Source organism: Carcharhinus amblyrhynchos, chromosome 3, assembly GCF_965287045.1.
Source record: "Carcharhinus amblyrhynchos chromosome 3, sCarAmb.v2.hapA, whole genome shotgun sequence".
In the NCBI taxonomy this organism is placed as follows: domain Eukaryota; kingdom Metazoa; phylum Chordata; class Chondrichthyes; order Carcharhiniformes; family Carcharhinidae; genus Carcharhinus; species Carcharhinus amblyrhynchos.
Genome location: NC_137326.1, coordinates 98,929,895 through 99,141,424, shown reverse-complemented (window position 1 = coordinate 99,141,424; position 211,530 = coordinate 98,929,895). Strand labels below are relative to the sequence as shown.

General features: G+C 41.5%; 3 protein-coding genes across 9 annotated transcripts; all 3 read left to right on the top strand.

Annotated features, from left to right (window-relative positions):
* The first annotated feature begins 479 nt into the window (after positions 1-479).
* Positions 480-47,949, top strand: LOC145340961 (lysosomal amino acid transporter 1 homolog). 4 transcript variants are annotated; one of them, XM_080185577.1, is made up of 10 exons: positions 480-594; positions 10,054-10,123; positions 19,075-19,113; positions 21,102-21,431; positions 30,470-30,599; positions 38,019-38,127; positions 42,591-42,757; positions 42,980-43,075; positions 43,551-43,736; positions 47,712-47,949. In XM_080185577.1, exons 4-10 carry the CDS (start codon positions 21,241-21,243, stop codon positions 47,838-47,840), a joined length of 1,008 nt encoding a protein of 335 aa, XP_080041703.1. In that variant the 5' UTR covers positions 480-594; positions 10,054-10,123; positions 19,075-19,113; positions 21,102-21,240; the 3' UTR covers positions 47,841-47,949. The 4 variants fall into 4 exon arrangements, with proteins under 4 accessions (XP_080041703.1, XP_080041701.1, XP_080041704.1 ...); XM_080185575.1 differs by lacking the exon at positions 10,054-10,123; XM_080185578.1 differs by lacking the exon at positions 19,075-19,113.
* An 18,763-nt stretch (positions 47,950-66,712) lies between these two features.
* On the top strand, positions 66,713-176,263 carry LOC145340959 (Golgi integral membrane protein 4-like). 4 transcript variants are annotated; one of them, XM_080185572.1, is made up of 14 exons: positions 66,713-67,308; positions 92,190-92,264; positions 105,055-105,104; positions 109,688-109,741; positions 121,330-121,480; positions 129,482-129,564; positions 130,508-130,591; positions 132,367-132,552; positions 134,218-134,553; positions 144,221-144,426; positions 148,935-149,011; positions 155,493-155,590; positions 161,966-162,034; positions 172,131-176,263. In XM_080185572.1, exons 1-14 carry the CDS (start codon positions 67,122-67,124, stop codon positions 172,284-172,286), a joined length of 1,812 nt encoding a protein of 603 aa, XP_080041698.1. In that variant the 5' UTR covers positions 66,713-67,121; the 3' UTR covers positions 172,287-176,263. The 4 variants fall into 4 exon arrangements, with proteins under 4 accessions (XP_080041698.1, XP_080041697.1, XP_080041699.1 ...); XM_080185571.1 differs by having other exon boundaries at positions 148,935-149,014; XM_080185573.1 differs by lacking the exon at positions 109,688-109,741 and having other exon boundaries at positions 148,935-149,014.
* Positions 176,264-183,216: 6,953 nt separating this feature from the next.
* On the top strand, positions 183,217-209,349 carry LOC145341473 (transient receptor potential cation channel subfamily V member 6-like). Its single transcript, XM_080186439.1, has 15 exons — positions 183,217-183,251; positions 187,093-187,187; positions 189,622-189,744; positions 190,623-190,763; positions 193,575-193,673; positions 195,913-196,085; positions 196,563-196,709; positions 201,270-201,476; positions 203,163-203,249; positions 203,368-203,444; positions 205,924-206,089; positions 206,997-207,063; positions 207,795-208,063; positions 208,920-209,029; positions 209,121-209,349. The coding sequence occupies exons 1-15, from the start codon at positions 183,217-183,219 to the stop codon at positions 209,263-209,265; spliced, it is 1,941 nt and encodes a 646-aa protein (XP_080042565.1). The 3' UTR covers positions 209,266-209,349.
* Positions 209,350-211,530: the final 2,181 nt, after the last annotated feature.

Below are 211,530 nucleotides of genomic sequence, written 5' to 3'. Positions count from 1 at the left end.
AGGATTTTCTGGTTTTGGGGCGAGTGAGACTGGAAAACCCTACCCAGGGTGTACCATCTACAAAACCCACAGCAACAATTCAACAGGGTTCCTTCCACTGTGCCTTCCAAAACTGATGACTTCTCCCACAAGGGCAGCAGATGCATGGGAACAGTACCCACCTGCAAGATCCCAACAAGCCAAGTAGAATTTTGACTTGGAACTATATCACCGTTGTTTCACTGTTACTGGGTCAAACTCCCGGAACTCCCTCGCTAACAATACTGTTAAGCCTACCTACACCACGTGCAGTGAATTGGTTCAAAACTCTTAAAAGACACCTTTAATTATTTATTTAACGTTTAATTTTGTGGTTAGGCAAGAACAGCAGTTCTCAAATGCAGTTTGAGACTCCCAGTCCTCCGAGGCGCTGTTAATGGAGCACATTGTTGGATGAATGTGGTCCTAGCTTTGAACTGTAGGTTGAGGGTACACTTGTTCCGATGCTGTTTTATTTCATTACTGGCTGGGGCAGATTAAATGGCGAATTCAAGCAAATGCGATTTGGGGAAAATCTAGGAGAGAGCCAGGGATGACATTTGGAGATACTAAAAGGTGAGTACAATGTACACGGATCGGAGCGACAATGTTGATTGTGAATGGTTACATCTCTTATTGCGGATTGTGAATAAGTGCAGTACCAATGAACGAATGTATGTCACCAATGAAAATATATAAATTATTTCCAAGTGAATAAGCATTCAATTATTAAACACTAAATACACTGATTGAACTAGCTAGCTATTACACTGTGAAGTAAATTAGGAGAACAGTCGCTGTTTATGCAGTTGGGATTTTTAATTACTGAATTCATGGTCATTTTCTGTGTGGTTACGAAGCTGAACTCGGTGTTACAAGGTTTGTACACATCTTCACAAAGTGGCAAACTTTTAAAGCAGAGCTTACCATTTTTGCACTAACCTAGGTGTAACCCAGTATTGTTTACGCTGTGTGCAGGCTGTAAAGCACAGTGATGAATCCATCATTTTACTGTCTTTCTCCAGTGTGAGATAGTCTAGGGCAGTGTTACAACCTGGGATCCAAAGAATGAATGAATGGTGCCAGTATTTGACCTCAGCTCAAAGCAGCTTCTTTAAAGTAGTGTAATTCCGCTCTGTTCTGAGGTATTTCATTCGGAACTAAAATACACAACTGACCCCTCCTGTCAGTTGCTTATTAAATTGGCGAGTCATCTCTTACTCAGGCCCAAAATCGAGAAGACGAACAGCGTAATTTTCAACCCCAGACCTTGATCGCCACTGATTCCACCCTTACCGTAGCCACTCCTGACTGAATCATACCATTTGCGAGCTTAATCCCCTCTTCACCTCTGAGCTATAGACTCCACATCCCCTTCATAACCAAGACTATAGTCCCCTTTGGATTTAGCTCTGTCACCTACTATTACCACCACCAAATGTGACCATTCTAATCCCTATCCTCCGCAAACTTCAATTTGTTTGAGGTTTTGCCACTTGTATCCATTCTGATTTAAATTACAGTCAGCCCCCACCATCCTCTTCCTCCTTACTGTTTCCTGATTTCCTATCATATTAAATTCAGAGCCCTTGTCCTTTTATACAGAGTTCTTCTCACTGTAAAGACCACCAGTCCTATAATCCCTTCCAAACACACGCCACCTCTGACCAACTCCTGTTGTTGCCCCTAGCACCCCTTCTTCATCCCATCACACTCTCGGGTTCCAGAATCCTGTTAAGCTGCCCCTATAAATGTTTCCATTTCCCAACCCCTCTCCATATTTATAAAACATCATCTCAAGATCCTTTCATTGCACTAAGCTATTGATTGCCCTTTCTAGTTATTATAGTTCTTGTTTATTTTCTTTGTGCGTATTTGTGAAGCATTTGAGACATTTTTTGTTGAGAGATAGCTGTGGCTCAGCTGATGGCACTTTAACTTCTGACTCACAGGGTTGTAGGTTCAAGTCCCACAAAATTTAGATTGACCTGTCTCTGTCCAAGGTGACATTTTTTGACTGCAACATTGAACTGCAGTCTCTTCAACCATTTCAGGTGGATATGTAAAAAAAATCCATGGCACCACTCATAGAAAAGCAGTGTATTCTCTGTCCAATGTTCTGAACAGTATTTGTCCTTCAATCAATATAACTAAAATAGATTATCTGGTTATTTAGATTATTGTTTGTGGAGATGTACTATATGCAAAATGGCTGCCTGTTTCCTAAATTACAACAAGTTTTTAATGTTTATTTATTACTGGCACAAGTAGGCCTCCGTTATCACTCCAATGAAGTTACTGTGAAAATCCCCTACTTGCCACACTCCGGCACCTGTTTGGGTACACTGAGAGAAAATTTAGCATGGCCAATGCAACTAACCTGCACAATGATTACACTTCAAAAGTATTTCATTAGCTATCAGGCACTGTGGATATGCCAAGGTTGTGAAAGGTGCTATATAAACACAAGTCTGAACTGAACTCCCAAATCTCTGACTAAGAGGCAAGAGCGCTGCAACTGGATCAAGGCTGACATTTATGATGTAATTGTTCAGATGTCTATGTCTACATTCTACACCTAAAGCAGCAGGCCTTCACTGATGTAATTCAGTGATAGTCATCATTTACACATTGTTTGAATTAAAACTTTGTTTTTTTTCAGTCTGTTGTATCATATAAACACTGTAATGCTTGTGCCAAGGCACCAGGGACAGTTATACACTTGCACTCCAGTCTATACTGTGGTAGCTGGCAAATGCATAGTTAGGAAAAATCTGTTAGCTGTAACAAACTTGCTTTCTTGAACCCAGATGCCCCAACTCCATCCCATGTTCCTCAATTCCCCCTCTCAGAAATCTAGGTAGTTATTCCTTAAACTCATCTGTTTTATGGTTTCCCTTGTATTTTACTCATCAACTCTGTCCAATGATCTGGCATACATTCTCTTGATCAGTTTGGCAGATGGATCCACTTTGTCCATTTCCTTTACAAGCTTAAAAATTTGAAGATTGATATTTTCCAAAGAGGAATTCTGTTATTTCCAGTAGGAAATATGAACTGATTTTAGTTTGATGAGAATCTGCATTTTTTTAAGAATATGAGGCAATTTCAAATGATTCATTTTATATTTTGGCCATGTCTGTAGTGCTCTTGTTGTTGTGTACTGTTTAATGTGAGTGTACACAGTAAATTGACTGATCTTGAATTGAAGCCTTCAGTTCTTCCTTTGAATGAGCTTGTTACATTAATGCTCGGTATTGTTTAAAGTTTATTTATTAGTATCACAAGTAGGCCTACATCAATACTGCAATGAAGTTACCATGAAAATCCCCTAGTTGCCACACTCTGGCACTTGTTCAGTACACTGAGAGTGAATTTAGTTTGGTCAATGCACCTAACTTGCACATCTTTAGAGTGTGCGAGGAAACCCGTGCAGGCGCTGCACAGATAGTGACCTGGAATCAAACCAAGGTCCCTCGCATTGTGAGGCAGCAGTGCTGAGCACTGTGCTACTTGTTCAGCTCTCATTTAACCTGTAAAATCTTCACATACCTAACTCAATTCTAGAACAGCAAGATCAATTTATGGGAGGTGATGGCCTAGTGGTATTGTCACTAGACTATTAATCCAGGAACTGAGCTAATGTTCTGAGGACCCAGATATGAATCCTGCCACGCCAGATGATGGTATTTGAATTCAATACAAAATATCTGGAATTAAGAATCTACTGATGACCATGAAACCATTGTTGATTGTCGGAAAAATTCATTTTGTTCACTAATGTCTGCTAGGGAAGGAAATCTGCTGTCCTTATCTGGTCTGGCCTACATGTGACTCCAGAGCCAAAGCAATGTGGTTGACTCTCAACTGCCCTCTGAAATGGTCTAGCAAGCTACTCCATTCAAGGAGATTAGGGATGGGCAATAAATGCTGGCTAGCCAACGACACCCACGTCACTCAAACAAATAAAAAAAAATCAGCTGTAGTATGTTCTTGTGCCCAGACTATTGTGTTTGAACATCATCACCAGGACTCCTTTGTTGAAAATGATGCTCAAACAAGTGGGGCGGGATTTTCTGGCTGCGATCACCCCAAAACTGGAAAATCCCCAAGATCAACGGACCTTGACATGCTCTGAACCTCCCCCCATCACCCTCTCGCCCTCCCACCTCCCCCACCTGGTACAATTCCTGTGGCAGGCAGGATGGGAAAATTCCCCCCTCCTGGAAGAAAAATGAGCAACCTTTGTTGCCTAGCTGAACAACCAAAAGTTGTAAGTCAAGAACGCAGCTTTCCATTAGCTCAAAGACAAACCCAGAAGATGAAGTGCATGTGGTGGGAATAAAGAGCAAAGCCTGAAAGTTCCAGCAATGGGCTGATCATCATGACCTGCAAAGCCTTTTTTGTAGCCACTATGGCCATCTATAGACTAGAGTCCATTGTATTCACTTCATTCATAGGGTGGTGTTTCTCATCTTAAGGATGACAGTGCCATCCATCTATCCTGATAAAAATATTTTGAACAACTCCTCAACTGTGAATCCAGAGTGGTGGCTGTATTCTGCAGGCTGTTCACCCGTACTCTGTAGTAGAATTTATTGGTGAATGAACATAAATGGGTGAGCTGCAATAAGCAATCAAATAGATGGAAAACAACAATGTCTGTTGCCCCAACAAAAGTATTTCAGCTGTAGTCTACAAAGCTGGTGGGCTTTTGCTTCCATCAGGACCCCATGCATTGGTCTGATGGATCTGGGAGGAAAAAGTACTCCCCATTCTGCTGCCCCACAACTGATTAAAAATAACTATCATCAAGAATGGGGTAGGTCATGCTGTGAAAACTATTGAGCCTACTTCCTGTGGCGGAGAGACTCTGTGGTTTTAGAACATCCCAAAGAAACCTTTGACGTGGTCTTTGTTGCCAGACAAATCCAAGCAAAATGTCAAGAGCAACACCAGAAACTCATTGCATTCATCAACCTGCAGGGACATTTGATTAAAATCACCAAGGATCCATGGATGTGTGCAAGAAACTTAATCACATATGATGAGGTAACTGCAACTATTGAGACGGAAATGGGTGCCTTCAAAATCCAGACTGGGGTTAATCAAGACTGTGTCACAGCCGCCAAACGATTTACCATCTAACTGTCAGTGACTATTCACCTCACCAAAGATCAACTGCTCCCTCTGAGAGAGACCATGTCAAGGTCCATTGATCTTGGAGATTTTCTGGTTTTGGGGCAATCGTGACCAGATAATCCTGCCCCAAATGTTTGAGCATTATTTTCAACAAAGCAATCCTGGTGATGATGTTCAAACACAATAGTCTGGGCACAAGAATATACTGCAGCTGTTTTTTTATTCATTTGAGGTGTTGCTGGCTGGCCAGCATTTATTGCCCATCCCTAGTCACCCTTGGATAGAGTTTGTTAGACCATTTCAGAGGGCAGTTGAGAGTCAACCACATTGCTGTGGCTCTGGAGTCATGTAGGCCAGAACGGGGACGGATAGCAGATTTCCTTCCCTAGAGGACATTAGTGAGCCAAATGAGTCTTTCGGACAATCAACAATGGTTTCATGGTCATCAGTAAATTCTTAATTCCAGATATTATGCTTCGAATTCAAATTCCACTACCTGGCGTGGCAGGATTTGAACCCCTGTCCTCAGAACATTAGCTGATTCCTGGATTAATGCACATGTTGCCATATTTGAAACTTAATTGCCTCTAGAGTGTAGGTTTTTGCTCTTTCCTGTTCTTTTTAGACCTTAAGGCATAGAGGTAGAATTAGGCCATTTGGCCCATCAAGCCTGCTCTGCCATTCAATCATGGATGATATTTTTCTCATCCCCCATTCTCCTGCCTTTTCCCCATAACCCCTGATCCCCTTATTTATCAAGAATCTATCTATCTCTGTCTTAAAGATACTCAATGATCTGGCCTCCACAGCCTTCTGCGGCAAAGAGTTCCACAGATTCACCACTCTGGCTGAAGAAATTCCTCCTCAAATCTGTTTTAAAGGATCGTCCCTTTAGTCTGAGGTTGTGCCCTCTGGTTGTAGTTTTTCCTACTAGTGGAAACATCCTCTCCATGTCCACTCTCCATTCGCCTACTTTCTCAGAAGACTAAGGAAATTTGGCATGTCAGCTATGACTCTCACCAACTTTTACGGGTGCATCGTAGAAAGCATTCTTTTTTGTTATATCACAGTTTGCTATGGCTCTTGCTGTGCTCAAGACTGCAAGAAACTACAAAAGGTCTGAATGTAGCCCAATCCATCACACAAACCAGCCTCCCATCCATTGACTCTGTGTATACTTCCTGCTGCCTCAGCAAAGCAGCCAGCATAATTAAGGACCCCACATACCCCAGACATTCTCTCTTCCACTTTCTTCCATCAGGAAGATACAAAAATCTGAGGTCACATACTAACCGACTCAATAACAGCTTCTTCCCTGCTGCTGTCAGGCTTTTGAATGGGCATATCTTGCATTAAGTTGATCTTTCTCTACATCCTAGCTATGACTGTAACTACGTTCTGCACTCTCTCCTTTCTTTCTCTGTGAATGGTACGATTTGTATAACGCACAAGAAACAATACTTTTCATTGTATGCTAATATATGTGACAATAATAAATCAAATCAAAAAATCGAATTCTATCCAGACCTTGCAATATCCTGTAAGTTTCAATAAGATCCCCCTTCATCCTTCTAATCTCTATTGAGTACAGAAGAAGAGTCCTCAACCATTCCTCAGATGACAAGCTCTTCATTCCAGGAATCATTCTTATGAACCTCATCTGGATCCTTTCCAAGGCCAGCACATCCTTCCTGAGATTCAGGGCCCAAAACTGCTCAGAATATTCCAAATGGGGTCTGACTTGAGCCTTATACAGCCTCAGAAGTACATCCCTGCTCTTGTATTCAAGCCTTCTCGACATGAATGCTAACATTGCATTTGCCTTCCTAACTGCCTACTGAACTTACACATTAACCTTAAGAAAATCTTGAACAAGCCCTTTGTGCTTCAGATTTCCTGATATGTCCCCATTTAGAAAATAGTCTATGCCTCCATTCCTCCTTCCAAAATGCATAACCTCACACTTTTCCACACTGTATTCCATCTGCCACTTCTTTGCCCACTCCCCTATTCTGTCCAAGTCCTTCTGCAGCCTTCCTGCTTCCTATCCCTCTACATATCTTTGTTTCATCTGCAAACTTGGCAATAGTGCCTTCAGTAGCTTCTTTCAAATTATTAATTTATATTGTGAGAAGTTGTGGCCCCAGGACCAAACCCTGAGACATACCACCAGTCACCTGAAAAAACCCATGGCCACGAGAATTGATCCGAGAACATTGGATATCAATATTCATTGGCTACCTGTGGCAAGATGCTGAATTGCTTAGCATCCCTTATTGCCCTGGATAATAAACCAGGGATGTGACAATGGAGAATTATTATATCAGTTTGAAATAGTCTTTGCACTGAGTGTTTGCTGAAAAAGAAATGGGTTTTCGAAGCTTTTTGTATTGCACACATCAATTTCAGACACAGGAATGTGAACGGGGACAGGAATTAATACTGAGAAAAGGGTGCTGATTGGTCGAGGTACTACCATGGGGAATGCATCAGAGAGCTTTGTCCCCCATGTTTTTGTTTAATTTTTTAAAAAGGCACAATGCCTGGACATGTTCCTTTTGCCTGCAGAGGACAGGTTCTTGCATGTGAATATATGTAGATTCTAGTACGCAGAAGTGATTACGAAGCCAACTGATCTTAAAATTAGTTGTTAATGTAGTTCTTGGCACATTCCAGATTGCTCAGCAAGAGCAGTCCACTCATGGAATCAAACCCAACATGGGACATTATGGTCTGAGTTTAGCAAGCATGAGCTAGTTGAGTATGGACAGTACTCTGTCTATCACGAACAGCCGAAGGACATGCTGTTTGAAGTAGGAAGGAGAAATGTCATCAGGATAACCCATGCAAGAGACACACGTTATTGAAGTTTATTATACTACTTTGCCACCAAATTGGGAAGAAGGTTTTTTTTTATGAAACCTATCATAACTTTTGAATAAAATAAATCAATAAAGGTTTAGGGGAGGTTATCTTCTGAAGAAAGGTAATAAAGTCTGAGCCTGTATCCATTGGAGTTTAGAAGAATGAGCAGTGGTCTTATTGGAAGCCCCAGAGGGAACTTGACAGGATGGATGATAAAAAGATGTTTCCTCTTTAGAATCATAGAATCCCATCAGAGCAGAGAGACGGCATTTGGCCCATCAAGTCTGCATTGACTCTCCACATACAACAGGGCCCTCCCCTTGTAACCATGCCCTCCTAACCTACACATCTTTAGACACTAAGGGGCAATTTAACATGCTGAATCCAACTAACATGCACATCTTTAGACTGTGGGAGGAAGGAAACACACACACAGACAGGGGAGAATGTCTGTGTGGAGTTTGCACAATCACCCAAGGCTGGAATTGAACCCGGATCCCTGGCACTGTGAGGCAGCAGTGCTAACCACTGTGCTGCTCTTTCATTGTGATTATAATTGTTTTAAATTCTCCTTCCTTTTAGTGTCCTGACTCTCAGTTATTTCTGGGATGTTATTTGTATCCTGTATAGTGAGGACAGGTGCAAAGTATCTGTTCAGTTCATTCATCATTTCCTTATTTTCCATCATTAATTTCCCAGACTCACTTTCTAGAGGACCAATAATCACTTTATTCTTTTCCTTTTAAAATATCTGTAGAAACTCTTGCTGTCTGTTTTTATATTTCTAGCTAGCATTCTCTTGTAATCAAATTTCTCCCTCCTTGGTAACCTTTTAGTCAGTCTTTGCTTTTTTTTATATTTTGCCCAATCTTCTGACCCACTGCTTATCTTCATGCTTTTTCTTTTAATGTGATACTATCTTTAACTTTCTTACTTAGCCACTGATGGAGCGTCCTTTCTTAGAGACTTTCTCACTAGACTGTACCTTTTTTGAGTATTCTAAAATATTTCCGTAAATGTCTGCCACTACATCTCTATTGACCTATTCCTTAATCTAAACTGACAGCTTACCTTGGCCAGTTCTGCCTTCACGCCCCAGACCTGCCCTAATTTAAGGATAAAATACTAGTTTTCGATTCACCCTTCTCTTCCTCAAACCAAATGTTATGATCTCTGCTGCCTAGGGATGCCTTCAATATGAGGTCATTAATTAATTCTGTCTCATTGTACAGTACCATCCTGGATATCTTTGCCAAACTTATTTGTGCAATCTACATGTAGCTTAAAATCACCCATGATTATTGTTCTATCTTTCTCACAAGGCCCCATCATTTGACCCTGAAGAAAAAATTCAATCACTATATCTGTGTTTTTAACACATAGTTTGACAAGCATGAAATGACTAAAACAGCAAATTATATAACCGCTTACAGCCCAGGATACAATTTGATATACCAAGTCTTTGCAATCAAATCCCTAGGCTCTAGTTTCTCTTCACTGCTTTGTATCTTCATTTGCTTCAAATATTTTATCCAATTTTCCATTAAAAGATGCAACTGCTTCTACTACTACTGCCCCCTATAATCATAAAACTTTTCATGCTTCAACACTCTCTATAAAATAATGTCCCCTAACCTTTCTCCCTATCTCTTATTGGAGATCAAAACCTTAAATCTAATCAAGACGCAATTAACTGATGTGACTTACTTTTTCACGCTTGAATTGTTGATAAAAATATTGGAAAGCCATGCAGCTTGTTTTATCTGTATTCATTTTGTCTTTTCCTAAGAAAAATAACTGCTTCATTTCCATGATGTCTTAGAGGATGGGCTCTTCCATGCAATAAGTCACACTTATCCTCTGGATGGGTTTACATATCTTTAGTCCAGAAGTCAAGAATATGTCACTTACCTTCAGTGCCAACACAGTATGTCATTTCAAAACAGATTGTGGCATGGGGGAGTATTATGTCCTGTGAATTCCTATTTTCCACCCTGCAACATTCTCTACTTGTTTGTTTCAATATAGGTTGGATGTAATCTCCAAAGTGAGCTTATATTTCACAGAAACAATTTTGCAATCCTCCAAAAAATTGATGGTGAGTAATTTGCATCCTTTTTGCAATGAATTGTTTTTCTTAGTACATCTTTCACCCACTGTCTAATTTAGTCATCACTTGCTTTTCAACTTGTTTGTGCTGTAGTGTTCTATGTTCAAGCAGCAGAATTAAATGTCCAACAAATGTATCGTTTGACTCACTGAAGACTTGGGTGGATTTAATTGTTCTCAGTATAAGGTAAATTGGTACTGTTACACAGCCCATTGTGAAATTTTCTGTAGCTGCGTATTAGTCTATGAATTGAAATCTATTTTTATTGCCAGCATTTTGCCTGTCATTCTCCACATTCAATGTTCTTCAAAGAACACATTATTCTAAATGAAAATTCTAACATTATAAAATCACAAATATCAAGTAGAAGTTTAAATATATTGGTGAAAATGGTTGGCATGTTTGTGCAGTTGTTAGCAGTGCTGCCTCACGGTGCCAGGGACAGGGTTCAATTCCAGCCTTGGATAACTATCTGTGTAGAGTTTGCATGTTCTCCCCGTGTCTGCATGGGTTTCCTTCGGGTGCTCCGATTTCCTCCCACAGTCCAAAGATGTGCAGATTGAGATTGGCCATGGTAAATATTTAGGGTGATGGGGATAGGGTTGGGGAAGAGGCCTGGATAAGACTCTCTGTCAAAGAGTTGACATAGACTTGATGGGTCGAATGGTCTCCTTCTGCATTGTAGCAATTTTATGAAATGAAAGCCTCAGAATTTGCAGAAGCATTTTCTTATCTTTGCTTGGATTTTCAGTTTAAATTATTAGGAGCTTATATCAGATCTATGAAAATAGTCAATGGAAACTATCCGTTCAGAATTTTTCGGGTTGTATTTTACTTTCAGTCATAACGTCTAGAATATTACAATACTTTTTGGATCACTTATCTCTGATAATTCAATGTGAAGTTGAAGATGCTAGTTTTTGAGGGGCATGTGAACAAAATAGTCAAACAATATCTTTTACTGAGAGGAAAGTGTGTTGATAGTATCGTTGACTTCATATCAAATTCCACATTCTGTCGACTAAAATTCACAAGCTGGTTTAGTAATTTTGAAGTCACTTTTGGAGCATTTCAAATGGTTATATTTTCTATGTCTCTTCTGATCTGCTTAGTAGTATTTTGGCTAATGTGGCTATAAAAATATTTAAAGTACATGAAACCTCACAACAAAAGAAAATACATTCAAGAAAGAATAAGTAACAGAATTTTCGAAGCATATTTACTGATCTCTTGTATTCTGTCTGTGCAAAAGTTCTTGTTCCTAGGAACAACTTGCAAATTTTAAAGAGGGAATTGCTGTGAAGAATTGGAGTATGGATTTGTGCACAGATGGTATGGGATTGACTGCCTGTTTTTACACACATTGAGATTTTTCTAAAATTGTGGGAAAGTGTTAAAGGGTGCTCCATCCAATATCACTGGCCTTTCAACATTGCCAAAAGCTCAAGTTACCAAATGTGTTACTGATCCTTTTTGTGCTGGTGCGGGAGGGAACAACTGCCTTTACAAGAAGTAAAAATACTCAATGTGATTTGAAGTACTTCCTGGTGGCCAATTATAGATCCGTATCAGCATACATAATGGAAGGAGATGCCTAGAGGGGAAAGCAAGCTTTTCCCCTTCTGGGTTGTTTAAACTTTAGTTCTAAGTTAATACCCTATTAGAAAGCATTGTCTAATCATGAAACGATAAGTGGATTTTTCTGATCTAGGCTGCTTAAGGAAATATTTTCTACCGTCTTTTAGTTTCCTCCTGTTATTGAAAATACACTACACCTTTCAAACCTCAGTTCCTCTTGCTACTCGGTCAGTCAAATACATGAGTAGTGAACCCTCAGACGCGAATTCCCAAGGAAAATGTTGAGGGAACGAGCTCAGTTATCCTAATTGAATAGCCTGCATGCACTTTTTATCTTGATACACACACAAAGAATGGAAGGTGATCATATTTGAGACTGTACCACGATAAAAGGGTCTCCAGGAGAGATGGAAGAGAGGAAGAAAAGAACTACAAGGAAATCAGCATATTTCATATGGCTTGTTTCATTTCTAGCAGCTGTAAGCTTGGCGTTGACTTCATTGCGTCACCAGGAGCCTGTATACATGAAGTAATTACTGTTGCATGATGATCTCCGACATGACGACCCTGATTTCTGTTTACAAGCACTAAGCAGATTACAGAAGAAAGCTTATAGACAGCAGAGGAGAAAATAATCAACAGTTTTCTGGCCATTTCTTCGTCTTTTATTTTGGAATGGGTATAGAATTTAGCATCCTTCAAAAATCTGTGAGGATAAATTGTGTTTCCTACTTGAGATCTAGTTGTATTTGCAAGTAAGAGCATCAAAAAGTTTTGTATTCTTTTAAACCATCAATTAATTCTAAAAGTTTGGCAGGAAATGCCAATTTTGCCAGAATGATAAAGTGTCAATTTTGTCCCCATTCCCCTGGGTCATACACATAAACTTTTACCTGGGTCATACACATAAACTTTTACCTGGGCCATACACATAAACTTTTACCTGGGCACGTGTAGAGAGCAGAATAGTGGCATGAGCAGAAAATTAGTAGTCACTTTATTAATAGGGGTATAGAAGACAAAAGCAAGGAAGTTATGATAAACCGATATAAAAGATTTACAAAAATGGATCCGGGGATAAGAAACTTCGGTTACTTGGATAGATTGGATCAGCTCGGTCTGCTTTCCTTAGAGAAGATTAAGTGCAGACTTGATGGAGGTTTTCAAAATCATGAACAAAGTAGATTGGGAGAAAGTGTTTACACTGGTGAAAGGACCTTAAAAATGAAGTCAGAGATTTAAGGTGATTGGCAAAAGGAGTAAAGAAGATTTGAGAAAAAACTTATTGTGCACTGAATGGTTAGAATCTGGAATGCACTGCCTGAAAGTGTGGTGGACAGCAATTCAATTAAGGCCTTCAAAAGAGAATTAGGTAATTATCTGAAGAGAAAAAAGTTGCAATGTACAGGGAAAGGTGTCAGAAAAGATAAGGCAGGTTGTTGAGAACCAGCATGGTAAGGACAGGCTGAATGGCCTGTTTCTGTGCTGTATCCATTCTATGATTCTGGGTGCTGGTGAAATTCAAGAGGAACTGAATAATTAAAAGAAAATAATACACTAAAGCAACAAAAATTCTGAAGTGAACTGAAAAAGCCCGGAAATGTCAAATGGGGTTCAATTGATAGCATTCTTGCCTGGGAGTCAAAAGGTTGTGGGTTCAAGTCCTACCCCAGAATTGGAGTGCAAAACATCAGGGCTGAAACTCTAGAGCTGCACTGCTGGAAGTAATGCCTTTTAGTTGAGTTGTTAGACTGAGGCCCTATCTTGACTTCTCAGATGTAAAAATTCCCATCACACTTTGGTGAAGTAATCTGTAGTGTCCTGGCCAATATTTATCACTTAATCGACATCACACAGATAGATGATCTGGTCATTGTCACACTGTTGTTTGTGAGAACTTCCTGTGTGCTGGTTACACTCCCACTTCTCTGAAATTACAATAGTACCAGCGCTTCCAAAATAGCCTGATGCTCTGTAAACATTTGGAACATCTTGTGGTCATGGAAGATGCTATATAAATGCAAAGCTTTCTATCACTCTTGAGAAGAAGAACTGAAGGGTGACCCGATCTACAAGTGTAATTCTGCAGGTAACTAATGGAGCAGCCGAGTACCGGCTTGATGCTGAGGTGGAGGTAATGCTCTGTGCAGTGATTGCAAAGAGGATCTCCGTCTGTTCTACTGCCTCAGAAACATTGCAGCATGCCTGGCACGAGGTGTTGGCTGGCTAAGGCAACAGCTGAGCAGTATTGTCACTGGCAGTCATCAGTACACATCAACTCTGTAGAATTGTATAACACAGAAGCAGGCTGTTTGGCCCATCATGCTTGTGCCAGCTTTTTAATGGAGACCTTTAATTCATTCCAACCCCTGCTGTTTCCACATAACCCTGCACATTTTCCCTCAAAGTATTTCTCAGGCTCCCCTTGAAAGTTACTATTAAATCTGCCTCAGCTGCCCTTCCAGGCAGTGTATCATCGTAACTCATTGCATTATTTTTATTCCCTTCGTGTTGCCTCTGCTCAATGTGACATTGCAAGTTTAGTTGGTGACAGTTTGGTTGGTTGGTTGATTGTTGCGTAATAAATCTTTCTTCCATGCAATACCAGTTAGAGCGTGGCTGTCTGTGTGGAGTTTGCACATTCTCCCCTGTCTGCATGGGTTTCCTCCGGGTGCTCAGGTTTCCACCCACACTCCAAAGGTGTGCAGGTTCGGTGGATTGGCCATGCTTAATTGCCCCTTAGTGTCCCAAGATTTGTAGTTGAGGGGGATCAGCAGGGTAAATATGTGGGGATAAGGCCTGGTTGGAATTGTTGGCAGTGCAGCCTCGATGGGCCAAATGGCCTCCTGCATTGAAGGGATTCTATGGTTCTATGATGTGCTGTGATTGAGTTGCTTCTAAAGAGCCATCCAGTACAATTGTTATGAAGCCTTTGCACGTGTCCATGACATTGGGCTTGTTTTTAACAACCCACCTTCACAGTTGGACCCTTTGTGTGCATGAATCGAATACCAAAGTAAGGCATATGTACCTCTATCTGCAGAGGCGGATATGCAGATGCTAGCAGGTGGGTACAAAACACCTCTCGTGAAGCCTAAATGTTAGTTTGTTGGTCCTCAGGATTCCCTGTAACAACCCATTGAGTGTGGAGATGTCTGCGTTGGACTGGAGTAAACACATTAAGAAATCTCACAACACCAGGTTAAAGTCCAACAGGTTTATTTGATAGTAAATGCCACAAGCTTTCGGAACGCTGTTCCTTCATCAGGTGATGAAGGGACAGCATTCCTCACCAGACGAAGGAACAACGTTCTGAAAGCTTGTGGTGTTTACTATCAAATAAACCTGTTGGACTTTAACCTGGTGTTGTGAGACTTCTTACTGTGTACAACCCGTTGAGACCATTGATAGTGCTGAGGCCAAGAAAATGAGAATTGATGAAAGGTTCACAGGAATCTAACAGAGGGGGGGAAAAAAAACTGTTTTCCCTGAACCTTTGAAGTTTGCTTCTTCTTACTCTGGAACACTTGGCCTGGATGTTGATTTATATGGGCAATTACAGCAAGTGGTGTACACCTTAAATCCAATCAAGCTAGGCCAGGAAACAATTCTGAAGATGTGATTGCAGCAATTCTGGGTTATTGGCAAATCATTTGCAAACACCTGTTTGAGCTTAAGCGTTCCAGCTTTGTGTATTCATCCACTGGAATTGTGCATCGTGTGTGAAAAGGGTGAAGGCCTGATATTGTAAGGTTCCCCCTCCTAGTTCATGTTGTAATTGCTGAGCACTAGGTTGAGCAAGATTAGCTTCACTGGCTTTTCCCTTGGAATGATGGCAAATGTCACACTGGAAATACTTGACGAGAGGTATAAAGTAGACTCTGCCACCTTTGTGACATTCCAGCCACTAATCAGTGGAAACTATTCCCGCTGCCTCAGTGGAAAAATTAATTTCCTATATGCACCTGAAGAGGAAAGGGGGAAAATTGTTAATCAATGTTTATAACATTCAAATAATTCATTTTCGTAGCAGTCAGTAAAATAAGAAGCAGGTGCCCAACATGGTTTTATTAAATATAGAATAAAATGATATGTGCTCCCCCTTATATGTGCTTATTGGTTTTGTGGTATTAGTTCATTAGATGTGGCACTCCATAAATAAAGCTTTAATGCATTTATTTAGAGCAGCAGCGTATCCTGATATATGTTCTTGAAAAAGAATCCCAATCGATGACATTTTGACCAAATGTTTGTCTTTACATTCGATTGTAGTGTTCATAAAATCCTTAAAGTGCAGAAGGAGGCCATTCATCACATCGAGTCTGCACCAACCACAATCCCACCCAGCGCTCTCTCCCGTAACGCCACCTACGTACCCTGCCAATCCTCCTGACACCAAGGTCAATTTAGCATGGCCAGTCAATTTAATCCGCACATGTTTGGACTGTGGGAGGAAACCAGAGCACCTTGAGGAAACCTACATAGACACAGGGAGAATGTCTTGTGTGCAGTTTGCACAGTGAACCGAGGCTGGAATTGAACTCAAGTCCCTGGAGTTGTGAGGCAGTAGTGCTAATCACTGTGCCATCCTATGTTTTTGTATAGAATCAAATAAATGTGGATAGGAAGTGCCTGTACATGTAAGCATTGTGTACAATTGAACAGCTGATAATGATAGGGTGGCACAGTAGTACAATGGCTAACACTGTTGTCTCACAGTGCCAGGGACCGTGGTTCAATTCTGGCTTGGGTCACTGTCTGTGCGAAGTCTGCACATTCTTCCCGTGTCTGCGCGGGTTTCCTCCGGGTGCTCTGGTTTCCTCCCACATTCTGAAAGACGTGCTGGTTAGGTGCATTGACCTGAACAGGCACCAGAGTGTGGCAACTAGGGGAATTTCACAGTAACTACATTGCAGCATTAACGTAAGCCTTAATTGGGCCTAATAAATAAACTTTATCAGATTTTAATTTGTCTCATTTCACCATGATTCATTAAAATGGTCATCATTACCAAGTTGAATTTGTGTTTCATGAGTGTTCCTTTGCTGCAAAAAAAAAGTCCTTTTGTAAAGAGTGTGTCAGTATTTGAGGAACTACAAATGGTATTGAACTCTGTGTCAAGGATATCCTTGCTGTAGAAGTACTGCAGCAAAGGTTTCCCAGATTGATTCCTGGAATGGCAAGACTGACATACGAGGAGAGATTGAGTTACTTAAAATTATGTTTGCTGGAGTTTAGAAGAATGAGAGGAGGATCTCATAAAAACCTATAAAATTCTAAAAGGACTAGATAGGATGAATGCAGGAAGGATGTTCCTGATGGTGTGGGTGTGATCAAAATGAATAGCAGAGCGGACTTAAAGAGCCGAATGACCTACCTGTCCTTCTATTTTCTATGCTGTTATCTTCCTCCAACACCTTTAGATTGTCGTCAGCTGATTGGGACTGCTCTCCACTGGTTTAACTCTTACCCATTTAATTGGAGCCAAAAGATATCCTGCAATGGCTTCTCTTCATTCTCCTGGAGATAACATCTTCCCGTTCTGTTTCTCATCCACACCCTTCCCCTGGGCATCACCATCCAAAATCAGATCATCTGTTTTCATGTGTAGCTGATGACACCCAGCTCGACCTCACCACTACCTCTCAGTCCTAAATTGTCAGATTGCTTGTCTGACACCTCGTACTGGATGAAGAGTAATCTCCTCCAATTAAATATTCAGTCTTTACTACAAACAACGTTGACAACATCCCTTTTCCTGGTAGCAGGTGGAGAGTAAATCACTGTTTGTAACCTTGCTGTCGTATTTCATCCTTAAATGAGTTTCCAATCTCACATTGGTGCCATGACTAAGATTGCCTGTCAACTTAATATAAGGTAGGTCCATTCAAAAGTCTAACGGCAGCTGAGTTGGTTGGTATATGACCTCAGACTTTTGTATCATTTTCCTGATGGAAGAAGGTGGAAGACAGTATGTCCGGGGTGTGTGGGGTCCTTAATTATGCTGGTTGCTTTTCCGAGGCAGCAGGAATTTTCAAATGGCATCTCTATGATTGTGACTGTTGTGCATTTTCCCACCTCCAGTCTATATCCTTTGACATGGTTGGCCATTCCATCTTCCCCCAACATCTCCCATCTGTTTTAAAACACAATGAGATTCCCCACATTTAGTTCCATTCTCAGAGTCAATGGATGGGAAACTGGTTTGCAAATGGATTGGGCTACATTCACAACCATTTGTAGTTCCTCGTAGATGAAGAAACGGAATAACAAATCTCAAAGGATTCTCGAGATAATAGCGAGAAGCAGAGTTGTTTAAAAAAAAAATTGTTTATTAGTCATGAGTAGGCTTACATTAACTGCAGAGAAGATACTGTGAAATTCTCCTAGTCGTCATACACTAGTGCCTGTTCGTGTCAATACACCTAACCAGCATGTCTTTTGGACTGTGGGAAGAAGCTGGAGCACCAGAGGAAACCATGCAGGCACAATGGAGAACATGCAGACTCCACACAGATAGTGACCCAAGCCGGGAATCGAACCCGGTCCCTGATGTTGTGAGGCAGCAGCGCTAACCACTGTGCCACCATGTGGCAAATATTGTGGATAAGTGAGAATGGAACTAAATGTGGGGAATCCCATAGTTTTCTAAAATAGATGGGAGATATTGGAGGAAGATGGAATGGCCAACTACGTCAAAGGATATAGACTGGAGGTGGGAAAATGTACCACAGTCACAATCATAGAGGATGTCATGTAATTTTGATGCAGGCCTTGTACCAGTGCTCATTTATCACTGTTAGCTCAAACACAAGGCAAAGTTGAGATTGGTCCTGCTCAAGTACTCACATTTCCAAACAGGCTTTACCTAATAGCAATCAGGAACAAGAACTTCGGTTCATGTGTATTTTTATTTCATCCTATTCCTCACCCAATGTGCCAGCATGACTCCCAACGCAGTCCATGAAAAGCAAATCTGGCCTTTTTGACTTGCAGGGCTAAAGGCTGCCTTGCTGGAAAAATAAAAAAGGAAAAAAATTACTACTTTTAATGAAATGGAGACAATTACAAAGTGAGTTGATAGGTATTTAAAATTATAAAGGGATGGAACAGGGTAGATAGAATAATAATTCCAGTGATACAGGCTACATAGATTTAAACTTAAATGACATTTAGAAAAGAACACTGGAAAAATATTTTTACACTGATTCTTGACAGTCTGGAATGTATTAACAAAATTATTGATTAAAGCTGGTTTCTTGGCCTGGATTTTCACTTCTGAGGGGTCTGTGTGGAATTGAGAAATTTCCCGACTGCTGAAACTGCTCTGAATAGCTCAATGTTTGCTGTTCACTCCACAGTTCACTCTGCTGGTCCAAGAAGGAGACATCAAGACTCAGGTGAGCACAAACTCTAACAATTATGCAAATGGTTGCTGATGCTGGAAGAAATGGCCCATCATGGGCATGCCACAGGGAAAGATGTAAGCACACCTGCCTGTCCACCTATGAAAAAGCATGCTGACCAAATTTAGGGCTGGACAAGCTTCACGAGACATAGTACATGGAGATGATAGCTTCCTGGCACCATCTGTGACTGATGGTATTGTGTATTGAATTCATTGCATCATAATGCTTCAGGGGAAGACTGATATACACCACGTGCAGAGTCTTTGCCCTTCAGACTACCCTCTTTCCACCTACCTCTCCAGTTGTGGCCATGCAGTTGAGCCTTGTCTCACAGCTGCCATGGAAGACCAGTGTGACTCAGTGGGAGCAGGCCAGCACAGTCAACTGTAATCAGGACCACAGTATGCCATCTTGAATTGACAGGACCAAATGCCGGGTCCACCCAAACTGCTCCCCACCCTCTGCTACTCACTCTCCCAGCTTCCACCGTGCCCCTCCCTCCCCCCCCCCCCCCCCCCCACCCCACACACACACACACACGTCAGACAATGCTAAGCTGGAGAAAGTGGCTCATGTATATAAGCAGGCAGTTGTTATGTGGTGAGACCAGTCAAAGCTGGAAGCCTTATCTACCCATGTTCTTTCTAATTGTCACACCAGCACACCAGAATGTTGCAAAGGAGACCAAGCAGGGAAGCAGTGGGGGTGGGGGGCAGTGTGGCACATGGCAGGAGATAGCTTCCACTGTAACAGGAGACTGCTGCAGACCTTGGATACAATGCAGGAAGAGGCTTCACAACCTTCTGCAGTCTCACCCAGGCCCAATCCCCATAACCTCATGCATTTACCCTAGCTAGTCCCACTGACACTAAGGGGTAATTTTAGCATAGCCAATCCACCCAATCCACACATCTTTGGACACCTTTGTGACGTCCATAAGTCACAGGAATCATATTCTGGAAAGATCAATGACAAAAACAGCTTCTGCTTGCAGTTAGTTGCACTTTGAAAAATGCCATCATTTTGCAAACTGAGCATGAGTAAAATCTGCCCCACCAAAGTACCCCCCGCACCCCCTCCCCCACCATGGGTCACTGTCTGTGTGGAGTTTGCTCATTCTCCTCGTGTCTGCGTGGGTTTCCTCCGGGTGCTCCAGTTTCCTCTGACAGTTCAAAGATGTGCAGGTTAGGTTGATTGGCCATGCCAAAAAAAATTGCTCTTAGTGTCCTGAGATGTGTAGATTAGAGGGATTACTGGGTAAATATATGGGGGTAGGGCCTGGGTGGGATTGTGGTTGGTGCAGACTCGATGGGCTGAATGGCCTCTTTCTGTACTGTGGGGTGCCATGATTTTTCTATGATTCATAATGGGCTGGATAGGTGTTGGAAGGAACGAGTATGAGAGCAGTGTGAGGCACATGGGAGTAAATCAATCTGACAGTGAAAAATAAACATAACTACATATTATATGGTGTTACATTGTTGTTTTGTGTTACGATTTTCTATGTAATTTTAAAGAAGAAATTTTAACTAGGATTTTTAAGTATTCTTGCTCATGTCTGTGAGGGAAGCTTCCCTCCCTACACTTAGAGCAGCACAATGGTTGGCACTGTTGTCTCGTAGCACCAGGAACCCGGGTTCGGTTCTAGCCTCAAGTGACAGTCTCTGTGAGTTTGCACATTCTCCCCATGTCTGTGTGGGTTTCCTGTGGGAGCTCCAGTTTCCTCCCACACTCCAAAGATGTGCAGGTTAGATTGAGTGGCCTTCTGAGTAAAGGGGATTAGCAGTGGACCTGATGGGATTGTTGTCAGTGCAGCCTTGATAGACTGAATGGCTTCCTTCTGCATAGTAAGGATTCTGTTGTTTTTTTGGAGCAGGAGCAGAACGTTCAGTTCCTTGATGATTTATGGTGATTTTTCATGAAAAAGATTTTAGTGAAGTCAAATTTCAGACTGAACTAATGCAGAGCATGTTTTTCAGGGTGACTCATGTTGAAACTGCACCAGGACCTGTTCAGCTGATTAGATCTCAGTGCCCACCATAAAGAGAGGAGTTCCTGTTGCAAGTTCCTGGTCCAGGATACTCCAATCATCTAGATCCAGTTTCACTGTGTTATATCATGAGAGTTTTACCCCAGCTTCTGAGGAACAACCATGAATCCAACATCACTGTGGAAAAGAACGATCTATTATGTGGGAATGAAACATGGATATCCTCCGTGATGGAAGAATGTGTACAGAACCTGTGGGAATTCTGGAGTGCAGTCCTAGGACTTGCCTCGATCTGCTGTTTTCTTTTTGCTGCTCTACCGTAAGCTTTTACCAAATCCATACTTTATTCCAGCACTGTTTTTAATCATGAATCTTATTATGTTGATTCATTTTCTAATATTCTAAAAGCACATTGATTTGATTGTAGAAGTTGAGACATTTTTATTTCACAAAAGCGATTTGTTGCTGTGGTGCCATTAGCTAGAGTAAAATAATGAGTAGCTGCTGATAGTACAAAAGGGTACTGTAAATCTTCTATTTGTTCTAAGGTTAAATGGTTTTTGAAGGAATGCTTACAAAGTTATCTTTGCATCATTAATGTCTATAATTGATATTGTGTGAGGTACGTATTTCTGATAGCCAGATTTGAATGCTTATTATACAACAATTAGGTAAGTGGAATTTATACAGTGTGTATTTAGTAATAGATTCTGTGTGTTGCTGTTCCTCAGAAGGTGACAAGTACAAGGCAAGAAAGATCTATTCCTGTGTTCCTTCTGTGCTGGATACCCATCTGGCCGTGTCATCAGAAATAGTGGGATTTCACCCAGTCGCTCACAGCTAACTGAGCTGTGGCATGCACTGGAACCAGCTAGTGGAAGATCCTAGAATGGTTGTGGCACAGATATCTTCTAAGTATATTAAGGGGAAGAGGATAACCAGGGAAGGAGTAGGGCCCATTGAGGACCAAGGGGGTAGCGTGTGCGTGAAACTGGAAGATATTGGTAGGGTGTTGAACGAGTACTTCACATCTGTCTTCATTTGGCAAAAGGATGTAGGTTCAGGTTTCATGGGGGAAAGACTCTGAGATTCTTGAACAGTTTGACATAGGGAGCAAGAAGTTATTGGAGGTTTTGGCAGGGTTAGAAGTGGACAATTCCCCAGGTTCGGATGAGTTATATCCCAGGCTTCCATGGGAAGCAAGGGCAGAAATTACAGGGGCTCTGACCCATATTATTAATTCCTGTCTGGCTACAGGAGACGTCATGATGTGGAGATGCCGGCAGTGGACTGGGGTAAACACAGTAAGAAGTCTGACAACACCAGGTTTAAGTCCAACCAATTTATGGAGAGTTCTGGCCAGAACTCTCCATTCACCTGACAAAGAGGACAAACCCCGAAAGCTTGCGAGTTTACTATCAAATAAATTGGTTGGACTTAAACCTGGTGTTGTCAGACTTCTTATAGGAGAGGTGCCAGAGGATTGGAGGATGGCTAATGTCGTTCCACTTTTCATGAAGGGTGGGAGAGGTAAACCAGTGAATTACAGACCAGTGAATCTCTCATCAGTGCTAGGGAAACTATCGGAGAAAATTCTGAAGAAGAGAATTACTCTAGACTTGGAGAGGTAAGCTTTGGTCAGGGATAAACAGCATGGCTTTGTCAGAGGGAAATCATGCCTAACAAATTTGATTGAATATTTTGAGATGATCAAATGTGTAGATGAGGATTGTGCAGTTAATGTAGTTTATATGGATTTCAGCAAAGCCTTTGACATGCCCCACACAGGAGACTGATGAAAATGGTAAGAGCACATGCAATCCAGGGTAACTTGGAAAGTTGAATCCAAAACTGGCTTAGTGGTAGAAGACAGAGGGTGATGGTAGAACTCTGTTTGTGTGATTGGAGGCCCATGTCCAATGGCATACCACAGGGGTCAATGCTGGGTCCCTTATTGCTTGTGATATATATAAACCATAGAGATGAGAACATTGTGCGGGGTGGTGGTTAATAGTGAGGAAGAAGGTCTTCAGTTGTAAGAAGATATAGACGAGTTGGTCAGATGAGCAAATCGATGGCAGATGAAATTTAAAGTGAGAAGTCATGCATTTTGGAAGAAATAACAAGATAAGGGTGCACTCAATGAATGGCAGGACACTAGGAAACTCCTTGGAACAGAGGGGTCTTGGGGCACGTGTTCACAGATCCCTTTATGCAGCAGAACATGTTAATAGGGTAGTTAAGAAGGCATATGGGACACTTGCCTTTATCAGTCGTGGCTCAGGTTACAAGAGTAGGAATATTATGTTGGAGCTGTACAGAGCTTTGGTTAAGCCACAGTTGGAGTACTGTGTGCAATTCTGGTTGAAACCAGATTGGATGTGATTACACTGACAGGGTGCAGAGGAGATTCCTCAGGCTATTGCCAGGGTTGGAGCATTTGAGCAATGAAGAGAGGTTGGATAAGTTTCTGTTGCTTTTTTTTAAGAGCATAGAAGGCTGAGGGGGGATCTGATTGAGATGTTCAAGATTATGAAGGGTGGATAAGAAGCAGCTGTTCCCCTTAGTTGAAGGGTCCATAATTTGAAGGTGGGGGGGAATGGAGGTTTAGAGGGAATCTGGAATGTGCTGCCTGGAAGGGTACAAAGGCGTGGACCTTCACAACCTTTTAAATCGTGTGTGGATAAGCACTTGAAATCTCAAAACATTCAAAGCTATGGGTCAAGTACTGGAAAGTGGGACTAGTGTAGCTTTAGTGCAGTTTTGTTGGTGCAGACTCGATGGGCCAAAGGGCCTCTTCTGTACTGCATGACTATGATAGAAGAAGGCCATTTGGCTCATTATTTCCACGCTGGCTCTCTGCAAGGGCAACTTGGCTAGTCACATTTTTCCCCATAGCCTTGCAGCTTTTTCACTTTTCAGTTAATTATCTCATTCCCTTTTGAAAAGTCACCAGAGTGTCAGGCAGCGTATTCCAAATCCTAAACACTCATTCCATGGAAGGTTTCTCTTAAAGTTGCCACTGGTTCTTTTGCCAGTCATTTTAGATCGGTGTTCTCCGATACACGATCTTGCCACCAATGGGAACAGTTCCTCACCATCTGCCCTGATGTTCCCCCTCCCCCACATGAGCTGGCCAATTCACCCCCTCTCTCTGCAATGACCATCCAGTTATTCCCCCTCCCTGCACTGGCCGGTTGATCACACCCCATCATGTACCTTCCTGATCGATCGCCAGATGCAGATTGCACAGTGTTCCCTCCTTCCGAACTCATTTGCAGAGTGAACAACATCCCCCTGCTCACCTCTTAGGCCCTGCCCTCTTGGCAGTGCCCAGTGGGCACCACCAGTATGCCAGGCTAGTGGTGCCAGGGTGCCTGGTGGGCAATGCCAGGGTGTCAGACTGGCACTGCCCAAGGAGCATCCCCCACCCCACCTCCTGGGGGTGTCAGGGCCTCTGGTCCTACTGGTGAGGCCATCACGACAGGTCTCTGTTGATGGAGACCATATGTGAAGATCCTCACCAGTGACACTGCTAAGGCAAGTAGACTGCACGATTCTGTCCCGGGCTCACTTATAATAATTAAGTTCTACTTACTGCAAAATTTAAATATTGAAATCAACCTTCCACCATTTTCGGGCATAAGGCTGATCTCGTGAACCCGATTTTTCACCTCTCTCGATCTTACCGGCTCACCCCATCCATTGATCAGCGGGACAAGAAGATAAGATCGACCCCTGAATGTCCCATGCATGTCCCAGGAGTGGGCAGATCATGATACCAGTCAGTATCTAACATTTGGCACTTAATCTAATTATTTGGACCTTGCTGGTCCTGTTAATGTGCTTTTCAGCCCATGCTTAGTTGGCCACTCGTTCAGCTGCACCAGGGGCCCAACCCTACGTGTGCTATTTTAACAGCATCATCATTTAACTTTCATGTGAAGTATTTTTGACCATTCTTGCTGCTTCAGAACTAATGGAAGTATTTTGTTGTTGGAAGAATTGGCCAAAGTCCTTTCAGCCAGAAGGGAATGATGCTGGATCTTTGGAAGACGTGATGTGGTTTTGAAGGGCCTTTGAATTGTGTCACTTGCTCCCTTCTTGGGGCCTACAGTTGCAGTCCCTCTAGGACAGCAGAGTCACAGGGAGATGGAGCAAAGAGGAGAAGCAATTTGCAGAGCGAGGAAGGAAGAACGTATTGAGTACATTATTACTTAATTTGGGCTGTGTGAGCATTAATAAGAAAACCCACTGTTACTCATATTTCTCCACCCGTGAATATTTTTGGCAGAAAGTTTTGAGCTGCCTCTGACAATCACTCAATGGATAAATGTGACAGTAATAAACAAGACATAATTTGATTAGTCTCACTAACCTGGGACAATGCTGGGAATACTATAACAGCATTATTGTCCTGACAAGGGAAGGAAAACAAAGTCAGCAAGGGAATCCACTTTTGATTTTTGCTCAGCTTCTACTGATATGTACTTGTGTAAATTGGATGAGGACACAAATGGGTTTGTTTATAATGAGTCCTATGATTTAACAGTTTGTTGATCTTCATTGCTCTTCACATGCCAGCCTGCACAATCAAGGGTGAAGTATGGGAATACCAGTGTGTGGAACTCTACAGCAGCATCAACTGAGACCGTCAGGAAAGAAGGGGATAAAGGAAAGGGGGAGAAAAGAGGGAGAAAGCCAAACTTTTGGCTCGAGGGAATTCATGTTTCACAATTAAAAACGAGTAAGATTCTGCAATGCAGCTTTTAGAATAACACTTAATATAGTCCTTAAGCTTGTCAGTAAACATCATCACCAAAACATTACTTTGCCTTAATTGGTTTCACATACAGAGAATATCCAAGCAGAGAAAAAACATTTCAAAGTTCGGGACTACACAAGAGTCATTGACTGGGAAGTCAGGCAGTCCCTACCCCTACTCTGTGGCCTTGTTCAGGAAGTACACCTGGTATCCTGTTTTCTCATTCCCAGCATCATCCTCACTATTGCTAATACATCCCTCTAAGTTCATAATTATTTAATCATTTACTTCACATGCAGTCACATTATTATGTAAACCCTTTCATGTTTAATGCATGTTTAGATGTCAAATATTTTATTTTTCAACAGGTTTTGCAACTTTACAAAGTCATCATTCTCATTTGAGTATCTTGCGGCAGGTTTTTACTGTTTGCATTGTCTTTTTTAGTTCCTATCTGGTTAGTATTCATCGGAGGTGGATATGCTGCTGTGTTCCTTACATTACAACAGTGACTACTGTTCGAAGGGTATTTCATTGCTTTGAGAGCTCCTGAGGTCATGAAAGGGAATATATAAATGCAAATGTGTTTTTCTTACTTTCCTTCTCCCAGAGTTTGTGATAACTTATTCCAGGAGATTCATCCTCAGTGCCGGCTCATGCTAAAATCTGGTTGGAACTCAACACACCATCACCTTTCCAGTGACTGACAGAATGAGTATGATAGATTTTAGAGTTTGCGGTTTGTGTGATAAGTTCCCTCTTAAAGTCTGCCATGGCCATTACGTTTTCAGAAGTAAATCGCTCAGCCATTTTGTTTTAATTGAATCGCCCTGAAGATCAATCTTGAGACAGTAAGTGTTGCCACCCGTTCCTGAATGGAAGTCCCCAAATTCATTACCATCTGTCTTCTCTGTGGGAACAATCTTAGCACAAGCCAGAGCTTATTACTTTCCAAATGGATATCCCAGGTGAGGAGAGATGAATGGACATCCTTTCTTACTCAACCACCTCAGGTGGTTGCAGCAAGATTACTTCAGAAAGGATCCTCCCTTGCAGATACCTTTTCCCAGCTCCAATATGTTTAAGTTTTAAAAGGAGCTAATTTAACCAAGTTTTCTTGTGATAAAGAAAGAGCTGAATTTTATTAGTTACTAAACGTGAGGAATACAGTAAAACAAAAGCATATGGAAATGAGACGTGGGTCCGAAAATAGCTTCAGCAATCAGAGAATGTGAGATTTGTATTTTTATCTGATAGGGCAGGATGGAGGGTTGGTGGGGAGCGGGAAGAATGGTGGGGGAGGAGGTGATTCTGCTTTTGTTTTGGTGTCACACACTTTGATACACCCAGTACTTGTCCACACTGGCCACATTTTGCAGTTATCTTTTTATCCCAGTCTCCTGTATGTTTCTGGCTCTGCCACTCTCTCTCTCTCTCTCACACATGCACGACACACACACACACACTGTTACAGACACTCTCACACTCACACACACTCTCACACACGTGCTCATTCACCCAGTCGCACAGGCTCAGCCACACTCATACATACTCACACACACAGGTTCATTTGCCCACTCACACAGGCTCAGCCACACTCACTCACACACACACACACACACACACACACACACACACACACACACACACACACACACACACACAGGCTCAGCCCCACACACACACACACACACACACACACACACACACACAGGCTCAGCCACACTCACATATACCCAGACACATAAACACATTCACTTACTCACTCACACAGGCTCATTGCAGGTCTTCCATTGAGCAATGAGTCGGTGGACCAGACACAGAAGCTTGGCGAGCTGAATTATGGCCCATGTTGGGTGCAGACTGCATAGCATCGAAGGCATAGAATTAAATTTGTGATGGAGCTCGGATTGATCCCATCACAGTGCATAAGAAATCTCTTTACTGAGTAACTTTAACATTTAAATTTAAGTGCCAGCTTTGACCACAGATGTTTATATTGATTCTTCTTTTCATTGATTGATGAGTTTCCCATGACAAGAATGAGTCAGAGCCATTGATTACAATGCTGTTCGGGACATTATAGCGCACCAGTTATGGTTTAACAGTCATCTATATTATCCACTTCACCAGAAGAACTGCTGCTGATCACACCTGGGATTGGCATAGCCGTCACTCTGATGGATTTATCTGATTTAATCAAACTGTACTGGGCTTAAATCTGGCACTATTGCCAGAGTGTGCCCTATTAAGAAGCTTCTTGCCATCTGAAATGAATGTGCTTCATCCTAAAGTTGTAAGAGTCTGCGTGGAATCAGGCAGAATTAGAAGCTTAATCTGATTCAAGCTTTGCTTCTATAAGCAATGAAGACTAAAAATAAATATTCCAGATGGTGACTGCTTAAGTTCAGATGGTTCATCCTTTTAGTTACACTTCAGAACAAAGAGCCAGAACTTGATTAAAGGCAATGCTTGGCATTTCAACTGACTTGAAGAATTTGATAAAAGGAATTTTAAGGCTTTTTTTTTCACCTTGACATGTGGACATTGCTAGCCAGTGTGTGTACTGTGCCCCTCTCCCCACCCTGAGGAAGTGCTGGCGGGCTGATGCCTTTGTCATGTCTAGTAACAGGCATGTCACATTCATGGCTTTTAAACATGGAAGCTTGTGGAATGGCCTTTATTTATTTACAAATGGACACTGGTAAACTGTTAAGATGGTTGCCAAGGGGGTCAGGTGACATTTGCAACTTCAACAAGCTTCTAGAAAGTTCCAAATTGTATTGCGGTGGGTTGGGAACTCCCCCTCACGTGGATATGCTTAGACAGCATTCCTTTGTGGAATTCATGTGGCTGTAATTCGAAGCTTACTCCAGACACAGAGTCAATGGACTCCAAAACCCTATGGCATAGATTTTTGCAATGAGGGTGATTTCCTCTGTCACTGTGGAATGGCAGAATCCAGAAGTCCTGCCAGAAAACACGGCATCTACCATTTTTGCGGGGACAAGAATAGGCAGGATTCATATATGCGTATTTCGTAGAAGCAGCTGTCCATAGAAATTCACAGTTGCTTCCACTCAAATGTGACCTTGGTGTGAGAGTTATCTGAAACATGCTGTGTGCTGATTAGACCTTGTAGGTGCAGGTCTGAACTTCATAGATTCATGTGGGTAGTCAGGGTACCCTTTGGGAGAGGTAAAGTACCCCTTTGTCTTTGGTCCCATGGCATCTTTGGAGGTGTGTCACTTGCCCTTTGTGAGAGATTAGGTGTCCTTTGGGATTGTAAAAATAGACTTGAATGTGTGTAAAACATGTAAAAGCCCACTGAAACTGTCAAAAAACAGCTGTCAGAAGTGTCAAAGTGAGAGCTGTCAATGCATTTAGAACTCCAACCTTTTAATTCTTTGAAATAAAACTATTTGGTGAGTTTAAAAAGATGATTACTTGCTATTTCACTTTATCTGCTGAAATGTGGCACAGCGACAACCTGGAACAAGTCACAGACGGCTCTAGTAGGGTGGAGGGAGGGGAGATGATGGTAAGAGAAAAAAGATGAAAAGAGGGTTAAAAAGGAATGGAAGAAGTAAAAACTAATTGGTAGAAATAATAAAGTGGGGTGACTGTGGAGGAAAGCGGTCACAGTTTGAAGTTGCTGAACTCGATGTTAAGTCCAGAAGGCTGTAATGTGCCTAATCCGAAGATGAGATGCTGTTATCTCGCTTTCCGTCTTTTTTCCCTTACCACCTTCTCCCCTCCTCCCATCCCACTAGAATCATCTGCCACTTGTTCCAGGTTGTCCTTTGATACAATTCTTACCTTTTCACTATCAGCACCCTCCTGAGCCATGGTCACCACCATATACAATACTTTTGCCTCTTTGTCCATGACATCTTTGTCAATCTCTCCCTAGCCTCCACCTATCCCCGGCCCTCTCTCCATCCCTTACTGCTCGATCCATCCCTCTCCCTGCCTCACAACAGTATAATCTCATTCTATTTCCAGTTATCTTCAATTCTGACGAAGAGTGAAGAGTCATCCAAACTTGAAATATTGGCCCAGTTCTATCTCTATAGATCCTGTTAGATCGGTTGAGACTCCTTTGCATTTTCTGTTGTTGTTTCAGATTCCAGTAATTTGATTGTATGCCTAGATATTGCTTGGTTTATATACTATATCCTGAAGCATTAGTCATCATTTTCAGTAGAAATAAGATCAAAAAAATTCAGAGGAGCAAAATAACTAAATTAGGTATTGTCTTATGTATGAGCTCAGAATGAACGTGCACAGAACTCATTGCACCATTCATATTCACTTATTTACCCACTATACAGGTAAATGGAGGGTTAAGTTTGAAACGTCTTGATTACAGATTAAAAACTGATGAGAAATTATAAAGCCCTTGCGTATCAAAAATCTGAGTAAACTTAGTACAGAAACTATGAATGTATGAAAATATCTGGAGAAATTATCTATTGAAAAGACATTGCATGGAGTTTTTTAAAGAATCCATTAATTGGTAATTTGTTGTAAAATGTTTAACAAGTCACCAAATTAAAATTGTATTGATCCAATTTGACTTTTCTTTTTAGCCAAATGTATGTGTCTTACAAGAATGCAAAGGTTGACCATGCACTATCAGTGGGGTTTCTGCTCTGTTGGGTCTGTGGTGACATCACCAATTTTATAGGTTGCTACCTGACCAATCAGCTGCTTATTCAGGTAAGGCAGCCATTTTGCACCGCTATGTACTTAATGTGAGAAGCAATGTTCAAAATAGGTTGTAGATTTTCTGTTACAAAATTTAAAAACATAAATAACCAAAGAATATTCAGGGAGGAGGCTCCTCTTTTCCTGTTTTATTTACATTGTGAGCATTCAGCAAAATGAACTAAAAAAAAATACTAATGAGTAATCTTGTGATGGAACCGATTCAATCTACCAGAGTTCAGGCAAACATGGGTTTATCTCGGCTTTTCCAATTAAGTACCCAAACGAGGCCTTTCCCCACTGCTGCCTGAATGACAGGATTAAAAAATAAACAAGATTAGTCTAAAAAGGATGTTTAGTAATGTTAATTATTTTCCCTAATGGGTGCACTATATTCTGAATGTTGCCATTTCCCCCTGTCCTTTCCATTCAGACAGCACCTCATGCTTCTTGCTGATGAGTCGGAAGACAACCAGCTCTCAAGTGTCCCTCCAAAGCAACATTCAGCTACCAATTAGACCTGCCTAAGAGCACCCTAGTGAAGATGCATAGCTCTTGCCTTTTTTTCTTATTGTCTCTTGAAGAAGAGGCACCTAGCCTCCTTTGTGTGCTTATCCATAAAGACACAGCTGAGAGATCTTGATGGAGAAAAGGAAATGAATCTCTATAGTGTTGCACCATATTGCATCCTTATGTTGATTGAGACTATATTCTAATCAAAACATGTTATTGAGTTCTGAAATAGATTAATTATTCTACTTAAAGCAGCTTTATTATAGGTAACCTTTTCAATGCTAATTACAAACATATCCCAATTATTACAACATCTATTTACACAATTATAATGAAAAATTTATAAATTGATGAGTCGCACTGCAATATTCTTGAAACATAATTTGTTCGATTATACTTCAGGCAATAACAAATACTATAATTTTAAGCTAGCGAGAAATAGTTGCACTGCTGAGCTGTTTAAATGAGTTGTGAAACTTTAAGTTCTACACTCAGCAGAATGCTTTCCCCTGCTTATTCATCATCAAATGACACTGGCACAAAGAGCATTTCTTCAAATTGTTGCATGCTTGTTGTTGCCAGGGTAATGCATTCTAGCTATGATTTTTTAATTATGTAATTTTCTTAGCAAAATTGTATGAGCATTTGATTTCATATGGAAAAGTACAAGCTTTCATTTCTGAGCCTTTCTTGAGTTTGAAGATAGGATTGTTATGATCCCAGTTGATGTGATAACTGATGGGAAGATCCAGAATAGGATCTTGGCTCAGAAGACCATAACTTTTACTTTCCTTTTAGAAATCATAGAGGAACAGAGTCACAAGATTGATAATTAATTTTAACATTAAAGAAAAACCTCTTATTAAACTTTTAAAAAAATGGATTATGATACAATATGCCTTTACTCCCCTCTTAGCTTAACACATACACACAGGTTTTAGAATCACCACAGTTTACAAAGTACATCTACAATGATCTCATGAAGGAACAAAGTCCCTTCAAAGCACACAAGATGACTGTGGGCAAATACACTCTCCATTCTGAACCCCAGGTGAAGGTTTATGGATGTATCCTCACAAGTTCCGGCACGTGATTGTCAGATGAGAGTTTCCAAACTCCATTCCCAAAAACATGCTTTAAAATCTTCTCTCATAATTATACTTCCCCTTTGCAGCTTACATTCCAAAATCCAGTCCAGGTCCTACAAAGGACACTTTTAAACAAACCTTTGGCTCCATTTTTAATAGCAAATCCAGTCCAGGATTTTACACACCCATTTTAGTTTTTTGTTAGTTAGCTGCTTTTACAGAAACTCCAAGATCAAACCACCGATTTCCATAGTTATTCCAATTCATGTTCCACGGGCTGCAGTAAAATCTCACAACCCTGAAAATCACCAGATATCTCTCTAGTATTTCAGCCTTCCCAGCTTGATTTGTCTTCACTGAACAGTTTCCTGTTCTGGTGCCTTTAACTTCAGACCTCTTGGAAATTTCTTTCATTTCTCTAGTTTCCTTAATTAGTTGCTCTTCAGATTTCTGCACTTGCTTTCTTAACCATTCCTCCGTGGTTTTGCTTTTCTTCTAGCTAAGCCAAAAGAGATGTTTCCTCTCTTGCTTCTAAACCAACTGCTCCTGGCAAAGTTGCCTTCTCACTCACTATCTGGGTGAGATTTTACGATCTCACTTATCCCAAAACTGTAAAATCCTGCCCGAGATCAACAGACTTTTGCATTGTCTGCCCCTCAACCGCTCCAACTCCTGTGGCGGACAGGAAGATAAAATCCGGCCCCCATCTCCAATTGCAGTCAAGTTAGCTAAACCCAAAACTTAAAAGGTTCTCTTCCTCATGAGTCCCCAGTTGCTAAGCAACACATGCTTATGCCCTTTATTTATTCTTCGCACTGTGGCCCTCTCTAAGCATAATAGAAATACAGTTGAATTGAACCAACCCCAGTACATATGAATGCCTGAATCCAACATGAATCTAACTATAGATTTTACCCTTCCAATAGCACAGTATTAAATTAAACCCACTTAAAACTATACCATATTTCTATTATTTACCAATACAAATATAAATCCTTTAAACTACCTTGTTTTCCTAACAGGACATTAAGTGTCTGAATCCAGACATTTTTTTGAATCCATTCTGTGCCTCAGCATACAGGGTGCTACTTTTTAATATTAAACATTTCATTGCAGTTCAATATTGAATGAATGCATGGTGTCCGTAAGCAGTGCAAGTGGACTCTGAACAATGCAGAAAAACTGTTACGTTGAAGACAATTGAAATAAAAGTAACTGAAAATAGACCTTTTGTTTTGATCCTATTTTATAAAGACTGTGCTGTTAGACCAAATATTCAATGGAGTTGCGAAGGAATTATATTTTGGATCTCAGTGACCTCTTTTCACAACTTAAATAATAATGAAATGCACCTTTTTTTAATTTGCATGTTGACTGTAAAATGTGCTAGGGGAGGAATATTTAATCAGAGACAACTCTGATTTACCTGAAACCAACTGAGGGAATATTTGACATACTACTTGTAGCTTTACAGCTAAAATCTAAATGAATGGCCCTGACCAAGGACGTACACTGCTCTAATATCTGTGTTTATCCGACAAGTGAGAGGCCCATTCAAAAGATTTGGATAAATTTGTGCTTCCATAGAATCTTTACAGCACATATCCATGCTAGTTCTCCTAAGGAGCAATTTTCTTTATTGGTGAAATTCACCTGGGGATGAATTTGAATGGTGATTTTTGTATTTAATTATGATTACAAAGTACCCTTCATTATGATATGGGACCTTACTGTGTCTCTTACACACAGCTTTCATTGACTGTATTAGTTCCATTATTGGTTAACAGATAAGACATGGCCAGGTATGCCAAAGCTATTTCTGCAACAGTTGCTCCCACAGTACAGCACCACATAAAGGCTATTTAATCCAACTAGTCTTTGCTAGTGTTAATGTGCCATGGGAACTTCCCCTGCTCCTATTCACCTGACCCCATCAAAATAACATTTGTTTCCTTTGATCAAGCTTCCCAATGAAGGCACATTTTCTTTCCACTGAAGCTCTGTAACCTGGCGCTTGCCCTCTGACCAGTCAATGGAGTTTGCATGTTGTTGCTCTGTCCTACTGAGCAGTCTAAACCAGTGATCCAGATCGACTCCGACACTCCACTGACCCAGCCACATACTCCTGCAGCAATAGGCTGAATTTTCCATGACTCTGGCGGCTGTGTTTCCCACAGTGGATGGGGCACATAAAATGGTGTGGCCACCCACCCCACCACCACCTCACCCACCTCCAAACTCACTCTCATAACCCAGGGGGCTGGCAGCTCATCTGCCATTTTTAAGGGTGAACTAGACTTGTTGTCTAGCCTATTGAGCCTGATTAAATGCTGCTTAGACGATAGAATGTTTGGTGCAGATAGCAACAGGGAAGCTAAATGTTCCTTTTTACCTCAGGTGCTTTACAGGGCAGGAAGGAAGAGAGTGTGTTTCTTCAGGAAATGACCATGGGCGCCCCCCACCCCCACTTTAAGTTGAACCCTTCACTTTCTTCCTATTCACTCCCTCCCTTAAACCCACCCTGTCCTCCCCTCTCCTCACTGTCCCTCTCCCTAACTTGGCCCTCCTGGCCCAAGACTCTGGAGATCCAAGGCATCGGGGTCCTTTCTTCTCCAGTACCTTCCTGCTGCTGTTGGGGCTGATGAAACTGCCAGCTAATCCGATCGACCAGTAGCTCTTGAGGGTTGGACTTCCTCCCGAATGAGAAGTGGGAGTCCCACGTGACCCTCATTGGTTCACCCGACAGTGCTTTATGGCTGAGGGGCAGGTCAGTGTGAAGCATGTCGGCTCCATGCCTGTGTGGTTTCTAGGCGTGCTGTCCACCTTAGTCCCTCCCCATATTACTCAGCCCAGTGGTTGAGAAGTTACGTCCCGTGGCCGGCTGGATGGGAAAATTCCCATCTTCCTCCTCTAAATTGTCCTTGTGACAAACTTCAAATATCTATTGGAAGAGAGCTGATTCCAGTTCCCATAATTAGACCATTTTAAAATTTCATATCCAATTGGAATTTGGTGTGATCAGTTCCATGGAGTAAACGTTTAACACATTTCATGTGACATGGTGGCGCAGTGATTAGCACTGCTGCCTCACAGCACCAGGGACCCAGGTTCGATTCCCGGCTTGGCTCACTGTCTGTGTGGAGTTTTCACGTTCTCCCTGTGTCTGCATGGGTTTCCTCCCACAGTCCAAAAACGAGCTAGTTAGGTGTATTGGCCATGCCAAATTCTCCCTCAGTGTACTTGAGCAGGCGCCGTGGTGTGGCCACTAGGGGATTTTCACAGTAATTTCATTGCAGTGTTAATGTAAGCCCACTGGTGACACTAATAAATAAACTGTTGCACAAATTATCCTATTTAACACTTACCAAAGTCTTTCATTTATAATGAAGGTGCTTCACGGGCCAATATCTTGATATTGGTCATATAATTTTGTAAAGTTTATTTATTAGTCACAAGTAGAACTTACGTTAACACTGCAATAAAGTAACTGTGAATTTCCCTTAGTCACCACACTCTGGCGCCTGTTTGGGTCAATGCACCTAACCTGCACATCTTTCAGAATGTGAGAGGAAACCGGAATACCCTAAGGAAATTCATGCAGACATGGGAGAATGGTAAAAAAAATTAACTTGAAATAATGGCAATTTATTTTTACAACTTCTAACAAAGGAAATCCAACCATAAAACTGAAATAAAATCATTTTTGCCAGTTGATAAGTAACCTTCCTTTGAAGAAATCTGATTTTAACATAGATTTCAAACTTCCCAGCAACATGTCCAAACCTGTTCTGAAAGATGTAGTAATTGACAAATTTATTTGCTGCCAAAGGGACTTAGGGACTTATTCTTAGTAGCTATTTATTTGGCTACTGCTCACTTGCAAAGGCAGAATATCTTAGATGAGTCTTGCAACTGAGCAATTAAGGGTTATCTCAAATGGCTAAATAAGACATTAATTAAACACATTGTTCTATACAGGCAATCCTCAGATTTAGAAGGAGAAGTTTTATAAAAGCCTTATGGTGCAGAAAGAGGCCATTCAGCCAATCGAGCCTACACCAACAACAATCCCATTCAGGCCCTAAATAACCCCATGTATTTACCCTAATTCCCTAACACTACAGAGCAATTTAACACGGCCAATCACCCAAACTTGCACATATATGGAGTGCGGGAAGAAACCAGAGCACCAGGAAACCCACACTGACACGTGGAGAACATGCAAATTCCACGCAGACAGCTCCTTTGGCAGCTTGTTCCAGACACTCACCACCCTCTGTATGAAAAAATTGCCCCTCTGGACCCTTTTATATCTCTCTCCTCTCACCTTAGACCTAGGCTGTCTAGTTTTAGACTCCCCTACCTCTGGGAAAAGATATTGACTAGCTAGCTGATCTATGCCCCTCATTATTTTATAGACCTCCATAAGATCACCCTTAACATATTAGTCAACCTTCCGAAGCAGAGTCCTGGTCTGGTGAGTGAAGGGTGCAGAGGGCCCAGTGTTTCAATGGGAGGGTTCACAACTCTTCTGGGCATGTTCAGAGTTAGTGACCCAATATTGTACTACTGGATGTTAATTTATTTGGCTCTTTCACATAAGGTTGCATTTAAGAATACAAGCTGTGATGTATATGCATTATAAAAATACTTTTTGACTGGCTGATGTGAAGTTGTAAAGTCAGAATCAACATCACATCAGTGTAAATTAAGTGCCGTAAGTGCCTTTTGTCAGAGCTTGACCATCGTAAAGTTGAGACCTCTTGTACAGTTAGGAGATCCAATAGTGAAATAAAAAATCCAAGTTATGGGGGGATACAAAATTTCTTACATCATTGAAATACAGTGGACCCTTAATATCTATAGAGAATTATGAAACTGTAGAAAATAACGTTATTAAATGATGTACCGAATAGTAAACAGGTTTAAATATGCTGAGGTAAAATCATAGATCATAGAATCCCTACAGTGCAGAAGGAGGCTGTTCAGCCCATTGAGTCTGAACCAACCACAATCCCACCCAGGCCTATTCCCGTAACTCTACTCATTTACCCCTGACACTAGGGTCAATTTTACCATGGCCAATCAACCTAACCTGCACATCATTGGACTTTGGGAGGAAATCAGAGCCAAAGGCAAACCCAAAGAGACACGGAGAATGTGCAAACTCCACACAGACGGTGACCCAAGGCTGGAACTGAACCCAGATCCCTGGCGCTGTGAGGCAGCCATGCTTGCCACTGTGCCACTGTGCCGCCCCTTATTGCAAATCACAAACTTATTTTGCTGTAATGCTCCTTTACTTGTTAGAGTTTAGAAGAATGAGGGGAGATCTCATTGAGACGTATAAGATGATGAATGGGATGGATAGGATAGAGGTGGAGAGACTCTTCCTGCTCAGAAAGGATAGTAGGACTAGGGGGCACAGCCTCAAGATAAAGGGGGGGCGGTTTAGAACGGAGTTGAGGAGGAACTTCTTCGCTCAAAGGGTGGTGAATCTCTGGAATTCTCTGCCCGTTGAAGTGGTGGAGGCTGCCTCGCTAAATATTTTTAAGACGCGGGTTGATGGGTTTTTGATAAGAGAGGGGATTAAGGGTTATGGGGAGAGGGCGGGAATGTGGAACTGAGCCACGGCAGATCAGCCATGATCTTATTGAATGGCGGGGCAGGCTCGAAGGGCTAGATGGCCTACTCCTGCTCCTATTTCTTATGTTCTTATATTACATGGTAGGATATTGAGTTATGTTTAGTTTTAATGGACATTCTAATTTCATGTTTGTATCTGGGAATTTGTGTCAATGAAACTAACCATGTTTTCTTTTCTTCCTAGACTGTTACAGCTAATTTTTATGTTACCCTTGACAGTATGATGATCTCACAATTTGCCTATTATAAGCTGAAGAATAGGAAAGGCAGATGTAAGAAGTATTTTATTCAGTGTAAGTGTTGCTTTGGGATTCATATTGTTTAACTTAATATCTTTCTAAGTAACTTTTTAAATAATTTTGGCAGTTCTACCAGTTACAGTTTGGCACGATTGCTGGTTCCAGCAGGAATTGTGTCTGTTTTGAATGGTGTTTTCTCCCTCTTGAGTTCCCCTTCAAACCTATTTGCATATCACTGAATGCAAAATCTGCCATGCATAGTAATCAAGCAAATTTGTTTGTAACATTTTTCCATCATATATTTAAAAGAGGTAGCTTGATAAAGTTTGGTTAAAATGACTGAAAATAGGTTTATCGTACAAAATAAGTAATTTTCAATCCATCGTCCTTTTGAGTAACCTGATTTTAAATCACAGGATTTGTCACAGTGCATAGGAGGCCATTTGGCCCATCCCATCTGCATCAGGTCTCTGAACGAACAATTCACTTTGTGCCATTTTCCAGGCTTCTATCCCTAACTCTGCACATTCTCCCTTTGCCAATAGGCATCTAAATTCATTTTGAAAACCTCATTTTGAACCTGCTTCCCCCACACTCTCAGGGAATGCATTTCAGACCTCAACCACTCTCTGCGTGAAAAAAGTATTGGGGACAATTCTCACAAAAAAATTCTATGTGCAGAATTTGCGTAAAAAAACTGGAGTAAGTCACGCTGACACCCCCGACACCTTCCCAACCACCTTCTGGCCTGCCTCGATCATCAGACGCACCCCCAACCCCCCCCACCCCCACCTCAATCTCCCGCACCACCACTCCTCCCCCAGCCGATTTTGAAAATGGGGGCGATGCTCCCATTCCGCTGTGTTAAATGCGCAGCGCAGCGGGACGGGAGAATCGCAGCACCCCCCCCCCCCACCCCCCCGCAAACTTTCTTATAACACTTTTTCTTCTCAAGTGATGCGAAAAACAAATTACTGTGAAGTAAAGATATGGGAGCACTGGAGGACAGATACAAAGCAAGGAGGTTATCAGAATTGAAAGGGTGCAATTATAAGGAATTGAGCAGAGAATTTTACCTAATATGCACATTACCTTTCCCTTGGCCCTGCAAAATGTTCCCTTTCAAGTGTACATCTAACTCTTTCATAGAAGTTACTATTGGATCTACTTCTATTACTTTTGGAAGAATTGACTTCCAGGTGATGAAGAAATTTTCTTCAGTTACATTCTGCTGTTTCTGTATCCTTTGGTACCCAACCACGAGTGTAAACAATTTCTCCTTATTTATTCTTACAGTGTTATTGTATTCCCTGGTACATTTGAACACCTCTTTTTAAATCTCTCCTAAACCTTCACTGCTTGTTGAAAGATGATTGAAGCTGGATCAGGTTTGGGATTACTTTTTCTGGAGAAGAGAAAAACTAAAAAACTAAAAGAAAAACTGATAAATAATCAAGATATCTGATAGGGTGGATGTGATAAAGTGTTTCTGCTGCTTTGGTGGATCTAGAACAAATAGCATAAGTGTATGATAAACACAAATAAATCAAAGAACTTTTGAAAGAATTTCTTTACAGAGTGGTGAGAATGTGAATGTCGCATGGAATAATTGAGGAAGGTAGCATTTACAAGCAGGCTTGATTCATACATGTGGGAGAAGAAAATTGCAAAATAGGGTGCGGGGAGGTAATTAGAATGGGAAGATCTTCATGTGGAACATAAATACCACACAAATCGGTTGAATGGTTTACATTTTATGTTATAGAGCCTTTCCTTTCTCCTCTCCATTACTCAGAAATCATCAGCAGCAATCCCTTGGGTCATCCTTGTGAATGGCTGGGCTTAAAACTCAGAAATAAAAACTCAAATGATGTCCATGTGCAAAGAACACCACTACCTGCAAATTCCCCTCCAATTCATGCACCATCCTGACTTGCAAATCTATCACTGTTCTTTCATTATCACTGTATCAAGATCCCGGAACTCCCTCCTTAGTGTAGGCACCGTGAATATGCCTACAATATATGAACTGCAGCATTTCAGGAATGTAGTTCACCACCACCTTCTCAAAAGCAATAAGGGATGGCAGTAAGTGCTGGCCTTACCAGTGGCAGGCAGATTGAATGGACAAATAAAAAGAAGTACTGATAAGAGTTTCAAGTTTGAGGTAGATATTGAGACCTAATAATATTTGATTATGCAGTATGACTTTATTATGTTTCTGTTTAGTTGGAAAACATTGACTTTATTTAATCCTTAAGTACATTGTTCAAAGTGTACTGCTGCAATTTAAGGAAAGGGTAAGGATTTCTTTTTCTGGTGGGTGGGTCCTATGTTTTGTAAGTATCATGTTATGCAGCAATGTACTGAATATTTCCAGCATGATATGGCACAGAGTGCTGTGTTACATGGAGGTCAAGCAATTTTGCACTGTGATTTAAAAATCGTAATGCAGTACAGATGGAACATTTGTGGGTGTGATGGTTTTTTTTCTTGGGCTGAAGCACAGTGAAAGCATTTTGCAATTGGAAATGATTAAAGAGGTCAAACTCTCCAAAATTGATGCAATGTGTTTCATGTCGAAGCCTTGCTGAACAAAAGTATTTGAAATCAGTTTATGTTCCCTGCTGATAGAAGCACAGTTTAATTGAACTATTTCATGGCATCTGAGCAAAACACAGTAGTAAGTGCAGACATTCATGTTGGTTGTGTCTCACTATTAAGTCTTGCTTATTCAATAATCTATGTCAGGTGAGCAAGCACTTTTCCTCCTGTTGGAGTAAACTGTCGGTCACAAGAATTGTTTGCTAGAGCTGCTGACCAAAATTAAGTTACACAAGTAAATTACCAAAAGAAACAGCAAAGGCATTGCAGCAATAAGTTATTTGTATCGGAGAAGAAATTATGGCCAGAATTTTACCACCCAGCCCACCACGGGAAGTGGAGCGCATGAGAGGTGGAACATGGAAAGGTCCGTTGACTTTGAGTGGGATTTTACAGTTTTGGAATGAGTGAGGCCGTAAAATCCAGCCCTATGTCTCAAAACCTGTGGGGAAGCTGTAAATTTGAGCAATGTAATTAATCATAGAATCCTACAGTGCAGAAGGAGGCCATATGGCCCATCTGGTCTGCACCGACCACAATCCCACTTAGGCCCTATCCCCATAACTGCATACATTTACCCTAGCTAGTCCACTTGACACTAAGGAGCAATTTAGTATGGCTAAAGACAATTTAGCATAGTTTACGAATATTCGAAATTAAACTTTTAAACAACCCAAACATATTTCAATCATCATAAGCAACAATGTTCATGCATTTGGAACACTCAGTATTTGTATTTCTGTAATCACGCATTGTACCTGATGTCAGATGATGTTTGTATTCATTGGTTATTTCAATAAACTGGAGGTTGAATCAGAACTGTCATTTTCAAACATTCCTATTGGGATTGATGTTTATGGTTGGGTGAAAAGCAGGTAGATCAGTTTGCTGGGTGGTGGGTCAGCTTAGTGCTTACCTAAGTTTCAACCTCCGTGTTCGAAATTCCGTTTGATTTTCCAGCAGTGGAATGACAGAGGTTTACGACCATTTCCAATGTTACAGGATATTTGACCTGATGCAAATTTGAAGCGAATCAACAAATAAGGCAATGAGGGTTGATTTTAATTTTTGCCACAAAACAGATAATGTGAGTGGAACAAGCTTCCTGTCTGTCCATTGTTTCCACTTTGGGGCTCGAGCCATCTTGAGACCAGGCTCTTGAACTGCACTTGCCAAACAGGCTTTCGTGGTTGGGGAGGATGGGAATTGGTTCCCCTCTCCCCACCACCCAACCCATGAGGAGGCAGGCGACATTCTAGGCCAGCCGTGTTTTGAAATCATTATGGTGTGCCATAATGGAGGGGCACTCCTGTAGAAATAGGCAGGGGCTCCAGTCACACGTCTGCTGCTAATATCATGATGACGGTGATCAGATCCTAACGAGTGCAGGAGAAGACCTGACACTGCCTTCAGTCTGCTACCTCCCCATCTTACACTGGATGGCAAAAGTTAAAAACAGCTCCATGGCACCATGCACTGCCCAGTAAGAAGCTGGCATCTCCACATCATGACTACCATGCACTGCCAACAGTTGCAATCCCTCTGAATCAAAAAGGAATTATTCATGAAATTTCAACATAAGCTATTGAAACTACCAGCTATTTGGATTGTGAGCTGTAGATTTATACTATCATTAAGATAACTATCCTAACTACTAGTATTATAAAGATCTAAACATGGTCCTGGTTTTTGGAGTGGATCTGGATAAATGGCAATTCTTGTTCTTTTGGATGGCCATCAGATATTTGGCTGACCGCCTCTGTATTAGCAGCTTATATTTCTTCCTGCAATGGAGTAAGAATGTCACATCCATTTTTTTCTTTGTGTATTTATTTTACATCTACTCCACTGCTAAGTGGAATAGAGACTGCTGTTGCAACCTTAACAAACTCTGGTATGTTTCTGTCTTTCAGCAAATGCCCTTTTGAAGTGGCTGTGTGTTTCCTGGGTTCTGTTATGTGTGATAGTAATGATGACTATATTACATTTATTGAGAAGGTCTCACCATGGTAGGAGTCGTCCAGGACAAAGGGTTTGTGATGGCGTTGACTTTGTTTTAGTCCATTTATTTATTTTAAAGGTACTCATGATATCAGATGCTATTTACTTGAGATTCTAAAAGCTCTAAAACAAATCTTTAACATTGTTAAAATTCTGCATGTCATCTTGAACACCTTTTTGTATCTTTATTCCCTGAAAACTAAAAACATAATCGTGAATAGATGTTATGCTTTCTAATTGTAAGATTTTATTGCTTTCGTTCATTTTTATCATGGTGAGTTTTTGTTTCGCTGGTTCTCAGGGTACTTTTGACATTGTTGAATTTATGGGCTACATCAGTGGCTACATGTCCTGCCTATTCTATCTTGGATCTCGCTTTCCACAGCTGTACAAAAATGTAAGTGATTTATTCCGTTTCTGCTTTCAGGTTTGTGAAATTTTAGATTTGTTGTGTCAGAAAAACAGTGCATCCTTCCCTTTTGTTTGATGCTTTCTGCATGTGTGGTGTTGGTGTTGCTGGAGACAGCACCAAGTATTTATTTGTTTTTCTCCTGGAACGGGAAGCGCAAAAGTTCAGCGTGCGGCATGGAATTCTCTGAGGCAAAAACAACAATTCCATTGTCTGTGTGGTCGGCACATTGTGGGTTACAAAGAATTCCATTTATAGGCCGAACACTGTACTGAACTTGCTGAAATCCAAATTATTGTCATTGGTCAAAGGACACTTGGCCCCATGGTGAATTATACAATAATACGTTTATTTGCTGAATGTGAATTTTGTAACTATCCAAAGGCTTTGGATAGTTACAAAGTCATATTTTTATAGTTTATTTTTAAAGGTACCCTTATTTTGTTGATGTAATCTGTTGCAGTTCCAAAGGAAATCCACGGAAGGTACATCCTATTTGCTGTTTGCACTGGCAATGCTTGGCAATACTACATATGGACTGAGCGTGGCAGTAAACGTGCCTGAAAATAAAGCATCAGCCAAAAAATACATCCTCCATCATCTGGCCTGGCTAATAGGTAGCTTTGGAGTACTGTTGGTGGATTTCTGTGTATCCTTTCCAGTGTTACTATTATAGCACGCACCTTTTTTTTAAATTGTAAGCGTGACATTAGAGGCTTGCTGGAGAGTTTGTTGAGAGTGAATATTGATTTTACAAAATTAATGTTTAACTTTGCCTTCTAGAGGTTCAGTTTGTTAAAAGACGTTAAATTTATTTCAGTTTCCAGAGGTTTTAAATTTTGAGTAGTCTGCATAAATGAAACACATTCGGAATTTGCAGTTAGTTAAAGGGCATGGGGAGAAATAGGGAGAAAATATTATGGCAGGTTTAAAATGGCGTAAAGTGGGTAAGATGTTAGAACTCAAAAGTGCTGAGTAGCACGTGCTGATTTTGTGAATTGGGTGTGAAACTTGACAAGTTCTACAACTTTGGAATCTTATTCAAATGGCAATTATTGCTAGATTGATTATTATTTTTAAATCTGAGATTGACAGACTTTTATTAAAAAAAGGTAATAAGGAATATGGGAATAAGGTGAATATATGGAGTTCGATTACAGGTCTGTTATGATCTCCGTGAATGGCAGAATGGACTCAAGGTGCTAAATGGTCTTCTCCATTTTCCATGTTCCCTGAATCACAGGCCTCATTCCCAGTTGGGCCTCATTCATAAGGACATAAGAAATAAGAGCAAGAGTGGCAGTTACTAATTAACTCTTGTCATGTGCACTGCAATATATCTAAAATAGCCTGTTGCTAGTTGGTTCATTGACATGTTGATCTAGAAAATGTCGGGAACATTATTTGAAAGCATCAGTATTTAATTATCAGATGTCCAAGTCTGAATCATCCCATCACCCCCATCAAAAAATCCACCCATGCCAGTGTGAGGGCAGTATGACATAAATCACGACTGGTTTCCTAAGGTGAGCACTTAGTGAGCAGACCTTCAAGGGGAGCTCAAGTTGAGTGTGGAGCCTAGGGCTTGTGGCGGGCGGTGGGAGTAGGGGAAGAGGGTCATGCCAATGTGGGATAGGCATCTGGCACGAGGTGTTGGGGAGGATTAGACAATTGGCACCACCTATTTATGTCAGTGTAAAACATGACTTGGGAGTCATCACAAGGTTTTTCATTCCCGTAGGTGAACCTGCCCAGTGAGGTCGGGAGTAGAAAATCCCAGCCCTCGTCTCTAGTGAACGTTAGATCAAGCCCGGTAACAGTCACACAGTGGTTAGCACTGCTGCCTCACAGCGCCAGGGAGCTAGGTTCAGTCCCGGCCTCGGATGACTTTCTGTGTGGAGTTTGCACATTCTCCCTATGTCTGCTTGGGTTTCCTCTGGGTGCTCGGGTTTCCTCCGGGTGCTCAGGTTTCCTGCCACAGTCCAAAAATATGCGAGTTAGGTTGATTGGCCATGCTAAATAGCCCCTTAGTGTCAGGGGTTTAGTAGGGTAAATGAGTAGGCTTATGGGGATAGAGCCTGGGTGTGATCGTGGTCAGTGCAGACTTGATGGGCCAAGTAGCCTCCTTCTGCACTGTAGAGTTTCTATCAGCTCTATTCACCACCACCCCCACCAAGCTTTCTTCAGTTTAAAACTCTATCACCCTGGTTATTCTCCAGGAGACTGCTCACAGCCCAGTTTAATTGAAGTCCATCTCAACAGAGCATCTGTCTCTTTCACCAATACAGGTGCAAGTGCCCCATGAATCCTTGTCTCCCACACCACCGTGTCACCGAAATAGTTTGGGTAACAATCCAGAGATTATTATCTTTGAGGCTGTGCATTTTAATTTCAGTGCCAACTCTTCAAATTCAGCAGCATCTCATTCCAGGTATACCAATGTTGTTGGTTCCTAGATGAACCACAACAACTGGATCCTCCCCCTCTTCAATGTTCTTCTCCAGGTTGCAAAAAGATAACTTTAATCTGACACCAGGCAAGCAACACAACCATTGCAACTTCCAGACATGACTGCTGAGAACCACACCTATCCCTGGGATTGTACAGTGCTGACCAAATTCATTTATACTCCCACAACTTATATGGCTTCCTGTGCCATAGTCAGTTTACCCATCCATCTGTAGAGCTTTCCCTTGAAAACACAAGCAGGAAGAACCTTGTGTTTATTTGGTAAAGACTGCACCCAGGGTTCCATAATCTGCTTGACTCAGTCACATACTCCTGCTCCTGACCACTAACCAGTCCCGAGGGATCTGAATGTCTCCTGGATCCAAATATCCAGGCATTTCAACGGTGTCTGCAGATCAGCTCTGAGCTGAAGATTTTGTGATGTGCACACTTAACCGCAGATGCGGTTGTCTCCGATTATGATGTTCTCCATATTCTCCAACAAGCCACATTGTGGCACACTACATACACTGTCATCTCCATGTAACTTTGTTTTATTCATTTCATTAATTAAAGTTACATGTTTATTCAGCTGCATGCATCCAACCAAGTGAACGTTGAGTCGTCCAGCTCCCTCCTGACTTGGATCTGGCATATGGTGAAGTGGCTTTGAATATTCAGGATATTGAACACCTAACACAGTGTACACAGCTTTTATCCAGCCATCATAGCCACAATGTTGATATGTCCGGCCCAGTTTTGCTTCTGGCCAATGGTAACCTCCCAGATGTTAATGGTGGGAACTTGAGTGATGATGATTCTTTTGAAGGTCGGAGGAGATAACTGACTTTTTTTTGTAATGATCAATATGTGGCACTTGCTTGGCATACTTTAACCTGTCACTTATCATTCCAAGCCTGAATATTGCTGTAGATTAGCAGGAGCTGGTTCCTCATTAGAGGAGTTGTGAATGGAAGACAGTTCTGTGACTTTGTCAGCAAACAGCTCATTCCTGATCTAATGACAGTGAGAAATTTATTAATGAACAAGTTAAAGGTGGTTAGCCCATAAATCTTCCACAGCACTGTTCCAGGGCTGTGACGACATTAATGATTCATCCACCTTTCTACTGGGCGTGATTCCAGAGGGTTTTTACTTTAAACCTTTGACCTCAGTTTTGAGGAGGCTCCTTGATGCCGTGCTGAGTCAGGTGCTACCTAATATTAATTTCCTGCATTCAACTCTTCTGTCCGTGTCTTAACAAGGAGGTGTGGAGCTGCACAGTTCTGGTAAGCACTTGAACTAAGTGAGCAGGTTACAGTTGCGTGGGTGTTGCTTCATGGCATTACTGATAATTCCTTTCACTGAGAATTCCATTGATTGCGAAGGATCAGATAGGGAATGACTGGCAATTTGATACATTAAAAAAATATTGATTCCACGTCAAAGACATAAAGCAAACCTGTTGTAGAAATTAAAATGTTGACCACAGTGATACTGCAATGAAAATGAAATAGGATTAGGAAACGTCTATTAAAACTGTACTGTCTTCATTAGTGATTGCACTTTGATTCACAATTTCCCTCATTAGGCCAGCGGTGATTAACATTGCGCATCAATTATCCGGTGTACATAAATGATCAAGCAATTCCTGGACAGTTATGTTACTATCAAAGTTTTTTTTATTATTCATTTGTGGGACATGGGCATCGCTGGCAGGCCAGCATTTATTGCCCATCTCTAGTTCACCACCACCTTCAAGGGCAACAAGGGATGGGCAATAAATGCTGGCCAACTAGTGGCGCCCATGTCCCATGAATGAATAAGAAAAAAATTATTGGTAACATAACTGTCCAGGAACTGCTTGACCATTTATGTATGCCAGATAGCTGATGCGCAATGTTAATCACTGAGGGAAACTGTAAATCAAAGTATAGTCACTGATGAAGACAGTACAGTTTTAATAGATGTTTGCCAATGCTATTTTATCTTCATTTGCATTAGTGCCATGATCAACATTTTAATTTCTACAACAGGTTTGCTCTGTGTTTGGTGTGGAGTCAGTATTTTCTGTGTGTCAAAATACTTGCATACTGCTGATCATATCTCCACTATCACGTTTCCTAAATTTGTAGGTTACATACTCTCAGTTATATCCTTGATAAACCTCTGACAGATTACTGCACAGTTCATTAGATATCGAAAACGAAGCAACTTGTCTCTCCGTTCAATTCCAGAGGTAGCACCACTCCTTGATGATGAAGAGGAGCTGAACAACTTTGCACAATTGCAACGTTTTAAATGAAATAGCTCCTGAATGTTTGACCACATCTGAATTGCTCTATAACGTATTGCTTGTATGACTTTAGTCAAAAGCTAATCTGTTTTGATATTTGCATCATATTACAACTGTCATCCACATCAATATTATTAAAAATGTTAGATTTTTGAAGTTGTTTCCTTATCTAGTTTGTTTGGTGAACAGCACATGATGAAAGCAGATCTCATTCTAAAAATATAATTATCAGACATTGATAACTTGTCTGGTAATATTCCATGGTTCCTACCACAAAGTTATACTACTTGATTCTCAATTCTTGGTCATGCTTTTGGTCCAAACACACCCGCCTACCACCAGTATTTATCTGGATCATAGAATCCCAATTCAGGAGGAGGTAATTTGGCCCATTGAGCCTGCACCGAGAACAATTCCACCAAACCCTATCCCTGTAACCCCACGTAGTTTACCCTGATAATACCCCTGACACTAATGGGCAATTGACCTTGGCCAATTGATGTAAACTGCACATCTTTGGAGTGTGGAACAAAACCGGAGCACCTGGAGGAAATCTATGCAAACGCCAGGAGAACATGCAAACTCCACACAAAAGTCACCAGAGGCCAGAATTGAACCTGGTTCCCTGGTGCTGTAAGGCAGCAGTCTTAATCACTGTGCCACCCAAATGAAAAACAAAGATCAGGCCCTAAAGCCCAAGACCAAACCCAGAAACCCTTCCACTGCCCCACCTGTAATTTTCAAACAATGTGCACTTTATTTTACAGAGCAACGTCCTGCATCAATGTACACCTCTCACTTTTTTCGTTGCAGTATCTGCCATCTGTCCAAAAAAACTCATGTTTTCACCTTCTTGCTGATCCACAAAAGTCCTGTGATCCAGATAAATACATCAGGCATTCATGCACAAACTGATAACGTTAAAACATCCACCCATTTCACAACTTACTGTTGAAAATAGTTCATGGCATTTTAGCAAAATAAAGTGAATGGAGAGAGGATGTTTGGTATTTTCTTGGAGAAAGGAGGGAAAAAGGAATGCTGATAGACAAAGCTTCAATCTCCAGAACCAAATGTAATATAACATGTATATTTGTTGCAATATTGCGCCAATGGTCACCACAAGGGGAAAGAGCAACGTGGGCGCGGAATCACATGCAACTAAAATGAGAATCTGGTCAGAGACATCTTCCAATTCTTCCCATCCCGCTCCGCTGATGTATCGAAGTTCCCACCCAGGAAAGTTGGGAACCACATTTCAATAAATTATGACGTAATTAAAGGATTTCCCTGCCATATCACACCCCTCCACCCGCTGGCACTGTCCCCATCACAACTCTGGGGAGCTCCAAGGAGGTGGGAGGGGCAGGGGGTGGCGTTGTTCTTCTGCAGTGGGATGTATTTTTTTTATATCATAGATTAGAGCACCAGTTTTATAGGGCATTCTTACCTCTGTAGATCCGGCATTGTCAGCTCAGTTAGGTCTAGCCCCTTGAATGTGACAGCGTGGGCCACACAGAGATTTTGTATGTACACAGAGGTGTAACACATAAGAACATAAGAAATAGGAGCAGGAGTAGGCCATCTAGCCCCTCGAGCCTGCCCCGCCATTCAATAAGATCATGGCTGATCTGAAGTGGCTCAGTTCCACTTTCCCACTTTCTCCCCATAACCCTTAATTCCCTTGCCTACCAAAAACCTATCTACCCGTGTCTTAAATATGTTTAGCGAGGTAGCCTCCACTACTTCAACGGGCAGAGAATTCCAGAGATTCACCACCCTTTGAGTGAAGAAGTTCCTCCTCAACTCCGATCTAAACTGCAACCCCCCCCCTGTTATCTTGAGGCTGTGCCCTTTCTGAGCGGGAAGAACCTCCCAACCTCTACCCTATCCATCCCCTTCATCATCTTATATGTCTCAATAAGATCCCCCCTCATCCTTCTAAACTCCAACGAGTACAAGCCCAGTCTATTCAACCTCTCTTCATAGTTCAACCCCCTCAACTCCGGTATCAGCCTAGTGAACCTCCTCTGCACTCCCTCCAAGGCCAAAATATCCTTGCACAAGTGCGGTGACCAAAATTGCTGCGGCCTCACCAGTGCCCTGTACAGTTGCAGCAAGACCTCCCTACTTTTATATTCAATCCCCCTCGCTATGAAGGTCAGCATCCCATTTGCCTTCCTGATCACCTGCTGCACTTGTAAGCTGGGTTTTTGCGACTCATGCACAAGGACCCCCAGTTCCCTCTGCACCGTAGCATGCTGCAGCTTTTCGCCCTGTAAATAGTAGTCCCTCCTACTATTATTCCTGCCAAAGTGGATAACCTCACACTTGCCAACATTGTATTCCATCTGCCAGGTCCTCGCCCACTCGCTTAGCCTATCTAGATCCCTCTGCAGACTTTCTACACCCTCCGCACAATTTGCTTTTCCACTTATCTTTGTGTCATCAGCAAATTGACACCCAACACTCAGCTCCCTCCTCCAGATCATCTATATAAATGGTAAATAGCTGAAGCCCCAGTACCGATCCCTGCGGCACTCCACTAGTCACCAACCGCCAATCCGAATAGCACCCACTGACACCTACTCTCTGCCTCCTATTTGACAGCCAATCCTCTATCCACGCTAACACCTTACCTCCAACTCCAAACACGGCGAGAAAAGTCAGCTTTCCCACCTCCAATGAATAATTTACGCTAATAATATAAAATTCTACGTTTCGTGTTCAAGTACCAGTCATATTTGTAAATTATGGAACTACACAAAATTGCATTTTTTTCATGAATTGTACCACAAATATGACCTCTCCATAAGTAGAGGAAATCTTAAGGCAAGTTTACATTGTATTGAAGTCATTGATACACTCTGATAAAGTTTTAATGCTTTTATTAACACATCAGCTGATTCAAAGAGCCATTTCTAAATTCTCATTAAGTTTGGTGTAAATGTCCTCTTCCATTTCCTTTCTGTAACCTGCCTCTCACATTTTATTTACTATTTATATTTTGCACAGCACTTCCAACCACTCCAGAATTCATTTGTGCTTTTCCAGGGAACAGTTTTCAGCAGGTTTAGACTTGCGTATAATATATGCTTTACCAGAGGATCATCTGTAATATTAACTATCCATTTTTATACTCAATCTGAAATTTTTATTTAACTCATTCCAATATAGTGTTCCAGTATCTAAATCAAACAGGCTGTAAACATTTCATTCCAAACAAAACTGCTGTTTATTGGAAAGCAAGTGGAAATTTAAAATGTCGATGGCTTTATATCATGATGGTTAAGAAGCAAAGTATGTTTTGGAAAACTGACATTATGTTATAATGAGATGCTTACTTTCCATTGAGTCTGCCTACTTGACTGAAAGGCCGTCTGAACAATAAGTTCTCCCTAAAATGCAACAAAAAGCTTAGGAAGCTGCCATTAATTTGCATGTTGTGGGTACCCAATTGGTGCAACATATATATAAAGTGATTATTTATTTGTAGGGTTGTCTACCTTATTGAAATTGAAATACAAAAATTTGCAGTTTATAACGAGGCCATTGAGCCCATTGTATCTGTACTAGTTCTTTGAGAGAGGAAATTGGAACTAATCTAATTGATGTTCTATTCCCCATAGCCCTGTATCTTCCACTGCTTCTTCAGGTATTTATCCAATTTTCTGCGCTAAGTCTCGAACAGCCAGTGTTGTGACTGTAATGTGTTCTCATCAGTGTGTGATCCATATGAGCCAACTCATACATACACTCACCTCAGTAGTTATCTATGCTGGTGCTAGATGGGGAGCAAGGATGTGACCCTACACCCTCTGAGGCTTCTTCTTCTTCAACAGAGATTAACATTGGTCCTTCAGGAACTACAACCACCAATCCTAAAGTTTCACCAGTGGAAACAACAAGAAGGGAGTATGAAGAACAACATTATCCTTTGACATGACTTCACAGAGATACACTGCCTAAAACACACACTGGCACCACTGGGAGATGGTAATCAGAATCTAAACCTCAGCGTCTTCAACACTGAGACATACATCCCTACCAAAGTCCAGAACTATTGATGCTATCTCCCTGCCAGGTTTCCCAGTTTTCAACTCCCTCCTCCCTCTTCCTTTGACACTATTTACAGGAGACAGCTGTGTGCCCTTGGAATCTCATCATCCTATCATCCTAGGGCCATCCTCCAACATTGCTTCATCCTGGGGTCCAACTCCACACGGTTGGTAGATAACTCCACTACTTTCTCCACCACAAGACTGAACATTGTCAAGTCTGGCCATCTCTCAAGTATGATGTACTCTTTTCTTCTGCAAATAAAATGGGACATTGCAATGAATCTGCTGTGCCAAAATACTTTCAGTTGTAAACCTGACATGTCCATTGCCAGTGCAGAACAGTTCTCAATGACCCTTCCTAACCAACAGATATTCAAGTTCATAACCTCCACTCCTGCATCCCACCCAGCCAGAATGCCCTGTGCCAGGCAGAGTGGCATGTCTGCTACATACTTCCTTGTGTACATGGTCAAGTCACTTGACAATCCTACACCTGTGACACATCAACTTCACATCCTTCCATGTAGATCCTTCAACAAAATTTTCACACACACATCCTAATGACCTAAAGGTCTTTAACGTTAAATCCAATCTGCAGGAGGCAATACAGCCTTCACCCCCACCAATTCAGGAGCTACAGGCAGTAGATCAGCTTCCTGGACATGATTGAGCATCAGTCCCTCAGGAAACTCATAGACTTTTCTATAAGGTGGTCACTAGTATTTACAGCCTCCTGAAGAAGAATTCCAAGACTTATTTGAAGGGGTTGTCAAAGTCACCAACGCCTTTAAATTCTTCATCTCTGACTCCTTCCAGGGATCGGCATTAGATATTTGAAGAATCTTGCAATCTGTTGCTTACAAATGCATCTGGGTTTTCCAGGGTTGGGGCTTTGTGCATTCCTGAACAGACATGGTCTGTCAGAATGATGAGGCACTCAGTTTTGCTGCTCTGACTGGATTTCAGTGAGTCATCGGCTGTAAACAAATGGCTATGAAAGTGCCCTGAATCATGCTGGAGTCCATATCCCTGCAAGGGCTTCCATTCCACTGATGTGCAATGACAAACAGATCATCATGCACACCTCTACAAGCTTCCCTGGGAGCTGTGATAATGCTTTCCTCCTGTACTAAACAAGCCTCACTGAGATTTTCACACTTTGAAACAGAGTGGATGGCTCCTTAGAGACAAGGGATACCCTCTGGAAATCTGGCCAGGTGAAAAATTACCAAAGTCACCTGGACACCAGGGACAATTTGAGCAGCAATCAGGTAGCTGAAGATGTACTTCATGTGCCTGGTCAGACCTAGAGACATCCTTCAGTATGCACTAGCAAGGGCATCCAGAATGATAGTGGTCTGCCTACACAGCATAGCACAGCAACAAAGGAATTCAAAGAGGATGAAGAGAATGAGGGTGTCATATCTTAGGAGGGTAAGGTGGAATAGCAGCAACATGAGCAGGAATTTGATGTAGCAAGGGCAGCAACACAAACACATGTCTATGGTGACTATCTTGGAAGGATTAAATTAAACTGAAGCAGTGTACCTATCCGGTAGCCTAATTCTCAGCCCACTTGGGTTCCTACATCGCAACCACACCCAATCATCAGCACAATACGGTCCCGTATTCAATAATTCATTCCTTCCACCAATATCTTCCAACTCTTGCCTTTTGTTGAGAAAATTATATGTTTCAAAACTATATATTTTTTAAAATGGAAAGATGTTGCATTATCTGGAAACTTAGATACTGACCTGGATTTTTTTTTAAAGATGGTCATAAGTTCACCTTGAACCGGAAATAAGCCTGCCTTCTTCCAAAAAAATGACTTGCCCTGCATGGTACTTAAAGAAGAGCTGGCTGTTTGTTTTGAACTGCATTCACTTTCTTTGACGGGGGGGGCCAAAAGGCAAAGAAAATCTGGAAATTGCATGATATAAAGAAGCTTTAAGTTTTAAACTAGCTGGTTTTGAAGTCAGTCTTTTTGGGAAATAAGCTGAGAAAGAAAGTTTACCCTATCTAACTTGCTGTCTTGCCTAAAATTGCATGTGGGTTTGAACCTGCTTCCAGAGAATCCTCATCTGAGTGCAATTTATCTGCATTTAGACCTGCAAAGCTGAAACATGAAGAAATGATCTGATCCTGTATTCTCCTTTACGCTGAAGTTCTGTTAGTGACAATTTCCAGGCATTCAACAGGACCTTGAAGGAACACAAGATTGACAGCAGTGAGATCCTGCAAACATTATCCTATTTTATAATGCCGATTCTCTTAAAGCCTATCTGTTTATTCTTTGTTTGTTTGTGTGTGTGCTGAATAAATTTTTCAGAGAAGATAAACAGTTATACTTCCAGAGTGCAGCTGTATATTAACCAGTTCTTGCAACTTGTTTTTTAAAAAGTATTTATTATAAAACAAAAATCATTCAAGTTTGTTGAAAGAAGCCTGGTTAAAGTCTCTCTTATTCAGGACAACAATAAAATCAGTAAAGAATTGGCCATTTTGGTGAGTAAATTGAACTTTAAGTAATGCACCGCTGTTGCCTAAGCTGCTGAGTACTTCCATGATTTTAGTTTTTAATGGTGTGTAGGTTCTTGTTCTATTTAAATGTTTATACAATACTTCAAGTTTCATCCCAGCAAGGTCCCTTTAAATAGTTGAGCTGAAAAAATATGATGTGTCATCACATCCACTCCTGCGGATTAATTGGAAAACCTGGAAATCAGATGTGAGTGCAGTGGCTGGGTGAAAAGCCACTGAAACTTTCTGGTTCCATGTGCACTACAGGGAATTAACCAATGCAATGTGAAAAGTAAAAGTCATCACTTTTACAAATAAATAATCTCAAGGATAACTGATACTTTAATAGAATATGTGGCCAGGATCCTGTGGCCCCAGCATGACAGGTCTCCCCGCCACATTGGGTCTCTTCTGAAGGATGCAGTGGACCATTTAAATTGCCCATTTACCTCAGCGAGAACATAGGTGGGAGGGGCCTTAAAATCCCAGCCCGTATTTTGTTTACCGCAATGCTGTTATATGTACAGAATCTGGTTAGAAATAAATTAGAATGTAGCTTGGTTGATTTAATCCCATGGCCAGTGGTTGGAAATACATAGTGTTAAATCATTTATCCTTCTTTAAATCATAATTTCAGAATTATTAATCATCTGCTGTCCTAAATCCAGCATTTAAAATAAGTATTTTTAGATTATGTCTTACTTGTCACTGTTACTTATTAAGTCTCAGATAAATCACATTTAGGCATTTATGAACATTAGTGACCTACGGTTTTGAAAGTGAAATTGCTAAAATCAATAGATCACATTAAATTCAAGAAAAAGACCTGTATTAAAATATTAATGATGCAAAAATAGCGAACTTGCCATTTGATCTCTAAGCTGCTGTTAACTCCAAATGTAATTAATTGATCCAGTGATGATATCCCCAAACAAAAGGAAAGGAAAGGTCTGTGATAAATTATAGAACACAAGGTTCAAATCTCTCAGTTTGGAACATTATAAATTGTATTAATATCAATGTTATGCTGGAACAGTTGTGCATAGTTTTCATTCAAATCATGGTCTTTTGACCACACATACTCAGAGTCTTATTCAAGGCCACAAAAAAAAGTTTGTAAGCAGAATTGTCCAAAATGTTATCAGTTTAGATTTTCTACCTATTTTGATGGGAGGTAGTTGTTTTTCCAGTTCAAAAGAAACATTTCTATATGATACCTGTATCAACAATGACATTTTCTATATAGGTGATAAAATATGCTTATTTATAGCATCTGTTCTAATACTGAGTGAAAGAACTTTCAAAAACTGAAGACACTGGTGACTTTCTGGAGGTTTTTTTCTTGCAAATAAAATAATAACTTTTTTCTGCCTCTGCATGTTTAGTTTTTTAAACTGTGTGGGGCATTTTTTTGGGATTCAGTTCAGTTTTATTGACAACATTTTGAGAATAGGATTGGCTCTTGGAATGATTCATTTCCTGAAACTAAAATACTTGGTCCAAATGCCGAGGTTTTTCCTTAGTTTAGGGTACCATATGTGAAACATAACTTTCAATGGTGCCTGGCATGATTTTTAAATTGAATTTGTAACTATAGTACCGTGATGGTGGTAAAAGCAGAGGTCTTGCAGAATGGATTACAATGTAATGTGACACCAATGTACCCAGTATAATTTGCTAATGGTAAAAAACAAAGTATGCCCTGGTAATCATAAGCTGTATTGTGGTTGATCATATCAGCATAGCACTTTACAGTGAACAATATGGCCCAATGTATCAGTTTCCTTCTTCCAGTAAATACAGAAAAAAATCCCTACATTGTGAAGATATGACTACACTGACATTGCAGTAACATTGATATAAACCATTTTTATAATGCATCTTCTTTCTTTAAACTTTATGGGCATTCCACAGGAAAGAACTGTAATCTCGACTGATAGAATTATGATGTAGTGTATTTGGAAGTCATTTAAATATTTTTCACATATGAATATTGATTGATTTTTCTACAATAATATGCATTCTAAACTTCGTAGGGGGTGAGATGGGGATGGGGGAGCTGATGAGTAGAACATAAATATTATCCATGTCAATATTCAGTTTGTGTTTCAAGATTAGTAGGTTACCACTTTGGGTTTATGAAAATTAAATGGTTCAAAATTCTGTAAATATCAGACATTTAGCTTTAGTACTGACCTTCAAATAAAATTCAGTATGATTCAGTAACCTTTGACATGACATGATCTTTGAAGAATTAAGTCTGAGCATATATCTAACACAAACTAGTGCCAATTCCTAGCTTAACATCCTTAGACCAGACTAGGAATACTCAGAGGTCCCTCAGAGAGTGAACAATGCTGAACAATCTGTGCTGAGCAAAAAACTCAGATGTATTCCCTTTTACATGCATCTCAATGAACTTTAGGTTTGGCATGATGTCTTCTTCATCCATCAACCTTGTCTCCCAGCTCACTTCTTCGGGCAGGAGTCAAATCCCTACTCAACTTACTCTTTCCCTGGATTCCTCCATCTGGCCTCTTCATCGAGATATGGAGATGCCAGCCTTGGACTGGGGTAAGAAGTCACACAACACCAGGTTAAAGTCCAAGAGGTTTATTTGGTAGCACAAGCCACAAGCTTTTAGAGCGCTGCTCCTTCATCAGGTGAGTAGGATTCTGTACTCAAACAGGGCATATGAAGACATTAACTCAATTTACAAAATAATGGTTGGAATGTGATTCTTTACATGTAATCAAGTCTTAAAAGTACAGACAATGTGAATGGAGAGAGGGTTAAGCACAGGTTAAAGAGATGTGTATTCTCTCCAGCCAGGACAATTAATGAGACTTTGCAAGCCCAGGCAAGTCATGGGGGTTACAGATAGTGTGACATGAACCCAAGATTCCTGTTGAAGCCATCCTCATGTGTGCGGAACTTGGCTATCGGTTTCTGCTCACAATTCCTCATTATCATGTGTCATGGAGGCTGCCTTGGAGAATGCTTACCCGAAGATCAGAGGGTGAATGCCTGAGATCGCTGAAGTGTTCCCCAACAGGAAGTGAACACTACTGCCTAGTGATTGTTGAGCGGTGTTTATTCATCTGTTGTCATAGAATCTGCATGGTCTCCCCAGTGTACCATGCCTTGGGACATCCTTTCCTGCAGCGTATCAGGTACACAATGTTGGCCGATTTGCAAGACTATGTACTGTGTTGCTGGTGGATGATATTCTCATGTGAGATGATGGCATCTGTGTCAATGATCCGGCATGTCTTGCAGAGGTTGCTGTGGCATGGTTGTGTGGTATTATGGTCACTGTTCTCCTGAAGACTGGGTAGTTTGCTGCTGACAATGGTCTATATGAGATTATGCGGTTGTTTGAAGGCAAGAAGTGGGGGTGTGGGGATGGCCCTGGTGAGATGTTCATCTTCATCAATGACATATTGAAGGTTCTGGAGAAGATATCATAGCTTCTCTGCTGCGGGAAAGTACTGGACGACGAAGGGTACTCTGTCCGCCATCCCCGACAGACAAGCCCTCCATATACATAGGATCTGCTCAGATGAGGAGGATCGCAACAGACACCTCCTGATGCTGAAAGACGCCCTCATAAGGACAGGATATGGCACTCAACTCATCCATCGACAGTTCCAACGCGCCACACTGAAAAACCACACTGACATCCTCAGAAGACAAACACAGGACACGGTGGACAGAGTCCCCTTCGTCGTCAAGAACTTCCCCAGAGCGGAGCAGCTACGACATCTTCTCCAGAGTCTTCAACATGTCATCTAGCCAAGGCCAATCCCACACCCCCACTTCTTGCCTTCAAACAACCGCAGAACCTCAAACAGACCATTGTCCGCAGCAAACTACCAGCCTTCAGGAGAACAGTGACCACGACACCACACAACCCTGCCTCAGCAACCTCTGCAAGATGTGCTGGATCATTGACACAGATGCCCTCATCTCCCATGAGAACACCATCCACCAGGTACTCAGTACATACTTTTGCGACCTGGCCAATGTTGTCTACCTGATATGCTGCAGAAAAGGATGTCCCGAGGCATGGTACATTGGAGAGACCATGCAAACACCACTTGACAATCGCCAGGCAGGAGTGTCCTCTTCCTGTTGGGGAACACTTCAGCAGTCACAGGCATTCAGCCTCTAGTCTTCGGGTTAGCATTCTCCAAGGCGGCCTTCGCGTCACATGACAATGCAGAATTGCTGAGCAGAAACTCATAGCCAAGTTCTGCACACGAAGACAGCCTCAACTGGGATCTTGGATTCATGTCACACTATCTGTAATCCCCATGACTTGCCTGGGCTTGCAAAATCTCATTAATTGTCCTGGCTGGAGACAATACACATCTCTTTAACCTGTGTTTAACCTTTTCTCCACTCATATTGTCTGTACCTTTAAGACTTGATTACCTGTAAAGACTTGCATTCCAACCATTATTTTGTAAATTGAGTTTGTGTCTTTATATGCCCTGTTGTGAACAGAACTCCCACTCACATGATGTTCTGAAACATCTGAAACCTTGTAGCTTGTGCTACCAAATAAACCTATTGGATTTTAACCTGGTGTTGTGAGACTTCTTCGTCTTCATCGAGAACATCCATTTCCGTAACATTGCTCACTTCCACCTGCTTCAGCCCATCTACCACTGAAACGTGAACCAATCTTTTATTATCTCCAAACTCCACTGTTCCATATTTCATCCTCTATAAATTTAAACTTCAGCAAATCTCTGCTGCATATGTTCTAACCTATTCACCTATTCTCCGGTGACCACTGACCTACATTGACTTCTAGCCCACCAGTGCCCTGATTTTAAAATACTCATCCTAGTGATGGAATTGCTCTAAGACTGCAAGCTCCTTATCCCTTCAACATCTTCCAGACCTGCAACACCTAAAAAACACTGCTCCTCCAACTCTGGCCCCTTGTTTTATTCCCCCTTTCCTTTGACCCACCCTTAGCAATGTTGTCTTCAGCAATATAAGGCCTATGCTCTGGAATTCACTCTCTTAAATCTGCCATCTCTCCACTTTTTCTTTCCTTTAATTTTCCACTAAAAACTTATTTCTTTTACTCAAGTTTTTAACTCATCAGCTGGAATTTTGCCACCCTGCCCACCACAGTAATCGAACGGGGTGAATTGAGGAGCATGGGAAGGTCCATTGACTTTAGGCGGTCTGTTGACTTTAGGTTTCGGGATGAGCAAGCCTGTAACATCCCACCTATCAATTCTAATATCTCATCCTTTGACTGTTGGTTCTGTGGAATTACATTCCTGGAAAGCATCATGGAACATTTTCCTGTTTTCAAGGCTCGATATTTTGTTTTTGCTGTTGTACCTTGCTTCTAAGGAAATATATTGCTGCAAAATTCATTTTTTCTAGCTTTTAGACAATTGCTAAATTGCATTGTAGCTTACTGAAATGTTGATTTAGATTTGTAGATATTTTTTCCACAGAAATTACAATGAAAAGTTACAAATAAATGATAAGTTTAAATCAAAGCATTCACTTTTTTAAAATATTAAAATGAAAGGTGATCAAAATGCTAATTACTGTTTTCTCAAAACCTATAAACAATATTCAAATAGTTAGCCTGTAATTAATAAGCTCCTCACCCCACTGTTATAGTTCCAGCTGACCAGCTAGTTAAATAACAACTGCACTATTTATTTATATATAATTATAATAGAGGCTTGCACCCTCATGTCAACTGAGAAGGTTCTGGAACGGAAACCTGAGGTCACCAGGGTGATCCCCCACCCTGCTCCCCAATTGGTTTCTGAGTCATGTGACCCTTACTTTGCCAATGGATCCTTAAATGCACAATCATCACATTCTTCCCTCTCAAAATTCTTTTATTCAAATGACAATACTCCATGCACACAGTCCAAGATAACATTTAGTACATTAACTTAATTATAAATTAAGTCTTTTAGGGGATTTCCAAATCCTTGGGGAGCAGCATGACTTCTCTATCTGGGGTACTACCACAGGATTGCTGTTAGCCCAAAGCACAATGACAGGTGCCTCTTCAGGCATAGGCAATTCAGTTCTATCTGTTTTCCATGGAGATGTTGGTTGTGCCTGCCACTGGACGAGCAGGTACTTCAATGTCTGGGTAGTCAACAACATTCCCAGATGGCAATATAGCTCCAGATGGCTATACTGGCTGCTGGGACAACTCTAGCTCTCTCAAATTGTCTATGTATTTCTGTACGATCCTTCCTTTTATGTTCACTTGATAAGACAGGGGTCCAGTTTAGAATATAAAGTCTCCAGGGGCCCAAATCAATCCACTTCCAAAATTCCTCATATACACAGCCTAGTCCACTCAAAATGATTACATTGACTTGCAAGAATCATGGTTTGTCTTCTGCTGCTTAGACTGGCCTCTACTCTCCCTGGAAAATTTGGAAACACTGCGTTCAGTCTCATTCTGAGTCAAAAGTTCATTAACAACTTTGCTGGTGGGATGCCTGTTTTTTTCCTGTGGAGTGGTCCTACAGCCCATCAGGAATCCTGAGGTTCTGGTCTCCAGATTCCCTCTTGATGGCTTCTTTATTCCAGACATTAAGGATTGGACAGCTCATACAGCTAGAGTGTTGGATGCTGTGTGGTAAGGCACAGTCCTAATGTGCTTGATACCATTGAGGGTGGCGAAGGTCCGAAACTCAGCACTAATGAAGGCTGTTCCATTATCAGACACTGAGTTCAGGTATTCTGTGGATGGAAAACTGTTGACATAATATCTCAACTGTAGTGTGTGATGTTGGAGGCTTCACCTCAAACACTTTCATCCACTTTTGAGCGTGCACTGATGAGGAGAAAAACATTGTGCCCATGAATAGACCAGTATAATCAATGTGGACTTGTACCCATGGCTGGCCGGGCCACTCCCAAGGGTACAGTGGCGCTCTAGCTGGCAACTTTTGTTGCAGTTGACACTGTTCACAGTGCTTCAACAGGCCCTCAATATCAGCATCAATGCCAGGCCACCAGACATAATTTCTGGTGAGCAACTTCATCTTACATATACCTGGATGGGCACAGTGTAATTCAGCTAGGAGCAACTCTCTTCCTGGTACAGGGACGACTACTCTTGCTCCCTAAAGTATAACGTCATCTTGGCAACTCGATTCATCTTTTCATGTACGATATAGTTTCATCTTTTCAGAAACTGGTCCATTAGTCCAACTCATTAGTAGGTGGTGCCGCACTTGGACAGCAGTGAATCCCAACCCGTTCAGCACTTGATCTTTTCATTAAAACTAGCAACGTGTCAAAGAAATTCAAAGTCATGACCATTTCTTGTGATACTGAGGAAGTTGCAGTAGTCTCTTGCAAAGATAGATGCCTAAATGCATCTGCATTCACTGTGTGTATTCCAGGTCAGTGCTTGACAGTACATTCGTAGGTGGAGAGGATTAATGCCCAATTGAATTTTTGCCTTGTCTTCAAACCAAAAGCAGTTTGTGATCAGAAAAAATGGTTAAAATGTCTACTGTACAAATACTAGTGGAATTTCTTGACACCTCGTTCTCATTTGTGTGTAGCCTTTCTCATCCTCTGAGAGGGTTCTTGAGAAATCCCCTATTGGCCTTTCACATCCTTTGTCCATTTCATGGGACAACATTGCACCAACAAGTTATGTAGTGGTGTCACTGGTTAACACTAATTACTGAGACTGGTCAAAATGCACCAATAAACTCAATCAATGTAATAGTTGCTTCATCTTGTTAAAAAGCTTTTCTATGGGGCGTCTTCCAAAACCAACACTACTACTTCTTTGGCAGCGTATGCAAGGGGGCCTACAGTGTCGACAAATTTAGAATGTTGTTTGAAGCCACTTTGTTTATGTCAAATAAGATGATCGTTAATTTAGAGAAGTGTGTGTTTATAATTTCTGTCATTATGCAATAACAGCTTGTACTAATTTAACTAAATAAGTTTGATAATAGCCATCCCTGCATATTCATTTGCTGTGAAATAAAACAGCTTTAATTTTTAGCTGGGTTTTTCTTGCCAAGGGTTTTCCCTTGGAGTTTGGAGAAGTGCACATAGGAGCATTTCTGAAAGACATTGATATCTAGTTCAGTTTTCAAAGAGTTATCATTGTCACAACTGGATTATGTTATCATATAGTTACCTTTAGAATATTACCAGTATAACATACTCATTGTACCCAAAGGAATGGCTAATACTATTATATGTAAGGAAATATTTCTAGTTGGACCCAAACAGTCCACTAGCTCTGCCTTAAGCTTTCTTGGATATAGTGTGGTCTTCTTATTTAACAGAAGATCTGCTTCCCTGTGAAAAGTCAGCGTAGGTGCTTTATTTCCATGGTACTATCAATGCTGATCTTTCATGGGATACATTAATCTAGTTCTCAATCGTTGTACTAATGTATTCTTAAAACATCTGTTTGGTTGTATAAAGGAATTCTCATATTCTGTTTACATAACTCCCCCTCTTTTAATTAAAGGCTCTATTTTCATCAGTCTCAGCTCCTCTTGCACCTGGCCATTGCGACTCACCATATTAATTTCTTTGTTCCTGATCTGTGCAAAACAATCTTATGCTGTAATATTGTAATTACATTAATCAATTAAGTTCCTTGTTTTAGTAGCCTGATTAATAATTCTGTCCAAATGCGAAGGATACTGTACAGTGCATCCTGTAGGATTATGTTCCCTAAAGGTGCCATAATTCTCACCCAATCCTCACTTGTCCTTTTCTATCACTGGGCAATTGAAAGTTTTGTCCTTCTGTATGAATCGCGACCTCAAATGAACTTTGGTTCAGTCCCATTAGTACATTCTTCCTCTTACAGAAATCGGCAGGATGGAAGGAAGCATCATGTCAATACCAGCTCTCCAGTAGTTTTCCACTTAGTCCCTTTCCCTATATCCTAATTTTCTCTTAAGTATTTATCAACCTTCCTTTAGGAATTCTGGTTTCATTTCTGTTTGGGCAGGGCACTCAGCACCCTCACAACAGCATGGAGGAAATTTCCAAAGCTACCCCTTTCCTCTTTCAGTTATGATCTTAAATGTAAGCCCTTTTCATTGGCAAATCACTAATCAGAGGCAATAGGTTTTGTTTTGATTTATAAAAACCATTTGTAATTTTTAACATTTTACATTTTTATAAATCTCTTTTTTTTCTAATGAGAAGTGATCCAGTTTCTCAGGTCTTGCTCAGCGCCTGATATTATCTAAGTGAAGCTCTTCTGTACTACCATCTATCCTGAAGTAAGATAGCAAAGCTGAACACCATATTCTAACTGGCTAACCAGTTTAGTATTACTTTTTTACTTTGTACTTAAAGTCTCTATTTATAAAACATAGGAGCTTACATGCCTTTTTACAGCTTTATAAGTTTGTCCTCCTACTTTTAGCAGTTTGCATATCTGAACCTTTGGGTGGGTTTTTCCGATCTCATCTGTACTTGACTGTTGCCAGTGAGAATGGAGAATTTGGTGCTTGGCCAAAACTCCATTCACTGCAGCGGCACCTGAGAATCCCAGCCGTGGGCAAGGTCAGAGGTTTTTGGCATTTGGGTCTCTGTTATGGTTCCTCACTGCTTTTAACCTGTCACCATGAGTGTTTGTGTTCCTTTATTTATTCTTCCTCATAGATCACCTCATGTTTGCCTGCATTAAATATATTCAGAAATCCATCTTCTCAATGTATTAACTTCATTCTGTTCTGCAGCTGTTTACATGTTCTCTTGCCAATTACTTATGCTTCTAAATTTGTGTAATCTGCAGATTCTCATACACCTAATTCCAGGTCTTTTCATATGTGCTGTGAGTTACTACAGAATACAGTCTTTGACCTGAATGGTGGTGTTACATATTCTAAATGCACAACAGCAGAATAGAGATACTGGGGTTGATTGTCATGTTATTTTCAAACAAACTCTCATTCTTACTTTCAAAATGTGGCCATCATAGTCATTTCTTCCCTCTATCATGGATAGTTGTGACTTGCGAAAGATACCAATCCCTTAAATTAATTTTTGGCCCTTGCGCGGATTTCATATATGTGATCAATAATGTAGCAGAAATATGATGTGGCCACACTGTTACTGATGAAGTAACACTCAATTTACTTGCAGTGTCCTTGGGATGCTTTAATTTGTGCCACTCTATTTTAAAAATAAATTTCTATTTGCAAAGGTGTTTACTTTGTAATACAGTACCAGAGATGTATGATTACTTTGGATGAAATTTAAGATAGAAAGGCAGAGTAAGATTCAACATTTTTATATCACTTGACTAGCTGATAGAAATAAAGATATATGTACAGCCATAATAACAGGCCACAATCTTACTGGCCGGCATGGCGAGCCGATAAGATTGCGTACAGAGTGAAAAATTGGGTTTGAGCCTGTTTTTGTGCTGCAAGTAATGTAACTGACATTGTTTTGCTGATGGGGTCAGCTTCATGCTGAAAAAGGCCACAAAACCAATTTGCATATTAATATTATGCTTTGTGTGACATTAACACATTTGGCATGGCCGTTTATAACCTTATCGACACTTACCCCCTCACCAGTTGTACCTCACACTGGTGAGAATCATAGCTGGTCACCAGAAGACACCAGATGTGATGGTCTCACTGGGGGGGATTGGAGGCCTTTGAAGACCTCAGTTGGCCAGGGTATGGCTGGGCAGCACCCACTGGCACTAGGTAGGGCCTGAATGGGATGGAGCCTGAGTGGGAGTGGGGCTGTGATGGGGAGGTAAAGAGGAGGTCTGCAAATGGGGATGAATGGCTGACGGGGGAGAAGTGTGGGGGGGGGGCTCTGCAGATGGGGTGATTGGCGGGGTAGTATGCAGATGGGATGGGGGGAGACTGGGAAAGGGGGTCTTTGGTAGAGGGGGTTGTGTGCAGTTGTGGGAGAGGGGATGATGATTGGGGATGAGCTGCAGACAGGGTGGGCCGTGGGAGGGGGTTGTGATGGGGGAACTCATCAGGAGGGTCCTGATGCCAGTGATCTGTGTTGCCATTATTTCAACAGTTCCACAGAACAAGTAAAGAGTAAAATCTTGTGCATAATTAACCTGGTGTAAAAGAAGCTGAAAAAAAAACTGTTATCCAGCCTTAAAAAAACACAGGTATGTGAAAATCCATCACCAAGTTAACATTTACTCACATCACTGAAGGCAGTGACACACTGGAAAGCCAATGTGATAAATTCCTCCATGCACAAAGCTTGCATTTTCTCTCTGGGCTTCATTCACATGTTGAGTTTTCCATCGTGGATATTGATTTTCTGCTGCGTCATATCCTGACCATTCAGACCTTTATTTTCAACCAGGTTTAAGAAGTCACCACAGGAACCTGGCACCAATGCAATGGGCTATTTTAGCTTCTCAACCGTGGCATGTACGTGGCAAAATAATAGGAGGGGGAAGAGATTTCAAATATAGTTTTTGGTTTGTCTCTCCACACTAATCCTTTAATTTTCTGCGATTCCAAATAGATCTTCGGCTGCTTTTCTTCACTGAGTCAACGTTTAAGTTAACAGTTAAACAGTGGAGCTTTTGCCATGGAGCACAATACATAAAAATATATGTGTGCTCATAAGAAATTAGAACACTTTCTGCTCATCAAACAACATCAAAAAGTTGGCCCATTTTACTCGGGACAAATACAACTTCGTTAAAGCTGCAGCATTTTGCGCTGACTGGTCGCAGACCTTAGCTTTCTCTCCATTGATGCTGCCAGATGTGGAGCAATTTCTGTTTTGTTTGGCACGGGAGTGAGTGCATGTGTCCTTTTCAGGTTTTTTTTTAGCTATCTGTTTTGGAAACGACATTTCCGAAATCTACATTGCGGGACACGAATTCTGTCCAGCGATATGGACATTGCAATGCATTCATCACCTTCTCCTGCATTAAGGACTTGGCTTTAAACTCTCCCGCGCCCCAGATATCATTGTTCATGAAACAGAAGGCGCGGGGTGGGGATGGGGACATAGTCCACATTATCAAGCACCACTTAGTCCTTGTTAGAGACGTTCAGCAACAAACAGAAGCTGTCTGTAAAAAAAACAACCTGTAACGTTTTGTGGATCCTAATATTTCTCCAACACCTCCACAATGTAACAGCGTTAGTGTGTGTGTGTGAATCTTGTTCAATATGAACTATCTAGCCCCGGAGAGTGGAGTCCTCCAATAGTAATGATGAGGGTGGGAATGCTACCAATCGGTGTGGGAGTGGGTGGGATTTCCTGTCTGCTGTGAGGTTTGCAGCGGACTGGAGGTGACACGTAAGACGGGAGATTGGGGGAAAAAAGGCCTGGAACTTTTCTGTAGCGTGGAGTTCAAGATAAAACAATACTTTGTGTTGTTCCAGAGCTGTGATTGAATGCTGCAACCCGACAAGACTGTAAAGCGGTGCACCGTTCCTGGCAACATTTTAACTTCAGTTCCTCAAATTAGATCGGAGACTTTCTTTTTTCAGACTGAACTTTGCAACTTGTAACCTGGAAAGGATTTTCGGCGTCAGGAACAGTTAAACTTGCAAAGTGGCCGATTGCTGCGATCCTGTAATGCAACCGATTCATTAAAAAAATAAACATTGAGTTGAAAGGGGGGAACTGTGAATCCTTCGCTTTGGAGCCGTCCAGTGGACGTTCTGCAGGGGGGCAAAAGAAAAGAAATATGGGAAATAGTATGTGTTCCCGGAGACAGAAAAAGATTTTTCAAACTTTGTTCTTTCTTACAATAGTTTTTGGGTTTCTTTATGGGTTATTGCTGTACTATGAGATGCACAATCAGTTAAAGAAGGCGGAGACCCTGGCATCGAAGTATCAGCAGCATCAAGAAGCTTTATCTGCACAGTTGCAAGGTAAAGTGTTCCAACTCCACAGACTCTTTCCTCTGTGTGTGTATGTGTGTGTGTGTGTTGATGTCCACGCGTCGCAGACTTTTGCTGTCGCCTTTGTTGTTTGATCGTGTCTATTTTAGCTCAGACGAATGCATCTGTAAGGCCAAGTATTCCGGTCCAGAAATCCCAGCAACTTTTTTGTTTCCAGCGGAGGAAGTACTAGCCTTGCCGCAACCACATCAACATTTGGATAGCGTTTTGTATCTAACACCCCGCTCTGGATGGGCATTCCTCAGATTCCCAGGACTGTTGCGGTTAATTTAAACTGGGAAGCAGGGAAGTGAGATTCAGTTGCACTTTCATTAGGACTTGCACAGGGACCTAACATCTGTGTCATTTAACACTGTGTTTAAGACTGGGGGGAAGGGAGTTCATGCAGGATAGATATTTGGTGGGAGTGAGAGTTGGGAGCAGACGGGTTCTGCTGATGTTAAAGAGATTTGGCATTTGTTAATTTCACTCCCCATCCAGCAGCTCCCATGTTTGACCCTGGCAGCAGATGGGAGATAGAGGCAAGGGGTGTAAATAAAAGTTATCAGTGTCTGTACACGGAATTTTTAGAGCTTGTTTCCCCTTGTTTCTGTTCTCTGGTGTAAGTTGCCGCCTTTACTGCAGTTCTGTGATCTGTTTTGAAAATGGTTGGGGCACACATGGGATCGCAGAGGCACTGGGAATGAAGCCATTCCAAGCAGTCCTCGAGGTGGCAATCCTGCCCCCCTCAGCTTCCCTGGATGTCTTTCTGAGTGTTGTTTAAACATCACCTCTTTGTCCTGCAGCCTCAGTGTGCCATTTTCCACTGCAGAACAGCAATGTTTCTGTACTGCTACAGATCTCTTTTTGAATTCAGGTGCAACATTTTTTGAAGTGGTAATGTAACTCGAGATCTCCCCCCCCTCTTTTAGTCTGAGGCCCACATCAGGAGGCTGTTTTACACTGGCTACAAAATACATCTTGACTCCCAAGAGACTTGAGATCTTTAAAATCAGATAATGCAATTCAAAAAGCCACCCGGCTAGCTGCCATTTTTGTTGTTCAATGCAGGAATCTGTGTTTTGAGGTGAGATTCTGCTGATTAGCTCTGGACACATTTTTAGAGAAAATGTGTAATTCTCTGGTGAACTGTAACATCCCCTTTGGACTGTGGAGGTTTACCTTCTGGCCAGCTTTCACTGATAGTCTCCCAAATAAACCTGGTGGACTTTAACCTGGTGTTGTGAGACTTCTTACTGAGTCTCCCAAACTACAGGGCACACAGTGCATTTCAATTCTTGGGCAGTATTGACAGTTCATTGTCTCAACCAGTGTTATTTCACACTCAGAAAAGTAGTTCCATAAATTGGAAAACATTTCATGGTCCCTGAGTTTTTCTTAAAAAAAGCTTAGACTTGTTGATAGTGTGGTAATGTAGTTCCTGGACTAACAATCCAGTGGCATAAATTCACATTCCATCATGAATGTTGGAAGTTGAATTAAAACTTACTTGCTGTAAAAAAAAAGTGATGAAGCTGTGGGATTGTCAAAAAAAGATCTGGTTCTCACTTAATGAAGGGAACCTGTTGTTCTAAGCTTGTCTGACATATATGTGACTTCAGTTCCACACAAACATGATTGATTCGTAACTGTCTTCTGAAGTAGCTGCTCATGTGCATTAGTTTAAAGTTTATTAGTGTCACAAGAGGATTTACATTAGCACTGCAATGAAGTTACTGTGAAAATCCCCTAGTCGCCACACTCTGGCATCTGTTTTGGTACACTGAGGGAGAATTTATCATGGCCAATGTATCTAACCAGCACATCTTACAGACTGGGAGAAAGCCAGGGCATCCAGAGGAGACATGGGGAAAACGTGTAGACTCTGCCCAGACAGTGACTCAAGCTGGGAATCAAATCTGGATCCCTGGTGCTGTGAGGCAGCAGTGCTAACCATTGTGCCACTATGCTGCCCTAAGATCAAAGCAGTTCAAAATGGCATCATCTTTGAGTGACTAGGGATTGGCATTAATTACTGAGCTTGGCATCCTGAGAATGAAAATGAAATGTCCTTTCACCCCTTGATAATGAACAGTGGAGCCGATGAGTTTTGAACACTTCATAAGGGATGTGTGCAACATATATTCATTTCTATAAACATCATTTCTATGATTCTATGATTTTCTATGATATATTATGATGCATGTTTCATTGTAGCCCTCTGGCAACAATTTCTTGATACATTACAAACACTGGTTTAAAGCATTCTAATCTTCACTGACAATTTACCAAATCAGAGAATGGCCTTCTTATTTTCAGTCAAAGTTAAAAACATTTTACAAGTTTTGATACATTGTATCCTTTGATCTTGAAAATGGAATGCTTGCCTGTGGGAAAATACTCTTTGCAATGTGGTATCTTTGAATGTCGTTCCCTCAAAAACTTCAGAACATTCAGTGATTGATATTACACATTTTGAAAATTAATGATTGGCCATTGAACTTTGACTGCTGTCCTATTTACAAAAGGAAAATCAAACAAGGTAATTTTCTTTAGGAAAATGTAACATAATATAACTAAATGATGATTGATGCTTAAAGAATCTGTGAACCACTGTTGTGATTGTTAAAGGAATATGGATCACAGAATCAGGCTCTATAGTTGTGCTGGTGCCAGTATATTGTGTAAGGTGCTCGCACAGGTGTGCCATATACATATTGGAAGATTTTGCAGTGGACAGATCATAATGTCAAACAGTTATTTCAGCTGTTTTGGTGCTTGTTCTGATAAACATAGACTGTGAATGTCCTGTGCTAATCATGCACAGCTCAATATATACTCACTTGCATGAGGGATTCTCTTCATCCCGCCAGCATTTTTTAGAGCCAGTCTTCCCTATTTGCTTCATAAGCTTTAGGCTTATTCTGCTTTTGCAAAGTTTGTGGAAGTCTGTGTAGCAGAGAGTTTTGGAAATGTGTGGTGAGTTGTTTGGTTTGGAAGCGAGTGTTGCTGCATCCATACACGGGAGGTAGAGGAGTGTTGAAACTGAGATTATGGCTGGCTCCATAAGTGCTGTATAGAGCTGGCCACTGCTTCCAATGATGTTGAGGCTGGGCTCAATACTCCATTTGATGTCCTGTACCAAGTTTGAGCAAGATGCCTTCATCCTCTTTGACAGTGACAAGAGGTTACCTGACATATTGCCAATGTACTGACTACTGAGCTGTACAATGGTCATCAGTGCTGTCCTCTATGCTACCCCATCAAAATCCTCATCTGAACTGTTATACCAGAACTTGTCTGAAACCTCACCCATCATAAAGCTGGCAAAGAAACCTTCTTCTCCCTTGCTGCATCCCATTCCTTCCTGGTAACTCAACATATGGATCCCAACTCTGTATTACCCTTTAACCTAGTTCATTTTCAATGTCCGAGCTAATAGCTGCTACTCCCTGACCAAGTGATGTTACCAGTTCATTGCTGGCCTGTGCAGCTCTCTCTCCTTCTTCAGTGGCTGCTATGGCTGACCAGGCAGCAATATTTGATTGTCTGACAGCAGAAATTCAGAAGGGAAGGTTTGGGAAGAGAGAATAGATGAAGGATAGAAAGCAAGAAGTCCTTAGTCACACCATCCGGAGCTTGCACTTCACATTAGATAGAAAGCTGTGGAAGAATTGGGAATTGGGAAGTGCAATAAGCCAGAAACATACTGTCACCTTGAATGTCTTGACGGCACATGATGCATTGACCTCTGTTAATATGGTCCCATGATGTGGAGGGCCATCTCTGCTATTTGTCGTTAGGTGACGCAGGCCTACCTCCCACTCTTCTCTCTGCGGTTATTGGCTATCCTGTCCTCCAGGAGAGAGGGAAGAATGTCACTGCTTCTATGATGTGACTGCCAGTTGAACAGTTAGAGTTATGAGGAAGTAGAATAAGGTTAACATCTTTGGAACATTTGTGAGTGTAATGTGGAATATCTGAATATTAGACCTGAGATTAACAAGGAAAGCTGATGGAAGAGTTTAGTAGTGCAGTGGCTAGGTGATATCATGTGAAGATATATTCAATGACTTTGATCACTCACACGAGTACTTTGAACATCTTACAATACTGTTGCCAGATTCTTGGAATAAGACTCCATATGAATTGATACCCTGGCTATCTCCCCCTATTTTCTTTGGGGAGCATTCCTTAAGGGTCTTCTGGCCCCATTCAGAAACACAGGTTCTCTGCATGTTGCCCTGTTGGACTAAGGCTTTTACCAGTGTTTTATTTGGCAATTTTTCTTTTCATTTTTCTGGTGGATCAAGGCTTCCTTCTACTGACTGCAGCTCCTCTTTAAGAGAGGCAGGCTATCTTTAAAAGGTGTAGGCGAGTTGGAACACATAATTAGCCATATGTTCGTCCAGGTGCACCGCCAAATACCACATGTGTATGATCCACAATACATACCCCAAGCACTGTGCTCACCTCCAAGAAGCTTGCTTTGCTTCAGAGTACTGCTCACCAGGTATATGCCATCTGAGACCAGTGGTGCATTGCGCCATTCTGGTATCGTGCTGCCACGTGATGAGAAGGATATGATTCTGGGGCATGGGCTCAATAATGATATGCAAATATATTACAGTGAGCTTCCCAGTCTTGAACAGCAGCCTGCCACTGACTGTCGGAGGGGATGATTGCTTGCTGCTTTTATGTCGATGTGAAACTCAACTTTGAGGGTCACAGATAAGGTAGGTAGGGTAGACAGGAAAAACCTTTTCCCTTTAGTAGAGGGATCAGTAACCGAGGGATAGATTAAGGCGAGGGAAAGGGGATTGTAAGAAATGAAATTCATCCAGAGGGTGGTGACAATCCACAACTCACTACCTGAAAAAGTGGGAGAGGCAGGAATCCCCACAACATTTACGAAATATTTGGATAGGCGCTTGAAATGCCATAGCATACAAGGCTACAGACCAAATGCTGAAAAATAGGATTAGAATAGATGGGTGCTCAATGGCTCACGCAGACACGATGAGCTGAAGGGACTCTGTGCTGTAAAACTCTACGATTTTGGCCTTACTCCAGTATTTTTCACTCTCATTGCCAAACCCACCCAATGCCAATGGGAGTGAAAACTCCCAGCCCTTGCTTCATTTTAGCTGGACGTGAATAGTTGTTTGGTTGTACAAAACTCAAGTACCCTGTAGCTTTTGTCAAAGCTTTTTGTTTCGCAAGAATGGCAAGAAAACAACAACTTCGTACAATATGAGAAGAGAATGCTAATTGGTTGGACTTTGGTAGAGTTGACACAGAGAATGCACCAGTTAATGGTGACTGACAGCTAACTGCCAAGCATTGTATGAACATTTAAACTAGGCAGCTTGACTCTACCCATTCAGTCAAGTTGCCTACAGTGTTGGCTACTGAAGAAATGGAGAATTTGTAATTCGGTGAATTTAATGTACTTTATTTTGCTCAGAGAATTGTGCTTCTGGGAAGCTAGACTTAATATAGTTTTTAGTACAATTTGGATCTTTTCCTGTAAAGTTACATATGACTATTACGGAAAGTTTTGCATATCCCATTAAACTTACATCAGTTGCAGATTGTGTATATTCTGTCAATTCTTCTGATAATGGTCAAAACACACATACTCATCATGCTACCATAGCACACACAATAGTATAAGCAAGGACTGAATATATTGCATTTGATGGATTATGTTTGGTAAGGTGAAGTTCTGTGTTTAGTGTGGGAAAAAGCCTAATTAACTAATCAGCCAATAGCAAGTTAGGTTGTTGCTTTTGGGTGTTGAAAACAAAACATCTCATTATGTTGCAAGTTACAACATTTTATTTCTCCCTATCCTGGATAGAATTTGTGGGCAAAATAATTAAGTTTAATTCATTCTCTCTTATCAGTTGTAAAACATCCAACAGCCTGTGTGGAGTAAGCGGTGCACTGTGAATTATGAATTACTGCAAATCACTGAACCATTTGTGCTGCTCCATCATTAATCTCTCTCAAACAATAGCTTGTCATCAACCTCCTTGAGCAGTAATTACGAAGTAAACTTGCTGGATAAAGTTGGGGTTGACGTTTACATATACAAACACACAAACAAGGAACAAGAGCAGACCATTCGGCCCTTTAAGCCTGCTCCACCATTTAATAAAACCATGGCTGATCCAATAGTAACCACAAACCTGCATCCTGCCTACCCCTGATAACCTATCACCTCCTTGCTTACCAAGAATCTGTCCACTTGTCCCTTTAAAAATATTGAAAGACTTGCTTTCTCTGCCTTTTCAGGAATAGTTCCAAAGACTTATGACTCTCAGAGAGAAATATTTGCCTCATCTCCTAAACGGAAAGTTACCCCGGTTCTAGATTCTCCCACGAGGAAACATCTTCTCCACATCAACCGTGTCAAAATCCCTCAGGATCTTATATATTTCAATCAAGTCACTTCTTACTCTTCTAAACTCCAGTTAAAAGAACCCTAGATTGTCCAGAATTTGTTGGAAAGGGAACCCACATAACAACTCATTAGAGGTTTTGGGCGGGGGGGTACCAGCTGATAATGGTGTGAACCCTCCCTTTCCAGGTATTAGCCTGGTATACCTTCCAAAATCATCTTTGGTGGTGTAAGAAGCCTTTTAATGATGACATTTATGCTCCTGAAATGCCACCCGAACTCTGGGCCCAGAAAGTGAAGAATTGAATTGGATACTGCGAGGCCTGGAGAGAATGGACGCGGAGAGCATGTTTCCACTAGTAGGAAAAACTAGAACCAGAGGGCATAATCTCAGGCTAAAGAGACGATCCTTTAAAACAAATGAGGAGGAATTTCTTCAGCCAGAGAGTGGTGAATCTATGGAACTTTTTGCTGCAGAAGGCTGTGGAGGCCAGGTCAGTGGGAGATAAATAGGTTCTTGATTAATTAGGGGATGGGGATGAGAAAAATATCAGCCATGATTGAGTCTGCTCCGCCATTCAATGGGTCAAGTGGCCTAATTCTGCTCCTATGTCTTATGGTCTAACTTACGGAGTCTCATTTGTGCAGATAGTAAATTGTTGGTGGAGATTTTTAAAATTTTAATTAATTTTAACTTTCTTCCTTACTATTCATTGTTTTTTTTTCTACCTTTTAATCTTTTTTTTTCCTCTCATTTTTCTTTCTGCATCCAACTTCACTCTAATTTCATCTTGTTTCTTTCTCAGTAAGGTTTGGTCCCATTATCCATCAGATGGCCATTTGTCTTGCCACACCATTATCAGCTGGTACCCCCGGAAACTTGTGGCTCTAAATGATTTCTGGAACTGAAGGGTGAGAGGAAAAAAAACTCACGTTTTGGATCCCCCCCTCCAGCAAATTCTGGACAATGTTTCTCCTGCAGTCAGGGCATTACATCATGTTACAGATTTTCCAAATTCCCCTCACTCTACTGTATGCAAATAAAACATAGTAGCCTAGATTTTCTGTGGGAACTGAACTGGGGCACATATTCACCTGCACAATACTTTCACCTGCCATAAAGTGGCACCTATAATGTCACTTTATCTTCTGGATCAGTGCAATATTTTAAGAGCGGTTCCAAGCTTACAGCAGTGCGCGCACTCGGAGTAGGGTTAGTGCTTATTCATTGTTTGGTTGAGATCAGACATATCATTGTGTTACCAAAAGAGAAAATGCTGGAAAATCTCAGCAGGTCTGGCAGCACCTGTAAGGAGAGAAAAGAGCTGATATTTCACGTTTAGATGACCCTTTGTCAAAGGTGAAAGGCATAGAAAGTGAAAGATATTTATACTGCTGGGTGAGGGAATGAAAGATAATCATAGCCATAGAAACCAGGAGAAAAGATGACTAATAGTTGTCCACAGAGAGCTGTTAGCAGTTTTTCTCCTGGTTTCTATGGCTTTGGTTCATCTTTCATTCCCTTACGCTACAGTATAAATATCTCCCACTTCCCAAGCCTTTCAGCTTTGACAAAGGGTCATCTGGATTTGAAACATCAGCTCTTTTCTCTCCTTACAGATGCTGCCAGACCTGCTGAGATTTTCCAGCATTTTCTCTTTTGATTTCAGATTCCAGCATCCGCAGTAACTTGCTTTTATCTGCATTATTGTGTTGCTGGCGGCTTTTGGCCAATGAAAATTCAAAACCTACCTCCTGTGAACCATGCCATCCGCCACTCTGACAAAGTATTTTGCAAATGCTTGCACTGATTAAAAAGCATTCCTCCACCACAAATTTAATGGGGAACCAGTGGGCATTATCTGGCGTTTAACATTCAGAGGTAGGAAATAAAGATTTAAGAATTTGTCCTAATTCTGAGGCATTTTGAGCAGAAATTGTTAGAATATTCCAGCAGTACAGTGGGTTAGTCATAGAATGCAGAAGGATGCCATGTGGCCCATTGAGCCTGCACCCGCAACAATTCTACCCACACCCTAATCCCGTAACCCCATGTATTTACCCTGCTTGTTCCCCTGACACTCGGGAAATTTTAGATGGCCAAACAACCTAACTCCCATATCTTTGGAGTGTGGGAGGAAACCAGAACTCCCAGAGGAAACCCATGCAGACATGGGGAGAATGTGCAGACTCCACACAGACAGTGACCCCACTTGGGAATCGAACCTGGGCCCCTGGCACTGTGAGGCAGCAGTGCTCATCCTTGTGCCACCATACCCCACCTTGAATGCTACTGATGTACCCTGGGAATGTGGATAAACCACATATGCTCAGATTATGCAAACCAAATTCAGCTCACAAAATAACAACTTTAATCCTGTCCCAGATGCAAGGGACAGGCTAAGGTCATCAAGTTCCTTTAATTAAAGTATTCTAAGATTCAAATGACAATTCAAAAAGTGCATATAGTTGTGTTATTGTAAAGTGTGTATTTTTTTGATTTTAAATGTTTTGTTTAAATCTAATTTTAAATTTTAAGAAATTTCAGTTACTGAGAAAAAATATTTGATGCAAAAACACTTTCAGAGAGCATATTGACTTGTAAGAGCCTGGTAACCATAGCAATTATGGTCAACTCTGGAAAATATTAACTAATGCCAATGTCACAGAAGCTTAACATATTAACACAGAAAAAGTTGAGTGGTGCACTGGGTAAGACAGACACACACTCCTCTGCAGACAGCTACTATTGAATTAACAGGGTAACAGGGAGCACAATAGAACAAAATGCTCAAATCGTTCATTATACTACACTGCTTCCCCAGTTTAAAAAAAGTGTGCATTGAAATGTAAAATGCTACATGTACACAATACGCCTAAATGAATATCAACAGTACCTGAAAATTTAATAGGTTGAGTTAGAATTTTTTTATTGTAATCAGAACCAAAACATAAATGACTCATACTACCACAGTAATTGGCATATAAAAATATTTTTTCTTAACACAGCATGTATTTAACAAAAATATCATAATTTGACAAGAAATAACGAAAAGAGCAATTTTTCTTCCTGTGTACTTTCAATTATTCTTCCTGGCTTCTTTCTGTTTCTGTCTGGATATTTCCTTCCATTTCCATTAGCTTGACTCTGCTCTCTCAACATCTCTGTCTGTCTCCAAGCCTTGACTTTGACTACCAATTCCATTTTATGGTTGGGGCTATGACATTAAGTGATTTCTCAATCAGAGACCCTAACTCATGATGTTCTATCAGTGATTCTGTAGGAGTGTCAAATGTTCACTTTCTTTCCAACCTGCATTTTCTTATGACTTTCGCTTTGGGCTGTATGAGGATTTTGGACTATAGGATGTTTCCCCTGCTCTCTCTTTGTCAAATTTCCTCTTTCAAGCAAATGTCTACAGGACACTGACAGAGTTCCCCTCCAAACCTCACTAGATATGCAAATACACTTAGTGTCTTTACAACATTTCTTATCACCTCAGTGCTTAAGTTGCTTAATTTCCAAACATATGTATCATGACTCATCTTCACTTTGTGTTGCCTTTCTCTTACTTTGCTGTTGAAGTCAAATTAAACTTTGTCCTGGGAGCATTTTTAAACATTGACTTATAAACTGAGCAATCTGTTACAGAATATGGAGTAGATACGGTGCATTTAGAGTGTGTTTGATTCCATTCTTGTTCAGAAATATTTCAAACTGTTCTGAGGTAAACCATGGCCCATCATCTAACACCAACACCTTTGGCAACTCATAAATTGCAGCTCAATTTCTCCAACCTTAATAGTTTTTGCACTTGTGGCATTGGGCACAGAGTCAACATTTGTCCATTTACTTTAGCCATCAACCAAAACAAGGTACTCTTTCCTTTCTATCTCAGATAAATCAACATGTGTTCAAATCATAGAAATCATAAAAGTGTTATACCAAAAGTGTTCAAAAGTTCTTGCTACTGTTTTCATTCAAACTATTCCTGTGTGCTTTTCATAAAGTTCCGTTATCAATTCCTTGCTAAACCTTAACTTAGGTTAATGACTTTAAACCCCATAAGAGTTGCGTTGATTTACACTCAATTTCCTGCAGTTTCTCATCATCACGTTCTTTAGGCCAGCCATTCATGACATAATTGAGCACTTTACTGAGCATCGCATCCTTGTGAGTTTCTTCACTAACTTCTCTGGCAGAAACTGGGGCCTGTCATTTGTGTATATAAAGTAATTCATAGATAACTCAATGACAAATTAATGGGTCTTCATGGGAAATTTTGAACAAATGTTTGCATTCTGTCATCTGCTGACTTACAATATTCAATACTATCCTGATGGACACTAAAATTAATGCCCATTTCTGAAGCTACACCGCCACTGGTGTTGGTATGCCATTCTTTGAACCAACTCTGATTGTAAGGCTTTAGCGATCACTTAAAGTGAACTTCCTGCTGTATGGCATTTACAGCAAATACCTATGTAGGTATTTGTTGAAGCATATAACGCATATATGCTCTTTAATGCCTTTTTCTTCAACTTTGTTAAAGTTTGTGAAGCATCTGCACATGGGATACAGGGTAATTTGATAAAGTGGATTCAAAATTGGCTCAGTTGTGGAAGAGAGGGTGATGACAGAAGGTTGCTTTGGTAACTAGTAACCAGTGTCCAGTGGCGTACCACAGGGATCTGTGCTGGGTCTCCTGCTGTTCGTCATTTTATATAGACTACATAGATGACTGTGTGCACATAGGATTAGTAAGTTTGTGGATGACAGAAAGATTTTCCAGTGGTTAACAGTGTGGCTGATTGTCTAGAGCTACAGGAATTTATGGATGGGATGATCAAGTGGGCAGGTAAGTGGCAGATGGTATTTAACCTTGAAGATTGTGAGGCCATATACTTTGGAAGGAGTAATTTAACAAGGAAGTATTCAGTGAAAGGCATGATGCTAGGGAGTTCTGTTGAACAAAGGGACCTTGGCATAGATCTCTAAAGGCAGAAGGGCGTGTTAGTAGAATGGTGAAAAAGGCGTATGGGACACTTGTCTTTATCAATCAAGGCATAGATTGCAAAAGCAGGGAAGTCATGATCGAGTTGTATAGAGTTTTGGTGAGGCCACAGCAGTTCTGGTTGCCATATTATAGGAAGGATAGGTTACACTGGAGGGGCTGCAGAAGAGATTCACCAGAATGCCGCCTGGTATGGAACATATAAGTTACAAAGAGAGGTTGGACTGGGTGGGGTTGATCTCATTGGAACAGAGAAGAGTGAAGAACGACCTGACCGAGGTGTACAAGATTATGAGGGGCATGGACAGAGGGGATAAAGAACAGCTCCAGGGACCTGGGTTCGATTCCCGGCTCGGGTCACTGTCTGTGTGGAGTTTGCACATTCTCCTTGTGTCTGCGTGGGTTTCCTCCGGGTACTCTGGTTTCCTCCCACTGTCCAAAGATGTACGCGTTAGGTTGATTGGCTATGCTATGAAATTGCCCCTTAGTGCCCTGGGATGCATTGGTTAGAGGGATTAGTGGGTAAAATATGTAGGGATATGGGGGTAGGGCCTGGGTGGGATTGTGTTTGGTGCAGATTCGATGGGCCGAAGGGCCTCTTTCTGCACTGCAGCCTTCTACGATTTGAGCTATTCCCCTTAGTTGAAGGGTCAGTCACAAGGAGACGAAGTTCAAGGTCAGGGGCAGGAAGTTTAGAGGGCAAGTGAGGAAAACCTTTTTTACCCGGGTCTGGAATGCACTAGGAGGGTGGTGGAAGCAGGTTGCCTCACATCCTTTAAAAAGTACCTGGATGAGCACTTGGCATATCATAACTTTCAAGGCTATGGGCCAAGTGCTGGTCAATGGGATTGGGTGGGAAGTATATATTGATGCAGAGTCAGTGGGCCAAATGATGTACTGCATGATTCTATGGTATGCAACAGGCTTCTCCACATCTTCCATTATGTGAGACATCACAAGCTAAAACCAGTAATTTTACGGGATCACAGTAGATTAAAACAGCAACGCTAGTCAGTACTTTCTACGCTTCTTCAATTGCTTTGCAACACTCCAAAGACCACTCCCAATCTGTTTCAGTCTTGGAGCAGTTTATACAATGGAGTAAATGCATTAGTAGAGATGAATTTAGAATAATACACAATATTCCATGAGCATTCAAAGTTCTCTGGTCTCTTTGCTTTCAAATTCCCATCAGCCTGCTCCTGCCTGGAGTGGATATTTTCACTATTTCACCCAAATAAATTACACTTGACACCACAGAACAATTTTTGTGTTTTTTAGCTTTGATGCAGACTCTCCAAGCCAATCCAAGCCTTCGTTCAACATTGCAATGTGCTCTTCCTCTGTCTTACTGCTAATCAGAATGTCATCTAAGAAGCAGCATGCTCCTTTCATCCCACTTGGTCCTTGATCCATGATGATCCAGCATAATGCAGGACTAGTAGATATTTAAAATGCTAACCTTTGGTACTGGTACAACCCTTTATGTATATGAATGGTGACCAGTTCTTTGCTCCTGTCAGTTAACTCTAATTGCAAATATGCATTTGATCAACCTATCTGACTGAGCAACTTTCCAGTGGCTCAATTAGAAAACAAATCTGGGAGGTAGTTTCAATCGCAGTCACATCATTTCTAATCTTCACATATCCGAATGGACCCTTTTTGAACACTTGCAATGGGTGCAGCTCATTTGTGGCTCTCCACTTTCTGAATTGCCCCTGATCTTCCTACCCAGCTCATCACTTACTGCGTCTAACTGCAGAAGACACTGGACCAGCCTTACAAAATGTTGGCCGCACATTGTCCTTTATCTTGATTTCAGCCTTGTGATGGATAATTATATCATTTGGTCCTCCTTTTTCAAAGACCACTTTGTGCTCTCTTAGTACTTTATCCATGACAGATTGCTTTTACTCATTCTCAATGTAAATGCCTAGTCAACTGTTTCCTCTTAAGCTTATTTCTTCCCAACGGGAGGACTTGTTCCCTCCGACTATCAATGGCAAGTAATAAGATATATCATCATCCATTCTCACACTAACTTTACCTGACACTGCTCTGTAGTTATTGGGATAACTGGTCAGTTTGATATCAGTTTTGGGAAGGGAATTGTAAGTTAAGGAGCTCTTATGCTCGCCTTCCGAGCTAACAGACACTGCTGCAGCTATATCAATATCAAAAGTAAATGCTTATCTCCAACTTTCATTTTTACTGTGAGCACTGGAATTATATCTTCAGCTTTATTACTCTCTTCCATGTGCTGTTTTTCTTGCCCTCTGTCTGAGTACAACTCTTGATCTTTCTGTTCAGTTCTATTTTCACATCTGTCAAATGCACATTTCAGAATTTCATTTAGTCTGTGAACCTGGCTGCTGTGGCTTGGGTCTCACCGAAATCCAGTGAACTTCCTCTGTCAGTACAGGAGAAGAATTTCCTTGCCATCTGTCCTATCTCTTTGTGCCATTTCCAAGCTGTGGCCTCATTGCAGATAACCCTCCACATCAACCTACTGCCTTTATTCCAAAGTTTGGCCTGGATTTTATTGTTGTTTAGCCCGTCCCTCACGAAAGTCTAAGTCCATGCCGTACCCATCGCAGGGAGAGAGTTTCTTTAATTAAGAGTGTAATCTTTACCAGTCTTGTTTGGTGACAGATTCCTTTGACAGAACATAATTCTCAGTGCAATTTTATTTGTAGTCATTCTGTAACATGAGTCCAGAATTTCATTAACTTCAGCATAATCCATTTAACTAGGGTCTGTTGGGCAACAGTGATTAAACTCTAGAGCAAAAGCATCTAATCTCATCATGGTGAGGAAAACATTTAGTTTATCCTCATCTCCTATTTTACTCGCATTTGGCCAAATGTACAAACCTTTGTTAGTGTTTATGCCAGTTCTCTTTGCTAGGATTGGATTCCCTTATTGTCCCCTGAGTTTCCAATTCGATTTTTCAAATACCTACCATGCTGACTCACTGAACACAAAGTGTACATGGACCAAACTTTCACATCACTCAGACTTCCCAAAATCAACTTTAAGTATTTCAAAAACTGTGTCACAGTGTTCTTCAGAACTTAATTCCACAAAGGAAGCATAAAAAAAATCAGACCATCCTCATCACCAGCTTTTGTTGTATGTTGCTGCACTGAGTAAGACTGATATGGTCAAATTCAGACAGCCATTGGTGAACTAACAGGGCAGGAGAGAGGGCAATGTAACGAAATGTTCAGATCTTGTAATATGCTGCAGAAAATACCTAATATGGCACCACCTAAAAGAGTAACAGGTAGACCAGGTGTTGAATTTAGTAAATAATAAATATTCAATTCTGCAGGAATGCAAGATATTTCCCTTTTCCTGCCTTAAGGCCATCCCTGTTCCCCAAAATCCCATAAAGGTAGCACACTGAATTAGACCTTGAATTGCTGTAAAATGCCATGCAACAGCCCTTTAACCCTCTGTGATTAGCTGTAAGTATAAAGAATGTTGAGTGCATTTGCCACTGACCACAAGATCCTAGCCAATGGGCAGGATTTTCCAGCTGTTCCTGCTGGTGACATCTTCTGGTCCCACCAACATTGTTCTCCACCCGCCTCGCTGCTGAGGTTATGAACAGTGGAAAACCCCATTGACAGTGACATAGTGGCACAGCAGTTAGCACTGCTGCCTCACAGCTCCAAGAGCCCAGGTTCAATTCCAACCATGGGTCACTGCCTGTGAGGGGTTTGCGTGTTCTCCTCGTGTCTGTGTGGGTTTCCTCCACATGCTCTGGTTTCCTCTCACAGATGGCAAGCTAGGAGGATTGGCCATGCTGAATTGTCCCTTAGTATCCCAAGATGTGTAGGTTAGATAGATTAGCCATGGTAAAATGTGTGGGATAGGGCAGGGGAGAGAGCCTGGGTAAGATATTCTGTCAAAGTGTTGGTGCAGACTCAATAGGCCAAATGGCCTATTCTGCACTGTAGGGATTCTATGATTCTAAGACCAGAAGATCCTGCCACTGGCTAAAAGTGGGCTACCTCTGCTGCCACAAAACATGCAGGGGGGGTACGGTGGGGGTGAGAGGGGGGGCAACATCCCACCCAAAGTCTTTGTCCAGCAGCTGTTAGCTAGCTGACCTCTGTAAAAGGGTACACAAGATACAAAGTCCCGTCTATGGCTGTAATTGCAATAAACAGGAAATGATCAATTGCTTTTGCCAAATTTCATAAGACTCACCAATTATTTTTTCTTTGAAAATGAGATATTAACAATGTTGACTACTGTATGTACTGTAACTATGTGGCGAAAGTCTGAAATATAATTTGAGCTGTTCTGAACAGGCCTCAGGCTTGTAGATATAGTCCTACAATCATCATTCTCGAACAGTGCTTTGAAAAGTTAATGGTAAGAAAACTGTAACATTATTTAACAGTCAAAATACAAGCTTTAAGTTTATGCAAAGAGTACAGTAATTTAAGAAACATACTGCACTTGTAGAGGATTGAGTGAATTATTTAAGAATGTTGTTTGTTTCTTGCTTTTCCTCCTGTCAGTTGTTCATTTGAATAAAGCGATACCAATTGGAATAAAAATAAAATATTCTGATTTATCTGCAGATTGTACATAAATGCAGTATCGCAAAATCAGTTAAACTTGGATCTTTACAATGAATGACAGCATTTGTAGCTACGCCAATAGTAAAATGCCTCTCTTTTTCTGCATAAAAACACAAAGTTCATGAGTGAGTTATTTTGTTGGCCTGGATCTTCCGGGTAGCGATACAGATTGTTGGATAGCCGCTGCGCTCGTAAATTCACCCATCCCGAAGTTGCTGTGCATTTTTATTGAGGCAGCCACAGCAAAATGCACAGCGCAGCATCCATTGGGGAATTCTGTTGGAGTGAAGTAAAGTTGAGGGTCGGTAGTAAATGCCCCTCTTTTTACAACACTAGCTGCCATGTGGTAAATTCAAAGGTCCAGTTTGAACATTAGTAAGTGGGTGAGTGGATGAGTGCGTGCATAGGTGAGGTGGATAAGTTAATTGGAGGTAGTTGGGCGAGGGTTAGATGAGGACATGGGTGGGCAGTTGGGTAGATGGGTGATGTGAGTAAGCGTGTAGTTAGTGGTAGGTGGGTGAGTGGTTTGTTGGTAGTGCCGGGGTATTAGACTGGTGTTGGGTTGTTAGTTGGACCGGGTCAGGAGGGTAGTTGGGTAGTTAGGCTGAGGATGTAGTTGGTTTGGGCCATGATCTTAGTGACATCGGGATGTTAGGATGAATTGGGAAGGTAATCGGGATAACTGGACAAGGAGAGGGAATAGTTGGGTTGTGGGAGTGGTTAGGTGAAGTGGTGGTCAGAGTGGGGAGGTAGTTGGGTTAAGGCTACCTTACTTTATTGCACGAAAATTAACTCCACTGTCAATTTTGATTCATTTCTTTGAGCATTTCAAATTTACAACCAGCTTAACAGAACTAGGTTAGATTTTCAACTTACCATCAAAGTGCAAAACTGCCAGTGTGGACTGGTTGCACATTATACAAACTGTGCAATTTTTATCTTCATCAATTTCAGTGAAAATTGGTGGATTTTATTCATAGTGACCTGGTGATTCTGTGGTGATGTAAGTACTTGGAGATTAATTAAAGGAGGATCTTGATGCAAAGAGCTTGGGAAAGTGGTGGTGTAATGGGAATGTCATCAGACTAGTAATTCAGGAGCCCAGACTAATGATGTAGGGACACAGGTTTGAATCCCACCATAGCAGCTGGTGGAATTCAAATTCAGTTAATAAATATGGTATTAAAAGTTAACCTCAGTCATATCGACCATAAAATTATCATTGATTGTCATAAAAGTCTAGAGCAGTAATGTCCTTTCAGGAAGGAAATCTGCCATCCTTATCTGGTCTGGCCTACATGTTACTCCAGATCCACAGTGATGTGGTTAACTCTTAAACTCTCTTTTCATTCACAGGTTTTAAGTTGGTCTGCCTCGTGTCCAACGAGGAGCATACACACGATGGGTCGTACTGGGGCTGCTCTTGGTTGTTCGAGATTGGCCTAGTGTTTCATGTCGTTAGTGTGTGCCTAAACTGGACCAGATACTGGGCAAGACGACAGCTCAGTGACTATCGCTGATTGCTGTGCAGACACATGGATTTGGGCCGGTGTCTGTGGGAGTTTGCGCATTCACCCCGTGCTTGCGTGGGTTTCCTCCGGGTGCTCCGGTTTCCTCCCACACCCCAAAGATGTGCTGTTAGGCTGATTGGCAGGAATAAATTGTCCCTACATCAGATTCCGTCAATCTGGATGGCCATAAAACATTAGACAGGGGTCGTGGGTGGAGAGGGGGACTGGTGGTGTTGAGATGGCAGCGTGGGCTCGTTGGGCCGAAGGGCCTGTTTCCTGGGCTGATTTTGTTCTTTGTTCTAAGTACCCTCTGAAATGACATAGCAAGCCACTCAGTTGGATCAAACTGCTACAAAGTCTACGAAAAGGAATGAAACCAGTAGGATCACGTGGCAGCGATCCTGGCACCAGAAACAATAATGGCAAACCCAGCTTTGTTGACCCCACAAAATGCTTCTTGCTAACATCTGAGGGCTTGTGTCAAAATTGGAAGAGCTGTTTCACAGATTAGTTGAGCAACAGCCTGACATTGTCATACTCAAGGAATTGTACTTTACAGATAATGTCCTGGATGCCATCATCATGATTCCTGGGTATATTCAGGCACGCTAACAGGACTGATCCACCAGAGGTAGTGGTGCAGTGGTGGACAATCAGGAGGAAATTGTCCTGGGTGTTCTTAATGTTGAGTCTGAATACCTTGAAGACTCACGGACTAGGTCAAACATGGGCAAGGAAACCTCTTACTGGTTACCACATACTGTTCCCCTCAGTTAATGAATCAGCACTCCTCCATGTTGATCACCACTTGGAGGAAGCACAATAGGTGGCAAGTTCACAGAATGAGTTCTGGGTGTGGCACTGCAATGGCCACCTGTAAAATGACAGAGGTAGCAGATGCATGGGAACAGCACCATCTACAAGGTACTTTCCAAGTATACATCATTCTGACTTAGAACTATATCACCGTTTCTTCACTTTTGCTGGGTCAAAATCCTGGAATTCAGCAACCCCTGCCCTTCCCAACACAAGAATGGAATGGCTGATTGAGTCTAATACCGCGGAGAGTGATAATGCATTATAATGACAGTCACGATAGATGACATGCTGTGTTGACATCCGTATTTAGAAACCTGAAGCTTTTGAAATTTTTTTTGGCAAATAATTAACTTTTAACTCTCTTGTACAAATGTTCACAAACTATGACAGCAAGGGGTAACTTGGAGGTGATCATGATTGCAAACTGAGTTCTGTTCCAAATCTGTTTATTTGTGTTTGATGCAAATGGTCTTGATGCACCCACATAGAGCTTAAAAATTGCCTTTAGACCTATCTGAAATTGAAATGAAAGTATAGTAATATATAATACTTCATATAGTTCAGCCTAAAGAAGCATCTGACCATAAAACTGTCAATCAAGAAAGATCAAAGACACAGTGGAAATGTTTGAATAAGGGAGCACTTGATGAGAACAGTTCACTGTTCATCCAACTCTTCCATAACTAATGAATGCTTTATGAGGCATTGAGAGTAATTTTCAATTTCAACGGTGACTTCACTGTTCAGAAAAAATTGTGTAGCAAGTAAAATAATGGACACTGATTCATTAGTGACGGTTTCCCTTCCCCACTGACGTTGTAATGTGGCTTTAGGATGAGCTTTCCGCATCCCATCTAATATACAAATGAAGGCAACTCTTAGATGATGGCACTCTTGCCTCAGGGTTTAAGATTCTGGATTCAAGTCTCATTGCAGGACCTGAGCACAAAAATGAAAAATTACAGTATTGTTGGAAGTGTCGATTTTTAGAAGAGATATTAAACCAAGGTTCCACTTGTCCTCTTGTGCTTCTATTTCAAAGAAGTGTAGGGGAGGTATCACCAGTGTCCTAATCAACATTTACTCTTAAATCAACAAAAACTTATGATTTAATCATTATTACATTGCTAGTTGTTAAGAGCCTGTTGTGTGCAAATTGTTGTGTTTCTTACATTACAGCACTAACTACACTTTGAAACTAGCTTGTTGGTTGTAAAGTGCTTTGACATGTCTGATGGTCGTGAAGATTACTTTATAGACACTTTTTTGGTCTGTAACGCAAAAATTATTTAACTCAATTAGCTGAGTTTGCAGTATTGAAATATCTGAAACTGTTTAAACAATCTATAATTTATGAACATCTACCAATCAGAATCCACTTGCAGCCAATCAGCACTCTCTTCTCATGCAGTACAAATTGTTGTTCCCTTTACAATTGGTATTCTTGCACCTGACCTGATGAGTGCAAGATGAAAAGCTTTGACACCATTACCGGTATTTTATGACCTCACTCAGGTGACGCTCATAAAATCCAACCCAAGGCCAACAGAGAATTCTGTTCTGCGAGCCACTGGCGTGGGGGTAAAATTCTGACCCATGTCTCTTTTTCCAGCAAGAATCATAGTTTGATTTTTAAATGTCACTGAGACTTTGACCCAACCCAACTGCAATAACAATAATTCCCGAAAGATGGGATTATGTGTTTTTTTTAACTCATTGGCCCCAAGCTTCCTGGATCCCGAACCTCCAGTTTACATGTAGCAGAAGGCTAGAGACTCTCTTTGAATTCCTGGTGACAAGAGTAATTTTATAATCTGGGTAGAGTCCCAAAGTCACATCAGCAAAAGTCATCTTGACCCAACCTACGAATTGGAGTATCATCTTATCATTAATTTAAGGTCATCCAAGCCCCAGCTGGGCCAAAAAAAAACTTCTTCATTATTCAGCTCCTGCTCTACCATTCTGCCAATAGAAAAAACAGTCAATTCCTTCTAGATCCTGAATTCTGTCTGTTATGTTACCTTCGTTGTGAGCCCTGATATTTCCCCTATCTTAAAAGGATTCCCATTAGAAAGATTAGGGTGGATATTGGCTCAGACTCTGCAGCAAGTATTTAGAAAGCAGGAATTACTTGCCTGTGTAGTATTTGTAGTTAAAATGGTGATTAAATTAGTTGCTTAAACATTGAAATCTGGTTGCTTTCAAATTGCTTCAGGCTTTTTATTATTTAGGATGGCCAAGCCTGATTGAAGAGACAGTGATCTTCTAATGATTGGGTTAGAGAACTGATCTTTACTGTTGTAAGCTTCATAGTCAAAATATCCTTTGACATTTTTACTCTGCATTTTGAAGTCATTTGCAAAGCTTTCTATAAAATAACAGATTTATGTGACACAGGAGCAAAAATAATTAAATTATTATTAATGCGTTCAGATATATGTCAAGTAGAGGCACACTTATCACATGAAGACGATTAGTCAGCATCTTTTTGTCTGGTAGACAATCAGTTAACGCATGTATGGCAGTAAAATGCTGTTAATGTGAGTCCAATGCATAAAATTTGTTTTGGGGTATAAACGATTACTCTGCCATCAAAAAATTCCCATTGAGAACTGTCATTCAGATAAATGCATAGATATGGGACTTTGGCTTGGAAAACAGTTTTTACAACCTTGCTATTTTGTTGGTGAGGCCCTGGAGACACGCTTTATTATGACTGATGTCTTTGGGTGTAATAGAGAAATAGCACCCCAAAGATTGATGGCAAGGATTGATTAGTAATCTTGTTCCAGCACTATGTGACAAATCTACTTGAATGAATCATACATTGGAAAGTGGGGGATGGGGTTGCAGGAAGAATGATATACCCATTGGGATTAAACTTAATCATTGCAGTGATCTTCTCCACAGGTTATTCATTTGGGGCTAGTTGACCTGTTGCAGTGGAGTCTGACATCAATGTCATAGCTATAATGGTGTACATAAATACCTTCTATAAATTTATTGTCATACAAAGCCATTAGCAGTGTAATTACTGCAGATTGCCTCTGAAGGAAATTACTGTGCTATAAGATATTATTGTGTACCTTTACAAAAAGATTTCATGGACTAATGATGTGTAGGGGCAGAAAAAAAACTGCCTTTAGCAGCGGGAGTCAAAAAAGAACACCCTTGTTATTGTAATTTGCTGAAAATGACATCCTCTCATGCCATCTTAGTTATTCAGCTAATAGACAAAATATGACTCTGACGTTCCGTGTGATGTGAGCCCTAATCTACACACAGCATTTCATAGAATCATAGAATCCCTACAGTACAGAAGAAGGCCATTCAGCCCATCGAGTCTGCACCAACCACAATCCCATCCAGACCCTATTCTGGTAACCCCTAATATTTACCCCGCTGATCGCCTTACACTAGGGTCAGTTTAGCATGGCCAATTAACCTAACCCACACACCTTTGGACTGTGGGAGGAAATCCATGCAGACATGGGTATGCAAACTCCACACAGACAGTGATCAGAGGCCGGAATTGAACCCGGATCCCTGGCGCTGTGAGGCAGCAGTGCTAACAACCACTGTGCCACGTGTTGCATTTGCCAGAATTGTAAATTAAGCAATAGCTAAAAACTGCATATTGGATTTTGTTGCATTACAATATTAAACAAGAACTGTTTGCAAAATAGTAAAGTGTGACTTTTCATTGATAATTACACTGATAATACTGAACTTGGGATCAGGAAGCCCACTGTTTTAGTGTATGTTTGCTTGCTCAGTTTTGTATAGGCTGCAATACCATCAAGCAGGAGGGATTGCAAAACTGACATAAATGTTGATGTTGTGGAGCTGTATATTGACCATTTCCCTCAGAAATGCCCTGTGGAACAACCCCAGCATTAAGAACATTGCTGCTGAATTTAGATTGAAAATAATTTAGATTCTGAATGCTGCAATCTCGATTATATGGTCCAGACCTATAATATTTCAGTACCTCTATGTTAATTGGTATCACTTCAAGTTCCTGCAGGTATCAGTGCTAAGAAAAGCAAACCAAAGCATTATGGATTTCTTTCTAACAAATGGCATGTTTCTTTTAAGGAGGGAGTTCCAGTTAACATGGCAATAACATCTTTACTTAATAGAACCTTGAATAGTCCTTTACAGGGGTATTATCAGACATATTTTGTATTGAATCACATAAGGAAATACTCAGACAGGTAACCAACAGATTAGCTGAAGAGTTAGGTTTTAAGGGGCGTTTTAAAAGCGGGGTGTGATGGAAAAACATTGAGGCAGGGAATTCTATAGCTTAGGACCCAAGTAGCTGAAGGCTGAGCCAGTGGTGGGCCAAAGAAAATCAGGAGGCCAAGAATAGAAGAGACATAGTGATCTTGGAATGTAGGATACATAAGAACCAGGAGGAAGAGCTGGCAATTCAACACCTCAAGCCTGCTGTGCCATTCAATACAACCATGGCTGATCGTATCATGACCTCATCTCCACCTTCCTGCTTGCTCCCCACAGCCTTTCATCTGCTGCTAATTAAAAACCTATCTATCTCCTCCTTAAATTTGTTTAGTGTTCCGGTATGCACTGCACTCTGGGGTATAGAATGCCACAGATTCGCCACCAGTTGAGTGAGGTAATTCCTCCTCGTTTCTGTTTTGAATCTGCCATCCTTAGCCTAAAACTATGGCCTCTCATTCTAGAATGTCCAACAAGGGGCAACAACTACTCTACACCAACCCTGTCAATCCCCTTTAGCATCTTGTATATCTCAATTAGATCTCCACTCATTCTTCCAAACTCCAGTGATTATAGGCCTAAAACGCTCAATATCTCTTCATGAGTCCTTTATCCCTGGAATCAATCCAGTGGACCTTCTCTTGAGGGGTGAGATCATGGAGGAATTTGAAAACAGGGATTCAATTCAATTCAAGGAAATGTTGGACGGAGACCAAATGTAGGCCAGAGAGCACAGGCTGAACAGGACTTGGCGTGAGTCAATAGAGTTTTGGGTGAGCTGTGGTTCACGGAAGCTGGGAGGCCAGACAAGGAAGGACGAGAATGCTTAAGTGCTGAGAAAACAGCCAAAGGATGAGGGTTTCACTGGCAGGTAGGTTGAGGCAAAGACAGAGAATGGCAATATTACAGACATGGAAACAATCCTCATAAAAGATCATTGGCCTGAAGCATTAACTCTGTTTCTCTCTACAGTTGCTGCGTGACTTGCTATATTTTCTCTTTCTTTTTTTTGGAAAGAGATGGTCTTGGTGATGGAGAGGATATGTGGTCAGAAGCTCACCTTGGGGACAAATAGGACGCTAAAGTTGCGAACAGTCTGGTTAAGCTTCAGATAGCAACTGTGGAATGAATGAAGGAAGGGGCTTGTGTTTAAATATCAGCTCAGGCAATTCTAAAACACCCCGCAGCCATTGAAGCATAATGGCTGTTGCACAAACATGATAGCCAATTTCAACTCAATAGCGTCCCACAAATAGTAACGAAATCGATGACCAGATGGTCTGGTTTATTGATGATGGTTAAGAGTTAAACATTGATTACTTCACTTTGAGAACTCAACTGGTCTTTGACAAGTGCCATTTGCTCTTTTATATCTACCTGACAGACAAAGGGGTGTCAAGTTTAGTGTCACCTCCAAAAGAAGGCATTTCAACATTACAGCACCCCCCAGTACTACACTGAAGTGTCAGCCTGTACTTTGTTCTCCATTCTCTGGAGTAGATCAAGAAGCCTAAACAGCAGAACCAGCATACCATAGTTAAGTGATCCCTCAACAAGTGGATCAAAGCATAGCTCTGTAAGGCCTTGTGCACAGTGATAGACAATTAATTAATTAACCAGAGATGATCATGCCTAAATATGTGCGCACTTTCCAAACATGCCTCATCAATGATTTGTTCACATACCCTCATCAATCATTCAGAAAGTTGCTTGTTATTATGAGTTGGAATTGTTTTTTATTCATTCTTTCCTGTTTAGTTGATTTAATTACTCTTATTAAGGTACCATTGTTTACAGAAGTTTTATTTGGAAATTGCATTGGGGAGAAAGAAAATGTTGCCAAAATGATTGAGTACCACAGAAATCTGTGATGCTTTTGTTTTTTTATGCAGTTGCCTTTGACGTCACATCTTAATAAAATCAATGAAAGTCTGTTACTTCATCAGTACATATAAGGAAAGGATTTCCTATAATTGCTGCATGGTTAGTTATAGCATATACATTTGCAAATAGTGTAATAAACTTAACAAAAAGGTGGAATCAGTTTTACTTCCAAGTCTATAAATGGAAAATTATAAGATTTTTAACATTTTGCATTTGCAAATATTCTTTCCAAAATGTGTAATGGCTGATAAGACAAAACCGATATTAATTTCACCATTTGCAGATTCCAGTATTTGTAAGCATTTCGGTCAGGATTAATGTCCAAGATTCAAATAGAAGAGGAATACTTTCCCGCGTCAGCTGATCTTGAACTACTGGTTATCTTTTACAGTTGTTTACGAACATAGATCAAGATTAGAAAAATCACTTCAAAAAGAAAGAAATGAACACAAGAAAGCTAAGGAAGGTAAGGAAAACAATCAGTCACACTGTCATTTCATTCATTTCACTCATTCGTTTACGCTCCGCGCACATGTACTTTGGGCCATTGTTGTAAGTGTGGACTTCTTTTTCAGTTGTGGCCTTGCAGGTATTACCGCTATGACCCTAGGTTTTTGTGCATCCCCATCTCTTAAAATCATCACTGGTGGCAGTTTTGTTTTACTTTAAAGATATTGAGGTTGAAATTAATATTGTACAGTGGTGCAAGACAGGCCATATGGATCAGCCACCCATTATACACAACAGCTGAATTTCAGTTCCACTGCAGTCAGTAGATTTAAATAACAGGCGCTATATAACAGGCGGCCGATCTCATACCACCTGCTTTATGCCAATGGCTGAGAGAAATTTTACCCCACTATAAAAATGAAAGCCATTGTTGTCACTGTCATTACCTCAGAGGCCAAAAATCAACAACTGTTGTTCGATTTTTCAGTTCTAAGAAAACATCGAAAAATTAATATCTAACAGAAGTGAATTCCTGAAATATGTGATTTTTTTTTAAAAATTAAGAGTATGTAATGAGAGGACAGTGATTAGTATTAATATCTTCTGATCACAAGAATGTTCACGATGGTCATTACTGGATATCTGATGGTTGTGACCTATGGTGGTGTTGAAAAAAGAGGGGGGTTATGGAAAATAAATGCAGCAGATTGACAAAAATAACATGGCAAGGTGTTAAATGATGAAAGCTGCTCAAGGATATTGTTCCACCATAGTGTTCCACTATGTTGTTCCTGCAGCGAAAATGAAGCAGCCACAACAATGAATGACACCATTGCCCTCATTTCTAACGGACAGAGGACAAGAGAAGTGCAGCACAGGAAGAGGCCCTTCGGCCCTCCAAGCCTGTGCCGATCATAATGTCCAAATTAAACTTAAAAAAAACCTTCTGCCCTTACTTGGTCCATATCCCTCTGTTCCCTCCCTATTCATGTACTCATCCAGATGCCTCCTAAAGTGTTGCTAATGTGCCTGCTTCCGCCACCACCTCTGGCAGCGCATTCCAGGCACCCACCATTCTCTGCATGATAATCTTCCCCTGCAATCTTCCTTAAACTTTCCTCCTCTCACCTTGAACCTGTGCCCCCTTTTAATTGATACTTCCACCCTTGGAAAAAGCCTCTGACTATCCACCCTGTCTATTTCTCTCATAGTTTTGTAAACCCCTATCAGGCTTCCACTCAGCCTCCATCATTCCAGTGAAAACAAATCTAGTTTATTCAGCCTCTCCTCATAGCCAACACCTTCTAGACCAGGCAACATCCTGGTGAATCTTCGGGTGCAAGAATCTCCTAAGAATCTGGTACAGTTAGGAAAAAGCTGCTTTGGCATGCAGTACTCCATCAAGTAGGTAACTGAAGCCCTGAAATGCCATTCATCAACCACATACTTACTGAACCACAGAAAACAAGGGCAGAAGAAAGGCAGCAAGAAGTTCTGAAAGCCCACCTCTCTCCTCAGTTCTGTCATGGGTACTTTGACGTTTTCGGTTAACAAATTGTTATTTGCCAGTTACATTTAGTGTTTGCTGTTCGTGACCAATATTTTATTTGAACTCTTGAATCTGGTGCTCAATTTTTGTCTGGAATGAAAGAATGACAGATTGCAGATACATTCCCTTTAGAATGTTTGACTGTTTATAATGTTTGTTTTTGAAGTTTTGTTTGCTTCTTGTGTCACATGAACTTCTCCTTGCTGACAATGGATACAGCCGGCTGTTAAACAAAGCTCAATTGCTTTATCCAGCACATCAGGAAGTCCATTAGAATTGGTGCCTAACAAACTCTTAATTTACAGTGTTCAAACTGCTTTCTTTCTTTTCAAATCCTGATGCGACAAATTTTGTTAGAATCTGAGGTTTCAAGGTGAAAAGAATTTGCAAATATTCAATTTAACCCACGGCAACATTGTTACTTCTGTTCGGATCACTGGGGTAGCCACAGAAGGATTACCATGAAACCACTATAATAATATATTTAATCCACTACTGTTGTCACAATCATCAAATTGTTTTCAGAGTCAATTAAGCTGATATGTTTTGGAAATGCAATCGTGGTACTGAAACCTTATTTTGAGCATTGCTTTAATTACAGAAAAGTTTTATGTTTATCTGCAATCGCAGCTAAATAACTGTCAGGTTGAATTCCAATTGTTTCACAAAGTTTCAGTTTTTTACTTAATAACTTGAAGTAAAGTCTTAGACAACCAAGTTCTTGCTGTTCCTATTTATAGGAAATAAGCTGTTGATTGGCGAGGAGAGCTGTTTCATTTCTAATTGCCTTTATGTTTACACTTTTCCTTGTAAATGTATCTTGTGTGGTGGTAGTGATGTATAATTCCCTGCCCAGTAGGGCTTCTGACTAACTTCAAAGTTTCTTGTGTGAATAAAATTGAATGATCTTAATTAAGCAATTTTAATCAAACACCAGAACACGATTGGAATACTTAAAAATGCAGTAAAACTTCAAAGCAACTATTGCAATGCAAGTAATAAAACTTGAGGACTGTCTGATCTGTGGACACAAAGATAATAATTACGCAAAGTTATGAATTAACTTCACTTCCTGGGTTATCACTTACAGCACACAGCATGTTCATTTACAAAATTCCCAATACTGTGCAATGCAGAGGCCAGATTCAATTCTGGCCTCAACTCATTATCAGTATGGAGTTTGCATTTTCTCCTGTGCCTGCGTGGGTTTCCTCTGGGTACTGCAGCTTCTTCTCAAAGCCCAAAGATGTACAGGTTAAGTTGATTGGCCAAGCTAAATTGACCCTACTGTCAGGGGGATTAGCAGGGTAAATGTGTGGAGTTATTGGAATAGGGCCGGGTGGGATTGTGGTCAGTACAGACTCAATGGGTCAAATGGCCTTCTTTCTGTACTGTAGGGATTCTTGATATGATCTTATGAAAGCTCAGTGGTGAGCAATGCCCATCAGCAATCACACATGTAGAAATCAGGTCAAAGTGCATCAGGCACTTCTCACGGGTTTGCTGTGACTCTGTATGTCGCGTTCTCTCGCCCTGAACAAACACTCTCACACATCACACAATAAAGCGTGGAGCAGGCGAGATTTTAAAATGGATTTATTGTAGTGAGTGGTGCCCAGGGAGGGTAGAGGGAGGTGCAGAATTTGGGAGGGTTTTTGAGATGGGGGCTGTGGAGGAAGAGGGAAGGCAGTCTGCTGGAGATAGGGTCTGAGGAGCTGGATTCCTATCCTCTTTCAGTCAAACCTCCAGTTTCAAGTTTCTAGCCTTGAGAAATGACCTTGATCACAGATTGTTGTGAGGAATGAAACTGTTTTAGTATCGAACTGGGTTCTTGTGATCAGTGTGGAAGCTTGTGCGAGGTTACCTTGCTGGGAGTAAGCGAACAGCTATTTGCAACTCTCGCTCTCTGTTATTTCATCAACTCCACCAGTCTTTCCTGACGAGTTGTGTTTGTGATCTGCTCTTAGCCGTGAATAATTGGGAGAATTCTGCCACAGTCACGTCTGAATCCTCCGCTCGGTTAACTCTGTTTACATTCCAGCCCTGGGGGATAGAGGGTGTGTGAGGGTGGGGCGGAAGGGGTGTGTGGTGGGGCTGGGCTGTGCAGACACGTCTGTCTGGGAAGACTAAGCCTCACTGAGCAGCAACTGAAGTTCCACACACATGAGGATGGCTTCAACCGGGATCTTGGGTTCATGTCACACTATCTGTAACCCTCATGACTTGCCTGGGGCTTTCAAAATCTCACTAACTGTCCTGGCTGGAGAGAATAGATGGTCTGGAGGAGGGAACCGAGTGTATGGTGTCGAAATTTGCTGATGACACCAAGATTGGTGGAACGGCAAATTGCGCGGAGGGTGTGGAGAGTCTGCAGAAGGATCTAGATAGGCTGGGCGAATGGGCCAGGAACTGGCAAATGGAATTTAATGTCGGCAAGTGCGAGGTGGTCCACTTTGGTAGGAATAATGGTAGGAAGGACTATTACTTATGTGGCGAAAAATTGCAGCAGGCGACGGTGCAGAGGGACCTCGGGGTCCTTGTGCATGAGTTGCAAAAACCCAGCCTGCGGGTGCAGCAGGTGGTCAGGAAGGCTAATGGGATGCTGGCCTTCATAGCGAGGGGGATTGAATATAAAAGTAGGGAGGTCTTGCTGCAGCTGTATAGGGCATTGGTGAGGCCGCAGCTGGAGTACTGTGTGCAGTTTTGGTCGCCGCACTTACGCAAGGATATTTTGGCCTTGGAGGGAGTGCAGAGGAGGTTTACTAGGCTGATACCGGAGTTGAGGGGGTTGAGCTATGAGGACAGGCTGAATAAACTAGGCTTGTACTCGTTAGAGTTTAGAAGAATGAGGGGAGATCTCATTGAGACATATAAGATGATGAATGGGATAGATAGGATAGAGGTGGAGAGACTCTTCCTGCTCAGAAAGGACAGTAGGACTAGGGGGCATAGCCTCAAGATAAAGGGGGGGCGGTTTAGAACGGAGTTGAGGAGGAATTTCTTCACTCAAAGGGTGGTGAATGTCTGGAATTCTCTGCCCGTTGAAGTGGTGGAGGCTGCCTCGCTAAATATTTTTAAGACGCGGGTTGATGGGTTTTTGATAAGAGAGGGGATTAAGGGTTATGGGGAGAGGGCGGGAATGTGGAACTGAGCCACGACAGATCAGCCATGATCTTATTGAATGGCGGGGCAGGCTCGAAGGGCTAGATGGCCTACTCCTGCTCCTATTTCTTATGTTCTTATGTATCATTAGATATCGTGACTGTAGTGGGGGCTGGTTCTTCCACTTGGCACTCAATTACTAAACATGATCATTGAGCCTGTCTTCATCTGAATGGCAGCAGTATTCTCTCACATGGCATCAACAATTTTAGTTCCCTAGGCTACGTAATGTTAAGAGCAGCTTATTAATACTGGCAATCATTTGAAAACTAATGCAATTCAATATGTTTTCTGCTTCAGAGTTAGCCATCAAATGTCTGTGGGCTGTTGACTGTCAGGCTCAGCTGCTTCCTCTGCCGTTGCGATAAATTTATAGTGCTGGATGCAGTCAGCAATAGATGCAGCTTTCAGCGCCCTTCATGATGAATGGGTCGTGTGGAACTGTCACCAGGGCATCAGATGAAAATGTCAATGCCAGCTCCATGTGCAGCAATTACTTTTCACACTAACCAGTTCTCATAGTGCTGTTTCAAAATATAAATTACAGCAGCAGCCATTGACTGATTCATGGATGTTGTACTGGACAGGTAAAAATTATTTTAGACACTTCTAGACTCAGGCCCCTTGAGCCCCACGGACATGAACGATGAAGGTGACCTCACAGTGTCACACTACATTCAAAGGGAAGGCGTTATGCCTTAGAAAGAGCACAAGTCATCATGCCTTTATGAGCAGAATAATGATAGTACAAAGTCATTGGGTGGCATTGGAATTTCCAATCATAAGCAGATATTTTGTTATCCAGTCATGCCAGTACAACTTGTTAAGGCAATTTGCTGCTTTTTTTTTCCCCACCTGAACATTTCTTGCTGATGGAAAGCTAGTGTACTGTTTGCTATAGCTTATAAAATGGCCAGTGTGATAAACATTAACAAGATCTGTGGGTTACTCATATGTGGATTTGATTGCATGGCAGCTTTTGGTGTGACTTGCACATGATGTAAAAATAGGATTGGCTTCACGGCCCTTTTCTAGAATGATGAACTTGGATGTTTCATGAAAATTGAGGGAGAAATTGGTCGGCCCATTTTTAACTTTATCAACAGGATGGACATGTTTAATTTGCACAGGGAGCAGAATATGCAATTGTATTTTCAATGGGAGTTATTAGTTTTACAATTTCAGTTTAAGTATCTTTTAAGCGTATTTAGTTGCGTCACAAGTAGGCTTACATTAACACTGCAGTGAAGTTACTGTGAAAATCCCCTTGTTGCCACATTCCAACACCTGTACACTGAGGGAGAATTTAGCATGGCCAATGCACCTAACCTTTTGGACTGAGAGGGGAATCTGGAGAACCCAGAGGAAACCCATGCAGACATGGGGAGAACATGTAGACTCTGCACAGACAGTGACCCAAGTCAGAAATCGAACTCCGGCACAGTGAGGCAGCAGTGCTAACCACTGTGCCACTGTGTTACCACTCGGATTAATGAACAGATAATTGAGTAAGTCAGCTTTGAATGAAAAGACTATCACTTTGACTTTGGGTGATTTTATTTTGCTGTTAATAAAAATCCAGTTTCAAGTGAGCGCTGCTTTTTCCCGTTGACTTGTCCTCACCTTGCACTGTGCTGCCAAGCACATTTGTGTTATCCTGTACCATACAAACATACGGACTAGGAGCAGGAGTTGGCAACTTGGCCCCTGGAGCCTGCCCTGCCATTCAGTAAGATCATAACTGATCTGATATAAGGTCAGCTCCACATTTCTGCCCACTGCCAATAATCTTTCACCTCCTTGCTTATTAAGAATCTATCTAGCTCTTCTTTAAGAATATGTGAAGACTCTCCATCCACTGTCTTTTGAGGAACAGAGTTCCAAAGATTCCTGACTTTTTGAGAGAAGACAGTTCTCCTCATCTCTGTCTTAAATGGTGACCCCTTATTTTCAAACAATGATCCCTTTTTCTAGATTCTCCCGACAAGAGGAAATATGTTCACACCTTGCATTACTCTTCCCTTTATTTTATTTTGCTTGTCTCACACACTCCGTTCATTTTATCTAACATCTATTTACCTATTCTTCCTCATGTATTTAATCTTTTTCACTGCTGTTCTTTTATTTTGTCCTGTTGTGTATCACTCAGTTTATTTTAAGCCGTTCTATACTGTCCTCTGGATGCCCATTGGACTTCAGTGGGGAATATTGGGAATTGTTTGCACACCTGTGTAAGTGTTATTCATTTGAGCTTTGCATTGGATATTCTTGAGATTTAGTATCTCTGGTCGCCACCACTAATAGACTTTGGTCAGAATTTTCCTGGTCCCTTGGAGACCATAAGAACTAGGAGCAGGAGTAGACCATTGGCTCCTCGAGCCTGCTCTGCCATTCAGTAAGATCGTGGCTGATCTTCTTGTGGACTCAGCTCCACTTACCCACCTGCTCACATAACCCTTAATTCCTTTAATGTTCAAATGTCTATCTATCCTTGCCTTAAAAACGTTCAATGAGGTAGCCTCAACTGCTTCACTGGGCAGGGAATTCCACAGATTCAGGATCCTTGGTGTGAAGAAATTTCTCCACAACTCAGTCCTAAATATGCTTCCCCTTATTTTGAGTTAATGCCCCCTAGTTCTAGTTTCACCTGCCAGTGGAAACAACTTCCCTGCTTCTATCTTATCTATTCCCTTCATAATCTTACATGTTTCTACAAGATCTCCCCTCATTCTTCTGAGTTCCAGTGAGTATAGCAATGAGGAGGGTGAGCTTGGAGACAGAGGCAGGGGGTAGGGTGGGGGAAAAAGAAGAATTGCGAAAAACACAATTGGGATGTCGCCCTAAAATGGACTTGCTTCTAAGTGAGTTCCCCAGAGACAGGTTGCCATTGGGTCCGGCAAGCAGTTTGCCAGAGGTGGGCAGGCACTCAGGATAATTCAGGCCTCAAGTCAGAGCCACTTGTAAGTTTGCTGGTGCTACACGGGCTGCCTGATGTGTCTGAAGCCTGGCAACATGTCAGAAGTGGCTGCTTAGCAGCAGCTTGGCGGAGCATCAGATGCTGTTGAAAATGCCAGTATCAGACAGATGTTAAGCTCAAAGAGATGGAGTCGCAAATGAACATAATCTTCTTTTCAATGCCTCTGTAATGACTTCGGGGAGGTCCATGAGGTTGGCCTATTGGAGTATGAGCTCCCTGATTGAGGCTATTTTTCAGTTTCTTCAAAAACCTTTCATTGATATTTTGTTTGCACTTCAGCCCCACGTTCCTGACCTATGGGCACACGGTGTGGAGGCAGGGGGCAGGGAAGGAGGAAGACCTCCTTGTGAACCTGCTCCTGGGCCTGGCAAGATGTTCCATCTACAAGTCTAGGCAGCGGGCAATTGAGACGGTTGTTCAACCTGACTGTCTGCCCTGTACTGCGGCCTTATTCATGACTGGGTGCCCCTGGAGGGGGAGCACGCGCTGTCCGAGGGCACAGTTGATTCCTTTGTGCCCACTGGGCACCACAGGGACTGGGGTGTATTATTGACCCCTTTAATCACATTTTAATTTGATGTTTTAAGTTTCCTTTCCACTTTGTCTTTTGTTTCAGGCAGTTCCCCTCCTTTTAGGCAACTGCCCCTTTTGAGTTGTCCCTAAGTTAGTTTGATTTTGTTTATTTGGTTGGACATAAAAAGATGTCCGTGATTGAGGCCATAATTACCTGCCCAGTCAGGGAGCCTCACCTGTTTATAAATATGGGAATGTCAGGGCAGCTGACACTCCTGATTCTGATTTTGTACCTGAAGCAGTCTCAGGAGTGGAATTGAGTTTATAAACAAAGGGAACTTGGTGAAGGGGTGCCTGCCTCTGAGGTGTTACTTCAGCCTCCATTTTGAAGTGCCGCCTCAGTTTCTCTCTTCCTCAGCGATACTCACCTCTCCCATTGGAGTTGCTATGGGACCCTGTGATTGGCTCTCCCATATCTGTGTGCCACTCGCCATCCTAATTGGACCGCCAATGTGAGGACTGTGGTTTGCCTCCCATTACATTATGCAGGCACTAGCAGGGTGGGGATGGTCCCAATCCTGACGAATTTTATTTGCTTAGAAGAATGGGTCATTTATGATCAGGAGAAGTAAGCTGAAACCTCCAATTCCTTTCCATGCCTCTCCATAATCAGCATGGGTTTTTTTGGAAAGGTGTATGTTTCTATGTCCCCTTTAGCATGTTGTCAGGGTAAAGAACCAACAGAGACTTCCATGGTCGTAAGTAAAGAGTTATTTATTCACTAAGTTAATTACCTTTGCACAAGAAAGGTACATTTGAATAAAAATGTACTTTTACAAGTTGTAAACCAAAAGAATAGTTAATAGTTTATGTATCAGACTTATAGAAGAGAGGAGTCCTTGTCCACTCTTGAGTTATGATTCAGATGGATTCTGAAGTTGAAGATCTGAACTTGGACATCAGGACTACTTCAGGATTCCCATGAAGAGATGGATGTTCACTCAGTTGAGTGAACTGCTTCATGATTAAAAGTGCAACAGTTGTTCAGCACCATGGTTTTTTTTTAATCAGGTCTAATTTCTTTGCAGATGGGCTTGGAGTTTTTGAAATCAGGCTGGGAAGTTCTTTTAAGTTGTACAGCCTTCAGGTTCTTAAAGGCAAAGATGACACAGCCTTTTGTGGCAATTCCAGACGCTTCCAGCATTTTCTGTAGCTTGCTCATGTTTTCTGGATCCTCAGATAAAGATGCATTGGTTCTAGGTGCTATTGATCCTGTGACCATCACTGGTGTTGTCCACCTGGAATGGCTGAGCTGAAAGCCATTGCTATACAATGGAGATAAGTTCTTCACACTCACTCGGGATGAATAGGCTTCTGCTCAGCCCTTGTTGTTAGAGTTTCAGCTCAGCGACGGGAGTCCGGACCTGTGTTTTAACAAGTATGAATTCCACAGATCATAGTTGGTCCTGATATACCCATTTGAGGGTGAGACTATACCTGAGGTATTGCAATTAGGGACTTCCCAGAATCTTCAGGTAGTATGTATTGAAGTTGCAAAAATCACCTGACACTTGGCAGCCTTTTTAACAGTTCATCAATGCCCATTTTAATTAAAATACAGTTCCAGAAACTTCTATACAAATGTAGAGTCCATTTTTAAAATTATGAATATGATGTGTCTTTACCGGCCATAATAATGTGAACAAATACCACTTTTATAGTGAAATTCGTTCTGTTGCCTAACACTTCTCATAACGTAGGAAATAAAAGCTCTTCATAATATCTCTGCCAGCAGGATAAATTTGCTCCTCTGATCAGCAATTCCCTACCTACTTGGTGCTAAACCTCAGAGAGATTTTCCTCTCAATTTCTGTCTGTCACTCCTTCTGCAGACATAGCTCATCAGGCACTAAATGGTTTTACTGAACTTCCCCCAGTTCTCCCTGTATTGGAATTGATTAAACAATAGAGTTGCCAGTTAAACCAGCTATAACCCTTCCTACTGATGGGCTCTTGGCAACTAATCCTCTGAGCTCAAATAAATGAAGTCATTCTAGCATATTGATGTGAATACTTCCGGAAATGTTTCGATGAACTTCCATTGTTTCGAGTTGATACTGTGTGCAGGAAACAGCATTTTGGATTGGTGCCACTGGTGATTTAATGGTTTTTCACAGGGTGAGGGAGGCAGAACAGAGAGTGACTGGTCCACTCGCTCATACGGCCAGCAGCCAGTTAGCGACGTGAAGGGGGCTACGTGCCCGATCTGGAGTCCAGGGGTTACGCCGTAAACACAAAGTCAGTCATGGCTACAAATTTAAATGATTGAGAGAAACCTGGAATTTTCTAGGATGGGGTGTTGAGTCCGCGCATTCCATACGTGAGATCGCTGGCGAGAGCTGAAGATATGGCAAAACCCAGAAATTGCCAATCTTGCGGGTGAGATCACAATTTTTGCCAGTGATGTAATCCGGTTCACACCTCCTAAAAATAGTGCCCCGGTGTCAACGCCACCCTGATGGTGTAAACCTGCCCACTCTTTTTGCAGTTGAAGTCACAAAAACGGAAAACTGGCCAGGGAAACTGAAGAGTTCCATGGCAGTTTTCTCCCTAGAACTCTGCCAGATTCCCATTAGATTCTAGTCCCTAGTCTGTATAGCTCACTTAAATATGAGGCATGGAAATCTCATTACTAGAGAGTTCCTGAGTACTGGAAATTATGGTATCACTCATGTTCATAGTGCAGGAAAAAGCAGCCTCAAAATTGTGGCTGCTGTCACTCCGGCATGAACTGCTTCATGACTAAAAGTGCAACAATTTTGCAATGATGTCGCCATTCTGCTGAGAACTAACTGTTAAATGAGAAGCAAAAGAGACTATTTATCATTGTTATTTTGATACATTACGCAAATGGTTATAATTGCTTTCAGTGTATCCTCTTATTTATTGTAGGGCATGTCTAATTTTTAAAACAATTCTTGCATTGTTCACAGGTGTGGTAGCGAAGTGGTTGACTTGTGCACACCTTGTGTAGGAACTGTTGCATTGCTATGGAGACAGGAGGTAATGTTACTTGTCCTCCATTGTAGGCACGGGGAGGAAGGATACAGTAGCATGTTGTGGGTTCCTGAATGGGTAGTCCAGAAGCCTGGACTAATGATCCAGAGACAGGAATTCAATTTAAGTTCAATGAATAGAATCTGGAATTAAATGCTACTGTAGGTAATAGTGACCTGTTCATTGTAAGGACTTATCTGACTCACATGTGTACTTTTTGTGAGGCGAATCTGCAGTCCTAACCTGGTCTGGTGTACGTGTGCCACAGGCCCACAGCAATATGATTGACTCTTGATTCATAGAATTATACAATCCCTACCGTATAGAAGGAAGCCATTCGGTCCATCAAGTCTACATTCACTCTCCAACAGCGCATCTTACCCAGACCCTAGCCCATGTATTTCCCCTGCTAAGCCCTTTAGGCTACACATCTTGGGACATTAAGGGGTAATTTAGTATGGCCAGTCAAATGAATCTGTACATCTTTGGACTGTGGGAGACAACTGGAAAACCCTGAGGAAATGCACATCGACAAGGGGAGAACGTGCAAACCATACACAAACAGTTATCCAAGGCTTGGAATTGAACCTGGGTCCTTAGCGCTGTGAGACAGCAATGCTAGTCATTGTGTTCTCTGAAGTTGCCCTCTAAAATATTCTGTTGAACCACTCAATAGTGTTCAAGAAGAAGGTTTCCATTACTCTCATCAGCCCAATTAGTGACAGGCAATTAACTTTGGTTATGTTAGAAAGGCTCATATCCTTTGACTGAATGAATTTAAAAAAGATCAGTATCATTAAATCTAAGCACCTGCATCATGCAAAAATAAATGCAATCTGATATCAATATTTAATAATTTTATTTGGACATTGACACAAGAAAAAGTGTAAGTTAGTTTTAGTCTTTTAGACTGTTCATCTCCATTAAAGGATAAAATTAACTGATTAGAATAACTTTATATTATTCCTTCTCTTTACAAATCTCACCAGAGGATGATCTTTAATAACCCAGGGATTGATATGTTTGGCTAGTCCCAAAAATCACTGCTGTATGCACTGCTGCTTCACAGCGCCAGGGACCCGGGTTCGATTTCTGGCTTGGGTCGCTGCCTGTGTGGAGTTTGTACCTTCTCCCCATGCCTGCGTGGGTTTTCTCTTGGTGTTCCAGTTTTCTCCAACAGTCTGAAAGACGTGCTGGTTAGGTGCATTATCCATGCTAAATTCAGTGTACCCGTACAGGTGCTAGAGTATGGCAACTAGGGGATTTTCACAGTAATTTCATTGCAGTGTTAATGTAAATCTACTTGTGACACTAATGAATAAACTAAAAAAGAATGATGCATAGAAATAGCTCGGTGAAAACGTCCTAGAAGTACTTTTTTCTTTCTGGTTGTTTGGAGACTCCTGATCTTATTGAATTAGGACTGGAGCGAAGGATCTATCATGTAACCCATTATTCTGTGTACGTGGATTTACCAATGGTGTAGATTCAAATGTTTCCCTTCCAAGTCAATCTGAACACTAACTATTTTTTTTATTTCTATTTTAGATTATTTGGTTTACAAATTAGAAGCACAGGAAGCTTTGAACAAAGAAAAGGTGAGTATCATGTCGTTCAAGAATGGGATCTTTAATTTTGTGACTAGTTTACAAATTGTTTGGTATTGCAGGACATGAGTAGTTCTGAAAAAAAGTCACTTTGACGAAGCTTTTCATCTTGCACTCATCAGGAAAGTTGCAAGAATACCAATGTCAGGAGAAACACCAACTTCATCTTTCATGAGTAGGAAGTGCTGATTGGTTGGCAAGTGGGCTTTGGTAGAGGTGTTGCCATGGAGAATGCACCAGTTAATGGTGACTGACAGTTAACTGCCAAACATTGTTTAAAAATTTAAACCAGGCAATCTTCTCTGATTTGGTCAAGGTATTGCCCTGAGGAATGAACCAGCAAATGATTATCATTTGTTTTGTTTAACTTTCAGGCACAATGTATGTATTAAACCCAAGGTTGTACTAAACCAAAGGTTATGCCAGTTTTCATTTCAATATGGATCGATGATGCTAAAATGAGACACAGACCGATGATTGAGCAAGCTTTTGTGTGATGAGATTGAACAGATTGGTAATTGGATGACTAATTTGTGCTGTGACCTCTACATTTCTTTCATTTATTGATTTGATCTGTTTATGCTGTTATATTGCTTCAATGGATGACCACACCACAAACAGTACCTGTTCGAAACACATCCGCAACACAAATTCACTTAAGTGGTTTGGCAATGCAATTAACAACACTGATAAATGCTTAACAAATCACCATATACTGTCAGAAAGCAAAAACTTTGTCCTTGCGCACAGCATAGACTCTTACTTTCTCCTCCACTCACCCATTAACTCACTGCTCCCTTCTTAGGCAGTCTCTCAGGGTTAAGAATGACTTGCTTCCTGTCTAGGGGGGGTGGGGGGTGGATTCTACAGTGGCCGAATGGTTCAGTCGTGGAGCTGCAGACTCTGCCCCAGGTTTGGCAAGTGGTTTTTGATGAGGTGGGTGGTTGGGTTTCTGGATTCTGCACTCTCTTTCCACTGTTTGCTCTTGGCCTCTGCGTGCTCAAGATGGTTGGCATCTTCGTAGATGTTTCTTCTCCAGTTTCTGCACTCTAAGGCAAGTGATTCCCATGTGTTGATGGGGATGTTGCATTTATTTAGGAAGGCTTTCAGAGTGTCCTCATAGTGTTTCCTCTGCCCTCCTGGTGATCGCTTGCCATTGCGGAGCAGAGCACATGCTTTGGGAGTCTTGTGTTCAGCATGTGGACAGTGAGGCCCGTCACAGTTGGTCAAGTGTGACCAGTACCTCGATACTGGCAATGTTGGCCTGAGAAGTTGTTGGCCTGGGAGAGAATTCTCACATCGGTATACCTATCCTGCCAGTGGACTTGCAGGATTTTACAGAGGCAACATTGGTGATATCTCTACAGGGATTTGTGGTGTCTGCTGTACATTGTCCATGTTTCTGGTGCATGCAGGAGGGCAAGAACCCTGGCTGCTCTGTAGACCATGAACTTGGAGCTGGATTTGAGGTCTTGGTCTTTGAACACACTGTTTGTCAGGTTTCAGAAGACTACATTGGTGCCTTGGAGTTGATGCTGGATTTCATTGTTGACGTCTGCCTCTGTTGAGAAGAGGCTCCCGAGGTAGGGGAAATGATCCTTATTGTCCAGAGCTCACTGTGGATCTTGATGGTCAGGGAGCAGCTTTGTGTGGCAGGAGTGGGCTGATGGAGAGCCTTTGGTTTTTGGATGTTTAGTCTGAGGCTCATTTTCTCATGTTCCTCAGTGAATGCATTGGTAACGGTGTGTAGCTTGGCCTCTGAGTATGCACATACACAGGCATCGACACTGTACTACAGCGCAATGACAGAACTTGGGGTGGTCTTGGTTCTGGCCTGCAGGTGTCAGAGGTTGAACAATTTCCCACGTCTGGTAGGTTAGCTCCACTCCAGCGCGGAGCTTCAAGGTGATGGGAAGGAATGTTGTGGCAAAGAAGATGGGAGAAGAGTGTTGGTGCGATGATACAGCCCTGTTTGGCCCAATTCACACATGTAATGGGTCTGTAGTGGTTCAGTTGGTGAGGATCACAGCTTGCATGTCATCATGGAGCAGGCAGAAAATGGTGATGAGTTTCTGCAGGTAGTCAAATTTGAGGATGATGTTCCACAATCCCTCACAGTTGACAGAGTCGAAGGTGAGATTGAAGAATGCTGTATACAGAGGTCGATGCTGCTCTCTGCACTTTTCACAGATTTGTTGTGAGCTAAAAATCTTGTCCATTGAGCCTGTTGATGGGCGGAAGTCACACTGAGACTCAGGGAGGTGTCAGCCACTGGGAGGAGGTGGTTAAGGAGGATTCTCACAATGGCCTTTCCCATTATGAGAGTAGGAAAATCTCTGTAATTTCTGCAGTTGGACCTGTCTCCTTTCTTGAAGTTAGTCTCAAGTAAGGCATTGCTTAGATTTCCTGGCATGCTGTCTTCCAGACAAGGGTAATGAAGTTGTGCATTCTTACCAAGAGCGCCTCTCCACCACATTTTAATTTTTCAGTGGGGATTCCAACTATGCCGGAGGCCTTGTTGTTTTTCAGCCATCTGTTGGCTTTTCGACCTGCCAGCGAGTCAGGGTTGTGCTGAGATGGTGATGGGTAGGATATTGTGGGATGGTGTCAAGGGCAGTTGCGTTGGAGGCTGTGTCTTGGCTGAGGTAGTCCTTGTAGTGCCCATTACAGAGGTGTCAGCTGCCTCGCTGTCTTTGAGCACCTCTCATTTGTGGCTCTCTTGGACCATAGATGGTTTTAATTGCGCTGAAGAAGCTGCGCACCTTGTGGTTGTCGGCAAGTTGCTGAGTGTCCTGCACTCTTTCCACCCAACATCTGTTCTTTAGGTCACGGGTTCTTTGTTGCCTTTATCTGCATGTAGGCTTGTTTTCTGTCATTCGAGTTTTGTTGGAACTGTCAGTTCAGGAATACCATATGTTTGTAATCAAGAATATCCTGGATCTCTTGATGGTTCTTATCAAACCAGTCTTGGTGTTTTCATCGAATCCTACAGTGCAGAAGGAGGCCATTCGGCCCATCGAGTCTGCATTGACCACAGTCCCACCCAGGCCACATCCCCACAGCCCTATGCATTTACCCTAGCTAGTCGCCATGACACTAAGGGGCAGTTTAGCATGGCAATCCACCTAACCCACATATCTTTGAAGTGTGGGAGAAAACCAGAGCACCCAGAAGAAACCCATGCAGACACATGGAGAATGTGCAAACTCCTCACAGTGACCCAAGCAGGGAATTGAACCCAGGTCCCTGGTGCTGTGAGGCAGCAGTGATAACCACTGCTACCGTGCTGCCCTGTGTCACCATGCTGCCCTCTTTTCTAGTTGAGTGCCTGAGCATCTGCTCACAGGGGTTGACTCTGGGAGGAGAAGGCTAAGGATGATTCTCACAATGGCCTTTCCCATTATGACAGTAGGAAAATCTCTCAAAGGCAGCCACTGCGGGCACTCTATTCCCTATTCTGTTGCTATCTATCGCTCCCATTATGATGTGCACCTTAAGTATTACTCCTCTATATCTCCTTGAGTTCACACCCTGCTGAGTTAAAACCCTCTCAGCAGTCGAGCAGCTGGGAGAGGGCCAAATAGTACTTCACGGTTGCTCTTAAACGATCAAAGAAGAGGATCACATTAACCCTCATTTGTTGGAGGATATCTGTCTCTTAAGACATGATTTCCACCCCAGGTGAAACATGTCCAGCTTTCGTTTGAGGGAATCCCCTCACATCACACGAGCTGACAGGCCCACCTAAAGAGGAGCCATCTCACATCCACCCATATAAATTGTAACCTTTGGTCCTCCCTAACCTATTCATTTACAAACTAGACTATTAAAGCTTCAATGAGATCATGTTTCTCAACAGACCCAAGTTTTTGAATCTATCTGGATAGCTGTTAAATAATCTTTTGGATATCAGCCCTTTGATACCTTACGAGTTTTCCGGATCTTATTCCCTTTCTCTTTCACTGTGTTGTGTTTGATCGGCTGTTCTCACTGTGTTTGTTAGCTAACAAATCAAAAGTAGAATTATTTAAAGATGATATAACTGAACAATGTTGAGCAGTAAGTGTGGATGTTAATTTGTTTTGCTGGTGGAATTATCCCAGACCTAACTGGCTCATGTTATGTGAGAATAAAAGAAATTGCTGACATTCTTCTGAGTAGTCTTCTAAACTTACAGAGACCCAGTGCTTCATGTTCTAATCTGCATTTCATTTTCAACTCGCCTGTAAAACTTGTTACAGTTTGTCTTTTCATGTCAGTGTAGCAAATTGTTTTACCTGGATTCAGTTTCCTGTCAGATTACTCGCCTAGGGTTCCAATGATCTACAGTAGCCTGAAGACATTCTCATCACTCTTGTCTTTGTTCAATGCCAGAGCCAGCCACTGCATCAATAAAATCCTGGATTTGACAACCTGTTACTAAAAATAAGCCTTGCTTTGACTATTTTCCTGCTGTGCCCCTTTGATTTTGGTCTTTTGTCCTGCTTTTTATTGTAATGTCGCTCGTAATATATGTACAGAAATGACAACAAAATGAGAAGGTGAGTTTCTACTTTTTAATTTCTGTTTTACAGCAAGATTCCAGTAATCGATATGGTGCACTTAGTATACAACACAAAATGCTGAAGGTAGGTGCATTGACATTTTATATCAACAATTGGGCATGGTATTCACAAGTAAATATTGTCAATTCACTTTACTTCACTTTTGCCAGTTTACAGTTACTAAAGAACATAAATTATGAGCAAAATGCCCATTGTTCAAGGTAAAGTTGCTACCTTAAATAGATATTGCTACATATAATGTACGGAGTATTTTAAGAGCACTTTTTGTGTCCTTGCAGTTTCAATGGAATTGAACTAACTACTAAACATTACAAATAGGAATGTTCTGAATTAGTCTTTTAGATAACTTACAATGTGTGGAGCTTATAACGATGGTTACTGTTATGAATAAACAGCAACTTTGCATAGTTAACAGCACAGATTCAGTCGCCAGCATCCTTAACATTAATAATGGGAAAGTAAGTTTCTTATGAATGAAACAAATAAACCCTTCTTATTAAAAAAGATAAAATGCAGCAGGTGCTAGAAATCTGAATTAAAACCATAAAATAATGCAAAGCACCAGCAGCAATGTTCTCCTTCAAGCTGTGCGGCAACCTAGAGATACCCCTGCAGGGTCCACGTGAATTAGCCCTTCTAAGTTACCATGTATTGTATGCAATATAACAAAATTCAAGGACCTACACTTAAATGAATCAGCTGCGCAGAAAAGAATGAGAGCTCAATTTGAGTAATAGGCACATAAGAAATAGGAACAGGAGTAGACCATTCAACTCCTCGAGCCTACTCTGTCATGTCAGGCAGCATCTGTGAAGAGAGACACAGAGTTAATGTTTCAGGTCAGTGACCTTTTGTGTGTACTGGAAAAAAAAGTTACATACTCTTGCGGTGACTGTATGAAGCTGAAACATATCAGCTTTTCAGCATTTGAGAATGATCCGTTTTACACATGCCCAGACTTATCATGAAATATGGGAGTGAAATCATAATGCATACCAAATAGCTCACTGCTTTCACAAAGCAAGGATACTTTGCATGGTGGCACAATTGTACTGTACTCTACTTCCATCTTATGCAGAACAATATCGATTGTGCCATTTCACATGCTGTATGATTGACATACTTCTGGTCAGGTTGTAACCTGCTTCATTGAAATCTGAAAGTGTCTTGTTATTTTGCCAATTTAGGACAAAATAGTATAACCTTTATACTATCAATAGGAAGTTTTGATTTGATATGTATAATTAACCGATTCAAAATGTTCATTTTTGTTTAATTATTGAAAATTATTGTGCTTGCGTCAACATTTTTGGCCAATTATTCATTATCTCGAGTATGATGAAGATGAAAAGGCAACAGATCCTTTAGATCATTTAAGATTGGTACCTATTCAGATTATGTTTTTGCATTAAAGATGAGCATGCCAGCTGCTCTTTTTCAGATTTATGTTTAATGAAAGATTTGCACTCTTTCCCTGCTAAGGTGTTTGTCATGTTACTCATTCTTGTTCGTAGAATCATAGAATCATAAAATCCCTACAGTGCAGAAGGAGGCCTTTCAGCGCATCCAGTCTTCACGGACCACAATCCCACCCAGACCCAATTTCCATAACCTTACATATTTACCCTGCTAATCCCCCTGACACTAAGGGGCAATTTAGAATGGCCAGTCAACCTAATCTACACATCTTTGGACTGTGGGACGAAACCGGAACACCCGGAAGAAACCAATGCAGACATGGGGAGAATGTGCAAACTCCACACACACACACACACACACACACACACACACACACACACACACACACACACAGTCACTCGAGGTCAGAATTGAACCTGGGTCCCTGGCGCTGTGAGACAGCAACGCTAACCACTGTGCCACCGTGCCACTTTAATTAGATACATACGCATGGATTTTTCGACCCTTCATGATGTTTTATTTTTACAACTATCATTGACATTACATTCTCTTATGCATATATGTATACGATGGTGTGTGTATGTATATATACATACACATATACATATGATTTTTATATCTATATGTATAGGAGTGAAATCATAATGCATACGAAATAACTCACTGCTTTCACAAAGCAAGGATACTTTGCACGATTTTATATATATATATATATATATATATATATACATATGTGATTTTATACATATGTATATGTAATGTATATATGCATTCTCTTTCTTCTGGCCTAACATCTAGCTTCAGTGCAGAAACAGAATAAGGAGATTCTACTTCAGTTGATGCTGCTATTGTAGTTCCAAGTTCCTTTATCGAACCAGAGGTGTTACCTTCTTGCTGAAAGATGGATGGAGTGGTTTTAACCCGAGACTTTCTGGCAGAAACCTAGCGGACGCAGGTTATTCAAATCAGCCAGGTCCCTCTCAGATCCTGCCATGTTCAACTTGAACTCATGCTTTTGAGTTGGCAGTGTGGATACCCACCTGATGTTAGAAAGGTCCTTATTTACATATTAAAAAAAGCTCATCAGGTCCTAACTGCTGTGTTAATCAGACAGGGAAGCTGGCGTAACTTTCAAAGAACAACGAAAATTACAGCACAGCAACACGTCCTTTGGCCCTCCAAGCCTGTACTGACCATGCTGTCTCATTGATCTAATACCCCCTATCTTTCCAGGGACCATATCCCTCTATTCCCATCTTATTCATGTATTTGTCCAAATGCCCCTTAGAAGTCACTATCGTATCTGCTTCCACTACCTCCCCCAGCAGCAAGTTCCAGGCAGCCACTACCCTCAGTGTAAAAAAATAAACTTTCCTGTATGTAGGAACTGAATCCAGGAACAGAAGTTGCCATTGAATGTGAATTTTTTTTTAAACTTTCATTTTGGGGAGAAGAAGAAATAGGACCATTCCTCTGGACTTGGGCCTTTTAAATGAGGCTTCCTCACATGCACACCCGCAAAGTTCTCCTGAAAACCCATCACTGGTACAGGCTTCCTGCTGCTGAAATTCTGCTCCTGCCTGTGACAGTTGCTGCTTTTGAACAGCTCCCAGTAGATAGCTGACCAATACACTTACCCATATTGCTGGCATTGGGTTTGGTGCAGTTTACCTCCCTGATTCCAATTGCGGTTAAAAGAAAGGGCTTTTTTGTCTCAATAAGTTGGAGAAAATGACTGCAGAATCTGGAGGATATGTTCGTTGGAATTAATCATTTTTACTGAATATGTGCTTAAAAACTACAAGTTTGTTAGATCCTCATTTGGAGTCTCTTGTATAGTTGTGGTTCTCTAATCATATGAAAGATATTGGCCATGTTTCTCCTGAATTGGGACAAAGGTTACCTGTCGGTGGTAGCAGTGTCTATCAGGTGGGATTCTCCCAGCTGATGGATGCTAACTTGTATATTGTGGACAACCCACTGTTCCGAGATCGAGCTGCCATTGTTTAAGGGGCAAACCAATCTTTGCGCTTGGGAGAGAGGCCGCACTCCTACAAATAAAACAGTGGCCTTCACACTGCCCAGGGGAGCACCACCAATCCCTCACCAAAGAGGGGCATTCACCCCCTCCCACCCACAAATAATTGGTAACACTTCCCCCCTCCACACACTACACAAACATGAGGGATCCGACCACCCCCTCACACTCAACCGTCTTCCCCCTTAGACCTTCCCACTCAGACACCCTTCTGCCTCAGATGCCTGACTCAGACCCCTTTCCCCCTCAGACCCTCCTTCCTCCTCAGAACCTGTACTCAGCCCCGTTCAGATATACTTCCTGGCACTGCCACCAGTGCAGCATTGTCCCCTGGCACTGACACTTTGGCCCATGTGGGGGCTTGAGAAGGTAGGTCCTATGGCCATTTGCCCCTCTGCTGATGGTAGAGGAAGAGCCCCTCAAGAGTCTTTGGGGTTGGGTGGGCAAACCCAAAGGGGAAGTTGAACCACTGGCTTAGACTCTGTCAGTATTGCGGTCAATGGGGTACTTGAGATGCATTCAACTGTGAAGGGAAAGAAAAAATAAACACAGGTGGCTGGAGGATTATGGAAATCCATTGATCTCACAGCTAAATCTTTTGCGAGGCAGCGCAGGTGGAACTTATTACGGATCAAAAGCTTCAAGTGCAGTGGAGAGTGTTTCAACGATTTCAACTTACTGGGAAGCCTCAGCAACTTCAAATCAAAGGTGTGCACAGCCGAGCAGACTGGAAATCTGGGGGTCCTGAGAGGGAAGAGGAGCTGAGTGAAGGGTCTGAGGGAGGGGTTTGAGTGAGGGGGGTGAGAGGGGCTGAGTGAAGTTTTGAGGGGGGAGGGTTGCTGAGTGAGGGCTCTGAGGGGAAAGGGGGACTGAGATGTCTGAGGGGGGAGCGGGACTGAGTGGAGGTTCAGGTCAGATAAGGCACATGCCTGCATGGTGTTGGGGGTAGGATTTCATTGTTGAGGGTTTTATTTATTAGTCACAAGCAAGGTTTACATTAACACTGCAATGAAGTTGCTATGAAATTCCCCTTGTCGCCACAGCCTGGAGTCTCTTTGGGTCAATGCATCTAACCAGGCCAGTCTTTCAGACTGTGGGAGGAAACCCACGCAGTGATGCTTCCTTGACCCTCGAGATCCCACACGACTGGTCCCCTTGCCTGAGAGGATGTGTACAAAGCTCACTCTCTGCATCTCCAACTGGAGAGGCAGGAGAATAGCAGGAGGTCTTTGAATCGGGCTTCAATCCCACTAATTATATTTAAAGCAGTAAATCTGAATATGTATCAGGTTCCTGCCCGCTGTGGGCTGATTGGGGCAAGCCGGGATCATTGCTGGGATAGGTTTGGCGCCCAGCAGAGGGAAACAGTTTTAATGGCCGATGTCCAATTCTCCAGGCCCTCACAATTCCTGATAAGAGCTAGCAGAGCTGGAGAATCCTTCCCATTTATGGAATTGTTAGGATACAAGCAAGACAATTTCATGGTTTAAGGAATCTAAGTTAGGAAGTTAAGGAAATTAAGCTCCTCTTTGGGAAAGGGGTGAACTCAAACAAGTTGGAAATTTGAAAGATTATGAGCAGTGTTAATCCAGTTGATCCAAACCAACTGATCTGTGGGTGAAGGGGTTTAAAGATTAGGGGACATAAACTTAAAATTCTTGGCTAATTTTTAAATGCATGTTCAGAATCTTGGCACTATTGGTAAAATAGTTTATTTATTAGTCACAAATAGGCTTACATTAGCACTGCAATGAAGTTACTGTGAAAATCCGCTTGTTGCCACACTCCGGCGCCTGTTCGGGTACATTGAGGGAGAATGTAGCATGGCCAATGCACCTAACTAACACATTTTTTGGACTGTGGGAGGAAACCGGAGTACCCAGAGGAAACCCACACAGACACCGGGAGAATGCGCAGACTCCGCACAGACACTGATCCAAGCTGTGAATCGAACCTGGGTCCCTGGCGTTGTGAGGCAACAGTGCTAACCACTGTGCCACCATGCTACCTATTGTACTTACTGCCCATCTCCGGTTGCCTTGAGAAGGTTGGTGGGTAGTCTTTTTGAACCAATGCAATCTATATGGTGATGTTGTTCCCACAATGCTTTTAATTAAGGATTTTAGAATTTTGACATTGTTAAGTAGTGAATTTTCAGATTTTGACTCAGTGATAATGAAGAAATACTGATGTATTTCTAAGTCAACATCATACTGAGGATATAAGGGCTGGAATTCTTCAATCTTGCCTGCAGCTGGGATTCTATGGTCCCACTGCTGTGACTGGAGATTTATCTGAGCACCAAATTCTGCGTTCTCACTGGCAACGGTAGAGGAGAGTGTGAGACTGGAGAATGCCAGCTAAGGAGATTTTTTAAATGTAAATTGATGGAGTACACAGCCTGAGAGGATGGTTGAAGCAGATTCAATGAGCCGTAGAATCCCTACAGTGCAGAAGGAGCCATTCAGACCATGGCGTCTGCACCAACAACAATCCCACCCAGCCCCTATCCTCATAACCTCATTTAGCATGGCCAATCGACTTAAACATCTTTGGACTCTGGAAGGAAACTGGAGCACCCCAGAGGAAACCCATGCAGACATGGGGAGAATGTGCAAACTCCACACAGACAGTGACCCGAGGCCGGAATTGAACCCAGGTCCCTGGTGCTGTGAGGCAGCAGTGCTAAGCACTATGCCACTGTGCTGCGGTAACTTTCAGAAATAAACTGGCTGTATACTTGGAAATTGGAAAACTATGCAGGCCTATAAGGAAAGTTGAAGGGAGTGGGACTTGTTGGTGGATCTTGCAAAGACCCAGCACAACATGAATGAACATCTGTCCTAAATAATTCTACTTAAGAGGAAAGTGTGGGTGATGGCATTCCCATTCTATTGCTTCTTCAGTTGTCTCAGTTATCTATTTCTGACTTACTTTATGATTCTGTAAAGCTATCCGAAGCACTGAGGAGCTTTTTCCCTCAATTTTATTTTAAACTGTCTCCAACCTTACTGCAGTGGTGTGCAAAAGAGCTTTTACATCCTATCCACCATTCTCCATTAACTACCCGACAAAGCTGTTTCCTCAGCCATCTCCTTGCTGGGAGAATTCTTATTGTTCCTGAAGGCTGTTTAAGATATCCAGTGCCAAACATTTTTCAGATATATTGGAGATTTTTAAAAAACAAACTTTACTTAATTTTAGTTTCAGTATATTACTCATTATCCATGCAACAACACTCGACCGCACTTCAAAAGTAATCCATTCACTGTGAAAAGTCTCTGCGGTATCTGCAGGGCAAGACAAGGCTGCACAAAACTTTTATTACATTCCAAAACTCTTCTTCCATATTAGGTTTCCCGCTTTGAACTTTTTGTTTTATTAAAAACTGAGAGTGTGGTTTGAGACCTGGCTATTCCTTGCTGGGTGTTTGGATGGAAAGAGAGAGCTCGTAAAGCTCATTGCCTCTCAGCTGGGCACTTCATGTGTTTTTCAATATATAATTGGTTTTTAAAATCACCATTTCTGTGTACAGTGTATCCTAAGGCATTGATGCAGAATAGGATGCCTGCAGGCCACCCACTCGACATGAGGCAGCAAATTATTCGCTAAACCAATGCTACATATTCTGCACTCTAAACTTCAGATTGGTAAGTGTGAAGTTTAAAGGATTGCCATTTTAGAGACTAACAAGATGCCATGGTTAAGACTTGAGGAAGGGGCTGCTTCAAAGATCAAATCTGCTCCCGAGTTTCGATCCGTGTTATTGCTTCAGCATTTCAAGCAAATGTAACTCATTTCTTTCAGAGCATGAAGACCATTAAACTCCTTCTCTTCCCCAGTCATCCATTCACCCGATAGGTTGTTAACAATTAAGTTTAGCTTTACCTAGTTATGACTCTGTGATTTTCCTTCTCTCCCACAATTCTTTTCTCTTGTGGTGCCTTGTACAATACCATTCATATTTTGCAATGATCTATCAAAATTATTATTAAAAATATTGAATCTGAGCGCAATTTCTTCTTGCCCAGCTTGACATTCTGTTGGAAGTTGTCACAATTTATATGTCACCTTTTTCCTATTATTGATTCCTGTTCTTTTTGATAATGAGTTTTGGAGGGAGGTGATGGCCTAGTGGTGTTATTGCTAGACTATAAATCCAGAAACTCAGCTAATGTTCTGGGGACCCGGGCTTGAATCCCTCCATGCAGATGGTGGAATTTGAATTCAATAAAAAATATCTGGAATTAAGAATCTGTTGATGACCGTGAAACCATTGTCAAAAAAACTCATCTGGTTCAGTGACATCCTTTAGGGAAAGAAATCGGCCATCCTTACTTGGTCTGGCATACATGTGACTCCAGAGCCACAACGATGTGGTTGACTCTCAACTGCTCTTGGGCAACTAAGGATGGGCAATAAATGTTGGCTATCCCCCCAAACCACCCCTCCTCTCCCATCCCATTTACCTCTCCACCTTTTGTCCTCTCTTTCCTCCTTTAAGAAGCTCCTTAGAACTTACCTCTTTGACCAAGTTTCTGTTCATCTATCATAAATATCTCCTTCATGACTCTGTGCCAAATTTTGTTTTGTAATACTCCTGTGAAGTGCCTTGGGACATTTTCTTTTGTTAAAGCTGTTTTTTTAAAAATTATAGGTCGTTCTTGTTGTTCATCAACAATTCTACTTGAAGAAGCACGCTTTTTGTTTTTATTTCTTTAAAAAATTAGTTTGAATAAGGTCACATTATAGTTTAGTCTTTGCTCTGTCTCTGCATTTGATTAATTAGCTTTCCATGTGCATATTAATCTTTCACGTAAAAATATAATTTTATGATATTTTGTGCATGGGTTTATAACTGGGTATGTCAGGATTAACCTTGACAAAAAGTTGGATAAATTGCTGTAGAGGGACTCAAACCCATGACTTTCTTACATATAGGCAAGTTTGCTACCACTGAGCTAAGGCTAACATTCAAAACAGCTATTGAATCTTAATTCTTTATATTCTGTTCTTGTTATTATGAGAATACTCTGTAGTCAGATTAAAACTGTGAGGTACTGCCCTGAAGTGTCAGGATAAGCTGTGAAAAACCGCTCATGTCCTATCTCCTGAAATTTATAACAACCAACATTTACATTTTAATCCCTAGATTATACTTAAATAAAATGCAAATTTTTAAGTGGGTATGATAAAGTTAAGAGTTCTACAGGTGTAAAAAATGAATCAAGGTAGAAGATTTTGTCTGTGAAAGCGAGTGTATAATAAAAGAAAATCTTTTAATGCATTTATAACCTAACATTGATTTTTACTTGTACTTTTTTGTAAAGAAGTTCCAACGCTCTGTTGCTTCGTTTCCAACAAACCTTTCTACGTTGAACTAGTTTCATGGATCGTGGTTCCAGATTTTCCATGTTTCTCTCATATACTTGAACCTCCAGCTTATCTGCATGACATGCTCCTCATCAACTGCCAAATTGTCTCATGCTTGACTATAATAGTGGAGAATTAACCTGGCAAAGTACATTGGTGGAGTTGTTTGAGGAATTATATTACAGCAGCTACAAACTGCACTGTAGAAAGAAACATAGTGAGGAGGCTTCTGGGCATGTTGTAAATGTAGGATACAGAAGGAAAAGAGAGTGGTCCTCTGCATTCGTTCTTTTAAAATGACTTATGTACGAACATTGTAAGATGTTACAGTAATACCTTATTGTAGAGCATAGTGGAGGGGACCCTATTCTGTCTGGTCAAATGTGGAAATTGGCAGTTAACTCATAGCTCTATGCTGTTAAAAGAATCAACTTCAACCCCATCCAAAAGTGGCAGCACAGCAGCTAAAATCCCCCAACAAAAGACAGCACAGGCTGTCCTATTTCTTAACACAAAACATGTACAAGTCCCAGCACAAAGCTGCAGCTCAGATAGTCAAAAGACACATCCCAACCCAGCACAAAAGCCAATCCCATTAAAGTATACCACAGTGCACCAATTTGCTATTTTGGTGGAGCACCAAACTTGCATGGAGTAGGCAAATACCCCATGCAAATGCACCCCCAGTAACCTACCAGCTGTGGGTATTACCTGACCCATCCAAAACCACAACCATCACCCACTTGATCCCTGTGTGAAGAGGTTAATTGGTATTTTCTTCAGGGATAAAAGCAAAATACTGCAGGTGCTGGAAATCTGAAATGAAAACAAAAAGTGCCGGACAAATTCAGCAGGTCTGACAGCATCCGTGGAGTGAGACAAAGAGTTTATCTTTCGATTTTTTGGACTCTTCTGAGCTTTCTTCAGGGATTTGGGCTGTTTGCCTGAGCTAAATGTTGCAGACTTCAGGAATAATTCTAAGAAAATGACTACATTTTGACAACTGGAAATGAGTGGAGAGCATCTTAAATTAAGCCATAAATTGGATACAGCATGTGTCTAAAACATGTTTTTGCAGATTAAATAGACCCTTAGATGAAAATGAGTTTAGGAGTGTGTAAGTTTAAAATACTTCAAGCATCATTACAAAAGTCTAATAGGGAAGTATTAATACAGTGCAAATGAGAGACATGTTCTTGAATAATATCAACTGTTAGATAGAATATAAGAGCTGGGAGGCTATGCTGGGACTCTAAAATATTAACTAGGCCACGACTTGAATACTGTGTTCAGTTCTGGTCACCTCTGTACAGAAAGCATTAGACAGGGTACAGAGGAGATTTACGAGGGTGTTGCCAGGACTGAAAAATTGTAGCCGTGAGGAAAGTTGGGATAGACTAGGATTGTTCTTGGAACAGCAGAGTCAGAGGGGGGGAATTTGATTAATATGTACAAAATTGTGAGGGGCTGGGATAGAATGGATGGGTAGGGTCTATTTCCTTTAGCGGAGAGGTCATTGATTAAAGGACACAGATTCAAAGTGGTTAATAGAGAGAGGAGAGGTGAGGAAAAGTGTTTTCACCCAGAGGATTGTGGAGGTCTGGGACTCACTGTCTGTAAAAGGGTAGTAGAGGCACAAACCCTCACCTCATTTAACAGGAGCCTGGATATGCAGCTCAGTGTCGTAACTGGCAGGGCTACGGACCAAATGCTGGAAAGTGGGATTAAGCTGGATGGCTCATTTTTCAGCCGGGGCCAATGTGGGCCAAGTGGCCTCTTTCTGTGCCATAACCATTCCATGGTTCTATGCGATGGGATTAGCTCAGTTGAACAGTATGGAAAATAACCTGACCAAGCACAGATAAGAAAGTGGTCCAGTTGCAATTGTAATTTCTCACTCTAGTTAAGATGCCTGTCTATTATGTGGCACAGATTGTTCACTATAAAGTGTAGCAGTGGGAGTGTACTGATGTAAGAGAAGGACAGCTTGATCTTAAGAGATCAAAGGTTTCATCCAACATGTTGACTATTGTTAATGCGGATGTGTGGGACTTGCACAATAACTACGATTTGTGTGTCAATGTAAAATAGGGTAGAGGACAGGAAATCTGCTAGCCTTATATTTCTTACATTAAAGTTGATGACAATCTCAAACTAATTAATTAGTAAGACAGAAGCTCATTAGCTAGATCTTAAGACCCCTCAATGGAATACACTTCTCATACCATCTGGAACCATTTCATGTGGTGTACTGGCCAGGTGCCAGCTAAGACAATGAAGGATCTTTGCCTTGTAAGCAAATAGCAGAGCTGGTTGCCCATGTTAGTTACATCAAAAAAATCCCAAGAGCAGTGGAGTGTCAGTGCAACTACACTGCGGCATGGTGGCACAGTGGTTAACACTACTGCCTCACAGTGCCAGGGACCCGGGTTCAATGTTGGCCTCGGATGACTGTGTGTGTGGAGTTTGCACATTTTCCCCGTGCCTGTGTGGGTTTCCTCCGCTTGCCCCGGTTCCCTCCCACAGTCCAAAAATATGCAGGTTACATTGATTGGCGAGGATAAATTACCCCTTAACATCAGGGGGATTAGGAGGGCAAATATGTGGGGTTGCAGGGATAAGACAGGACCTGGGTAGGGATTGTTTTTGGTGCAGGCTTGATGGGCCAAATAGAATCTACAGTGCAGAAGGATGCCATGATTCTATGAACTAGGTTGCTACCATTTTCCAGTGAACATTATGGCTGGAGACTGAAATTTAGAGGGTTTTCAGAATCCATGCGCTTGCCTTATTCAGCCAGTCTTGTGATTTGTATGCACAGAATCAGCACGAAGATCTGAGAAAGCAGTATGCTGAGCTACATGGGGAACATCAGCGACTAGGAGAGGACCACAATCAAGCTATGAATGAGCACAGCCGGCGGTACCTGACCCTGCAACAAGAAAAGGAACAGGAGATTGCTAAACTGAAAGGTAATGTTGAGAATTTAGTCACTATTAGAGAAACCCCTGTCTGCAGTACGCTGGGGGGATTGGGGGGACGGGGGTGCTGCGGGATTGCGGGGTGGGGGTGTGTTCAATTGGTGGAAAGAATTTCTGGCCTATTGTACAAGCCATTAGTTTTCATTCCAATAGTGGGCAGATGTTGTGCTCCACCAGATTATCACCCATGCAGTGACGATGACAATTTACCTCTGCAGTATTATTCACAAAATAGTTCATTTTTCATTTCTCCTGTTTTTAATGCAAATTTTATTTAAATACATACAATAATGTAATGAAAGCTTCTGTTGTTTGCTTATATTTTCCTATCTCCCTTTTCCTCTCTTTTTCTTCAACCCCCTTTATTCTGATTCTATCAAAATGCACATTCATTGCTCAGCCTTCGAACAAGGAACAAAGGAAAATGCAGCAATGGAACAGGCTCTTCGGCCCTCCAAGCCTGTGCAGATCATGATGCCCTAACTACAAAAAAACCTTTTGCCCTTACTCGGCCTGTATCCTCCTACTTCCTCCCTACTCTTGTACCCATCCAGATGCCTCTTAAATGTTGCTAATGTGCCTGCTTCCATCACCTCCTCTGGCAGTGTGTTCCAGGCACCCACCACTCACTGCATGAAAAATTTCCCTTAAATTTTCTCCCTCTCACCTTGAACCTATGCCCCCTTGTAAATGACACTTCCACCCTTGGAAAAAGCCATGACTATCCACCCTGTCTATGTCTCTCATAATTTTGTAGAACTTTATCAGGTTCCATCTTTCCAGAGAAAAGTTTATCCAATCTCTCCTCATAGCCAACACCCTCGTGACCAGACAACATTCTGGTGAACCTTCTTTGCACTCTCTGCAAAGCTTCCACATCCTTCTGATAGTGTGGTGACCAGAACTGCATGCAATATTCCAAATGCGCCCTAACCAAGATTTTCTATAGCTGCAATATGATTTCCCAACTCTACACTCAATGCCCCAGTGCCGTTTGCCTTCTTAATTACCTTGGCACCTGTGTTGCCACTTTTAGAGAACCGTGGACCTGCACACCCAGATCCTTCTGTATGTTAATATTCCTAAGGGTGTTGACATTTACAGTATAATTCATACCCAAATTTGATCCTCCAAAATACACCACCTCGCATTTGTCTGGATTAAACTCCATCTGCCATTTCTGTGCCTAAGTCTAAAATTTGTGCCCAGATCTAAAATCTATCTATATCCTGTTGTATCCTCTGACAATCCTCAACACTATCAGCAACTCTTCCGATCTTCGTGTCATCTGCAAACTTACTAATCAAGCCACCCACATTTTTCTCCAGATGATTTATATACACTACAAACAACAAAGGTCCCAATACTGATCCCTGCAGCACATCATTAGCTACAGACCTTCATTCTGAAAAATACCCTTCCATCACTACTCTGTCTTCTATAACCAAGTCAGTTCTGTATCCATAAAGCCAGCCCACCCTCAATCTCATGTGATTTTAGTTTTTGTACCAATCTGCCATGTGGGACTTTGTCAAACGCCTTACTAAAGTTTATGTGAGGTACATCCACAGCCCTTCCCTCATCAATTTTCTTTGTCACTTCTTCAAAAGACTCAACCGATTGGTGAGACATGACCTTCCCTGGACAGAAACCATGCTGCCTGTCACTAACTAGTCCATTTTCCTCCAAAAGTGCATAGATCCTGTCCTTCAAAAGCTTCTCACCACTGATACCAGGCTCACTGGTATATAATTTCCTAGTTTATCCCTGCTTCCTTTCTGAAACAAGGGAACAACATTGGCTATTCTCCAGTCCTCTGGAACCTCACCTGTGGTCAAAGAGGATGTGGAGATATCTATTAAGGCCGCAGCTATTTCTCCCCTTGCCTCCTGCAGTAACCTGAGGTAGATTCCATCTAGCCCCAGGGACTTGTCTGCTGTGATTTAGGATACTTAACACTTTTTTCTTTGATATATCGCCATTTTCCAGAGCGTTCACACACCTATCCCTGACCTCAACATTAATCATGTAATTCTCCTTGGTGAATATCGATAAAGTACTCATTAAGGATCTCACTCCACTTCCTGTAACTTCAGGCATAACTTTCCTCCATTGTTCTCGGGTGTTGTTCCCTCTTGCTGCTAATATATGCATAAAAAGCCTTGATTCTCCTTGACTTTGTTTGTTAAAGACATTTCGTGGCCCCTCCTAAATCCATGTTTAAGTTCCTTCCTATTTTCACTGTACTGCTCAAGAGCTTTGTCAGTTTTTAGATGCCTAGATGCATCAAATGATTCTTTTTTCTTTTGACTAAGCTTATAATTTTCCTTGTCATCCATGGTTCCTGAATCCTGCCATTTCTACCCTTCATATTTGCGGGGACATGCCTGTCCTGCACTTCGTCCCAATAAACATTCCCCAGTTCCTGTCAAATTTGGATATAATTAGCCCTCGCCCAATTAAGCACCTCACCTGAGGGCCACTCTTGTCCTTATCCATGATTACCCGAAATCTTATGTAATTATGTTCGCTAAACCCAAAATGCTCCCCCACTGAAACTTGAGTCACCTGGCCCAGTTCATTCCTCAATACCATGTCTAGTATGGCCTCCTCCCTGGTTGGACTGTCAACACACTGTATCAAAAAGCCCTCCTGACGCATCTAACAAATTCGAAAGCCTGGCTGTAAGGATTCCCCAATTAATATAAGGAAAGTTAATATCACCCATCACAACTTCCCTTTTCATCTTTTCAGTTCCTGACTATACAACTGCTCTTCTGTTTCCTGCGGGCTGCTGGGAGGTCTATAGTACACTCCCAACATTGTGATTACACCCTTGCTATTCCTTCTCCACCCATAATGCCTCACTACAAGTTTCCTCCCATATGACCTCCCTCAACACAGCTATGATCTGCTCTCTAAATAACAATGCAACTCCCCCCACCCCTTTTGTTTTCCCGTCTGTCCAGTCTAAAACAATGATATCCCAGAATGTTATGCTTCCAGTCCTGTCCCTTCTTTAACCATGTCTCCATAATTGCAATTACATCGTAATCCCATGCAGTAATCCAGGCTCTCAGTTCATCTGTCTTACATTTCTTGCATTGAAGCAGATGCACCCCAGACCAACAGTGCTGCTGTGCCTTGCAACTTCCCTCTGCCTGCTCTTACTCTGCTCGCTGTTTATCTCAGTCTCACCTTTTTTCCCCCGAGTCTCCACATTTACTGGCCTGGTGTTTCGGTTCCCACACCGCTGCCACACTCATTTAAACTCTCCTGAGCAGCACTAGCAAATCTCTTGCTTAGGATATTGGTGTCCCCCCGCCCCAGTTCAGGCGCAATCCATCTTCTTATTCAGGTCCCACCTTCTCCAGAAGACATCCCAGTGATCCATATATCTAAAGCTCTCCCTCCTATACCAACTCATTAGTCATGTGTTCAACTGTACCATCTCCAAGCCTCACTAGCGTGTGGCACGTGTTCAGAAGGGTAAATGTTAATCTGCTTTTTCCTCTTTTTGATGCAGACTGAGCTGCTCGCCATTTCTAATGTTTTCTGTTATTCTCCAGCATTCTCAGATTCCTCTTGTATATTTGTATTATTTTAAAAGCTTTGCAAATGAACCATAAGGCTTGCCGCCTTTGTACAGTCTTTGCTGTCCTGTTGTTGTATAGCCTTGTATATGCTCTCCACGTACATTTTAACTGATAACTTTTCCACTGAGTTTGAGATTTTAATGGTTCTGATGTAACATTCACGATGTCGTTAAATTATCTGAATCTGATCCAGCACAATATTGCTGCTGAGTGATACAACACTAATCATGTCACTTATGAGGTCCTGTGAAGCTCTTATTATTGACATGAAAATGTCAGAACAATATTGATCTGCTGCTTCGTCCAATCATGAAATCATTAAGTCTCTGCTGTCCTCTTTCTGTGTATTTCTGAGATTTGCTGCTTTCAGATAGTGCTGTCCGTTAAGTTGCCAGGTGACACCTCTCATGTCGTAGCTGTTAGATATTTTGAAATATGTAACTGTTTACTAAAACATTGACAACTAAATGGAATTTTATATTCTGGAGCATTTTATACCCTTTTAATAGTTTTGAAAAAAAACAAGAGGGCTGAATTAGACAAGCTACAAAAAGCGGATGTGAGGATTGTCAGTTGTGGTTATTTTCTGCTGATTCATTGCAATGCAGGCAGTAGGCCAACATCAAGTTGCTTGCTGGTTTGAATGATTTCAGCATCCAGCCAGCATTAACTGAATTGTTGATTGCCTGGATGTATCAGCAGAGGGCCAACATCGTGAGTGGTGATTGCCACTTAAAGTTACCTTGCACCATTTAAAAACAGCCTGTGCCTCTTAAAGCTGCATTGTGGCTGCAGCAGGTAGTGGAAGTCATGTAGGAAATGATTATGGCCTGGGAAACATTAAAAGAATAGCACAACAGAAAAGTGTGGGCTCCATGGTTCTCTGACACTGTACAGGAGACCTTGGTGGAGGAGATGGTAAAGAGGGGAGATGAACAGCATTCACAGGGATTAGGAGGCCTACCAGACAAAAATTCAAAAGCCAGTGGGATCACATAACCATGGAGGTGAATGCTAGGAGTGTAGGCCTGAGCACCTGGATATAGTGCCACAAGAAGATCAGTGGCCTCACATGAGTGGTCAGGGTCATTGATTCCATCTTCAAGTGTCATATTCCACCAACTGCTCAACGCATCCACAGCCCCATCACCCACCCAGCAGCAATCATTTTTAATAAGGACACTAACATTCATTCACTGCACCCTCACATTGTACACAAACTGCCAGCTGTTCAACCATGAAAGCTTCATTAGCCAAGCAGATTGCACAACAGTAGCTGATATACTATCCATGCACTTAAAGGACAAGGTGACATGCCATCGGGGGCAACAGGAGTCAACTGGAGGGAGAGAACTGCACCTGTATCTCCTCACCCCAGGGCAAGGAGACAATATTGAAGTACGCAGTGCTGAGGCTGGTGACTATCTCACACTTTAATCCTTCTCACGTCTACTTTCACCTCATTCTCTCTCGATTTCTAACTTCCTGATGATATAAGCAGGCATCTCTTACATTCCCCCCATTTCCTACCCCATAATCTTACCCTGTGCCTTTCCCCTTTCAGATCCCCAGAAAATGATAACCTGTACAGGCAAGAATTCAATGATAGTGAGACACACAGCATCACTCAATTTCACACTCTCACTCCAGCAGCTCAGAATTACACTGTGGATGATGGAGAGGATAGGTTAGAGATCTGCTCATGGTGAGTCACTGAGCATGAATGGGCTGGAGCCAGGGCTGCAGTAAGGGTGCCATAGGTGCCAATGGTTCAGGTCACAGACATTCTACTGCAATAGATTCAGATGAGGATAATGAAGCCTAAATGAGAAGGTGTATACAATGAAATGCCTGGTGCACTGGCAGACCTGCCAGAAAGCCTACAGTAACTATCAAGGAGGTAGGAGTCCAACACCAACTTGACACAGGTATTTGTGAAGAGCTTGCTGCCCATCCCTTCCAGCGTGAAAGTGGAGACCGAATTCATTAGTACACTTTTGAACCCCACCATGATGTAGCATCTGACATAGAACATAGAACATTACAGCGCAGAACAGGCCCTTCGGCCCACGATGTTGCGCCGACCAGTTAAAAAACAATGACCCTCTAATCTAAACCAAACCCTTTCCATCCATAAACCTATCCACGGATCTCTTAAATGCCCCCAAACTAGGCGCATTTACAACTGCAGCAGGCAGGGCATTCCAATCCCTCACCACCCTCTGGGTAAAGAACCTACCCCTGACATCTGTCCTATATCTACCACCCCTTAATTTGAAGCTATGCCCCCTCATGCTAGCTTTCTCCATCCGAGGAAAAAGGCTATCACTGTCCACCCTATCTAAACCTCTAATCATCTTATATGTTTCAATAAGGTCCCCTCGTAGCCGCCTTCTTTCTAATGAAAACAGCCTCAAATCCCTCAGTCTCTCCTCATAGGACCTCCCCTCCATTCCAGGCAACATCCTGGTACACCTCCTCTGCACCCTCTCCAAAGCCTCCACATCCTTCCTATAATGTGGGGATGTTACAATGACGGTTGATGTTACAACACAAGCAGCAACCACTCAACATTTTGAGTACTGGAGTCAGATTAATGCCATCATGGCTGTGGACTGGAGTGTGAAAAGGAGGTTGCAGGATGTCACAATAGTGTAGTAATCTATCCTCCAGTGGATTACTAGAATTGCCAAGGCATCTCCATGATGGAGTGGCTGTTGTCCATCTGGTAGAGGTACTTCAGTTGCAAGCAATAAAAGAACTAACTTCAGATAGAAAAGGATTTAATAAAGAAACACTTGGGGCCGCACCCTGGGCCACACTAGCTACCACAATTTCCATGTGCTTCTTATTTATACTTGGTCAGCTGACCACCACATCATTTTGCCATTGGCTATTTTGTCTACTGGGTCAGCTGACCCTCACAGCATGTCACCGTTGATTAATTATAACAGATAATCTGGATGGCCATAAAACATTAGATAGGGGTCATGAGTAGAGAGGTGGACTGATGGTGTTGAGATGGCGGCGCGGGCTCGTTGGGCCGAAGGGCCTGTTTCCCGGGCTGATTTTTTGTTCTTTGTTCTTTGATCCAATAATATTATTGGTTACATAATAACAGCAGTGGCTCCATGGTGCTTAAACTTGCTGTCCTCTCGCATAAAGGCCACATTCACCCTCGTAGCCCTGCCCAGTCAGCCCAGTCCATCGCCAAGGCTCCTGCAGCCAGAGCTGCTCAAGCTCTTTCTCCAAAGTTATCTTCAGTCTCCTCCACTGAAAGTCAGCAGCCTTTTGCCAACTGCACGGCAGCCACTGAAGTAGCAATGTGGCTGCACATTAGGCAAAGGCACTTGAAAGACAGATGCTGGAGAGATGTACAAAGTTGTTGCGTTGACTTTTTGAATGCACCAAGGCATGATTTCATTGAACTTCTCAAAGGATTTTGCTGTGTGATTTAGCTGTATTCCGAGAGGAATGTCTACTTGTGATCCCATAGCTGGGAGCAGCTGGTTTATGCAGAAGCTTTGAAGTCAACAAAGTGTCTTTCATCATCAGCCAGACCATTCACTGTAGATGTTGCAACTTGAAGCAATTATAGAAAACATCAAGTAATTCTAAGACTGTAGTAAAAGCAAAACAAATTAACCAGCAGCTAACCTGAAAGTAGTTGATCCCTTTAAATAATGGTTGTTGAGGGCCCTTCCTGCTGCTGAACATGTGTTCAACTGTGCAAGGCCAAGTGAGAGTGTTAGCTGGAGGGTTTAACTCAAAAACCACACCCTTGACATCCGGTCAGTGGTGACCATTGCCCAGCTTTGCTTACGTCAGAGCATGAACGATTGCCCCCGCTTGTACGCCTTCCAATGCCATTGACTTAGAGGAGCTCCATGGACATTCATATTACGCATAAAACATTTGATCTCAGTTTCTAGCCCCAAAAATGGTAAAGAAAATTAAAGAACAGGATTTCCCGTCCCATTCCCCCCACCACCACCACCGCACCCCCCCCCCCCCCAACCCCCCGCCACCCCCAATGGCATATTTCATGGTGGTGGAGGCCATTGGTCGGTGATGGCATCGTCTAGTCCTGCCCACACTCTGATATTTCCCATTGTTTGCACTCCCTGCCCTTTAAGTTTTAAGCCCTTTAAGTCCCTAAGTTGGACTTTATCCTGGTGTTGTGAGACTTCTTACTGTGTTTACCCCAGTCCAACGCTGGCATCTCCACATCATGACTCCCTGCCCTGTGGCAGGGATTCACCAGTGGCGGGGCCAGAAGATCCTACCGGTAGAACGGCCGGAAACATTCCTGGAAGAGTAAATTTAACTTCATGATATCGTTAAAGTTGGTCTAACAACACGGAGCTGCAACTTACCTGAGAATCTGTGTTCACAGAGAATATTTATAATGTACTTGAAGAGAACAAAAAATTGAGGAAGGCCCACCAGGATGTCCATGTTCAACTCCAGGATGTGAGGGTAAAGTCTCGTTTCTACTAATCAGTTTTACTTGTTCTATATTTGCAGTTTTTGATATAGTGCAGATAACATAACAAGTGGATCTCTAAAATGATTAATACAAATGATGGTCTTATCCATTTTTGAATTGTCTTGTGCAAACCTAAATTTGAGAGTATGTAATAATTGATGTATAATTGCTAAGGAAGAACATTAATATGCCATGTTCACAAAGACAGAATTTTTGGAGGTTGTGGAATCAGGTTTTCCAGTGGATAACCTCCATTCACCTCTGCGACTTGAGTTTGAATCCAGTTTAGACCAATGGGAAGAAACAGTTCTCTGGGCTTAGCCGCAAGGATCCTGTATGAATTGAGTTTGGGCTGTTCAACTTGGTCTGTTATTCACAAGTCCATAATACAAATACACCAACTCTGTCACTGAATTGGTGATTCTACCCTTCTGTCAGGTTAAGTTTGATGTGACTTTTGTCACTTAATCAAATAGGAACAAGGTGAAACAGTGCAGAGAGAATGTTGGCGTGTGACAATAAGAAATACGAACAGGAGTAGGCTATTCAGCCCTCCAAGTCTGCTTCACTATTTAATAAGATCACGGCTGGTCTACCACTTGCTATGCAGTATCCAATTCCTGCCAGTTTCTGGTCATCACAATTCTGGAAGGCTGTGAAATGGAGCATGCAGATTGTCTTACAATAGCCCATGCAAATCTGGGTCATGAAATTTCAATGGGATATGATGAAATTTTGAAAAGCAGTGGCCAGGACATGCAACTGTTCCAACGCCTACACTCTGCCTACTGCCACTTAATGTCGAGAAGCCTAACCAGTGAAAAATGAGAAAGTATAATTTTTCAGGTATTTTTGATAACTTGTTAACACTTTTTTATTTATGTCTAGTCAATGAGAAGAAAAATGCAATATGATTTGTTTCTTTTTCTGTAGCAATTACATAAGAATTTATTGCTGCAACATGACCAGCTGCAGGTGACTTTAGAAGACCACAAAAACTCACTATCGGCTGCCCAGGTGAGAGGATGTGGTGAATATTGGATGAAGCTAAAATATTTATAAACTTTAACCAGAAATTTTTATTCTGCCTAATCTCACTCCACTTACTCTGCATTCTCTCTAACTGCACTTCGCAAAATACAATTCTTTAACCTCTAATTTAATTTCCCTACACATTAGCTGATGAAATTATTGTGCTGACTTTTTTTTAAACCAAAGATACTTTTAAAATGAGTACTGTCAGTTCTGATAAAAATTCTATTTGTTCCTCCATTAACAGTAAATGCATGCATGCTGCCTGAGGATGTGTGAAATCTTGTATGCAATATAAGAGCAGAAGTAGGCCATTTGGCCCCTTGAACCTATTGCATCATTCAATAAGATCCTGACTGACCTGTTTGCTCATCGATCCTGTAATTTTTGATTCCCTTGCCCAACAAGAATCTATCTACTTCTGCCTTAAAAATATTCAGTGACATCGCTTCACCACCTTCTGAGGAAGAGCGTTCCAAAGTCACACAACCTTCTGAGAGAAAGATTTTCTCCTCACCTCTGTCTTAAAAGAGCAATCCCTAATTTTAAAATATTGCCCCCTGGGTTTGGACATGAGGAAACATCATTTCCGCATCTACTTTGTCAATACAATTCAGAATCTTATATACTTTAATCAAATCACCCCTCACTTTTCTAAACTCTGGTGAAAACAAGCCTCGCTTTTCCAAATTATCTGCATAAGAGAATCCACGCAATCCAGGTATCAATCTCGTAAACCTCCTCTGAACCACTCCCAACATGTTTACATACTTCCTTAAGTAAGGAGACAAAACTGCACACAATCTTCAAGATGCAATCTCACCAATTTCTGTATAACTGAAACATAACATCCTTACTTGTATGTTCAGTTCCTCTGGGAATAAAGGATAGCATTCCATTAGCCTTCTTGATTACATGCTACACCTACATACTTTTTGTGATTCATCCACAAGGACATTTAGATCCGTGGCACAATGGTTAGCACTGCTGCCTCAGAGCGCTGGGTCCCGGGTTCGATTCCCAGCATGGGTCACTGTCTGTGTGGAGTTTGCACATTCTCCCGTGTCTGCATGGGTTTCCTCTGAGTGCTCCGGTTTCCTCCCACAGTCCAAAAGATGTGTTGGTTAGGTGCATTGGCCATGCTAAATTCTCCCTCAGTGTATTCGAACAGGCAGCAGCCGCAGTGTTGCGACTAGGGGACTTTAACACTGCAATGAAGTTACTGTGAATGTAAGCTTACTTGTGACACGAATAAATGAACTTTAAAACTGTAGATCCTTCTGCTACATGCACAGTGGCCTGCTCAGCACAATGCTGCCAGTTTCTCCAGTGGGAATAGGCTTCGCCTACTGATTTCTGGAATGAATCACGCTCGTGCATCCTGCAGTGCAGAATGAGGGAGATTCATTTTGAAACTCCTGTGGAAAAAAAACGTGATTCACTGAAGTTTCTACATGAATTTGACACTTCTGTCTTTCCAACTGTAGTCCTTCCAACTAATTGATATCCAAAAAGCTACTGGTACCCCTGAGCAAAGTAGCAATTCTTTTAAACACCAGGTCTGCAGTGTTTTGTTATACTGAATGACTGATATATATTAAACCAGTACAGTCATAATGGGTGGAATAACCCTCTTCTGTGGTGTATGATCCTGTGAATATATACTTTGGGCGTAATGTCAAGTCCTGTGACTATCCTCTCGGCTTATATTTGAACTTATTGCCCATTATCCACATTCTGATTTATTGTTTAAATTACAGGCTCAGGTAGAGGAATACAAGCAGCTAAGAGAAACCTTAAACAAAATGCCCAGCCTAAGACAAACAGAACAAAAGCCCCCTCCTAATGCAGAGAACTTGCAGCAAAATGCCGCTGAGCCCTATCACAGCCAGCAGGGAACACGAGATCAGATACCGTATAGAAGTGAAGGTGACCAGCATGATGAGGTATGTCAAACTGCAACTCAAATAGAGAGCAAAATTGAATGAGATTTCCTTTTGATTGAACAAACAAGATCTAGAATTGAATTTTACTTTATAACCACGATGACAAATTGCAATAACAACAGACGACATCGAAGATATAAAACTTGTCGGCATTAATTGGATGTAAACACTTGATCAGTTGTGGGCAAAGGATTAATCTCATGAAATTAAGCCAACTCTTCAAGTCATAGAGTATAGAGTCATAGAGCAATACAGCACAGAAACAGTCCTTTCAGCCCAACCGGTCCCTGCTGACCATGGTCCCCTTCCAGCTAGATCCAATTGCCCACTTTTGGCCCATATCCCTCTAATCCTTTACCATCCATGTATTTATCCAAATGCCTTTTAAATATTGCTATTGTACCTGCCTTTCTCTGGCAGCTCATTCTATATATGCACCACTCTCTGCATGAAGAAATTGCTCCTCAGGTCCCTTTAAAATCTTTCCCCTCTCACCTTAAACCTATGCCTTCAATTCCCTTTCCCTGGGAAAAACACTGTGTTCATCCTATCTTTGCCCCTTGTGATTTTATACACCTCAGTAAGTTCATCCCACATTCTCCTATGTTTCAAGGAATAAAGTTCTAGCCTGGCCAACCTTTCCCAATAACTCAGGCCTACTAGTCCTGCAACATCCTGGTAGACCTTTGTACTCTTTCCGGTTTATTAATGTCTTTCCTATCACAAACTCCAAGTGCAGCCTTCCCAACGACTTATACAACTGTAACATGATGACCCAACTCCCATACTCAGTGCCCTGACTGACGAAGGCCAGTGTGCTAAATGTTTCTTCACCACCATGTCTACCTGCGACGCCCCTTTCAATGAACTATGTACTTCTTTTATTCAAATGCTGATGGACCTACTGTGTCTTTCTAGCCTCTGTTTTTTCATAATGAGCCAGGAGTACGATTATATTGTTGCAGCATTGGTCAGACACATTACATGAATATTCTGTCCTGAAAATGTACTTCAGAAATGACCAAAACAATTGAATGTTCATACTCAGTTATTGATGAAACCTTAGGAGACTTCATGTGTTTTTCTTTTCAAAGAAATGGTGAAACAAAATTGGTCATTTTAAGTTAATTTATGTTGGGTTGCATTCTAAATTAAAACATGAGGCTCCTCTCATGGCTTTGTGCATAAAGACTTCAGGCGAATCAAAAAAAGATTTCTTGCAGTCAGTTTTTCTAATGCAGTTGGAACCTGCAAACACCTACCAGATTAAATCTTCCTGCGTATGTTTGTAAATGTTCCACCCAATGTATAGGAATCCACTTGTATCTAAACTTACTCCTTATGGAAGAAATAACGACATTGCATTCAAGTAGCACCTTTTACAACCTCAGGACATCTTACAGTACTTCACAGCCAGTTAAGTACTTTGGAAGCCTAGTCACTATTGTAATGTAGGCAAACTAGGGAAAGAATAACTCGTCTGACTGCTTGTTCTGAACTACTAAGGTAAAGGTAGTGCACGTAGTTCCTTTTGGCACATTTAAAAAATGCAACCATAATATTAAAAAGATTTCATTTGGTTGTGTAAGAAGTCAAAAATTGTGAATGGAACAATAGATTAGAGTTAATGCACTCAATAAAAGTACACATCTGTCTCTGTTACAGAGGAGAGATATGCAGCGACGTATTAGACCAATGATAGGGGAGAATGATGACACTAAGAGAAGAGAAGATAATGAAGGACCACCAGAGAAGCAATATGGTCAACATGAAAACTGGCAAAGGAATGAACATTCAGATCTGGAAAAACATGAGTATGAATCACAGGAGCATCACCGTGAATGGGAACAGGAAGGGAAAGAAGATCATACAGTGGAGCATACAGATCTATACAGGCAACATCATGGGGAAGAAGAAGCTCAACATCATGTGACTGAGGATCAGAACAATGAAAATGACCATACAGAGGATCAGGATCTGGCTGGAAACAACCCTACTGAGGTAATACATGATGACTTAGTAAACAAATACTCACAGAACTGTGTAAAAATTGCCTCTAGTTCTATCCTTCACCCACTGGCTTTCTGTGGCACAACAATACATATATAAATTTAGCTGCACAAACACCGTGTAGCTTTTGTCGTTAGCTGTCTTTACTACTGTTCAGTTTAAATTGCATAACTTTCAGTCAAAACTAGTGGATTTACCATGACATTAGCAAAAGTTAAAAGTCCTATTTTAAAGTTCCCAATCTCAGTTTCTGATCATTTCTATCAATTATTTTTCTGCTTTTAATTCTTTTTTATTCCTCCTTTTCTTCTCTGTATATTAACATGACTCTTGCTCTCTCTACTCTTCCCTCTCTCATTCTGATATATTCCCCTGTTATTTTTTTCTATCGGCCTATTTTACAGCTTTTTTAACAATCCTCATTTGTCGCAGTCAGCCCTTGTCTCCTCAGTTTTGTCTATCTTCTTTCGGCCTAAGCTGTTCATTCTTCCTTAATGCCTCACATTGTCCGTCCTTTCTTTCTCACCTGTCACAGGGGCGTACAAAGGCGCCTGGATTTTCTCCTTGGGTACAACTCAGAAATTAGAGAGAAAAATGCATTGATTTTTGCCTTTATGCTGCTGAAATTTAAGTATTATACATCTATTTATTTATTGGCAAAGTAGGCTTACATTAACATTGCAATGAAGTTATTATGAAAATCCACTAGTTGCCACACTCCAGCACCTGTTTGGGTACGCTGAGGGAGAATTTAGCATGGCCAATGCACCTAACCAGCACGTCTTTCAGACTGTGGGGAGAAACCGGAGGGAAAAAACCCCATAGTCATAAGGAGAACATGCAGACTCCGCACAGACAGTGACCCAAGCCAAGAATTAAACTCAGGTCCCTGGTGCTGTGAGGCAGCACTGTATCACCCAGTTGCACCCACATATCCTCTGAAACTCATTAGAATATAGCCAAAATTAAACTGGGTGTAAATATGCATAAAACACCACATCAAAACCAGACCAGCATATTTCTTCTTTGAGTCTTAACATTTAAATTTAATCATCAATGATCCAAATCAGGCCCAGCACATCTTAAAAAAGCCTTACAAATGGAAACTCTTTTTATTGTTAAGGTGGCTTATATTAAGAGAAGCCACAGTATTTATATGGCTGGTCTAATTCCGTTTCTGGTTAATGGAAACCCAAGTTTCATTGATGGTAATACCATTGGGTTTCAAGATATTCAAGATCGAGATGGCTTGTTGGAGATGGTCAGTGCCTGACATGGCGCGAATGTTCCTTGCCACTTATCAATCTAAACCTGAATGTTGTCCAGGTCTTGCTGCACATGCGTCAGTATCTGAAGAATCTTGAAAGGTACTGAACATTGTGCAATAATCAGCAAACATTCCCACTTCTGTCTTTATGATGGAGGGAAGGTCATTGATAAAGCAGTTGAAGGTGATTGGGCGTAGGACACTATGCTGAGGAACTCTTGCAGGGATGCTCTGGGACTGAGATGACTGACCACCACTAACATCTTCCTTTTGTTAAGTATGACACCAACTAGCGGAAAGTTTCGCTGCTGATTCCCATTAACTCCAGTGTTGCGAGGGCTGCGTGATTCTACACTCGGTCAAACACTCTCTTGGTGTCAAGGCTGGTCACTTTGTTCTGCCGGAGTGTTTGATTGTGATAGTTTCCCTGTTTGTGATGCTTTCATAAACGGACAGGGACATGCCTGGGGAAAGCAGTTAACAATGAAATTCAGTGAGCCTTCACCTAACGTTTTTGAGTAGTATGCTCAATCTATTTTCTGAGCAGTGCCTGTGTTTTTAGGCATGTTTTTAATGAGCTTTGCCTGGACACCTTGTTTTAATGTTTAAACCACTCAGAATCAAAACTAACTCCATTTTGTTTTGTTCCAGTTGACTAACCATTCCTAGTGAAGCCAACTTACATTCAGCCCCTTGAGCCTGCTGCATTATTTGATAGATCATGGTTGAAATAATTATGGCTTCAAACCCTACTCTTCTTAAGTGCCCGATTTAATTATCTCTGAAGAGCTTTATCCTGCCAATGCTGGTGTTAATCCAGTGGGCCTCAATCATAGGTACTCAATGCATGAACGAGGGATTGGACACTGGGAAGGTGAGGGGGAGACCTGCCAAACTTACCCTTGCTGCTGACCACCTCCCCCCCCGTCTCCCCGTGACCCTGCAAGGCAGCACCAGCTTTTCAGCAGACACGTGAGCCCGCCGATCCCTTGGCAAGATTCCACCCAAACCTTCTCCTCATCCATTCACTCACACGCTAACTTAATTCTCTGTCATCCAGACACATGGATGTTATTATCTAACTCCATTAACAGACGCACATCTTGTTTTTCTTTCAAAATCTCATGATTTAGGATATTTTATGTAACATTACAGGAACTGTACTGTAAAACTTAAGTAGTTTAAGATAATTTAAACCACTTAAAAGCAAATTACTGCTGGTACAGGCTACAATGTACAGGATAGAGAAAAACTTCTGGTGGTCTGAGGAAGAGTCATAGGGACTCAAAACACTGGGCAGGATTCTCCAGTCTCATCCATGGTGAAAATGGAAAATTTGCCATTCACTCTCAGTGGCACTGGAAAATCCTATCCGTGTAGGAGGAAGGAAGATTTTGGCCGTTAACTCTGTTTCTCTCTCCACAGATGCTGCCACACCTGCTGAACTTTTCCAGCACTTTGTTTTATTTTAGTGACATAGTATGATTTTCATATAAGGCACGGTGGCGCAGTGGTGAGCACTGCTGCCTCACAGCGCCAGGGACCCAGGTTCGATTCCCGGCTTGGGTCACTGTGTGTGGAGTTTGAACATCCTCCCCTTGTCCTTGTCGGTTTCCTCCGGGTGCTCTGGTTTCCTCCCACACTCCAAAGATTTGCACGTTCGGTCGATTGGCCATGCTAAATTAACCCTTAGTGTCGGGGGATTATCAAGATAAATACCTGGATTATGAGGGTAAACACATGGGGTTTGGGGATAGGACCTAGATGGGATTGTTGTTGGTGCAAGCTCAAAGGGCTGAATGGCCTCCTCCTACATTGTAGGGATTTTACGATTCTATGTTTCAGTGTCTCTGCTTTGCTTAAAAATGGCAGAGGAGGGCAGCAGAGGAGTAACAAATTGTCTTATAAATGTTGCTCACTCTCATTCTTATAAATGAGTGAAAGTGCTATATTTGCCAATCTCCTATTTTGAATTTTTGAATTAGTTTTTCCTGAATTAATACTCATTCATCTCTTCAGCATTAATGGTTTTTGTGTTGAAGTGGTTCTTTCAACCACATTATTTCGATATCTTTATCTTCTTGTGCTTTTTAGGCAGTCCCTCATTACCGAGGATGACTTTCTTCCACTCTGGGATTGTAGACCCAGAGGTGATTAAAAAGTCCAATGCGGGATTCGCGCACATTGCCACACAGTAGAGAGTGGGTGCAGATGATGTTTGATGAGACGGGTGGGAAGCGGGGTTTGGATTTTAGTACGCTCCTTCTGCTATTTGTGCTTGGCCCCCACCAGGACCTGTCAGACGTGTTCAAAATTGTTGATATCTTCGCGGGTGGTTCTTCTCCAGTTTGAACAGACTCAAGCAAGAGATTCTCACGCATCAGTGATGTTGTTACATTTTCAGGGAGGCTTTGAGGATGTTCCTGAATGGTTCCCTCTACTCTCCTGGTAACCACTTGCCGTGACAAAGCTCAAGAGTTTGTTTTGGGAGTCTTGGGTCAGACGATGTGGCTGATTAACCATAACCAGTGCTTTGACGCTGAGGATGCTGACCTGACCTTATATTGGAGCATTTATCCTGCCATTGAAGTTGCAGGATTTTACCGAGATGTTTCCCCAGGGATTTAAGATGGTGCCACGCGTTTATCCATGCCTATGATGTATAGAGGAGGGCAGATAGCACAACAGCCCTGTAGACCCATTAGCTTGGTGCTGGGTTTCAAGTCTTCATCATCAAACAGTCTTTTCTTCAGTCAGCCGAAGGCTGCACAGGCACATGGGAGGTGACGTCCAGTTTCATCAGATGTCTCCCATTGCTGAGATTAGGCTCCAAGGAAAATGGGAGAAATGATTCACATCGTTCACCAAGGAACTTGATAATTGGGGAGAGTGCTGTGCAGTGGGAGAGGCTGGTAGAGGACCTTTGTCTTCCAGATGTTTAGCTAATTCTTTCGTACATCTGTGAATTAGTCAATGCTGTTTTTGGACCTTGGCCTCTGAATATGCTTATACCGAAATGTCATCAACGTACTGCTACTCGATTACAGGGGTTGGGGTGATTTTGGTGCTGGACTGAACGCCACATAGTTTGAGTAGTTACTCACTCATTCTGTGGAGTACTGTAATGGGGAGCTTTGTGGAGATAAAAATTAGGCTGCCTGCAGAACTTTGAACAATACAACAAGCAGGGTCATTTTGCTTCAGAGACAATGCTGTTTAAAAATGATCATTGCAGAAGATTTATGTTTTTCCACCACTTGATTAACATTTAGCAATTAATTTAGTTGAGAGGAGGAAGCAAAGACAACAGTGCTCCAAATACAAGACCATGGACAACAATGGGGTCATTGCCCAACAATGTGTGGAATAGGTTGATGGGCCATGCTAAATTGCCCCTTAATGTTGGAAGCTAGCAGGGTAAATACATGGGCTCGTGGGGATAGGGCATGGGAGGGATTGTTGTCAGTGCAGGATTGATGAGCTGAAAGGCCTCCTTCTGCACTGTAGGGATTCTGTGGTTAATATGTTCGTATGTTTTGGTGTTTGTTGAGTGCATATGTTGTCCAGAGCAGCAGAATTCCCTGCTTTTCAAACTGAGTCATGGGATCCTCAACATTTCCTTAACCTGCCAGGGCCTTGTTTTTTAGCATTGTCACAAAAGGTCACTGTTGCTTACAGTGCAGCACGCTTAGTCCTGCAGCAGTGTTCTAAATTATATCCTTAAATTTTAGAATGGCCCACAGCATTCTGGATTCTCCTTTACCTTATCTGCCAATGCAATCTCATGTCCCCTTTTTACCCTCTTGATTTCTTCCTTAACTCTACTTCTGCACCCTGTATACTCAAAATCATGTTTTTGCAAATATTAGGCTTATAAGTCACCCTCTGGCTTGGTGATTTCAAGGTGATTATCAGCTGTATTCCTGCCTATTAGCTGTGCAAACTTTGAAGTGGCCAGATCACTTTAATCTCCATGCCTGCTTGTCACCTGGTAGGATTTTAAATTATTGCAGCTCTCCATTTTGCAGCAGAGATTTTCCTTTCTTCCGGTCAGAAGCTGCAGGTGAGAGCAAATCCTTTAAAGTCCTCTGACAGAAAGGAGATGACAATTTTGCCAGGGGGGAGGCGGTGTTTCTAGTCTGCCCAGCTGTGCACTCAAGCTCAATGTGTGCACATGACTTTGATTTGAAGTTACTGAGTCCTCCTAGCAAGCTGAAATCTTTGAAACTCCCTCTATTCAACTGAAAATCCTTGACCTGTCAATTTCAAAGTTCAGTGCTTTGAGAAAGACCTTCATTGACAGCTGCGTTTATTTTCATTTCCCTTCACGCTTGAATGCATCTCAAGCATCTCCATTTATCCTAATCACGATGTTGACATTTCACTCTAAACCTGATTGACAGCCTATGGTTTCTTCAAAAGGATTAAGTGGTTTAACTCCCTCTAATGCAAACCCTCATGGCTGCGTGGTATGTGTGAGAGGTTGGGGGGGTGGGATTTACTTGTTATGTGGGTGTGGGGGAGGATGCCCCTCTTTGGGGAGGGGTTGGCAGTGCTCCCTTGGTCAGTGGGAGGGCTAGCTCCAAGCGTGGAGATTGGGGCGCTCTGAACATCAGCTCTGGCTGGCAGGCTCCCAGAGCTGATCTAATTTGCATCTTTTAAGTGGGTGAGTCCTACCTGACAGATGCTGTGAACATCAATGGGAAACATTCCTGTTTTCCTGCCAACAGGGAAGAATTCAACCCCGCAGATGTATTTGAAATTCAGAGGGAGCAACAATGTAGAACGGCATGCTGGTTAGCATGCTGCTCAGAGCACCAGGGACCCGGGTTCGACTCTATCCTCGGGTGACTGTGTGGAATCTGCATGTGCTCCCCGTTTCTGCATCGGTTTCCTCTGAGTAATCCAGTTTCCTCTCACAGTCCAAAGATGTGTGGATTAAGTTGGGTGGCCACATTCAATTGCCCCTTAATGTCAGGGTAAATACGTGGAGTTGTGGGGATAGGGCCTGATTGGGATTGGTGTTGGTACAGACTCGATGGGCCAAATGGCCTCTTTCTGCACTGTAGGGAACTATGATTTTATGATAAGTCAGGATGTAATGCAGAATTGGAAATCAGAATTGTGATGGTGACCTTACTGAATCCAATCTGGGAATGTTTTAGAATTGTTACTATTGGAAGATTGGAGAAGTAGTGTAGGGGGAAAAGAGTTGGCTGGTAGGAATTAAGGTGGTAACTTCTGGGGAGGATGAAGCTTCAACAACATAAATGTTGATGAAGCAAACAATAAACTACTAGTGGTTTATGAGTTTTGGGACTTGTCAGGCTCATCTTGTTGAGAAAAGAGGCTGTAAGAGATAATGGTGTGCCAAGTTTTCAGCCTAAAAGAAGTTTTAATTGCATTTTACCTGGGATAGTGTTTCTCCCCATCTCCATGTCATTGGTGGACTGATACTGCCACTGAAATATGACTATTTTATGTACTGTGTGGCTGCATGAACACCAAGGATGGGATTTTCTGACCACGCTCGCCTCAAGACCAGAAAATCCTGCCCGAGGTCAGTGGACCTTTGTGTGTGCCCACCACCCCCACCCACTACGATTCCGGTGGGCAGGATGGGAAAATTTTGCCCCAACCTCCTCTGCAGAGTGGCTACAGAAGCAGTTGCGCAGAGTCCGAAAGAAGACAGAAAAGAAGACGTTGATCAGCTTGACTTTTGTTCTGGTTGTCTTAGAGTGGCCAGTCCTTCATTCTGATAGGCTCTTGGACAATCTGGAAGAATTGGAAACCCTAACACAAATGTACACACAGCATGAGAACTTCGAAGATCACGTTAAATGTTCTCTTATTACTTGATTCAGATTTTTTCATATATATACACTGGGGGACACCGTTCAAAGCTGAAAGGTTTACTATTTATGATGGAGGTGAGAAGTTGTGTGGAATTCTCTTGCCCAGAAAGCAGTGGAGGCTGGATCATTGAATTTATTCAGGGCAGAGTTACGTAGGTTTTTGATAGACAAGGAAGTCAAGGATTATAGGGTGCAGATGGCAAAGTGGGGTTGAGACAATATCCAGATCAGCCATGATCTTGTGGATGACGGAGCAGACTCGAAGGACTGCATGCCCTACTCTTAATAACTTGTATGTTCCTTTATTACTCCACTAAGATTAAAAATGCCATCCCTACGCATTTAAACTGCTTCAAGCCAACTTAATTGCCTGTAGCTGAGAATTGTCCCTGTTTTGGGATTGTGTGCCAACGTCTTCCTGCTTCTAATTCCTGTGGTAAGTTATTAAAGTGTCACTGAGGTGATTCTTTAGTGCTTTATTTTAGTTTCTGGGGGCAAGCATGGTGAGCGATGTTCCGTTCCAACTTTTTATGTTGATCATTCATTTCACAATTTATTAACTTTTAGTCTGGCCTTCTGCCTGCTTCAACAACATGATGGCTGAACTCTAGCCAGAGGCAGATGCCTGGAATGTTTCAGTTGTCTGGTTGCCCGTCCTAGAAGCAATCCTTCCTTTGACAGATTGTGAAAACGGCTTCAAAAGTGGAGTCAACAGTTTGTTGATCGTGTAATGGCATGTAGGAGAGCAGTTTGCTGTTCCCACGTTTAAGAATAAATTGAAGTCTGTTTACTTATGTGGGGGGGCGGAGGAAAAATAAATGTAATAACTTGAGAAGAGTCACAAATCTGGGACACCCTTCCTAACAGCACTGTGGTGAACCTGCATTTGATGTACTGCAGCAAGAAGGCAGGTCACCACCACCTTCTCCAGGGCTACTTAGGGATGGGCAATAAATGCTGGCCTCGCCAGTGACACACACATCCCATAAATAAATAAAAGGGAAAAATACAAAAGACATGGTGTAAAAGGTAAGAACAGAAGACCAATCTACTTGTAGTTGACTAATGCATTACTGGTGTTTAATAATCTTTCCATGTACGAATATATGCATTTGGAGCAGGAATAGACCATTCATTCCTGCAAGCCTGCTCTGCCATTCAGTAAGATCATGGCTGACCTAATTGTGGCCTCAACTCCACATTCCACCTCCCTCAATAACCTTTGACTGCCTTGTTAGTCAAAAATCCATCTACCTCTGTCTTAAAAATATTTAGTTATATTGCCTCCAGCACTCCAAGGGTAAGAGCGTTCCAAAAATTCACAACCCTCAGAAAAAAATGTCATAAATGGTCGACCCTTATTTATAAACTGTGTGCCCAAGTTTTTGCGTCTCTATCAACTTGGAGATTTTAAACAACTTGAAACATTCTTTCACCATCCACCTTGTCAAGTCCCCACAGGATCTTACATATTTTAGTTTTATCACCTCTCATTCTTCTAAACTCCAATGAATACAGGTCCAGTCTATCCAACCTTTCCTCATCCCAGATATCAGTCAAGCAAATAGTCTCTTAACTATTTTCAACACATTTTATATCCTTTCCTAAATAAGGACACCAAAACTGTGCACATTACTCCTGATGTCGCCTCACAAATGCCATGTACAACTGTAGCAAAACATCCCTACTTTGATATTCCATTCTCCTCACAATAAATGACACCATTCCATTTGCCTTTTGAATCACTTGCTGCATACTAACTTCTCCTGATATGTGTAGTAGGACACCCAGATGCCTCTGTACCTCAGAGTTCTGCAGTCTCTCCCCATTTAAGTAATACACTGGTCTTCTGTTCTTTTTGCCACAGTGGATAAGTTCCCACATTATCCTGCATCACTCACAGAACCTATGTCCCTTTCCAGATTTCTTGGGTGGGATTTTCCAGCTGCACTTGCCCCAAGGCCAGAAAACCCTGCCCAAGGTCAACAGTCCTTTGCATGGTCCACCCCCACCAACCTCACCTGTGGTGGGCAGGATGGGAAAATCCCACTCCTTATGTCCACTTCACATTTTACTATTCTACCTATCTTTGTGGCATCGGTAAATTTAGCAACCATAACTTCAGTCCCTTCATCCTTGTCATTGATCTAACTTGTAAATGGTTGATCACCGATCCCTGTGGCACTCGTAAACATCTCACCAACCAGACATTGACCAATTCATGCATACCCTTTGCTTCCGGTTAGCTAGCCAATCTTCTGTCCATGCTAATATGCTACCCCGCCAACACCACAAACCATTATTTTAATCTTTGATGTGGCATTTGTCAAATGCCTTCTGGAAATTTATCTACTGACATTATGCTATATTAATGTAATTTACTAACATTTTTGAAGGCTACTATTGATTTTCCAAATACTAAACTTATATATAGTTGTTTCGGCGCATTTCAAAGGCACAGTTTTAAATTCTCATGAATCTGAATTGGTTAGCTTGCATACATATACCTATTTGATTGTGTTTGCTTTTGGACTAGATTAAAATGAAGACATATAAATCGCCGTATGAGGAACAGTTGGAACAGCAGCGCCTAGCAGAGCTACGGGCAGAAGAGTCTCGCAGACTGAAAGAAAGGCAGGATGCACTGCACCAGCAGAGACTGAGGGAATACATGGCTCATCAGGAGCGCCTCCAGCAAGAAGCAGCACGGAAAGAAGAGTTGTTACGACAAGAGCAATTAAGGTGAATCTTGTTTTGCTGCAGTCAATCTGTTGGATGTGTCCTTATTGTTATTCAGGGAGGCACTCATTGCTGAAGGTTAAGATTATTCGGACCTCCACCAACTCTGAATGCTCTGAAAGTCATCGTGCAGATGCAGCATTTATTGAGCTGCTACTGTTGCTGCTTGAGCCACCACATTACTGATTCCCCCTGGAAATACTTGGCCAAGTACCTCCCTGTTTCACCTACACTTAATATGCTAAAGGATCTCCACCGCCTGGCTGGAATCAAAGCCACTGATGGCTCTGGTTTGATTGTCACTGAACTAGAGTTTAACAAGTGTAGGTGGAATAAAGATCTCTTTCTGATAAGTTCAAAGGACCACAAAAGAGACATAATCTCAAATTTAAATCCAGAGAAAGTTTTACAGTCCTATGTAGTATAAATTCTAAAGAAAAGTGCTATCCATTAAAAAATGATTAATTAATATTCCCAAGTTTAAGTAATCCATGATTCAAAAATATGGTGCCTTGAAAATAGGTGCAGAATTGTGATCAACCCACACCATTCAGTGTAATGAAATTAACACTCTTGCTTATTTGAATGATTGCTGTGTACAGATAGTGCCAACTGCGTCAGCAGGGGCCCAAAACTGCAGCTTGTTAGCGCAAGTTAAAGCTGGCCTTTACCTTTTAAAGGGAGGTGCATTGTGGCTGGAGCAGGTGCTGGCATTCCTGCAGCAAGTGAACTTGACTTCTGAAATTAAAGGCAAAACACGAGAGTGACTGGCTCCAAGGTTTTTAGATCTGCTGCACTGGACATATTGGTAGACTGGGGAAAATAGGAGATTTGCCCTATTTCTGCAAGGGACCAAGAGACCCTCCAGACACATGCTGAATAGGCAATTGGGGCAAATAGTTATGGAGGTCAATACCAGGAGTAAGGGGGGAAAAAAAGGTGGTTCCATGGAGCACAAGGTCCTCTCAAGAAAACATTATTGGTCCTCCAACCCTTGCCATCCTGCCAATGCCATTGCAATTGCCTGTCAGCACACCAGTATTGTCCCCAATGCTAAGGTGGTACAATCCACAACCGGGCCTTCTAAGCTCAGAGCTGCTTGAGGACATCATCCAGCACCACTTGCAGTCTCCTCCGCTGAGAATCAGCAGTCCTCTACCAGCCATGCTACAGCCACTGGTGTAGCACAGTATAGGAGGAACATCAGGGTAGACAATGGCATTCGGGCATGAAGGCTGATAAGTTGATTTTTGTAAGCAATATGGCAAGGTTTAATTATAAACTTTGTTTTGGAATGTTTATTTTGTGGTGGCTTTTATCTTTGGATTGTGACCAAGCAGGTGTTGTGATATCAGTAACAGAGAGAACACAAGGTGTGGGAGTGTTGGCGAATGGGAAATTGGGATTGTTGCTACTGGTAACAGATTTAGATGAGTTCTTCAGACACCTACAGATGGGTGCTCTCTGGTTTGCCTCTTTTCCTTTGTCTTTTCCTTCCTCTTCTTCTCTCCTCCTGCTTGTCAGGCGAGGTACACAACATATAAAAGATAGCCTTGAGCTTTGACAGTCACTCTGCCGAATACTGCCGGGCTGCAGGCAGTGGAAACGTTGTCTCAGCATGCAGTAGTCTACAATGTCACGTTTTGTGCAGCACCGCAAATTTTAGGAACATAGGCTAATCAGCCCATTGGGTCTGTTCCACTATCTAATGGTCTGATCTATGGCCAAACTCCATCGTGACAATTCTCCCAAAAAAATTTGAATTGTCGACTTTGCATGAAAACTGGAGTAAGTCATGCTGGTTTCTTCAGTGAGACTTTAGAAATGAATTTCCCACACTCTGTGCACAGCTGAGTGTACGAACGTAAATCCTGTTAAAAATCAGGGAGCGGGGCCGATCCCCGCTGGAGAGGCTGGCAGCATAATGCTGAGCAGACCATTGCACATGCACCGATCTGTCATAGCGGAAATTGATGTGTGCGCAGTGGCCTCTGTTTGCTGGCCTCCTGATTGCTGGCCAGCCCCGTGACCCTCACATTGCAGGCCGTGCGACCCTCCCCATAGCCCAATTACTGGCCTCCCAGACATGCCCAGGCCAGTCGCAACTCCCTCTCTACCCACTCCCCCCGCCCCTCCAAATCTCTTGGCCTGTCATGCTAAAAAGTCAGCGCAGTAGAATAGGAGAATTGTCCCACCATATACTTGCCATTGGCCCATATCCCTTAATTTCTTTGCTTAACAAAAAATTATCCATCTCAGATTTAAAATTAGCAACTGTTTTAGCATCAACTGCTGTTTGTGGATGTGAATTCCAAACCTCTACCACTCTGTGTGTAGAAGTGTGTCCTAACATCTCCCCTGAATGGACTGGCTTTAATTTTTCAACTATGCCCTCTAGTTCTAGAATCTCCAATCAATGAAAATAGTTTATCTTTATCTACCCTTCCTTCTCCTGTTAGTATCTTGAAGACTTCAATCAGATCACTTCTTAACCCTCTAAATTCTAGAGAATACAGGCCCAATTTGTACAATCTCTCCTCATAATTAAACCCCTGAAGTCCAGGTATTATTCTTATAAACTTACGCTGCACTCCTTCCAAGGCCAACATATCCTTCCTAAGGTGTGGTGCCCAGACCTGCTCACAATACTCCAAATGGGGTCTAACCAGGGTTTTTCTAATTGCTGCAGCATAGCTTTTGCATTTTATATATTCCAGTGCTCTGGATACAAAGGCCAGCATTCCATTAACGTTCTTGAATATTTCCTGCACCTGTTTATGGTGTTTTGAAGATTGATAGACCCGAAGCTCCAAGATTTTTTGGACATCCACTGTATTTAACTTCATGCCATCTAGATAGTACCATGATCTCTTTTTTTGGTCCAAAATGAATATCCTTACACTTACTTAGATTAAAATCCATCTGCTACAGTTTTGCCCATTCACCTAATCGAGCGATATTCCTTTATAATTTACTGCTATCATCTATACTGTCTACAATGCCACCCAAATTTGTGTCATCAACAAATTTAGTTATATGATTTCCTAAGCAATTTTCCAAGTCATTAATAAATAATGTGAATGTGTGAGGCCCCAAAACAGATCCCTGTGGGACATCACTAGTCACATCTCATCACTTTGACCACTTACCCATTATCCCCATCTTTTGCCACCTGCCACTCAACCAATTTCCCACCAATGTCAGTAATTTGCCCTCAATCCTGTGGGCTTTGAACATAGTTAAGTGTCTTGTATTCCTGCTGCACATGTGGACATGATTGTATCGTGGAACCATCAGCCATGTCATCAGAAAATACCACTTGTTTGCCAGTAGCCACCCTTTGACGTTCTGTGGCGATGCAATGCAAACGGCACAGTGGGTTTCTTTGGAATGAAGATTTTGTGACTGTTGCTAGAATACTGGATATTGACCTGCACGATGGTCATTGCACCAGCAAGACTTTGAGGGAATGGTTTCCCTCTCAGTTCCAATAATAGGGCAGAAATGACTTGCGATGCCCACAAAGTGATATATGCTTAATTAAATGGTACCCTGCTTCTTGAGAAGCTTGCAATCCTATTAATACCTTGTGTTCATCCCTCTGCTTGTCTCTGCCAGGACAGAATACAACATAGTTATCTGTTTCTGAATATAGGACCTCCCTTGCACAGCAGTGTGAGATGTTACAAGTATCTCCTGCTCTAGGCTCAAAGGAGCAAGATACATATAAGTTTATTGCCATGGGCACCTTCACAGCCAGTGGCATTGAGGTCTTCTTCTTGCTACTGGGAAAGATGAAGGGAGAATATGAGCTGCAGTGTTGAGCTCCAAAATGGCACTTGTGCCCACAGATCAATGTGGCTTGTTGATTGACTTTATGATTCTCTTAATGCAAACATCATTTTCTGCCCCCATGAAGGGAAGTTTGTACTGAATGGACCAGCTTTTTAAACGTGTGCCCTAATGCAGTAATGCTCTGGGGACGACCCTCAGACTGTTTAGCCCATTAATTGCATGCTCACTAATGATGTGACCAAAAAGGCATCCAGTGTGATTCATTCCACAAGTGTGTGCACTTGCTGCTGGTGTTATGTTGGGCTTTAAGGGCACTTGCAGGAACCTAAACACAAGTGTTGTTGAGCCACATTGCTCACCCAGCATGTTCCACGCATTAACTATTTGCAGCAACTCTACACATTAACTCATGAGAAATCTTTTTGTAATTAATATGTTCTTCCTTTTCAGTTACTATCTAAATTCCACTGTGATCTACACTATGGGTGGGATTTTAGTCTCGCTCAAGTGAGACCAGAAACTCCTGCTCAAGGTCAACAGACATTTCTGTTTGCCGCCCCTCGCCCACTCTGATTCCATGACGGGCAGGGTAGTAGAGTTCTGGTGGATATCTCCTGGTCATGCATTTTGATTTAGCCATAGAATTAACACCAATGGTTAGTTAATATTTTATTGTTACTGTACCTTTTCCTTATACTGAATATTTAACATCACAGGCAACAGTCGGATTTTAATAACGATGAAACTGCTGAAGGTGACGATGAACGAGATGTGCGTGAGGAGGAGGAGGAGGAGGGTAAGAAGGTTAAATTTAAGGATGTGGTGGATGATTAAGTTGATTAACCGTCACATATTAATGTAACCTGGAACTAGCATGGCTGGCAAGAGGTTTTTTTTTTGCACAAATCTCTTGTCTTTAACAAGAAAAATGATTGCAAATGATTTAATTCAGAGGATATGTTGTAAATTTAAATTACCTATTGTGTCAAAAGTGCGCACACCTAATTAATGCTGAAGTCAAAATGAATATGTTAAACACTTGTTTTATGTTATCACAAGTTGTCCACCCACTGAGTCATTCTATCTAAGATTTTGCTGTCACTGACAATTGACAATGTGGTGGATTTCATGGGCGGGGGAGAGGGTGCGGCAAACAAGCTGGGGGCAAGCTAAATAAACTGAGGGTCAGATTTGTGACGCTCTGTAAAGTCGCCATAGTTCCAGATGACCAAAGGCTGACCTTTGAGGTGGTAATTTAAGCTGATGATTATCACACCACTGGTGAGGGGCGAGTTTAAGAAGGCAGGGCCTTCATTAATATCCTCAGCTGGCACGGGAATTGAACCTGCGCTGTTGGTGTCACTCTGCATTACAAACCAGCTGTCCAGCCAATCAAGCTAAACCAACTCCCCAAACTTGGATACTCTGTAGACTGGAAGCCTCATCCTTGAGAGCTGCAGGCCAATCTTATTGGCAGCTATTCCAGCAGTCCCCAACGTGCCAGAGCTTAGTAGTGGGTGCTGCTGGGACCGCAGGGAGGCCTAGGAAGAAGGCACCAGTAACTGAAGACAGGTAAATCCCCGGCTTTTAGTGTGGGGAGGGATTAGCAAAGGTTCCCAACTGGTGTTCTGCGGCATGCTGCTGTGCAGTGAAATAAGATTCAATTTGACTAAAAATTAATGTAAATAAATTAAATCTAACTTTTATCTTCAGCTCCATTGGCGGCAACGCCAAGTCCCAATGAATCTTGGGTCTCTTGTGCATGCCCTGATGAGGAAAGGGCCCCACATGCGCCACTCGGATTTTTATACTGTTGGTCAGAGTATTTCCAATCTAAAACAATCTGAGCCATACATGTGTGATCCTTTTCCGGCTGGCATATTCACGGGACATCCAAGGTTCCTCAGGATTTGGAGATGTCAACCATGGAGATGGAGGTGAAAGTCCCCATGTGCCTGCACAAGAAGCAAAAATACCCGAAAACCCAGGGAGAGGCAAGGGAGACTGGGCAAGATCGAAAAAGAAAGGGCAGAAGTCAGGGAGAGACAAGAAAACAATGTCCCATTCAGGGAAGAAGACAGAGATAGGGAACAGAAACCAATGAAGCTCAGAAAAGGAGAAGCAAGCTGTAATTCCACTAAGGGCTGTGAAGATCAGACCTTAATTGAGGTAGGCTCGGGGGAAGACCTAGTTGTCGAAGAGCCCCCTAAAAGAAGCTCCGAAGATCTGAGAGGGCAGCTGAAGATTGGTAAGCCTGTGCTGTGTGGTGTTGGGTAAAAGGATACACCTTTGGAGGAGAAGTTTTCAGCTTGACACAACTGAAGAGTTGAAACTGTAATTGGAAGTTGCTGCTCGAGAACATGTATTGTAGAGTGTGGTGCGTTTGACTAGTTTGCCACAGCCTCTCGGAGAGAAGTGAAGAATCTCAACCTGATTCAGATTTAGCCGAAAGGACAGAATCTCAGAGGTAAAAGCCAGGTTTGTACACAGCAGAGTGACAGCCGGTTGGCCTTTGGATTTTGGTGGAGCGGTGATGCCTCTTGCCCTGTCCCAGGATGCCTAATTTGCAGGGAGAAAATCTCAAACCTTGCAATGGTGACAAGTGGGCTGAAGCACCATTTCAATACAAAACACCTTTCACTCTGCAGCTAGGATACACAGTACTTCAAGCGCCTGAGAGAACAAAACATAAAGCAAAACCAACACGATAAAATGTGTATGCGTTTCAGATAAGGAGGTGAGTAACATGGTTGAGCTCATAGGAAAATCAAAGACCCTGCACACCATTGCCAAATCCCTAATTCTGCCAGCATGCAAAAATATTGTGAGAGAAATGTTGGGAGCGAATGCTACCAAAGAAATTAACAGAGTTCCTCTTTGTGATAACACAACCAGGCAGCAGATTGATGAAAGGTCAGTTGACATTGAACAGGTACTTTAGGAGAAATGCGTGAATAATGTGCCGTGCAGATTGATGACCACAAATATTAACAAACACTGCCAGCTCTTAACCAATGTCAGGCATGTTAAGGGTGTCTTCATTTGCAAAGAATTGCCTGGTCACAGGGCTGAAAAAGAAATCATTCATGTCATCACGGCTTAACTGGATGAAAACAATCTTAACTGGATCAAGTTCAATGATATCTACACTGACAGGGCAGCTTCCATGACGGGAGAAGTTAAATGGTTTATGAGTAAGGTGAATGAATAGAAATCTGACGTCTATATCTGTGACCCCTTGTTCAAGATTGCCACATAAGAAGAAACATTTGGTCTACATATCCAATGCATCGTGTAAGATTGGCTGTCCAGAAATATATTAATTATGCTATGTACCAAACCGAGTCAACAACAGCCTTTGAATCAATTCTTCCTGCACCATGAACCATAGCAAAATAAAAAAGACAAAATACTTCCTTCTGTGTTTCACCCGTGCCATTGTGGAGCTGTTTGTAGATGTGCTGGAGTAATTTGTGCTTCTCTACTTGCCTTGTCTTTCCTGTGATGGTTTTGTTGAGAACAAGAACTTGAAGTCTTTGTTCATGTCCTACTAATCATTAGAGGTTCCTTGGATTAAACAAGGAAACAAATTGCTGCATTTTTCAATTATTCAGTAAAGGAAACTGTAAGATTGTAATCATGCACTTAATTGATGCTTTGCTTTTGCAAAGGATTAACAATTAATCCCTTGAATCTTTTTAATCAGAGATGACTGATGAGCAGTTACTCAAAAATTTCAGCAATCTCTGTCTCCCAGCAAAAGTTTTCATGGATTTATTTTAGGGGGTGTAGCTTTGGTCCAAAGAACCAAATAGGAATTGTAACTGGAATCATCAATCTTCAATTTATAATTTCACTGTACCTTTTTTGTGGACTGCTCTGAAGTGTTTCTATTTCTATTCCTGCGATTATTTGTATTAAAATGTCCAAAGTGTGTTCAATCTCTGCTGGGAGCAGATATCATAAAATTTGCACAGTAAACTTTTAAACCTCGATACAGAGATATGTATGTTCAAACCATAAACCAGATCAAAGGTTCTTTATATAAAAAAATTAAAAGCTAGAAGTTACTGTTGATCATACCAGAACTCAAATTCTAAATTTGTATTACGTTCCTTTGTCCATTATTTTACTGCCGGTATTAAGTCATTTAAAGTCATTGGTTTGGTGTATTTATTATAATAACAGGCAAAATTGTACGTTATTTGCATTGAGTGTTCACCTGGTCAGTGACAATACTACCTTCGTCAAACTGGGAGGGAGGGAATTTGAACTTGTGCTTTGATCGATTAAGTAGCAAAGGGACTGTGTTAGTTACTGGGATGCTTGGCTTAATTAGTCTGAAAACCAAAGGCTAAAGACAGGTGGCAAAGTGTCCTGGCATTGAAGTGAAGGATTTGCCGCAGTCTTGGGTTGTTAGGGTCACTCCGCCCATAACTTACTGCAACCTTTTTCAAACATGGGCAAAAGAGCTGAATTCCAGAAACAAGTTGAGTGATGGCCCGTGTCATGAAGGCAGCATATGAGTGAGTGTGGTACCAAGGAGCTCAAGTAAATTTGAGATCAATGGAAATCGAGGCAAAATTCTCCTGGAGTCTTACACGAACACATACCTAACACAAAGGAAGGTGGTTGTGGTTGGAGACCAATTATCTCAGCTGCAGAAATTCCTCAGGAGAGTGCCTCAGCACAACCATCTTGAACTGCTTCATCAATGAGCTTCCCTCCATCAAACGATCAGTAGTAGAGGTGCTCACTGACAACTTCTGTGTTCAGTTCCGTTCAGAGTTCCTCAAAAAAGAAACACTCTGTACCTGAATGGATCAAGACATGGGCAACATTAAAGCTTTGGCTAGTAAATCAAATAATATTCGTGTCACCCAAGTGCCAGGCCGTGACCATCTCCAACAAAGAAGAGTCTGACAACTACCCCTTAACATTCAATAGTATTATCATTGTTGAATCTTTGACCACCAACATCCTGAGGGAATCACAATTGACCAGAAACCTAACAGGACCAGCCACAAGAGCTATGTCTACAAAAGCAGATCAAAGGTTGGGAATCCTGTGGCTAGCAAGTTGACACCTGACTTCCCAAAGCTTTTCCACTATCTACAAAGCAGAGTTCTGGAATATGGTGGAATAATCTCCATTTGCTTGAATGATGCAGTTTCATTAATGTTCAAGACGTCCAGAGGAGCTACTTAATTGGCAGCCTATCCACTACATTAAAAATTTCATTCCTCTATCACCTGTACCAAGAGGTGTACTGTCTGTAAGAGCCACTGCAGCAATTGGCTATGGCAGACATCACCTCCAAAACCTGTGACCTCTACCAGCTAGAAGGACAGGGGCAGTAGGCACATGAGAACATTACCATTTCCAAGTCATGCACTGTCTTGGCCTGGACTTGCATTGCTGTTTCATCCTCAAAGCTGGGTCGAAATCCTGAACTCCCTATCAAACAGCACTGTGGGTAAGCCTTCACCCAATGGATTGCAGCGGTTCAAGAAGGTTCCTCACTACCACATTCTCAAATGCAATTAGCGATGGGCAGTATAAGTTAATTCTGCTGGAATGTCCATATCCTGTGTATGGTGAGTGAAGCAGCATTGTAACTCCTTCAGCTATCCATTAGCTGTTATACCGCATGTGCAAATATCACCAAGAGTACTTGCCATATATTTTCTGGCGATGGCATCCATCATATGTCACTTAGAACCCGATTAAAAATAAATTCTAATAAAATGCACAGAATGTGGGACAACCATCTTCACAATGATGGAGAAAAACACTGAATTGTGCACAAAATATTAAGCTGTAAGTAAGACCTGTGAATTTTCAAAAATGGACCTACAAGCCAAGGATAACTGAGGATGTATACTCAGTCACTGGCTGAATTGCTGGTGGGTAAAAAAACTAAGATAAAATGGAATCAAACCCTGTTTCCAAATAAAGATAGATGAAAAGCACGTATGGCATCAAGAAACTAATTGCTATCACATATGGAGATAATGGGAAATGGATATCACCTCAGCAAGAATGATATCCTATAAGCAGTGTTGCAGATGGATTTGTGAGTTTCATCTGCCAGAAATATACAAAGACTGGAATAAAAGCCTGATGCAAAGCTTGGTGGAGGTTGCCCAATGCTGGGCATGTCAACGTGTGACGAGAGAAGACAGCAAACCAGTCACTGCAAAAGTTTACAGACAACTCTGTCTGTCTCCTTCCAATTGTTGAAACAAGCCAAGTCGGCTAACGCACAGCTGAAAAGTGAAATAGGGCTTGTTCTCAGTCGTATTGCAGAACATTACTATCTCAAAAACAGACTATTTATTGTTAAGATCAATGCTATTCAAATCATGAATCATTTCATAACAAATTTTTTATGTATTGACTTTAGACTTAGTTCTCATTTCTAATCTGTATGAATGTAGATGGATATGTGTTATCATTTTTTGTGTTAAATATATAATAAATCACTCTTTAATAAATCACTCTTTCTTTAACTCAAGAAAGCTGCATTCAATTGGCTCCTTTTAAATCATAACTATTGAGATTAGGAGAATGATCATAACACAGAGATCATAGAGGTTTACAGCATGGACTCTTCAGTCCAACTTGTCCATGGCGCCCAGTTTTTCCCACTAAGCTAGTCCTGATAGCTCACATTTGGCCCATATCCCTCTATACCCAACTTACCCTTGTAACTGTCCAAATGCTTTTTAAAAGACAAAATTGTACCCGCCTCCACCACTATCCCTGGCAGCTTGTTTCAGACACCATCCTCTAAGTGAAAAAATTGCCCTTTCGGACCCTTTTGTATCTCCCCCCTGTCACCTTAAACCTATGCTTACCAACGTTAGATTCCCCTACCTTTGGGAAAAGATGTTGACTATCTAGCTGTGCCCGTCATAATTTTACAGACTTCTATAAGATCACCCTTAAGCCTTCTACATTCCAGGGAAAAAAGTCCCTCCTTTATAATTCAAACCATAAAATGTGTTATTCAAGTATAGTTCCTCACTATACATATAAATACAGAGAGAATAAAAACATAAAATAAAAAAGCAATGTCAAATTCCCTATTGTCATTCTTGGTGGGCCTTCAAGCTATATTGTTATCAAAGATAAATATGTCATACATGACAGATGGTAAATGTTTTTCCCAAATGTTGTTTCTTCAACATGGTTTGGTTAGAAAGACATTTGGATTATTAACAATAGAAACTGAATCAAGTAACAAGGTTTTCCATCATATTACATATTAGCTGAAGATGAGAACAATCCACATGAAGAGGCTGAAGATGAGGATCCCGAAATAGTAAATGAAGATCATCACACAGATCATGAGGCTATCAACCAGCAGGTGAAGATTGCTACATTGTGATTTATAATGATCTATCCCAAGGACCACAGTTTCATGCTCTGCCCACCACTCCCAGGCAGCTACTGAGGTGGCAGGGAATGTAAAATTGCATCGATGGGATTCTCTCCTGGATCCCGCCTGCTCTCAACCCAGACATAATTCAAATGGTGGGGCATCTGGTAAAATTGCAAAAAGAAATGATGGATTTGTTATAATAATAATTTGCCACAGGTATACTGTTACCATTCATTAAATCATTATAAGAATATAAAACTTTACTGTGGCCATTTGTTTAAAAAATAGGATTTATAATCAGTTTGATTTTCGATTCTGGTTTTACATTTTATCTCTCTAATTATGGGAAGCCTGCCCAAGCACCCCCCCCAGTTTGGGGTCGCCTCAATCTTAAGGCCCCCTCAGACTGGGGCGTCCACCCCTCAGAGACTGGGGAACTCTGGCCCTCCCTCCCCTTTCTGTCCCCAGCCTACCCACTGACACCAAGATTGCCCCTGATCTGGGTCCCCGGCGGATCTCCTCCCCTCCCCGGAACTCCAGGTACTTAGTTGAAGTGTGGACCCATGACTTATGTTTCAGACACTGGTGCTGCAGTACCTCTTCCGGCCATTGAAGCACTGTGCCTGGAGGGGCTGGAGAGCTGTCGGTCAATCTAGTTAGCTGACAGCTCTCCATGGCGGGACTGCCAACCAAATGTGATCGGAAGTCTAACCTGCTGCCAATCAGGCAGTGGGCTGTTGGTGGTGGTAGGGATGCATTCCCTCCCGACTTTCAGGATGATGGGTGCTGAGAGCTTGTCATCCTGAAAATTCATGCCAAGGAGTTCCAATAACAGAAGTATCCTTTGGTTTGAACTTCTGCTGTAGTGTAGCGTTTAGCACCATAGAATCCTTACACTGAAGAAGGAGGCCATAGGGCCTTTTCAGTCTGCTCCAATTCTCCAACAGAACTTCTTATCCAGGCACTTGCCTCTGTCCTATCCCTGTAACCCTGTGCATTTAACATCTCTGGACGGCGGGGGGACAACAAAAGCACCCAGGAAAAGACTTCGGAGTAACGGGAAGAGCATGCAAACATCACACAGTCACTCAAGGCTGGAATTGAACCCGGGTCCCTGGTGCTGTGAGACAGCAGCGCTAACCAATGTGCCACATGCCACGCATATCCTGTAATGATGTCTTATCAATAAGCAGTAGCAAAGTGAATAATTTGTCTCTGGCAAACAAGGACTTCCTTTCACAATGAAATGATGGCTTTGTCATAATTTGCCACAGGTGTACTGGTACCATTATTAAAACATAATCCAGATCTTTTCTCTGAATATTTAAAAAAAATAGAATTTGCAGTCAATTTGATTTTCCATTGTGGCTTCTACATGGATTGTCAGTTTATCTCTTTAATTATGATTTTAAACTCCTCTTTATATCTTAGTAATAGCAATTTGCTCTTTTACATTGCCTCTAATAATAACCCCATGCCATCTATAGAAGGGCAATGGGTGCAATGCAGTCACATAATTAGGGAAGATGACTAAATGCATGAAGATGGAGAAGAGGTGATGTGACAGAGGAATTTAGGGAGTGAGTTCGAATACATTTGGTCAGGCAACTGAAGCCTCAGCTGCCAATTGTGGAATGAAAAGGTTGGCAAGAGAAGTGTTGGGGAAACCGAGGTGGGAGTTGATGAAAGAGTGAGTTTCAGTGGTGGTAAGGTTGGGGGCAGAAGGAAGTTAATGTTGGAGAGCTATGAGTGTTCTTCATGGTGGATCTAACAGAGGATTTGAAACTTAGCTGAGGGATGAACTGGAATCTGAGGTTTTGCACCACCTTCATGGGAACAACTAGGGAGAGTAGTAAAGTCAGATAAGGCTGCAAAACACCGGCATGAGTTGAACAAGATGGCTCAATCTTAAGTGTTGAATTATGGATAGATTTCTGAATAATTGTTATAAGGAAAAACAAAATGTTTAACTTGCTTAATTTATAACCCTCTCATGTTTCTGCATGTTGCTTTATTAAAAATATTTATTATCTGTTATTAACTGTTGTTTTTATTATTAACTGAAACTCAGTGTTTTCAACATACAACGCACAAATTGTTCATATAGAATCTTCCTGTTACTCTAGTCTGCTGCCTCATCCATTACTTCCCATTGTCTGCCATTTTCACAAACCTCCTGCTTAACACAACTGGTTCTCTCATAAATATCAATAAAGCTAATTGGACAAGCTGATATAGTAGTGAATTTGTCTTGTGTATTTGCTTGCTTGTTGTGTCTATCAATCCCTTTCTTCCTCCATCTCATACACAATCATTCTCATCTTCCCTGGCATGCACTTTCCTAACATATTGTTTGAAAGGATGTCTAGAAGGATTGCACATAACAGACCATTTTGATGCTATTGCTTTGCTATTTTGATAGTTGTACTTGCATAATGCGGAATGAATTTCCTCTTTGCATCAATCTCTCCCGTATACCTACCAGCAAGAAATCATGCGTGGCATGTACCCTAATGCTCAGGGAAATATTTCAGTTCTAAAAAATATGCAGTCTTCCTCTTGTAATCATATCTTTCAAGGAAGAGCAAAGATCCAAAATCCCTTGCTTTGATACTTCACAAAAAGCAATTAATTGCAGCATTTTTACAATCGAAGAAAAGTGAGGGGGGGGTGCAGGTAGCAATTAGCTCATGTAGCGTCACTTTTAGCTCTTCATTGATGTCATTAAAGGATGGCGTATCTGCCTGGTGAATTGATATGAATCTGCGCAGTGCCGCCAGAAATGATACTACGCAAACACATTTTCCCCCTGGTATTTTGAATTTTGTAGCACTGCTTCTGTCTTCATTCTCAGTTTAGTAATTCAGGACAAGATTATTGTTCCAGTGTGGGCCGAGAATGGAGGGAGGCAAACTCATTTTGCGATGCTAGTCATCAGCAAGTTCGCATCATAGAAATCCTACAGTGCAGAAAGTGGCCATTTGGCCCATTGGGTCTGCACCGACCACAATCCCACCCATGCCCTACCCCCATATTCCTACATACTTACCCATTAATCCCTCTAACCTACGCATCTCAGCACACTAAGGGGCAATTTTAGCATGGCCAATCAACCAAACCTGCACATCTTTGTTGGAACCATCCCTATTTTGCAAGCAGTGGGTATCAGTCTAATTGAAAGGCCTGTTACATCACTGGGTCTGATGTCACAACCAGAAATGGACAGTCAACTGCATGACAAATTTGAGATAGAGGACCAAATAGTGGTAAGGTTAATAAACTACATTGCATCAAAATTGATGGCTTTAGGGTTCCAAAACCAACTGACTCCACTAACATTAGCAACCTTAAACTTTTACCCGATGACTTGTTTGTTGCAGACGTTGTTGGATTGTGTTGTGTTATCAGCTTGTGTTATGTTCACAGAGGGAGCCATAATATAACTGAATTACTGGTAGATCTAATAGAACTCTCATTTCCTACTGAATAATGATTTATAGGTAAAGTAAGAGGAGGCTAAGAAATCATATAACCAGAAAAAAATTAATATAAATATTAAACAATGACTATATTTGAAATGTACTTAATTGATCAGAAAGCACTTTGCCCTGAGGAAATGAAAGGAGCTATCCAACTGCGAATTTTTTCTTTCCTCAAATGTAAGAATGAGTCGATGATTGGTTTATTTGTATTTTTGTAACTTTATATGAGAGAAGGGAGGTTAAAAAAAGAATACTTTTGTAAGCATGAACAATTTTGATGATGCTTAAATAGGTACTATTGTTCCTAAAAATACTTAACCCTGCTTCAAACAACACAAATCATTTTATCCAGAGTAATGGTGGCACGTGATTAACACTGCTGCCCTACAGCACCAGAGACCCAGGTTCAATTCCAGCCTTAGGTGACTGTCTGTGTGGAGTTTACACGTTCTCTCCACATCTGCGTTAGTTTCCTCAGGGTGCTCCGGTTTCCTCCCATAGTCCAAAAATGTGCAAGTTAGCTGGATTGGCCATGCTAAATTGCCCCTTGGTGTTAGGGGGATTAGCAGGGTAAATATGTGGGGTTATGGGAATAGGACCTGGGTGGGATTGTTGCCGGTGCAGGCTTGATGGGCCGAACAGCCTCCTTCTGCACAGTAGAGATTCTATGATGTTCTTCTAATAGAGATGAAACTCAAAAAAAAATAAGCAATCCAATCAGTATTTTTCCAGCTTGGGGTTGTGTTTACATATCATGAGGCAGGAATGTAATCTCTTGAGACATTATCTCATCTCCAAAACTATATTAAGCAGAAATATTAGGATAGGGTGCATCAAGTAAGCTTGTGGTCACTGCTTACTGGCTTCTGTAGCCTGAAGAGGCCTTTTTGTGTTTAGAAAGTAACTTGTATGGAAGGCGTTAATAACACTAATAGTTTTGTTTTCGTGCCAGCTTGATGCTCAGCATTTTTTTTGTAATAAAGTAGAGTTTATTTATTAGTCGTAAGTAAGGTTTACATTAATACTGCAATTAAGTTATGTGAAATTTCTCTAGCCGCCACACTGTGGCGCCTGTTCGGGCTAATGCATCTAACCAGCATGTCTTTCAGACAGTGGGAGGAAATGGAGCACCCGGAGGACACCCACGCAGACACAGGGAGAACGTGCAAACTTCGCACAGATAATGCCCCAAGCTGGGAATCGAATCCAGGTCCTTGGCGCTGTGAAGCAGCAGTGCTAACCACTGTGCCACCCGTAGCTAATAAATAATGCAGGAGAAATCCTCTCCTTTATACTCCCATTACAAAAACAAGCTGTACGTTCATAATAATTGAGTACTTTGAATGAAGGAAAAGCCTTTGTTGACAATGGCCTAATGGTATTTTCGCCAGACTATTAATCCACAAATGCAGCTAATGTCCTGGGGACCAGGTTCTTATCCCGCCGCGGCAGCTGGTGAAATTTGAATTAAGAATCTACTGATGACCATGAAACCATTGTCAATTATCGGAAAAACTCATCTGATTCACTAATGTCCTTTAGAGAAGGAAATCCTTACCTGGTTTGGCCTTAATGTGACTCCAGAACCACAGCAGTGTGGTTGATTCTCAACTGCCCTCTGAAATGGCATAGCAGTCCACACAGTTGTATCCACCAACATCTTCTCAAATGCAATTTGGGATGGGCAATAAATGCTGGCCAGCCAGCGACGCCCATGTCCGCAAGTGAAAAAGAAATTAGGTTGCAATACTTATTTTACATCTTATTAAGTTATAAGCAATTACTTAATAATCTTGCACATAATGTGAAACCTGTATAATAATACTGCAGTGCTGAAAATATGAAGTAAAAACAGAAAACGCTGGAAAAACAGCTGAGGATTTGTGGAGAGAGAAATAGAATTAATGTTTTAATTGATGGCCTCTCAGCAGAATTCTTTTATCTATTTGAAATGTTCAGAAAAGGATAACATTGGAATTAAATTAATGATTTTTTTTCAGTCCATTATTGCAAATGTATGCTTAGGTTCTCAGAAACCTTTTAAAATAATGGGTTTTAAAATTTGGGAAATGTTCTTTAATTTTTTGCAGGAACATTATAATAAAATTATACAAGTTAATAATCTTTCTGAGCTTGCATTTTCCTTTTAGGTCTCTCTCCGTTACATCTCATTTCTTTGTTGGCAGGGTAAAATTACATCTCTGTTCTCACATTTCTGCCAGCGCAGCTCATAAACCAACAATTTTTGAGGGCAGCCGAGATGACTTGTGCTCCGATTTCCAGCTCTTTATCCCTGTTTGCCACCTGAGGGAGAGAATTGTCTCCCTCAATAGCGAGACAGGAATGAGGTCGTGTATGCACCATCATGTTCCTCTAGCACAGTGTGATTTGGAACACTGTGCCACTGGAGCTTTATTATCTGTGATTTTGCCTACAAATGTGAGAAGTTTTATGTATGGAAAGTTGAAGTTAGTTGCAGTTAACACACTTTGTTCTGAATCAGCCGTGGGCAAATGTAACACTGGTTAAATTATAAACTTGCACAAATCAAGATCTGTTTTCTAGAGAAAAATTAAAGCCTAGGGTAAAAGTAGACTATAAGATATCTAAGAGCATGGATGGGATTTTCTGACCATGCCTGCTCTAAAACTAAAAAATCCCGCCCGAGGTCAATAGACCTTTGTATGGCCCGCCCTCTGCCCATTACAATTCCCATGGCAGGCTGGATGAGAAAATTTCCCCCAATTGGTTCAAAGTATGCTTGTTGCTTGAACCTAGAAGTTCATTTTGTTAGATCACAGCAGTTTACTTTCATCCTACTTAGCTTGTTTGCTTTGTGGAATGGGTAGATATAATCACTATGTATTGATGTGTGCAGATTGGCGGAAATCCTGATCAACAGGAGGATAATCTAGATGAAGAGTACCAGGATGAGGGAGAAGAAGAGGTAAGGAAATGCATGCCAGTGTAGCTTATGGGATGACGCTACAATTTACTTTTACATCGACATTGAAATATAGGCAGCACCCTCATTGTTTTCAATAGTTGCTTTTCCAAAAAGCTTTTAAGGTAGAATCTAGGATCTCTGGAGCATTGAGAATATCAGTGATGAACATACTAACAAGTTCATGTTTAAGCACAGGCATTAACTAATTCAAAATAAACAGATTAAGTAGCATTTGTGAATGGAGGAGATACATGGCATACTTATAACACCTTCTGGCTTTGGCTAAAGATTTTCAATCTGAAGCGTTAACCCTGCCTGTCTTGCTGCAAAGATGTTGCCTGAGCTGATAGCTTCCAGCACTTTCTGTTTTTGTTTCAGATTTCCAGCACCTGCAGCAATTGTTTTGTTTTCAATGAATGGCTTTACCTTAGAATAGTTGGCAAATAAATTTCATGTCTTGTACAGTGTGACTTAACTTGGGCAGCATAGTAATTAGCATTGCTGCCTCACAGCGCCAGGGATCCGGGTTCAATTCCCAGCATGGGTCACTGTGTGGAATTTGCACGTATCTGTGTAGGTTTTCTCCAGGTGCTCCGGTTTCCTCCCACAGTCTGAAAGACATGCTGGTTAGGTGCATTGACCTGAACAGGTGCCGGAATGTGACGACTAGGGGAATTTCACGGAAACTTTATTGCAGCGTTAATGTAAGTTTTACTTGTGACTAATAAGTAAACTTTAACTCAGTTGAATATTACATAATACAGTCTAGAGAGGTAAACTCAGTATGATGCTGTGAAAAAATTATGTTTTTGTGAGACCTGACTGCGTGATCTGAGTTCTGCTTGACCGTGAGTTTGCTTTATCCTTCTGGCTATGCAGATAAAGTCTGGCAACTAGGGTTGTTGGGAGCAGGAGTGAATATTAAAAGTGTCAGGTATAAATAACATCATGCTTTCGGGAGCGTGATTTTTCCTATGTTGCTGTGTGCAGGAGTTGGGGAAAGTTGTTTGTGGAAAATAAAGACTAAACGTTGCAAAGAAATGGATATATACCAAAAAGTCAAAAGTATCAGTCAGATGGGAATCCATTGAGATTATTTCCGATCAACGTGCTGTGACTGGGCGTCGTGCTCTCCATCGCACCCCACTGAAGAGCAGCTACTCAATCCTTTGAAACTGCATTTACAAAATAGAGATAAATGAAATGGTTTGGAAAATGGGGGAAGGGACAGAACTGTTTATGAAGGAAATGGGCCAGGATTGAATGGATATTCTGAAATTTTGCACATGGACCCATTACTTAAGCTGAATTTTCCGTCAGTTTATTAATTTACAAGTTTTGAGTCTCTTGGCTTACTGGGGAGAGAAAGGCGAGTTTTTTCATGTCCTCCTGGAATTTTGACAATCCAAAAATGGAACACATTTCCATCTAGTTACCATCTTAATTATTATAAATCCTAATAGGCATTTACCTTAAGTAGCTTCTGTGTTTCTGTTGTAATATTGTATATCAACCAAAAGGAATTATCAACATTGACATGGTATTGCTACTATCCATATCCATATCCATAGTGTATCAATATCTTATCAGAATCAGTAAAAGGAATTAGAATACCAGTTTAAAAAGTTCTATTTTGGAAATCCTACTCTTACTGTTTGTCTTTACGTGTGTCTGCACATATCTTTGTTGAGTACCAACATTTACTGTACTCCTGTGCAACACATTGTTCATAGAACCCTACAGTGCAAAAGGAGAGCATTTGGCCCATCAAGTCTGTACTGACCACAATCCTACTCAGGTCTTATCCCCATAATCCCATGCATTTACCCTAGCTGGTTCCCTGACACTGAGGGGCAATTTAACATGGCCAATCACCTAACCCACTTGTCTTTTGGACTGTTCTTATATTTTATTATAATTTCTTGTATTGCATTGGCTTTTCTGGTGATGTATCACTTCACAAGCCAGATGGCATCAATTTATTTGCTTTATTTAAACTAACTTCTCATTTTGTTTGTGTCTAATAAAGTTAACAGCAGACATTCAATCCCTGTACCACTTGCTATAGTTCTTGGGGCCTGCTTCTTCGACTTGCTCCTTTGTGATATCATGGAATCATTGAATCATGATTAGCCAATAAGAAAACTACAAGAGGAAGAGAGAGATGGTCCCTACAGTAACCCTAGGATGCTGCCTACCAATATTTCTCAGGTGGTCAGGATCTGTTGGAGCCTCACTCATTTCAATAGGGTTGTTTGGCATTTACATCATCCATGGTATATCCTGAGGGTTTCCCTATCCCATGCTGCTGAAAATCTCACTGTCTGATACTAGGATTCTTTCAATCCTGAAAGAACAGGAGTCTTTCAGCCCAAGACCTCACGCTTTTCCTGACAGGCCGATCTATAATTTTTCTTAATTTCTCCCAGTTTGCGGACGGTTCTTCCATTTTTTGGGATTTTTGATCTTACAGGTGTTCCTGTTCTATTTTTTTCATTCGAGATCAGTAGCTAGTCTCTTTAGTCCTGGGTGCCCCTCTGTGTAATACTGCAATCTGGACAGCACTAACATGGTGCTTCCACATTTACTGGAACTGGCCATTGTCAGTTTTGTCCGTGTTGCCTTGTTCTGTATACTGTAGCAGATGGAACAGGAACTGCATATCTGTAAAAATACCTTTTAAGCTATTTTTGCTATTCAATTTATATGATCTTCTAGTCCCCATTCTTCTATTCCAGTCTCTTGATGTGCTTCTACTTCAACCACCTCTGTTTCTGAACTCTCTTCCGTTTAACATACCTGCCTTCTCAACTTTCCATCCATGCTTTAGTTTTTGTCTACGTCTGAATGTGGATATCCCACACATTTCCATTTAAACCTGCTCCTACTCTCTCAGATTCTCATTGTTCAAACTTATTCATTTCCTACATGAAATAGTTTTGTTGGTACATCCCTTTCCTGATCTTTGTTCTCATGGATGTTCATTTTAACCTTCATTTTATAAGTCCTGGGCCAGGATTCTCCCGAAACTAAATGCCCGACGGGCAGGAAAATGGAAGAACTTCCGGCCCATTTTTTGGTCATACTTATCTGAATGAATCCCCTAACACTCTGTGCAATGTAGAGTGCCTCAGATGGATTCATGTTGTGGGTGGGGGAGGGAGCTATTCCTGCCTAACAGGCCGGCAGCATAGTGCTGAGTGGGCCACTGCTCATAGCACTGACCCTGCCCCCTACCCTCATCGCTGGTCTCCGACCACTGTACTCCCCCAGAACCCACTTGATTTACCCCTCTCTCCCCCCACCCACATTGGCTAGCCCCAATCACCCGCCTCCCTCCCTCACCCAGTGATCCCACTTGTAGAGTGGCACCAGGTCCAACACATTTTATGGATTTTATGCCCCACCCATCTGATATTCAGTGCCTGGGGCAGTGCCAAGGTGCCCAGCTAACTGCCAGGTTGGCACTGCCCAATGGGCACCTCTTCTTGCCCCCAATCTCTCAGGTGGGCCTCAATGGCCTCTGCCCCCACCAACGAGATGAGGAAGCCTGTCTCCCATTTGTGGGGAGCAGTTGTAAACCCCGCTGATGGCACTACGCTTGGCTGGGGGGGGGATGGGGGCAGACTCTAGTGGGCCCGGAGAATACCATTTTATGCCTGCTAATCATGGGGAAATGTCATTATTCCATATGATAATCAGCTCTACGCTGAATTTTGGAGCGGAGCTGATTGCAGTTAGAAAAAGTGCCTGCGAGGCTCGCAACTGGCCTCCCCCCACTGTTGTCTTCTGGCCTGTTGCGCTACTCAAGTGCACAGTGGGTTGGGAGAATCCTACTCAACAGTCAGTGTTTTCAGCTGCAACTTTAGTGCTGATATTCACTGGAGGAAAAAACACGAGGAAGAATTTTGACTTTGATAACTCAGTAGTTAATTATAGTAACATCTTTTGCAAAATGAATTGTTAACTGGCATAAGCTATTAACTCTGCATGCACTGCACACCAAACATTTCCTGATTTTTTCAGTTTCATGTCCCTGTTCTGATTTTCTCTGGTTATACTTCATACCGTGAATGGATGCTTTGCATTTAGTTGTTCTAAAATCTCACTTCTGTGAATCTGATGCTATTTTTCTTTAAGTTTGCTCTCTTTCTCCCTTATGATGGCAAGATTCAATTCGCATGTCAAGTCATTATTGTGTATGTTTAAGCTGGAATAATTCTGACCTTCTAAGACAACGCAACGTGGGTGATAGTGATTCTCTTCTGATTCCCAGTTCTGTTGACTGTAGTGAAGTTGAAAATAGAAAGAGATACATCATGGGGGCTATCCTCATAATGATTATATAAGAAAAGCTTTTCCAATTAAAATAATGTTGTTCTTTGGCCATATGTGGAACTCCTGATTGTACAAGTTGTAACATGGTGAAGGGATAATGCCCTGTATTACAAGAGAGTAAAGCTGGAGTAATTTCTTAAACCCTTTGAATTCTACGATTAGATTACAGCTTTGCCAAACATTATCCGATTCAGCTGTTATGTTTTATTTATGGATCTAATAGTTTGCCGTTCGGCTCCAGTTTGCTGTTACTGGCATACTTTGATCATTCCTTCGCAGCTGTCGCAACTGTTTTTGGCATAAGCATTCACAGTTGGACAGCATCACTTGACAGGAGGAAAAAGGTGAGACAAGACTTACTTTACAGCCTCTGAACTTGCGCATAGTTATGATAATCAGCTGACCAAATAAAATTGGCAGCAAAAAGTACATTCACTGTGTCAATGTAACATCCATTTCAAACCATTTGCCTGAGCGCTGGCCCCCACGGAACACCTAGGCTGAGGTATTTTAAAATCAGAAAAAGACTAAAACCAGCAGATTAATATTATAGTGTATATTCTCCAAGTCTCATCTATTCGTATCCTCTTGAATCCTTGATCTGTAAGCCCGATGCCTTTTTTTAAAACAATGTTTTACATTTAAAATTTTAGGCTGACACAAAAATTCATCCAGCTCCCCTTGAAAGACTGAAGTGCCATTTAATCTTGGCAATCTCAATGATTTAATCTCGTGAGATGCTCCTTATTAAGTAATAGTTTCTTTTCTGACTGAAGGTCAACTTTTCAATTTCAAATACTTCCATTTGCTGCCCTCAATTTTTTAAGCCTAGAATTAATTTCATTCAGCGTTTATTTCAATGCAAAGAAACTTATTTTATTCCATCATAAAAGCACTACAGCTTCCAAGATAGTTTCTTACTCCTTTTTTGATTCAGCTTTTCAACCTTACTATAAAACTGGTGAGAGGAAAGTGTACAGTGATTTCCCTTCTTTGTGTTTGGGTTTTATTCTTCTAGTACGTTCTAACACTGATTAGTGTATCAGTATGCGGAGGTGTTTCTAAAGATTGGTATCACTGATACCTTGACATTTGGATACCCTTCATGTAACAGCTGGCCACTAGCCCCTCTTCTACCTCAGTGGTAGTCAAACATTGGAGGGAAACACAGAAGATAGGACCAGGAGGAGGCCATTTGGCCCTTCGAGCCTGCTCCGCCATTCTTCACGATCATGGCTGATCACCCAACTCAGTAGCCTATAGAAGGGAGGCATATTATTCAAGGATGTCTGGGCTCACAATGCATTAATATTTGGTAATTTGAGGTTAAAGTGATGCATTCATCTGAATTGTGGCTGCAAGAGCAGGTCAGAGGCTGGGAATCCTAATTCACTGGGGAAAGAAGGAATCGTTCTATTGGGATGACCTAATCATGCTGGGATCAGTGTAGTGGCAAATCTAATAACTAGAGTCAGAGAGAGGACTTTAAATTTGTTAGCCTGGAGGGTGGGGGGGGCAGGTGTAACCAGGGTTTGGGGAGATGGGGTGGTAATGAGAGAGGGTTCATACGAGGGAAAGTTTAGAAAGTTAGTGAGAGATGACAAAGCAAAAGTGCAGGGTAGTGATGTGGATAATGATAACTGGAGCATACCTACAAATAGGGTGAGCGTAGCGAAAAATGATAAAAAGACAGAATTACATGATCTGAAGGCATGTAGTATTCATAACAAGATAGGGGCATTCATGGCATAAATAAAAGTAAATGGATTTCGTTTGATAGCCATTACAGCAACAGCAAGATGACCAAGGATGGAATTTGAATATTCAAGAGTAATTGACACTTCAAAACAATAGGAAGAAACAAAAGAAGGTGGGGTGGCTCCGTTAACGAAGAATAAGGTCCGCACAATAGTGAGGAAGCCCTCAGAGTGGCATTAATCTTTGGAATTCTCTTCTCCAAAGAGCATGGAAGCTGGATCATTGAATGTATTGAAGGCTGAGTTAGACAGATTTCTGATGTACTAAGGGGTCAAGAATGATGAGAGACAGGCAGCAAAGTGGAGTTGAGGCCTTGATTAGATCAGCCATGATCTTATTGAATGGCAGAGCAGGATGAAGGGACCAAATGACCTAAACTCCCTATTTCTTGTGTCATTGTATTCTTCATTCACAATCATACAGCTTAACGACACCAAGCTGCATAGTGATGCCTATCACATGCTATTGCCCAGCCTGTCAGTGCCAGGCTAACTCATGTCCTGTTCCTGTTCTTTCTACATTCCTCTCAAATGTCTCATCCTGCAGAATTAGACATCTCAGAGGAGAAGAGTACTTCTGAGGAGCCATCACGCTCTGAAGCAACAGCACCAAGATTGGCTTGGTTTGAATGTGAGGTCGAAAGATGTATGAGTTAGGCAGATTGGCCATGCTAAATTGCCCCTTACTCTAAGGAGGTTATGGGAATAAGGTCTGGGTGAGATTGTTGTATGCTGCAAGCTCGATGGGCCAAATGGTCACCACCTGCACTGTAGGGATTTTATGATTCTATGAGATTGAGGGGTTTGTATGTGGTGAAACTATTGAGCAGCAAGGACAGATGACAAAGATAACCAGACAACTCACCAAAAGGTGAGGGCCTCTAAGAGCTGTACTGAAGAAAACAGAAATATTAGCCTGAATTTTCAGCATGGTGGGGACTCGGCCCAATACCATGTTATGCTGAAATGAGCATTGGTGGGAAAAGGCAGGAGTTCTGCCTCTCGCACAGGAGGAAAGCTCGTTACGGAGAGCTGCTGGCCAAATTAGCCTGCAGCTTTCCAGTCCCTCCAGCAACAGCGCTGTGGAGCTCAGAAGAGGTACTGCGGGAGCGTGACTTGGCAAGAAATCCTAGGAACCCAAGATAAGTAAGTGGCAGAGCTCCCAGGGTGAGAAGGTAGGGAATGCCATGAGAGGGTTGCAAGGTGATCTCAGGGTCTTGGGATAGACTGGAGGGGCTGTGATAGGCTTGGGGATTTGGGTGGGGTGGTCCAATGATCACTGGGCCTTAAGGGGAGGATGCCTCCAAGTCAGAAGGAAGCTTTTAATGGAAGCATCTTAAGCCCTGCCAGTGGAAATCCAGTCATGTTCCTTTATGCGTTTCTCCCCTGTGCTGTCATCCAACCGACAGTTGAATAGTTGGGACTGAGTGGGAAAAGGCCTTCAAGTTGTCATTAAGTGACCATTTAAGGGCCTTAATTGGGAAAAGGACAGGCTTCTTGTCCAATGCCCTGCCCACCTCAGTGTAAAATCGCTACCAGGTCAGGGCAGGTGGGAACCCTCTGTGCAGTTTCACCCTCCCTTCTCACCTCAGAATCCACTGGCAGGGACTGAGGGAGCATAATCAGTATGGTATACTCTGAGGCAGGGACTGAGGGATTTTCAGAAGGCGTTTGATGAGGTGCCACACAAAAGGTTGCTTCAGAAGGTTAGGGTGCATGGAGTTGGGGATAAGGTGTTAGCGTGGATAGAGGATTGGTTGTCTAATAGGAGGCAGAGAGTTGGTATCAATGGGTGCTATTCAGATTGGCGGTTGGTGACTAGTGGAGTGCCCCAGGGATCGGTGCTGGGGCCTCAGCTGTTTACCATTTATATAGATGATCTGGAGGAGGGAGCCGAGTGTAAGGTGTCGAAATTTACTGATGACACAAAGATAAGTGGAACAGCAAATTGTGCGGAGGGTGTAGAAAGTCTGCAGAGGGATCTAGATAGGCTGTGCGAGTGGGTGAGGACCTGGCCGATGGAATACAATGTTGGCAAGTGTGAGTTAATCCACTTTGGTAGGAATGATAGTAGGAAGGACTACTACTTACAGGGCGAAAAGCTGCAGCATGCTACGGTGCAGAGGGACCTGTGGGTCCTTGTGCATGAGTCACAAAAACCCAGCCTACAGGTGCAGTTTGGTTACTCTTTAAATGTGGTCAGGAAGGCAAATGGGATGCTGACCTTCATAGCGAGGGGGATTGAATATAAAAGCAGGGAGGTCTTGCTGCAACTGTACAGGGCACTGGTGAGGCCGCAGCTGGAGTACTGTGTGCAGTTTTGGTCGCCACACTTGCGCAAGGATATTTTGGCCTTGGAGGGAGTGCAGAGGAGGTTCACTAGGCTGATACCGGAGTTGAGGGGGTTGAGCTATGAAAAGAGGCTGAATAGACTGGGCTTGTACTCGTTAGAGTTTAGAAGGATGAGGGGGGATCTTATTGAGACGTATAAGATGATGAAAGGGATGGATAGGGTAGAGGTAGAGAGGTTCTTCCCGCTCAGAAAGGACAGCAGGACTAGAGGGCACAGCCTCAAGATAAGTGGGGGGGGGGGGGGGTTGCAGTTTAGAACGGAGTTGAGGAGGAACTTCTTCACTCAAAGGGTGGTGAATCTCTGGAATTCTCTGCCCGTTGAAGTGGTGGAGGGTACCTCGCTAAATATATTTAAGACGCGGGTAGATAGGTTTTTGGTAGGCAAGGGGATTAAGGGTTATGGGGAGAAAGCGGGAAAGTGGAACTGAGCCACTTCAGATCAGCCAGGATCTTATTGAATGGTGGGGCAGGCTCGAGGGGCTAGATGGCCTACTCCTGCTCCTATTTCTTATGTTCTTAGCATACAATGTTACCAGTTGACTTCAGCAGCTATAAGAAAGGATTGCTTCACACAATCATTTATTGGAGGGTTTAACATGGAGTTCTGCCACCATAATTAAAAATATGGTGAAATCTATTTCCAAAATGTGTGGTGTCATTCTTGAAGACTCTTAGTCTTCCCTGGAAAGTGGGATCATCTCACTCACAGCCTTTAGGGAAAGCTCAGATGGCTGCTATGTGGATTCTGGCCTCCAATTGGTGCTATGTTTTGGAGAGGTAGACATTAGCCTTACAGAACCAGACAACCACCTCGGAAAACTGTTGGATCAAATAGATCAGAGCTTTCAAAGTATCAGGTTATCTTTTGCAGCCTGCATTTCCACAGATGAGTGGCAGTGATGAGAGTCTCGACTGTAATGCTTGGCAGAATCTTTCACAAGCTTGGTGGGCAGAGGAAGTTATTTTTGACCTCACGCCAAATTCTGTTTTCCAATAGTGGAATGAATTGTGGGAATTCCTTTCTCAGGAGTTTAAAGCAGGTTAAGTTGCCCAACAAACACTGCCAGGAAGCCCTTTTGTTTGTATTAGCATGTCATGTATGTTCATTAAGGGGTTAACTTGCTGGAATTAAGTTTGCCCTTTAAATTAAGTACCCATCAATGGGAAATCAGGACGTTCATTTTTACGGCTATCTATAAGCGGTATGTACTAGACTCTGCTTGCACCTTCGTGGGGACCACACATAATCTCACTCATATTGGGTGCCACAAACACAAGCTGTGTAAGGCTGGAAGGGGGCTGCCAGGGTGGTAAGGTGGAGTGGATTCTGGATCTTGGGGGGGACCTGAGAGGCAGGTTAAGTGAGGGGAAAGGAGGGAGGCTGTCCAGGTGCCCCTTAAACATGGTTCCCTGACTTTCAAGTGAATGAGGTAACAGCATGGAGGGCGACACGCCCCCATCACAAGATTTACATGCATCGCACATCCAGAAGTAATGAGCGGAACGGCGCAAAATCGCATATGTTCAGCTGTTCCCAACCCTTCCTACCCACTCACCCTAACTGCAGAGCATGGATCACACGAGAGAAAGAAGTATCGTACCCATACTGATTTTCATGGTGGTATGATGTGATTTTTCCCATTTTGCAGGTTGATGAGAAGGAAGGGGAGGCTAATGAGCAGGAAGAGGAGGCTGTAGCTGATGATGCCAACCAGGAAGGGGAGAAAGAGGATGAAAATTATGAAGAGGAGGAAGACGAAGAAGAAAGAGATGCTGCAAAGACAAATCGGCGGGCAGAAATGTGACATTTTTAGAATAAACTTTGTATTAATTTTGTTTGCCCAATTTGAGTTGATCAACCTACAATCTTTTATAGATACGTTCACATAAATATATTTAATACAGTATTTTTTCCGGTTAATTTAAATTTGGACATATTTAAAGGTAATGTATTAAAGCCCTTCAAAAGCAGCTGCTTTTTGATTATATGTAATTTATAATAAGTTCATTGTGAAAGAATAGACCACAAAAGATTCACGGTAAAACTTTTTTACAATGTTAAAATGTTCCATCATATTTGTTTTGAAGTTTTCTTCTACATAAATCATAATTGCTTCAATGCACAGTTATAACTTGAGCAATTCTTGAAAGTTTCTGAAGTTCATCAAAACCCATTTTCTAATGAGTGATATTTATCATCAATATGATTAGATGTTAATTTGTAAACAGAAGTGATCGTGTATGAAGCACTGCACACAATGGGTAGGTCGTGACTATTTGCAATAGTGTAAAATGAATGAGAGCAAGTCAGCAGCCATTTTACACCTCTCCTGATTTCAATTTCCATGACTCTAATTACCCATTTATACTTCCGCATAAAGTCAAGATCTACCTGAAAGTAATTGCAACTGTCTATCAAAGTTAAATTTGTCCTCAGTTTCAGAACAAAGGTACTTCATAACGAACTGTTTTTTATGTAGTGTAGGTAGTAAGTCCTCCAGTATTACCATATCCAGCGCCATTATGTTATGTTGAGTTCTGAAGAAGAGTCATGACTGTTTTGCTGTCCACAGATGCTGCCTGACCTGCTGAGTTTTCCTGGCACTTTGTTTTTATTTCAGATCGCCAATATCTGCAATATTTTGCTTTTATTACACCATTATTTTATTGAGCAATAGTCTGTTCAAAGAATTCTTCTTTCTGTGTAACAGGGAGACTCAATACAGAAAGGATCCATTTGTGGTTTATGAGTTACTGTTTCTATTTTTGTCCTTTTTTTCCTGAAGGAAACGTATATTGTATTTAAATCTGTTTTAAAACTTATTGCATTGAAATGACAATCAAACAGGTAAGAAAAGATAAACAATTGCTAGTTTGGTTACTCTTTAAATGTCATTAACTTTCTTCTTGTTCATGAGCGAGTTAATTGGTCCAACTTAAATTTAATCTTTCAGTTGTGAACCATATGGGAATTTCTAAGTTCTGAGGTTAAAAAGGTAAATGAAAAATCATAGATGAGATTTTCCAGCCTTTCAGCCGTGTGTTTCCCAGAGGCGGTGCTATGTTTGCTGGCAGCGGGATACTCTGGTCCCACCGCTGTCAATGGGAATTCTCACCTCTGTCAACGGAATGTCATTCCATGCCAGCAGGAAACTTACGGGTGGGGGTGCGCTCCTGTAGGGACAGGAGAATCCTGCCGGCGTGAATGGCTGGAGAATTCTGGCTCATACATAGCGCCTATTCCATGAGATGTACCAATCTGCACATATGATATATGCTGATATTTTAACATTTGTGGTGCATTAAAATTTAAAGCTTTAATGTTAAGTACATAAATCATCATGCCTCTTAATGTCAAGGTGACAAACATTTGTATGAAAGCAAAAGGTTAGGTTTTTCTAAAGGGTTTTTAAATAAACATTATAACATAGTAACATGGAGCACATGACTATTCAACTATTATTTGCATCATCGAAGCAAAGGAATGTTGATTTTCTATATCAAATTTGTAAGTACAATTGAAATAGTTACATTGAACAGAGCATATCAGCCAACATATCCGTGTTTTTATGCTTCACATGCGCCTCCTTGCATCTTCATTTAACCCATCAACATGTTCTTCCATTCCTTTCTCCATCTTGTGTTCATCCAATTTCCTCTTAAATGCATCTGTGCAATTCACCTCAACCCCTAGACCATATAGTAACAAGTTCCACATTCTAGCCACTCTCTAGGTAAGAAAATTCCTCCCGAATTCCCAATTAGATTTATCATCTATCTTAATCCATGGTTCTTAGTCCTGGCCTATCCTACATAAATAGAAACATCTTCTATATGTCTACCCTCTCAGTCCCTTTATCTTAAAGTCCTCAAACAAGTTACTCTTCAGTCTTCTCTTTTATAGAGAAAGGATCCCAACCTGTTCAATCTTTTCTGATTGGTACTCACTCACAGTTCTGGTGGTATTCTAATAATTCATCCTTGTAGCTGCAGCAATACTTCAAGATTCTTTTCATGATGTTGAGAGATGAACCATCCACACGAATCCATGCGGCCTAACCAAGGCAGTAAACAAGCTTAACATAATGGCTGCATTTGCAATTCTACTCTGCTAGAAATAAACTCAAGCTCTTCATTTTTTATGGCCTTCATTGCTACTTAGTGATTTGCGTAACTGTGCCCCCAGATCTCTCTGCTCCTCTACTCCATTGAGGCACTTATTTTCCAAAGAACATCTAACTTCATTAATCTTCCTAGCCAAATATAACACCTCAAATTTAGCTATAATGAAGCTAATTTGCCAATTGCATGCCCATTCTTCAGGTTTATCCACGTCTTCCTGTATTTTGTCTTCCTTTGAATCATGTCTTGCACCTATTTTTAAATTGGAATTCCGATTCCCACGTTAAATCATCCTTGCAAACGTTGACAATCAGTGCTCCCAGCACCAATCCTTTCTACATTTTGCCAATCTGAGTAACTGCATTTTATCCCTCTGTTTGTTTATCACCAGCTTGTTATCCATTCTGGTACTGGTCTTCTGACTTGCCTTCAAGTCAGTGTATGGTATCTTATTGAAGGCCCTTTTGGAAATCCATTGATCTCATATTTACTGTATAAACCTTATCTACTCTTTCCCTTACTATCCCAAGGAATGAGGAGGCAATGGCCTTGTGGCATTATCACTAGACTATTAATCCAGAAACTCAGCTAACACTCTAGGGCCTGGGTTCGAATACCACACGACAGATGAATTCAATAAAAAAACCTGGAATTAAGAATCTACTGATGACCATGAAACCATTGTCGATTGTTCACTAATGTCCTTTAGGAAAGGAAACCTGCTGTTCTTACGTGGTCTGGCCTACATGTGACTCCAGAGCCACAGCAATGTGGTTGACTCAACTGCCCTCCGGCAACTAGGGATGAGCTACAAATCCTGCCAGCAAATCCCATGTCCCATGAATGAATAAAAAAATTCACAAGGTTCATCTATCATAGCCATCCCTTTGGAAATCCAGGCTATTTAATTTTTTCTGCTCCATTTTTGAGTAATTATTCCATCATCTTTCCTGCCATTGATGTTTAGCTAATATATTTCCTTGGCCTGTTCTTGCTCCTTTTTTTTAAAATAAATATTTTTAAATCCAATCTATTTTGAAGCAAAATGGTAGTGACATGTATGATGATCATTTTGCTTGGAATAGTAAAGAAAACATTGTTTTTGAGATGTTAATTTACTCTAGGGGCACGATAGGACGGTTATTGTTCTGTTGTAACATGCAGGAATTTAACATTTCTGTATGGTATTCATATTTGGGTTGATTGGCTGTGTTATTTTTTCATTGCCTGAACGTGTTTTAAATAATAGCTGTAGAACTAACTTGATACACTATCCATTAATAAATAACCTGGACATTTTAGTATGTTACCAAAGTGTATAATGCTGTTACAAGAAACAATATGCAAAAATTTCTAACCAAACTGAAGCGTAAATGTCCATTCATGTGTTGCTTTTTATGTTTTGCTTTGATGGGGATGGGGTGATTATGCAAACAGCTTTTCAGGATAGATTTTTACCAGAATTTGTTGTCAGCAATATTCATGTAGCAAGGTACATGTGAGAGCTCCTGTTTACTGAACTTTATTTCAGTGTAAAGTGTATATTATGTAAATACTAATGCTGATCAACAAAGATTAAAGACTATATAGTAAAATACTATGATTTCTAAAGAAAATTAAGTGATTATGTAAAGTTATTTGCCATCATTAAACTGTGTGATTGTCCAATGCTTTGTATAATCTGCCTTTTTGTTATTGAATGCTTGAATTATTTTTCTTTGTGCATTTTCTTCCATTATTTTAGACAAATGCATCTGTGCAGCAGTATTCTGGAAGATGATTAGCGAAAAAAAAACTATTCCTTTTTTGTATTGATCACATCCATTCATCATTGAATACGCAATTGTTTGATGAGGATGATTTCTGAGTCACATAGTTATATTGTTTAGAACTTAATTACAGTTAAAGCTTTGTGGGCACAAAGAGTTTGCATTATTTCGGAGGAATCGTACCAGAAAATGGCAGAATGTTATTTCTGGTGAGAAAACCAGTGTGTTTATCTACAGAGAAACACATCAGTTTTCTTTCCAGATCTTACTACACGGTGCCAAAAAAGTAAAGGGGGCATGTTTCATGTCATCAAGTAGGAGGGCAGGGTCTTAACACGCCAGCAAACCCCGGCTACACAGAGATCAGGGTACAATCTTTAAAGGCCGCCCTTATAACCTGAGTAAACCTCCCCCCCCAGCCCACCATGGACATCTCAGGCTCTCCTTCCCATCCCCTGATTGGAGTCATTCCTCTTTCCCTGCCACCAACCCAATCATTGCCCCCTCTACCAATCAGTGCCCCCCCCCCTCCAGATCATCAGCCAAGGTCTCTACCAGCACTCACCCAACCCCCGCCATCACCAACATCCTCAGCTCTCCCGTCCACTACTGGCCACCACCATGAGGCTCCCACTGGTGTCCACCCCCTGGCATAGGTTGGCATTGCAAGTTTGTCAAGGGTGTGGTTCTACTCTGGCAGTGCCAAACTGTGCCAGGGGACATAGCCAGGGCACTGCCTGGCCATGCCCCTCTTCTTCGGGAGCTATACTTTACGTCTCTAGGAAGACGCCCATGACAGGTTCACCTCAACCATCACATAAGCACAATGTCAATATCTTTGGTGGGGGGAGGGGTTGATGCTCAGTTTCTGGCAAAGGGGTAGGGTTTTTTTTACTCATTCATGGGACATGGGCATTGCTGGCTGACCAGCATTTATTGCCCAGTTCTAGTTTGCCTGAGGGCAGTTGAGAGTCAACCACATTGCTGTGGTTCTGGAGTGACATGTAGGCCAGACCAGGTAAGGATGGCAGGTTTCCTTCCCAGATAGGTATTAGTGAATCAGATGGGTTTTTTCCAACAATTAACACTGATATCATGGTGATTCATAGATGCTTAATTCCAGATTTTTTTGAATTTAAATTCCACTATTTTCCATAGCGGGATTTAAACCCAGGTCCCTAGAATATTAGCTGAGTTTCTAGATTAATACTCTAGCAATAATACCACTAGGCCATCGCCTCACTATACTCAAACTCATGTAAAGCAGGTTCACACAAATTCCAGATGGCCCCAACATCTGTTTTTATCTGGTAGGCCTGCACGTTGCCCCTCACCTGTAAGTGGGTTCAAAAATCATCATAGACGCAGATGAGAGACTCTTCTTTTGTGATGTAAAAAAAAAGCTGAGGTGAATTGGAACCAATGATTTTTAATGGGAATGGGCTGCTAGGAATGGAGTCATCCTGAGCACAAAACTTCCTGTAGTTTGGAATACCTCAACTTCTTGTCACTGTAAGAAGGTATGTCTCATTACCTCAGTTACCCAGAGGTTGTGGGAGCTGAATCAGATACCCCTCAAAATTGGACAGGGGGATTGTGAGGCATGATGCACCCACACCGATTCAAAGTGACATTGGCAGCACGCAAACTTTGTGCAGGCTGTTAATTGTAATGATTGTGACATGCAGCCCATGCACCTTCAGGGTGGCTGGATGTTTGAACAGAGGGCCTAAGTTCATGTGGGGCTAGCATCACGTAAAGCCAGCCCGCACCTGCATGAGGTACATTCTGGCTGGACTAAGGGCTGGAACTGGGTACTGAAGAGTTGAAGACCAGTAAGAACATACAGAAGTGTTGCAGTAGGCCAAACAATGGGTCCTAAGCTTCTGGGATTGCCGTAATGGAGGTGTTGGTCAAGGAGGTGCGTAAGCAAAACCCCACAAACTCTGAGTGCTGCAGTGGAATTTCAGACAGGGAGTCATGAAATCACAGCTTGTTGCTCTGCAAGTTCACATTGTTGTCATTATGGTAGGGATGTCGGTCCTCAAAAGGCTGTTCAGTATCTCACAACAGCCCAGCAATCTGCTATTCAACCTGTGAAAATTTGGTCGAGCATTCTGCCACATTTCCTGCTCAATCAAACACCCAATATCTGTACAAGCTAATTAAAGACTGGCTCTTTCAGTTGGTCAAAATGCCAAACCAAACATCAACTGCCACAAGTGGTCTTGTGTGGACAATCAGGTGTAAAGATTTGTGGCAATGCAGAAAGCTGACATTTCATTGTGTTTTGATCTGCAATTTAGTTTCACCTTTAGCAAATTCAATTTAAAATAAAAAGGAAATATGATTGAACTGGTCATACTGGTGTTTCTTGTTAGTTACTGAAACAATCAGTACGTTTCCCATAATACACAGAAACCATAGCAAGAAGTTGGCCTGTGTGTTGCCAAAACAATTTGTCACATACACCTCTAGTCATGCCCTCTGAGATCTGTGTCAATGCTACATTGTGCTGTGAGATCCTTCGCAGAAATGATCAATGAGAGAAAGTAAGGTAAGAAATTCAGATTTGTTCTTAAGCATGAACAAACAACATTGTCTGTGACTTAGAAATGCTCTTCTAGACTTGGTGATCGTTGATGTATGAAATTCTATGTAAACACTGGAGTGAAATCATCAGCCTACATTTGTTTGAAAAATAATTAAATGCAAAAATTAAAACACAATGTACGTAAAACAACAAAAATATAATTTAAATGTTTACTTAAAATGTCAGGCAGAAGAATAAAAAGCGCCAATATAAACTAAATAACTTTAAAAGGGGTTTTAGGAACAGCAAGACCTGGTGACTTACATGCATAGATCTTTGAAAGCGACAGGACAAAAGCTTTTTAAAACAAAACATACTGGATCCTTGACTTTATAAATAGAAGCATTTGAGTGCAAAAACAAAGAAGTTGTACTAAACCCTTATAAATGAATGGTTAGGCATCACCTAGAATATTGCGTCTGATTTTGACACTACTGAAATTTTTGTTAAGAGCTACAATTAGGAAGGATGTCAAAGCTACAGAGATTTACCAGAATGATAGCAGGTATGAGGAACTTGAATTACATGGAGAACCTAGCAAAAGTTGCATAGTTCTCTTTCAAGCAGATAAGGTTAAGAGCAGATTTAAACAAAGTGTTCATCTTCATGAGGGATATTGATAGAGTAAATAAGGAGAAGCTGTTTCCATTACAGTAGGGTTGGTAACCAGAGGACAAAGACTTTAAATAACTGGAAAATGAATCAGAAGGGAGAAGGATATTTTACAAAGTGAGTCTTTATAATCTGGAATGCACTGCTTGAAAAGGAGAGTGCTGATTCAATTCTAGCTTTTAAAAGGAAAGTGGATAAGTACTTGGCAATGAAAGGTTCAAAAGACCCAAGGAAAGAGCAGGCAGTGGGATTAATAGCTGGGATCTGGAACATTCCATCTGAAAAGCTAATCATTGACTACAGACCACATGAGGCTTCACAGCATCGTGTCAAACATGGACATTGTGAATTATGTTAGATATGTTTAATACTGCTATGGACTCTGGGCAGAATGGCCTCTTCTATGTTCAGTGATAACTACAGCTATGACTCGGAAAAACACTGAGTGTAGTAAGGGCCCACAGTGTATTCTTGGTGTGGAATTTTTGACACAAAGAATGGCTCAGAAACATCACTATTGTCTGAGGTGACCAAGTTCTGCAGAACATATCCATCAGATTGGGCCTGCAATTTGTACTGAAAGAACCCATGAGGGGGAGAAATCTACTTGATCTCATCCTCACTAATCTACCTGTCACAATGCAAATGTTCAAGACAATATTAGTAGGAGTTATTTGTACACTGGGGATCAAGACCCATTTTTACATTGAGGATACTCACCATTTTGTGTGGTACCATTCATGCTACATGGAATCGATTCAAAGCAGCTCAAAATTGGACCATCAGCAGCAGCAGAATTGTATTCATCAACAATCTGTAACGTTGATGCCTGGCATATTCCCCAGTCTACCGTTACCAGCAAGTTGGGGATCAAGCCTTGTTCAGAACATGTCAGATGGAGCTCAGGGCATATCAATAACGGGGCATCAATCTGGTGGTTATATGCGGAACTATATGCATGCAGCATGCGATAGACATGCAAAGTAATCACATAGTTGGATTACATCAAAACTCTGCAGTCTTGTCGCATCCAGTCATGAATGATTGTGGGCAATTGAACAACTAATGAGAAGCTTACCAAACATCCCCTTCGTCAATGCAATGTCCATGTAAAAGAAAAAGCTGAAGCAGTTGCAATTATCTTTAGCCAGAAGTTCGAAGTGGATGATGCATCTTGGCCTCCTTCTGACATCCCTAGCTTCACAGGTGCCAGTCTTTGTTCAATCTTATGTTTAACAAGTGGCTGTAAACACTAGATACAGCAAATGCGATGGACCTCGACAACACTGGCAGTGGTATTGAAGACTTGATCTCCAGAAGAAGTCACCCCACTTGCCAATTTGTTCCAGTACAGCTACAGCATTGACATCTACCCAACAATGTGAATAAACTATATATTTAGTGGATATATCCTAACCACTAAAAGTGGGCCAACTTCAACCCAACCAATTACTATCCCAATCAATCCTCAATCATCAACAAAATGATGGAAGGTGTAATTGGTAGTACTATCAAGTGGTACTTACATAGCAGTAGTCTGCTTGTTGATGCAGAGTTTGGAAGGTCATTGATAGGACATTACCTAGGACAAAAACTCTTGCAGAGATATCCTGGTGCTGACAACAACCTCAACAATCTTCATTCATGTTAGTATGACTCCAACCTGTGGAGAATTTTCTATGGTTTCCATCAATCTCCACTTTCAGGGCGCTCGGCTTCAGATTCCATTACAGCCTTGGTACAAAAAAATGGAAAAATACAGCTGAATTCTAGAGTTGAGGTGAGACTGACTGTCCTAGATGTCAAAGCAGCATCTGAGCTGTATGGAACTGATTTCCTGGCCAAGGGAGTTTCTTTAAGACAATGTGACAATCAGTAATTATTAGAGAGTAGAAATATGTCTGAAATTTTGTGCCTTAATGTTTAATAAAAAGAAAAATTCGATCAAAGAAAATACCTAATGTGTCCAAACTTGAAGTAAATTTTATACCAAGTGTAATAAAACATGTATCTGAATTCTGAAAAAATATTTTAATAGAGGAACAAATTGTAACTTCATCTTGTATCATCCCTGAAACTCTCCCTTCATTTAATATGGTACATTTTTTTCCCTATTTGTTAATTCTGTTTGATAAATATTGATCTGCACTTTATAGAATTTGGACTGAGTGATCTATGAACTGTGGATAATTGCAGCAATCAATCAGATTGCCAGCAAGAAAAGTAATGTCCAACTTGTGACAAGAATATGCAGATTACAAAGATATTCATTTTGACAGTATTGTTGCTATAATAGCTAGCTCAATTTTAGAAAAATATCAAGTTAATGAGCATATGAATCAAAAGTAAGTTGAAGAAATATCCTGTGGTACAGGGCGCAAAATCAAGAGCCCCACACAAAACAGATTTCTGAAATGTAATCCAACTCAGTAAGCACTTTCAATTTCTACTTCTCACACTAAGATAAAACAGAAGAAAATCTTTTCAACATTTTGAGCAGTTTGTTAATTGTGACAGAGCCTTTCAAGATGAATGATACTAAAAGAATTAGCAGGCGAGCAAGCATACAATCTATTTTAAGTGGAACCATTAGATGGTTTGAATGAGATACAGGGATTAATGTAGATAGATCTACAAAATGATGAACTCAATGCTTGGATGTAGCAAAGAAGTGATAACTTAGATATTGGCTTGTATTGTCAAAAAGATAGACTAAGTGGCTGTATTGTTGCAATGTAAAGCATTTATCAGATCCTACCATAAATACTGTGTACAGTTTTCTTTATTTTATCACAAGTATATCATTGCCCAAGAATGGATGCAGTGACAATCATTCATCGAGTTTCAGGAGTCAAGAATGGAACTGATTAGAATAGATTCAGGAACTTGAATTTGCACTTTGAATTAACTCAATTAAAATTCTCATGATTAATGATGGCTTAGCCCAAAAGATTTGAATGGCATAAAGTTAAAATGAGGAAGTTTAGAATAAGAGAGGAACTGTTCTTATTAAATGATCACTATCTCCTAAGGCAGCACAACTGATTTTTCACTTTGATTTGAATTGCAATTCAAGGTATGCACTAAGCTTAGTCATTGCAAATCCTGTGCCATTCTTCAGATTGACTTTGTACACTTAATTTCTAAAACTGCCACCCTGTTGTAGTCAGTTTTCTTGAATATCCATACTTCAAATAAGCACAAGCTTGCCCCATTCACAATTTAAAATATAATTTAAAAACTGCGTCAGAAGTGGTGAATTCTTTACTACTTTTACTTTGAAGAATGTAGCTTCATGTGGCTAATTTAAATTATTAACTAGACAAAGCATTATTGTTCAAAATTAAGAGAAATAATCATGAGTACTGAAAGAGTATTTTTAAGTAAAAATCTATCAGCCTGATTAAGAGGATATATTGTCCTGTTATTCCACTTCAAAACAAAAACGTTAAAATTAAACATTTACCATTCTTATCTCAGAACGTTCAATCACATGTTGCAAGTTGTGCAGAACTCAAATATGCAGAATGAGCATGGGCAAACCTTTCACTGTTAAAGCAAATGTTTACACTTGTCTGTTCATTTTTTGAAGGCTTTCACTGGGACTTTGATCTGTCCAAATTATTTTGCAAAGTCCACATGCATGTCACAATGGATATGAATGACACAACAAGGTAAATTAATTTTGGTTGATGAAAAATGATGCTTTTATTAATATATTTTTATTGAAGATTTTCCCCCATTTTGCAAGCAATGCCACAAATCCTCAAGAATTGGTATAGTACAGCATATTCATTTTCCACAAAAAGTCATCACAGTCAGACATGACTATAGGCACTGACTCGTGGTGCTCAAACCCAAGGATCACTACACTTCAGGCGAGGAGCTGAGAAGGTGGGCCTTTGTGAATAATCTCAGCCAGAACAGGAATTGAACCCATGATGTTGACATTACTAACAGCATTCAGCCAACTGAGCTCCCTATGTATATGTATATGTGGAAATACATAGAGAAAAAGACAAGAGAGCACCAACGCAGTTGGTTTGGGTTATTCATTACAAGCAAAGCCTCCAAAGATATCAATAATGAAAGGATGTTTCAGAGACTGTGGGGAGAACAGGATAACAAGATAGAAGTCATGAGCACACCCTCGCTTACAGGATATTAGAAACAGAGCCACTTAACTTGTAGAAAACCTTATAGGAGTAAGTCAGACAACACAAAGCCCAACTTCTTGCAGGACAGGCAATAGCTGGTCCATCTGAAAGCTCCTCCCAATAGCCTCACAGTTGGTCCAGTGTTGCTGTCATCTCCTCCTGCATCTTCAGCAGCTGAGGGTGAAGTGATCACAGACACCCAACATATAAACTGGGGCCAGCTGAGTCCTCACCTCCAGTTGGCCTCCGCATGCCAGAGGTCTCGGATGCTCTCTCCTGCACCCAATCTACATCAGCCAATGAATCATGCTCACCAGAGAATGACCCAGATGTCTCACGAGTAACTTGACCCACCGATGTGAGAGTTTCTGGAGTGTGAGTTGAGGTGGAAGCTGATGCAAAACTAGTGGAAGAAGCCCCTTCCTCCAAGGAGTCTTCCTCCAGACAGCTTGGAAGGCTCCTCGGAGGAAGTGGATGAAGGGACCTCCTCCACCAGTTTTGCATCAGTTTCCACCTCACAACTCACACACCAGAGACTCTCACATCGATGGGTCAAGTTACTCGTAAGACATCCAAGTCATTCTCTGGTGGGGGGGAGCAGCATTTGGGGCTGCGATGCCAGATGGCCACAATACATCAGGGTCCCTTCCTGCAACACAGGACACAAGGTTAAGTGCAAGGGAGGGAAAGAAATCTTAGCTGCACGCAACTTACTTGATATCTCCAACAAGTGGAGGATTGGTAGGTGTTCACCTCTATACTCCAGCCTGACCATGCTGTCGCTAATTGTCCACATGTTCTCCTCTCCCACAATCTCCAGTGCCCACTCCTCAAAAGGGGATGAGGATCCAGGTCATAAGCACACCGCTCCCTATCTTCCCCCTCTGCTGGCAATTATGGGTATTCTTCTCTTGTGGGGACAGAAGGAGCCATGTAAAATCTGATGGCACAAGTCCTGCAGGGTTTTAGGAGTAGCCCTCAGAGGACAAAGTTTATGGTACTGTTGGGTGGCAAAGGGAGGTCTTTGGGGCTCAGGGGCTGGAAGCTTGCAGGGTGCTGGGAGTGGGGGGATCTGTGGGTTATTTAGGAGGAAGATGCTAGATAATGTTAAACACTCACCCTTGCTGCCCGGATGAGGTCATTCAGTTTTCTGCAACACTGCTTCCCAGTTCTCCTGGTCAGTGCCCTGGCACTAACACATGCTGCTGCCACCTTCCAGGCTATATTTCCATCCCTTCCCCTGGAATAGCATCCTGCTGGGAGTAAGAGGGTGTCCCACCTTGCCTCTACTGTCTCCAACAACGTGGCCAGGTCAGTATCTAAAAATAAAGCAGGGAGCTATCTTCCTGGAGGCCATTTCTTCCTACACTACCTGTCTGTCTGCCTGTCTGTCTGTCCAGCCCTGGGATTTTTAATGGAGCAGTTTCTTGTTAGGGCAGATCAGCCGCAGGCAATTTGGGCGAATCATGCACTCGTTAGAGCATTCCAGCGAATTTAAAGCAGTTTGTCTTGTTACCATGGAAGGGAATTCAAGTCAGCAGTAGCAAGTGCGCTGATGGAGTGGGGGGTGGTGTGGAATTGTGCCTCTGTGGTGACTAGGGGCAGGGGAGAGAGATCATGCCAGGGCCAGTGGGGGTGATGAGGAGGCCATGTGCCAGGGGTCTGGGGTGGGAGAAAAAGGGGGTTGGTAATGTTGGGGGGGCATTTCTGCTGTTCGTGAGTGGGAGGCTATATCTGGCCCAGGGAGGGGGGTGCATTCTGTCAGCAGAGCTGTTTTTATTCCGCTTTTCCTGCTCATGCACAGTTTGTGGCTCCGATTTGAGCTGCTGGCTGTCTGACAAATTAGGCCCTGCCTACTGCCTCTAGCGGCAAGAAATGGTCAAGCTCTTGTTTTCAAAGACTGTGTGTGCAAAATTGGACATGAAAACTCACCGAAAAATGTATCAGGAACTCTCCCGTTTTCACACTGGCTGGACACTTAGAAACATCTTGTAAAATTCCACCCACAGTCTTTTCCCAGAACATGTGCTCCTTCAGCAAGTTTACACAAGTCTGTTAGAGATTCTTTGATGCCCAAAACAGCAACACAGAAAAAAATTACAATTTTCATAATTAATGTACATTAGAGCAAAACATTAGAATTCATTCCCAGTAATACTGCTGATTCACCCTTAAAATGCACATTGGTGGATAGTCAATGCCTCAGAGCAGCTGTAGCCTATGCGAATGTTACTGCCAATTTATGGAGTGAGCAGATCTTAAAAAGTCTGCCTCTGGTGTGGGGTAATAGCAAAATACAGACGTGAAAGGAAGCAAGCACTAAACAGAGTATCTACCAGGTTATAAGTAGCATCATATAGAGATAAACATGAAGCCTGAATCCTGCTCAACACTACAACAGATGAGTTGTAAATTAGGCTCCCAATCCAAACTGTTCTTGCTGGATTAGTTTAAACTTGAGAGTTTGGTGCCTGCAATCTATCACACTTGGAAGGATTTGAAGAAAGTGTTCAGCTTCAACAAAGTGCCAAGGTAAGCAATGAGGATCATTATCAATTATCTCATGTTATTTTCAACATTTTACACTCTAACCTGCTGAGATATATCATCATGGGCTTCAATGAGCTGTTTTATGATACCAATTCATGGGTCATTGAAGAAAGAGTTTTGTTCCAAATATGAAATGGAGAAGAAATTAGTTAGATCATTGCACAATGCGTTACAAGCTAGTCTAGACAGACTTGCAGTTCCTATCACCAGGCAAGGGTTTTCTGCTGTTTAATCATCTATTATGGACTTCCTTCAATGGAAATAAAAACCAATAGTATGTAAAATGGCCTTCTGTACTGACTTACATCATGTGTACAGTTGAGGTATTACTTATGGATTTATAAATTCTAAATGAATTTACATCTTCCAGGTTAATTGGCCTTTAATAAAAATGTAAGTATGGGTTCAGTATTCATGTGCACCACAGCTCTTACGATTGAAGGATTGTGGGCAAACATCTGTGCTTATTTTGTTAATGCCAACCAATAACACAAGTTCACTTTAAATGTGTGAACTAGCTCAAACACTCAGAGCAAATTAAACCTGATAATTTAAGAGTCTTGTTACAATCCTCCCTAACATCTAAGGTTATTCACATCTTGATTAATGAATAAATTGAGTTTGTCAGTCACCATCTGACCATTAGCTTTGAAATAACACTCCTCAGGCTGTCAATAATTTTAATTTAGTTTAAGAAGGGAGCAACCTGGATGTTTCTTAAGGTATTTGAGACACATGATTGACTGAATTTTAAAGTGATTTAAACGCTTGTTTCTCTTTGAATAAATGCAGCATTTGTTTTTCACAGACATGCAAGTGAGTTTTTTAAGGCAGCTCACACAAATGACACTATCAGTATGAAAGCCTTATTGATAAGTGAAGATTTTGACCCCTACGTTCGAGGTATATGTTTATGAATTAAATGCTCGACTTCTCTTGGCTTTATCGCATTAATTTTGCTTTCTCTTTGCCAATCGCTTACCACTCCAGAAGCTGATAAAAATCTCTGGATATTTGCCAGTTCTGTTGCTGCTTCAGAACAGATGCATGAGTGTAGTCCAGGCTAATAGATCCAGGTATGACTTATCAATCCTGTTCCAGATAAATTCATCTCTGGCACTCTTGCCTGAAAACTCAACTGAGATTACAACTCATTTTATAGAGAACCGCTGAAAACACTTCCCAAGCTTTGTCTTACAGATTTAGCATAGTTCAGCCTCTGTCCTTTATTCCTTATATATCCTTACCACTATCACCAACCAATACAAATAAATGGGTTGGTTAGTCTAAACTCTGCAATCACACAATGCACTAACTCTTTAATTAATATCTTAAGAATGAGAGGGAGGAAAGATAAACGTCCCTTTGATGTAACATAAACCCAGGAGAGTAACAAATATCCAATGTTGTGATATTTTAAGAGGAGAAATATATTCATGATGCAAGCATACTGACAATACAATTTGTAGACATGGGATAAGCTCATAACCTCCCACTAATTCTGTTTAGGTCACCATAGACCAGATTAATCTCAACAATCATAGCTACATCTCTTGGGTTATCTATCTAGCAGTGACTGAGTGGATTTGCCTTGTAAGGTGAGAACCAGCATGGAGACATTGTTATGTCTATTGTTACCATCTACTATTACCATCCAACATTGTTACCATCTACTATTAGGACATTAACAAAGCACAGTGTTAATAGTTATTCCAACAGTTATCCCTGTAATTTTCACTGAGACTATAGTCTTCTCTTGATTTATCAAACAAGTTACTGCTTAGGAGGCCATTGTTTGTTATTCCTTACTTGGTAAATAATCTTCATTGCAAGAAAGAGAGACATTAAAAACACCCTTGACATTCCACGGCATTATCATCTCTAATTCACCCACCATCAAATTCTGGAGGGTTACCATTGAGCAGAAATTAACTAGAGCAGTTGCCGTTATTGGCACAGGTCAGTGGCAGGGTGATTTATGGTGAGTGACTCACCTCCTGGCTCCGTAAAGCTCTTCCACAAGACACAATCAAGAGCATGATGGAATATTCCCTGCTTGCCTAGATGAAGTCAGCTCCGACAATACTCAAGAATCTTGAGACTATCCAGGACAAAGTAGCTCACTTGCTCATGACCCATCCAACAACTTAAATATCCACTCCCTCCACCAGTGTAGGGTGTAACAAGACAAGTTCACCAGACCAACTCACCAGTACTTCTTTGAAAGTACCTCCCAAAACTGTGGCCTCCTAGAAGGTCATCTAGAAGGAGAAGAGCTGCAGACACAAGAATCACCATTAGCTGCCAGTTCTTCTCCAATTCACCCAGCATCCCAATTTGGACATATTTGCAGCACTAGCTCAAGACCCTGGAACTCTACATTGAGCAGCATGTTAGTAGTTCATTCATCACATGGATTGCAGCAACTTGAGAAGAAAGCTCACCTTCAGCTTCTCAGAGGCAACTCAGGACAATTCAAATTTACTGACCCTGCTCGTGACGTGCACATCCCAAGAATGAATTTTTAAACAGTGTCATTTAGCTTGACACAACTGTACAAAGGTGTTGAACTGATAGATTCCCTAAAGTCCAAGAGGTTTTTGAGAGTTTTCTTGTACTCTTTCCATCTTAAAGTTTTAAAATTAAGAGAGATTTCTGTTAAGTGACTACAGAAGATTGTTTTCTGTGATTTGTTTATGACTAACGAGAGGTCATCAATTTTGGTATTGCTATTAAGGAGAGAGGTTGGGAAAAACATTCTTTATACAGACAGTTATTACAAGACCTATTTATTTACATACGGAGGAAATGAGTATTACAGCTTCTAAGGGAGGAGAATTTAAAGTTTTAAAGTTTATTTATTAGTGGCACAGGTAGGCTTACACGAACACTGCAATGAGGTTAAAGTGAAAATCCTCTAGTCACCACACTCTAGCACCTTTTCACATACACAGAGAATTTAGCATGGCCAATGCACCTAACCAGGAAGGAAACGGGAGGACCCAGAAGAAATCCACATAGACACAGGGAAAATGTGCAGACTCTGCACAGGCAGTGACCCAAGCTGAGAATCGAACCTGGGTCCATGGCGCTGTGAGGCAGCAATGCTAAACACTGTGCCACCTTGTGCTGTCTCACAAACATTTGAAGCAGGGGAAGATACAAAGCTATGGAGAAAGCAGAACAGTGGATTAATTATGGATTGTGCAAGCATGAAGCTGGCATAGATATTGTGGACTGAATTGTGTTCTGTGCTGCAAACCTCTTTGGCGCTAATTGTTTTGATATTCTTCCATGCATTTGTTCAGAAACTAATATTCAAAAATACCGTTTAAAGGGAATTTAGAAGAAACAATACTGCATTCAGCTTTGTTCAACGGTAATAAGGAAATTGCAGAGTTAATCCTGGATAGGATCCCATCACTGATCAATGAACCCATGACGTCTGACATGTACAAAGGTAAAATACATCATGTTTAATGTTGATTAGGGTACAGAGTAAACAGCACAGAAGCATTAATTTACCAATAAGTCCTGTAAGTACGTTTACATTATTATTTTGTATATATTTTCTAAAACATTTGGTAAAATTACTATTATGGGATCACTAAATATGCAAGTAATTGGCAACAATATACAATCATCTTTATAAAAAAATTGTTATCTGTCAATAATGACACTTTAATGTTGTCTGGCACTATAATGAATTTAAATCTTTGAAATACTTGACTGTCGCCAATATTAAGTCCTGACTAGGTTTCTCGTTATAATGCATCCGTCCTCTCATCATCCATTATTCTGCAGTTGTCCAAATTAGTATGTTTGAAAGACCAAGCAGGAATGGTTGGTAATGTGTAAAATTGCACTTTCAATACTTGAAACAACAACAAAGTGGGACCAGTAGGGAATGCTGTCTTGGGTAATTGTAATCCAACTCTCAACTGACAATCCACAAAGTGAACTTCAGGCTCAATAATATTCATTTAGATTCAACCGGGAAGGAATTAAGCAGGGGTGGGATGCTGAGGAGGGGAAGAGGGAGTGGTGCTTGCATTCCTGGTCATAGAGTTAAGAGGAATCTACCCAACACTGTTCTAAATCAGCAGATGGACAATTCATATTAATTAATATTGGCTGTGTCCAATCAATTGTCTGTGCACAGGACTGTGTCACCTCACAGAATAAGAACAGCATCCTTGAAGTATCACATCAAATAGAGGGCAGAAAATATTTGTACAACATAAAAAACGATTTGACTACTTTAGCATACTGTATAACCTATTTTTATATTCTGTGCATATGAATAAATTATTTCTGATATGATTTTTCAATCCATAGGTGAGACACCTATGCACATTGCTGTTCTGAAACAAGATGTGGAAATGGTTAAGGAACTATTGAATCGAGGTGCTGATGTGGTAAATGCACGTGCAACAGGATCCTGCTTTGTCCCTGGGGAGGAATGTCAGTGCTATTATGGTAAGGCCTCTTTTTTGTTCTCTTAGGTAAGGTGAGATAAATGAAGTATTATAGTAGATTGCCAAAGGTTGAGGATTGTTATGTATCTGTGACACAATTATTTAGTTGTTAGTGGGTGTAATGTTTCAATAAATCTTCAGTAACCCTTTATTACCCACCATCATTCCCAGTTGTTTGAAAATGATATCTGCATAATTAGTACCAATAAATTTGCCTTCCTAGCAGCACTATTGCTGCACCTACACCAGATAGATTGCAGCAGTTCAAGAAAGTGGCTCACTGCCTCTTTCTCACGGGCAATTAGGAATGAGAAACAAAATGTTGGCTTAGCCAGCAATGCTCACACCTGATGTTAGAACAATAAAAATGACTTGTTCCTACATCCTCGTTAGAATTATACCCTTCATTTTATTTAGTCCCTCCTTGTTCTTCCTCTCAAAATAAATTTCTTCACATACCTCTGCAACCAATTTCATCTGCCACATGTCTGCCCATTCCACCAACCTATCTCTGTCCTTTTGAAGTTTAACACTATTCACCTCACACATTTCTAAGTCTTGCATCATCTGCAAATGTTGACCCTGTGCCATGTACACCCAAGTCTAGGTCATTAAGATATATCAAGAGAAGCAGTGGTCCTCGATCTAGCCCTTCTCCAGAAATCATTCACTACTCTCTAGTTTCTTGCTGCAGAGGAAGAAGGAAGAGGGATAGCAGACTTTGCCCCTACAAAGGGTATTCAGGAAACACTTTTTTCACTTCCACCTCAGCTAGGAGCAGTGCCTGAGGAGGTTAGATTTCACCAAGGAGGTAGCCGCTGAATTTTTCCACCTTCTCTGACTGAACCTGCATTTGCAGAGCAGGATGAGAATAGCACTGCCAGTGGCTATCAAGATTACTTCCATGCTAGCAGATTCTTTCTGACCTATTTATCTCAGTTTGCCATCCATCACTGGGTGAAAAGCAGGTGGGAGAACACGTTGAAATGATTTGCAGCTTGCTCTTTATGTCAGATAGTGAGATGAAGATAAGGTGGGATTTAGGAAGGATTTAGGAGGAATATATTAGCATGGATCTCCTCAGTGATATCTGTTGCAATGACCTTGGTCACTACCATCCCATTAATTTGCAGCACCATCTTTTCCAAAGTGCTCAGGAGATACGGGTGTACCGCTTCCCCACCATGAGTGAGAGAAGAATGCCAGCTGCATTGCGTTTGGTGTTCTGTCTGTTACACATGAACAGGCAAAAGTATGTAGAAAGTGTGGTTGTGGAGCTCAAAAACAATGCTAAGTGAATGAGGGCAAGATGGAACATATTAGGCACGAATCCTGATTTCAAAAGACTGTTGTTGGGTAACTGATATAGGTTTGGTCCATCGAGAATGTGTGAGGCTGGTGAGGCCTGTGGGTAGAAGATGGCATTTAAATAAATAAGTTTATTTATTAGTCACAAGTAGACTTGCATTAACACTGTAATGAAGATACTGTGAAAATCCCCTAGTTGCCACACTTTGGCACCTGTTTGGGTACACAGAGAGAATTTAGCATGGCAAATGCACCTAATCAGCAGGTCTTTTGGACTGTGGGAGGACGTGAGGAAACCGGAGCACCCAGCAGAAACCCACACAGGCATAGGGAGAACCTGCCAATTCCGCACATGCAGTAACCCAAGCCAGGAATCGATCCCAGGTCCCTAGCGCTGTAAGGCAGCAGTCTAACCACCGTGCCACCCTAAATGCACTTACAAACCTTGACAACTTGAATGAGGTCTTGAACTTTTAGAAACACTGCACCAAGGTCATCAGGGCCAGACTCCTTGAATTGACCTCTGTAGATAATTGCCCATTCCCTTCACAATGTACGTCTTGAGGATTCCCTAGCTTCCTGAGGAAGCTTCTCATCTCTCCTCCTTTCCAGCTTCTGAACCAAGTTCCTTAGCACTGCATTAGAGAACCTGTGAGAACTGACCTTGGATTGCTGCTCCATTACAAATCTTGTTCTTTCTCTGAAAAGACTTTTGGAGGCAATTCCACCAGTCACTGCAGACTGAATGCACCTTTCCTTTAAGAGGTGCAGGCTAGCCGTAATTGGTGCTAACCTGGCAGGGCATCCTGCTGAACATACACAGTCAGTCAGCAACATGTTCAACACTGTGATGCAAGCCACAATCATTGCTTGCTGCGGGCATCATCTCGACCAAGTGCAGGGTAATCACATATTGTGACCTCCTGACCCGAAAACTGGTGCAATTTCGTTTTCAGTCTACTAAGTCAGCAATTCTGCAGTCACTACTTCAGGTGCAGAATCCAATCCAGGCCAGTGAAAAACTAAAGTTTAAGAGTGCTCTAGAAATCCATTCCCCACTTTGAGAATTATCTGAATGTACTTTGAGCTTTTAACGCCACATACAATAATACAACACTCTCATCCATTTCCTTGTAACATTAAAACACAAACAACCGCAGAGTGGAACCCACTATGACGTAGATTAACTGGGCTCTGACAGCTCTCTGCAGCATTGTAGACTTACTTGATTTAAAGCGGCAGTCTTGCATGTTATTTATTAATTTGGCAACATTCTTGTGATTTTCATTACTGCTTTCCCACGAGCTCCCATTGATCTGCTAGTAGCCTCAATTAAGTGTCTCACTCAGACTGCACAGCAGTGTTTTGATTTGGCATGGCAAGGTGAATTATAGCTCGGGATGTTTATGTTACATCTGCAAGATTAACAGCAGCAGCAGAAATGATTTTACTGTCTGTTTTTATCGATGATAAGATTTTTGACCACATATTTTCTGACCTCTAGGTGAATACTTGTTGTCATTCGCAGCATGCATTGGCAATGAAGAGATTGTCAGAACTCTTATCAAGCATAGTGCCCCATTAGAGGCACAGGATTCCTTAGGTAAATATCATTAGCCATCAAGTGCTTCAGTTTCTTCTTCATCTGTCATAGAATCATGGAAACATAGAAAGTAGAAGCAGGAGTAGGCCATTCGGCCCTTCGAGCCTGCTCCACCATTCAGTTTGCTCATGGTTGACCTTAAATTCAATATCAACATCCCCCCTTCCCCTTCATCCTTTTAGCCCCCAGAGCTATATCTATTTTTTTTCTTGAAATCACACAATGTTTTGTGTCAAATACTTTCTCTGGTAATGAATTTCACACATCCACCGCCCTCTAGGTGAAGAAATTTCTCCTCACCTCAGTCGTAAAAAGTTTACCCCTTATCCTCAAACTATGACCCCGAGTTCTGGATTCCCCCACAATCGGGAATATGACTGTTTTATTCATTTGTGGGACAATGCTGCCTGGCCAGCATTTATTACCCATCCCTGGTTGTCCTTATTCAGAGGACGGTTGAAAGTCAACTACATTGTTGTGGCTCTGGAGTCACATGTAGGCCAGACCAGGTAAGGACAGCAGATTTCCTTCCCTAAAGGACATTAGTGAACCAGATAGGTTTTTCCGACAATTGACAATGGTTTCATGGTCATAAAACAGTAAGCAAGCAGTTAAGAAGGCAAATGGTATGTTGGCCTTCATAGTGAGAGGATTGAGTATAGAAATAGAGACGTTTTACTATGGGTGTGGCCACATTTGGAGTATTGTGTGCAGCTTTGATGTCCTTATCTGAGAAAGGATGTCCTTGGGAGTGCAAGGAAGGTTTACCAGGCTAATTCCTGGAATGCAGGACTGTCATATGAGAAGACATTAAGTCAGATTTTTTTTATTGAATTGAAATTCCGTCATCTGCCATAGCGGGATTCGAATCCCAGTCCCCAGAACATGAGCTGAGTTTCTGGATCAATAGTCTAGTGATAATACCACTATGCCATTACCTCCTCTTATTCTGAGATAATGCATTCTAATTCTAGATTCCTCAACCAAGAGGAAAAGGCTTCCCAAAAACTAACCCATCAAACCCTTAAGAATTTTATATATTTCAATGAGATCACACCCCATTCTTTTAAATGCCAGAAAATATAGGCCTATTCTATTAATTATCTCTTCATTGGACAATCCTCTCATCCTGGGCATGTTTTCTTTCTTTAGCAAAATTTCATGCTTTTAGAAGTTAATCTTGACATCATTTCTCACAACGTATTTATTTATCTTTTGACTAATGTGATGAACAGATTTTTAATCAGTAAGGAATTCAAGTGTCATGGTGAAAAGCAGGAAAGTGGAGTTAAGGACTATCATATCAGATCAGTCATGATTTCACTGAATGGCACAGCAGAATGGGCTGAATGGCCTACTTTAGTTCCTATGCCTTATGGTCTTTCCAATCTTCATCAAAACCACAAGTTTTATCTTTGTCTAAATTTCCCAATTTAAAAATATCTCAACCACTATTAACACAATTTAAATTTAAATTCAAGTAAAAGGCTATCTGTAGCATTAACTATAAACCTTCTTATTTCAAAGGGTGAGAATGTAAACTTCTTTGCTTTTTTTTATTAATTCATGGAACATGGGTGTCACTGGCTGGTCAGCACTTATGGTCCATCCCTCGTTGGGATGAGTGGTTCGATACACCATTTCAGAGGCAGTTGAAAGTCAACCACATTGCTGTGGCTCTGGAGTCACGTGTAGGCCAGACCAGGTAAGGGTGGCAGATTTCCTTTCCTAAAGGATATTAGTGATCCAAAGGGATTTTTCAAATTATCGACAATGGTTTCATGGTCATCAGTGGATTCCTAACTCCAAATATTTATTATTGAATTCAAATCCCACCATCTGCCATGGCGGGGATTCCAACCCAGGTCCCCAGAACATTAAGCTGAGTTTCTGGATTAATTTTCTAGTGATAGTAGTATGGGGCCATCACCTCCCCACATGGGAATGTGTTGACAGCCATTTCTAGAGGGAAAAGCTAACTAAAATCTCACATAGGAATAATTGGGTCAGGTTTAAGCATATTCAGAACAACCTGAATTAGCCATGTTGAGTTGTCTTGGGATTTTCAGCCTGAATGAAGAGCTCACTCGTAGATGCATCACAAATACTCACCTAATTCATTTATCCCAGCATGTTTTGAATACAGAGGAATCCACAAGGGATACATGGTTATTTCTTAATTTCTCTTCAGAAAACAAACTACCTCTGTTTGATTAGAAATTAGAATTCTTTTGGACAGGTAATACAGTGCTTCATGTGTTGGTTACACAATCGGAAAAAAAACAGAAATATTCCATGTATGATCTCATCACATCACTTGTGTCTGAGAAACAACAGCCGAGTCTTGAGAACATTGTGAATAATGATGGCTATACTCCACTGAAACTTGCAGCGGCTGAGGGCGATTTGGAGGTAAGTCAATTGCAACTTTAAAATGGAATATGAAACTATTGTTAGCTAAACTGTACACAGGCTGTATATTTAAGAAGCCCATTCATTTTGAACATACATTAATTCAACAATAGAGTTTCTTGTGAAAGTGAGTTAATTTATAGCAACATTTCACTGAAAGTTCTCTAAAATACCTTACATTGAACCAGATTCTATTGTATCTTTTCAGTACATAGTCCACCCTTAGCTGCATTAATCGCACAATATGTTCCAATACATTCAGAATTATTGCCTGCATTGACATATGATTGTTTTATCCCCTTTCCAATGTTTTGGCCATTAATATTCTATACAGTTCTGTGTATTTTAAAACAACTGTTGGAAGAAGGTGCTTTGTGAACTGTAGTTAAAGTCAAATCTGTTCAATTCTTTCTGTTAAACGATTTATTACTTTTCATTTAGTAATTGTGCTGATTCATTAATCAAACCTTTTTGTAGATGTTCAATTTTTTGGTGCAAAAACAGAAGAAAATATACTGGACAATGGGGACAATTTCTTACTGTGTCTATGATCTCACCAACATTGATACATGGGGTGACCAAAAATCAGTTCTGGACATCATAACAACAAGCAGGAATAGAGAGGTAATCAGAAGAATAAACCCGTCTTTAGTATGTTGTCATCACCCTTTGTACTGCACGTTTGTGTGGGGTTATTTTCTAATTTCTTTGACATTAACTCCTTTACTAGAAGACTGCATGAACAAGCATTTACATTGTTAATATGTATGGACATCTGGAGAAATTGTGACCTTAGTGGTGATGGCTCCCTACTTCAACTCTGTTCAGCACCTCAGCCAGAAAACTTTAACTTTGATTGATTTCCTAAAATATATTCTCAGTTCTCAGCACAGAACTCATGCTGTATAATTTGTTTGCATAGTTACTCTTATTTTTTGCCGCTTTGGGTGCCATTTCAGGTTCAAAATGGCATCCAAACCACATGCACACACTTCCAATTGACCCATACAGATTCTATTTTATGTAGCACATTAATATGGTGCTGGGAGTTATGTTCAGGGAATTGTCAGCTTGTGATGCCAACAAGTGTGTAATGCTGACTTGATTCGAGAAGCGCAGTTTTCAACCTAAACGCTTCAGTTAATGCCCTATCTCATTCTTGCATCTCGGAACATGCAAACAGCAGGAGGAAGAACCGACCAGCAGCACTATTTAAAAAGATAATACACCACTTTTAGGTTAGTTACAGATTGATTTCTAGTTGTTGTTGAGGTAATAGAAGTGATCAGAGATTAGTTTTGATACTGAAAGTTGGTGAAGGCTACAGGAAGTGGTTGACACAGGGTCAAAGACTTGGTTCTCACTTCAAGCATTCTGCTCAGAACACTTGTAACTAGTCTTTGAGATGACAGTCTCTATCCCCTATGCCTGCTTTGAGGAGGAGCTGCCTGAAGGGAGAGATGGAGAGAAGGACTCAACAGGAGGCAATATTCATCTGGGAACTTCAAGAAACATTTCTTCCACATCAGATTTATTGAGGAACAATGTACAGTGTCTGTGGGTGGAATTCTCCCATGATCCTACTGGTGAATTCAAGGGGTGGATGGCGGAGGGGAGAATTCAGCAGGAGTCCAACAGTTTATTTTATGCCAGCATGAATTTCCTGCAGGATCTTCCGCTGCTACCCTCTATGGCAGATCGGGAAACCCACTGGAAGCCGCCATGAAATTGACTTGCATCCCGCTAATGGAATGCAGATGAAAGCCTGATTGGAATCTGGTATACACACTTGACTCTCTGTGATACCAGTGGGAAAATACAAATCACACTGGAACAATGTGATGTACAATAGTCAGGACTCACCTGATCAATGCCGGTGGCTACCTTCAGAGTTTGGGATGGAGTCAGCCAGCATCCCTGGACCCAGGAGCACAACATAGGGTAGGGAAAGATCATCTACAGTTGTTCTTTGAGGTTCAGTGTCATTGAGGAGGTTCATCTTCCAGCCTCAGAGTGTTCCTGGAGGTCCACCTCCTTTTTTTCAATGATGGGTCAATGAGGTTGGGTGCCTTTTCAATAGGGTACCAATTGTAACAAGCTGTGAGGATCAGCTGACCCCGAAAACTATGTAACCAATGACAAAAAGATGTGGTGGTCAGCTAACCAGCTGACTCAGTATAAATCATAATCTATTGGCAATTGAGGATAGTTTGAAATGGCCTAGGCTAAGGCCTCAAGTGTTGGAGTAATGAAGTTTCTTTATTAAACCATTTTATTTGATTAATCTGTTTTGTTTCATTTTATTGCTTATAACTGAGCAGTGCCTTCTGCTGGATGAACATTGTAGGCAGGCATGCAGCCTCAGAGAATGTGAAGGCTACACTATGATTAGCTATAAAGCTGAATGAGTGTGAAGTTCTTTGTGTCAGGCTCCTTCAAGGCTGGAGCTAATGGCATCTCCAATATCACGGGGCTTGACAAACACTATTGTACACTTTTTATGCAAAGGTAGTACAAGTACATTGCATTCTAGAGAAGCAGGCAGAGCCAGCTTCTACAGGGGAGCAGGCTTTCCTATGTTACAGCTGTCACTGAGGGTATACTTGTCACTTTGTAGATACCGCATATAAATTCAGTGAAATGCTTCAACTCAATATCCAGCTGGTTTGATCTTTATGATATTTTGGCAGGATTTTCCAGCTGCCCTCACCCTGAAACCAGAAAACCCCACCTGAGGTCAATGGACATTTTCATGGTCCACCCCTTGCCCGCTATGATTCCTGCGGTAGGCTGGAGGGGAAAATTCACCCCAATGTATCAGGCAGGTCAATGCCAAGTATCCTGACAACAATAGAGATGCCTTCATGCTGCAGCAGTCCACTCTACCATTCGCATTTCAGCCACTGGGACAACCCAGCAGAGAGCTACTACCAGCTAGCTCCTGATTCCAGTGTACAATCCACGAACACGTGGACAACATGTATGTCACCACGTGAGGGAGTGAAAGTACTTTCTCATCATTAGCCTCGTCTTGCTCTTCCACGTTTTGTCTCTGTATCAGTATCTGCTCAGTTGGCTGTTCTTGGGTATTTGGAAAGATAAAGTGATGAGAATATGCTTGTGATGAGGGGAAAGGAGAAACAAATAGGTTCGTGTTTCCACCAGGTGCAGCTTGTAAATTGAAAGTGATTGTGGGATTAGGAGAGGTGGTGGGTTAGTCTGAGCGTACAATCACATTTGATTGTCTAATGATGGTAAGCACCACCTCCACCCTTTGAGTGAGGACATGTAGCTGTTATCTACCCCTTCTCTACCTGTCTATGGGCCATCTCGTCCTGCAAGAGAGGGAGAAGTGCATCAGTGAATGTGATGCAATGTGTTTGGATGATGTAGATGTCATGGTTGATTTGCTGGCAGTATGTATGTGTGATATGTATGTGAGGCTTGCAGTAGTGTTAAATATATGAGGGCGAGATATGAATCTTGATTAATAGAAATTGTGACTAAACAAGTGACAGAAATGTGATGCTTCCAGAAGTGTTTGAAGTTAGTGCCGCAGTTGGTATAATGTAGCATTTGAAGACATATTCACTGATCTACATGTGAGGTCATTAAGCTTCCCAGGCTACTGCATCCAAATCCTCAAAGCTGAAGTGTTGGTATTGACCACTCGGGCTATTGTAGTGCCTGTCTGCAGGGTATCCTTGTTGCTTGTGGATAGAGTACTTCTCTCCTCCTGTCCAAATCCTGCGCAAAGGCTTTTAGTGTTACATCAGAGAACCTTGGAGCCTGCTTTCTGCCATGCTGTACAAGTCTTGTGTCTCTCACAGATCAAACTCCAGTCTCAAAATAGCTTCAACATCTGACCCAGTCAAAAAGCAGCTCCAGTTTAAGTGGTTTGGGGTGGCTTAAGTAATGCTTGAGCTCAGGCTGGCTCCTCACAACTTTGCATCCGGTGTAGATCCAGGGCACACCGAGCATTGGCTGTACGCTGCAATCATGTTTCTGCGCAGACAGCACTAAGTTTGTACGCTCCCTGAATTAGAAGCACTGGACACAGTTTAATCACATAATATAGGTGGCGCATAAAGACCAAAACATGCCACCTCATTTTTGAGTCTTATTGAATTTCTTGGCCTAGAAATTTAAATTAGTTTCTCGATCGATAATGAAATCTCACATTCTAGAAATATTTTTGCTGTTAGTTCTTAACTTAGTACACTGAGAATTTTTAAGATGGAGGAGTAAGAAACACCTCAGAATGAGGTAACGGCACTTAACATGGCCTAATAATGATCATCAAATAACCACAAATGAATGTGGGCAGCACAGTGGCACCATGGTTAGCACTGCTGCTTCACAGCACCAGGGACCCAATTCAATTCCCAGCTTGCATCACTGTCTGTGCAGAGTCTGCACATTCTCCCCCTTTCTGCGTGGATTTCCGCTGGGTCCTCCGGTTTCCTTCCACAGTCTGAAAGAGGTGCTGGTTAGGTGCACTGGCCATGCTAAATTCTCTCTGTGTACCCAAAGAGGCGCCGGAGTGTGGTGTCTAGTGGATTTTCACAGTAACTTCATTGTAGTGTTAATGTAAGCTTACTTGTGACACTAATGAATAAACTTTACCATTTTCATCACCTTGAAAGAAAAGTACGCAATAAGTTCAATATGTAGTCCAAGAAGATGCAATAACAGCTGAGAAAAATGATTACATTTCCTCATTTTGATTATGTATCATTTAATTGATTTTTGTACACCAATCCTGATGGTAAATGATTATTCTGATCAGAAGTATTTTTTTAGTCTCTGTGCATTGCCTATATTTTGTGGAAGATATTTGAACACTTCAGGTGTTATGTTGAGGTAAGCTCAGACCTGCAATTCCTTTTCCAATGGAAAATAAGATATTTTCATTGGAATTAGTGACAATAAAATTGACGGAGCACAGATTATCCATGGTCCTGCACTGTCAGTTATGGTATATGATTTAATCTGCAAGTGTACCTGACGGGGAAATCAATAAGCAATGGCGGTACAAGTATCTATCCTGGTCAGTCTCCCTTATGTAACATTAATCATTTTCTCATTGCTGATCATGATAGGCCCTTGATGCCTTCTGAAATTTAATGATTTTGTATTCTCTAAAGAAATGATGAGATAGGAATTAAGTTGTTTTCTTTGTAGGTTCATAAACTCATTGATGCTAAACCAGTGAAGGAATTGTTGCATCAGAAGTGGATTTCATTTGCATACAAGTATTTTCTAATGTGGATGTTTTCCTATAGTATGTACATCACAATATTCACCATCTCAAGCTTGTACCGGCCCCTGAAACCAGTTCCACCTGGCCAATTTGGTGACTACATAGTTAAAACACAAAAGACTCTAGCAGTAAGTATGGTACAGTATTAAAATATCCAATACTTTATATATTTGTCATGCCAGCATTTTAATGTTTGTGAACTGGTAAACACTTGGTGAAATAGAGTAACAAATCACTGTCACCCTATAATGAAGACTTGAATGGAGAATGAATGACCTGCCACACATGGTCCAAGAATCTGCACATCCAGTTTGAAGAAGTTAAAATCAGACATCCTGGGCAAAATTCTCTAGTCCTCCCAACCGTTTGTTTCCTCATCGCAAGAGCTGGAGCAGTGTTTGCTAACCACAGGATTCTGCAATCCCGCTGCTGTTGATGGAAAGTCCCATTGACGTCACTGCACACCAGCGGGAAATCTGCAAACGATGTTGTGCTGCCATCGGGCCCAGAGAATCTTGCTGGCATGAACGGCCGGAGTTTTCCAGCCTGTCCCTGCTAGAAATGTTCACATTTTGCTGGACTCCTAACATACTTTATAAGAATAATTGATGTCAGGAATTGTAGGCTGAAGCAGTTAATTAGAAAAGTAGGTTGGTGGAGTACAATGTTCAATTATCACAGTTATGATGCGAAAACTGTCAGTCTCAGTTGTTAAAAGCATTTCATTACAAATTGATGATAGGAATGCTGGCGCTAACAAGTAAATATTACTTGAATTCAGACCAACTGATCATACTTGCAAGTCAAAAAAAAGTGAATGCACATGTTTATGTGTGTGAGAAATTTATTGCAAATATTATGACAGTCGAGTTCACCAACTAGTTTCTTCTCTATTAGCTGATTATCTATTCTTTCTAATGAGTTAAACCTCTCTGGTTAACCTTCCTATTTGATTATCATGCTTTCCTGTTGTATGGAAGAGTACAAGTACAAATATCTGTTAGGTTATTTGGACAGAAATGTAAAGATTTGAATATCATTATTCACTGATAAAACCCAACTGAGAGGAATTAAAACCCACTGGCATTAATTTAAGAGACTGCAAAATAAATAGGCTCAGAGAACTGGCTGACAAGGCATCTGCAGTTTAAAGCAGAGTGCAAATATAGTTTTCTAAATACAGTGGAGGCAACAAAGTTATCTGGCATAGAATTATATAAATCCTTAAATTTGACTGAACAGATTAACAGTCTAAGGAAAATGGAATATATTGAGCCAACGGTTAGGCCACCCCTCAATAATATGTGCAATTTCAGATTCCTTAGTATAAGAGGGATACAATAACTCTCATAAATAATGATTGACGCTAAATCCGTTACAGCATTTGAATGTTTGAATGATTACTAAAAGAGGTCATGGGGCAAAAGCAGGAAACTGGGAAGGAACAGACATAACCCTGGAAGGCCAAGGAGAGCCAACTGATCTGCTGTGCTCAGCTTTCCTTCAGGCAGATTAAACAGTGACACATAAATGTGAAGCAGTTACATAATTAAAAACTTTGCCAGCTAAATCGACTGCAACTCCAAATGACATTCTCACACAATAGGCATCACTTTATGGCACATAACTGAGTTAGCATTACTAATAGGTATTATCACTCAATGTTTTTATGGTGCCTGTGAGTGTTTTCTAAATTCATATTATATTCAGTACAATTCATGTTCAGTGCCTTTTTTTTTAATGCTTGTGTGCCATGCCAGAGAAAGGTATTTGCAGTAACCATTGTAATTTAACTAACTAAGTTAATATTTTAGGAATCCTATCAAACCAAGGAAGACTACTTGCGACTCCTGGGTGAGCTGATAACTATTGTTGGAGCATTGGTAATACTCATCAGTGAGGTAAGCTGAGAAGCAGTTACTCTTTATCAAAAACCTAAAGTAGGAACTTGCCCACTTGCTCCAGTACTTGCTGCAGTAATATATATGCTATATAATGGAAACATTATCTTTGTTTCAGATCCTTTATCTGTACAAGATTGGTCCAAAAAATTACTTTGGGAATACATCAATTGGAGGACCTTTTCCATTACTACTGTAAGAATGTAATTTTTTTTATTCAGCTTTCTTGTTTGTGGGAATCTATTGGACTGCATGTCAAAAAGTAATAATTGCTGATGTTCTGGCTTCCCACTGCCCAGGCTGCATGACTAGAACAGTTGTTAAAGAACTTGAGTTTGCAAATCAGAGGCTTAATGCTGATTTTAGGTCATCAATATAGAATTTGGCAAAAATCTAGGCTGTGCTCTGTGTTTCCAGGTTTATTTCTGTCTAACCAGTAGTCCTTAGAGAGTTGACTGGTGAGCAGATCAAGTTTTAACAGGTTAACTTAACCTAACTTGGGCGGCACAGCAGCACAATGGTTAGCACTGCTGCTTCACAGCTCCAGAGACCTGGGTTCGATTCCTGGCTTGGGTCACTGTCTGTATGGAGTTTGCATATTCTCCTCATGTCTGTGTAAGCTTCTTCCAGGTGCTCTGGTTTCCTCCCACAGTCCAAAGATGTGTGGGTTAGGTTGATTGGCTATGCTAAAATTGCCCCTGAGTGTCCAAAGATGCGTAGATTAGAGGGATTAGTGGGTAAATCTGTGCGGATATGGGGGTAGGGCCTGGGTGGGATTGTGGTCGATGCAGATTCGATGGGCCAGATGGTCTCTTTCTGCACTGTAGGGTTTCTATGATTCTAATGTGGTACCAAGAGGACCAGATGTGCTTCACCTGGTAGCTCCACGGGACTTCTTTGGATGGCATGGTGGCACAGTGGTTAGCACTGCTACCTCACAGTGCCAGGGACCCAGGTTCAATTCCCAGTTTGGGTCACTGCCTGTGTGGAGTTTGCACTCTGTCCCTGTGTCTGTGAGGGTTTTCTCCAGGCCTTCGTTTTCTTCCCACAGTCCAAAGATGTGCATGTTAGATGGATTGGCCATGCTAAATTGCCCCTTAGTGTCAGGGAGACTAGGGTGGGATTGTGGTTGGTGCAGGCGTGATGGGCCAAATGGCCTCCTTCTGCACTATGATTCCACTGACTGCTCTCACTGATTGCCTTCCCCTCTGCCCCCTTGCCAACCACTGGTCTGAGCTGAATGTTTTAGAGAGAGCCTCAGTCAGCTAGCTGCACCATGATGCATGATTGGTGTCTGCAGCTTATGTAGTTTAGACCCAATTTTGAATGCCCTTATCCCTACCCCTGCCACTGACTTCCTTGTCCCTTTCCCCATTCAGCCCTGGCCTGGATCCCTGTCTGGGTGCATTACCAGCAGCAGCCATTGCTGTTGGTGGCACTACCTATAATGGAGATCTGCCAACCTCTAAATGGCTGGCAGCTTTTGGTGGTGGGATTTGTACCCTCATAGAAGTGACGCTGATTTCCAGCTGGGATGGACTCAAGTTCCCATTGATGGGAATCATGTATGATTCTCATCAGTGTGGGCCTTCATCAGCGAGGCCGCTAAGACACGTAAGCCTGGACTATTATGTCCCAGGCTCACTAATCATATTGAAATCACCATTTTAATAGATTTAAATATTGTAATCAGCCTCGCATTCTTCCAGTTGATCTCATTGGAAATCTAGGCCTGGTGAAATCATGAAAGCCAAGAAACAGAGTGCCAATCTGGTTTTTCGCTTTTGGCGAGATCTAACCAGCTTGCTCTGCCCATCAACCTACAGGACAAGCCAGTAAGATTGCCCCCTTCAACTATTTGCACATAACAAGGTGCCAGAAAGAGCAACTGGCAAGTAACCTAATGAGCTGCTTTAATGATGTAGCTTGAGGGACAAATATTAGCCAGGGCATTAGAAAGGATCCTCTCTTATTTGAATGCTGGCCACTTGAACACGTAAAAATCTCAGTTTAATGTCTCACCCAGAAGACAATACTTTTTACAGTGCAGCAGTTCCCCACACTGAATTGAAACGGGGTTTATACCCACAATCTGCACTCATTTAGGAATAATACTACTGAGCTAAGGCAGGATATATGTAATAATTCCATGTTGAATATATCTTTGACTCTTTATGATATTGTGGGTGGCATGGTGGCACAGTGGTTAACACTGCTGCCTTGCAACATGAGGTACCTGGGTTCCATTCTGGCCTTGGATCACTGTCTGTGTGGAGTTTGCACATTTTCCTCGTGTCTGCTTAGGTTTCCTCCAGATGCTCCAGTTCTCTCCCACAGTCCAAAGATGTGCAGGTGAGGATGAATGGCTATGCTAAATTGTTACTTAGCATCAGGGGGACCAGCAGGGTCAGTGTGCGGGGCTATGGAGATGGGGGCTGGGTGGGATTGTGGTTGGTGCAGACTCGATGGGCTGAATGGCCTCCTTCTGCACTGTGGGGATTCTATGTCTCATGATGTATTTCCCTTTTGATTCAGTGCATAAATGTTAGATTACTGGAAGTGAACATAGCAAGACTACTGGTATATTTTTATAAAATTTGAATGTAAAATAGTTTAATTACTCACCCAGGTTTGACTTTTTGTGAGATCATGGTGCATTTTCCTACTGTTCCAGGGTCTGTTACTCCCTTTTGATTGCCGTGGCAGTCATCATGAGAATCCGTGCTGATGCTGGAGAAGCAGTTCCAATCTCCTTTGCTTTGATTATTGGATGGTGCAACACCATCTATTTTGCAAGAGGTTTTAAAACTTTTGGGAAATTTTCGATTATAATACAAAAGGTAGGAAACCAGGCCAGGGTCATGTAGTAAAGTCTGACAGGACCTATAACATCACAGGCCAGAATTTGCTGTCACAATAATGATGAGATTAATGGTGCTCACCATTATTCATATGCAAGTTGTACAGCGACTTCAGATGAGGGAAGGGCTGATGGTGGAACAAAGATTCTTCTTATCATCACCAGTAAAATTAATTCATAAATGTTGTGAAGGAGAGTTTTTGAATTGTCATAAATTTGAATAAAGATCAGTCTGCTAGGAAGTATCAAAAAAACTGCTGTTAATATATTTCTTGTTGTAACAAATATGTTTGAGGATATTGAGTAAAATTTCTCAGTTCCATTCTGGATATTGCACTGGTGCACTTTCGTTGTTTAAGTTAATCTACCTAGGACAGCATGGGTGGCACAGTGCTTAGCACTGCTGCCTCACAGCGCCAGGGGCTAGGGTTCGATTCCTGGCTTGGGTTACTATCTGTGCGGAGTCTGCATGTTCTCCCCTTGTCTGTGTGGGTTTTGTCTGGGTGCTCCGTATTCCTTCCACAGTCCGCAAAACAGGGCTGGTTAGGTGCATTGGCCATGCTAAATTCTCCCACAGTGCACCTGAATAGGTGCTGGAATGTGGCAATTAGGGGATTTTCACAATAACTTAATTGCAGTGTTAATGTAAGCCTACTTGTGACACTAAAAAATAAACTTGAAAGCTAAAAAAACCCAACATATATTTGTTAATGAGTCTAGATAAATATGTATTTTAATTTATTTAGAGCATCAATTTACATATTTACCCTTTGTTTTACATTCTTTATCAGTCAGCTTGTATATGGAGAAGGGCACTGTAAAATAATTCATGTTAAAAAGCACAATTGTATCTGAGCATCACTTTTGTTACTTTCATTTTCTTACAGTTAATATTTGGAGATTTTATGCATTGGTGCTGTCTGGTATTTATCTGTATCATTGGATTTACCTTCGGTATGTGCTTCTTCTAACAGATAGTCAGTATTAACTCTTTTCTAATTAAAAATGGAATGGCAACTTGAAAAGGGTGGTCTGGTTTCATATGTTAAACTGTTGCTGGCTGTGGAAAGAAACATGAGAATAGGATAGTGCGTGCTCCTCCCAACATCAATCTTCTGTAGTTTTTAAAAAAGATGTTTTTAAAGATAATTGTAGACGCAGGACATAATAAGCATAATCTGTGAATAACAGCCAGAATGTTGGGTGAGAGAATCACTTAATCCACTGCATTAAAACAATAAGGTTCATATATTCAGTTTCAATAACTGACACATTCTCTGTTGTTTAGCTCTGTGTTCCCATTCTATGAATGTTTTCCAAAGTCCTGCTCCAAGTATATATGACTTAATGTTAGTTGTTATCATCAATACTTTTGACTTCAGGTACAAAAATAACAATGATTTGGCGAGATATATTCCAATTTCTGATTTTTTTTTTGTTGTGTAAGGGTTACTAATCCATCGTTTTCTGTTCTCAGCCTAGTTTCTGATATAATAGACAGCATGGAAGTCCAGAAGCTTGAATCTAATTTAATCAATTTTATTTATGTTGATCCTGGGTAGATCTTACTACCAACTGACAACGTAATTAAAAAAACATTTGGGATTCTGCAGTGTTGCTAGAAGTCTTAATTGATATGCTGTGTATTTTCTCAAATGACTTTGTGTTGTATTTCTTTCCTGCAGCATTTTACCTTATGTTTCAGACTCTCGATTTGGCAGATTATCCATACTTTAGAGATTTTTCAATGACATTGCGCACCACATTTGAACTGATGATGGGATTGATGGATATTCCTCTTCCTTATAATAAGCCTACTCCCAACAACATATACATTGCCTATGTCATGTACATGCTTTTTGTATATCTCCTGCTGTTAAATCTGTTGATTGCAATGATGGATGATACATATTGGAGAATTGCACCAGAAACAGAGGAACTATGGAAAGTACAGGTAAAGCAAGCTTTCTTTTAATGTTTCTTAGCCATTGCTGATTAATAAAGGAGATGGTAAGCAAATTATGTGATCAGAAGGAAGGTAAGTGATCTGTTGAGATCCAGCACTGCTTGTCCTTTGGAATAGATCAATTTACTTCAAGACAAAATCAATTGCTGCAATAACTTAAAGAATTAAAATCAGGATTCTTTTAACTAGTAGGAGAAAGTCTATTTTGTAATCACCATAACTTGTAAAATCGGAAGTTTTTTTTCCAAACTGTTCTTTTTGATTTGTTTTATTACTGTAACATGGATTGGTATACAGTGAAAAGTATTGTTTCTTGCGCAAGCGTGCCATTCATGGAGAACATGGGGAGAAGGAAAGGAGAGGGTGCAGAACAGTGTTAAAGTCATAGCTAGGGTGTAGAGAAAGATGAACTTAGTGTGAGGTCGATCCATTCAAAAGTCTGATGGCAGCAGAGAAGAAGCTGTTCTTGAGTCAGTTGGTACGTGACTTCAGACTTTTTAAAATCTTTTTCCCAATGGGAGAGGTGGAAAAAATACATGTCTGGGGTGTGTAGGGCCCTTGAATATACTGGCTGCTTTTCTGAGTCAGCAGGAACTGTAGACAGCATCAATGGATGGGAGGTTGGTTTGCATGATGGACTGGGTACATTCACAGTCCTTTGTAGTTTCTTGTGATCTTGGTCAGAGCAGGAGCCATACCAAGCTGTGAAATGTGCATCTGTGTATCTATCTGTGCATGTACTGGTGTGTGCCTGCATGTGTGTATGTGAGCGTAAATGGAGAATCAGAGCATTTATGTATATTGTCCAACTTTATTGTTTATTACAAATCAATTTCCATTTCAGATTGCAGCAACCATTCTGCTTCTAGAACAACGAATTCCATCTTTTCTGAAGATCCGCTCTGGGGTTCCAGGGAGGTCACTGGGCTTTGATGATGACAAGTGGTACATTGGGTATTTAGAAAATTACATTCCAAGATGTTTCTGTTCATAACTTCTGAGTCATAAATATATTCCCTTTATCTAAACTGCTTTTTAAATACAGGGTTGAAGAAATTCTTCCTGAGACAGAAGGAGGAGCCGGAATGAGCACGCAGAGATATTCACAAAATATAAGATGGGATGTGGTTAGAAGAAATCTTGGAAAGATCATAAACATGAAAGATTCTTCTGAATCTACCATTTTATAGGAAACAGCATTAGTGAATCAATCATCTTTTTCTTAAATGATGAATGTTTAATTGAAATCTCTAAATCTTTGGTGTTAGTTATTTTCAATAAAAATAGATTGTTATTTTCCTGAAAAATGTTATGTAGCTCCATTATCATGAACGGCCTTTGTAGGGGACATTGTTTAAAATTTTATAGTTCAGAGGGTAAGGTCCTGTTTGCTGAGAATGTCAACTTTCCTGCAAACATTCATTTTGTCATCTTTGGTTCAAAATACTCTATGCAGTATTTGAACCGCAAAGCCGGAAGTGGCAATTTATTTTTGTTTTGCTAAGAACTTATCTTACATTAGGAAGAATGATATGAACATATGGACAAATTGAAGAGCAGGAGGAGGCTATTCAGCCCTTTGAGCCTTCTCTGTATTCATCATGATCATGGCTGATTGTCCAACTCAGCAGCCTAATCCTGCTTTCTCTCCATGATTTTTGATCCCATTCATCTCAAGGGCTATATCTGGCTGCCTCTTGAAATGAAACATTAGGGACAAAGGAGCAGATACTGTTTGGAAATATGCGATAAATACCATTTTGTAGTTATATTGTCTCTTTTTACTGAGAAAGCTAGGTGAAAAACAACAAAAGGTTAAACTGAGAAATAGTAATTTTAAGTCTGACATTTGTTGGAAGATGGAAAGATAGAAGGATGTTATGAAGCTTGGTGAAAAGTGAAATCAGTCAGGCCCTTGATTTCAACACGATACAGTTCTGTAAGTAATGGGAAGAACTTAAGGACTGCATATTTAGGCTACCAAAAAAAACAAGAGAGGAAAGTTCCAAAAATTATGGATCATAATAAGATAAGACTAAGGATGACTGGCTTATCAGAAGTTTCTTACCTCTACTGGTGTGCTCAGTGGTTACTGAAAAAGGTTCTGCCTGCCCCACAATGTCATTTATGAGTTTCTGTATTGGTGTGTCTTTTGGATTCTCCCACTGATCTGTGGATTGTTGGTGTGGTACTTGGTTATTGGTATATGTGCCCCATTTCCCCTTAGACAGACTGTAGACATACTCTGGCACTTGCTTAATACTTGTTTATTAGTACTACATCTGAACAGCTTACAGAATGGACATGTTTCTCCTGAGTATGGTCTGTTCCATTCTTTCTCTCTCCGTCTCTCTTTGTTTGCCTCTCTCTTTCACTTGAGCCTAACTCAGTGGCATAACCAACCATTCTGTTAAGCATTATATCACAGTGTGATGCCAGATATGTATGTCATTTTTTTCCAAAGATTAGCTGATTAAATCAAATAACATCTCTTAATTTTTCAAATAGGCAGAGTACAGAATGTATTAAATGAATCCACACTTGCAAAACTCAAAATGAGATGTTTACTGTTAGATATAATTCTGCAAGTAGTCAGCACTTACTGAACAATTATAGGTAGTCCAAATATATGCTGGCTAGATGCATTAGGCAAGCTAAATTGCCCCTTAGTGTCCCCGGATGCGTAGGTTAGAGGGATTAGCGGGGTAGATATGTGGAGTGACAGGGATAGGACCTGGGTGGGGCTGTTATTGGTGCACTCTTGATGGGCTGAATGGCAATCTTCTGCTGTCTTATATCTGCTGTCCTTGTAGCAAATAGAGGTCATGGATTTGAAAGGTGCTGTCAAAGGAAACTAGGCAAGTTGCTGCAGTGCATCTTATTTGGTATTCACTGCTGCCACAGTGCATCAGTAGTGATGGAGGGAATGTTGAAGGTGGGAGATTGGTTGCCAATCAGGCATTCTGCTTTATCCTGGATGGTATTGAACTTCTGAGTGTTATTGAAGCTGTACCTATACAGGCAAGGGGAGAGGATTCCATTGCACTCCTGACTTGTGCTTTGTAGATGTTGGACAAGCTTGGGGAGTCGAAGGTGAATTATTCGCTGCAAAACACTCCAGAATTCCCAGCCTCTGACCTGTTCTTATAGCCACAGTATTTATACTGTATATACTGGTTCAGTTAGGTGTCTGGTGAATGATTATTATCTTTAATTGCAACAATATTAATCATTATGGATCAAATATTCACATCCTTTTTATCATGCTGCAGTAAATTTTGGATTGTCAGCAAGATGTGTTACAATGTCAAATAATAGACTATTTATAGATCAAGGCGGAAATAGAAAAAGAAAACAGAAATGAACTCTTTTTTGTTAATCTCACTTTCTTTGTTATGCAGTCGGCATACACTCACCACGTGCTTCTCTGATACTTCAAGTCTGACTGAAAATTA

What these genes read in the sequence shown, in the direction of transcription:
- LOC145341473 (XM_080186439.1), top strand. Translation starts at nt 183,217, where the DNA reads ATGCATGTCACAATGGATATGAATGACACAACAAG. An exon ending in AGAGGCACAGGATTCCTTAG is followed by an intron (nt 193,674 to 195,912) that starts GTAAATATCATT and finishes TCTTTTGGACAG; the next exon opens with GTAATACAGTGCTTCATGTG. An exon ending in GATGACAAGTGGTACATTGG is followed by an intron (nt 209,030 to 209,120) that starts GTATTTAGAAAA and finishes TTTTAAATACAG; the next exon opens with GGTTGAAGAAATTCTTCCTG.
- LOC145340959 (XM_080185571.1), top strand. Translation starts at nt 67,122, where the DNA reads ATGGGAAATAGTATGTGTTCCCGGAGACAGAAAAAGATTTTTCAAACT. An exon ending in ACACAAGAAAGCTAAGGAAG is followed by an intron (nt 92,265 to 105,054) that starts GTAAGGAAAACA and finishes TTTCTATTTTAG; the next exon opens with ATTATTTGGTTTACAAATTA. An exon ending in AAGGTGACCAGCATGATGAG is followed by an intron (nt 132,553 to 134,217) that starts GTATGTCAAACT and finishes TCTCTGTTACAG; the next exon opens with AGGAGAGATATGCAGCGACG.
- LOC145340961 (XM_080185575.1), top strand. Translation starts at nt 21,241, where the DNA reads ATGAGAGTTTTACCCCAGCTTCTGAGGAACAACCATGAATCCAACATC. An exon ending in TAAGAAGTATTTTATTCAGT is followed by an intron (nt 38,128 to 42,590) that starts GTAAGTGTTGCT and finishes TCTGTCTTTCAG; the next exon opens with CAAATGCCCTTTTGAAGTGG. An exon ending in TACTGTTGGTGGATTTCTGT is followed by an intron (nt 43,737 to 47,711) that starts GTATCCTTTCCA and finishes AACCTCTGACAG; the next exon opens with ATTACTGCACAGTTCATTAG.